This window comes from Bos indicus, chromosome X (assembly GCF_029378745.1).
Source record: "Bos indicus isolate NIAB-ARS_2022 breed Sahiwal x Tharparkar chromosome X, NIAB-ARS_B.indTharparkar_mat_pri_1.0, whole genome shotgun sequence".
NCBI lineage: Eukaryota > Metazoa > Chordata > Mammalia > Artiodactyla > Bovidae > Bos > Bos indicus.
In genome coordinates this window covers 91170771-91459128 of record NC_091789.1, presented here as the reverse complement: position 1 = coordinate 91459128, position 288358 = coordinate 91170771, and the positions used below count along the sequence as shown (strand labels likewise).

At 39.7% G+C, this 288358-nt stretch overlaps 3 protein-coding genes, 1 non-coding gene and 4 pseudogenes across 10 annotated transcripts; 1 reads left to right on the top strand and 7 right to left on the bottom strand.

Annotated features, from left to right (window-relative positions):
• Positions 1–6956: 6956 nt before the first annotated feature.
• On the bottom strand, positions 6957–7029 carry TRNAE-UUC (transfer RNA glutamic acid (anticodon UUC)). Its single transcript has one exon. It is a non-coding gene; the product is annotated as a tRNA-Glu (tRNA).
• Positions 7030–22668: 15639 nt separating this feature from the next.
• Positions 22669–39452, bottom strand: RGN (regucalcin). Of its 3 annotated transcripts, none has more exons than XM_070784963.1 (7): positions 39431–39452; positions 37349–37526; positions 34242–34424; positions 26224–26439; positions 24515–24646; positions 24003–24157; positions 22669–23088 (listed from the first exon to the last, which is right to left on the bottom strand). In XM_070784963.1, the coding sequence occupies exons 2-7, from the start codon at positions 37515–37517 to the stop codon at positions 23038–23040; spliced, it is 906 nt and encodes a 301-aa protein (XP_070641064.1). In that variant the 5' UTR covers positions 37518–37526; positions 39431–39452; the 3' UTR covers positions 22669–23037. The 3 variants fall into 3 exon arrangements, with proteins under 3 accessions (XP_070641064.1, XP_070641062.1, XP_070641063.1); XM_070784961.1 differs by lacking the exon at positions 39431–39452 and adding an exon at positions 37747–37902 and having other exon boundaries at positions 37349–37529; XM_070784962.1 differs by lacking the exon at positions 39431–39452 and adding an exon at positions 37747–37881.
• Positions 39453–45069: 5617 nt separating this feature from the next.
• On the bottom strand, positions 45070–46011 carry LOC139180879 (serine/threonine-protein phosphatase 2A catalytic subunit alpha isoform pseudogene; annotated as a pseudogene).
• Positions 46012–63447: 17436 nt separating this feature from the next.
• Positions 63448–202862, bottom strand: JADE3 (jade family PHD finger 3). Of its 5 annotated transcripts, none has more exons than XM_070784011.1 (12): positions 202774–202789; positions 149561–149663; positions 132647–132703; positions 131828–131907; positions 113227–113384; positions 95781–95971; positions 92380–92591; positions 87711–87878; positions 85139–85255; positions 72658–73128; positions 70787–70904; positions 63448–66537 (listed from the first exon to the last, which is right to left on the bottom strand). In XM_070784011.1, the coding sequence occupies exons 3-12, from the start codon at positions 132690–132692 to the stop codon at positions 65627–65629; spliced, it is 2472 nt and encodes an 823-aa protein (XP_070640112.1). In that variant the 5' UTR covers positions 132693–132703; positions 149561–149663; positions 202774–202789; the 3' UTR covers positions 63448–65626. The 5 variants fall into 5 exon arrangements, with proteins under 5 accessions (XP_070640112.1, XP_070640111.1, XP_070640110.1 ...); XM_070784010.1 differs by lacking the exon at positions 202774–202789 and adding an exon at positions 202312–202423; XM_070784009.1 differs by lacking the exon at positions 149561–149663 and having other exon boundaries at positions 202774–202862.
• On the top strand, positions 116835–127078 carry LOC139181190 (4-hydroxybenzoate polyprenyltransferase, mitochondrial pseudogene; annotated as a pseudogene).
• A 3412-nt stretch (positions 202863–206274) lies between the features above and the next one.
• LOC139181546 (large ribosomal subunit protein P1 pseudogene) lies at positions 206275–208014 on the bottom strand (annotated as a pseudogene).
• Positions 208015–228731: 20717 nt separating this feature from the next.
• On the bottom strand, positions 228732–271527 carry RP2 (RP2 activator of ARL3 GTPase). Its single transcript, XM_070784714.1, has 5 exons — positions 271221–271527; positions 252537–253202; positions 247234–247348; positions 230386–230471; positions 228732–228948 (listed from the first exon to the last, which is right to left on the bottom strand). The coding sequence occupies exons 1-5, from the start codon at positions 271320–271322 to the stop codon at positions 228865–228867; spliced, it is 1053 nt and encodes a 350-aa protein (XP_070640815.1). The 5' UTR covers positions 271323–271527; the 3' UTR covers positions 228732–228864.
• A 3293-nt stretch (positions 271528–274820) lies between these two features.
• On the bottom strand, positions 274821–275743 carry LOC139180919 (large ribosomal subunit protein uL18 pseudogene; annotated as a pseudogene).
• Positions 275744–288358: the final 12615 nt, after the last annotated feature.

Below are 288358 nucleotides of genomic sequence, written 5' to 3'. Positions count from 1 at the left end.
TCTAGTCAAGGCTATGGTTTTTCCTGTGGTCACATATGGATATGAGAGTTGGACTGTGAAGAAGGCTGAGTGCTGAAGAATTGATGCTTTTGAACTGTGGTGTTGGAGAAGACTCTTGAGAGTCCCTTGGACTGCAAGGAGATCCAACCAGTCCATTCTAAAGGAGATCAGCCCTGGGATTTCTTTGGAAGGAATGATGCTGAAGCTGAAACTCCAGTCCTTTGGCCACCTCATGCGAAGAGTTGACTCATTGGAAAAGACTCTGATGCTGGGAGGGATTGGGGGCAGGAGGAGAAGGGGACGACAGAGGATGAGATGGCTGGATGGCATCACTGACTCGATGGACATGAGTCTGAGTGAACTCCAGGAGTTGGTGATGGACAGGGAGGCCTGGCGTGCTGCGATTCATGGGGTCGCAGAGAGTCGGACACGACTGAGGGACTGAGCTGATCTGATCTGATGAAGACCTACAAGACCTTCTAAAACTAACACCCAAAACAGAAGTCTTTTTCATCATAGGGGACTGGAATGCAAAAGTAGGAAGTCAAGAGATATCTGGAGTAACAGGCAAATTTGGCCTTGGAATACAAAATGAAGCAGGGCAAAGGCTAACCGTTTTGTCAAGAGAATGCACTGGTCATAGCAAACACCCTCTTCCAACAACACAAGAGAAGACTCTACACATGGACATCAACAGATGGTCAATACTGAAATCAGATTGATTATATTCTTTGCAGCCACAGATGGAGAAGCTCTACACAGTCAGCAAAAACAAAACTGGGAGCTGACTATGGCTCAGATGATGAACTCCTTATTGCCAAATTTAGACTTAAATTGAAGAAAGTAGGGAAAACCACTAGACCATTCAGGTACGACCTAAATGAAATCCATTATGATTATACAGTGGAAATGAGAAATAGATTCAAGGGATTAGATCTGACAGATAGAGTGCCTGAAGAACTATGGATGGAGGTTCATGACATTGTAGAGGAGGCAGTGATCAAACCATCCCCAAGAAAAAGAAAGGCAAAATGGTTGTCTGAGGAGGCCTTACAAATAGCTGAGAAAAAAAGAGAAGTGAAAGGCAAAGGAGAAAAAGAAAGATATAAACATCTGAATGTAGAGTTCCAAAGAATAGGAAGGAGAGATAAGAAAGCCTTCCTAAGTGATCAATGCAAAGAAATAGAGGAAAACAACAGAATGGGAAAGACTAGAGATCTCTTCAAGAAAATTAGAATTGGGGGCAGGAGGAGAAGGGGACGGCTGAAGAGAAAATGAGAGATACCAAGGGAACATTTCATGCAAAGATCGGCACAATAAAGGACAGAAGTGGTATGGACCTAACAGAAGCAGAAGAGATTAAGAAGAGGTGGAAGGAATACACAGAAGAACTATACAAAACAGATCTTAATGACCCAGACAACAACAATGGTGTGATCACTCACCTAGAGCCAGACATCCTGTAATGTGAAGTCAAGTGGGCCTTAGGAAGCATCACTACGAACAAAGCTAGTGGAGATGATGAAATTCCAGTTGAGCTATTTCAAATCTTAAAGGATGATGTTGTTAAAGTGCTCAATATGCCAGCTAATTTGGAAAACTCAGCAGTGGCCACGGGATTAGAAAAGGTCAGTTTTCATTCCAATCCCCAAAAAGGGCAATGTCAAAGAATGTTCAAACTACCGCACAATTGTGCTCATCTCACACACTACCCAAGTAATGCTCAAAATTCTCCAGGCCAGGCTTCAACAGTATGTGAAACATAGACTTCCAGATGTTCAAGCTGGATTTAGAAAAGGCAGAGGAACCAGAGATCAAATTGCCACATCTGTTGGCTCATAGAAAAAGCAAGAGAGTTCCCAAAAAACATTTACTTCTGTTTTATTGACTACGCCAAAGCCTTTGACTGTGCGCATCATGACAAACTGTGGAAAATTCTTCAAGAGGTGGGAATACCAGACCACCTTACCTGCCTCCTGAGAAATCTGTATGCAGATCAAAAAGCAACAGTTAGAATTGGACATGGAACAATGGACTGGTTTCAAATTGGGAAAGGAGTACGTCAAGGGTGTATGTTGTCACCCTGCTTATTTAACTTATATGTAGAGTTCATCATGCGAAATGCCAGGCTGGATGAAGCTCAAGCCGAAATCAAGATTGCCAGGAGAAATATCAGTAACTTCAGATATGCAGATGACACCACCCTTATGACAGAAAGCAAGAAAGAATTAAAGAGCCTCTTGATGAAAGTGAAAGAGGAGAGTGAAAAAGTTAGCTTAAATCTCAACATTCAGAAAACTAAGATCATGGCATCTGGTCCCATCACTTCATGGCAAATAGATGGGGAAACAATGGAAACAGTGAGAGACTTTATTTTTGGGGGGCTGCAAAATCAGTGCAGATGGTGACTGTAGCCATGAGATTAAAAGACACTTGCTCCTTGGAAGAAAAGCTATGACCAACCTAGACAGCATATTAAAAAGCAGAGACATTAGTTTGCCGACAAAGGTCCATCTAGTCAAAGATATTGTTTTTCCAGTAGTCATGTATGGACGTGAGAGTTGGACTATAAAGAAAGCTGAGGACCGAAGAATTGATGCTTTTGAACTGTGGTGTTGGAGAAGACTCTTGAGAGTCCCATGGACTGCAAGGAGATCCAATCAGTCCACCCTAAAGGAAATCAGTCCTGAATATTCATTGGAAGGATTGATACTGAAGCTGAAACTCCAATATTTTGGCCACCTGATGGCAAGGACTGACTCATTGGAAAAGACCCTGATGCTGGGAAAGATTGAAGGCAGGAGAAGGGGATGACAGAAATGAGATGGTTGGATGGCATCACCAACTCGATGGACATGAGTTTGAGCAAACTCTGGGAGTTGGTGATGGACAGAGAAACCTAGCGTGCTGCAGTCCATGAAGTCGCAGAGTTGGACATGACTGAGCAACTGAACTGGACTGAACTGATCTTTGGGCAACAGGTAGGAAAGTCAGGTCATTAAATTTGCAGTCTGTCCCCTTCAGGGAGGAACTACAATCTGGGTGTTTTTGCCTTTTTTTCTGTGCTGAACCAGGGGGAGTAGCCATAAGTAGTATTTGTGCACCCATTTAAAAAGAATGCTTTGTCCTCTGTGGTCATGGGAGACTTACAAATACTGAGCCCTGTTTGCTCTCAAAACTAGATGATTTAACCCTCAGTTTTGAAGCTATTTTTTTTTGCCAGGTATAGAATTCTAGACCATCTTTTTTTTTTTCAATTCATTAAAGATGTAAGTTCAGTGGATCATTTTTAATTTTCCGTGTCTCTCATTGAGTTTTTGAGCTTGTAGAATACCATTATAGTAACTTTTAATGTCTTTCTCTGCTAATTTTAATATCTGTGTCAAATCTGGGTTGGTTTTGATTGATTATTGTTTTTATATTTTCCTGCCTTTTCTGGTAAGCTTTGATTGGATGTCAGATACTGTGAATTTCATTTTGTTGGGTGCTGGATACTTTTGTATTACTATAAATGTTCTTGAGCTTTGTTTTGGAATGTAGTTAAGTTTCTTAGAAATATTTCTATCCTTTCAAGTCTTGCCCTTAGGATTTGTTAGATGGGGTCCTGACCAATGCTCAGTCTAAGATTGATTATTCTCCTGAGACAGTTATTCTGAGGCAAGACCTTCCTGAGGACTTTACCCAATGTTTGATGAATTAGGTGTTTTTCCCAGTCTGACTGGTGGGAGCAGGACCTATTCTTGTTCCTGTGTGAGTCCCAGGCACTGTTCCCTCTAATCATTTCAGATGGTTCTTTCTGTGGCCTCAGGTGTTCTTTTCACATGCATGCACTGATTAGTACTCTTCTGAATACTCAGGGGTACTCTCTCCAGTTCTCCAGGGTTCTCTGTATTAGTCAGCATTCACGCAGAGAAACAGAACCAGCAGGAATAGTCTAAAACAATAGGAAACAATCTAGAATAATGTTTGACCACACCTCTGGATACTGTAACCTACTCAAGTGGACACATAAAAAATTAACTGTAACATTCTCTGCACATTTTTTTTTCACTCTTTGGTACTTTGTTCTATCATCTCTAGTTGATTCAATCTTCCAAGAGACTCAGCTCCAAATCCTCAACTCAGGGAGTCAGTTGGGCTCTGCCTCACTTCCTCCACCCTGTGCCATGGCCTGAACACTTTTTCAAGGCAGCCTGGGGGAATCCTAAGTACTCACCTCATTTGTTTCCCACCTCTCAGTGCTTGGTTGCCTGCTGTTCAGTGCTTAAAACCTGCTGCTTCAGGAATTCTCTGGGGGCACAGTGGATAAGAATCCACCTGCCAATTCAGGGGACATGGATTCGATCCCTGGTCCAGGAAGATTCCACATGCTGTGGAGCAGCTAAGCCCATGCACCACAACTGTTGAGCCTGTGCTCTAGGACCTGAGAGCCACAACTTATGAGCCTCTGTGCCACAATTACTGAAGTCCACACACTCTAGAGCCAACTGGTCACAACTACTGACCCTGTGTGCAGCTCCTGAAGCCTGTGTGCCTAGAGCCTGTGCTCAGCAATGAAAGGAGCCACCACAGTGGAGAAGCCCACGCACCACAACTAGAGCATATCCCCCTCTCTCTGCAACTAGAGAAAACCTGCATGCAGCAATGAAGACCCAGTTCAGTTCAGTTCAGTTGCTCAGTCCTGTCTGACTCTTTGCGACCTCATGGACTGCAGCATGCCAGGCTTCCCTGTCCATCACCAACTCCCAGAGTTTGCTCAAACTCATGTCCATCGAGTTGGCGATGCCATCCAACCATCTCATCTTCTGCCATCCCCTTCCCCTCCTGCCTTCAATCTTTCCCAGCATCAGGGTCTTTTCCAATGAGTCAGTCCTTGCCATCAGGTGGCCAAAATATTGGAGTTTCAGCTTCAGCGTCAGTCCTTCCAATGAATATTCAGGACTGATTTCCTTTAGGATGGACTGATTGGATCTCCTTGCAGTCCATGGGACTCTCAAGAGTCTTCTCCAACACCACAGTTCAAAAGCATCAATTCTTCGGTCCTCAGCTTTCTTCATAGCCCAACTCTCACATCCATACATGACTACTGGAAAAACAATATCTTTGACTAGATGGACCTTTGTCGGCAAACTAATGTCTCTGCTTTTTAATATGCTGTCTAGGTTGGTCATAGCTTTTCTTCCAAGGTGTAAATGTCTTTTAATTTCATGGCTGCAGTCACTATCTGCAGTGATTTTGGAGCCCCCCAAATAAAGTCTCTGTTTCCATTGTTTCCCCATCTATTTGCATGAAGTGATGGGACCGGATGCCATGATCTTAGTTTTTTGACTGTTGAATTTTAAGCCAACTTTTTCACTCTCCTCTTTCACTTTCATCAAGAGGCTTTTTAGTTCTTGTTCACTTTCTGTCATAAGGGTGGTGTCATCTGCATATCTGAGGTTATTGATATTTCTCCTGGCAATCTTGATTCCGGCTTGTGCTTCATCCACCCTGGCATTTCGCATGATGTACCCTGCATATAAGTTAAATAAGCAGAGTGACAACATACACGCTTGACATACTCCCTTCCCAATTTGGAACCAGTCCATTTTCCCCAGTCTTTTTCTTATTTTTAAGTTTATTTATTTATTTTTTTACTTTACAATATTGTATTGGTTTTGCCATACATCAACATGCATCTGCCACGGGTGTACACCCCAGTCTTTTTCTAACTGTTGCTTTTTGACCTGCATATAGATTTCTCAGGAGGCAGGTAAGGTGGTCTGGTATTCTCATGTCTTGAAGAATTTTCCACAGTTTGTTGTGATCCACACAGTCAGAGGCTTTGATGTAATCAATAAAACAGAAGTAGATGTTTTTCTACCATTCTTTTTGCCTTTTCTATGAGCCAACAGATGTTGGCAATTTGATCTCTGGTTCCTCTGCCTTTTCTAAATCCAGCTTGAACATCTGGAAATTCACAGTTCACATACTTTTGAAGCCTGGCCTGGAGAATTTTGAGCATTACTTGGCTAGTGTGTGAGATGAGTGAAATTGTGCAGTAGTGTGAACATTCTTTGGCATTGCCCTTTTTTGGGATTGGAATGAAAACTGACCTTTTCTAATCCCGTGGCCCAGCATAGCCAAAAATAAATAAATAAATAAGCAATGAATATAGCAGTGTGTACATGATAAAGAAGCCCCCTATTGTTTCATTCATTCTGTCAGGTTCCTTTGATTGTTTCTTGTGGGAGTACAAATCTGGTCCCTGTCTATATTTGATGGAAGCAGAACCAGAATCATACATTCTTCTCCAATATAACTGCTCAATATGACTTAGAAGAAATCTAGACAAAACCAAATAATTTACTTTCAAATAACTTGGGCCCTTCAAAAAGGTCTTAATTGGGTTTCAATAAATCTAAATGAAAGTAAGTACTTACATGAAAACAAGCTCAGGGACTTCCCTGGTGGTCCAGTGGTTAAGAATCCACCCTCTAATGCAGGGGACTCGAGTTCAGTCCCTGGTTAGAGAACTAAGATCCCACATGCTGTGGGGCAACTAAGCCCTTGTGCCACAGCCACTAAGGCTGCACTCTAGAGCCCACTTGTCACAACTAGAGAGAAGCCCGGGCGCTGCAACCAAGAGCCCCCAGCAAAGACCCTACGTGCCCCGACCAAGACCCAGCGCAGCCAAACGAATAAATAAATAAATATTTTTTAAGAAGATCAGCCTCTAAAAAAAAGAAAAGAAAAGAAAGAAAGCAAGCTCAGAATCTGCATTCTTCTTCAAAGTAATTTCTCAATACCAGTTAGAATAAAATCTAATGAAACTAGCAGTTTCTATGTAAATAGTTTAGAATCACATATTTCCTGTAAATAAACTCTTTACAGTGAGTTAAAGTAAATCTAAGTGAAACTAAGAGCTTTATTTTATTATTTACTTATGGCCATGCCACCTGGCTTGTCAGATCTAGTTCCCTGACCAGGGATTGAACCTGGGCCCTCGGTAGTGAAAGTGCAGAGTCCTAACCATTGGACCTCCAGGGAACTCCCAAGAGCTTTATTTTAAAACACATTCAGAATCAGAAATTTTTCTTAAAAGCACTACTTTTATGGATAGAGTAAATGAAAATGAAACTAAGCTGTATATGTTTGAATAAGCACAGAATCACACATAATTCTAAAAAATTATGCATGTGGTGATTTAGTGCAACTTAAATGGAATTAAGCAATATAAATGAAAACAAGCTTAGAATCACACATTCTTCTTAGAAGTAAATCCCCAGTGTAAATTAGGGCAAACTTAGATGAAAAGAAGCAGTATGTTTTAAAACAAGCTCAGAATCTCAGTTTCTTTGCCAAGGAAACAAATTCTTGAAAGTTAGAGCAAATTTAGATTAATCTAAGTAGTATAAGTAAAAATGTGCCCACAATCACACATTCTTCTCCAAAGTAGCTACTTACTGTGATTTAGAGTAAACTTTGATGAAACTTAGCAATATTTGTGAGGACAAGGTCAGTGAAAACATTAAAATAACACATTTTTCTTAAAAGTAACTTCTTATGACTAATTAGAGAAAATCTTTTTATTATTAACAGTATATGTAAAAACAAGATCAGAATAACACATTTTCTTACAAAATAAGCATAGGATCAGGTTTAGAGATAATGTTAGTATCAACGTTATGGCCAGATTTAGGATCAGGGTAAGGTACAGGATCAGGGAAACAGTTAATTTCATGATTAGCGTCAGGTTCATGGTCAGAATTAGAGTGAGTGTCAGTTTCAGAATCACTATCAGGATGAATCAAGCTCATTGTCAGGGTCAGAATTAGGGTTTAGTATTAACTTCAGGGTCAAGATTAGAGTTAGATGTAAAGTTACGTCAGGTTCTCAGTAAGGGTTAGTGTTCTGGTTAGGTTTCAGTCAGGGTCAGGTTCATGATTAGGGATAGGTTTAGGGTAAAAATCAAGTTTAGGATTAGGCTAAGGGTTAGAGTCAGGGTCATGATCAGGTAATGTTTAGGCTCTAGTTTATGGTTAGTTTTAGGGTTAGGGTTTATAGTCAAGTTTAAAACTAGGTTGTTGTTCAGTTGCTCAATTGTGTCTGACTCTTTGAGATCCCATGGACTGTAGTCCACCAGGCCTCCCTGTCCTTCACCATCTCCTGAAGCTTGCTCAAACCCATGTCCATTGAGACAGTGATGCCATCCAACCATCTCATCCTCTGTCATCCTCTTCTCCTCCCACCCTCAATCTTTCCCAGCATCAGGGCCTTTTCAAACGAGTCAGCTCTTCCCATCAGGTAACCAAAGCACTGGAGCATCAGCTTTGGCATCAGTCCTTCCAATGACAAGTTAGGATTGATTTCTTTAGGATTGACTGGTTTGATCTCCTTGCAGTCCAATGGCTGCTCAAGAGTCTTCTCCAACACCACAGTTCAAAAGCATCAATTCTTTGGCACTTAACCTTCTTAAGTTGGTGATGGACAGGGAGGCCTGGCGTGCTGCGATTCATGGGGTCACAAAGAGTCAGACACGACTGAGCGACTGATCTGATCTGATAACCTTCTTTATGGTCCAAATCTCACATCCATACATGACCACTGGAAAAACGATAGCTTTGACTTTAGGGTTATGATTAATGTGAAGGTTGAGTTCATGGTCTGAATCAGTGTTTGGGATTAAGTTTAGGATGAGGTCCATATTTAATTGTTCGATTTTGGGGTTAGGGTTAGGTATGGCTGAGAAAGAGGGCCAAGAAGCTCCTTACTTGAGGTTGGTTAGATAGCTGGCTACAACTGGGATTGGGGGAGCACGTCTTGGGGATTAAGATCACCCCAGTTCCACAGTAGGCATTTTCTAAAAGGTCTCTGAGTCCTCTGTGTTGAATTCCATGGACTTCCCACAGATATCCCCCAAAGTCTCTGGACCCCTTGCACAGGCTCTTGAGGCCTCTTGGTACTAGTCTGGCCCCTCTTAGACCTCCTCAGGTTGGGATTGGAGGTCAGAGGACAATCAGAACTATGCTAGGCAGCTAGCTATGTACAGGTCAGGGAGCATAGTGTTGGGCTTCAGATGGCCCTGTGGTCTGCTGAAATTCTACCTGATATGCTTCTTCCTGTACAAAAAAGATCTTCACGACCCAGATAATCACAATGGTGTGATCACTGACCTAGAGCCAGACATCCTGAAATGTGAAGTCAAGTGGGCCTTAGAAAGCATCACTATGAACAAAGCTGGTGGAGGTGATGGAATTCCAGTGGAGCTCTTTCAAATCCTGAAAGATGATGCTGTGAAAGTGCTGAACTCAATATGCCAGCAAATTTGGAAAACTCAGCAGTGGCCACAGGACTGGAAAAGGTAAGTTTTCATTCCAATCCCAAAGAAAGGCAATGCCAAAGAATGCTCAAACTACCACACAATTGCACTCATCTCACATGCTAGTAAAGTAATGCTCAAAATTCTCCAAGCCAGGCTTCAGCAATACGTGAACCATGAACTTCCAGCTGTTCAAGCTGGTTTTAGAAAAGGCAGAGGAACCAGAGATCAAATTGCCAACATCCACTGGATCATCAAAAAAGCAAGAGAGTTCCAGAAAAACATCTATTTCTGCTTTATTGACTATGCCAAAGCCTTTGACTGTGTGGATCACAATAAACTGTGGAAAATTCTGAAAGAGATGGGAATACCAGACCACCTGACCTGCCTCTTGAGAAATCTGTATGCAGGTCAGGAAGCAAGAGTTAGAACTGGACATGGAACAACAGACTGGTTCCAAATAGGAAAAGGAGTACGTCAAGGCTGTATATTGTCACCCTGCTTATTTAACTTATATGCAGAGTACATCATGAGAAATGCTGGGCTGGAAGAAGCACAAGCTGGAATCAAGATTGCTGGGAGAAATATCAACAACCTCAGATATGCAGATGACACCACCCTTATGGCAGAAAGTGAAAAGGAACTAAAAAGCCTCTTGATGAAAGTGAAAGTGGAGAGTGAAAAAGTTGGCCTGAAGCTCAACATTCAGAAAACGAAGATCATGGCATCTGGTCCCATCACTTCATGGGAAATAGATGGGGAAACAGGGGAAAAAGTGTCAGACTTTATTTTTCTTGGCTCCATAATCACTGCGGATGGTGACTGCAGCCATGAAATTAAAAGACGCTTACTCCTTGGAAGGAAAGTTATGACCAACCTAGATAGCATATTCAAAAGCAGAGACATTACTTTGCCAACAAAGTTCATCTAGTCAAGGCTATGGTTTTTCCTGTGGTCATGTATGGATGTGAGAGTTGGACTGTGAAGAAGGCTGAGCGCCAAAGAACTGATGTTTTTGAACTGTGGTGTTGGAGAAGACTCTTGAGAGTCCCTTGGACTGCAAGGAGATCCAACCAGTCCATTCTGAAGGAGATCAGCCCTGGGATTTCTTTGGAAGGAATGATGCTAAAGCTGAAACTCCAGTCCTTTGGCCACCTCATGCAAAGAGTTGACTCATTGGAAAAGACTCTGATGCTGGGAGGGATTGGGGGCAGGAGGAGAAGGGGACGACAGAGGATGAGATGGCTGGATGGCATCACTGACTCGATGGACGTGAGTCTGAGTGAACTCTGGGAGTTGGTGATGGATAGGGAGGCCTGGCGAGCTGCAGTTCATGGGGTCGCAAAGATTCGGACAGGACTGAGCGACTGAACTGAACTGAACTGACTGATGCTTCTTCCTTCACTGCAGGGATTCTCAAGGACTCAAGTCTTTTCAAATGCAAATGACTTCTCCTAGATGATAACCAAAACCAAGATGTCACTGGGTTGCGGTAACCTCGTTAACTTGCTGCAGTTTGAGGATGAGTTTCATCTGGAGGTAGGGACCAGCCTTGAATGTCAGAGCTTTCTACAAAAAGGCCTCTTCTTCTCCTGAAGAGGCCCCCAGGGCTCCTGGCACTGGTCCTACTGATTGCAAAGGTAGGAACCCAGGGCCCCACAAGCTTATCCTGTTTGGAAGCCATCAAAGGGCCAGGAAGCCTGTCCTACTACTCTCTGACCTCACCTCTGAGAACTGGGGCTGGGAAGCAACAGGGTTGATGTGAAAGAGTTAGCCTCCTGAGGTGTGAGGAGCTTGATCTGAGGCTTTTCCTAGAGCTAGATGTCTGGAGGGGACCTCCTAAAAGGCCTCTGCACCCTGTGTGGAGGTCCAGGGGAGCTGAGAAAGTCAGTCAACTTTCCAGACTACAGCATGAGAGAGTGACAGTGTTAGGCTGGAGAGGATGGAGCTTAGATGAGGTTTCAAATGGTCCCTGTTCCATAGGAGGTTCCCCTGAAAGATTTCTTTATACTTCACATTGGCTCATGGGATCATTGCATGAGATTCCTTTGCTCCTTCACATGATAAACTGGAGCCAGATCACTGGTAGTTATTGGAAGACTAGCTGGATACAGAGAGGGGGGTTTCTTGGGGCCCCAGATCCATCCAGTTCCTACATTGCCCCTCCTGAAAGGCCACTCACTGCACCCACCAGGGAGAACCCCAGACTTGACTTGTGCTATTTTCATGAATTCTTTTCTCCCCTACATAAGAAATGAGGCCACAAAGTGTCCAGGTGCAGGTTGTGTGTCTAGCCAACTCTGTCGGGAGAACGTGTGCTTATATTTGGGTTTACCCCTTTTTCCCAGTGGGTCCATCCTAAAAGGCCTCTGTACCCTTGATGTTGGCCCCAGATGTTGTGCCACTGCTCCCCAACTTCCTCTACCCAAGAAAGGGGGCTTCTAGGTGCCTGGGTCATTATCAACAGACCAACCAGCCACAGAAGGTAGGAGGGGCCTGCTCAGAGTCTCTAATTGTTCCTGGTTTTTCTAGGATCAGTCCTGAAGGGACTCTGTATCTTCTCTGGCAGACTCCAGGGTCTACCTTTGCTAGTCTCTCCCTGTTCCTTTCTCCTCTGCCTGAGAAATGGTACCATGAAATGTTTGGTTAAGATCAGGTGGTTAAACCCGCTTTGGTGATCACTTGTGGAAGTTGGGACTTAGCCTCTTCACTGAAAATTGGAGCCTTCATCTCATGACTAAGAACAAGGACTTAGATCCTGGAGCTGAAATTGGGACTTAGCACTTGGATGGGGAGTGGAGGTTTGGCCTCTGGTGGAGAAATTGGGGAACTTATTGATCATGGCACAGGATGGGAGGCAGAGTGCCTGACTTGATTTTTGGCAGGAGAGGTCAGAACTTGGTCTCTGTAGGGAGAGACTGGAATCTAGTCTCTGAAGCATAAAGTAGGAGATAGATTCTGGAGCTATATGTGTGGAATTAGCTTCTGGAGGTGGAATTGGGGCAGTAGTAGTTGGCAGCAGAGGTTGGGAGTTGGTATCTGGCAGGAGGGAGACAGGATCTAGTGCCTGGTATGAGGAGCTGGTGTTACTGCCTGGCCTGAGGACCCTGGACTCAGTGTCTGATGGGTGCAGGTCAATGTCCAGAACTGTAAAAGGTGGCTCAGATGGTAAAGAATCTGCCTCCAATGCGGGAGATCCAGGTTCTATCCCTGGGTCGGGAAGATCCCCTGGAGAAGGGACTGGCAACCCACTCCAGTATTCTTGCCTGGAGAACTCCATGGACAGAGGAGCCTGGCGGGCTACAGTCCATGGGGTCACAAAAGAGTTGAACATGACTGAGAGCGACTAACAGTTTCACACTGAGATTTTACCCTACTTGCAAGCTAACATGCTATCCTGTTTCAAGCAGAAGACATGAGACTCCTGGGTCAGAGATAAAGGACTTTACTATTCACAGCAAAAGCAGTAGCCAAAGAGCTAGCATAGTGTTTGAACTGGTTCTCCAAGCAGGTAACACAGGTGAGCCTAGATACATGCCTGTGCACATAGTGGAAAGGAACACTAAATGTTGGGTATTAATTGCTCATTGGAAAAGACTCTGATGCTGGGAGGGATTGGGGGCAGGAGGAGAAGGGAACGACAGAGGATGAGATGGCTGGATGGCATCACTGACTCGATGGAGGTGAGTCTGAGTGAACTCCGGGAGTTGGTGATGGACAGGGAGGCCTGGCGTGCTGCGATTCATGGGGTTGCAAGAGTCGGATATGACTGAGTGACTGAACTGAACTGAATTGCTCCAAAAAGCAGCAACAAGCCTGCTTTTTGTCTGGAAGGAAATATTACCTCATTTCTCAAGGGAGCTTGCTGCAAACACAACTCTGAAAAATAAACTGAGTTAAGAGTAACTAGGGCCTTGCATTCTTGGCATGTCCAGCAAGAAATGTACAGGTACCCTCAGGGATAATAAAAGATTTCCCTTTGATAAGTCAAAGTGACCAGATGATCTGCTTTGGGGTTTGACAAGATGTTTTGATTCAGGGGTTGATCTGAACTGTGCATTTGTGGGTTAAACAGATGTCTTGATTCACTGCCAAGTAGATGTTATTTTAGAAGTTTTGTTGACTAGATGGCCATCTGGGCAGCTAGCCAGAAAAGACTCAAGATAGTGCAAGGGGGTTGTTTGTCATGGGAAAGACTTCCACTGCCAGGGGAGGGGGCTAGAGCCTGGGTCCCACTAGGTTGAGTTTCTGGGTCTAGGGGTCTTGGAGAGAGGAGAGTCACTCTGGAAACTTGGGATCACCTGAAATTCTAGATTTGCTCCTCAAAGTCCTTAGACAAGCCACCTTAGTCCCTGGAGCTCCTCTGATATTTCACCACTCTCTGATCTACCTTGAATGACGTGCCTCCTCAGCCATTCCACTGCTGTCACTATTTGGAAGTGAATGGGTTAAGAGCTGAGCCAGCTGAATTGGGGGAAGGAAAAGGTGTCCTATTTTGTGCTTCAGATCATCCCTGGTCCTGATGGTCTACAATAAAGCTTTCCATACCCTTCATGGAGTGCTGGGAGTCTCCTCACCCCAGCCTGGTTGCTCTCTGAACTCCCTTGAGAAATGAAAGTAGGACAGGACCAAGCAGAGATCAGACAACTAGAGGACTGCAGTGAAGACTGGGGCAGAAGGCTGGGTGAGGCTTCAGATCCACCATGCTTGCGTGAGATCTCCAACGAAAAGGTCTTTGCAGATTGAGCTTGAGCCCAGGTGTTCATAAACAACTTTATGGAGTTGCTTTCCCCAGCAACTGATCTGCATGTGCATGGATTGGATCTTGATTAAAGATCCAAAGATTTTGAGAACTGAGCTAATGCTGTACCTCTCCCCTGGTTCCAGACTCACCACTGGGGAATACACACATGAGACAGATCTGAATAGCACTGAAAAGCTTGTGAAAACTGAACTGACACTGGAACCACACTCGCAGAAGATAGGATGGAACCTGTGGACTGAGCTTAACCATGAAGATTGTCTGTTAAACAAATGTATCAACATTCTTCTGGCTTCCCTGCTGGCTCAATGGTAAAAAATCTGCCCAATGCAGGAGATGTGGGTTTGATTCCTGGGTTGGGAAGATATTCTGGAGAAGGAAATGGCAACCCACTCCAGTCTTCTTGCCTGGGAAATCCCATGATAGAGGAGCCTGGTGGGCTACAGTCCATGGTGTCACAAAGAGTTGGACACAACTTAGTGACTAAAACAAAAAAAGCAATCAGCAGTCTTTATAGGATTTAAACAAGACCTAGAGTCTCATAATGTAATATTCAAAATGTCCAGGATACAATCCAAAATTACTCAGTGTATAAAGAACAATGAAATATTTGATTCAAGTGGGGAATGACAATCAACAGGTGCCAAGAATGAGATAATGCAGATGTTGGAATTATCTGCTAAGCACTTTATAAAAATGATTGAATGAGCAATCATGAAAATTCTCAAAACAAATATGAAAATGGAAAGCATTGGAATATAAAAAAGACATAAAAATTAACCATTTTCATTTGTTTCTATGCATTTTTAAATTTCTTCTGTTATTTATTGTTTATTCAGAAGCATGTTGTTTAGCCTCCATATGTTTGTACCTATGGGATTCAGTAAAAGCAGTGCTAAGGGGAAGGTTCACAGCAATACAAGCTTACCTCAAGAAACAAGAGAAAAATCAAATAAATAATCTAACTTTACACCTAAAGCAACTAGAAAAAGAAGAAATGAAGAACCTCAGGGTTAATAGAAGGAAAGAAATCACAAAAATTAGGGCAGAAATAAATGAAAAAGAAACAAAGAAAACTATAGCAAAAATCAACAAAACTAAAAGCTGGTTCTCTGAGAAGATAAATAAAATAGACAAACCATTAGCCAGACTCATCAAGAAAAAAGGGAGAAGAGTCAAATCAACAAAATTAGAAATTAAAATGGAGAAATCACAACAGACAACACAAAAATACAAAGGATCATAAGAGACTACTATCAGCAACTATATGCCAATAAAACGGAAAACTTGGAAGAAATGGACAAATTCTTAGAAAAGTATAACTTTCCAAAACTGAACCAGGAAGAAATAGAAAATCTTAACAGACCCATCACAAGCATGGAAATCAAAACTGTAATCAGAAATCTTCCAACAAACAAAAGCCCAGGACCAGGCAGTTTCACAGCTGAATTCTACCAAAAATTTAGAGAGGAGCTAACACCTATCCCACTCAAACCCTTCCAAAAAATTGCAGAGGAAGGTAAACTTCCAAACTCATTCTATGAGGCCACCATCACCCTAATACCAAAACCAGACAAAGATGCCACACAAAAAAAGAAAACTGCAGGCCAATATCACTGATGAACATAGATGCAAAAATCTTCAACAAAATTCTAGCAAACAGAATCCAACAACATAATAAAAAGATCATATATCATGACCAAGTGTGCTTTATCCCAGGGATGCAAAGATTCTTCAATATTTGCAAATCAATCAATGTGATACACCACATTAACAAATTGAAAGATAAAAATCATATGATTCTCTGAATAGATGCAGAGAAAGCCTTTAACAAAATTCAACATCCATTTATGATAAAAAAAAAACCTCCAGAAAGCAGGCATAGAAGGAACCTTCAATATAATAAAAGCCATATATGATAAACCCACAATAAACATTATATTCAATGGTGAAAAATTGAAAGCATTTCCCCTAAAGGCAGGAATAAGACAAGGGTGCCCACTCTCACCACTACTTTTCAACATAGTTTTGGAAGTTTTAGCCACAGCAATCAGAAGAAAAAGAAATAAAAGGAATCCATATTGGAAAAGAAGTAAAACTCTCACTGTTTGCAGATGACATGATCCTCTGCATGGAAAACCCTAAAGACACCATCAGAAAATTGCTAGAGCTAATCAACGACTATAGTAAAGTTGCAGGATATAAAATTAATACACAGAAATCCCTTGCATTCTTATACACTAACAATGAGAAAACAGAAAGAGAAATCAAGGAAACAAGTCCTTTCACCATTGTGATGAAAAGAATAAAATACTTAGGAATAAATCTACCTAAAGAAACAAAAAAAACTATATATAGAAAACTATAAAACACTGATGAGAGAAATCAAATGACACAAATAGATGGAGAAATAGACCATATTCATGATTCAGAAGAATCAATGTAGTGAAAATGAGTATACTACCCAAAGCAAACTATAGATTCAATGCAATCCCTATCAAGCTACCAATGGTATTTTTCAGAGAACTAGAACAAATAATTTCACAATTTGTATGGAAAAAGAACAAACCTCAAATAGCCAAAGCAATCTTGAGAAAGAAAACTGGAACTGGAGAAATCAACCTGCCTGACTTCAGACTATACTACAAAGCTACAGTCATCAAGACAGTATGGTACAGGCACAAAAACAGACATATACACCACTGGAACAAGATAGAAAACCCAGAGATAAATCCATACATCTGTGGACACCTTATATTTGACAAAGGAGGCAAGAATATACAATGGAGAAAAGACAATCTCTTTAACAAGTGGTGCTGGGAAAACTGGTCAACCACTTGTAAAAGAATGAAACTAGAACACTTTCTAACACCATACACAAAAATAAACTAAAAGTGGATTAAAGATCTAAATGTAAGACCAGAAACTATAAAACTCCTAGAGGAAAACATAGGCAAAACACTCTCTAACATAAATCACAGCAGGATCCTCTATGACCCACCTCCCAGAGTAATGGAAATAAAAACAAAAATAAACAAATGGGACCTAATTAAACTTAAAAGCTTTTTCACAACGAAGGAAACTATAAGCAAGGTGAAAAGACACCTTCAGAATGGGAGAAAATAATAGCAAACAAAGCAACTGACAAAGAATTAATCTCAAAAATATACAAGCAGCTCCTGCAGCTCAATTCCAGAAAAATAAACGACCCAATAAAAAAATGGGCCAAAGAACTAAACAGAAATTTCTCCAGAGAAGACATACAGATGGCTAACAAACACATGAAAAGATGCTCAACATCATTCATTATCAGAGAAATGCAAATTGAAACCAGAATGAGGTACCATCTCATACCTGTCAGAATCACTATCAAAAAGTCAACAAACAATAAATGCCGGAGAGGGTGTGGGGAAAAGGGAACCCTCTTACAGTGTTGGTGGGAATGCAAACTAGTACAGTCACTATGGGGAACAGTGTGGAGATTCCTTTAAGAACTGGAAATAGAACTGCTATACGACCCAGCAATCCCACTGCTTGGCATGTACTCAGAGGAAACCAGAATTGAAAGAGACACGTGTACCCCAGTGTTCGTTGCAGCACTGTTTACAATAGCTAGGACATGGAAGCAACCTAGATGTCCATCAGCCGATGAATGGATAAGAAAGCTGTGGTACATATACCCAATGGAATATTACTCAACTATTAGGACACATTTGAATCAGTTCTAATGAGGTGGATGAAACTGGAGCCTATTATACAGAGTGAAGTAAGTCAGAAAGAAAAACACCAATACAGTATATTAACACATATATATGGAATTTAGAAAGATGGTTACAATGACCCTATCTGTAAGACAGCAAAAGAGACACAGATGTATAGAACAGTCTTTTGGACTCTGTGGGAGAAGGCGAGGGTGGGATGATTTGAGAGAATAGCATTGAAACATGTATATTACCATATGTGAAACAGATGACCAGTCCAAGTTTGATGCATGAAACAGGGCACTCAAAATCCAGTGGGACAACCCTGAGGGATGGGATGGGGAGGGAGGTGGGAGTGGGGTTCAGGATGGGGGACACATGTACACCCATGGCTGATTCATGTCAATGTATGGCAAAAACCAGCACAATATTGTAAAGTAATTAGCATCCAATTAAAATAAATAAGTTAACTTTTAAAATTAACCAAATGGATATTTTAGAACTGAAAAATAAAACAGCAGCAAGAACAAAAAAAATCACTGGATGGACTCAACAGCAGAATAGAGATAACAGAGAAATAAAAAGCTAGTGAATCTGAAGCTAGATCAGTAAAAATTATCCAACCTGAACAAGAAAGAAAGAATTTTGAAAAAAATTAACTGAACTTCAGGAACTTGTGGTAAAACAATAAAAAGTCTAATATTCAGGTAATTGAAAGCCCAGAAAGAGGAATATGAGGCAGAAAAATATATTTTAAGAAACAATGGATCCCCCGAACTTCTCAAGTTAGGTAAAACACATAAACCTATAGATTTAAGATGCTGAGCAAACCATAAACAAGATCAACCCAAATAATTCATCTTCAGACACATTATAATCAAAATGCTCAAAACTAAAGACAGATTGAATAATCTTGAAATCAGTGAGAGAAAAATGACTCTTTGCCTGTAGTGGAACAATGATTTCAACAATTGAAGATTTCTCATCAGAAACCATGAAAACCAGAAGGAGATGGCACATTTTTAAACTGCTAGAAGGCTGAAAGAAAAGAACTATCAACCATGAAGTCCATATCCAGTGCAAATAGCCTTCAGGAGTGAGGGTGAAATAAAGACATTCTCCTACAAAGAAAAATTAAGAGAAATCATAGCCAGCATATCTACTCTAAAAGAATTGCTAAAGGAAGTTCTTCAGACAATAAAAATAATATAGGAAGGAAACTTGGAATATCAGAAATGAAGAACAACAAAAAATGGTAAGTATCTTGGTAAATATAGCATTCTTCTCTTGAGGTCTTTCAAACATGCTTGAGAGTTCCCTGGTAGCCCAGTGGTTAGGATTCTGGGCTTTCATCACCGTGGCCTGAGTTCAGTTCTTGATTGGGGAACTGTGATCTCACAAGCCACATGGCATGGCCAAAAAAAAAAAAAAAGAAGAAGAAGAAGAATAGAATATGCTTGATAGTTGAAAGCAAAAAATTTAACACTGATGATATAAATATGGTATGTAGATATAGTATGTATACAGATAGAGTATACAATACACTTATAACATGAAGGAAGAAGGGTAAAGGGACGTCTATGGTGGTGAAATTTATACATTCCAATTAAGTGACAAAACATTGATTCTAAATACACTATGAAGAATTAACTATGTATTTTATAATCCCCAAAGTAGTCATAAAATTAATGTAAACAGATATAGTCAAAATCATGATAGACACAAGAATAAGTTCAAATAACCCAAAAGAAGGCAGGGAGGAGTAAACAGAGGAGTGTTAAACAGGAAAAAAGAGAGAGAGAGAAAGCACATAATAAAATGACAGACTAAATTCCAACATATCAGAAACTATACCAAGTGTAAATAGTTTAAACACATCAATTAAAATATGAGATTAGATTTTAAAAATGTCTCAACTTACACCTGAAACTAACACAATATTGTAAATTAATTATTCTTCATTTTTTAAAATACTCAATTATATGCTATCTAGAAGAAACTCATTTCAAATATGATATAGGTACTTGAAAAGTAAAAGTTTGGAAAAAGATATAACATGCAAATATGAACCAAAAGAAACTGACAAAGTAGACTTTGGAACCAAGAAAATTACCAGGGATAAAGAGAGACCTTACATATTGAAGAAGAGTCAATTCACCAAGAAGACATACAATTCTAAAGGTATATGCACCTAACAACAGAGTTCCAAAATACACAAGGCCAAAACTTTCAGAACTGAATAGAGAAACAAATCCAAAATTATAGTTGGAGATTTCAACACTCCTTTCTCATTAACAGAATTAGAAGATAAAAACTCAGAAAGGATGTAAAACTGAACAACACCATCAACTGAATCTAACTGACATCTGTAGAACACTCCACTCACAACAGCAGAATATACGTTTTCCTCAATGCACATATAATACTTAGCAAGGTCCTAAGGTCCTTACCTAGGTCCCAAATCAAACTTCAGTGAATTTCAAGACCTGAAATTATAGAATGTATGCTCTCTGACCATAATGAAATTAAACCTGATGTCACTGCCAAAAAGAACAATAAAGCTCTCCAATCATTTGGAAATTAAGCAGCACTATACCTGTGGTGGATTCATTTTGATATTTGGCAAAACTAATACAATTTATAAAGTTTAAAAATAAAATAAAATAAATTTAAAAAAAGAAAGTCTCCAAGGAAATTAGAAAATATTTTGAACTTAAAAAAATGGAAATACAACATATCAATCTTTGTGGGCTTCAGAAAAAGCAGTGCCGAGGGAAAAATCATAGCATTAAATGCTTATTTTAGAAAAGAAGAAATGTCTCAAGTTCATAATCTAAGATTCTAACTTAAGAAGCTAGAAAAAGAAATAAACATATATACAAATAAACATAAACAGAAATAAAGCAGAAGGAATAAAATAATGAAGACAGGATAAACCGATTAAATAAAAAATTGGTTCTTTTAAAAGATTAATAACCGGATAAGCTTCTGGAAAGACAAAGAATAAAGAGAAGATACAAATAATCGGTACCAGAGGAAAAGGGGGATGTTATTACAAACCTCATTGACATTATTAAAAAATATGGAAACACTGTGAACAACACACAAAAATTTGACAATTTATATGAAAATGAACAGTTCCTTGAAAGCCAGAAACTAGCAAACCTCACCAAGATTAAATAGATAACCTGAGTAACCTTATAATTACTTAAGAAAGTTTGAAAAACCTTCTGAAAAAGAAATTTCCAGGTCCAAATGGCTTCACTGGTGCATTTTGCTAAGTATTTATAGAATAAATAACCATAGATAAACACCATCTTTTCCAGAGAATAGAAGAGGAAAAACTACTTTCTAACTCATTTTCTGAGGCTATTATTATCTTGATATCAACACCAGACAAAGATAGTAGAAATAAACTAGAGACAAATATTCCTGATGAACACAGATGCAAAAATCCTAAACAAAATTTTAGAAGGTTGAATCTAGTAATATACAAAAAGAATAATCCAGGGCAAGGTTTATCCCAGGAATAAAAATCTATCATAGCGATGTCTAAAAAAGAAAAGCCATATGATCATATCAACAAATGCAGAAAAAATTGATAAAATCCATCCATACTACTACTAATAATAACTCTCAGCAAACTAAACTAGAACAGAAATTCCTCAACCTGAGAAAGGCCATCTACAAATTACTACAGCTAACATCATATTTAATGAACAAAGACTGCATGCTTTTTTCCTAAGACTGGGAATAAGGCAATGATATCCACTCTTACTATTCTTATTCAAAATAATACCAGCAGTTGTAGTCAGTGCAATAAGGCAAGAAAAAGAAGTTAAAATGTACATATTATAAAGGACAAAATAAGACTGCCTACTCACAGAAGACATGATTATATATTCAAAGAACCTCAGAAAACCTATAGAGATAGTCAAGGTAGTAATAACTAATAAGTGAGTTTAGTGAAGTCATCACATGCAGGGTCAACCTACAAACACCAATCATAATTTGTGAGCAATGAACAACTAGAAACAAAAAATTTAAATAATAATGATACTTATGATAGCTCCAGAAAATGAAATACTTGGATATAAATCTAACAAAACATGTATAAGATTTGTATGCTGTAAACTACAAAATGGTGATGAAACAAGTCAGACAAGATTAAATAATTGGAAAGACATGTCATGTTCATGGATTGGAAGAATCAAAATAGTAAAAATGCCATTTCTCTTCAAATTGTTCTACAGATTTAAAGCAATTTCAATTAAAATTGCTCCAGGATTTTTCTGTAGATATAGTCAAGTTGATTCTAAAATTTATATGGAAGGCCAAAGGAACTAAAAGAGCTAAAGCAATTTTGAAAAAAAAAAAAAAAGGAAGTTGAGAAATCACAGTATTCAATTTTAAGGCTAATTTATAGTGACAGAAATCAGATCAGTGGTTTCCTGGGAATGGGGGCAGGCATACAGAAGGAAAGACACAAGGGACACAGGGAAGGTCTTGGAGTAGTGGATAGATTCATTATCTTATTTGAGGTGTTGGTTCCATGAATACACACACACACACACACACACACACACACATGTCAAACTTATCAAACTGTACACTTTAAATATGTAATATGTGTAGGTCAATTATAACTCAATAAAGCTATTTTTTCAAAAAAGTATTCTTTCCAAAGTGATACATTACTTTTACATCTACATCTAGGTGGCAGTTGGAACCATGCATTTTGACAAAATGTTTGATTCTTATCTTCTAGCAATGTTTTAGTTTGTAAAATAACATATAGGAAGAGTAATATGAAGATAGGCTGGCTTTGCAGCATTTAAAACATTTTTCTGCAGCATTTTTTATATGATTATGATGAAAATAAAAAGGAACATAATCACAATAAGTCATTGCCAGACTACTATTTATTAGTGTTTTGAAGCTTTAGGTATAGTAAGTATGGAATGCAGAGTAAATAACAGATACAGTTTCTTCTCCCTCCCCCAACTCCACCAGCAATTTACAAAGAATGAAGAAGCTTCGTTGATAGTTAAACACCCCTATATTTCTATAGTACCTTTGCAGAAGGCCTTATAGTAGGTTATCAAGACCACCTGTCACCCCTTGTTAGAAATGCTCTACCTTTTAAAAATTGTAAATAAAAATTTAATCCTGTTAATGTCATTGCTTCATGTTTTTGGTAACTAGATGGAAATTTTAGCTCCAGAATTTTCTAATTGTCTTCTACATTTCCTCCACTAGGAAGAGGATGTCACTCATCCTGTGTAAGGATAGGGAGGAATTCCTTTGACTCCTAGGCCAGTTATCTGTTAAAAAAAGAAAAGAGAGAAACTCTGATACAATGTAATTCACAAGTATTCTCCAAAAGCATTTTTATGATTCACAATAGTATATTTAGCCAACTATTATCCTTCTTTTATTTCCTATAATAAAAAAGAATTATTTGATTAGGTATTTATGGTCCAATCAATTATTCACATGATAATAATTCAACTAGCAACCATTTACAACTAGGATTGAAAACTGAATTATTACTATCTTCTTCCCATCTGTTTAGCAAGGGATTTCTACATTCCTTTTCAACTCAAGAGGTCTATAATTTTTACCAGTGTTTATTTCACTGCCAAAAAGTTAAGAACCTGAAAATATTCTTGTAACATCAAAGCAATCAACTAATCTTATCAGTGTGTTTTAAACACTGATTTTCTAAGCTTATTCTACTGATTTATAGAATTTAGACAAACACTACTGAAGCAAAAAATATTTTAAAGTACTGTCCAAAGTAAGCTAAACACATTGTCCTGGACTTCAGATAACTTAAGGTCTGTGGTGGCGGTGGTTTAGTCTCTAAGTTGTGTCCAATTCTGTTGACCCCATGGACTGTAGCCCGCCAGACTCCTCTGTCCATGGGATTTCCTAGGCAAGAATACTGGAATAGGTTGCCATTTCCTTCTCCAGGGGATCTTTCCAACTCAGGGATCTAACAGGGATCTTGAACCCATGTCTCTTGCATTTCAGGCAGATTCTTTACCACTGAGCCACCAGGAAAGCCTAACTTAAAGTCTAGAAAATCTAAATAAAATGTTTTTAAATCTAGCATGATGAGCTTAAAATGCCAAGTAGAATTGTGTTTGGAAAGTACGAAAAAGCACTAATCACTGAGTTACCTAACTGAAAATCTCCCACCTCACCCTCAAAATATAAGAGATAGCCAGATCACCTTGAAAATTCCACCAGCCTCAGGTTGCTGCAGAAGACCCTTGGAGTCCAACCCATCCCGGGCACAGGTCACGTACATTTCAGAGTAATCCTTCCCTCCGAAGCAGCATGAGGTTGTTTTATCAACAGGCAACTTCACAGTTTGGAGTCTTTTCCCTAGATCACCAAATATTTCATTCAGTCTAGCTCTAGCAAATCTCCAACTACATAACCTTTTGGGACCCCTTGTGGAGCAATAAGAAAGGTCAAAGAAGATTTGAAGGTCAATTCTCCCAGGAGTTTCACCTACCTTCCTTGACAATTTCTTTTGAGAAAAAAGATATACCTCTACAGATAAAGGAGTTCTGACCATAACATTTTGGGCTTTATCTTTGGCCTTTATTTACAAAATCATCCAACTGAGACCTTTGAATGTATTTCTCTATAACTTCATTAGTAAGGAAGCTTCTCTGGCCCCTAGTGTCCGGTGTTTTCTAGACATTGTGGGAATTTATCATTTTGCTGTGGGCCTACCTGTCTCAGGATCCAAACGGATCACTCTTCCTCCATTGTAACAGGCCACCCAGAGCTTCCCCTCAACATCAATACACATTCCATCTGGGATTTGTTCTTCCTTCTCCAGCTTGTAAACACTTCTGCGGTTGGCTATGGTAAAAAAGAAAACAAACAAAAACAACACCAAACCACACTCACACATACACACACACACCCCAAAACCACAGGTCACTCACTAGTGAGCATCAAACAATGAGCAATCAAGTTGATTATAAATACTGATTACTTCCGCTTATCCAGGGTCTGACAAGTGGGTGCCACAGGCAGGATGATTCATGAGGATTCCTAACTCTAAAAAAGTTTAGAAACATGAGTGGGCATCCCTCAACGAAGGATTTTTCACTGCAGGATTTGAGGTGGATTTGCTCCCTTCAGTCTGCATACAGACACAGCTCTCTTAAGCTTTCAGAGGAGGAGAGAAAAAGGAAAGCAGAATTCTTAATAAAATACCAAAAGACCTTTTTGAGGCTTACCTGAACTGAAGCCCTGCCTGCCCACCTCAGATACACTTCAGTCTATGGTTAAACCTTTGCCGTTTTACTTCCAAAACTGCCTGTTTTGTGGAATTCCCTGGCTGTCCAGTGGTTAGGACTCCATGCTCTCACTGCCGAGGGCCTGGGTCCGATTTGCAAATAGTTCATGCACAAAAACTGGCAAGACGTGTAGGCTCTGTTTCGCCCGATTAAATGCTCCAAAATCACCTTATTGAAACTAAATATTAGAAGGGCTTGTTTCTGAAAAAAGGGGGTATTTTGAAACCAGCTGGCTGGCCTTAAAGAAAATCATAATATACAAAATAAAACAAACATCAAAATTCATAGGAACTTTACACTATACAATCCAAGTCATTACAGTAATCAGATTGAGGTATAATGGAAGGAATGTTGAAACCATGTGTAAGTAAAATGAGTAAAAACAGTCATGAAATAGGGCACTACATATTTCAAAGCAAAACACCTATGCTGGAAATTTTCTGCTTAAATCTGCATGAGACTCTTAGGATATTTTTCAAGTCATTTTTATGATTGGTTTTGCTCTTGTGGTCTGGCACCTTTCATGAAAGTTTCAAGCATGCCCTTTTAAATTCCTCCCAATAATTCCTTCCCTCCCAGCTTCCAACTATGGCTCATTTAGAGCCCAGTGGTAGAGTTGAACAATCTGTAACTACCTTTTTAATTTTTCCATTTTGAATGGTTGTTAATTTGTCTTTGAGTATTTTCCTTTAGTTAACTAAAGTACAAATAAGAAATATCAACCCCAAACTCTAATTTCCTGTTCTTTTGTCCCATTCGGCTGTATATTATTTGACTTTAAACACTGGCCGGCAGAACAGGATCCATTTTACAGTGAGCCTCTTTCTAGTGATGGTTGCAAGAAAAAAGATTGAGGACCTAGCCATCTTATGACAATTGTGGCCATACTTAGTTGAGAGCTAAAGCCATGAGAGCCATGGCTGAGACCCAGGGATTGAACCCAGGTCTCCTGCTGACAGCCATGGCTTGACTGGCAGCATAGTCAAGCCTGTGTAATCATTACAATATTGGAATTATAACATTGGGCAGTTCTTTGAAAAATAAGGACCTTTTCAAATGGATTAAGGGAGCAACAGCTGACTAGTCATAAGCACGTGAAAAAGATACCACGAAAAATAATGAAAAGGCACATACAGATCTTTCCCGTCTGCAGGTCATAGTCAAAGGCATCCACGGAGTAGGACAGGCTATCTATGTAATAGAAGATTTTGTGGTCCATAGACCAATCCAAACCATTGGAGATGTCCACCTGGTCAAAGTACTTTTCCACATGGTGGTCAGGAAAGAGGGAGTACAGGGACCCTTGGCGGCGCTCCAAAACTGCCGGAGCTGTTTCCTCAGCCATGGTACCTACAAAATCCAAAGAGCATGGAGCTCAGCCACACAGCATCCTCCCTGTGCACAGTGTCATCTCTCACCAGGGCTCCTTCCCCATGATGAAATCAAGGAAATGATGATACAGTCCCAATCTGGGTCCTATGCTTTTTTTTTTTTTAATGGCAACTACCTTGCTTGCCATGCTAATTAAAACTACCTGGAGAGGTTTTAGTTCAAGACATCTGCATCAACACATTTTCTCCCACTGAGCAAACTCTAGTATTAGTTGCTCAGTCATGTCCGACTCTTTGCGAACCCATGGACTGTAGCCCACCAGGCTCCTCCATCCATGGGATTTTCCAGGCAAGAATACTGGAGTGGGTTGCCATTTCCTCCTCTAGGGGATCTTCCCAACCCAGGGTCGAACCTGGGTCTTCTGTGTTGCCGACAGACTCTTTACTGTCTGAACCACCTAAGCAAACTCTAAGACCTGGCCAAAATACACAGCGTAGATTTTTGAGAACTCTGTGATGTAAGTCAGCTCAGAGAAGAACAGAGAATTTGAAGTATCACCTAACCAGCAGTGAGTTTTCAAGTTCTCCATTTTATCCTCCAGTGAGGGACTAAACACAGCACAGCACATGTCCTGGCCTGAACTCAACCCAGTCTGAAACGTGGAAGTGAGCGCTGTGGTGCAGGCAGAATGAGGTCCAAGAGAAACCTCCGAATCTGGCACAAGGAGCAGAAAACACTCCTGTGGCTCAGAGAGAGAGAGAGAGAGAGTGGAAGAAAACCCCCGCTTATATTCCACTCCCTTTTTTCCATTTTCTCATGCACCAGCCCCCAGGCAATTTTGCAGCTAGAGCAGCAAAGGGAGAGAGCCGTCAGCAACAGGAAACTACAGGAATCAAAGGTGCCGTTCCTCTCCATTTAGTGAAGCTTCAGGGACAAAAGGGCAGCTCAAATGCTGTTGCTTTCATGTTCTCTCTCTCTCTCTCTCTGCCTGCCACTTGGCCCTGGAGGCAGAATAATCATAGAAGTGGGTGGTTTCTGGCTGGAGGAATGAAAAGGAGAGCTCCAGGAAGCTGGAAAGTACTAGAAGCTAGTGAAGCGGGATGATGCTCAGGAATGCAGTCTCATAAAGTTGTTTGTGATCTGCTTGTCCATGCATGGATCTGATTCTAATTAGCATACTAAAAGACTTGGAGAATGGAGCTAATGGATAGAACTCTTCTTTCTAATTCTCAGAGTGACCACTGAGTGGCACACTTAATGCCACCTAATAGAAAGCAGGTTGGAACTGGTGGGTGCATGTGTGCTCAGTCACTTCAGTTGTGTCCGACTCATTGCAACCCTATGGACTGTAGCCCGCCCGGCTCCTCTGTCCGTGGGATTCTCCAGGCAAGAATACCAGAATGGGTTGCCATGCCTTCCTCCAAGGGGTTTGATTGATTTCCTCCTCCAAGGAACTGATGCTTTTGAACTGTGGTGTTGGAGTAGACTCTTGAGAGTCCCTTGGACTGTAGGGAGATCAAACCAGTCCATCCTAAAGGATATCAGTCCTGAATATTCATTGGAAGGACTGATGCTGAAGCTGAAACTCCAATACTTTGGCCACCTGATGTGAAGAATTGATTCATTGGAAAAGACCCTGATGCTGGGAAAGATTGAGGGCAGGAGGAGAAGGAGATTACAGAGGATGAGATGGTTGGATGGCATGACTGACTCAATGGACATGAGTTTGAGCAAGTTCCGGGAGATGATGAAGGACAGGGAAGCCTGGAATGCTGCAGTCCATGGGGTTGCAAAGAGTTGGACACAACTGAGTGACTGAACTATGAACTGCCTCCAAGGGATCTTCCGGACCTAGGGATTGAACTCGAGTCTCTTAAGTCTCCTGCATTGGCAGGAGGGTTTTTTACCACTTGCGCCAACCTAGGAAGCCCTTTGAGAAGCTGAGTAAACCTCAACAGGATCAGTCCAAAGGAACCTATACTTAGACACATCGTAATCAAATTTCCAAAAACTTAGGTTAAATAGAAATCCTTAAGATTAATAAAAGAAAAATGACATACTACATATAGGAGAATGATGATTTCAATGACTGTTGATTTTTCATGAGAAACTGGAGGTCAGAAGGAAGTGATACATATTTAATTTGTCAACCTAGGTAGGATTCTATATTAAGTGAAAATACCCTTGAAGAATAGAGGAGAAATAAAGACATTCTCATGTGAAGTAAAACTAAGAGAATTCATAGCCAGCAGACTTGTTCTAAAAGAATTGCTAAAGGAAGTTCTTCAGATAGAAAGGAAATATTGAAAGAAAAAATACCAAAAGTAATATCAGGAATGAAGAAAGAGCTATAGAAATAGTAAATGTGAGACACGTGTACCCCAATGTTCATCGCAGCATTGTTTATAATAGCCAGGACATGGAAGCAACCTAGATGTCCATCAGAAGATGAATGGATAAGAAAGCTGTGGTACATATACACAATGGAGTACTACTCAGCCATTAAAAAGAATACATTTGAATCAGTTCTAATGAGGTGGATGAAACTGGAGCCTATTATACGGAGTGAAGTAAGCCAGAAAGAAAAACACCAATACAGTATACTAATGCATATATATGGAATTTAGAAAGATGGTAGTGATAACCCTGTATGCAAGACAGCTAAAGAGACACAGATGTATAGAACAGTCTTTTGGACTATGTGGGAAAGGGAGAGGGTGGGATGATTTGGGGGAATGGCATTGAAACATGTATAATATCATATAAGAAACGAATCGCCAGTCCAGGTTTGATACAGGATCCTTGGGGCTGGTGCACTGGGATGACCCAGAGGGATGGTATGGGGAGGGAGGTGGGAGGGGGGTTCAGGATGGGGAACACATGTATGCCCGTGGTGGATTCATGTTGATGTGTGGCAGAACCAATACAATATTGTAAAGTAATTAGCCTCCAATTAAAATAAGTAAATTTAAATTAAAAAAAAGAAATAGTAAATGTATGAGTAAATATAATAGAAAGCAAAAATTACATTTTTCTGATGGGATTTTTAATCTATGTATATAAAGACAACTATAACATAAGTGGGTGATTATCAACTGAAGTGGTAAAATATTGGTTCTAGATAGACTGAAAAATTAACTATATATTTGCAACCCTTTCAGGAGCCCTTAAAAAATTACACGGAAAGATATGATGAAAATCATAATAAATAAATTGAATTCTATAAAATACTCAAATAACCCAAAAGAAGGCAGGAAAAGGGAAACAGAATAACAAAAAAATACAGCAGGAAAGAAGAGAAAATAACAAAATGGTAGCTCTAAGTCAAAGTGTGTGCTTGTGTACTTAGTCGCTCAGCTGTGTCTGACTCTTTTGTGACCCCATGGACTGTAGCCTGCCAGGCTCCTCTGTCCATGGGATTCTCCAAGCACGAATACTGGAGTGGGTTGCCATTTCCAACTCCAGGTGATTTCCTCACCCAGGGATTGAACCTGCATCTCTTGCATCTCCAGCATCGGCAGGCAGGTTCTTTACCACTAGTGTCACTTGGGAAGCCCAAGATACATACTATGCAAATATTAACTTAAAAAACTGCAGAGGCTATGTTAATATCAGATAAGATATACTTAGAGCAAAGGAAGTTACCAGGGATAAATAGGAGTACTATATATTGTGAAAATGGTCACTTTACTAAGCCGACATAATAATCCTAAATGTTCATGCGCTTAACAACAGAGCTTTAAAATATACAAAGGAAAAGACAGAACTGAAGGGAGAAACAAATCCGTAAATCTGGCTGGAGATGTTGGCATCCCTTTCTCAATAATAAATCCATGTAGATAGAAAATCAGCAAAGAAATAGAAGAACTGAACACCATCATCCAACTGGACCTAAGTGACATTTATAGAGAACACTCCATTAACTCAAGTGCCCATGGACAATGCACTTAGATTTGAGTGTGATCTCTGGGGACAGAGTAGAATTTCACATAATGTAGAAACTGGAAAGCTCATTTATTGTGACATACTCCATCTGAAAGAAGAGTGACTTAGAGCAAAATGGACTGAAACTGGGAAGCCTGAATAGGAAGCTGGACAGGGTAAATCCTTCCTCCCTATTTTCTTGCTATAAGACAACTGGGCTTGTTTCGTTACTATTCAACTGCGCTCCCTCCCCAACTCATCTCTTTCTCCCACTACTTGCCTCACAGAAAGAGATGTCTGTAACATGAAAGGGGATCCCCCACTGCTTGGAAAGGGCTCTTCTTTAGTGGGAAACAACAACCTGGAGCCCTGGGTTATGCATCACTGTCTAGTAGTGAGACCCGACAGGTGAGAACATGGGTGTTGGGACACCTTCAGGGTACTACCCACCACTAAGAGACCCCATCCAGATTATCAGATGAGCTCACCCTTTTCTGGGCCAGGGACAGCTCTCAACACCTGTCGAAAGCTATGAACTCTCTGTAGAAAAAAGGTCTTCGATGCTATTGACAGATGCACACGACCAGTGTGTATACTCACACTGATGCCTACAACTTTATGTGGTCTCCAGAAGGCAAAGGTTAAGGACTGGGGACTGGGGACTCCAGGCTAAGAAATCAGGCCTCTGAGGACATTATAATTTTGTCTCACCAAATTCCACAGAGCTGTACACTTATAGCTAAGAGGGAGAGAGAAAATCAATTTCAACAGGAGGCAGGGTATCTGATCATATTTCTTCATCCCACAGTACTGGCTGAAGGGCTTCCAATGGACTATTAGCTTTAATCTTTCAACCTGTCTTGGACTAAATCTATGGTTGTATAAAGTCCAGGTAGATGGGAAACTATTCACACCACCTGCTCAGATCTTACCTCCCTTCAATGTTGAAAGTGAATGAAGCCAGACAGCATGGCTGATGATGTGAGGGGCTGAGTGGGGAGTGGAAACAGCAGGCATTTAGAATCAATTTTGGCTAATTATTGGGCTTCCCTAGTAACTTAGACATAAAGAATCTGCCTGCAATGCAGGAGACCTGGGTTCAATCCCTGGGTCGGGAAGATCTCCTGGAAGAGGAAATAGCTACCCACTCTAGTATTCTTTCCTGGAGAATCCCATGGATGGAGGAGCCTGGTGGGCTACAGTTCAGGGGTTTGCAAGGAGTCTGACACAACTGAGCATCTAACACTTGGTTAACTATAGGGTTGTTATGTTGGGATGAAAATGAGAACTAAATATGAAATGCATTATTAACTTCAACACAGACTTAAAATTCATTTTAAGCTGTGTATAAGTCATTCTGCAGCCATCTTCTTAAAGATGGCTTCAAGCACAAATCATCAAGTAATGTAAAACCTAAGGGAGAAATTTTGATGAGGACCAGGATATTTGCTTGGACTTAAAATGTCTCCTCATGTTGTAGCCAGTCTCTAGGATGGCCCTGAATGATCCCTGACTCCCATTATTCACACCCTTGTCTAGTCCCCTCCATAATTATGTGGCCAATAGCACCTGGCAGAAGTGATGCTATGTTATTTCTGAGATTGCTTATAATAGGACTGTAGCTTCCATCTTGGGTGTTTTCCCTCTTTTTCTCTCTCCCTCCCTCCCTCTCATCACCAGATCTAGGGAAGCCAGGTCCTGAGCAATCTTATGGAGAGGCCCATGTAGTAAGAAATTGAAACCTCTTGCCAACTGCCATGTGAGTGAGCTTTGAAGCAGATCCTCCAGACCCCTTTAGAGACTCTAGCCTCCTCCAAAGCTATAGACCCAAACAACAACTTGACTGCAATTTCATGACATAGCCTTGAACCATCCAGCTAAGCCAGACTCAGGTTTTTGACCTTCAGAAGATAATAGATGTTTGTTATTTTAATGACTAAATTTCAGGGTAATTTGTTACACGGTAATATATCACTAACAAACCCTACAAGCTGCTTATAAATCTCAATTAAAAATAGTAACTATGCAGTAGAGAAATCTAAGACCTCAACTGGGTGATCAAAACTAATATCACTGATGGGGGGCAGATGTTACCCAGATGGGAACCCTGAGAAGGACAGAACTATGCAGTGATTCCAGCCATGAATGTATATATAGCATCAATCTAATCACAAGGAAGCATTAGACAAATGCAACAACATGAGGAATGTTCTATAAAAAAAAGAGGAGAGTTGGGTAGGACTGTAGTCTTCAAAAATGGCAATGTCATAAAAAAAAGAAAGGCTATGTTCTGTTCTAGATGAAAAAAGATGAAAGAGAAATGACAACTAAATGCAGTACATAATCCTAGACTGGATTCTGTACTAGAAGGAAAAATACTACTCTTAAAAACATTTTTATATAAAATGTTTATATAAACTACATAAATACTATATTATATAATTATATATTTTAATATATATAAATATACCATACACTTTATACAATATATTATATATTTAATAATAAACTATATTATACATAAATAATATATATGTAAAAAGGCTGGTGAATTTGGTGAATTGATAAAACTGGAATGTAGGCAGTGCATCAGATAAAATTGTTGTATAATGTTAAACTTCTTTGAATTGATTACTGTACTGTGGTTATATAAGAATATGTCATTTTTTTCTTGGGAAATTCACAGGGAAATATTTTAGAAGTAAAGATACATGATATATACAACTTACTTTCAAATGATCCTGGAGAAAAATGTTTATATGTACTAAGAACAGACAGAACAAAATGCTGTTAATAGGTGAGTCTAGGTAAGGGCTATCAGAGAAGGCAATGGCACCCCACTCCAATACTCTTGCCTGGAAAATCCCATGGACGGAGGAGCCTGGTAGGCTGCAGTCCATGGGGTTGCTACGAGTCAGATACGACTGAGCAACTTCACTTTCACTTTTCACTTTCATGCATTGGAGAAGGTAATGGCAACCCACTCCAGTGTTCTTGCCTTGAGAATCCCAGGGACAGGGGAGCCTGGTGGGCTGCCGTCTATGGGGTCCCACAGAGTTGGACACGACTGAAGTGACTTAGCAGCAGCAGCAGCAGGTAAAGGCTATATGGGTGTTGTTTGTGTTGTTCTTACTTTTTTTCCCGTAAATTTGAAATTATTTCCAATTTAAACAGCAATCACAGTTTGCTGCTGCTGCTGCTGCTAAGTTGCTTCAGTTGTGTCCAACTCTGTGCGACCCCATAGACGGCAGCACACCAGGCTCCCGTCCCTGGGATTCTCCAGGCAAGAACACTGGAGTGGGTTGCCATTTCCTTCTCCAATGCATGAGAGTGAAAAGTGAAAGTGAAGTCGCTCAGTCGTGTCCGACTCTGTGCGACCCCATCCACAGCAGCCCACCAGGCTCCTCTGTCCATGAGATTTTCCAGGCAATAACCTTGTCTTAAAACTTACAAAATACCATACAAATTTAGGTTGCCTCAGACAGCAATTGAAAGAAATATCTATGAAGTTTTTCTCATGGGATTTTTTTTTTTTTTTTTGGATACAAGTGACTTAAGTAATAAGAAAAGAAGAACCCAAGACCCATTATGGATACTTCTTTTACCACTGCAGCTGTGAGACTTTTATAAGTCATATTCTTCTGTTTTTTTTAAAGTCACTCAGTCATGTCTGACTCTGCTACCCCATGGACTGTAACCCTCCAGTCCCTTTTGTCCATGGGATTTCCCAGGCAAGAATACTGGAGTGGGTCGCCATGCCCTCCTCCAGATCTTCTCAACCCAGGGATCGAACCCTCAATCTCTTGTATCTCCTGCTTTGGTAGGGGGATTCTTTACCACTAAGCCACCTGGGAAGCTCCAAATCTCAGTAAGTAGGTGCTAAAAATAAACCATACCAGCAAAGTATCTCCCAGCGGGATCCACCTTCCCGTCATTGAATCGATTGTTTTTCTTCTCTTTATCTACTGTGGCCAAGACAACTGCTGACTGATCTTCCCAGTTCAAAGCACAGAACTTTGTTCCAACTGTGGCAACATAGTCTCCCGACTGGCGAAGGGCCACAGAGCTGACAGGGGCATCTGCAGAGGCAAAAGCAGCAGTCAGAAGGTAGCCAGCAGTCACACTGCAGCCATCACACTACCCCGCATCTCTAGGTGTGTGCAGCTCTTTGACAATAGGAGTGCTCCCTCCTTTCTGTTGAACAGTGAAGGCTACATAACCGAGTATATTCGTTGAGCATGAACTCTGTGTGCTGTTCTGCGCAGCAGGGATGGAAAGATGGATGAAATCCAGCTTCCAGCCTAGTGGGTGAAGCAGAGAAGTCAAACCACAGCAGTCACCATACACTGGGGCAGGCACCAAAGCAAGTTCAGAGGAGAGGTTCCTAAGGATGTGTGATAAGTGTGTGTGTGTGTGTGTACCAGGACAGTTGATACAGAAGTGATACTCAATTTGCCTGATCTTCAGGAAATTCAGAGACAAAAATTGTGTTTTGTTCTAGCAACAGGGTTTTGCACCATCTCTCTCTCCAAAAAAGGGCTTGTCTTGTTTTTCTTTTTAATTAGGACTTATCTTTTTTTAAGGGACATATTTTGTATACTTTTAACTGAAATTTTCTTTTCAAATCCTTTTTGGTAGTTAAGCATAGTGAAAAAAAAAAAAGAAATGTAGATGCAGTGATTTAAAACTCACATTGTCCTTATAGTACTCTATTTTGTATATTTAAATTTTAGGTTTCCTGGGTTTAACATTTTTCCATGGAAACTTTTTTTTTTTTTTTTTAAGTGGATAGATTGATTACTGTGGTGTGCTCAAGGGAAACAAAATGACAGAATTTACGGTGAAAACATTTTGCAAGCAGCTATTCTGTACAAGACGGTGCTTGGGAGCAGCTGGGTGTTTGGGAAAGGCTCTTAGCTAAAAGCCCTGCAAAGAAGTGGATTCCAGCTGTGAATTGTCCCAGGAAATGTGTGTGTGCCTGCTCAGTCATGTCCGACTCTTTGTGACTCCATGGACTGTAGCCCGCCAGGCTCCTCTGTCCACGGGATTCTCCAGGAAAGAATACTGGACTGGTTTGCCATTTCCTCTGCCAGGGGATCTTCCCAACTCAGGGATCGAACCTGCGTCTCTTAACATCTTCTGCATTGGCAGGTGGATTCTTTACCACCAGGTGGCGCTAGCGGATGCTTTACCATCTGGTGGTGCTAGCGGATTCTTTACCACCTGGTGGCGCTAGTGGTAAAGAATCTGCCTGCTAATGCAGGAGATGCAAGAGACTCGGGTTTGATCACTATGTTGGGAAGATCCAACATAGGGATGTTGGCGGAGGTAATGGCAAGTCACTCCAGTATTCTTGCCTGGAGAATCCCATGGACAGAGGAACCTGGCAGGCTACAGTCCATGGGGTCACCAAGAGTTGGGCACGACTGAGCACTCGCACACACATTCCACCTGGGAAGACTCTCAGGGAATGTGCAGGACACTATTAGGAGCGTCACATCCTCATCAGGGATCCCAACCTGTGGCCTGTGCTGTATTCTGTGCTTAGTCGCTCAGTCTGCTCAGTCCCAACCCAGGAATCAAACCGGGGTCTCCCGCATTGAGGGTGGATTCTTTATCAGTTGAGCTACCCGGTTAGCGTTTAAGCCCTTCGGAGGGTTTGAGTTTTTGTCTTTGTTTTGCAGATTAGGGGTAGGAATATATCCCTGGGCTTCCCTGATAGCTCAGTTGGTAAAGAATCCGCCTGCAATGCAGGAGACTCTGTTCAATTCCTGGGTTGGGAAGATCCGCTGGAGAAGGGATAGCCTACCCACTTCAGGATTCTTGGGCTTCACTTGTGGCTCAGCTGGTAAAGAATCCACCTGCAATGCAGGAGACCTGGCTTCGATCCCTGGGTTGGGAAGATCCCCTGGAGAAGGGAAAGGCTACCCTCTCCAATATTCTGGCCTGGAAAATTCCATGGACTGTATAGTCCATGGGGTTGCAAAGAGTCGGACACAACTGAGTGACTTTCACAATTCACATAAATCCTTAATATGTGCACCCTAGGAAAGGGAGACTAGAGAAGGTCGTGGGTCCCTCCCCCGACTCTGATCATAGCAGGTCATAGTCATTTTTGCCTTTAGCCACAGTCATGTCCCTGAGTGTATTAAAAGCTGTTCCCTCTCATTAAAAAGGAAAAAAGTCCCCAGTTTTGAATTGAGAGAGTGTCCTAAGGTCACAGGACCCTGGTATCTCTTTCCCACCAGCACAATAAGGAAAAGAAACTTATTACTTCTGAAGCCCATACCCTTGGGCCATAGAAGGTGATAAACCCCTCCTTGGGAAATCACAGGGCCATTAACAGGCACTTGAAACTCTCTTGTGAATCCCATTTAGAACAAGGAACAGATGGGGAGGGAGGTGGGAGGGGGGTTCAGGATTGGGAACACATGTACACCTGTGGCAGATTCGTGTTGATATATGGCAAAACCAATATAATATTGTCAAGTAATTAGCCTCTAATTAAAATAAATAAATTTAAATTAAAAAAATAAAAATAAAACCTTAAAAAAAAAACAAAAACGAACAGAAAGTCCCCGTTTATGCTAAGTCCAAAAGCTCTTCTTTGCACATTCAAAGAGAGGATATATCTGTTGTTTATTTGTTTGCAAACTAAGGCTTTGGACTGACCCAAGGTAGATAACCTTTGCTGTGCCACAAACCGGGTCTCCAACTTTCAATGCTGGTGTTTGAAGGTATTAAGGAAAGAGCCTACTTTCTTGGACTGTGACTCACCATCCCAAACAAGACCGGGAATGTGGCACAGCACCCACAGGGGAAGAAGAAAGTATCGACTCTCCAGATTTTACTCTTGGGTCAAAGTGGGGGATCCAGATAATACAATAGTTTTCAAGCATAAGCTTTAACAATCAAGTCCCAGAGGAAAAACACACTAAGTGACCGCCCCTCCCCAGGGAAGATCTGCTGTCTGGGCAGATCCAGGCCCATCCTTCATCCTTACCCAAGGTCACTCGCTGCACTTGCTTGCTGAGAGAATCCCACCGGCAAACCTTTTTGGCAGGAATATCTACGAAGAGCAGAGAGTTGGACGCCTCCTCCCACACTGGAGACTCACCACAGTGGCAGTTCTCCCGCAAAACACACTCAATCTTAATGGAAGACATTGTCATGGGGGAGACCTACTGAAGGCAACAGAGATATGTTATCACATAGAGCAAATTCAGCAAAACACCTGACTTAAGACCCTGGTAAGATCCCAGTAGAGGCTGCTTTTAAAATCGGAACTGGAAAGGCTGGACACACTTTCTCCAGGTAAGAATAAAATATGCAATGTGGCAGGAGGAAATGCATAAAAAAGAAAAAAGAAGCCATAACACAAGACGTCTTCAATCAACTTACCAGTGTTTTTTTTCAAAGTTTCTGTAAAAAAGAGAACAAAAACAACACTCCAACATCCACACCTTGGCTCTAGCTGACCCCCAGAGAGAGCTGGCTAGTTGGACTAGGCAAGGCTGCTTTTATGCCAGCACCCAAGCCCCCAAGGCTGGTCAGGGGGCGGACAGTTCCCTCATTGGGCGTCTGAAGGTCACCTTCTTCTCTGCCCTTCAGATCCGCCCACGGTGTCGATTGCCTTCTCTCACTGCCCAAAGGCCAATCTTCCTTCTCTGCATTTTTAGAAATGCACTAAATACACTAAATTAGAACTAACATCCATTTTCTTTTTTTAAAATTGAAATACAGTTGACTTACAATGTTGTGTTAATTACTGCTGTACAAAAAAGTGATTGTTATACATATATATGTACATTCTTTTTTTTAATATATTATTTTCCATTATGGTTAATCTTAGGATATTGAATACAGTTCTCTGTGCTGTACAGTAGGGCCTTGTCTATCTATTCTATATATAAAAACTTACATCTGCTAACTCCAATGTCCCACTTCATCCCTCCTCCAAACCGTCCCCCTTGGTAACCACCAGTCTTTTCTCTATAACATTCATTTTCAAATTCAGACACCGGAAAAGGGGGAGAAAAGAACCTCTCTGGGATACCCTTGTAGGAAATGACAGGCCCTTAGCTAGGCCCTTAGCTATTCCTTGCTATCTAGGAAGGCACCCTGCCAGTTTGGCAAGGATTCTTGAACTCCACAGGCAGGAACATTCTATGCTGGGACTTTTAGGCCAGAGGCTGTGACTGGTGAACTGGTAGAAGAAAAAGAAAAATTATTGGAAAAGAAAAAAATCCTTACTTAAGCAACTCATGTGGGAGAGGAAAGACAACTTTCCAGAGCCTTCTCTCTTTCCCAAACTCTGTCCTAATGATAATCAAAATTGCCTGCATCTTTATCCTTTTTCCTGACAGCTATCTGATTTGAAGTCAGTGGTTCCACACACAGATGGGCAAATTAATGACAGGGAAAAAAAAAGAAAAGTAATCTTTGGTTTAATATTTCCATCTATAAACAGTTTTTTTTTTTTTTTTTTTTTTAAAGAAACATACAGCTCAAATCGTTCTCACATACGGCCTGCCAGCACCGTAGCATCTCACTGGTTGTTCAAAATTGGCAGAGGTTCCAAAGGCCTTCCTGCTATCAATTTGAGATAAGGCCCAAGATCAGACGCGGGACTTTTGCAATCGCAACTTTCAGCCCCATGCTCCGTGGCGCAAGCTGGGTGATGCCAATGACCCCTTTCCGCTCAGGCTTCGGAGAGCAGGGTGTGAGAGGAGGCCATGGCCGTGAATGGGTGGCCCGCCCAGCGGGGACACGACGTCATATGGCCGCGCTGCGCGAGGCCATCTGTGCGGGCGAGGGGGCCTCGCCCCCGCGCACCCGCTGGCGGCGCGGCTGCGGCCTCGCGTGACCGCGGGAACGCTGAAGGTTGCGCCTGCCTAGTCCCCAGCCCCCGTCGGCCCCGTGGGGTGCGCAAGGGGCGCGGGGGTCTTCTTCCCCCGCTATCGGTCTTCTTCCCCCGCGATCGGTCTTCTCCCGGCCGCGCGGGTTTGTGGGTGGGGGCGGCTGTTGCCAGATGGTACCGCTCCAGGGAGGGGACCGGGAGGCCGGCCCGACCCGGGGAACTCACCAGGCTGATGACTAGCAGGAGGCTGGAGGTCAGGTGGACAGTCGCCTGGCCGGGGCTGCGGTTGGGGGTGGGGATCGGCTCCCTCCACGCCGTCCTCTACTCTTCGGCTGCAAGAATCTGGCAGAGCCGCCGGGGGCAGGGAGGTGGGGCAAAGGCTTGGGGCCCAGTGAACCCAAGCTTTGGAGTTTGGACGGATAGCTAAAGGTTATCTCTGACTTAACTGAAAAAAAGTTATTGAAATGCCTCGATGAGAGATTGGGTCGAGGGTCTGATTAAACACAAACAGGTTCAAAAGGAAAGTTCAAAGCGGTTAAACAAATCTTCAGTTTTCCTAGTGGAGAAGAGTCGGCAGGCTGGAGGCCAACTCTTGCAAAAACGGTGTTTTTTTTTGGTTGGGGAAGAGGAGAGGCTTTAGTTGATGTGAAGTGAAATAAGCCAGACAGAGAAAGACAGATACTGTGGGATCTCATTTATAGATGGAATCTAAAAAAATACAACAAACTAGTAACAAAAATAAGCAGACTCAGATACAGAGAACAAGCTAGTGGTTATCAGTGAGCAGAGGGAAGGGGAATGGGGTAAGAGACGGGGGTAGGGGATAAAGAGGCACAAACTATTATACTATATTTATATGTATAATAGTAGCTCAGAGGTTAAAGAGACCTGGGTTCCATCCCTGGGTTGGGAAGATCCCCTGGAGAAGGAAATGGCAATCCACTCCAGTATTCTTGCCTGGAGAATACCATGGATGGAGGAGCTTGGTAGGCTACAGTCCATGGGGTCGCAAAGAGTCCAACACGACTGAGCGACTTCACTTTCACAAACTTTTCATGTATAAAATAAATAAGATACAAAAAATAATGTACAGCACAGAATATAGCCAATATTTTATAATAGCTATAAGTGGAATATAACCTTTAAAAATTGTGAATCATTGTGCTGTATACCTCTCCAGATGTTGAGGTTCTCTTGTGTCTTCTTCCTATTCAGCAGCTTCCTCTAACTCCTCACTGCTGATGACTCCCCCACATATATCTCAGCTCAGATGCCTCCCCTAAACTACAGTCCTGTATCTCAAACCCTCTACTTAACAGCATCATTGAGCTGTCCAAAATCAAGCCCTTCCTCTGCACAAACCGCCTGGGCACTCTTGGTGACTGGGACCATGGTCCAACCAATGGTCTGTCTAAGAAACTCGGACACCTCACTAGACCTTGCTTGTTCCCTGCCTCAAGTCCAGTTAGTCACCAGGTCATAAATATTGTCCCTTCAGTGTCCTTCTAATTATGTTGGCACTGCCCTAGTTCATTCAGGCCTTCCCTGCTTCTTGCCCAAATTGTTGTCATCTTCTTGGAGATCCTGTCTCACACCTTTGGATCTGCTGCCAAGATGGCCTCCTAGACTGTGAGTCTAGTAGGGTATGGGAGCATCTTATTCACTTTCACCCTACCAGGTCCCATCACAGTCCTAACACATAAAACTTTTCAACTACATGCTTTTATTTATTTATTTTTTGATAGGGAAGGGGTAATTGTATTTTGACAAAGTTGCAGCCTTACAGAATAGTTACAGAAATAATATGAGGAATTCATGACTATCCTTCACCTAGATTCCCCAAGTATTAACAGTTTACCACATTTGCTTTATGCTTCTTTCATTTACATATATATATATATATATATATATGTATATATATATTTTTTTCTGAGCAGTTTTCTAAACAGTTTGAGAGTTAGTTATGGACATGATTTTCCTTTACCTAAATGTGGTGCACCTTTCCAGAAGACAAGGACATTCTCTTATATAACCACAGTACAATTATCAAGATCAGGTGATTTTTTTTGGGGGGGAGGTGCCACATGGCTCCTGGGAATCTTGACCAGGGATTGAATCTGAGCCCTCAGCAGCAGTGAAAATGCAGAGTCCTAACCACTGGAACACCAGAGAATTCCCAAGATCAGGCAATTAACATGGACATAGTATTATCTAGCTGAGTTACATCAGTTGTCCCATTGACATCCTCTCTAGCAAAAGAAAAAAAGTATTTAATTCCCAAATCCAGTCCAGGGTAAAGCATGGTGTTTAGTCATGTTTACTTTCCTTGAACCTAGAACAGCTTCTCAGCCATTTTTGTTTGTTTGTTTCATGACATTGATATTTTTGGAGTTCAAAATGTAGAATGTTCCTTAATTTGCGATCATTTAATTTTTCCTCAAGGTTAATTCAATTTATGTCTTTTTTGCAATACAACAAAAGTGATGCTGGATTTACCTCCATCTTAATATCTGGAGGTAAATGATTTTTTAACTTTGATCACAGTATGTGGTTACTGAATCTTCATAAAATACAATCTAATCCTACCACCCTTCAGTGGACCTAAAAGCATATAAGGCCCAGAAGACTTGATGGTAGTCCCTTCTTGACCTCAGTCATGATCTAGTTATATACTCTCTCTGCTTCTTGCCTTTGAACTTATTACTCTCTCTGACTAAAACATTATTTTCCTCCCACTAAATCCAACCCCTGCCTCTGTACTGGGCTAACTTCTACCTAAAATTCACCCTAGTTTCCCCTCTCCCAGGAAGCCTTCACTGACATCCCTGGCTCTGACATGTCACTTGTACAGCATCCTGTCTTTATGTTTTATTATGATATTCATCACACTGACAGAACTGTTTCTTTGTCTCTCTTGCTACATCATGAGCTCTTAGGGGGTAAGTCCTGGATCTTTTATTATGATGTAAGTCCTTTCATTCATTAATTTGTTCATCCAGTCATGCAAATCTGAGTTCATTGATTCCTTGTCATGAGGGAGAACATACATTCCACGGGATGTCTCAATAAGAAGGTGTTAGATTCTTTTATGGGGCTTCCCTGGTGGCTCAGAGGTTAAAGCGTCTGCCTGCAATATGGGAGACCCTGGTTCGAACCCTGGGTCGGGAAGATTCTTTTATGGGATGTGGCCTCATATAAGGCGATTTGTGGGGGAGATTCCAAGGATTGGAGGTTGTAGAAAGTGAGAGTGATTTTATGATTGGGTATATTAATTATTATCTAGAAAGGTGAGGTGAAGGGAGTGATTGACAAAGAAGCAGCACCCATTTATTTATATGAGCTAGGAGAGGATAATGTTTAGTCATTTTGGGAATTTGGACAATGTTTATTAGTCTAGTTTTGGTCTTGATCCATTAGTCACAGTGGCCTTGTCTGATGTTGGGAATCTGTGAAACTGGGCATGTTCAACAGGAGAGCACCTAGGCCTTGCTGTGAGTGCCAGGCCAGCTCCTGCATGTCAGGGGCTGCATGTCTTTCTTGCTCCTCCCTTTCATCGAAGGGCAGATGAGGTCAGGCCACAGGACATGAATCTATGTATTCTAGTCATCACCATTACTGAGATTTTGCTGATCTGGAGGTAGCACTGAGAAAGCTGGTGCAGAAGGACTTGGGCAAGTCTCTCTTGCTCCTTTTATTGCAGGATGAAGTGCTGAATCTTGTGATGTGACAAGGGCTGCTCAGTGGCATTTAGGGCTCTGGACAGGCTCTGCCCCAAAGCACCACAGGCAGTTACCAGAAACAAAATGATGATCATTCATCCTTGTAATAGACCCTGGACATAGGAGCCTAGGTGACCCAACCCAGGCCATGGAAACATGTCCTATGGTTCAGCTGGTCTATTGTAGAGAGCCTGGTGCCTTTTTCTTTTAGCGTCATCAGAAATTGTTCTATTGACCTGTAGTATTTATGTAGGTACATCAAGAGGTGTTTGCTAAAGGAGAACCCTTTCCTCTGCTAGCCAAGGAAATCAAGGGCTATAAGACTGCTAGTGACAATATGGCTAATAAATTTAGACATTTTTTTGGGGGGGGGTGGGGTGGGGGAGTCTTCTTGAGTAAAAGTTGTGTCATTTATGGCATCTGTTAAGATCAGAGACAGGTTTGGGGCCACCTTTTCACCACTGTGGGAACTGCAGCTCACAGAGAATGCATGAAGAGTCAGTTACCTTTCTGGGAGCTGTCCAGATTCTGCTTTTTCCCTTTACTTTTCATGAGAATTTGATCCATTGGAAGAGAGGTAGTTTTAAATATTTGAAAATCTCTAACAATTACCTCAATATATTGGATAAGTTAGTGTGTGGCGGGTGGGCGTAAGTCTGATGTCCACATAAGAAATGGTATTCTAATGGAGCACAGACCTTATTGGAAGTATAAGTATCATTTTGCATGAGTTAATTATATGTCCCTTAAAATGGGCGGATAATGTGAGTGGAAGTAAACAGTTCCCCAAAAGAACATCTCTGAAGAGAACAGGTATTTGTACCACCAGGGACTTCCCTGGCGGTCCAATGGTTAGAACGCCATGCTTCCACTGCAGGGGGCCTGGGTTTGATACCTGGTTGGGGAACTAAGATCCTGCAAGCCTTGTGGAGAGATTAAAAAAAAAAAGGGAAGCCTGGTGTGCTGCAGTCCATGGGGTCACAAAGAGTCGGACATGACTGAGCAACTGAACAGCAAGCCTCAGTAGAAGTATTTTGTTGATGTGAGGTCAGTTTTTTTTTTTAGTGGCCTTGATTCTTATTTTTCTTTATCTAGAATTCTATAGATTCTAACATTTATCAATTGATGCATCTTTTAAATAAACAACACCAGTCTTGCCCATTGATCAATTAAAATTTGACTTTCTCAGTTCTTAGTTCACAAGTTTATTATGAAAAACACTGCAGTGTTCTTGTGCAGTAACATCATTTTATAGGAGGGAGAAAAAAAAAAAAAAAAACTCCATTCAAAACAACTCACCAGGTTCTGACAGTAACAAAGAACAATATGAGGCCAAGATTTTAGAAGCGGAGATAAATCGAGCACAGACAAATCATACAGTTAAATTAAATGGTATCCCTAAAAATAAACAAAATGATTTCAAAACTCACAAATAGAAGGGAGGCTTTGGTACTTATTTTTAAAAATGTTCATTAAGCTCCAATGATTGCTGCTATTCTTATCTACAGTCATACTGAGTAAAGCTATAGCTAAATGGAAGTTAAATTGTATTCACAAGGTGTTAATGTTTACATCTTATTATCTGCAGTTTCTCAGAGAAAGCAAAGTAACTACAAACAGCGCTAGGACAGAAACTGGTTTCTTGACCAACAGTGTCGCTTCAGCATACAATGAATTGGTTCATTCTAAAGTGATCATGGCTGTTGATGACAGGTTCAGTTCAGCCTCTCAGTCGTGTCCAACTCTTTGTGACCCCATGGGCTGCAGCACACCAGGCTTCCCTGTCCTTCATCTCCTGGAGCTTGCTCAAACTCATGTCCATTGAATCAGTGATACGATCCAACCATCTCATCCTCTGTTGCCTCCTTCTTCTCCTGCCTTCAGTCTTTCCCAGCATCATGGTCTTTTCCAATGAGTTGGCTCTTTCCATCAGGTGGCCAAAGTATTGGAGCTTCAGCTTCAGCATCAGTCCTTCAGCTGAGTCCTTCATCAGTCCTTCCAAGAGGCTTTGTATTTTTATATGGCACATCTTTTTGGTCCATGTGAAAACAAGTTTTTTTGAGTGTTAACTGTTCTCTGACACTTGTGGAGTTGCTCTTCCCATATGACATGGGAAGAGCAAAACTGTACAAGTTTAAAACTTCATTACAGGAAGCAGTCTAGGGTACCATGAGTAACATGTGGCTCACTTCTGCAAGGTGCTGGGAGTATTTTCAAACTGCAAGAAAGAGTATTTTAGAATATCCATGATTGCAGCTTGGTTACCACAAGGATAACAGCAGTCTGGAGCACTGAAAATCATTACTCCATTTAGGTCATGGCACCAGTTATATTCCTCCATCACCAGCTGATGAGGTCTAGATGCCAACGTGAGGCCATCAACATGATTAAATGTCTCAGAAATATCTTGCCCCAAGGTGTAACCAGCTCCTCGAGGAGATATAACCCAACCTCCACCTTTCATCTGGATCTGACCACAGCAAGTCACACACTGGACCGTAATGGAGAACTTTTTGTAGACGATCGAGTGCTCTGATGTGATCCAGTGTATCTATGGCTGCTGAGTGGCCACCATGTTGACAGATCTGCCCATCCAGTAATAGGAAGTGATATCCTATCCAGTGATAGGAAGATAGTCAAAAAGATCTGTAAAATATTTCTAAACAGTTGCATTTCTGTAGTTTCTTAAACACTCATCATAGAAACCATGTACTTGTGTGATCTGTCTGCTCTCATGATTTCCCTGAAGAAAGGTGATACATTCATGGTAATGAACCTTAAGAGCTACAAGCAGATTAACTGTTTTCACTGAATGATATCCTCTGTCAAAATAATTGCCCATAAACAAGTAATTCGTATCTGGTGATGTGCCACCAATTCTAAACAATTCCATGAGATCCTGAAATTTCCCATGCACATCTCTACAGACGATGACTAGACATCGAACGACTTGCACATTGGATTCTTTTGTCAGGATTTCGTTAGCCTTCTCACGGAGGCTCTTGACCTGGGGCTGGGACAGCTGCTTGCACTTGTTCAGCTGCTTGGTCCACTGGTCAGCTCCTTGGTGAACACCTTCTCATCCATGATGCCACCCGCCCGAACCGTGCTCCTTCCAGGCCGCCACCCACACATGGGCCACAAGTACACGCCGTCGCCAGTTCCCAGGGTACTTGTGCAGGTACTGGCAGTTGCTTGGCGCTAGCACTGGCCCTCTAACTCGCCCCTCTGTGTTTGGCCACCAGCTGCTGCCCTCCTCCACTTGCTCTAGCTCCAGAGCTCTGCTCTCTCTAACTGCGGCTGCCTGTGGGGTGACGCCACGCCCAGCGTCAGGAGGTGGTGGGATGTGGAGGAGTAGAAGGGCCGGAACTGGAGCTGCAGAACTGGAGGTCAGTTATTATATGACCAAAGTTTGGGATTAATGATGTAAGGGAAACTTAAGAACCAGACAAGTGTGTTAGTGGCTCAGTTGTGTCCGACTCTTTGTGACCCATGGACTGTAGCCCACCAGGATCCTCTGTCCACGGGATTCTCCAGGCAAGAATACTGGAGTGGGTAGCCATTTCCTTCTACAGGGGATCTTCCCAACCCAGGGATCAAACCCAGGTCTCCTGCATTGCAGGCAAATTCTTTACCATCTGAGCCACCAGGGAAGCCCAGAAGAACCAGAATGGGCCTTAATAGGAAATGTATCTTCTCAAGTGTTTAAAAGAAAAATGATTAAATTTTTGTCAGCAAACAGTTAAGTTCAGAGCAGTAGTTATGGTTTGAGAAAGACCTGTCAGGACGTTTTATTTTTTAAGTGGCAGAAGGTCATATAGGGTCAAAAGTCAAAGGATGAAGGTAAGGGAGAACATATTGAGAAGATTTACTGGGGAGTGTAAAGTACAATAACAGGCATGATGAGTGGTAAAGGGAAAGAAAAAGGCTGCTCACTGGAGAATGAGATTAACCTTGGGCAGAAGTTGTCCACTTCTGCAGTCAGCAGTTCCTGGAGGAATCCTAAGAATAGTGTTAAATTGTGCCAATGGAATGGCTGTCCAGTATTCAGGTTGAAGTGATATATGTCTTTTAAGTCAGAAAACATAAACTTCAGTACTTTGGAGTTTTGTTGTGTCAGTTGCTAACAGTACCTGAAAATCTCTTTTCCATTGAGGCTCAAGGGCAGTTTTTCTCTGATGCCTCTTCAGGAAGCCAAGCCTTCAGGTTTGGGATCATGCAGAGGCTGCTTAGGTGGGTGTTTCGAAAAAAACAGCTGTACTTATTGGTGATAAAACTGGAGGTATGTGTCCCCTGCTGTAATTAGTGATATCAGCATGTCATAGGGTAGAGTCTAAGATGGAGAATACTTTCCAAATCCATGGGGTAACCTGATATTTACTCAGAAGGAGGTAACTTGTGGATCCTAGAGGAGACAGCTTACTGCTATTAAGTATAATGGCAAGACTTTAGGCTATGGACATTCAAGGAGTTTCTGAGAGCTTTAAATTTTTTGGTTTTGAAATCTCATTAGTTCTCTTCACTTTTCCTGAATTTATGGAAGATAAGGACAGTGTCGTTTCAGGAGATAAGAATAAAAGATTGTGTTCAATGACCAGTGTTTTGTATCTGTTTCTTACATAGAAACTGTCCAGATAGCCAAAGATTATTTATTAATTAACTTAACCTTTTATCTTAGGCCTTAAAGGTAGTCAGGATGTGGAAATTTCAATTTTAGCTAATATGTTAAATTTTTGTGATTTGTAGCAACTTAAGAATTTCATAAAATTAAACTCTATAAAAAGACATTGGTTATTGTCATTTGTTTGTATATATATTTTCTCATAAAATTATGGAGACAATGGTAACTTACTTAACTCATGAAACCAGTATAAGAAATTTAGAAAGTTTAAATAATTTAACCCTGGTTTTGTACAAACCAAAATATTGTGGTGACATTATTTTTAAATGGTAAACTAATTTATAAAGACTCTCAATTGTATCAAAATTCTCCTTCATCTTGGAATTAAGTTCGTTTCTCATAATTAGAATAACAAAGGCTATTACGTAAGTACACTTTTCAGTGTCGACAAAAAGAAGCATCATTAATAAGTTTTTTCTTGTTTTTAGACATTTTGATGGCTTAATTTGGACTAGAAAAGTGTATATACACATAACAACTGAATGTTTTTCTGATCAGTTAATCTTTAAAAGTTTCCTAAAGAGGTAAAACGGAGAGAGAGGGACAAAAAAAATTTAGGAGGACCCAGCTTCAGACAAGATTTCCCAGGTGGTGCAGTGGTAAAGAATATGCCTGTCGATGCAGGAGAAGCAAGAGATTCAGGTTCAGTCCCTGGGTCAGGAAGATCCTCTGCAGTAGGAAATGGCAACCCACTCCAGTATTCTTACCCTGAAAATTCCATGGGCAGAGGAGCCTGGTGGGCTACAGCCCCTGGGGTTGCAAAGTGTTGGACATGACTGAGTGACAGCACGCACAGCTTCAGACAAATGTGAAATTTCACTTTTTAAAGGCTATTTATGTTGCTTTTTGAAGGAGAAGGAAGAATGTATTGATAAAGAAACCACATTTTGAAAAACACAAGAAAGATAAAGAAATAAACAGATATATAGATATTGAGATTACAGCTGGTTGGACAATAACTCAGGCCACTGACAATTTTACCAATCTAAACAAATCTAAAGCTACCATTCATTAATCCTTGAAGTATAGAAACAAAGCTAATATAGTCTCTTATGTTAAAAATATTCTCTTTTTAAACAATTTCCTCATGAGAGTTTCTTCCCTTTTTGGTCTAACGTCCTTTTTTTGGGCCATGCCATAAAGCTTGTGGGATCTTAGTTCCCTGACCAGGGACTGAACCTGGGGCCCTCTTAAGTGAACAGTCTTCACGTCAAAAATTCCCCAATGTAGCCATGGTAATTTCAAATTGACCCTAGAGGAATTATGCCAGGTAGAGGGTATTCTAGTAGGAAAATATGAAGGAGTGGGTGTGTAGCATGGAAGAGTTGCAGTTTTAGATTCAGAAGACCCCCATGAGAACTTCATGAGCTGTCAGGTTGGTGCTTGTGCAATCTTGTGTCTTTAGAGCCTGGCTGAAGCCCAACCATTACTCATCAGAAGCTAAATAAAACCTCCTGATTCCAGGCCAATGAAACAAAGTTCTTAGGGGCACAGAGACATAATTTAAGAAGTCTTTTTTTTTTTTTTAAAGAAGTCTTTCTAAGGTTTTATTTTAATAGCTTTATTGATGTATAAGAGACATATAATAAACCGACATATACAAAGAGTATAATTTGGTTAGTTTCAACATATGCCCGAAGCCATTACCACCATCAAGATAATGAATATATCCATCACTCTCCAGAGTTTCTTCTTGCCCCTTTATTATCTCTCTGTCCTGCCTCCCTGTGCGCCTAACTCCCAGGTGACCACTGATCCACTGTTACTCTAGATCGGTTTTCATTTTCTAGGTTTTTATATATATATATGGAATTATACAGTATGTTTTCTGTTTTGTATGGCTTCTTTTACTCAGTATAATTATTTTGAGAATCAAACTATCCACCCTGCTGTGTGTGTAGTTCATTTCATTTTGTTACTAAGAGATATTTCACTGTATGTAAATACTACAATTGTTTATCCATTTAAGTGTTGATGGACATTTGTGTTGTTTCTAGTTTGGGCAATCATAAACAAAGCTACTATGAACATTTGTGTACTAATTTTTGTATGAACATTTGCTTTCATTTCTCTTGAGTAAATATTTATGAGCAGAATGGCTGAATCTTATGGTAGGTGTATGCTTAACTTTGTAAGAAGCTTCCAAAGTGGCTGTGCCATTTTACATTCCCTTCTCCCATTGTATGAGAGTTTCAGTTCATGGGGTATGGTGAGTCTTTTCAATTTTAGCCATTCTATTAGAGGTGTAATGGTATCTCATTGTGGTTTTAATTTTCATTTCCCTAATGACTAATGGGGTTGAGCATCTTATTATGTGAGCATTTGCCATTTATTGTCTTCACTAAAGTGCCTGTTGAGATGGCTTGCTCATTTTCTAAAATTTATTTTTAATGGAGGGATAATTGCTTTACAATATTGTGTTAGTTTCTGCCATACATCAGCATGAATCAGCCATAGGTATACATATATCCCCTCCCTCTTGAATCTCCCTCCAACATCCCACCCTACCCCACCCCTCTAGGTTGTCACTGAGCACTGGGTTTGAGTTCCCTACATCATATAGCAAATTCCTGTTTGTTTTTTAAATTTTTTGTAAGTCTTTATTGAATTTGTTACAGTATTGTTTCTGTTGTTTTCTATGTTCTGGTTTTTTGGCCACAAGGAATGTGGGGTTAACTCTCTGACCAGTGATCAAACACACACACCCTGCACTGGAAAGGCAAAATCTTAACCACTGGACTGCCAGGGAAGTCCCCTTGCTCATTTTTTAATTAGGTTATTTTCTTTTCCTTTTTTGGCTGTTCCAGGTCTTCTTTGCTTTCTGAGGGCATTCTCTAGTCGTGGCGAGTGGGGGCTACTCTCCACTGCGGTGCACAGGATTCTCATTGTGGTGGTTTCTCTTGTTGTGGAGCAGAAGCTCTAGGAGCTTGGGCTTCAGTAGTTGCAGCATGTGGTCTCAGTAGTTGCAGTGGAGGAGCGTAGTTGTTCTGTGGCATGTGGAATCTTCTCAGACCAGGGATCAAACCTGTGTCTCCTGCATTGGCAGGAGGATTCTTACCCACTGTGCCACCAGGGAAGTCCACAGTTAGGTTATTTTCCTGTTTTTAAGTTGTAAGGATCCTTGACACATTCTGGATACCACTCCTTTATCAGATAAATGATTTGCAAACCTTTTTTCCCCCAGTCTGACTTCATTTTTCATCCTTATAACAGTGTCTTTCAAAAAGTAGTTTTAATTTTGATGAAGTGTAATATAAGTATGTTCTTTTAAGGAAAGCGTTTTTGGTGTCCTGGTATGAGTTTAAAAAATTTATTTATTTTAAATGGAGGATAATTACTTTACAATATTGTAGTGGTTTTTGCCATACATCGACATGAATCAGCCATGGGTGTACATGTGTTCCCTCATCCTGAACCCCCTCCCACCTCCCTCCTCACCCCATCCCTCTGGGTTGTCCCAGAGCACCAGCTTTGAGTGCCCTGCTTCATGCATCGAACTTACACTGGTTATCTATTTTACATATGGTAATATACATGTTTCAGTGCTGTTCTCTCAAGTCATACCACCCTCGCCTTCTCCCACGGAGTCCAAAAGTCTGTTCTTTACATCTGTGTGTCTTTTTCTGCTTTGCATATATGATTGTTGTTGTTGCTGCTAAGTCACTTCAGTCGTGTTTGACTCTGTGCAACCCCATAGACTGCAGCCCACCAGGCTCCCCCGTCCCTGGGATTCTCCAGGCAAGAACACTGGAGTGGGTTGCCATTTCCTTCTCCAATGTATGAAAGTGAAAAGTGAAAGTGAAGTCGCTCAGCCGTGTCCGACATTTAGCGACCCCATGGACTGTAGCCCACCAGGCTCCTCCATCCATGGGATTTTACAGGCAAGAGTACTGGAGTAGGGTGCCATTGCCTTCTCCATGATTGTTGTTACTGTCTTTCTAAATTCCATATATATGTGTTAATATACTATATTGGTGTTTCTCTTTTTGACTTACTTCACTCTGTATAATAGGCTCCAGTTTCATCCACCTCATTAGAACTGACTCAAATGTATTCATTTTTATAGCTGAGTAATATTCCATTGTGTATATGTACCATAACTTCCTTATCCATTCATCTGCTGATGGATATCTAGGTTGCTTCCATGTCCTAGCTAAACAGTGCTGCAATGAACATTGGGGTACATATGTCTCTTTCAATTCTGGTTTCCTTGGTGTGTATGCCCAGCAGTGGCATTGCTGGGTCGTATGGCAGTTCTATTTCCAGTTTTTAAGGAATCTTCATATTGGTCTCCATAGTGGCTGTACTAGTTTGCATTCCCGCCAACAGTGTAAGAAGGTTCCCTTTTCTCCACACCCTTTCCAGCATTTAACGTTTGTGGGCTTTTTGATGGTGGCCATTTTGACTGGTGTGAGATGATACCTCATTGTGGTTTTGATTTGCATTTCTCTAATAATGAGTGATTTTGAGCATCTTTTGCATGTGTTTATTAGCCATCTGTATGTCTTCTTTGGAGAGATGTCTGTTTAGTTTTTTGGCCAACTTCTGATTGGGCTGTTCATTTTTCTGGAATTGAGCTGCATGAGCTACTTGTATATTTTTGAGATTGTCAGTTGTTTCATTTGCTGTTATTTTCTCCCATTCTAAAGGCTGTCCTTTCACCTTGCTTATAGTTTCCTTTCGGAGAAGGCGATGGCACCCCACTCCAGTACTCTTGCCTGGAAAATCCCATGGATGGAGGAGCTTGGTGGGCTGCAGTCCATAGGGTTGCTACAAGTCGGATACAACTGAGCAACTTCCCTTTCACTTTTCACTTTCATGCATTGGAGAAGGAAATGGTAACCCACTCCAGTGTTCTTTCCTGGAGAATCCCAGGGACGGGGAAGCCTGGTGGGCTGCCGTCTATGGGGTCACACAGAGTCAGACACGACTGAAGTGACTTAGCAGCAGCAGCATAGTTTCCTTTGTAGTGCAGCAACTTTTAATGTTAATTTTAATTAGGTCCCATTTGTTTATTTTTGTTTTTATTTCCATTTCTCTGGGAGATGGGTCATGAGGATCTCGCTGTGATTTGTCAGAGAGTGTTCTGCCTATGTTTTCCTCCAAGAGTTTTATAGTTTCTGATCTTACATTTAGATCTTTAATCCATTTTGAGTTTATTTTTGTGTATGGTGTTAGAAAGTGTTCTAGTTTTGTTCTTTTACAAGTGATTGACCAGTTTTACCATCACCACTTGTTAAAGAGATTGTCTTTTCTCCATTGTATATTCTTGCCTCCTTTGTCAAAGATAAGGTGTCCATAGGTGCATAGATTTATCTCTGGGCTTTTTATTTTGTTCCATTGATCTGTATTTCTGTCTTTGTGCCAGTATCATACTGTCTTGATGACTGTAGCTTTGTAGTATAGTCTGAAGTCAGGCAGGTTGATTTCTCCAGTTCCATTCTTCTTTCTTTGCTTTGGCTATTCGAGTTTTTTTTGTTTCCATACAAATTGTGAAATTATTTGTTCTAGTTCTCTGAAAAATACCATTGGTAGCTTGATAGGGATTGCATCGAATCTATAGATTGTTTTGGGTTCAGTTCAGTTCAGTCGCTCAGTCGTGTCTGACTCTTTGCGACCCCATGATTGTAGCACACCAGGCCTCCCTGTCCATCACCAACTCCCGGAGTTCACTCAAACTCATGTCCATCGAGTCGATGATGCCATTCAGCCATCTCTTCTTCTGTCGTCCCCTTCTCCTCCTGCCCCCAGTCCATCCCAGCATCAGAGTCTTTTCCAATGAGTCAACTCTTCGCATGAGGTGGCCAAAGGACTGGAGTTTCAGCTTCAGCATCAGTCCTTCCAATGAACACCCAGGACTGGTCTCCTTTAGAATGGACTGGTTGGATCTCCTCTCAGTCCAAAGGACTCTCAAGAGTCTTCTCCAACATCACAGTTGAAAAGCATCAATTCCTTGGTGCTCAGCTTTCTTCACAGTCCAACTCTCACATCCATACATGACCACTGGAAAAACCATAGCCTTGACTAGATGACCTTTGTTGGCAAAGTAATGTCTCTGCTTTTCAATATGCTATCTAGGTTGGTCATAACTTTCCTTCCAAGGAGTAAGCATCTTTTAATTTCATGGCTGCAATCACCATCTGCAGTGATTTTGGAGGCCGAAAAAATAAATTCAGCCACTGTTTCCACTGTTTCCCCATCTATTTCCCATGAAGTGATGGGACCAGATGCCATGATCTTCGTTTTCTGAATGTTGAGCTTTAAGCCAACTTTTTAATTCTCCTCTTTCACTTTCATCAAGAGGCCTTTTAGTGCTTCATTTTCTGCCATAAGGGTGGTGTCATCTGCATATCTGAGGTTATTGATATTTCTCCCAGCAATCTTGATTCCAGCTTGTGCTTCTTCCAGCCCAGCATTTCTCATGATGTACTCTGCATATAAGTTAAGCAGGGTGACAATATACAGCCTTGACATACTTCTTTTCCTATTTGGAACCAGTCTGTTCCATGTCCAGTTCTAACTGTTGCTTCCTGACCTGCATACAGATTTCTCAAGAGGCAGGTCAGGTGGTCTGGTATTCCCATCTCTTTCAGAATTTTCCACAGTTTATTGTGATCCACATAGTCAAAGGCTTTGGCATAGTCAATAAAGCAGAAATAGATGTTTTTCTGGAACTCTCTTGCGTTTTCCATGATCCGGCGGATGTTGGCAATTTGATCTCTGGTTCCTCTGTCTTTTCTAAAACCAGCTTGAACATCTGGAAGTTCACGGTTCACGTATTGCTTAAGCCTTGCTTGGAGAATTTTGAGCATTACTTTACTAGTGTGTCAGATGAGTGCAATTGTGTGGTAGTTTGAGCATTCTTTGGCATTGCCTTTCTTTGAGATTGGACTGAAAACTGACCTTTTCCAGTCCTGTGGCCAATGCTGAGTTTTCCAAATTTGCTGGCATATTGAGTTCAGCACTTTCACAGCATCATCTTTCAGGATTTGAAATAGCTCAACTGGAATTCCATCACCTCCACTAGATTTGTTCATAGTGATGCTTTCTAAGGCCCACTTGACTTCACATTCCAGGATGTCTGGCTCTAGGTCAGTGATCACACCATCGTGATTATCTGGGTCATGAAGCTCTTTTTTGTACAGTTCTTCTATTTATTCCTGCCACCTCTTCTTAATGTCTTCCGCTTCTGTTAGGTCCATACCATTTCTGTCCTTTATCGAGCCCATCTTTGCATGAAATGTTCCCTTGGTATCTCTCATTTTCTTGAAGAGATCTCTAGTCTTTGCCATTCTGTTGTTTTCCTCTATTTCTTTGCATTGATCGCTGAGGAAGGCTTTCTTATCTCTTCTTGCTATTCTTTGGAACTCTGCATTCAGATGCTTATATCTTTCCTTTTCTCCTTTGCTTTTCACTTCTCTTCTTTTCACAGCTATTTGTAAGGCCTCCCCAGACAGCCATTTTGCTTTTTTGCATTTCTTTTTCATGGGGATGGTCTTGATCCCTGTCTCCTGTACAATGTCATGAACCTCATTCCATAGTTCATCAGGCACTCTCTATCAGATCTAGGCCCTTAAATCTATTTCTCACTTCCACTGTATAATCATAAGGGATTTGATTTCGGTCATACCTGAATGGTCTAGTGGTTTTCCCTTCTTTCTTCAATTTAAGTCTGAATTTGGTAATAATGAGTTCATGATCGGAGCCACAGTCAGCTCCCCATCTTGTTTTTGTTGACTGTATAGAGCTTCTCCATCTTTGGCTGCAAAGAATATGTTCAATCTGATTTCAGTATTGACCATCTGGTGATGTCCATGTGTAGAGTCTTCTCTTGTGTTGTTGGAAGAGGGTGTTTGCTATGACCAGTGCATTTTCTTGGCAAAATTCTATTAGTCTTTGCCCTGCTTCATTCCATATTCCAAGGCCAAATTTGCCTGTTACTCCAGGTGTTTCTTGACTTCCTACTTTTGCATTCCAGTCCCCTGTAATGAAAATGACATCTTTTTTGGGTGTTAGTTGTAAAAGGTCTTGTAGGTCTTCATAGAACCATTCAACTTCAACTTCTTCAGTGTTACTGGTTGGGGCATAGACTTGGGTTACCAGACAAGAATCTGATGGCAGCTTGATCATAAACTTTCCAGCTTCCAGACTGTGAGAAATAAATTCCTGTTTAAGCCACCCAGTCTATAGTCTACAGTTTTTTTTGTTATAGTAGCCCAAGTGGACCAAGATAGTCATGATATAATATCCTTTTGACATATTGTTGGAATTCAATTTGCTAATGTTTTAAGAACTTTAAATAAAGGATGTTGACCTGCATTATTTTGTTTGTTTTGTGTTGTTTTGGCCATGCCACACTATTTGTGGGATCTTAGCTCCTTGGCCAGTGATTGAACTTGGGTCTATGGCAGTTAAGAGTGCTGAGTCCTAACTACTGGACTGCCAGGGAACTCCTCATCTGTAGTTTTCTTATGTCTTTGTTTTCTGTATTAGGTTAATGCTGGCTCATAGAATGAGTTGAGAACTATTCTCTTGTATTAAAATTTTTTGGAAGAGTTGTGTAGAATTGATATTATTTGTTCCTTAAATGTTTGTTAGAATTTACCAGCAAAGTCTTTTGGGCCTGGAGTTTTCCTCATAAGCAAGTTTTTAACTGCAAATTCAATTTACTTAATAATAAAGGGCTTTTTAGGTTATCTATTTCTTCTTGAATATGCTTTAGTAGTTTGTGTCTTTTGTCTTCGTTGCTGAGTTTACTGGCATCAGATTGTTCATAATACTCCTTTATTAGTCTTTTAATATCTGGAGAATCTGTAGCAATGTCATTTCTCTCAATTCTAATATTGATAATTTGCCTTTTATTTTATTCTCATCAGTTTCATTAGAGGTTTATCACTTTATCTTGTCAAAGATTGAACTTTTGATTTCAATAATTTTCTCTATTCGTTTTCTTTCCTATTTCACTGATTTCAGCTCTGATCTTTTATTTCTTCTACTTTGGATTTAATTTCCTCTTTTTAGAATTTCTTAAGGTGGAAGGTGAGGTCACTGATTTGAGACCCTCCTTTTCTAATATAGGCATTTGGCACTATGTATAGAACTTCTCCAAGGCACTGCTTTAGCACCATCCCACAAATTGTATGTTTTTTTTTCATTAGTTCAAAATACTTTTTGATTTCGTTTTTCAGTTCTCCTTTGACTCATGTGTTATTTAGAGGTGTGTTTAGTTTCCAATACTTAGATTTTCCAGAGATGTTTCCATTATTGATTTTTAACTTTATTCTATTGTGGTCAGAGAAAACATACTTTGTTTTTGAATCATTTTAAATTTATTAAGACTTGTTTAAGGGCCCAGAATATGGTCCATCTTGGTGAATGTTCCACTTGCATTTGAAAAAAAAATTTATATTTTCCTACTGTGGGGTGGAGTGGTATCAAAACTAGGTAGTTGATAGTTTTGTTCAAATCTTCTATATCCTATTTTTGTGTACTTGTTCTATTAATTAGACATAAACTGTAATTGCAGGCTTGTTCACTTCTCCCTGAAGTTCAAATCGCTTTCCCTTAATGTATTCTGAATTTATGTTATTAGATGCATAAACATTTAAGGTTTTTATGGCCTCTTGATGAATTTGCCCTCATGTGATACTAATATAGCCACTCCAGCTTTCTTTTGGTTAGTGTGAACATGGTATCCTTTTCCATCTTCTTACTTTTAACTTATTCATGTCTTTATACTTAAAAGTGTTTCTTGTGGGCAGTATAGAGTTGCATTCTTTAATCCTCAAACTCTGCTCAGATCCCTGGGACCTTCAAGAACTCTCTTAATTCTCCAGGCTACCCATCTCCTTATAGGAGGCTGTGATAATTAGAGCATCATTCCTCATAATGAGAGCCCCACCTGCCTTCTATCACTTCCCTGCCCTGCGTCCCCCAGGAATAGCAGTGAATTGTTTCCACTTCCCCAGGACAGTTTTTCAGAAAACATGGACATCCAAACCTATGGCAAATCCTTAGGCAGTGCCAGATCCAGCCACACTGGATCAAGCAGGCCCATGGAAGATTACCCAAGGCTACTTAAGAAGTACCAAAGGCTACCTTGGAAAAAGTAAGTGTGGGGGAGAAGGAAATAGAAAACTAATTTCTAAGAGGAAGGATTTTATTGACTGAAAAAAAAAAAAAAACTCACATGTATTTTTTACATTTCCAGAAAGTGTTTCAACTAAGATTGAAAAAACAAGACCAATCTAGAGTGGTCAGCTGCAGGCCAGGTGGGCCCTTTGGTGAGGAGGAATGTGCTCCTGAAGGATAAGAAGCACTTGCTCTCTGTCTAATGTATTAGTTTCCTATTTCTGTTGTTAATAAATTACCACAAATTTAGCAGTTTAAAACAGCACAAATTTATTCTCTTATAGTTCTGGAAGTCAGAAGTCTAAAATCATGGTGTAGACAGGGCTGGGTGCCTTATGGAGACCTCAGGGGAGAATTCATTTCCTTTCCTTCTTCAGTTTGTAGAGGTCACCTGCATTCCTTGGCTCATGGCCCTTCTTAGCATCACTCCAACCTCTTGCTTCCATTATTCACACTCCTCCTTCTACTAATGCTAATCCCCTTTGCCTCCCTCTTAAAAGTACCTTTACGATTATACTGGTTGGGTTCACCTGGACAACCAAGGATAATTTCCACATTTCAGGTCCCTAACCTTAATCACACCAGCAAAATCCTTTCCAGCTTCCCAGGGTAGCACTAGTGGTAAATAACCTGCCTGCCAATGCAGGAGACTTGTAAGAGATGTGGGTTCAATCCCTGGGTCAGGAAGATCGCCTAGAGGAGGGCATGGCAACCCACTCCAGTATTCTTGCCTGAAGAATCCCACGGACAGAGGAGCCTGGTGAGCTATAATCCATAGAGTTGCAAAGAGTCAGACACGACTGAAACGACTTAGCATGCATGCAGAGTACTTTTTATCATGCAGGGTAACACATTCAGATTCCAGGGATTAGAAGGTGGACATCTTTAGGGGGCCATTATTTAGCCAATTACAGGTTAGACTAGCTATGGAGAAGTCAAGTTCACTAGGTCCTAGCTCTGGCATGAGGCCTGTCAAGTCCAGATTTGTGTGAATTATCTTGTTCTTTGAATGTGAGCCTCTGAACTGTTTGCCTTTGTGTTATATGACTAGTCCAATCATCTGTCCATATGGCAAGAATCAAATGGTACAGAATTCATGAGTAACCCCCTCTCAGGTTGCTTTCTTCAGGGAGAAGCTGAGTAGAAACTTGCTATAGCAAGTGTTGGGAAGCACAGTGCAAAATAGCCTTGAAGGAGAAGGTCCTTGGGAAAATGGCAGAGGGGCCAGAAGTACCCAGGCTTTGTGTACTGATAACTGAAAAACATCTCCTGCCTCGAGCTGAAAAACATGCTCGGCCCCAAGATTTAATAATTAAATATTAAGGATGTTGCTTGAGAAAATGGGTCATGGGATAAACACATGGGTCATTTAGAACGCGCTGTCCTTGAAATAACTTTTACTGATTATGTCTTAACCCTCTACGTGCTCTGCTGGTCGTATACTCTAAGCTCTTTGTTCCTGCTACTATAAAAAGGCTGGACTGCAGAAATAAACTTGTCAGTCCTTGCAAGAGACTGTCCGAGTATTGTTCTTTCAGGTTTGTCGTTTTCAAGTCCTGGGGAGAAAACCCCTGACAGCAAGTACAGATTAATCAGCCCAATTCCATCTTTTTAGTTTGTTTATAACCTGACAATCGGTTAAAATAAAATGAAACTGAGAAGGTAGAGTGGGACGAATAGTCAGGGGAAGAGAAATTAATGCTTGGGAGTGTCCAGGATTTGAGGTTGGAATGCTCACACCCAAACTCACTTGAACAAGATGAAAAATGATGGATGTTTTGTTTATTAAGATAATGTATTCAGGGAGTGTCAAGGCAAAGAACTCATCAGTGACTGGACAAGGCAGAAGGTACCGGTCTGGGGTGTGACAACCCCCTTCATATTGGCTCACTTCAAGGATAACTATCCTCATGGTAGGTCATGCAATTCGTTCCAATCCATGAAGTAAAATGAACTGAATTCACAGAAGCCTCCCTCAACAGTGGTGAACTGAGTATTACAGAGCTCCATGTGTAGGAGCCTGGCTTGGAGAATTTTGAGCATTACTTTACTAGTGTGTGAGATGAGTGCAATTGTGCGGTAGTTTGAGCATTCTTTGGCATTGTCTTTCTTTGGGATTGGGATGAAAACTGACCTTTTCCAGTCCTGTGGCCAATGCTGAGTTTTCCAAATTTGCTGGCATATTGAGTTCAGCACTTTCACAGCATCATCTTTCAGGATTTGAAATAGCTCTACTGGAATTCCATCACCTCCACTAGCTTTGTTCGTAGTGATGCTTTCTAAGGCCCACTTGACTTCACATTCCAGGATGTCTGGCTCTAGGTCAGTGATCACACCATCGTGATTATCTGGGTCGTGAAGCTCTTTTTTGTACAGTTCTTCTGTGTATTCTTGCCACCTCTTCTTAATATCTTCTGCTTCTGTTAGGTCCATACCATTTCTGTCCTTTATCGAGCCCATCTTTGCATGAAATGTTCCCTTGGTATCTCTCATTTTCTTGAAGAGATCTCTAGTCTTTGCCATTCTGTTGTTTTCCTCTATTTCTTTGCATTGATCGCTGAGGAAGGCTTTCTTATCTCTTCTTGCTATTCTTTGGAACTCTGCATTCAGATGCTTTTATCTTTCCTTTTCTCCTTTGCTTTTCGCTTCTCTTTTTTTTCACAGCTATTTGTAAGGCCTCCTCAGACAGCCATTTTGCTTTTTTGCTTTTCCATGGGGATGGTCTTGATCCCTGTCTCCTGTACAATGTCACGAACCTCCGTCCATAGTTCATCAGGCACTCTATCAGATCTAGTCCCTTAAATCTATTTCTCACTTCCACTGTATAATCATAAGGAATTTGATTTAGGTCATACCTGAATGGTCTAGTGGTTTTCCCTACTTCAGCAATACATGAGCTGTGAACTTCCAGATGTTCAAGTTGGTTTTATTTATTTTTTTAATTTTATTTTATTTTTAAACTTTACATAATTGTATTAGTTTTGCCAAATATCAAAATGAATCCACCACAGGTATATATGTGTTCCCCATCCTGAACCCTCCTCCCTCCTCCCTCCCCATACCATCCCTCTGGGTCATCCCAGTGCACTAGCCCCAAGCATCCAGTATCGTGCATCGAACCTGGACTGGCATCTCGTTTCATACATGATATTTTACATGTTTCAGTGCCATTCTCCCAAATCTTCCCACCCTCTCCCTCTCCCACAGAGTCCATAAGACTGTTCTATACATCAGTGTCTCTTTTGCTGTCTCGTACACAGGGTTATTGTTACCATCTTTCTAAATTCCATATATATGCGTTAGTATACTGTATTGGTGTTTTTCCTTCTGGCTTACTTCACTCTGTATAATAGGCTCCAGTTTCATCCACCTCATTAGAACTGATTCAAATGTATTCTTTTTAATGGCTGAGTAATACTCCATTGTGTATATGTACCACAGCTTTCTTATCCATTCATCTGCTGATGTACATCAAGTTGGTTTTAAAAAAGGCAGAGGAACCAGAGATCAAATTGCCAATATCCGCTGGATCATGGAAAAAGCAAGAGAGTTCCAGAAAAACATTTATTTCTGCTTTATTGACTACGCCAAAGCCTTTGACTGTGTGGATCACAATAAACTGTGGAAAATTCTGAAAGAGATGGGAATACCAGACAACCTGACCTGCCTCTTGAGAAATCTGTATGCAGGTCAGGAAGCAACAGTTAGAACTGGACATGGAACAACAGACTGGTTCCAAATAGGAAAAGGAGTACGTCAAGGCTGTATATTGTCACCCTGCTTATTTAACTGATATGCAGAGTACATCATGAGAAACGCTGAGCTGGAAGAAGCACAAGCTGGAATCAAGATTGCTGGGAGAAATATCAATAACCTCAGATATGCAGATGACAACACCCTTATGGCAGAAAGGGAAGAGGAACTAAAAAGCCTCTTGATGAAAGTGAAAGTGGAGAGTGAAAAAGTTGGCTTAAAGCTCAACATTCAGAAAATGAAGATCATGGCATCTGGTCCCATCACTTCACGAGAAATAGATGGGGAAACGGAAACAGTGTCAGACTTTGTTTTTTGGGGCTCCAAAATAACTGTAGATGGTGACTGCAGCCATGAAATTAAAAGACGCTTACTCCTTGGAAGAAAAGTTATGACCAACCTAGATAGCATATTGAAAAGCAGAGACATTACTTTGCCAACAAAGGTCCATCTAGTTAAGGCTATGGTTTTCCCTGTGGTCATGTATGGATGTGCGAGTTGGACTATGAAGAAAGCTGAGCGCCGAAGAATTGATGCTTTTGAACTGTGGTGTTGGAGAAGACTCTTGAGAGTCCCTTGGACTGCAAGGAGATCCAACCAGTCCATTCTGAAGGAGATCAGTCCTGGGATTTCTTTGGAGGGAATGATGCTGAAGCTGAAACTCCAGTCCTTTGGCCACCTCATGCAAAGAGTTGACTCATTGGAAAAGACTCTGATGCTGGGAGGGATTGGGGGCAGGAGGAGAAGGGGACGACAGAGATGAGATGGCTGGATGGCATCACTGACTCGATGGACGTGAGTCTGAGTGAACTCTGGGAGTTGGTGATGGACAGGGAGGCCTGGTGTGCTGCGATTCATGGGGTCACAAAGAGTTGGACATGACTGAGTGACTGAACTGAACTGAACTGATGTGTAGGAGAGACAGTCTCAGGGCAGGCCTTTATTAAAAGTTATAAAAAAGTCAATATGTAATTGATGGTTTTCATAAAACTTGAAAAATGTGAATTAAGGTCGTGAAAATCTAATGAATATTTGTTATAAATAAGATACATTTTTGAAAATATTACATGATAATTATTCAGTGGTGAATCAGGTTTTAATCCTATCATGTATTTTTCTTCCATTCTTAAGGGTCAGCATGCATACTGAGGACTGTAAAGTCCTTTTTTTTTTAGCCCCAGGACTGTATATCCTCTGGTTTATTCTGTGAATTTGAAAGTTTCTTCAACGTAAAAACAAAAGTTCGTCTCTTATTAGAAATACAGTCATCAGCATAAACCCAAAGCTTTTGTTGGCTAAAAGAGCAGTATTTGTAGTTTTGGTACCACAACATTTTACCTAGAAATTTACTGAATCAAAAGAGTTATCTATGAATGTGGTATTGGGGAAAATGCAGGGGGAGAGGGGGAGGAGGAGAGGAAATGAGAAGAAGGGGGAGAGAAACTATAAAAGATAATTATCTTTTAACTATCTTCACTAATGATTTATCCAGTGACCTTTACCAAATACATTTTGTGAACATAATGAAAATGTTTATAATGCCCTCAAAATCCCCATGACACTATATAACCTTTATTACATTAATATACTCACATGACTCCAAATAGAATGAATATTGTAAAGAATGTGTATCTAAAAGTGAGGCTTGATCTAAGCCCTCTGAGCTTTGTGACTTTAGATAGGATCCATTTTCCTAGTGATTTCTGTTGACCCTATGGTTCCATCTTATCAGCCCAATGAAATTGTGATTTCCAGGTAGAGTCCAATTCCCTAGAGTTCTCTTTGGTCCCTGCTATTGACACGAATCATGAATTTGTGCTTCTAAACATTCAATCACTCCTTCTTCTTCCTTTCCCCTTACCATCTGTTTTAATGAATAAGATTTTTTTTAAATAAAAGGCACATATGTAAGTTTTTTGAAAACCCAGATGCCCAAAAAATTACCACACTGACAGCAGTTAGCAGTTTTCATAATTTAATGAAAAAGTATTGGTAAAAAGGTGACATTTGAAAAAAGACAGTTTGTCTTTGAAAACTGGACTATATAAGACAAAATGAAAAAGATTTAACAAGAAGGTTAAGAGGTAATACTTCAAACAACAGCAAAATGTAGCAAATACATTTTGGGGCAGTTGAAATGTATACAGCTGAAGGCTCCTTCATTTATTTAGGAAAATTCTGTAAAAATATTACAACTATATTTCCCTGACTGAAATTATTTTTGTCAATACTATCCCAATGGCATTACATATATGGAATTTGGCTGAAGCACTTTTTTCAATGTTTGCTTTTCTTCCCACTCACTCAGAATTGAAAGGCATGAAAGGACACAGGTTACTGTACTGGCCTTTAACAGAGGAGTTTATAACATAGCTCCACTAGAATGGCATTATCATGAAGGTGTCAAATTATTATCTAACCCAGGAAATGCAAAGAAAAAGTACAGAAACCTAGTGCATAAATTGGAGAAATTCTCTTCCTCATTTGGATAATCCATAGCCTTTTCCTTTGTATTCAAATGAAATACAGGACACTGATCACACATGCTATGGTATGTTCACACATGTACACAGGCACAAAAGAAACATTTTGAAGGTGTAGCCAAAGGAGAGGCAAAATACAGAAATTTTCAGAAAAGGAGGAAGAAATAAAACCAAAGACAGCTACAGAAACAAAAGTGGGAAAAGAGGTTTTGAAAACTACTGAGTTTCCCATATTTATGGAGAGAAGGGCCCCTGCCTTTACTGCAGCTGGGATATTTCACCAGGAAGCAACTTTAAAAATCTAAAATGGCCTCATTGTCTGAAAAGTCTCACTACATGTTCCCAAAATAGAAGAAAGAGAACATTAATTTAAGGCTAAGAAAAGTGAGCAGAGAATTATATATAGTTGGCTTCACATTTTAAAAACTGTAACATTTTCCTCTTCTTTAAATGGGAAGCAGGTATGTTTTATCCTCCACAAACCTAACTATTCTCTTCTTCCCCAGGATTAATCAAGGCTGATAGTTTGGGAACAGAGTATGAGCAACTTCTGAAAAACAGCTCCAGCCTTTTTGTTTTGGAAATTGCCTTGAACTCATAGTTGGTACAAAGCTAAATTATATCCATGTGTTTTTAAACACATGCTTTCAAATTCTGTTTGACAATAAAAATCTGTTTCAAAATTAAAGCAGATAAGAATATTTAACTTCTCTGCACTTTATTATCTTTTAATTATACCTCAATAAAAACTTTTATAAACATTAAAGCAGGCATACAAAAACTGTCAGCCAAACTTATTTAAGCCAAACTTATTTGAAAACAGTTAACACAAAAACCCTGACCTGATACAAATCCCTCAGAAATGTTCTCACTTTGGGAAAGGCTCTGGGATCCTTCACAAGCGCCTAAACTGAGAGAATCAGAGCATTTTCCTTGGAAGTAGTACTTTTGTAAACACTATCCACAAGTTAGCTTTTTATGCTTGTTAGCTGGGTGAAATAGTTACGAGTGTGTCCCCAACAAGCAAGTCTAGGAACAGGCACTGAACACTTATAAGCATTAGGTGTATTGACTTGGTAAGTTAAGATACTGTGAAAGGAACTCAACCTTGTGCAGAGCAAAGGAAGAGGGTAGTGAATTTGACAGTATCTGAAATATTGGTCCCTGGTCTCTCCCTAAAGAGTGTTTCCAGGTACCAGTGGAGTTAGAAACTTCCTACAGACACCAGGTCCGGGAGTCACATGCTGTAGCTTCGAAAGATAAGTAGTTTTAGTGTCTGATAATCATGGTCTCTTGCAAATCCATTAACAATGCATGGACTCTTAATATGTATGTATATCAATGTGTTAATATAATTGGAATGCTGCCCCAAAGTATTTACGGAGCAAATTACTCTGGTCCCAGCTGTTCTCACTAGCTTCTGGCAAAAAAAACACAACCACCCAAACTTTTGGACAGTATGTAATCCCTATAATGTGCTTGTAAAAACTAGACTTGATACCAGTTCAAAAACTGCAAGCCAATTTAGTGTGGAAAAATTTATATTCCCTTTTATTACAATTTCTCCCAACATATACTAGAGTCATTTTGGTGTATGAGTTTTCCCCAATATATGAGGCAAAGGCAAAGATGGAGGTTTTCTTGGAATTTCTAATCACCTCTGCATTGAACTGTGGGAAACAGGATATGTCTTGCTTTTACCATGGCAATCCCGTTTGGAATCATGGGGAGGATTTTCCCTATCAGAACTCTCTCTCTTTACCCTGACTTTTTCATCATTACCATCACTTTCTGCTTCTGAATCACTCAGCTCCACATCTGGGCAATACCCATCATTCTCCTGATATGGAGCTCTCCCTGCAGACCGCCTAACAAGCTGCTTGCCCCAGAGCTGCTCTTTGGGGTTAATATTCTTGGCTGCCTTCACATAGCGCTGGAGGTTCTCTGTGATCTTCACCCACTTATTGGTGGTCTCCTTAAAGGACCTGCTGGAGTGCTCCACAGTAGATTTTCTAAGGCTGCCCTGACTACCCAAGTGGGAGCTGAGCATGGGCTCCTGGTCAGAGAACATCTCACCTGAGCTATCTTTTTGGGTGACATCCCCAGACCAGGTACCCTCTAGGCCATTGGATTTGGCAAACTTGGGATTAGGTTGATTTTTCCCATTCCCAATGGAAGACTGTCCATGCAGGGCAGCCTGAAGGACCAGAGGCTTTCCCAGAGACTGCCCATGATAGAACTTAGGAGATGGAGGTTTGCAAGCAGGACTGGGATCCTCTGCTTCACTTCTATCATCACTGGGATTGGTCAGCAAACAGTCAGTCTGGCTCTCTTGTGGATGCTTTGGGTATGACTTCATTCTCATTTCCAGTGAATCTTGAGCCACCTGCATGCTCCTCATATTACAAGCAGGGGAGCTGTCATCAGGATAGAGAGGTCCATGATCAGGCTCTGTGGAGCTGTTACTGCCATCTTCTGTGGCTGATTTGGGCATTTTTAACTTTAAGGTAATTCTTGGTGGTGGGTAAAACAATGAATTTTCTAGTGCATTTGTCACAGGAAGTCCTGAGATTAAAAAAAGAAAGGTTCATTTTAACAACCAATCTAAATAACAGCATCTGTTTTCATGCAAATGGAAATAACAAGAAAGTGGGGGCAGCAATACTCTTAATTAGACAAAGTATACTTTAAAACAAAGTCTATAACAAAGACAAAGAAGGGCATTAAATAATGATAAAGGGAGGAATACAAAAGGAAGGTATTACACTTGTTACCACATATACCCAAATAGAGGAACAACAAATATAAACAGCCAATACTAACAGAAATGAAAGAGAAGCTGACAATAATACAGTAATAGTAGGAGACTTTAATGCCCCACTTACATTAATGGACAGATCACCCAGAAAGAGCATTAACAAGTAATGGTGATCTTAAATGACACAATAGACAAGTTGGACTTAACCAGTATCTATAGGATATTACATCCCAAAACAGCAAAATACACATTCTTTTCAAGAGCACATGGGATGTTTTCCAGGATATATCATATGTGAAACCACAAATCATTTCTTGGATTATAAGAATTAATGTTGTTAAAATGGCCATACTACATTTTTTACAGAATTACAATAAATAACCCTAAAATTCATATGGAACCACAAAAGACCCTGAACTGCCAAAGCAACCTTGAAATAAAAGAACAAAGCTGGAAGTATCATGTGCCCAGACTTCAGACTATACTATAAAGCTACAGTAATCAAAACAGCATGGTACTGGTGCAAAAACAGACACATAGATTAACGGAACAGACTAAAGAGCTCAGAAATAAACCCACACACCTGTGGTCAGTTACACTTGCCTACAACAAAGGAGGCAAGAATATACAATGGAGAAAAGACAGTCTCTTTAACAAGTGGTGCTGGGAAAACTGGACAGCTTCATGTAAAACAGTGAGATTAGAACACTTCCTCACACCATTTATGAAAATAAACTCAAAATGGATTGAAGACCTAAAATGTTATATCTGAAACCATAAAATTCCTAGAAGAAAACAGAACACTTTTGACATAAATCACAGCAATAGTTTTTTTGGGGGATCTGTCTCATAAGACCAAAGAAATAAAAGCAAAAATAAACAAATGGGACCCAATTAAACCTAAAGGCTTTTGCATGCAAAGGAAACCACTGACAAAATGAAAAGACAACCTACAGAATGGGAGAAAATTTTTGTAAATGGTACAACCAATGATGAGTTAATATCCAAAATACATAAAACAGTTCATACAACTTGATATTATAAAAACAAGCAACCCAATTAAAAAATGGGGAGAAGACCTGAACATTTTTTGGAAGACATATAGATGGCCAACAGGTACATGAAAAGATGCTCAACATTGATAACTATTAGAGAAATGCAAATCACAGCCTGAATGAGATTTCACCTCACACCTGTCAAAATGCCTATCATCAAAAAGTTTGCAAATAATAAATGTTGGAGAGGATGTGGAAAAAAAGGAACACTTGTACACTGTTGGTGGGTGTGTAAATTGCTGCAGCCACTATGGAAAACAGTAGGGAGGTTCCTCAAAAAGCTAAAATTATAACTACTATAGGACCCAGCAATTCCACTCCTGGGTATATACCTGGAAAAAAACAAAAACACTATTTTGAAAAGGTATGTGCATCCTAATTTTCACAGCAGCACTATTTACAATAGCCAACATATGGAAGCAACTGAAAAGCCCATGAACAGAAGAATGGATGAAGAAGAGGTTATATATATATATACACACACACATATACATACACATATATATATACACACAATGGAATATTACTCAACCATAAAAAGAATGAAATTCTACCATGTGCAGCAACATGGATTAACCCAGAGAATATGCTAAGTGAAATACGTTAGCAGCAAAAGACAAATACTTTATGACATCACTTATATGTGGAATCTAAAAAATAATACAAATGATTATATATGCAAAACAAACAGACTCACAGATATAGAAAATAAACCAGTGGTTAGCAAAGGAGAGAGGGAAAGGGGGAGGGAAAAATTAGGGTATGGGATTGAGAGATACAAACTAGTACGTATAAAATAAACAACAAGGATATATTGTATAGCACAGGGAATTATAGCCATTATCTTTTAGTAACTTTTAATGGAGTACAATCTGTAAAAATACTGAATTACTATGCTGTACACCTGAAACTAATATAATTTTGTAAAGCAACTATATTTCAATAAAAAAATAAACAAATAAAGGCATACATTCTTACAGCAGAGTTCACGTGACCACTCTTCCAAATACTGAACAAATACCTGTGTTTGATATGTGCATATAGCAGCTGAAGTTAGCTGAACTAGAGGTTAGGGTGGGGATTGCTACAGGTGGAAAACTTAGCACTGCCACTTTTTGCTGTGTGACTCCCAACCTCTTCACCTCTGTTCTCCTAGTCTGTAAAAATAATCACAAAGACTAGTGTGATGCCTCATACATCCTTTCTGCTCCTTCTATTTCTGAAAAGAATGTCACTAGCAGTGGTTTAGAATAGGGTCTTCCTATTTGTGTGTCTGTACATGTGCATGAGTGGGTACCGCATAGCATTCAGAACTTGCCTGAATGTTCGGGCTTCCCTGGCGGCGCAGGTGATAAAGAATCTGCCTGCAATGTGGTAGACCCAGGTTCGATCCCTGGGTCAGGAAGATCCCCTTGAGAAGGGAATGGCACTCTGGTATTATTGCCTGGGAAATCCCATGGACAGAGGAGCCTGGCAGGCTCCATACAGTCCATTGGGTTGCAAAGAGTCAGACATGACTGAGCCACCAACACTTTCCCTTTCTTTTACTCTGAACATAGACATTTCAGATCACACCCTCCAGTCTTCCTAAAGCAAGTCAAATACAAACTCATAAGAATGTAGTACAGGTTTTGGTGGTTCCCATATATTTTATGTCCTTAACTTAAAATAATTTCTTCACTATGAATGACCATCATGGAGGTGTGGGGCAGGTTTTGTAGTGGCAAGCCCCCCAGAAAAGAATCATGATGTTTCTGCCAATCATGATATTTCTGCTGCTATGGGCTTGGCCTTGGGAGTACTGGCAATCAATTACCTGGTTATATCAACCCTATAATCATATTTATGACAAGTATTCCTCTCTATTATTCTGAGTGTTCTGAAATCAAAAGGGCACTAGTATCAAACAATTTATTTTTGTATAAGGACTTGACCTTTGCCCATTACCATCTCACTGTAGCCTCACAAAGATGACATACAGAAAAGACAACTATTAGGTGCCTCAATGGACATCTGTTCCCTAAAGGTCTAAACTGAACACTCAGCCCCCACTTCTACCAGAGCCTGCCATCTGTTGCTGCCACAAGCAGTTATGGGGCTGGGTCCCACTAATTAGAAGTCACATGGTCTAGGGGCCAATTTCCTTGGCACCATGGAAGCTCTTCCTGCTGTCCTCTGGTTCTCCTTGTCTTGTCTATCATGGTACTCTTATGGCTGAGCAGCCCTGCTGTTTCCTCCTACACCATTCTGCCGTGGCCTGTGATCCTCACAACTTTCCATAAGACTTTGACACCTACCTCACACCTTATTTCTGGGTGTCTCTCTTGCTCTATAGCTGGCCCTTGGCAGAAGCTGGATTCTGCACACATTGCCCAGTGACCCCTAGTTGCCCAGGCTCTGCCACTGACCTCTGTATTAAATGAGGCAAAGGGAGGTTACAAATATCTCTGAATATGACTGTCATCATTCCAGCCAAGCTCCTATGCTTAGAGTACTGTAATTATGTTCACTTGTTTCTCTCACCAAGTGGGCAGAGTTCTCTGAAGGAAGGAATTCTGTCTTGTTCACTGCTCTGTCTTCTAGCTCAGCTCTTAGTTCATAGGAGGTGCTCAACAAACGTCAGTGAATAAGTGAAAAGATAAGAACCCAGATCTCCTACTAAATTCTGGCTAAGGATTTGTTATTAATATAACAGACTGTTAGGATGAGTAACCCTGGAATTAAATGTTTTCCGGAAACTAGGATCAGATCGTATCCTACTGATTTCTAAATGAATCCAATGATTTTAGAATCATTTCATGGCTCCAACTAACAGCCTCTAATATCTGTCTGGGACATAAGTTATCTGTCCTAGACCTGCAACTCCACCAACCCTACCCTGGGATTTCTTGCCTCATGAGTCAACAGTGAAATGGGCCATGTTACATCATGGTTGGACTAGAACAAATGAATTTAAAAGATTTTTAAGTGAAACAATTGATATAAGATTTATACAGCTTACCTGCAGCAACTTCCTCATTAGCAAGCTTGACTTGCAAACCAAAGATCTGTTCTTGTAATTTGTTGTATGATAGTTTCATTTTTTCTCGTCTGCTTATCATGTAGCACAGGTTTCGGACCTGTAAGCCCAACCCCCAACAAATAAGAGAGTTTTGTCATGTTACACAAACCTGACAACTGAACATTGTTTGGCTAAAATTAAGACAACTTAATTTTACGTCACATGGCATGGGGGGCTGAGGAGAGAAGACAGAATCTAAAAGCTGCATAAAGAGAGCCGCTACATAGGTATTCACATGGCACGGTCAATGGTGGGATCATGGTTCCCATATCAATCAGCAGCACAAGCAAAAGCTCCAAAGCTACCTTCTCAAGTCTACTCTTCCTTTGGCATCATGGGCTTGATATTTATCTGTGCAGTCAGGCTAGAAAACTGAATGATGACTTAACAGTTTAGCTTTCCCTTTAGATCCCTGAGTAAATGGTGGCAATGCTGGATCCAGTATTCTAATGAGTGCTGGACCAGTAGGATAAAAGTCTGCTGGGAAGACTGGAAGTAGCTTTTTTTGCTCACACTTCCAGCTCAGTCAAGTTTCCATAGCCACAAGGGTGAAATCCTCACTCTCTCATGCTCTCCCATCTGGACAAGTTACTCAAACTTTCTGTGTCCCAGTTTATTCATCTGAAAATAGGGATAACTGTACCTTCTTCTTATGCATGTCAGGATTATGAGTTAATATTTACAAAATGCTTAGAAGAGTGGTACCACATAGTAAGTGCTATATATATGTGTGAGTTAAATTTTAAAAAGTGAGTAAAATCAACCCTGCATATTCACTGGAAGGACTGAAGCTGAACCTGCAATACTCTGGCCACCTGATGTGAAGAACCGACTCCTGGAAAAGACCCTGATGCTGGGAAAGACTGAAGGCAGGAGGAGAAGGGGATAGCAGAGGACAAGATGTTTGGATGGTATCACTGACTGAAAGGACATGAGTTTGAGCAAACTCTGGGAGATGGTGAAGGACTGGGAAGCCTGGCATGCTGCAGTCGCAAAGAGTCGGACATGACTGAGTGACTGAACAACAAAAAATCTATTAGTTCCTCTCCAAATTCTGGTAGCACAGAAAAAAACAAGCTACCATTACACTTGATTATAAGATTCTCTAGGGTAAACACAGGACCTAACTTATCTTTAAATCCCTGCAGTACCTAATTTAGTGTGAGTGAGTGTGTGTGTGTGTGTGTGTGTGTGTGTGTATCTCATGAGTTACACTGAATTATCTGGCACAGAGGCTCTCAACCAGGAGTAATTTTTCACCCCTAGAGGGCATCTGGTAATTTGGGAACATTTTTGGTTATCACAACTGGGCATGTTGGGGGTTTGCTACTAGCATCTAGTGGGTAGAGGCTGGGGATGCTGCTAAACATTTTATAGTGTCCCCCACAATAAAGAACCATCCAGTCCCAAATGTCAATAGTACCAAGTTTAAGAAACTCTAATCTGGCACTTTCCTAAGCAAAATTCATTCTTTCTTCAGCCTGCAGTCTCATAAGTGTGTCAGTAAAATATAGCTGAGCCAATTTAGGTTTAACAGTGGAAAAAAAGTAAACCAAATGAAATATTTATTTCATATTTAAGGTTCATAAAGCATCTAAGTGAGGACAGACTCTTCTATTCTCTGATGTGTCTAGCAGAATTTCAACTAAGCCCAACATTTGGGGCCACAATGAAATCAGAAGATAAACAAGGGCATAGAAGCCTATACTACAAATATAAATGGGTTATTATTTTTTTTTTAATCTGGAAGTGTGGCCTCCATTCCTATGCAGACCAAGATGTATACACTAGGTCATAGTTGGTCACCTTACCCTCTCTAGGTCTTGCCGTAGGTGCATAAACATTCTCATGCGAGTGTGAATACTCTCTTCTCTTGGCTGTACCAGGACATTTTCTTCTTCCTCTTTTGGAGGAAATAATGGCTTATTGAAGTTACTCTTGCGCTTCAGCTTCCAGTAGTTATAGATGAAGTCCACAATTAGCATGGGCAGCCCCAGCTCTGTGGCCACATCTTCCACATTGACCATGGAATAGAACTCCTCCTCCAGCTCCCGAAGCTTCTGTGCCCGTAGACTGGTCTTCTCACTCTTGGCCTGGCTCTGCTCTGAAGCCCTGTGTAGGGGGTACTCGGACTCCCTGAGCTTTTGCCTGCTTTGGCTGTGTTTGAGGCAGTATGACTTGAACTTTACTTCATCCCCCTTATCTAGGATGGTCTTCATTTCTAGGCTGTGCTCAAAGGCACAGGTGACATGGAAGGCAGTGATGCAACTTTTTATTGAGCACTGTGGGGAGAAAAGATGTGTTAAGGCAGCAGGGCTGTGTGGGGAAGAGGAAGCTCTATATACCTGGGCCTAAACTGAGAGCTCATAGGAAGCAAAGGAAAGACAGGGAGAAAGTTGGTCTTAAACTGACTATGACAGACACCTTACAAGTAAGCCCGGAAATCTGCTCTTTTACAAAACAGTAAAAACAGAGGCAAAAAAATATTTTTTTTTCAAACTCTTCTTTAAATTTTAGCACAAGCGTTAAGTTTTTCTGAGAATTGTTCTTTGGCCCCTATAAAGAGTCATGCTGTATCTTTTCTGTGACCCCAATATCACCTCATCATATGCTTCTATAATGGTCCTTTTAAACTATACTTAGAGCATAACAAATGTAAAATTCCTGGCCATGGTTCTTAAAGACAGAAGCTGTGTCATTCATCTTTGCATTGTCATCAACTATTGAACTAGCAAGTGCTCAAGAAATGCTTCTGAACAAATGAAAGAAAACCAGAATCAATATTACTGCCAGAACAGCTACTGGTTCTAAAAACGTCACAGGAACTCCAATATTTAAGTAACCTAACTTCTTGAAATTGGTCTTATAGAACTGTGCTGTCCAACATGGTAGCTAAGGTAGCCAACTGGCTATCTTAAATTACATATAAAATAAAATTAAAATTACATACAATTAAAAATTCAATTCCTTAGTCACACTAGCCACATTTCAACCATACTGGACAGCACAAATTTCCATCACATCATAGAAAGTTCTACTGGACAGTATGGTTACAGACAATCTGGAATTAAGTTTACAATATTCTTCCATTCATAGATGTAACACATTTCTTAGGTATCACTATGGGATATGCACTGAGGATTCACAGGGAGGCAAAGAGAACCTAGCCCATGACTGCTAGACTCTTGTGCTTCAGTTAGTTTCAATTACCATTTGTTATGGCTATGTTACGATTTTCCTTCCAAGGATTTAACATGCACATGTATTTATATTTTTTTTGCAAATAAAAGAAGGAAAGCAATGGAGGATTTGTTTCAAAAGATATAGTGGGAATTCCCATGATTAAAGCCAAGTCTCACATCTTTTGGAAACACGCATCTGGAGGGCAGACTGCTCAATTATCTATATGTTGGGTTTTTGATAACAAAACATAGAGAAGGACCTTGGATACAAATAAAGACTAAAAAAATGCAAAACCTGGCAGGCCTCCTTAAAGACTGAGAAATTCAACACTTGAGAGAATACTGGCAACACAAGAAAAGATATTCAACATTGCTCATTATTAGAGAAATGCAAACCAAAATAATAGTGAGTTATCACCTCATGCTGGTTAGAATGGCCATCATCAAAAAAATTTACAAACTATAAATGCTGGAGAGGATGCAGAGAAAAGGGAACTCTCTTGCACTGCTGATGAGAATGTAAATTGATAAAACCAGTAAGGAGAACAGTGTGGAGATTTCTTTAAAAACTAGGAATAAAGCTACCATATAATTCAGTAACATATAGCTCAGTAATCCCATTACTGGGCATGTACTCTGAAAAACTGTAATTCAAGACACATGTACCCCCAATATTCATTGAAGCACTATTTATAATAGCTAGGACATGGAAGCAACCTAGATGACCATCAACAGATGAATGGATAAAGAAGTTGTGGTACATATATACAGTGGAATATCTGCCATAAAAAATGAACAAATTTGAGTCAGTTGAAATGAGGTGGATATACCTATAGCCTGTTATACAGAGTGAAGTCAGTCAGAAAGAGAAAAACAACTATCGTGTGTTAATGCATATATATGGAATATAGAAAAATGGTACTGATGAATCTATCTGCAGGGAAGGACACAGACGTAGAGGACTGTCTTGTGGGCACAGCAAGGGAAGGAGAAGGTGCGAGGAATCGAGACAGTAGCACTGACATATATACACTACCATGTGTAAAACAGATAGCTAACGAAAAGCTGCTATATAACACAGGGAGCCCAGCCCAGCACTCTGTGATGACCTAGAAGGGTAGGATGGGGGGCTGCGAGGAAGGCTCAAGAGTGAGGGGATATATATATGTGTGTGCACACACACACACACTTATGGTTGATGTGTTGTTGTATAGTAGAAACCACAACATAGTAAAGCAATTATCCTCCAATTAAAAAAAAGAATACTGGCAACCACAAAAGCTTTAATGGGAGCAGATTCCACTTAATCTAATTTCACAGGATAAAGAATTCCAAGGATGAACAACAATTCAAAGATTATCTTATCCAACCTCACACGTGTTATTACTTGTGAAAGTAGTTAAAGTGTTAGTTGCTTAGTTGTGTCTGAATCTTTGCGACCCCATGGACTGTAGCCCACCAGGGTCCTCTGTCCATGGAATTCTCCAGGCAAGAATATTGGAGTGTGTTGCCATTTCCTTCTCCAGGGGATCTTCCCGACTCAGGGATTGAACCCGTGTCTCCTGAATTGCAGGTGGATTCTTTATTGTCTGAGCAACCAGGGAAGCCCATTATTACTTGTACTTCCTGTAAAGTACCTGATTTTATACCTAAACTGGCCCCTACCCTCAACTCCTACTTTTCAGTTAAGTGGTACTCTAGCCACCTACTGCATTCCTAAGACAGCCCACCCCAACTTAGCTTAACTGGAAGAGTTTGTTCCATTACATTGAAATTTGTATCCTTAAAAATTCTATGATTTGAAAAGCCTCAAGAAAACAAGGATGATGAAAAGCCCAAACTATACTTTTATCTGGATACCTTCTGTTATCCCTTGACTAAGAAACTAACTGGTCGTTTAAAAAACAAGTAGCAAAAGGCATTCCATAGGAAAAGGTTAAAAATGTTGGGCATAGTGCTCTTCTGCTGTTTAATAGACAAAAATATGGGAAGAGAAAGCAAAAGGAATGTTTTCTTTTCAAGGAGATGAGTGTGTGACATAAAACTGATGGGAAGCTAAAAACAGATCATCTCTCTTAGATCAAATTTATAAAATATAGAGACATAAATATAAATTACTCAAAATAAAAGACAATAATATGAACAAGAATTAGGTACTTAGATGAAAAATGAAATGTCCCTAGGAAACTGCCATAAAACCCATCTAGTTTCAAAAAAGGTCATTCTAAGGTCATACTCAAAGCTGGAAGTCCACATACATATCTTGGTGATAAAGGAGAAATGCTAACCAATCAAATAACTTTTTACTTTTTTCCAAAAATATATATTTGGCACATTCTATTAAACAAAATGCTTTTGTAAATATCTCATTTCTACTGTAATCACTTAAGGTGACAGGAGTGGTGGTGTTTTAATGCTCATTTAAAAAGAACAGCTTTACTGAGATATAATTTACACACCACAAAACTCATCAATTTTAAGTATACATTTCAATGTTTTTAGTGTATTTACAGAGTTGTACAACCATCACCACTATGTAATTCCAGTACATTTTCATGACCCCCAAAAGAAATCTCATTTCTATTTGCCACTCCCTGTTCCCAATCCCAGCCCTGAGCAACCACTAATCTACTTTGTGTCTCTATAGAAATGCCTAGTCTGGGCATTTCATGTAAGTGGAATCATAGGTGGCAGTTTATATCTGGTTTCTTTCTTAGCATGTTTTCAAGGTTCGTCCATGTTGCAGTATGTATTAGAATTTCATCCTTTTAAAAATATGGCCAAATAATATTCCATTATATTGGATATACCGCATTTGTTTATCCATTCTTCAGTTGATGGACATTTAGACTATTTTTACTTTTTAGCTATTATGAAATAATGCTGCTATGAAGATTTGTGTACCAGTTTTTGTGTGGACATATGTTTTCATTTCTCTTTGGTAACATGCAATAAAGGATTAACTTTGCCAAAGAAAACTTTGGCCCTTTGCCTCTAGCTCCTGAGAGGTAACCTCTTAACCTTCAGAATGTCCTGTCTGATAAGAGTGTCTTTATTTACCTGAAGGCCTTGGGCCATGTCAGCTAGTCTCTGCTAACAATGTGATTTATGGTGGAAGCTCTGAGTCATGTGGTATCAGCCTGACCTTTGGAGGGACTGGAGAGCCTAGAGACTAAGTCCAGCTATGCAGGTGGTCAGTCATGTCTACGTGACCAACTCCTAATAAAATCTCTGAACCCCAAGGCTTGAGTGGTTTTGCTGGTTGGCAATACTCTGTGTGTATTATCATACATCAATGCTGAGAAAAATAAGCACTATCCACAAGATTCCACTTAAAGAGGAAACTGGAAGCTCTGTGCCTGGTCTCTTCTGGACCCTGCCCTATGCACCTCTTCCTTTTGCTGATTTTAATCTGTATTCTTTCACTGTAATAAACTATGACTGTGAGTGTAATTGTCTTTTGAGTTCTGTGAGTCCTTCTAATGAATTATTGAATTTGAGGGTGGTCTTGGGGACCTCTAACTTGTAGATATATACTTAGAAGTGGAATTACCAAGACATATAGTAACTCTAGCTTCCCTGGTGCCTCAGACGGTAAAGCGTCTGCCTGCAACGTGGGAGACCCGGGTTTGATTCCTGGGTTGGGAAGATCCCCTGAAGAAAGAAATGGCAATCCACTCCAGCACTCTTGCCTGGAAAATCCCATGGATGGAGGAGCCTGATAGGCTACAGTTCATGGGGTCGCAAAGAGTCGGACACGACTGAGCGATTTCACTTTCACTTTCATAGTAACTCTATGTCTAACTTTTTGAAGAATTGCCAAACTGTTTTCCACAGTAGTTATGCATTTTACATTCCCACCAGCAACACATAAGTGTTCTAATTTCTCCACCTTCTTGCCAATAATTGTTATTGTCTGCTTTTTTGATTATTACCACCCTAATGAGTATGAAGTAATATCTCACTGTGGTTTACTTTTAAAGGGGTTGAGAAGAAATAATTTTCTACTTATTTTTCAGAAATTATAGAAGAGAAATGAGTTTTTGAAATACTTCCATTAGAGGGAAAATGCTATCCTTACATGTTCACATTTGTAAGGGGAGTTGGAGTTTCTTGTGGGATGAGAATTGAATCAGATAGGGTGGTTAGAATAAAAATCTTTGAAAAAGAACACCAGAGACTGATTTAGGAATTAAATTGTTTCTTGCCTCTTTAAAGAAATATTTTATTACCCGCCCTAAAAGAAAACAGTGTGTACTCCTCAAAAGCAGATAACATCTGTGCTGAACACCATGGGCCTGGTGCATTTGTCCTCAGCAGTTTTTATCCTGCTGCAGGGCAGTGTCCATTTGGTTGCCCTTAATACCTAGTAATCTGTGAACAGACAAATGGGTGATATCAGAGCAATTTTCTCAAAGTCTGGTCACTGACACCATGTTATAAATGGTTCAAAGTCAGCCTACAAAACTTATTTAGCTGTTATGTACTTAAATTCTAGCACCAACAGTGGCCACCAGTCTTTCTGATCTCTCATCCCTAAGGGTCTGCAAGGTCTGATGGGTGATGTCACTTGAGTGTTATTTAACTTTTCTCATGTTTGTATCTGGTCTCCCTTAATAGACTATACATGCCGGAAGGCAAGAACCAGAAATATCTTAGAACAGGAACAATCTGTATTCACAAATAAAATTTGGAATATATGAAAAAAATATTAAGGTGCTTTCTCTCTTTTTTTTTTTTGGTGCCCTTTAATCTTAGTATTTAATTTCCTTTTCTACTAGTACCATCTTTAACAGTCACTGAGTAGACATACTTGCATTTCCCCACTTGTCAAAGATTTTCACTTGTTTTAAAAAAGTTCACTTCCCTCATAGTCAAAAGCTATTTACTGTTAGCCTAACAGTAAACTCCTGGCTGCCCATCAATTTATTCTGACTTCAATATACATGTATGTAACTCCAGACATGCCCACATTCCTCTACTGTCAAAAGGGGCACCTATACCAGCACCAAGTGTCTAATGATTCTAGACACTTGGTGCTGGCGGATGAATGCCAGGACATCAACAAAGTCAGACTGATGCCAGGAAATAATATTAATATGAACAGTAACAAGTACAACTACTAGTATCACAAATATTTACTGAGTGTTCAGTATCTGTTAGGCACTGTGTTAAGTTCTTCACCACCTCCTTAAGTAGGTACTATTTTATCATCTCCATTTATAGATGTGGAAACTGAGGAACAGATCTGGTAGGTAACTTCCTCAAGACTACATAACAAACAAGAGATGGAACCAGGATTTGGACCCCAGAAATCTGGCTTCAAATGTCATATTTTTAACAACTGTTCTTTCTTTTTTTTTTTTCCTCAAGGAAGGCCTAAAACATCTAGATTTAGGCTTAATGGGGCTTGAAGATAAGATACATAAGGACCCTAAAGGAATTCTGGAAAGGTGGCAGATAGACTGTATGTCCATGGTCTAGGCAAAATTCGGAGCTGTCTGGGGCATCTGTTTCTAACCCAGTCTTTAGAATCAGTTCCAGGATTACCAGAAACTTTCATCCTCAGAAGAAAGGTTCTAGCTCCCAGATATGGAGGCTGTAGATAGTGGCTAGTCTAGACCCCAAAACCACCAGTGTAAGATTCTATTCTTGCCAAATGAATGTTTCCAAATCCAAAGAAGGGGAGAGATGTGGGTATTCCCCACTGCTGGAAGGTAGGAAGAATTAAGAAATCTCCATGAAGATTTTATAAAGCAAAGTACTCGAAATGTGTGACTAATCACAAATACCCTTAAATAAACCTCTGAAAAACAATGATGTTAATAAAACTTGACCCCCACCCATATTCGGCTTATACTAGTGTAGAGTGTGCTTTGTTTTCCTAGCTGACATCTAGTTTTACTGTGGCAAAAGAGACCAAAACCCCTTTTCCCTTTTAAGCCACCATTAAGTTAATTCCAAACTGGTAAGTAATTTAGAATCTTGTTTCCTGTATGGGAATCAATAGTAAACAAATACAGTATATTGGTATAAGCAGAACATAGGTGGAGAAAAACACAACCACACTTTACAAGGTCACCTGCAGTTCACTCTCCCTCACCTGGGGGGAAGATTTTTAATGCAGCCTGGCAGTTAAACTGCACTTTCCCAAACCAAAACACTATTTCACACCTCTTCTCTCTCTAGACTGGAGACTTCACCCACAACCTTACTCTCAGCTGATGATTCTGTTTCCTGCCTCACTGAGGAAATTACAACAATCAAAAGAGCACTATGCAGATTCCCAGCAGCACACCTACTTAATACTGTGCCTACATACTCTGCCTTTGAGTCTGTTACCCAGGAAGAACAATCTGTGTTCTTACCTGAAGCCGCCCCTCTCTCACCTACTGAAAAACCTCTATCCAACAGTTTTTCCTCTCCACTGGGTCACTCTCTTTGCATGCACACTGTTATGTTCTATATGTTAACAAGCAAACATACAGTGTTAAGTGTTAGTCGCTCAGTTGTGTCCGACTCTTTGTGACCCCATGGACTGCAGCCCACCAGGCTCCTCTGTCCATGAGATTTTCCAGGTAAGGATACTGGAGTGGGTTGCCATTTCCTTCTCCAGGGGATCTTCCCGACCCAGGGATCGAACCTGGGTCTCCTGCACTGCAGGCAGATTCTTTATCGACTGAGCTACAGTAATACACAGGGAACTGGTTCTAGACTTCCTGTGGGTACCAAAATCCATGGATGCTTAATCCCTTATATACTGATAAAATGGCGAAGTATTTACATGTAACCTATTCATATCCTCCCATACTTTAAATCATTATAAAAGCTAATACAATGCAAATGCTATGTAATAGTTGTCTGCGCAAGGCAAATTCAAATTTCCTTTTTGGAACTCCCTGGAATTTTTTCTGAATATTTTCAATTTGCCATTGGTTGAACCTGTGGATGTGGAACCTGTGGAAACAGAGGGCTGACTGTACATACTTGTTATTTCTTCCATCTTAAAGAGTGAACTTCTTTTCCCTACTTTTCCAAACTTCCTACTCTATTTCTTTGCCCTGACCTTTGGCAGTGTAGCTTTTGCCATCACCACTCCACCTAAATTGCTCATCCAGATAACTAATAATCACATTGCTAAATTCAGGGATCAATTTGTAGTCCTCATCTTACTTCAGCAGTATTTTTACATCACTGATCATTCCCTTCTCCTTGAAATGCTTTCTTTCCTTGGTTTCTAGGCTATTACACTCTCTTGGTTTCCTCCTGTCTCCCTGATGACTTCTCAGTCTTCTCTGCTTTCTCTCCCTATTCCCCCAACTACTTAACGCTGGAATGCTTCAAGATCTAGTGCTTGGTACTATTCTCCTCTCTGTCTACACACACTCACTCAGTGATCTTACCCAGTTCAGGGTAAAGATATCTACACGACAATGACTCCCATATTTATGTCTTCAGAGTAAAACTTCCTCACAAACTCCCACAGACAACCGTCAGTTTATTTCCACTATGATAACTGATAGACATCTCAAACTTGAATATCTAAAACTGAACTCATGTTGATCTTTCCCTCCACATCTCTTCTAACTGGAGATTATTCCATTCAGTTTATGGAAACTTTACCCTTCTCCCTGTGTGGGCCAAAATCTGGAAACATCCCCAACTCCTATCTTTCTCTCTCACCTTGCATCCTATTCGTAGCTAATCCTGTTGGCTCTATTTTCAACATTCATCCAGAACCCAATCACTTTTCACCACCTCCACAGGGCTACCACTCCAGACAAAGCCACCCCAGCCATCTCTCAAGGATTACTGTAAAAGCTTCCCAATTGCTTTTCTTGTTCCTAACCTTCCCTCCTCACAGTCTACTTCAAATAAGCAGCAAGAGTGCCTATTTTTGTTTGTAACATTTTACTATGGAAAAATCTACATAACAGCATAGAGAACACTCATTATATACTCATTATCCAGCTTCGATAATTAATGTATGACCTATCTTGTTTCATTTTTAATCTCTGTAGTACCCTGCTCTCCAGAATGTTTTGAAGCAAATCTTAGACATCATTCCATAGTGATCTGTTAAAAATATAAATCAAATTATGTCTCTCATCTGCTCAAAACCTGCCAAGGCTCCCCCTTTAAATGCTGAGCAAAAACGAAAGATTTTTTTTTTAATCTCTTGGCAGCACTGTGTGGCATGTGGCATGTTAGTTCCCCCGAAAAGGGACCAAACCCATGCCCTTTGCCTTGGAAACTTGGAGTCTTAACCACTGGACAGCCAGAAAAGTCCTCAAATAAAAGACCTTATAAGGGCCCTCGGAGTAGGCGATGGCACCCCACTCCAGTACTCTTGCACCACAGCAGCATACATCTCTACTTCACTGATCCATGTATCAACACAATGATAATTGAAGCATGGCAGGAATTCACAGAAGAAATTCTCCACCTGATACTGACCACAGCGAGGCAAGAAGAAAGTCAACATTGTTTACACCAAAGAGTTGCTGAAATCTCTTACCCAAGCCACTGCTGCCAGTTGTTGGCATAGCTAAGAATGCATGGTAACTGTAATGGAGAGGCTGGCAGATAGTTACCTAATAATCAAAGGACATTACTGAAAGTATACATTCAGTGGCTCCTAAACCAAGGAAGAAGAAAAGTTGAGCTATGCATCCTACATAGCTGGTATTTCTCCAGTGGCTTTGGATGCTGATCAGCATTTGGGAGACAGTTGAGGTGGTATAGCAAAGGTCCAAATAAGAGAGATTAGCCAGAAAGAAATACACGGGGTGTGGAGTCTGGGATTAAGGCATGACAAGATAATGATGGCTGAATTCCCAAGGAGGGTCATTATGTAGAAAATGGAGACAGTCCCCCCAAAAAACCCCAAAACATTTCTAGTTTGGGCCATTCAGAGAAGTCCACCAGAACAAAGCAACTGGAGTGACAAGTGTTATCGAGTCTTCTCATTGCTTAACCCTACTTGCTGGGAACACCAGAGTCAGAATTTTGAAGCCAGATTATCCTTTGCTTAGAACTTAATGCTGGTTCATGAAACTACATGCAACAGAGGAACTGGATGGGGAATGTTGAAACAAGTAAAATGATGAATGTATTTTCTTTTATTACCTCAACAAGAAAGCTGAGAATTAGCTATTATATATCTGTATTTTAACAACCATATTTTAAGCCACTACTTTCATTTAGTAAACTCATAGTATACTAAGCAGAGATACTACAAAAGTAAAGGTAGTACAGATGCATTACAAATTATCTGTTATAAAAAGGTGTTGGATCTGTTAAGATTAAGAAAAACTAAGACTTCATTGGAACTTCATTAAATCTCTAATTTACTCAGTAAAAAAAAAATTAAGTCTTAATTTGGAAAGACCTTTACAAAACGCAGAATCTAAACTCTAAGTAATAAAAACAAAATCCACTTCAGTGCAAATGAAAAACCCACTCCAGAATGTTTTTTCCATCCATCTATTCATCTATCTTCTACCTATTGATCTCATATTTATTGTCAATCTGCCATGTCAGGGGTTTGGAGGATCTAAGGATGAAACAGTCCAAGCTTGTAGCCTCCTAGGGAAGCTAAGACTTGTAGGTAAGTAACTACAATAGAGGGAAGAATGTGATAATATGGTGTGTTTTTTTCTCTCATCACAGTCATGCTGCCAAATTACTAACTGCTGTAAAAAAAAATCATCCTTTAAAGCAGCAAATATGGGGGAAAATGCAGGGAGAACAGTAAGGACAGTAAGTAAATTAATGGATATAAATTCAATGTGCTATTATAAAATGACTATATGGTAATTATGAAAACATGGAGAATATTTTTTTTTACTGGGAAGAATGCATATTACATTTAATCTATGATACAATTAAATACAGTTATAGTTATTCAATGGGCTGACACTGGGCAGGCATTCTCCTTTGTGCTAGGGAAACAATGATGCATAACCTTGGCCCTCAAGAAGCTCATATCTGGGGAGCAATCAGGAGGGAACTTAGAAAAGCATAAAAAGGCAATGTGTTAATGCAGTAGACCCCATGGGAATAGTTTTCCTTAAACGATTTCCTCCTTATATTTGCTAAAGTGCTATAGTTAAATAAAATCAGCTGGAAAAATTTTTTTTAAAAAGCAAGACAAAAAAAAAAAAAAAAAAGCAAGACAAAGTATGCAGTCCTGTCAAATGTAAAAATGAGTTTAAAAATCTACAAGATGAATCAGATAGCAAGAAACCTCATGAAACACCTAGAGACACTGTCCCTAAGCTATGACATCATATGGCCCCCTTTCTGTGAAGAAAGTAAACATGCAAACCTAACTGCAACCAGCCTGTAGCTCCTATCAAGAGGTCTGGGGAGTGGAAGGTCAGCCCTTCCTCTCTTCTTGCCAGGAAAGCCACCTTATTACATTTGGAATAAAAGGTGAGATGACATTCTGGAAAACTAGATTATGAAGGATCAATATTTCTGCCTTTTCTGGGTGTGACTGGCCATTCTCCACCCCACCCCCCCAAATGATGCTTTTGGGTGCGCCAGCTACACTTCTACTTCAAGTAGCTAAATTTCTATGCCTCAAATGTCTCAGAAAACTCTATTTGCACTACCATATGCAACAACTGTGCCTTTGAGAATGACTTTCAAGTCTATCAAACCAGAATTTATCCATTTAGATGCATCTTTCCTATCAAGTGAGATGCACTTCGTCCAACAAAAGAATCATCTGTCAAACTGCCCTGGAACCCAAGTCGTCCATCCTCCATGGGTGAGCCACATAAGAACACGGGCCTGGTTGTTTAGAAGTTATGGCTTGTTTCCACCCAGGATCATCTAGCTTCAGAACTCACCTAATTCATCAGATCTGACAGCAAAGGATGGAAATCAACCACCACTATGGCTACCGAGAAGAATAAGCTGAAGGGTCCAGAGGCAACATCCAAAAAACGGTTCCAGAAATGGTCTGCACAGTAGCAGAGCTCCAGAAGTGAGTGGGAGGTGGCTTCCTGAGTAACCTTTCAGTTAGCAGGATGCTCTAACTGGGAGGATGAGTTTGGCTAATTTGGTGTTAACCCACTCAACCACTTCTCATTGGACTTACCTGTATACAAGCACCTGTCTTCAACTTGCACAGGCTGCAGACTAAGGCCCACCGACTGGGCGGAATATGGGAGATCTTTGTGATTGGTTCCATTCTCTCAGGACAAGCAATGCTGACCTACAAATAAAACACCACCATAAGGCAGAAGGCACCAAGGCATTGCAGAAGTACCTTTCACAAACCATGAGTGGTATTATTTGCAGCTCAGAACATCAAAACAATGAGGTGAGCCATATCTCTTAAGGTTATTATGGAACTAAGAATAAATGAAACCTGTCTCTAGCCACTGCTCAGGCCTTCAATCATTTCCAGTAATATAAACAATTCATATATAGGAGGAGAGGGCAGAAGTAGAGACTAAGCATGGTTACCTTAATGAATCAAAGATATCTACATTTTACTTAGGAACCAAAGAAAGCTACTGAGGAAAGGAATTAAGATTCACAAAATCTAGCACCTCTTACATGTTTGAGATGGTGCCATATGCCTTGTTTTTTTTCATTTAACTAATGAACGATGAAAAACAGAGGCAGTGACATAATATTATTGGAAAGTAGTAGCAATCTGCAGCACATAAGTAGAAAAGATGAGGATGTTAACATTTTAAAACCAGTTTTTAAAATCATGTAACTATTACCAGCTTAGTCTATTCTCCCAGCCAAAGTAGCTTGCTTGCTTTATTTATTTTTCATTTTTTTTGGCCATGCCACGTGTACAGGATCTTAGTTTCCTGATCAGGGATTGAACCGTGCCTCCTGCAGTAGAAGCAGAGTCCTAACGACGTACTCAAAGTAGCTTAAAAGTGAAACAAGTCTTTGAGGGGGTGCTGAAAGAAATGCTTTTTTAAAAAAGATGGAAATTTGTGTGTGTGTGTGTGTGAGTGAAAATAAGGGGTCAAGCAACTTCTGGTAAGAAGTGTTTTCTTTTCCTTCTCTTTAAAAATATATAATGTGTTCTTAAGAAACAACTTTAAAAAAGTGAAGGACCATTGAATAAGGACAGTCAAATGAGTACAAGTTCCACCCACATCAAGAAAGCAACAGTAGAAAGATCAGGGACATCTTGAACAGGCCCAAAGGTACTAGAAATCAGGTACTAGAAACCATAAGAGAAGGTCAATGGTGAGAAAGCTTCTTTTGAAAAAAACTCTTTCTGAGTCATATTCCAGACTTTTAACATTTTTTTCAGACTTAATATTTTGAAAGAATCTGCTTTATTAGCTAGGGAATTTGCTACTGGAAATTAATGATTCTCTGGCCAGAAACCTCAGAGTTCATTTCACATGTCTATTAGCTGGATGTTCTTAGTAAGAAAAACAAAACCACTACTCAAATTAAAAAAAAATACTGACTTCTGTATCCATAAGAGGGCTTCCCAGGTGGTGCAGTGGTAAAGAATCCACCTGCCAATGCAGGTTTGGTCTCTAGGTCAGGAAGATCCCCTGGAGTAGGAAATGGGGTATTCTCCAGTATTCTTGCCTGGGAAATCCCATGGACAGAGGAGCTGGTGGGCTACAGTCCATGGGGTCGAAAAAAGTCAGACTCAGCACACATATCCACAAGAATACCGTAGTATGTACCTAGGATTTTCAGTTCAGAAGTTGCAGCTTGTAGGCTCTAGAGGATGCGGGTTCAGTAGTTGTGGTGCACGGGCCTAGTTGCCCGTGCATGTGGATTTTTCCTGGACCAGGGATTGAACTCATGTCCTCTGATTGAACCCAAGGCAGGCAGACTTTTAATCACTGGATCACCAGGGAAATCCAAGATATGGTACTTTTAAGGTAAGTGAAAAGTGAAAGTGAAGTCGCTTAGTTCTGTCCAACTCTTTGCAACCCCATGGACTATAGCCCACCGGGCTCCTCAGTCCATGGAATTTTCCAGACAAAAGTTCTGAAGTGGGTTGCCATTTCCTTCTCCAGGGGATCTTCCCAACCCAGGGATCGAACCCAGGTCTCCTGCACTATAGGCAGACACTTTACCATCTGAGCCACCAGGGATTACTTTTAAGGTAGGTTTTACCTTAAAAATATCTGCTGCTTATCCCCTTTTCTCTCATCCAAATTTATCCAATACCACTGGCAAAAGTGAAACATGAAAGTGTCAGTCGCTCAGTTGTGTCTGACTCTTGGTGACCCCATGGACTACAGCCTGCCAGGCTCCTATGTTCATGAAATTCTCCAAGCAAGAATACTGGAGTGGGTAGCCATTCTCTTTCTCCACTGGATCTTTCTGACCCAGGGAATCAAACCCTGGTCTTCTGCATTGCAGGCATATTCTTTAACATCTGAGCCACCAGGGAATAACCCTGGTGGTATTTAAGGTAGGTTTTACATTTTAAAAAATCTGCTGCTCATACCCTCTTCTCTCATCCAAATTTATCCAATACCACTGGTAGTACCACCTATAAATTAATTAGCATGGGCTCACATGCATCCAAGAAGGATGTGACGGAGGTCAAGGCAAACCATTATCAACTCAGAATCATGGGCAGGCATGAAGCATCTCTACAAAGCCTGAGTCAGTTTGAATGTTGTGGGAGAACAAATGGCTCACAGACTTGGATGAATTCATACCTCTGGAATCCATAGGGCACAGCTGACATGAGCCCATTTAGTCCCTGTTTTGGTGCTCTTCATGGCTCCACCTTTCTTTGGACATAACAGACATTGTGGATAAATGCCCAGGACACAGGAGCGACACAGCCAGCTGCCTTCTGGGACCTTGAGGATGCCGTAGCAGGCCTGGAGGCACGGGAAGGAGAGCAGAGAATGGTTAGCATCTACTTACTGGGTCAATGTCTGCTCTGGTACACAGTCACAGAGTACCCTCCACTTTTAGGAGAAAAGGTCAAACAAGCTCATATCCAGGATTTAGTAATTTTAAAACACTCAAAATAAAAAGCAACTTCTAGCATCTGTTAAGATCAGCATGTCTCTATATGAGAATTGATTTAAGGGCAACAGAATAAGACTAGAAGGATATACACACAAAGGTTAGCCCAACTGTTATGAGTTTTGTGATTACATTTTTTTTTCTTTTTACCTCCATTTTCTAAAGCTTTCTCAATGCTTATGTATTATAATTAGTCAGTCATATACTTACTGAACAATGTCTGTATGTCATGCACTGTTGTGATCAAGGAAAAAGTGTTAGGAAATAAGCAGAATGACACTTCTGAAAAGCAAATGAGCTAATGTTAAAGAGCCTGATGGTGCCTGGTGCATAAAAAAAGCACTCTCAACAAATTGGAGCAATTACTTGCTTCGGTTGAAGAAAAAGGGACTTAATGGATCCTAAACTGAACACAATATTAAACTAATCACAATACTCCATAATGAGTTCTTGAAGCCACTTCAAATTCCTTACAGAACAAAGATGGATAAATAAATAAACTACTATGGGTGGGGGGAGGGAGATTAGATTGTGTAATATTTTAGATTTCCTTTTCACTACCTCTAATCTCACCCATCCTTCCCCCTTACTGCTCAATCCTGACCATTAGAGACTATAGCTGAGGGCCACTTGGCTCCCCAGGTGGCCTAGCATACCTTTACCAATGACTGATTCACCATTGCAGATTCAAAGTCTGTGCCTGCCCCAGAGAGTTCACCCACAGCTCAGATTCAAGTTCCAACAGTCATTATCAATGTTAGCCCCAACTAGTCTAAGCCCCTTTCCAAACTCTATCCATATCACCACCATACTTTGCAGCTTCCAGATCCAAATTCCTTGATCCCTATTATCCACTTTCCTTCATCTATTGTCCCTGGGCTTGCTAATATTCCCTTCAGAGTCGTCACTAGACTCTGACCATCTTCTCCATCTCCACCACAACTACTCCACCCAAGTCCTTATTCATATCATGCCTGGACTGATTTATTTCTAAATTCTCTTCTTTTTCCTTCATACCTTCAATCCTTCTATTTGGCTGCTATAGTCTTCATACCAATGCACAGCAATAAAGCCTCTAAAATCTCCTTCTGCTCCCACCCCCAACCCCATCTAAAACCAGGGGTTGGCAAACTACTTAAGGCCCATTTCATAAGGGGTACTTGGTCAATATCATGTATTCTTCTCTAACTGTTATGTTTTATCTCCTCAGTGATACTGTAAGGTCATTGGGGTAGGTTCTTTATCATCAATTTATCTGGATGGCTCTCTATGCTGAGCTTGAGTAGGTGGTTTGGTAGAACAAATACATTTCACTCAAGAACTGAAGCTGGATTCTAACTAGGCTGCTCTCACAAAAGCAGGACATCATTTTATAAGGTCCCTAACCTTCAAAGCTTTTTCCTTTTCTGAAATTCAGAAAGTCTGCAAAGAAATGAAAGCAAGCTTCCTCCCTAAAATAGAGCCTCTTTCAGATGAGCAGAAGAAAAACCAGTAGCTGGTTCTAGGAATACCCTTTATTATATGGCCATTTTATTGGGTAGCAAATCGTTTACTGAGCTCTTATGTAGACTTATTCCTAGTCATAAGATCACAGAAGCTTGTAATTCACTGTAGTGGCTCTCAACTTTTCCTAGACTATAAAATTATGAAGGCTGGACTCTTATTTTTAAAAAAACTGCCCACATGCACGAACATATGTTTCACATATAACTTCAGGGGGTTAATAAATTTAGTGCCAAACATTATATATATGATAGGTATAAAAACTATGAGCATGTACCTTCAGGTAAATTAATTTAGGCCTCAGTTTGAGTGTTCAATATTTGGGCTAAGAAGCAGAAAATGGAACACATTAAGGGACTTGGAATGGTCCCAATTTTCACACTTTTTAACGAAAAAAATTTAAGTTCTTTTTAAAATCCAAAATCTACTGATGTAAAATAAAACTCTCTTCTATAGCACTGACCATAAGTGTATTGTAGTCACAAAGAAACAAATATTTGATACAATATGGTGGCAGTAAAGAAGAAAAATTATGTTTAATAAAAACAATTGTCAACATGTCCCCAATTCTGTTAAGTAAACCAAATCTTCCAAATCATTTAAAGTCACTTTTCAGTCAACAGAGGGAGCTCTAACCTAAGTATCTCTTTAGAATTCAAGTGAACATACTCACTTAGGAAGAATTCTCTTACATGAAACTGTGTGTGGCACCAACATTCAGCTTTAATACATACCAGCTTATATTCTGCAAGGCCTGGTCATGTGTTATTGTCATTTCTTTCTACGTGAGGAAAGGGACCATTTATAGTCATTACTGGGTATGTTTTCAAAGTAAAATACCTTTAAGGAGAATTATTATGCTACATTTTGTTACCCAAAGAACCTGGAAATAATTCATTAATATTTTGTCCTAACTGTGAAGGAAAAATACAGAAAACATATACACATGATCTTGGTACTGTTACCTTCAAATCTACTAAAGATTCACAATCATTTATCTGAAAACTCTAGGGTAAGAAACATCAGGAAATTTAGAACTGTGCATATCTCAGGAAAGTAATACAGTATATACATGGCATATTATATTGGCATATTATATAACCCAATAATGGGATCAGGGCAGTACCATATAATCAAATACAATACATTAATAGTTCTCTAACAAAATATGAGTATTTTCACAAAAGGGACTAAAGACTACAAAAAGCCTCACACTGGGTAAGTCCTGCATCTTCCCTCAAATCATTTAGTATCAAACTTATATAAAAAACAAACAAACAAAACTTATAGTTTTCACAGCTTTAAAATTCTGGAAATGCAGAGAAGGGGCTGTGGACCTGTGCTGTCAGGTATTTATATATTTAAGTTCATACTTAAGTGATAAAGATTTTCTCTGTCACTAAAGGTGGGACATAAATGCTAATACCTGATAGAGTGAAGATAAATTTTCAAAATTCACTCCAAAAGGATGCAAGTAAAAGGAAGAAAGAGACCCAACTGATTACAGAATAATTCTGAATACCTTTTAATACAAAGGGTTAGGTTAGGTGGCCCAGAGAATTAAAGTCTTAAATCCTGGTTTCTCTCTCCTGTATTATTTAAATCATTTTAATAATTTTGTAGCCAGAATGACATTTCTGAATTACAAATCATATCCTTCAGGGTTGACAGGACAAAACCGAAGTTCCTTAGTTTATCAGGGAAGGCCTTTCACATGTTCCATGTATTCCTCTCTAGTCTCACTCTCCATGCCTTCCCTACTTGACCCCATCACTCTCCACAGTTCTGAACTGCTCAGAGTTGCCTCTAACATACTTTGCCTACTCTTACTACCCCACCTGAACATGTTCTCCTCTCTGTCTGAACACATGCTGCTGTTTTTTTCTGGCATTTCCCTTTAGCTGTTAAGATTCAGCTTGGGTGCCACCTCCTGGAAGTTATCCCCAACCTCTATCCCTCCCATGCACTTCTACAGCAGCATGGACTTCTATCTACAAACATGCTTGGTATACTATGCTCAGTGGGCAGTTTCCTTGTAGAGCCTACACCAGACTGATTTCCCTGGGGGCAAAGACCTTGTCTGCCTCTTCATCATTGTGTCTTCAGCATGCAGCAGAGTTCTGGTACGTGGATGGTGTTGCATACCTATTTGCTAGATAAATTAACGAAATGAATGAAACACACATGTTCAAAAGGGTGAAAAATTACTTAGGGTAAGGGACTTCAAGAAAGGACTTGAACTAGATCTTGAAAGATATGTGAAGTTTTGTTAACCAGAAATGGGAGAAGGCTGTAAGAGGTTGGGTAAAGTCACTTCATTTCTCTTGGTATTATTTGTAAAATTAGGGAGTGGGTCAGTTTTTTACAATCCTAAAATTCTACTGTTTAAAAGTAGAGTGGACCAAGTTTTCTGAGAGTGGTATATTTGGGAGATGGAGGAGAGCTTTGGGTGCCAGGATGAGAAGTCCGCACTTCCAGATACAGGAAGTGTAAACTCACCAAGGTTACTGACCATGGGTGTAACCTGATGATATAAAAGGGACTCCAAGGCAGAGGAGACACTCCCAGGCAGGTAGCAAGGAGATACCCCAGGGTACTGTAAAAGTATTGAACAAGGCGATCTCAATGGCCTGGGCATGATGATACACAATAAAGACCTGGGTTTAGCCCCCTGGATTAAAGTTAATAAGAAGTATTATTTCTAAAGGAATTACTGGAGAACAGCCAGGCCAAGTTGGTATTTTCACCCTTAAATGCAAGTTGCTACCCAGATATGGGTGCTGGAGATCATCACTGAGCTTCAGAAAGGGTGACCGTGGGGAGGTGGCGGTCTCCACTCTCACTAACCTGATGCACACAGATGTTACACTTATCACAGAACACCATATCATTCCCTTCTTCACTGTCTGGAGACCGGCACACATCACAGATCACATCTTCATCATACTCTATGCCTAGCCCTTCCTCTGTCTCAATAGCATGGTTCATATTTTCATGGCAATGGCGTTCCAGGACTTCTACTGTCTTTTCCATTAGATTCTCATCAACTGGCCCATAACCTGCACAGAAATACAAACAATCAATCAACCCATCAGTCAGCTGTCATTCCCAAATCACCTACTGTGAGCCCGGTGCAAGCAAGGGTGTGGGGATTCTAAAGGATAAAATCATCTCTGATTTTAAAACCAGATTTTAAAGAATCTTTTACTAGAGCTGTTCTAAAATTAGTGTTTGAGACATGAAAGGAGAAATACATTTCACCATATTCCTTGTAAGTTACATACACTGACCCTTTCAATTTTCTGTCCAAATCCTAGCCAGTCTCCTCCTAAATTTGTTTTCTTTCTTTTTTATTTTTGGCTGCACCACTTGACTTGCAGGATCTCAGTTCCCCAACCAGGGACTGAACCTGGGCAATGGCAGTAAAAGCCTGGAATCCTAACCACTAGACCACCAGGGAACTCCCCTGAATCTGTTTTCTCTTAGTCCCACTGAGGGAGGACTTTCACTGAACTTTGTAATTTTGAACACTTTAATTTATAGTATAATAATTAGAATCATGTAACTATTTGGATATAAATAACAATTCATTCTCAGCAAACTAGTTCCAATGAGCACATTTAATGGAAATTTTCATACAAAAATGTATTAAGTCATAAAAGAAAATTCTAGGTACTGTATATGTGACTACACATATGAAATACTTGTTTTTCAAATCTGATTTTTAGAAAATTCAATAATATTTTCTAATGACAAACTATAATATAAAATAAACTTATTAGCATTCACAAATCTAATTGGAAATTCTGAAATTACCTTTTTTTGCCTCTTGATTCCTTTTCCTTCTATACTTTTAATTTTTCTCAGTCTTCTATACATAATAACCCAACTCAAAGATTCATATGGTGGCTATTGATAACAACTAACATTTTTCTTTTTAGGGGGACTGATGATTTTGTGAGAGCTCACATGAATTTACCCTAACAGCTTATAAACTCAGGAGTAATTCTCAAAATGATCCAAAACAAATTTACCCAAATATTTCACTTAATTTGTAATATAAGACCCTAAGGAACTTTAGAATTTCACATAAACTACCTTTTCAATGCTGTAGCTACTTATGAAACCAAAAACTACTCATGAAGTATGTTTAATTTTTCCAGCCAAGACAAATTACACACTTTTCCCCATGAAGTGAAGGACTATAGTATCTGGTTAAAAAAACACTTGGATTCAAATTCCCACTTGACCTCATATTGGTTACATAAGCTTTGCAGTCCATGGGGTTGCAAAGAGTCAGACACGACTGAGAGACTGAACTGAACTGAAGCTTTGACAAGTTATTTGCCCTCTTTAGGACTTAGCTTCCTTATCTATAAAAATAAGGATAATAATACCAAACTCTTGATTTCTTATGAGGTAGAGATGAGATCATGTTCCTACATTGCTTAGTATAGTGCAATGTATAGTATAGTATGTATAGTATAGTATGCAGTAAGCTCTCAATTTTTAGAATTCCTTAATCTGAATAAAAAACATGCTGAAGTTAATATTATTTTTAAAACTATTTTAAGTTCTTAAAACCTTACTACAATATCACTCTAAAGGAAGGCTTGAGATAAAGTTATCCTCTTTTAAAAAATCATTCAAGCCTAAATGCAATGTGGTATCATGGATGGGATCCTGGAACAGAAAAAGGTCATTCGTGGAAAAACTGGTGAAAACCCAATGAAGCCTAGAATTTAGGTAATATAGCACTGTACCTGCACTGGTTTCTTAGCTCTGACAAATGTATCATAGTAAAGTGAGATGCTAACATGAGGGGAAACAAACTGCATGAGGGGTATGTATACTGTATTAAATCTGCAGCTTTTCTTCAGACTTAAAACTGTTTCAAAAATCTTTTAAAAAAAACTCATCCTAAGAGAATTAATGTGAGATACCAAAGGGACTTTGTTATAAGGCAGTGTCATGTTGAAGGCAGCACTGTAATGTCTTCAGTGTATATGAATGCTATATGGTTCATAAATACATTTGCGCATTGAGCCATCGATCCATTTGATTATACCCTCATACTCTCATTTTCCCTTTCTGTCAGTTTTTTATTCCCTTTTCTTTGGGGTTCCCACCCTAAAATTTTGACTCCTCTCTTTCCTCTTAGAAGGTAGAACAAGAGAAGACACTAAACAAAAAGTTTTAAAAAGCAAGAAGTAAGTATCGGTTACTGGCAGAATAACTATCACTATCATGCCAAATTGAATTTAATATAATTTTAATTTTTTATTCACATGCATTCAGATACCAACCTCAAAAGAGAGAAAAAAGAGGGAAGAAAAGGAAAACCACTGATCCCTGTACTAACAATGAACAAATGTGATTCAAACAAAAGCAAATGTATCCTTTACTGTATCTCATACAGAGAGTTAAGAACCACCCAGTTTCACAGGACCGCTTGGACCTAAACACTGTTTAGATGGAAGACAGGTCAAAAAGAACTATGTGTAAGTATAAGGTGAACTTCCTTTCAGCCCAGAATCTCCAAACATTGCTGGTATGGTACTGTATGGCATATGTTTACTTTAAAATTACTACTATGTTTACTTCCAATTTTTTTGTTTGCTTGTTTTTGCTTCATTTTATTCTATATTTTGAGAGTTGCACGACAACTTTAGAACTCACTTGAGGTAGCTAAGAACTGCTTTGGGGATGTTTTGCCTTAGGCCTGCCATTCTTCTTCCAGGCAGCAAAATTCTAAGTCCTTCATTAAGGCATCCTTGGTCATATCAACCTGTCAGTTGCAGTGGTGCTGCCTAATGCTAAAGTTGGAGCTTCTTGACATTAGGTGGCAATGTTAGAGGTGCCACTACCCTTGGCCCTGCTCACTGATCATAGTACTTTCCAGGGCTGAGTGAAGAACCAGTCTCAGAATCCTTCTCAACCCGAAGTCCAGCCAGTACAAGTCTCATACTCAGAAATGGGAAATGGCCTCATGAAACCTACATGCCATCTCTGATCTGTGATATTTACCATAAACAATGAAAGAAAAGGTCAGATTTAAATACCACTGCTCTACCTCAATATATTTATGCACTTCAGGAAATGCCTCATTAAGATTCAAGAGGAAAATAAATGAAGAGCCCAGAAAAGAAAGGAAGCCACAGAATGAAAGCAAGTTAAATGGTCCTGACAACTTAAAAAAAATAACAAATTCAGACAAGGAACAAGTTACATGTGAGGAAACAACTTACCCATTGCTGTGAGGTCTTCATTGAGTTCCTGGAGCCAGAAGATGTCCATGTCGTCTAGGTCATAGCGGCACACAGATGCCGCCAGCTCCACGATGTTGATGTAGCCAGGCTCTGTGGTCTCTGGGTTGGAGCACTGGATATATTTCCGGGGCCGGACAAACAGGACCTCTTTTTTCTTGTCGGCCATAACCCTAGCAAAGCAAAAAAAGACACTGATAACAATCAATGAATGAGAGATGCCATGCACTGACTGGATGGCTAGACAGCACTCAGGCCATGCAGTGGAGCTAAATTGTTATCCTTCCCCACCCTGGGGAAATCCCCTGCTCTGCCAACTGAAAGGCATGATAAGACCCCTTTTTAGAAGGCAAATGGTTCTGCAAATCCAGTTTTGTCATTTGCTGTGAATATTCTGACTTTTAATGAAATGCTTCATTTACCCCACGGCTCCTAAGTCCCTACTACCACTCATTCTAATAAAATGTTGCATTGTGCGTTCTTGGTGCAATGGCCACCACATTTATTTAGAAGGGGAAATAGCAGAAGGAGTGATACTTGTACAAAGGCACAGCCAGATTCCACACCAAAGGTAAGTTTTAGCTAAACTCATGTTTTCTATCATAGAGGCCATACTGGATGGTAGTAAAGAGTAGAGGCTATAGACTCACACCATCTGTTTTTCACTTCCACTCATTCACGTGGTGATCTTGGGCAATTACTTAATTTCTATAAAGTCTAATTTTCTTAGCTAAAATATAAGGATGATAATCATAAATTATAATAATATCAAACTTATAGGGTTATTATGATGATTATATGAAATAAAATACATAAAGTGCTTAGGACAGTGTACAGTAAAAGCTGGATGATTAATAATGCCATTGTTATTTTTATATCTCTTATTTTCACTATTTATACAGATGAGTTAAAGCCAAGAAGCTATAGATTTATACAAACTTAAGGCATTTATCAACCATAAATGTAAGTCTGGGCCAGGATAAGGCAATGGGATGAAAGATTCCCATTCTTCCAACATATTATCTAGCAGGCCTGGGTCAACCCATATTTCCCCTAACCTCTCCTGATACTTAAGATCCTAAGGCAAGGAAACCAAATAAGGGAAGAAACAGAAATTCTCACACCAATGACTGGCTCCATAATCAATGTTTTAGATGCTACATGAAGTATTAGAACACATAACCAAGAGGGGATCTGAATAATTATTCCCTGGAAATTTTAAAGAACAGGGTAAGCCATCTAAAAAATAAAGACATAGATATACAAAGAACAGGGTAAGCCATCTAAAAAAGAGAGAAAGAAATATATATACATATATAAAATAGTGAAAACTGTTTCTCTGGAAGGCTTCTGGAGCCAGTTTCCCTACTTTAGAGTTACTATGTATGTAGAATGATTCATAAACATTAATGTATTCATATGAATACACATAACTATATTAGGTTGGTGCAAAGGTAACTGTGCTTTTGCACTGTTGAATTTTGCTGTTTGATATTAGAATACATCCTTAAATAAACATGGCTATGTTACACATCATTTTAATGTACATTTCTTGCTTTATGTTTTTTGCTAATGCCCTATTACTTGCTGTTTATTTTATATTTATTTTGAACTATAGAAATTGTGTTATATTTTTGAGATGAGTTGTTTGTCAGTTGCTTCATTTGCTACAGCTCAACTCCAGAAAAATAAATGACCCAATCAAAAAATGGGCCAAAGAACTAAATAGACATTTCTCCAAAGAAGACATACAGATGGCTAACAAACATATGAAAAGATGCTCAACATCACTCATTATCAGAGAAATGCAAATCAAAACCACTATGAGATACCATTTCACACCAGTCAGAATGGCTGCGATCCAAAAGTCTACAAATAATAAGTGCTGGAGAGGGTGTGGAGAAAAGGGAACCCTCTTACACTGTTGGTGGGAATGCAAACTAGTACAGCCACTATGGAGAACAGTGTGGAGATTCCTTAAAAAACTGGAAATAGAACTGCCTTATGATCCAGCAATCCCACTGCTGGGCATACACACTGAGGAAACCAGAAGGGAAAGAGACACGTGTACCCCAATGTTCATCGCAGCACTGTTTATAATAGCCAGGACATGGAAGCAACCTAGATGTCCATCAGCAGATGAATGGATAAGCAAGCTGTGGTACATATACACAATGGAGTATTACTCAGCCATTAAAAAGAATACATTTGAATCAGTTCTAATGAGGTGGATGAAACTGGAGCCTATTATACAGAGTGAAGTAAGCCAGAAGGAAAAACATAAATACAGTATACTAACGCATATATATGGAATTTAGAAAGATGGTAACAATAACCCAGTGTACGAGACAGCAAAAGAGACACTGATGTATAGAACAGTCTTATGGACTCTGTGGGAGAGGGAGAGGGTGGGAAGAGTTGGGAGAGTGACATTGAAACATGTAGAATATCATGCAAGAAACGAGTTGCCAGTCCAGGTTCGATGCGCGATACTGGATGCTTGGGGCTGGAGCACTGGGACGACCCAGAGGGATGGTGTGGGGAGGGAGGAGGGAGGAGGGTTCAGGATGGGGAACACATGTATGCCTGTGGCGGATTCATTTTGATATTTGGCAAAACTAATACAATTATGTAAAGTTTAAAAATAAAATAAAATAAAAAAAAAAAAATAAAAAAAAAAATAAAGCAATTATACGCCAATTTTAAAACTAAATAAAATTTTAAAGAAAAAAAAAAAAAAAAAAGAAATTGTGTTAGACAAAAAGTAAATTCAAACAATTTTTTTATTCAAGTTCAAAATGAGTTGTAAAGCAGGGGAGACAACTCACAACATCAACAATGCATTTGGCTCAGGAACTGCTAACAAACATACAGTGCAGTGGTGGTTCAAGAAGTTCTGCAAAGGAGACAAGACCCTTGAAGATGAGGAGCATAGTGGCTGGCCATCAGAAGTAACAACAACCAATTCAGAGCATCATTGAAATTGGTCCTCTTACAACTATATGAGAAGTTGCTGCAGAACTCAGTATTGACCATTCTACGGTTGTTCGACACTTGAAGCAAATTGGAAAGGTGAAAAAACTCATTAAGTGGGTGCCTCATGAGCTGAGTGAAAATAAAAAAAGATTGTCATTTTGAAGTGTCTTCTTCTCTTATTCTACACAACAACAAACCATTTCTCGATCAGATTGTGATGTGTGATGAAAAGTGGGTTTTATATGACAACCAGCGATGACCAGCTCAGTGGTTGGACTGAGAAGAAGTGCCAAAGCACTTCCCAAAGCCAAACTTGCACCAAGAAAAGGTCATGGTCACTGTTTGGTGGTCTGCTGCTGGTCTGATTGACGACAGCTTTCTGAATTCCAGCAAAACTATTACATCTGAAAAATATGCTTAGCAAGTTGATGAGATCACCAAAAATTGCAACACCTGAAGCTGGTACTGATCAACAGAAAGGGCCCAATTCTTCTCCACGACAATGCCTGCCCAACTGCACATCACATCACCAATGCTTCAGAAGTTGAACAAATTGGGCTATCAAGTTTTGCCTCATCTTCCATATTCTCCTGACCTCTAGCCAACTGACTACCACTTCTTCAAGCATCTTGACAACTTTTCTCAGGGAAAACACTTCCACAACCAGCAGAAGGCAGAAAATACTTTCTGAGTTCACTGAATCCTGAAGCATGGAGTTTTGCACTACAGGAATAAACAAACCTATTTCTCGTTAGCAAAAATGTGTTGATTGTAATGGTTCCTATTTTGATTAATAAAGATGTGTTTGAGCCTAGTTATAATGATTTAAAATTCATGGTCTGAAAATGCAATTACTTTTGTACCAACCTAATATACAGAGGCACAGTCCACTCTGTAAATATAGAGTGAACATTTCCTAAGCATTCTTCTAGAAACTTATGATTCCAAATAATGTGTGTTGAATAAAATAACTATATGCAATCACATATTTTAATTTTTAAAAAACCATATGGAGCTTTTAAAGCCAAAGGCAATAAAATATTTGAGGAAAAAGTAGAACTCTAAAATAATTAATGGAAGCTAAAAATTTGGGAAATGCTAAATGAGGCCTGCTTCCCACTGAAATGAACCCAACTGAAAAGGCCAAGACATGCGTATGAATTCTCCACAGTCCATGAGATTAAATATGCTGTGCTTTTTGGTGCATGCTTTATGAGGTAATTATAGAATATTTTTTTCAAGATTCATCTTTTTCTAATAGGAATAATATTTTGCTTATCTATTCATCTTAACTGCCTCAAATTCCCTGTGGAAAAAGGTAGACCTATAGATGTTCTTGACTTAAACTAATACATTTATTATGCTTCTGGAAGAAAATAAAAAGGAATATCTTTATGACCTTGGGATAGACAAAGATATTTTAAGTAAGACACAAAGTCATTAACCATAAAGGAAGAGATTGGAAATACTGTTTGTCAACAGTGTATAATAAACTTTTACAAATCAAATAGAAAATGACAGATAAATCAATTAAAAACTGGGCAAAAAATTTGAATAGACACTTCAAAAATAAGGCTATCCAGATGGCAAAAATCTCAAAAGGTTCTCAACTTCATCAGTTAATACAGAAATGCAGATTGAAATCATAATCATCATTACCTGCCAGAATGGCTAAACTTGAAAAGATTGACTAAAAATTGAAGATACTAAGTGCTTGCAAGGAAATGGAGCAAACAGACCACTGCTGCTGGGAGTGTGAACTGGTACAATCATTTTGGCAAACTATCTGGCAGCAGATATTATGGCTGAACATATGCATACCCTATGACCTAGCAAACCCACTCCTAGGAATATACTTTAAAAAGTACACATACATATATATACTAAAAGATGAACAAAAATGTCCATATTAGCATTTTTCATAATAGCTGGAAACTGAGAGCAACCCAAATATCTATCAAAAGCAGAATGGATAAATAAAGTGTGGTATATTCACACAATGGAATATTACACAGAAGTGAAACTTAATGAAATGCTACATGCAACAGCATGGATGAATCTCACAACCATAATGATGAACAAAACAATCCAGTCTCAGTATGAAGGTTAAAAACTGGCAAAACTGTCACCTATGGTGAATGAAGTCAGTGGGAAGGAGAAGGAGGGCTTCTTGGGTGCTGATAATGCTTTATTTCTTGATCTGGGTGGAGGTTAAACAAGTGTATCATGAAAACAGAGTTATATAGTTATGCATTAGTTATCTTTCTGTGTGTATATTTCAATGCAAAATTTATAACATGATGATGATATTATCTCATTCATCTTTTCATATGTCTAAATCTAACGACTAAGACTACGACAATAAAAAAAAATTATAGGCTGAAACAGTAATGCCAAAGGATACCCACAAGCAGAAATTCTTATGATAGAGGGAAGGTCTATAACAATAAGTGAAAAAATACTGCTTTGGGTTTTGTAAAATGCAGCTCTAAGATCTTCAAATACACATTATATTGCTATAGCTGGTGGAAATCCCAGGATCATTCCTTGGTGATTTTCTTCTCTGGCCACTATACACTAGGTAGAGGGACATTCTCTCAATGGTCATCAGATCACTGAACAAAATAGCAAAAGCACACAAGTCTAGAGGTATGAACAATTTTGTTAGGGTGATGTAGTAAGTGCAGTTTTAAATTTGGATGCCTGAATGTAAATGAATGTGTAATAACTTCCTGGATGACCAATTTTGGTCAAAGGACCCACAACCACACCTGCTTAGCCTCACAGAAAGAAGGCCTCTCCATCTGCTCCTCAGGGTAGGTCAGCTAACCTCTGGCCCATGTGAACACTGCTGTGACACTAAAGAGGCATTAAAAGGAAGCTGGAACCACTCTAAGCTGACCTATAGCCTCTTCCAGTGTTTTATGCGCACTGAGTCCTCTAGTTGATCTAAATATTTAACAGGGAGAGACTATTATCAAAGAGACTTCATTTCCTGATGAGTGGATCAGAATCATTTGTGAATAGCACAAAAACTGCACAAATACCATAACATCATGGACTTCTAAAAGGCTTGAGTAAATGTCTTAAAAGCTAACTAAATAGAAGCCCCTTTTAATAATATCCCTAGGAATAGTTTCCCAAGATGTCCCTTGTTAATCTTGCCACTCTTGCTTCTCTGCAAGACTCCATGTCTCATCTATGAAACAAAGGACAATTATAACATCTATGACAGAAGGTATTTAAAAAATTCCACATGCTCTTCTACAATGTGACTCTGCCCCTCCCCCAAGTGGTGAAGTCTATTTCCCCTCATCTTGAATCAGGGAGGGTAATATGACTGTTTCCACGGATGGAATACAGCAGAAGTGATGCTATGAGAATTGCAAGGCTGGGTCATAAAAGGGAAAACAGCTTTCACCCTGTTTGCTGGAACACATGCATATGGACCCCTGTACCTAAGGCCTGTGAAGAGTCTTCCTACACTGAGGTTGTCATGCTATGAGGAAACCAAATCAAACAGAGAGGCCATGTGCAATATTTATATCATCCCAGCCCAGGAAGCAGACATGTTAGTGAAAAAACCTTTACATGATTCCAGCCCCCAACTACTGAGTCACCCCAAACTTCAAGTCTTCCTCACTGAGGCCCTAGACATCATAGAGTAAAGACTAACCATCCCAACTGTGCCCTGTCTGAATTTCTGACCCACAGAACCTATAAATATAAAAACATGGTTGCCTGACAATAAGTTGGGGAGCAACAGTAACTGAAAAAGCAATTTATACAGTAACTGGAAAAACCACCAAAAGACTGCTTTAAACTTTAAATAAGATAGATGTGTATATAAAAGTACTCTTTATTGATTCTCGTAACTGAAAGCAAAATGGTAGACTGCTGCTGCCTAAAACAGAAAGGAAAAAGAGCTGAAGAGTGGGGCAAGGACAGTACAGGGAGGCGACAGAAGTATGATGGTGAAATACAGCAGTGGAGTGAGAGGCAGGCTTGTGGTCCCATATATCACTAGGGGCCATTCTTCCTTTGACTTATATATATGAAATCTGATATATCTTGAAAGTAGAACCAAGGGGATCTCCTTTGATATTGAATATGGGGTATGAGGCAAGATGATTCTATGAATTTTGGTCTGAAAGACTGAACAGGAAGAATGAATCTGCTATCAGTTAAATGTATAAAATTACAGGTGGAACTAGTCTGGGAAGAATATCAGTAATTCAGTTTGGGACATTTTAAGTCTGAGATGTCTATTGGACATCCAAGTGGAAATGCTGCATTGGTGTTTACCTATTTGAGTCTAGAGTTTAGTGAAGAAAGTACTGCTGTCTGTAACCTAATCAAACATTTACATTCCAAGGAGAAATAGGGGCCTCTCTGGATATCTAATCATCCTCTCTTTCAATATCACTAGTGACTCAGAAGTATGTTTGTTAAGTGAAAGAAGCAAGCTACAGAATATTCCCATTTATTTGTACATACATATGTACATGTTGTCAGAGAAGGCAATGGCAACCCACTCCAGTACTCTTGCCTGGAAAATCCCATGGACGGAGGAGCCTAGTAGGCTGCAGTCCATGGGGTTGTGAAGAGTGGGACACAACTAAGCGACTTCACTTTCACTTTCATGCATTGGAGAAGGAAATGGCAACCCACTCCAGTGTTCTTGCCTGGAGAATCCCAGGGATGGCGGAGCCTGGTGGGCTGCCATCTCTGGGGTCGCACAGAGTTGGACACGACTGAAGCGACTTAGCAGCAGCATGTACATATTGTATAAGCACACACATACAGTCAATATTTGTGTTCTGATGTTTTTGTTTCTACAGTAAGTCAATTAATAATTAATCTAAGGCTTCCCAGGTGGTGCTAGTGGTGAAGAATCTGCCTGCCAATGAAGGAGCCACAAGAGATGAGGGTTCCACCCCTGGGTCGGGAAGATCCCCTGGAGGAGGAAATGGCATCCTACTCCAGTATTCTTGCCTGGAAAATTCCAAGGGCAGAGGAGCCTGGCTGCTACAGTCCATGGGGCCACAAATAGTCAGACATGACCGAGCGAGTGAGCATGGGCACACAAGCACACACATACATTAACCATTTATGTGTAATATAACTTATAATGCATGCTTCCTTTCAAACAAACATAAAGCATTGTTTTCCTTCCATTGGACCCTTACTGTGAAAGAAACTATTTTAAATAAACAAATGAAAACAAAACAAAAACTATCTGAAGCTTATCACTGATGAGCATCAAAATCATCCAGTCTACCTAAAAAACATGTAATGGTGTTACAATCATTTTTATTTGTTGAACTTAACTTCAAAAAATTCCTGTGGTAATGAACAGGCTTATCTAAATAGCTGAAACTTGCAGTGCAAGATGGCTCTGTTTCATAATTCTCTGTACCCCTCACCTCAATCACCACATATACATACTACACTATCCTAAAGGACAAGAGAATTGCAGAAATGACAATAGAACAGAGAGGAAAACCTTACCTGAAAGCCAGAACACTTCTAAACGGATTTGCTCCACCTAATCTGCTGTATCTTTTTCCATCCCTTTTCAGTTACTACAGCAATGAATAAGAGTAATTCTAGGACCCAAGAAACATGTCAATTCATATACATCCAAAATTTCTTCTATAAGTCTATTAGAAAACACAATTCTGAAGTATCTTGACAATCTTGTGACTTAGATAATAAATAAAAAGCATGTTTAGTTTTATTAGTATTTAAGTTTCTCTAGCTGATTGACTTAATCTGGCTGTAGGCAATAAGACAAGTAACTCAAATACAAACATTACAAACATTACTATTGTGATGGATTGAAGATAGTCACAAATCCTTTAACAGTCCTGTCAAGAGGTAGGGTCAATTTCCCTCCTCTTCAGTCTGAGACTGCTCTAATAAAATATAGTAGAAGTAGTACTGTGCCATTTTCTGAGTCCAGGCCTTGAGAATGGCACCTTCTACTTCTTATCTCTAAGAATACTCACTCTTAGAGCCCAGAGCTGCCATGTAAGAAGTCAGGCTATCCTGATCATGTGGACAGGTCCTAATACTAAATGGGAATCTGGGCAATACACATCATAGCATCAACTACAGGGTTACAGTGGTGAATAAAATCAGTAAGGCTCCTGTGCTCATGTAGCTTTGAGTTTGTAATGCCACTACCAAAGTGTAAGAGAGAAATGCTAATATGTTCACCAAACCCTAGATGTTTTCCATCTAGGCACATAGCAAGGCTGCATTCCCCAGTACCCTTTGCAGTTAGGTGGGCCATGTGAATGAGTTCTGGCTAATGGCATATGTGCACATCACCTACTTCAAAGTCTAGACCCCCTCCAAATCTACCTGCATCACCCTCCATGCTGTCTTGTCTTTTCCTGCAAACTGGATTTAAAAGTTTGGGGGTGGAAGAGTGGGAAAAGACCTAGCAGATAGAGGAGCCACTCCAAAAAAGAGCCTGAGTCTCTGAATGACTATGAGTGGCAGAGATGATTCACATCCCAAACCCACACTGGATGGAGACATGTGCAAAAAATAAAACCTTCATTGTGTTAAGATACTGAGATTCTTGGGGAGATGTTTGTTATAGCATTTGGCCTATCATGACTAATACATACATAATGGTAAAAAGTTATTTCCCAGTATTTTCATGTTTGTTTCCACTTAACTATTGCATTACATTAGATTCATTCTTAAATTTCTCTAACAGATTTATATTTTGGGATATTCTCTCTAGAGATAACCAACCAACAAGGTTTAAATTTTACTAAAACTAATATGGAGGAGTCAACTCAAAATAATATATTAAAAGATTTTTATTTTTACATTCTGATACTTTTTCTATGGTATGGTGAACTGCTGAAACATTCTTTATTGAAAACATTTAGCACAAAATCAAGGAATGTCCTCATGCTTTTACACACACATTAATTTTTTAAGTTTGGGAGGCAGGAAGAATTTTTACCATTAAATAAGTATTAGTGAACATTTCTGTTTTTTAAAAATGTAACAATATTAATTTAATGTAATAATGTTTGGTCAAAACTAAAATCACTATTTCAAAGATGAATCTAGCACTGATTCTCGAGGTGCAGGTTTTGAGTTTTATGTGCATAAACCACCCTGTGAATATTTCTTTGTATATGAAAGTAATATATAATCATTGAAAATATTAGTTTTAAATTTAAAAGCAATCATAGAAAGGGTTTGTTATGAAACATTTACATTTGTTTAGATTTGGCTAAAGTTGTGTCAGAAGAAAATACTTCTATTTATTTTGAGACTAAAGCTACATCTTTTAATTTCAAAAACTAAGTATTCTCTCAATAGTGTAAATAACCACACTGTTACCAGGCACCTCCTTAACTGCTAGGAAATTTGTAATCTATGAAAAAAACAACAAAAACATACAAAAAGAAACACTAACATAAAAAGTTATAAAATTAACCAATAAAAAGGAACATATCTGATATTGTCCTATATAGTGGGGAAAAGTAGCATCTTTGGACAGAGTGAAAGGTATAGTAGAGAAATTAGCATCTCAGTTCAAAATAGGAATAGCTAAAAAAAATCAGTTTGGTAGATTTGTGAAAGGGGATTTAAAAAAATGGAACTGGGATTTCTTGGTTATTCAAGAACCATGCTTTCTTTCTTAGCAGCCTGGTGGAACCAAGGTGGTTGAGGTTGGGATGTGGTGTCCATTTTCAAAAAGGAAGCTGCTCAACAAGTGGTATTGGGACACTTGGATATCCACATGCCAAAGGATGAAGTCAGACCTTTAACACCTCATACCATACACAAAAATCAACTGAAATGGATCAAAGACCCAAATATAAGAGTTAAAACTACAGAATTCTGAGAAGAATTCTAGGTATAAAACTTCATCTTGGTTTAGGTAATGATTTCTTAGATATGACACCAAAAGGACAAGCAACCAAAAGAAAAAAATAGATACACTGAACTTCATCAAAATTAAAAACTTCTGTGCCTCAAAGGACACCACCAATGAAGTGAAAAGACAACCCAGAGAATGGGAGAAATTATTCGCAAATCATGTATCTGGTAAAAAAAAAAAAAAAACAAACCTGTATCTAGACTATGTAAAGAACTTTTACAATGTAACAATAAAAAGACAAATAACACATTTTTCTAATGGGCAAAATATGTGAATAATTTCCCCAAAGAAGAGATATACATAGGAGGTATGCATGGATGCATCAAGTAAAAATGGAACATTCTACAACTGCTGGTCAGGGGGACATCATCACCCTTTTCACTAAAAGGCTAGATTTTCAGCAGCCAAAGGCAGCCATTTCAAAGTGAATATGACAGAACATAAAGAGATGAACTGACATGTTTCACTTTACAGTTTGAACAGTAATGTTTCACAGGAAAGGAAAAAAAAAAAAAACCAAAACATTGTATTTGCTAACCACATAAAAGCTTTTTCTCTTTGTAATAAAATACAAAAGCTCTCTTCCAAGAACATACAACTGGCTGGTAAGCACATAAAGAAAAGATGTTAGGACTTCTCTAGTGGTCCAGTGGTTAGGAATCTACCTTCTAATGCATGGGATGTGGGTTCAATCCCTGGTCTGGGAACTAAGATCCCACATGCCCAGGGGTAACTACTGAGCCTGTACCACAGAACTAGAGACCAGGTGCCACAACTAAGACCCAACATAGCCAAAAGTACACAAATAAATAAATAATAATAAAGAATAAATGCTCAACATCATTAGCCAACAAGCAAATGCAAAATCACAATGAGATGTACTTCATACCCACTAGGATAGCTATAATTAAAAAAATAGAAGTGTTGGTTAGTATGTGGAGAAAATGGAATCCTCATAAAATGCTGGTAGGAATGTATGGTTGACCCTTGAACAAGACAGGAGTAAGGGGTACTGACACCTCATACAGTCAAAAATTCACATATAATTTGCAGTTGGCCCTCCATATCTGTGTGGATCTGGATCTGTGGATTCAAACAACTGCAGGCTGCGTATTACTATAGTATTTACTATTGAAAAAATCCACATATAAGTGGACCTGCACAGTTCAAGCTCACGTTGTTCAAGGGTCAACTATAACATCTTTTGGTTGGTTACTAATTTTCTTTCCTAAAACCCACCCACTTTCCTCTTTGCTTCCTTCATCCTATTCTCTTTACAATGATAAATATACACTGAAAACCTACTATTAGGCAGTAAGGGTTCTGCTCTTAAGTAGCTTATAGTCAAATTTGTTGTCTTTCTTCCTTTTCTCTTCTAATCACATGTTGCTGTGCTGTCATGTGCCCACTACCACATTTTCTTACCATCTACACACTCTTGTATTTGTGATGATTGCATATATTTATAGTTATATATATGGATGATATTTTTATTAACATTATTGAGGTATAAATGACATATCAAGCTACATATATTTAAAATGTACAAATTAACAAGTTCTGACAGATATATAAATTTGTGCAACAAGAACTACAACCAAGATAATAAATATAACCATCACCTCTAAAAGTTCTCTTATATCCTCTTGCTCCACTGGCCACTTTCAAAAAACCCAATGATCTGCTGTCACCAAAGCAGGTAGTACTCACTTTGCACAGTGGTACTGTACTGTAAAAATGACTGTGCAAACTGAAACCGTGAAAAGCAATCTTAATAATCACTGGGGAAATTATGATTTTTCAGTGACCTTTAACATTTTTGTCAAAACATTTTACTCTCTTATTGTTGGCTATACTATATAGGGAAATAAAAAATATTAAAACCGATATGTATTTGATACCCTATCATTTGAAACACTAAGAATTTAAACTCTTTTATCTCTTTGTAAAACTTATCAAGAGTACAGTGCTTAATTCTTAATTTACAAAACTTATGAAACAGAATAAGCAACTCTTCTATGTCCTGGAAAGTTGTCATACTACTCTATGAACTTGGATTAGTTTCCAACATTTTGTCCTTTGTGCTTTCACTGCTATAAAATTTTTTGAGAGGTCCTTTAATGTGAAGTTTTATTCTGGCATCATTTTATCTGGAACATCTTCATTCTTTTCATCACAATCACTTTCTTCATGTCTGTATGTCTGCCTTCATTAAGTTCCTCTAGTTGCATATCTAGCAGCAGCAGCTGCATATCTAGAGCCTCTCAAACTGCAACAGTGCATCCACATTCCCATGTTCAACTATTTATTCAATAACTACATTGAATTTGATTCAAATTTCTCTTTCAGTATTATCAGTTTTTATTTCTTTAAATGTTTGGTAGAATTTCCCAGTGAAACCATCTGGGCCTGGAGGTATTTTTATGGAGAGTTTTTAACTACAAATTCAATTTCATTAATAGTTATGAGGCTATTCAACTGATTATTTCACATTGAGTAAGTTGTGGTAATTTGTTTGGATAACCCCCAGGAAGGCAGGAAAAACAAAAGAGAAAAACAAAAAACAGAGAACACTCATATACACACACAATAAAATAAAATGGCAGACTTAAGCCCTAACATATCATTAATTACATTAAATGTAAATGGTCTAAACACATTAAGTCAGAGGTTGGCAGAATGGATTAAAAAACATGATTCAAATATATGCTATCAAAAACACTTAAGATAGAAGCATATAAATAAGTCAAAAGTAAAATAAAGGAGAAGATATAAATACAAACATTACTCAAAAGAAAGCAAGAGTGACAACATTAGTATCAGATTAAGTAGCTTTCATAGCAGAGAAAATTACCAGAGATGGGGAGGAATATTACATAATAAAGAAAGGATAAATTCACCAATAAAATATAGCAATCATAAATATATGTGCACCAAACAACAGTGATACAAAATATTTGAAACAAAAACTGATTGGGATGAAAGGAGAAAAAATAACTTCCCAATTATGGCTGGAGACTTCAACCTCTGTGATAGAACAGACAGAAAATCATCCAGGAGATAGAAGAACTCAACACTATCAATTAAGACGATTGAACTGACATTTATAGAATACTCCACCCAACAGTAGCAGCACAGGCATTATTTTCAAACACCCATGGAACATATACCATGATAGACCATATCCTGGGCTATAAAATAAAACTCAACAAATTTAAACAAATTGGTATTATACAGAGTGTTCTCTAATACAATGGAATCAAAACTAGAAATCAGTAATAGAAAGATAAGAAAATATTCAAATAAAGTAAAAACCACACTTTTAAATAAAAGAAGTCTCAAGGGGAAAAAAGTGAAGAAAAGAAGTCTCAAAGGAAAAAATACACTAAAATGAATGAAAATGAAAATATAACACATCAAATTTTTTGTGACATAGCTAAAGCAGTGATAAGAGGGAAATTTATAACATTAAATGCTCATATTGGAAAGAGGAAATGTCTCAAATCAATAAGCTATGCTCCCAATCCAAGAAACTAGAAGAGCTAAATAAATCCACAGCAAGTAAAATAATTGAAGTAGTAGAGATAAGAGCAGAAATAAATTAAAAACAGAAAAGATAATGAAACCAAACTCCAAATTCAGATTTACATCCTACAATTTATCATGTCAAGGGTCTGCTGTAACACCTGACTGCAGTGAAGCGTTTACCACTGGTTTATTGTGATTATTTTGGCCACTCCTGAAGGAAGAATGTTATTTATGTATGGCTGCAGCACCAAACAGACAGTGTGGCATATGAATGACAATGCAGCTTCCTGTGATGCTGTGGAACATGTGGGATACAGAACACTGCCTAAGATTCTGAGCCATACTGCCCCTCATTTTGCATGAGCAGCTATATAGCTTTGCAGTAGAAAAATCTAAAGAATCTATAGCACGTGTTGTAGTTTGGAGAAAGACAGAAGCACAAAGAAGCTATACCATGGAGAGTACTTTGTGTGGCTGTGATCAGGGAACATATAAGGGTTTACAGATTGGTACTCGAGAATTGGAAGAGATGGGAGCAAAATTTTATGTTGGCCTATCATGTTTGAAAAGACTGATATCCCCATTCGAATATAATCTGCCTTCCCGTCTGCTTGATTTTGAAAATGACTTGATTGAATGGAGCTGCAAAGTAACTAGCCCCCCGCCACTTATGTTATGGATGAAGATGAACCTCGATTCCTTGACCTCGATTCCTTGAAGAAATAGATTACAGTACAGATAGTACTGATGAGTTAGATATTGAATTGACTGAAAACGCAAGAGACTATGAACCTTCTGCCCAAGAAGAAGTACTTTCTGATTCTGAATCAAGAACCCTTTGATTTAGAGGGCTGAGCCCTTTGCCATCTCTTGTTAATTGCAAAGAAGAAATGAAATATCTTGGTTTTTATTACACAGCAAGTTTGAGAGAAATGAGTTTATAGAGAGCTGACTCAGATAAACAGAAAGCAACCTGGGCCTGTTTGGTTTCATGAGACAATGAATATGTTTATTAATTCATGATAAAAAGATGGCTTTGTGAAATGGTCAATAAAAATGACCAACCTATAGCAAGTAAAAAAGGAGATAAAAATGGCCAATATCAGGTATGAAAGAGGGGGGATATACACCTGTTTCTTTTGCTTTAAGTGTGTTCATAATTGCTCACTGAAGCATTTTTATGATGGCTCCTTTTAAATCTTTGTTAGACAATTCTACTATCTCTGTCACATTGGTACTGGCAGCTACTGATTATCTTTGATCAAGTTGAGATCTTTTTAGTTCTTGATATGAGTGATTTTTTTCCACTGGAACCTGGGTATTATGCTACAAGACTCTGGATCTTCTTTAAACCTTTTATTTTTACTGGCTTCCTCTGACACTGCCCTGGCTGGAGATCTGGTTGGGGAGGATATCGCCTCATCACTGTTATGTGATTGTAGAAGTCCTGGTTCACCATCTGGCCTATGTTGACATTCAGGGGCAGGAATTCTTTGTTACTACTGGGGGAGACTGAGAGTTCTGGCTTCTCACCAGGCCTCCACTGATACCTCCCTTGCTGGGATTGGTAAGATAACTTTACTACTGCTCCCTATATGGTCTTCACTGATACCATGTGGCAGGGGGAGGTGTCCTCATCACCTCTAAGGAGTGGTTAAAGTCTCCTACAGATGGGAAAGAGAGGGATACATGATTATTACTGGTTTAAGGTGGTAGTCTAGGCTCCTTGCTATTACTGCAACAGTATATAAAAATACTGACAGTAAAGACATGAAAATGTCTGACTTATGTTCATTCATGATACTCTTGTGATTTCTAGAGGATGGTGGCAATGATGATGAGCTAGTGAGGGTACGTATGTGTGTTGGGCAAGACTGAAGTTTTTCTTAACAGAGAATAGACAGTCTCTCTGTGGGTGGGACAGCCTGGGCTTGCATTTTTAGAAGTGATTTGACAAGCATTTCTGGAACATGACTAAGACCTAAGAACCTGCTGCTGCTGCTAAGTCGCTTCAGTCATGTCTGACCCTGTGTGACCCCATAGTCGGCAGCCCACCAGGCTCCTCTACCCCCCGGGATTCTCCAGGAAAGAATACTGGAGTGGATTGCCATTTCCTTCTCCAAGAACCTGATGCTAGTGGCCAAAAATTCAAGAATGTGGTCTCTGATCTTTAAGAACCTAATATGTACTAGAAATAGATAGCTGTACAAAGAGATGTACAATTTCTCATAGTAACCAGGAGGTCCCACCAGCCCCTTTATCTGATGTTATTCCTTCCTTTTCCTTCCTTCCCTCACTCATTCATTTAAATTTATACCAAACATTTTATTTCATGCTGGCCTTCATGCAAAACACTGGCAAAGACCAGGAGGAAAAAATGGCTTCCAAAACTAGTCATTACTCTTGAAGAGCTAAACTTACTATGTCCTCTTGGCAAAAAATACTCTCCTACTTAAACTTCTTCTCAAGTCTTTGCAAAGGAAGGCTGTGTGCTTATGGTCAACCCAATTATTCCAGTTATCCCCTTTCATTTGGGTTTATGCATTTTAAAAACTCTGTATGTTTTGGCCCTCTGTTTACAGATGCTATCACTATGAGGCCCCTATTAAAATGAAGCAACTTCTCATGGAGTTATATATTAATAGGGGTATTATGGGGTTATGTAATTAGTGCTCTGTTTCTCTTCAAAGGCTAATAAATGCTACTGATTGTTGAGTCAGATTGGGAAATCTTGGTCTCCAAAACCTTATCATAATTTCAGATTGGACTTCAAACAGTTTTATCCTGTGAATAGGTACATGTTATATCCCTAAATAAAGAGTCTGACTGACTACTGACCTATCTTAGTCTGGTATAATCTGCCATTGGTCTGAATGAATCGCTGAACATGTATGTGACTTAGCATTATAAATGTATAGTTAGCCACTCAAAGTCTCCCCTCAAGCAGCTCACAGGCAACCGTAAGAGCATTCATCCCCTAAATCAAAGGTACAACCATGAAAATACCTGACGGAAGGCTGTGGAAGAGTGTCTGGATTGGCTGGTACTTGGACTCCCTTTTCCCATTCTTCCTTCCATGTATCCGTGAAGAGGTAATAGTTGTCAGGGTTAATATGGTGAGAGTCTGGAATCTTCATGGCACTGATAAGGTCCTTCCGGAACACCTGGTAAGACATTGCACACACCTTGAGAAGACCATCACTATGGAATTAACACCATTTAATGTTCTTTTAAAAAGACCATCCCCACCCACTCTGCACTCCAACAAAAGAGACATCTCTAACTTCCTAAATGGTCACATCAACTTCTATTTGGAAAGGGTGTGAAGAATTGACAGGAAAGTCAGCTTGTTCTGGATTTAATAAAGAGTAAAGGGGTTCTTCCTAAATTTTCTTGGGCTCCTTGAATTTAAATCAACAGTACAGGTTACTCTTAAAAAGTCTATGTAAAACAAAAATCCTTAACTCTCTCAAATTAATCAACAAGTATCCTATGATAACTTATGATCATTTAGCTATCACCTTATTTTAAAATTATTTACATAATTTTAGTATTACAGAGAAGTTACTAAAATAATACAGAGATCCCATATATCCTTCTTATATTTCCCTCTAATGTTAACATCTTGTATAACCAGATTACAATTACCTAAACCAGGAAATTAACATTCACCTACAACTAATTTTCCCCCAATGTCTTTTTGTTCCAGAATTCAATCCAGAATCACACTTTGCAGTAGTTGTCATGTATCCTTTGTATCCTTCAATTTGTGATAGTTTCTCCTTTTCTTTCCAGACCTTGACACTTCTGAACAGTACCGCTCACATACTTTATATAATGTCCATACCATCTGGGTTTGTCTGGTATTTTCTCATGATTAGATTGAGGTTATTCATTTTTGAGCAAAAACGCCACAGAAAGGATGCTATGACTCTCTTATCCCATTATATAAGGAATGTATGATGCCAGTGTCATCTTAGTGGTAATGTTAAACTCGATCAGTTGGTTAAGATAGTGTGTCTTGCTGATTTTCTCAGCTGTCAGGTTACTATATTTTCCTTTCTACTTAATAAATATCTTAGAGGAGGTACTCTGAGATTATAAAAAACACCCTGTTTCTCCTCAAACTGCCATGAACTAATTTTAGCATTGACAGATATATTTCTTCCCCGCAAAAGTTATTACTTTTGTTATGGTATTCTAATGGTGATTTGTTATCTTCCTTAGTTCTACCAGCCCTACATTTATGAATTGGAATTCCTCTGTAAAAAAAAAAAAGGCCTGCCCCTTCTCCCTAATTTATTTTTTTGTTCATTCATTCAATTATTTATTTATATCATTAGCACCTTATATGGTGGTTTGTTGTTTTAGTTGCTAAGTTGTGTCCGACTCTTGTGACCCCATGGACTGTAGCCTGCCAGGCTTATCTGTCCGTGGGAGTCTCCAGGCAAGATGGAGTGGGTTGCCATGCCCCGTTCCAGGGGATCTTCCCAATCCAGGGATAGAACCCAGGTCTCCTGCATTGCAGGCAGATTCTTTTACCGACTGAGCTATGAGGGAAGCCTCTAGAACCTCATGGATCTATTTTATTCTTTGGGTTATAATTCAGTATTACTGTTAATTAACAACTTTATGCTCAAGTTGTTCTACCTTTGGTCACTGGGAGCTCTTTCAGGTTGGCTTGCACCTATGCACTTTTGACACATCCCACTCTTTTTTTGAGTACTTTTTAAACTTCCTACATTACAACGTGCCCTAGGCATCTTCCACTTGATTATAAAAGCTATTGATTTTATATGTTAATGTCATATCCTGCCACCTTGCTGAATTCTTTTTTTTCTGGTGATTTTTTAAATTTGATTTATCCAATAAATGGAGAACATACTGTGAATTTAACACTATTGGGTTGCTTTCTCTGACCTCTCAAGTTCAAGACATTTTAAAAAATTAATTTATTTATTTTAATTGGAGGCTAATTACTTTACAATATTGTAGTGGTTTTTGCCATACATTGACATGAATCAGCCACGGGTGTACATGTGTCCCCCAGGCTGAACCCCCTTCCCACCTCCCTCCCCATCCCATCCCTCAGTGTTGTCCCAGTGCACCGGCTTTGAGTGCCCTGTTTCATGCATCGAACTTGGACTGGTCATCTATTTCACATGTGGTAATATACGTGTTTCAATGTTATTCTCTCAAATCATCCCACCCTTGCCTTCTCCCACAGAGTCCAAAAGTCTGTTCTTTATATCTGTGTCTCTTTTGCTGTTTCACACATAGGGTCATCATTACCATGAAAGTTGAAGTATAGAGTATGATACAATAAAGCAATTAATTCTCAGTTGGTGTAGTCTGTTTAAACTGACATTTCACAAAGTACAGGACTGAACAATCATATAATCAGTTCAGTTCAGTTGCTCAGTCGTGTCCGACTCTTTGTGACCCCATGGACCGCAGCATGCCAGGCCTCCCTACCCATCACCAACTCCCAGAGTTCATCCAAACCCATGTCCATCGAGTTGATGATGCCATCCAACCATCTCATCCTCTGTCATCCCCTTCTCCTCCTGCCCTCAATCTTTCCCAGCATCAGGGTCTTTTCAAATGAGTCAGCTCTTTGAATCAGGTGGCCAAAGTATTGGAGTTTCAGCTTCAACATCAGTCCTTCCAATGATGTCATTTAAATGAATAAGGACTCATTCCATTTGCTACTTTGCAGGGACAACTCTGCAAATGCCTATTGGTTTCATTTAGGGAAGATTTAGAATTAATAACATGACCTGAACAGGAAACCAACATTGAACATGCTGGTGATGAGGTGGTAACAAAATGACCTTCCTATGAAGAATCCTAGCCAATTAATTGGCTACTGTGTGGGGAGAAAGCTAAGTCTATAGGAAACAAAAATGGGAGGTTTATTACATAATGCTTTGTATAAGGAAGCAAGAGAGGATCACAGACATATCTATTAACATATTTTGCACAGGGCTCAGTGTTCTGGGTGGCCAGTGGGAGAAACTGAATCACCATTTTGCTGAAGACTCTGAACCATCTCTATAAATTACCAGAATGCCTTTAATGAGACAGTGGTTAAGAAGAGGTAGCAATTTACAATTGTGCTCAACTACTGCCTCTGTGAAACAGGGTTCTGTGGGAAATCCTACCTTAGCTCTGGAAAGACTATTACAACCAAGTATTTTTCAACCTCCTAAAATATTTCATTATTTTTCATATATTTCTCAAAATATATCAACTGACTGCAAAGTCATGCTTTGGGTTTAGTAACAATCACACAGCATATACCATGTCTTCATACCTGATAAAATTGCTTACAAAAATCTGTTCTGTAGCATTTTCTAAGTTAGCCTAGAGACACAGAAGTGGGCTGAATGGTGCCCCCCCCAACTCCAAAAACATGTCCACATCCTAATTTATGGAACCTGTCAATGTTGCATTACTTTAGAAATGAGTTCTTGGCAGATAAAAATAATTTAAGGATTCTGAGATGAAAGGATAATCCTGGAAAATCCAGGTGGGCCTTAAATCCAGTAACAAGTGTCTTTATAAGAGAAAGCCAGAGGCAAATTTGAGACAGAAGAGAAGGGAGTACAACCATGGAGGTAGAGACTGGAATGATTCATTAATCCACAAGTCAGTAAGTGCGGACAGATATCAGAACCTGGAAGAGCAAAGAACAGAATTTCCCTAAAGTTTCTGGAGGGAGTAATCTGGTTGATTTTGGACTTGTGAGAAAATAAATTCCTGTTGTTTTAAGCCACTCAGTTTGTGGTAATTTGTTACAGCAGCCCTAGGAAACTAATACACACATTTACCAAACATAAGAGAAACTTGAAGACTCTAGACAAAGAGAAAAAGCAGAGGCCAGTGAAACTTGGCTCTTGTCCATTGCTTCAGAAACAGCAAACTTCCAGGGAACAGGAACACTGTGAAGTCTGGGGAACCTGGGACTGTAGAAATACCAATCAATTCATACCTATTTTTCTTAAGCAAATGAAAGCTAAATCCAATGACTACTGTAATTCTCTCTTCCACCTTTAGAAAAAAAGACTTATATGGTAAGCTTGATTTCAATTTAACAGGCTAGCCAGATTAAATAGCATCAGATCCAAGGTTTCCAGAGAAGCATTTTTACTCAAGGCAGAGTGCAAGAGTCTGCCTTATCTTGCTGTAGAAGTCAAACATTTCAAGTATGAGGCAGAACATAAAATGCTGAAGAGGGGATAGGAATGTGAGTTCAGTACTCAGGAAGATATCTGCAAAGTGATACAAAATATATTTACCAGACTGGTCTCATGAATCTGCTTCTGGTAAGAAAAGGTATTTTTTAAGGTTTTTAAAATAAACATGGGCAAACAAAATAGTTATAGTGTATCCTGATAGAGGTATCAGTTTTATACATATATAGTAGTACACACATACATTCATATTTGTATTTATTTTCATAAAGAAACAATAAAAAGATAAGCCAAGAACTTACAAAGAAAACCATTTAACGCTGAGAAAAGGGGAGAAAACAGGGACAAGAGAGACAAAAGCTGGATCTCTCTGAATGTATTTTGTTTCACAGTTTGATATTTGAACCAAACAAATGTTTCAAATGGTTAAAAATAAATTAAAAATCTTTATAAAGAAAGGAATATGTGTCTAGGGACAGACTGCTGGGATTGGTCTACTAATTTTACCACTTACTAGTTTGGGGAAGTTGTCTAAATTGTCTATGTCTCAGTTTACTTATCTGTAAAACAAGAATAAGAACCCTTAACCTCACTGGGGTAGTTGTAGGGATTAAATAGGTGAATTTATGTAAAGATCTTTAGTATGGTATTGGGCTCATGGTAATTGGTAAATAAACTCCAGCTGCAGTTATTTTACTATCATCAACATAGTCTCAGCTTTAGTTCTAAAAGCAGAAAGTTCTCTTTTCCAGTCCATAAATTAATTGTTGATAGGTAAAAGGAGACGTGAATTCATGGCTCAACTAAAACGTGGATGGTCTGACTTCCAAAGACAGTGTTCCCAAGCAATAGCCCCATCGAGAACTTTAACCAACATTCTATAGGTCACGAGGTAATGCAGAAACTTCACAGAATGAAACATGGGTATTTGCTGCTAAATTAAAGATTGTGAATGACGGATCTGGATATTGACACTGACCTAGGTAATGAAGTTTACAAGTTTTACAAGTTCTTAATTGTGTGCCTATTTTATATGCACTGGTAGTTTCCCCAAAAGTTCCTGAAACAAAAAGACTTTGTACTTACCAGATATCTGCTCATTTATGGTCAAAGAGGGAATTCACAGCCTAACATACAGCCCAGCAGCTATGCCAAGTCCAACAGTGCATGCCCATCCTGGCCCCTCAGATGCTTGCGGAAACAAAGGAGGCCTCACTACGAATTCAATTAGAATATCAATGCTTAACCTGCCAGAGCCACAAAATGAAAATGCCCTTCATGGACAGCTCTGGCTTTTACTGTTCTCATTAACATCTCTCAGTGGGCAGTTTCTTAAAGCACAGCTAGTCTGAACATTTCTGTGACATTTTTTAGAGGAAAAGCCAAAACATTTACTTCCTATATGACACAAAGGGGAACACTGTCTGGTCCATGTATAATGAAGCAGAGAAGATTGATCAGTTTTGATTCATAGTCACTAAATCTAAAACTATACATAACTGATGACAAACAGATGTCACCCCAAAAGTATTAAAAAAGAAAAAACAGCTGCAAACACAGTAACTATATCTAATCAAAAGGAATAAACTGTAAGTGATTTTCTTAGAATTATAAATCTTAAGGCAAAAAGAGACTTTTCAGGTTATCTAGAAAGAATAAACCATTCAAAGCAGAGAAAGCCTAGCAAAGAATTTCTATAAACAAAAATAGCCAATGTTGTCAAGATATTATGTCCCACAGTGGTTTTTCCAGTGAAGCGAAACTTATTTCTCAGTTTAAAGCTTTAAAAATCATGGACATATCTTTCAGATAGTTTAAAATAATTCTTAGGTTTCTTATAAAGAATAAATAGGACATTTCTGATGGCTATGGGCTGACATCAACTGAAACACTGATTCCCAAAAAGCAATGTACTTTTAGGCTGCTTAGATAGGTTTGATAATTCTCCTACCCTGTATCACAGAGGTATTTACCATGATACTGATATATTCTGGTAATGGAGGAGTGGGAGCAACTGAGTCTGACTTGAAGATCTGAGCAATTTTCGCATAAGAGATGACAACTGAAGTTTGCTTTCAAAGTTTTTCTCCCATTCCTCAACGTCCCTTTTTGTGCAATAAGTGTGCATTTGCAAGCTTAGTACTTTTTATCTGCTGTGGGTCAGAAAACCAAATAATCAAGTTTGTTAGAGATACAGGTAAAATGATATGAATAGGCTCTATTTGAGAGTATGCAGTGTATTCTGCTGACTTGAAATATATGAGCTTTCACCCTGCTGCTATGAAAGTCTCAGATGTAACGAATGAGACTCTAGGCCTAGAGGAGACACACAGTCAATCTTTTAAGGTAGGTTGATATGTTTCATAGACCAGTTAGACTAATATTAGGTGAAAATATCCAGGCTTTGAGAAAGAATGAAAGATTTTTTAATATATTCAAATTGGTCACCTAGTACTATGAACTTTTTCTACAGCAATTAGCTTTTTAAAAACTTCTTCAAGAATAGGGGCCCACTTGAGAATCAGAAGAAGGCTACTAGCTCAGAAAAAAATATACATAAAAACATATCCTTAAAAGTCTGCATACAATTTTCACAAGGTATCAAAGCCCCTAAACGTATGTGGAATTCACACAGCCCTAGGAAATGCTTCTCTAGAGGATAAATCAGGGGGAGGCACACACAGGAATCTCAGCAAAGCACTAAACATCAAAGAAAATATTTGTCTATCTGTGTAGCCAATTAAGCCTCAGAGAAAAAGATCATTTATACTGCATTTCAATGATTAACTCCTAGTTAAAAAAAAAAAAAACACATGAGGTTTCATCTTGGACCTGTAGAGAGTCAGAAAAAAGAAATTCTCATCCTTACAAGAAGAAAAAGGCAGGAGAGGCAGCAAATTAACGATTTTTTGTGAAACCATTAGAGAAATGAGTCACAGGACAAATGGTCAGACTCAAAGAGAGACAACCATGCCTGCAGGGAGACATAGGACAGAAGCATTTACTTTCTTGGGGCAGAGGTCACAGTAGGAACATTAAATTAGAAATTCTGATGAATCTCTGGGGGCCAAGTGGGGACTACTATGAGAATATGAAGTTTCTGGGGCCTGTACTCATAGGGAGTTCCCACCTTCTTGTAAGCTTTTTCTCTAGAAACCTAGGAGCGATCTCACAGGGAAGTTAGGGAGAGAACCTGGAGAAAAAGCTCCCCCAGTGGTACTGTCTGGGTTGCTGGTGTTCAGTGTCCTGGCTCCCTTACTGAACAAAAGGCTTCATCTACAGAGGAAGGATTTCAAGTGAGGGCACTGAAATAATTTGACTAGTGCTATGGGAAGGGAGAAGCACCCAGCCTCAGCTTCCCTGTGTTACTCAAGGGAGAAAAAAGCCCTAATCTCAAGAGAGAGAATCTCAAGGACACAGACTGAGAATACTAGAGGATACCTGCTATAGGCAGACAGGATAATAGTGGGCAGGGGCAAAATGCTCTATCCCTGAAGGCCACTCTCCAACCCTGCTCCCAAACACAGGATTACTACATGCTCCTGAGATTGAGATGTAATCAGAAGAATAGAGAACACTATCCCTCCTAAATATCCTAAATATTTAATACCATTACCACCACACTAAAGCCTGATTGATAACAGTAGCTATACTAGAAGAGCTGCAGATGACAAAATCTCTGAGGACAAGCATAAAGGAAAAGGTCAAAAAAGGAGACAAAAACAGGGTCACCAGAGGAATGCCAAGTCTCTGGTACCCATAGTAAGAACTAATTTCAAACACCCTTGTACACTGCTGGTGGGAATATAAACTGATTAAGCCCCTTTGGAAGACAGTCTGGCATTCTCTCAAGTGGTTAAACAGTTACCATAGGACTCAGCAATCCTACACCTAGGTGTTTTTGAAAACATATGTCCACCTAAAAACATGTATATGAAAGCTCACAGCATCATTACTCATAATATTCCAAAAATGCAGACAACCCAAATTTCTATCAACTAAAGAACTGATTTTTCAAATGTGATATATGCATATAATGGAATATCATTTGGTCATAAAATGGAAATGAAGTATTGATACACGCTACAACATGGATGAATCTTGAAAATGTTGTTAAGTGAAAGAAGCCAGTCACAAAAGGCCATATATTGTATGATTCCATTTATATGGAATGTCCAGAATAGGCAAAACCATAGAAGCAGAAATTAGATTAGTGGTTGCCAGTGGCTGGGAGTGGGGTCCGGGGAGTTAACTGCTAATGGATAGGGTGTTTCTTTCTAGGGTAATGAAAATGTTCTAAATTTAGATTGTGGTAATGCTTACCCACACAACTCTGTGAATATACTAAAACCCCCTGAATTATACACTTTAAGTAGATGAATTATATGCTGTAAGAATATTTTAAAAAAGATGATAAAAATGTTTTTTTTTTTTTTAAAAAAAGAACAATCCCTATGGTACTAATAACATCATCTGAAAGGCGTTGACATCCACTCTCACTTAGCAATAACAAGGCATTCCTCCTCCTCAATGTGATATCAGTAGAGACTGGGTAGGGAGCCTAGACTGTCGCCACTGTCCATCAGTAATGCAGTACCTGTTACCACACCACTCCCTGCTATAAGTGGAGGCAACAAAATGCGGATTTCCACCCCTGCCAAGAAGTAATGAGATACCCTTCCCCATTCCCAGAGAGAGAACAGAACTACCTTCCTAGAGAGATAACAGAACTAGGATAAAGAATGTAGGGAAATCTGCAACTGGTGGTAAAAAGTCAGCACGCCTCTTCCCCACCGGTCTGGTTATTATGGAGGCCTGCCAAAAAAAGATTTAAATAAGACTTAGTGTCTGAGCTTTCTTGGTGGTTCAGTGGTAAAGAAACAATTTGCCAATGCCAGAGACACGGGTTTGATCCTTGATCTGGGAGGATCCCACATGCTTCAAAGCAACTAAGCCAGAGCACCACAACTATCGAGCCTGTGCTCTAGAGCCCAGGAGCCACAACTACTGAGCCCATGTGGTGGTACTACTGAAGCCCACTTGCCCTAGAGCCCATGCTCCGCAGTAAGAGAAGTCACTGAAATGAGAAACCCACGCACTGCAACTAAAGAGTAGCCCCTGTTTTCCACAACTAGAAAAAAGCCTGTGCAACAGTGAAGACCAGCATAGCCAAAATGAAATAAACAAAAAAAAAAATGTTTTTAAAGACCTGGTGTCTGTTAACATAATACCCCTCCCTGCCCTGCCCCACAAAAACCTAGCCCAGGATGCAACAGAAAATTTCTCAGAATACTAAGAACCAATAAATAGACACCAACACCAAGATGACACAAATGTTTTAATTATCTGACAAGGATTTTAAAGCAGCCATCACAAAAATGCTTCAACGAGAAATTACAAACATGTTTAAAAAAAATGAAAGTTTCAGCAAAAAAATAAGAGGATATAAAGAATAACCAAATGGAAAATTTGAAATGAAATAATACAATAATCATGAACTCCTTATTTCCAAATTCAGACTTAAATTGAAGAAAGTAGGGAAAACCACTAGACCATTCAGGTATAACCTAAATCAAATCCCGTACAGTGGAAGTGACAAACAGATTCAAGGGATTAGATCTGATAGAGAGAGGGCTTGAAGAACTTTGGACAGAGGTTTGTGACATTGTATAGGAGGCAGTGATCAAGACCAACCCTAAGAAAAAGAAATGCAAAAAGGAAAAATGGTTGTCTGAGGAGGCCTTACAAAAAGCTGAGAAAAGAAGAGAAGCAAAAGGCAAAGGAGAAAAGGAAAGATATACCCATTTGAATGCAGAGTTCCAAAAAATAGCACGGACAGACAAGACAGCCTTCCTCAGTGATTAATGCAAAGAAATAGAGGAAAAAAATAGAATGGGAAAGACCAGAGATCTCTTCAAGAAAATTAGATAACAAGGGAATGTTTCATGCAAAGATGGGCACAAGAAAGGACAGAAATGGTATGGAACTAACAGAAGCAGAAGAGATTAAGAGGTGGCAAGAATACACAGAAGAACTACACAAAACAGATCTTAATGATCCAGATAATCATGATGGTGTGATCACTCAACTACAGCCAGACATCCTGGAATGCGAAGTCAAGTTGGCCTGAGGAAGCATCACTAAGAACAAAGCTAGTGGACTTGATGGAATTAAAGTTGAGCTATTTCAAATCCTAAAAGATGATGCTGTGAAAGTGCTGCACTCAATATGCCAGCAAATCTGGAAAACTCAGCAGTGGTCACAGGACTGGAAAAGGTCAGTTTTCATTTCAATCCCCAAAAAAGGCAATGCCAAAGAATGTTCACACTGTCGCACGATTACACTCATCACACAAAGTAGCCAGCAAAGTAATGCACAAAGTTCTCCAAGCCAGGCTTCAAAAGTACATGAACCGTGAACTTTCAGATGTTCAAGATGGATTTAGAAAAGGCAGAGAAACCAGAGATCAAATTGCCAACATCCACTGGATCACTGAAAAAGCAAGAGGGGTCCAGAAAGACATCTATTTCTGCTTTATTGACTATGCCAAAGCCTATGATGCAGAGTACATCATGAGAAATGCTGGGCTGGAAGAAGCACAAGCTGGAATCAAGATTGCCCGGGGAAATATCAATAACCTCAGATATGCAGATGACACCACCTTTATGGCAGAAAGTGAAGAGGAACTCAAAAGCCTCTTGATGAAAGTGAAAGTGGAGAGTGAAAAAGTTGGCTTAAAGCTCAACATTCAGAAAACAAACAGCATGGCATCTGGTCCAATCACTTCATGGGAAATAGATGGGGAGACAGTGGAAACAGTGGCAGACTTTATTTTTGGGGGCTCCAAAATCACTCCAGATGGTGACTGCAGCCATGAAATTAAAAGACGCTTACTCCTTGGAAGGAAAGTTATGATCAACCTAGATAGCATATTCAAAAGCAGAGACATTACTTTGCCAACAAAGGTCTGTCTAGTCAAGGCTATGGTTTTTCCAGTAGTCATGTATGGATGTGAGAGTTGGACTGTGAAGAAAGCTGAGCGCTGAAGAATTGATTCTTTTTCAGCTGTGGTGTTGGAGAAGACTCTTGAGAGTCCCTTGGACTGCAAGGAGATCCAACCAGTCCATCCTAAAGGAGATCAGTCCTGGGTGTTCTTTGGAAGGAATGATGCTGAAGCTGAAACTCCAATACTTTGGCCACCTGATGTGAAGAGTTGAGTCACTGGAAAAGACCCTGATGCTGGGAGGGATTGGGGGCAGAAGGAGAAGGGGACAACAGAGGATGAGATGGCTGGATGGCATCACTGACTCGATGGACGTGAGTCTGAATGAACTCCGGGAGTTGGTGATGGACAGGGAGGCCTGAAGTGCTATGATTCATGGGGTTGCAAAGAGTCGGACACAACAGAGCGACTGAACTGAACTGAAAGCCTATGACTGTGTGGATCACAACAAACTGGAAAATTCTTAAAGAAAAGGGAATACCAGACCACCTGACCTGCCTCCTGAGAAATATTTATGCAGGTCAAGAAGCAACAGTTAGAATTGGACATGGAAAAACAGACTGGTTCCAAATAGGAAAAGGAGTACGTCAAGGCTGTATATTGTCACCCTGCTTATTTAACTTATATGCAGAGTACATCATGAGAAATGCCAGGCTGGACGAAGCACAAGCTGGAATCAAGATTTCCAGGAAAAATATCAATAACCTCAGATACACAGATGACACCACCCTTATGGCAGAAAGCAAAGAAGAACTAAAGAGCCTCTTGATGAAAGTGAAAGAGGAGAGTGAAAAAATTGGCTTAAAAGTCAACATTCAGAAAACTAAGATCACAGCATCTGCTCCTGTCACTTCAAGGCAAATAGATGGGGAAACCATGGAAACAGTGAGAGACTTTATTTTTTTGGGCTCCAAAATCACTGCAGATGGTGACTGCAGCCATGAAATTAAAAGACGCTTGCTTCTTGGAAGAAAAGCTATGACCAACCTAGACAGCATATTAAAAAGCAGAGACATGACTTTGCCAACAAAGGTCCATCTAGTCAAAGCTATAGTTTTTCCAGTAGTCATGTATGGATGTGAGAGTTGAACTGTAAAGAAAGCTGAGCAGAGAATAATTGATGCTTTTGAACTGTGGTGTTGGAGAAGCCTCTTGAGAGTCCCTTGGACTGCAAGGAGATCCAACCAGTCCATCCTAAAGGAAATCAGTCCTGAATATTCATTGGAAGGACTGATGCTGAAGCTGAAACTTCAATATTTTGGCCACCTGATGCAAAGAACCAACTCACTGGAAAAGACCCTGACACTGGGAAAGATTGAAGGCAGGAGAAGGGGACAGCACAGGATGAGATGGCTAGACGGCATCACCGATGCAATGGACATGAGTTTAAGTAGGCTCCGGGAGTTGGTGATGGACAGGGAAGCCTGGCATGCTGCAGTCCATGGGGACACAGAGAGTCAGACACAACTGAGCGACTGAATTGAACATAACAATTGACATAAATACATACTATAAGCTCAATAGAATAATGGAATTAACAGAATAAAGAATCAGGGGACAGGAGCTGGGAGTGGGCGGCATGGGGCCTGAGGGCTGGGGTGCAGGAGTGGCTGTGGGGCTCAGGCAGCCGCTTCCTGGCCCTTGTATGCATGGCCCATGGGCTCCATGCTGCAAACTGGCAGCCCTCGGCCGGGCAGGGGCCAAGCGGGCATCCACTGAGCCTGTTGGCAGCCATGATCATGAACTCGGTCCCCGCCCTCTGCTGCCCTACCTGTGCCTCATGCGGTTAGACAAGCCCCTAGGAACCTGGCTGCTCTGTTTACCATGTACTTGGAGCACTGGTCTGGCAGCGGACCCAGGTTGTCTCCCAGACTGGTACATGTTATCCCTCCTTGGCACTGGAGCTGTTCTGATGTGTGAAGCAGGCTGTACTATTAATGACATGTGGAACCAGGACTATGATAAAAAGGTTACAAGAACAGCAAGTCGCCCAATAGCTGCTGGAGACATTTCAACTTTTTGATCCTTTGTTTTTCTTGGGGAACAGCTGACCTTGGCCCTGGGCATTCTTCTGTGTCTGAATTACGACAGCTCTTGAAGCAGCATCCCTACTTCTTGTCATCACCTACCCACTAAAGAAAGGAATTACATACTGGCCTCAGTTGGCCTTGGAATTGACATTTAATTGAGGAGCATTACTTGGGTGGTCTGCTATCAAGGGTTCCTGTGATCCATCTGTTTGCCTTCCTCTTTATTTTTCTGGAATTATGTGGACTCTAATATACGATACTATCTATGCCCATCAGAATAAGAGAGATGATGCTTTGATCGGGCTTAAGTCCACGGCACTGCAGTTCTGGGAAGACACCAAGAAGTGGCTCAGCGGTTTCAGTGTGGCCTGCTGGGGGCGCTGAGCCTGGTGGGAGTGAAGAGCGGCCAGACTGCACCCTACTACACTCCCCTGGCTGCTATAGGAGCCCATGTGGCTCACCAGATTTATACTCTGGACATCCACAGACCTGAAGACTGTTGGGAAAAGTTCACCTCCAACCAAACAACAGAATTAATAATTTTTTTAGGGACTGTCCTTAGGAATTTGTGGAAAGCAAAGGAGACCAATGAAACAAAGAAAAATATAGAAAACAGAATAGAAAATTAGCAAATTAAGTTTATCTAAGGATTTCTAAAACAAACTTTTACAAAACACTCTCAGGTCTTGTTACCACATAATTAGATTTAAGTAAGTCTTACAGTCTGTTAATGAATTACAGACCAGTAAATGAAGTCTTAGAGCATTGTGGCCTAGATTTTAGTTCAAGTATGTACATGTCAGATTCTTCTCCTGTCACAGACACCAGGGACTTTGCAGGGTTTGCAGTGACCTGGAGTATTTAAGTTAATGTTTTCTTCCTGTTGTAATTCTTACCTAGAGTTACAGGAATTATATGATTTTTAGCAATTTAGCAAAAAACCCTCATATATGTCTCATCTGAATGAATGTCTCTTTAGGAAAATGGACTCTCTTTTTCAGAGAAAAATAAAAAGCTGCTACAGAAAGTTGGGGCTTACTGTTCTTTGCATTGACCTTTATTTACTGCCAAAAGCTGAAATTCAGGAAACCATTCAGGTTTTTATATTTTAGGAGAAATGTAAGTAAGTAAATAAAATTTTTTTACCTATCAAAAAAAAAAAAAAAGAATCAGTGAACAAGAGAAATTAATCTAACCAAAGAAAGAATATACACTGGAAAAAATGAGTCTCAAGGATCTGTGGGAAAATAATAAAGGATCTAACATTCAAGCAACTCAAGTCTCAGAAGAAGAAGAGAAAAAAAGATGAAGCTGAAAGATAGCTGAAGAAATAATGATTGAAAATTTCACAAAATTGGCAGAAGATATAAACTTAGATTATACAATCTAACTTAGAATCAAATCTCAAACAGGATAAATCCAAAGAAATCCATGCCCAGGTATGCAGTTGTAAAGTTTTCTTTGGAAAACTAAAGGTGAAGAAAAATCTTGAAGGCAACTGGAAAAGAAATGACTGATTACCTATAGGAGAGCAACCATTTGAATGAGAACAGATTTCTCATTAGAAACCATGGAGGCAAGAAGGAACTAGCACATTTTTCAAGTGCTGAAAAAAAAAAAGTTTTGTCAAACCAGAATTCTATATTAAGTGAAAATACCCTTCAGGTGAAACCAAGACATTCTCAACTGAATGAAAACTAAGAGAATTTATCACTAGCAGACTTCCCCTAAAAGAATAGCTAAATGGAGTTCTTCATAGAGAAAGGAAACAAAAGGAATAAGTTGGAATATCAGGAATAAAGAAAGAACAAGAGAATAAAAATATGGGTAAATAAAATAGACTACTCCTTTCCTCTTGAATTTTATAATAATATTTTATGGTTGAAGCAAATATTCTAACATTGTCTAATGTAGTTGTCAATGTATGTAGAGAAAATATTTAAATAATTATATGATAAAAGTCGGGGGTGGATAAACAAACCTAAATGGTGGTAGCCTTCCTTTACTTCACTCAAAATAGTATATATAAAATGTAGAGAACAGTAGACTGATAAGTCATTTTGGAAGATGGGCCTCTCTTTAAAAGGTTACTTCTCAAAAGCAACCACTAAAAATCTACACAAAGATATATATGTCTTTAAATCTTAAAAGCCACCATAGAAAAATCAATATGGGGGAAATTCCCTGGTGGTTCAGTGGTTGGGACTCTTTGCTTTCACTGCTGAGGTCTCAGGTTCAATCCGTGGTTGGGGAACTAAGATCCTGTAAGCTGCATGCCACAGCCAAAAAAAAAAAAAATCAACATGGAATTTTAAAGAATATTCAAGTAATCCACAAGACAGAAAATAAAAGAGGAAAAAAAAAAAAAAAAACCAGAGAAAATAAATAGATGAACAGTAAAATGGCAGACTTAAACCAAATCATAATAAAAATTACATTAAATATAAATGTTTTAAATATGCCAATAAAGCGACAAGAGATTTATAGAGTAAAAAATGACCCAACTATATAAGAAACTCATTTCAAATAAAAATCGTATGTGTAAATTAAAAGTAAAAAGATGGAAAAATATACCATATACCATATAAACATGGATCAAAAGAAAGCCAGAAACAGTATTAGTATTAGATAGTATAGACTTCAGGAAAAATAAAATTACCAAAGACAAAGAGGGACATTACATGATGATAAATTCACCAAAAAGGTACAGTAATCCTAAATATGTTTGTAGTTAACAACAGAACTTAAAAATACACAAAGCAAATCTGATAGAAATAAAAGGAGAAAGAAGCAAATCCACGATTACAGTTGGAGACTGCTATAGCCATCTCTAAACAACGGATAATACTACTAGGCAGAAAATCAGCCAGGATACAGAAGAGTACCATCAACTAATAGGACCCAACAGCAGCATAATACACATTGTTTTCAAGTGCCCATGAAATATTCACCAAGATAAACCATATCTTGTGCCAGAAAACAAACCTTGACACCTGCAAAAGAACTAAAACCATACAGATTATGTTCTGTGACAAAAGTGAACTCAAACTAGAAACTGGTAACAGAAAGATAGCAAGAAAAGTCTCCAAATGCTGAAAAACTAAACAACACTTTTCTAAATAATACACGTATCAAAGAGGAAGTCTCAAGGAAAATAAAAATACTGAAATGGATGAAAATGAAAATAAACATACCAAAATTAATGGGGTGAAGCTAAGCAGTATTTAAAGGGAAATTTACAGCACTAAAATTCTTATATTAGAAAAAAGGAAAACTTTCAAAGCCTAAGCATCAACCTCAAGAGTCTAGAAAAAAGTACAAAATAAAACTAAAGCAAAAAGGAGGAAAATAATAAATATAAGAGCAGAAATCAAGAGAAATTGAAAAGAGAAAAATAAGAGATAATTTCACTGATTACAGACTAACTTTAGCAACACAATATATTATGTAGTATTGGATTATAATCCAAAGTATAAAATAAATATACATGAGTTCATACAGATATAAATAAGTTATTAAATAAGATTTTCAAATGATGGAAGCATCTAAGAATATTTTTATAATTGCTTACTTTTGGGAAACAATCAGACAATCTAATCTAAAGCTCTAGCACATAAAATTTCAATAAATGGAACCTATGAGAGGTAGATGTGATAATGTCCATGTTATAACAACAAAACAAATTACCTCAGAGAGATGAAATAAACCAGCAAAACATGGAATCAATCTCTTCTAATGCCAAGGCTGGTTTTGCTATACAATATCAGCTTCTTTCTTTTGTAACAGAATGGGGCATATAAATGAAAAAAATTTGCTTCCAGTAGCCCAGGTCTTCAATCTTTTGCAAAAGAATGATATTCTGACTTGGAGGCAGCAGGCCTTGCGACCCAAAGCTCTTGAGTCACTTTACGTTCTAGGACTGGTTGTCCTAAATGGGAAAGTAGCAAGGTTTCTTTCTCATCAAATCTGCAGTCAAAGCCACCTCTGGATAGATGGGAAATTTGTTTTGCTCCTGTTTTGTGTATTTTATTTCCTAAGTTTTTCTGTATGACACAGACACATATAAATACACACTGATAGTCTACTGTGCCCAGAAAGATCCCTGGCAAAAATAGAAAAGTGATCTCTGAGAAAGGGAGAAATGTTCTCTCTGACACCCGAAAGCAATGCCTCCCCCCACCACACCTGCATGAGGTCAAACTGAACCTGGCCTTCTTTCTAATCAATAGAAAATGGCAAACATGATGGGACATCATTCTCATGATTATGTTACATAAGCCTCAGTCAGACTGGAGTAAAAGACTCTCCCCTCACTGGATTTAAAAGTAGGCTACTGTGTTTTGAGAGGACCCATGGAGAAGGCCACATGGCAAAGAACTATAAGCAACCTTAGGAGTGGAGGGTGTCCTCTACCAAAAGCCAACAATGACAACAAACAGGGACCTCTCAGTACTCCAGCCAGAAGATGAATTCTGCCAGCAACTTGAATGAACTTGCAAACAAATTCTTCCCTAGTCAAACTTCCAGATGAGAACACAGCCCAGCCAGCACACTGACTGCAGCCTTGAAAGACCTTGAACAGAGAGAATCTAGTCACGCTGTAGCCAGACTCCTGACCCACAGAAACTGATAATAAATGTGTGCTGCTTTAAGCCACTAACTTTGTGATAACATATAATGCTGCAATAGTTTACTAATACATTCTTTTTTCCTTTGCAGCCAAGCAAGACTACTTATAGTAGAAGCAAAGATAGGCAAGATCAGTTTCTCATCATTTAATTATCACAGAGGAAAGTCTGTAAGATCCACTAAACTATTCCCAAATCCAAGTGCAACTCTGGCACTTTGCTGCCCTTGAGGCAGAAGATGACCAGCCTCACAAGGACTGGGCCATTTTTCCTGGCTTCATGGTAGTGCCCTGAAGGCTGTGAATATTTACCATAGCCCCAAAGATCCCCAACCCAGTCTTTTTCTTCTCTATCAATGACTTCTTCATCTACCCTTTCTGCATTGCCTCCCACTTACCAACTTAGCTCTTTCCTATCATAGACCAGATCATTGGCTCTTTTGGTCCATCCCAATTCTCTGGCTTACTCTGACTTCTTGGCTAGAGGAGGATTTATATTCTAAAGCCAGGCACTTAGGTGCCATTACCAAAATGAAAGCAGAGTGTAGACCACTGTTTTCCCAAAGGAAAAATAAAATGGAATCTTTCTTGAAAAAAAAAAAGTAGATAGACTTGTTTTCATCAGAAATACAAGCCTATCCACTGGAACACTGTTTACCACTCACATCTCTAAGATCTGGGTATTGTAGGTATGTAGGCAGAAGGTAGCTGTCTAATTTTTTAAGTCTAAAAATTTAATATCTGATCTCACCTCGGCAGGCTTCTTGCGTTCATTTGGCATTTTTGACTTGCTCCTATACATTGAGCCAAAAGTAGAGGAAGTGCAAGGATCTGTAAAAGATAATTAGAAAAAATACTGAGACTTATTACCTGTTATTATAACTAAATGTCATCCAAGAGTGTGTGAAATATATGATGGAGAAGAGCACAGTGACCTCATATCACTGAAGAAAATAGTTAAATTGCAACCACAAAAGCCTCATAAAGGAGTTTAATGACATTTATAGGTGACATCCCAGGGTGCAAAAGCTTCAACAATGCTAATACTGAGGAGATTCAATTTGGTATAATCATACTTCATTATAATTTAGAACAAGACAATTTATGTTCCATCTAGAGAAAAAGTATCCGCAAAAGCAACTGAAAAAACTAAAAATGTGGAGCAAGTAATCTGCCTATCCTTCAGCATTTTCCCAAATGCTACTGTTAATAAAGTTGTTGTCTTTTACAAATGATGACACATCCAAACACTTAGCACCTCAGCTAAAATAAAACTACAGGGTCTACAATTTATGCTAAAGCACTGTTCCATTGGTAGATGTGGCTTTTGTTGCCTGGGTAAATAAAAAGTGCAAAACAAAATGCTATATGCCACACAAAACCAATTATCTCATCTAACTTACCTGTCTAAAGGAATTTAAACAAGTAAGAAAAATGGTACCCCAAGTTTTCCTTCTTAGAAACATTTTTTAACCCATTGAAAGAAGCATGAAACAGCTTGTTCTCAAGTCAAAGAAACTCTAAAAGATTATAGATACAGAGTTACCAGCTGTTGGCTGGTTCTACTCACTGTCCTCTGAACTGTCACTGCTGCTGATATTTCTATGGCGCTTCATCGTGACGCATCCTGGGAAAGAGAAGGCAACACTGAATAAATACTCAACACACAGATCCATCCCATAGGGCAGTCAACACTGCTCAAGAAGCAGCAGCAGGTGAATTACACAAATCATATTATTTTTGTTAAGAATATTCTCAAATGACCTAGAGTGGTGGGAGAAGAATTCTACCAAATTCTCCCCATTACAGAGTGTGAAAGACTGGGTGAGGCCACATACTAGCTTTAGGAGGAAATCTAAGCTGCAGAGGATGAATGACATAGGACTGGCAAGTCCTATGTCAAATGTGGCCACATGACCACTATTCAACCAAACAAAGAGGGGCAGCCACAGGGTCATTATCAGTCAGGGATCCCCAATAAGAGATGAGCAAGAAAGGAAAAGCAGTTAGAAAGGTAGAGCTGTCAAAGGCCAAGGTTGAAAGGCATAAGACAAGGCTGGCTGAAGAAAGAAGTGAGGCACGTCCCATCTTTGAATGCACAGTTCATTTCAGTCACTCAGTCATGCCCGACTCTCTACAACCCCATGGACTGCAGCACGCCAGGCCTCCCTGTCCATCACCAACTCCCGGAGTTCACTCAAACTCACGTCCATTGAGTCAGTGATGCCACCCAACCATCTCATCCTCTGTTGTCCCCTTCTCCTCCCACCTTCAATCTTTCCCAGCATTTGGGCCTTTTCAAATGAGTTAGTTCTTTGTATCAGGTAGCCACAGTATTGGAGCTTCAGCTTCAGCATCAGTCCTTCCAATGAATATTTAGGACTGATTTCCTTTAGGATGGACTGGTTGGATCTCCTTGCAGTCCAAGGGACTCTCAAGAGGCTTCTCCAACACCACAGTTCTAAAGCTTCAATTATTCTCTGCTCAGCTTTCTTTATAGTCCAACTCTCACATCCATACATGACTACTGGAAAAAACTATAGCTTTGACTAGACGGACCTTTGTTGGCAAAGTAAAGTCTCTGCTTTTTAATATGTTGTGTAGGTTGGTCATGACAGAATGTGGTCCAATGGAGAAGGAAACGGCAAACCACTTCAGTATTCTTGCCTTGAGAAACCCATCAACAGTATGAAAAGGCAAAATGATAGGATAGTGAAAGAGGAACTCCCCAGGTCAGTAGGTGCCCAATATGCTACTGGCGATCAGTGGAGAAATAACTCCAGAAAGAATGAAGGGATGATGCCAAAGCAAAAACAATATCCAGTTGCGGATGTGACTGGTGATAGAAGCAAGGTCCAATGCTGTAACGAGCAATATTGCATAGGAACCTGGAATGTTAGGTCCATGAATCAAGGCAAATTGGAAGTGGTCAAACAGGAGATGGTAAGAGTGAACATCGACATTCTAGGAATCAGCGAACTCAAATGGACTGGAATGGGTGAATTTAACTCAGATGACCATTATATCTACTACTGTGGGCAAGGCTCCCTTAGAAGAAATGGAGTAGTTATCATAGTCAACAAGAGAGTCCGAAATGCAGTACTTGGGTGCAATCTCAAAAACAACAGAATGATCTCTGTTTGTTTCCAAGGCAAACCATTCAATATCACAATAAGCCAAGTCTATGCCCCGACCAGTAGTGCTAAAGAAGTTGAGGTTGAATGGTTCTATGAAGACCTACAAGGCCTTCTAGAACTAACACCCAGAAAAGATGTCCTTTTCATTATAGAGGACTGGAATGCAAAAGTAGGAAGTCAAGAAATACCTGGAGTAACAGGCAAGTTTGGTGTTGGGAGTACAGAATGAAGCAGGGCAAAGGCTAACAGAATTTTGCCAAGAGAACACACTGGTCATAGCAAACACCCTCTTCCAACAACACAAGAGACAACTCTACATATGGACATCACCAGATGGTCAATACTGAAATCAGATTGATTATATTCTTTGCAGCCAAAGATGGAGAAGCTCTATACAGTCAGCAAAAACAAGACTGGGAGCTGACTGTGGTTCAGATCATGAATTCCTTATTGCCAAATTCAGACTTCAGTTGAAGAAATAGGGAAAACCACTAGACCATTCAGGTATGACCCAAATAAAATCCCTTATGATTATACAGTGGAAGTGAGAAATAGATTCAAGGGATTAGACCTGATAAGAGTGCCTGAAGAACTATGGACAGAGGTTCGTGACATACAGGAGGCAGTGATCAGGACCATTCCCAAGAAAAAGAAATGCAAAAAGGAAAAATGGTTGAAAGCACAACCCATTGCTTTTCTGCCTGCCCTTTTTCCCCCTTTTGCGCTTTCTCCCTTGTTCCCAACTGACAAACAACTAGCTTAACTTAAAGTTACATCTATCGCAAGGAATGCTAAAAAAAAAAAAAGTGTTAATTGCTCAGTTTTGTTCAACTCTTTGTAATCCCATGGACTATAGCCCGCCAGGCTCCTCTGTCCATGGGATTCTCCAGGCAAGAATACTGGAGGGTTGCCATTTCCTTCTCCAGAGTATCTTCCCAACCTAGGGATCAAACCCAGGTCTCCTGCATTGCAGGTGGATTCTTTACTTTCTGAGCCACCAGGGAAGCCCAGACAAATGAAACCCAGTATTTCAGTGCCGAGGAATGTTACAGAAAGCTCCTATATTGGGAAAACTAATGTCTCTAAATAAAATTTCCAGTGGTTTAAGCATCTGTGTGTGTGTGTGTGTGTGTGTGTGAGAGAGAGAGAGAGACAGAGAGAGACTACACACACTTTCAGGCAAATGGGGAGAGTAAACAGACTTCAGTAAAATAATGCAGCTAGTCACTAAAAGAGTGAATAAGCAAATAATAAAGAGCCCTGGGGTCGGGCGGCAGGGTGACGGTACTGAATTGTTATATTATCTAAAACGCCCAGTTTACAGCAAAAAATTATGAGACATGCATGGGGACTGAATTCACACCCTAGTAGTGAAAGTGCCAAGTCCTAACCCCTGGACTACCAGGGAATTCCCAAATATGGTACTTTCTAAATTAATACAGTAACAATCCTTTTTTGTTACAGATGGAAACCAAAAAATCTTGTATTATCAATAAAGAGCCTAGGAAACAGATTAACACCAATAATACCAGTCCCGGAAACTGGGTTGCTTATAACTTAAAGAAAACAAAGCAAGCAAATTTGGGGGTCTGGGCTGTTAAAGTCCACTGATCTATTTCAGTGATCACTGCTGTTTTAATTACTATAGAAAAATGACAAAGAACAATAAATATCAGCAGAATAATTCCATGATGGTAAACCTTTAGATCTGTCTTTATTACCTTTAATCAAGTTTATAGAACAGCAGCAGTTCTATAAATATCATTGCCACCATTTTACAGATGAGGAAACTGGGGCTCAAAGTCAAAGTGTTAGTCACTCAGTCATGTCTGACTCTTTGCAATCCCATGGACTGAGGCCCACCAGGTTCCTCTGTCCATGGAATTTCCCAGGCGAGAATACTGGAGGGGGTTGTCACGTCCTTCTCCAGGGGATCTTCCTGATCCAGGGATTGAACCTGGTCTCCCGCATTGAAGGCAGATTCTTCACTGCCTGAGCCACCAGAAATGTTTAAATAACATGCTTGGAGCTACATGGCCACCAGAGGGCAGAGCATAGCTGGCAAGTATATGGAGAATGGACACTCCAAGTTGACCCTGAGACCTGAGGCAGGCTAGGGAGTTAACAGCAGGAATGCTGCCCCTTCTAAGCCCAAGCTTCCTGAGCATGGCCTTCTAGGTCCAGAGCATTCCAGCTTCAATTTGTCAGATCTCATCAGCTGCTGCTCCCCTACTTCCTGCACTTGCTATGCGCCATGTGATTCCATGAATGTATCATCTTGTTTCATACTTGCCAGCCTTTGGACCGGGCTCTTCCCTCTGCCTACAGTATCCTGCCTATTTACCTGGACCATCCCATTTTCTCTCAACCTGGTCTGACTCATTTGTTGGATCTCCTCAGTAAGGTTCTCTCTATACTTCAGTCCATGTAAAGTGCTCTTCATTTGCACTGTAAATATTCTTTACATGGTCAGCCCTGCCACAAGACCACAACCATCTTCAAAGCAGTAACTATGTCAAATTCATCTTTTACCCCCAGGTCTCAGCACAGAGTCCTGCACAATGTAAACATGAGAAAGAGTAAAAGATGCCTCACCCAGATCTCCTTTACTAGCTAGCATACCCATCTCCCAGCTACTGCCTGTTGGCTGCTAATGGCTCACAGCTGTCCCCTTCCCCAAGGGCTGGAGTCCTGCCAGGGAGATTATACTCTCTTTCCCTCCCAGGGGCAGCCAGCAGCCAATAATTGCTCTACACCTGCCCCTAACCATAACTGGCTAAGGCTACACTTTCCTAAGACCATATCTTCACTTTAGCTCCTTCCTCTTTCCTACCTTCTTGTCCTTGCTCCCTTATAAGTTTCTCCTGAAAGCACTCCCTCAACAAATCATGTACATTCAAATACAGTCCCAGATTCTGCTTACGGCCATCCCTAAAACAACATGTGAAACTTCACTTGGAGGCACACTTTAAAAAGTACTTTAGAATAAAATTTCTTGCTAAGCAAAACCATAAATAAGTACAGTGCAAAGCACCTCATTGTCTTACATCTGGATTTGTTATTCAGCTGTTTATATTCTAGTCTTCTATTTAGGGTGCAGACTTTAGAAAGGCATTATTTTCTTCCTTACCTCCCACAATGAGTATTCCTTTGTTTTGGCAGAAATGAAATATGTACCAGCCCTCACCTTGCACCCTTGAGAACAGTAATTTGAAGGCAGTTTTAAGATCTTGAAGTGAAGTGAAGGGAAGTCACTCAGTCGTGTCCGACTCTTTGTGACCCCATGCACTGTAGCCCACCGGGCTCTTCCATCCATGGGATTTTCCAGGCAAGAATACTGGAGTGGGCTGCCATTTCCTCCTCCAGGGGATCTTCCCAACCCAGGGATCGAACCCAGGTCTCCTGCACTGCAGACAGATGCTTTACCGTCTGAGCCACCAGGGAAGCCTTTTCAGATCTTATTCCTACTATAATCTCACTCAAAATGATTAACAGGATTCTGATTTATCTTAAGTGCTGTAAGCCAGGCAAAATACAATAGTATAAAGTAAATGCCTTTCTTGGGTGAAACTCCTTCTTAAAGGAGCATTGTCGGAAGTCAACCCAACTAGGATTATTTGGGGCTGAGAATCTAAGTCTGTGGTTTGGTGGCTACTTGATTCCCCATTAGGACTTCCCTGGTGGCTCTGATGGTAAAGCATCTGTCTACAATGCAGGAGACCTGGGTTCAATCCCTGGGTCGGGAAGATTCCCTGAAGAAGGAGATGGCAACTCACTCCAGTACTCTTGCCTAGAAAATCCAATGGATGGAGGAGCCTGGTGCAGGCTACTGTCCATGGGGTTGCAAAGAGTTGGATATGACTGAGCAACTTCACTTTCTTGATTCCCCATTAATGTTCCAGAAGAGCAGGGGGCAGGAAAAGTGATTAACTCAAACATAGCCCTTTTCTTTCCTTCTATATGCCCACCAGACATACTTATGAAATGCATGGTCAGTGCAAAGAGCCACAACTGAGTGCCATCTATGGGGTTATGCAGCAGCTTAAAAATAACTTGAGGCTCCACTTTAAACATATCCACACCCTTTGATCCAGGAAATCTACTTCCAACATCCATGTCTGAAAAATAATCCAAAACACAGAAAATGATTTATGAACAAAATGTTCATTAAAGCTCCCTAATAAAAATAAATGAAATCTAGCTATCAAACAAAAGAGGAGTAAAGTATATTAATATTATGGTATTTCATTCAATTATTTAAACATGATACACAGAAAATGTGTATGTTAAAACATTGTGGAAAAAACAGTATAAAATTAGTTTTATAGCAAGACTGTATCTATGAAATAAAATATATAGAAAATAATAAAGGCCATAAACCAATTTACTGACATTAGTTGCATCAATAACACTGAAGTTTTCTGAGTGACAAACATTCTTTCCATTTTTTTCCATTCTCCACATTTTTTACAGTACACACAGGACGTTTATAATTAGAAAAAACTTCTAAGATTTCAAGGTATTTGTTCCCCATGTCACTCACAAACGATGCACCTGACTTGAAAAACTGAAACTATGAAAGTGATTCTCACTGTTGTTCAAGATGGACATCAAGCAGGGCTGGAAAAAATCCAGAAAAGCACAATATAATTAATTGGATATATAAACCTCCATATTTATAAAGTTAGTCCCCAAAGCACCAAACCTTACAGTTTAGAAAAGACAAAGACAAATATCTAAAGCAGTGGTTTCCAACTGAAGGCAATTTTGTTCCCTGGGGACAATGTGGCAATATCTAGAGACATCTTTGGTTGTTGCAACTGGCAAGGGGCATTGTTACTGACATCTAGGGGATAGACACCAAGGGGGCTGCTACATATCCTGCAATGCACATATTTATCTGGCCCGAAATGTCAATACTGCCAAGGCTGAGAAATCTTGCTCTACAAGAATGAAACAGATTGATAAGAATCAAGAAGAGTGTGGAAATTGTTGACTTTATTCACCCAATCACAAAGTTAAAGTAACAAAGGGGCACTCCCTGTAACCTAAAGGAAATTTTATCAAAAAGAAAGCAGGACTTTGAGCAATGCTTAGGGAACTTAGAGAACTCATCAGCTCAAGAAGTGGAACAGAATGAAAATGTAAACAGGTTCAAGAAGGACTGAGATAAAAATCAGGGAAGATAAATCCATGATGGTATTTGGAAGTAATCCTTAAGTAAAAGAACATCTGAAAGTCCAGCTCCCTTAGACTTTCAGGAATACCCTTCGGAGCCATTAATGGAGAGAGATGTTTGAGTTAGGCCACTAGTCAGACCAGAGTAGAACACTTCTTTCATCCTTAAGGATCAATTCCTGCCCATGTGGGCAAAGAACCTCCCAAACTTTTCCTTAAACAGAAGTCATAAATATTATAAATGTATTTCTTGAGTAGTCCAGTAACTAAAACCATAAATACGGAACAGAGTAAACAAATCAGAAGAAAAAGAACATATCCTACATATTTTACTGCTTCTCCTTTGTCTTTAAAAAAGATACCAGAAGTTGAAGTAGATGAACTTTTCTGTACTTTCTAAAAATAAACCTGCCTTCATCTCAGTCATTTTAAAGCTTGTTTTTAAAAATTAAAAGACACATTGTGTGACTCATGAGTCTCCTATGACCAGATGAATAGTCTGGAGGTCAACTCTTTTCCAAAGCTCTCAAAAACCATTAAAGAAAAAAGAAAAAAATACAAATTTACCTAGATAGGTGCCTGCCACTCAGTAAAGTATTTCTATGTCAACCACAGTTATCCCTGTTGCCAGGAAACAGGCTTACCCTCTTTAATGTTAATAGACATGTTAACAAATTTCAAACCTCCTGGGTAGAAATCATCTTGCATGGGAAGGCCACATTGGGAAGGGAGTTTAAATTAGGGTTCAGCAAACTTTTTTTGTAAAGAACCAGATAGCAAATATGTTTGGCTTTGTAGGCCATATGGTCTCTATGGCAATTACTCAAATCTGCTATTGTAGTACAAAAGCAGCCACAGACAATACATAAACAAATAAATGATCGTGGCTCTGTTCTAATAAAACTTTATCATACTAAAATTCAAATTTCATATAATTTTCACTTATACTATTCATTTTTCAAATTCACTGAACACTTCACTAAACCTATAACTAAAAATGTTAAAAGCCATTCTTAGCTCCCAGGCCATACAGAAACAGGTGGCAGGCTAGATTTGGCTCACAGGTCACACCTTGTCAACCTCTGATCTAAACTATAAGAAACCTTTCTTTTAATGATAGACTATTAAAAATTGGAAGCATACAATTGAATTATCACTATCCTAACAACACTCCCTCCTTCCCAATCTCTCAGCCCCACTGGATAATATAGACCTCACTGGAAGGTTTTTAGCTTGGGTGGCCTATTCTAATGGTCCTAGAACCTTTCTAAATTAAAATCTGTTTTGTGTCTTTTAAGCAAAAAGGCCTCAGTTCTAATAACTTTTTAAAACTTAGTAGTACATTTTCTTTCTTTTTTTTTTCTTTTGAGTGCACCTCATGGCTTGCAGGATCTTAGTTCCCCCACCAGGGACTGAACCTGGGTCATGGCAGTGACAGTGCAGAGTCCTAACCACTGGACCACCAGGGAATTCCCCACATTTTCTTTTTAATTTATAACATATATTCAACAATTTCAACTACCCATATAAATATAGGTTTGGCATCTTAAGAATAAAGAGATATATGTACAAAGCATAAATCCTTTTAAGATAAAATGCCATTTGCAAATAAGACCTCTTAAAAATTAAGTGAATCAACAAAAGCTTTTACTATGAAATACATAATTCTTTCTCTAGATAGAAACTCAAAACAACTTTAAAAAATAATGATTTTCATTATGTCTTATCTCCTGCTGTGGGTTGCTTCCACATTTAAATTTAGTCACATGTACCCCTAATACATTTACAATAACATCTACCTGATTTAAAATGATCATCAGAATTTATTAGGAGGAAAAATACCTTTACCTCAGATTTTAGAAAGAATAACAGGTCTCACATGTAAGGTCAAACAAATAAACAACCCCAAACTTACTGAGCAAGAGCAAATCCACTGCACATCAACTGTTAGTACTGTATTAATAGAGGGCAGGCACTGCACTGGCCACCAGAATGGAAAAACCAAGACTTCTGGCTCCCTCAGAGACAGGTCACAAGACCAGGTGCGCTAGACACACTGTTACTATGGCTTGGGTGATCACAGCCTAAAGCTAGTGACCAGTGATGTATGACAAACCAATCAGAGGGGGGTTTTGGGGTTAATCCCAAATCAATCAAGGTGGTGTGGGTGTGAAGTGGAGGGGGGTTACAGTGAAATGTTCACCTCTGTTCAGAGATATACTAAAGGCCAAAGAGTAGTCAGACAGGGAAGTTAACATATAAGGGAAAGGATCAGCACTGACTTTGAGGACAACAAAAAGTGAGAGAAAATGAAACGGCTACAAATTTTTCTCAGGAGAAATGAAAAGTGGCTGGGCAATAGATGCCAACACAGTTTAAACCCTGAGAAAATTATCTGGCCTCCCCAGCAGAGATTCTCAATCCCTATTAAACATTTTCTGGGATTAAAAATCATCTGGGGAGATTGTAAAAATTCCACCACCCAAACTGCACCCATTACCAATTAAGTCAGAATTTCTCTTTCCAAAGAGCCAACTTTTGGATTCATTGTTGTTCTCTATTGTTTTTGTTTTCAATTATATTAACTATTCTTTATTATTTCCTTCCTCCAGCGTACTCTCGGTTTATTTTGCTCTTCTTTTTTCTATTTTCTCAAGGTGGAAGCTTATTCATTTGTAACTTTTCATCTACTCCTCATATAAGCACTTAGTGCTATAAATTTCCCACTCAGCATTGATTTTGTTACAAGCTACAAGTTTTGATATGCAGCATTTTCATTTTCACTCAGGTCAATGTATTTTATTTCCCTTGGAGACTTCCTCCTCGACCCATGGATTAATAAGTGTGTTGTTTAGTTTCCAAGTGTTTGAAGACTTTCCTGTAGTCTTTCATTTCTAGTCTGATTCCATTATGGTCAGATAATATACTCTGTATGATTTTAATTTTTTCATATTTGTTGGTTTTTTTTTTTTCATGACCTGGGATATAGTCTATCTTGGTAAATATTACATGTGCACTTGAAAAGTAAGTATATAATGTTACTGAAGTTCCCAACTATAACTATGGATTTATATCTATTAATATTTCTCAGTTATCTAGAGTTTTGCTTCATGTACTTTGAAGTTCTGTTGTTTGGTGCATACACATTTAAGACTGTCCTGTCTTCTGGGTGGAATGACCCTCTGAATCATTATGCAGTGCTCCTTTTGTCTTTTGTAATTTTTTTTTTGCTCTGATGTCTAATTTATCTGATATTAGTATAGCCACCCCAGCTTTCTTTTGATTGGCATGTGCATGGTATGTCTTTTTCCACCCATTTACTTTTAAACTACCTGTATTGTTGTATTTAGTTCGAACACTGTGAAATGTGTTTACTCCATTTTGTTTGGAACAGGAAATTTGCTCTCTATATTATTTTTGCAATTCCTCTCTAAATTTAGACATATTATCTCAAAATCTCTTATTTCAAGATAAAAAATGTGACTGTTAAAAACTTAAGTATACGATTAAAGGGGCATTTTATTCATGTCCCTAACATGATGGGAAGAGTATTAAGAAAGGAAAATCAACCTGAGAGATTTTCACTTACTACATTCTCTCAGAACAAGGAAACAAAGAAACAAGTAAAATTTACAGGCCTAGAAGTAACTGGGAGGCTGATTCCCTATCTGAGGGCCATAAGAAGGAAAGTCAGTTCGTAACAAAGATGCATCTATTTTTCCTTAAAAGATAAATATCCACCACACCTGGTGCTTATTCTTGGGTCAGGGGAGTTGTTTTTTCCCCAATACTTGCATTTTCCAGTTTCTCTGTATGGATTTGTTGTTTTACTACATATTAACATTTTCAAAAGGTTAACAGAATTTAAAATGTACAACTTGAGAAGGAATAAAAGTCTAAGTAATTAGTTATACCACTTGTTAGTTCTGTAAAAGAAGTGAGTGAGAAAGCTGGAAAGTACTGACTAAAATGTGGCTTTCTGAGAATTAGTTGAGTTCAGTAATTTATGCCGTTCATGCTTCAGTACCCCAGGAAGCCAGATTTGGATACAGATAAGTAGTCATTTGAGACTAACAGCAAAATTTACCCCTGAACTGTTTTAAACACGACCCAAAAGAACCACTAAAAAGATCTAAGATGAGGACTAGAGAGCATAGATGGAAACTATCTGCTCTTGGCCCTTAAAAAACAACAAACTTCCATGTAAACTAAAAGCATCCATATAGGAATATGAATCACAGAAAGAGGAAAGGAAACAGGTTTTTCTTCTCTATCCATCTCAGTGCAATTTTAATTATTACAAGGAACAGTGTTTTACAAAAATGATGGACAGATAAAAAATAAAACTCTCAAAAATCTGAAATAAAGGCTTTGCTGTTGTGTGTGGAAAATGACTACTTTGTCAAAAATACCTGTGAACTCAGACCATGATTGACTGTCATAGTGATGAAACTTTCCTGGACACTGAGCCTCAATATTTTCTTATCTGAGAATCTGCAGTTTAATTTCATCCTTCAAGATCAAAGGTATGTAAGTTAACTTGGTCCATTGATTTGATCAATTTATGGAGAACTGCCAGGCAACACAAGTCCACAGAATAACTCATCAGTTTATAATGCTTAAAACAACTTTGGGCAAAGTGTCGAGAATTGAACAGAGACTAAAACACCCAAAGACACTCACCAACCAATGTATCTTTTTACATATCTAAATCTAACCTCTATTTGACCACACCAGTGACAGGGAGCAACTATCTAATAAGGCAATCCATTTTCATTTTTAGGCAGCTCTAAACAAAGAATAACTTTCTATGATGAAAAAAGTCTGCCTTTATACTAAGACTTGTTTCTGTTAACAGATTCCAATCTCTCCCTACCTTTATTCCCAAATTATCTCTTGCCTTACATCATTTTTCTCTGTGTGCTGTGTTTAGTTGCTCAGTTGTGTCCAACTGTTTGCGACCCCATGGACTGTAGCCCGCCAGGCCCCTCTGTCTATGGGTATTCTCCAGGCAAAAATACTGCAGTGGGTCGCCACGCCCTCCTTCTGGGGATCTTACCAACCCAAGGATCAAACCCAAGTCTCCCACAATGCAGGAGGATTCTTTACCATCTGAGCCACCAAGAAAGCCCAAGAATACTGGAGTGGGTAGCCTATCCCTTCTCCAAGGGAACTTCCCAACCCAGGAAGGAATTGAACCGGGGTCTCCTGCATTGCAGGTGGATTCTTTACTAGCATTCTTTACCCAGGAAGCCCTCATTTTTCTCTAATACCTAATCTCTTTCCCTTCTTTTGGAAACTTCTCAAAATGTAGTCTATGGTCTGTCTTCCTTTCCTGGCTCTCAGTCACTCCTCAATTGGCTTCTATAGAGTTCTTGGCAAAGTCACCAGTTTGTGCAGTCTCAACCCCCATCTCTTAAGTATCTGTACGTTGCATCTGACATATGATCGTTCAGTCCCTCCCTCCCACTTTCCCTCTTGAAACAGATTCCTTGGTTTCCAAAGGCTTTTTTCCGGATTCCCTGTATTGCTTCCTCATACCCTTTTCTTCCTCTAACCATCTTGTAAGTGGTGGTGTCTCCCCAAAGTGCCCTACTACACTAAACCCACGTTATGGCTTCCAGAATAGAAAGAGGCATAGGAGGACAGAGGAAGGAAAGGAAAAGATAAAAAAAGAAAAAAAAATCGACCACCACCATCCTCCTACACATCCCCAACCCCCACCAACCAGATACATCAACCTGAAAGGTGATCAACACCAACACCATTATCTTTTCTCTACTGGTTTTCTCCTTTCTAGTGGTTTCAATTGGCACTCTCCACTTAACTGCAAAATCTAGAAAACATTAACTCTTCCTTTCTCTCATCCTAGAACATCCTCATCAAACCCTGCCAAGTTAACCTCTGAAATAATCTTCTAAATTAATATTCCTATCCCATTTTAGCCTTCATTTTTCTAGCTTGGGACTTAACCATCTCCTGAAACTGCAACAGCAGCTTCCTAACTTGTCTTGCGGCTCCTGATCTTGTCCTCAATTCACCCTCTACCCAAATGCCAGAGACTTACCTGAAACACAAATTGGACCATGCCCCATCATTGTTGAAACTTTAATGGCTTCCCTTCGCTCCTAGATCTTTATTAGTGTCCTCATCAAGGCCAACAAGATCCTCCAAAGTTGAGCTACACCTACTTCTGCAGCTTTATCCCTCAATACACTATGCTCCAGTTTTATGCTCAAACAATGCTGAACCTCTGTAGTTTCCACACTCACATTGCATCTCACCCCTTTGCTTTATATAATTATACTATCCCTTCTGCCTAGAAGGCTCTCTTCTAACCTCCTCACTTTGCAAACACATAAACTCATTCTCATAAGGCTTAGCAAACATGTCACCTCTTCTAAAAAGCCTCCCTTGTCTGACTCACCCCCTTGACAATTGCCGCCAAAGCAGTATACTCTCAGAGTGGGCTGTGTACAGCACCATCGCTTACATAAGCTATTTTGTAGTCACCGATACATGTTTAAAAAAAAGTTATAAATTTCTTACGGGGAAAATATAATGTTCCAGAAAGTTAAATATTATTAAAGAGGTATAATATTATGGTGTTCATTAAAAAAAAAAAAAATCTCCAACTAGAATATGAAAGTGAAGTGAAAGTGAAGTCGCTCAGTCGTGTCCGACTCTTTGCGACCCGTGGACTGTAGCCCACCAAGCTCCTCCGTCCATGGGATTCTCCAGGCAAGAATACTGGAGTGGGTTGCCATTTCCTTCTCCTAACCCTAACTAGAATATGAGTTCCTACCAAATATGGCTAGGGTTTTTAAGAAATTCATAGTGGAAGTTACTGTTTCTTTAGCTCTTTTAAAATAAACTTTAAAATCACTCTAAAATGATTCTCATTTGGAGTAAATGTATTTGCTGGTGGCTAATTTGGACAACTGTTCTCACTTTGAGGTTTTAGTCTGTAAGCTAACTTTGGAGAAAGTTCATTTCCCTCCTTCTTCATTGACACTTTCCATTGAGAGTGGCTTCCTCCCAGCATTCTCAGTCCCATCCCACCAATAGGGATAAAAGTACAGCTGCAGACAGTAAACTTTACATACACACACACACAAAGCAAACAGTTTCTCTGCTTGTCTGTCTGCCACTACAAACAGAAGTAACATCTTTTTCAGTCTCTATTCATGAGCAACCTTTGACTTTGCATAGCCAGGGATCATTTCCTCCAATCACAGAGTGTTTTGATTTTCCATTATCTACAGAAAAACAATTCCCAGCCATCTCTACCTTCTTCTGGATCTAGAGTCCAGTAGGTCAGTAACTAGAAGCTCATGACTAATAATCTTCACTTACTATTTGATATGTTTCTGGTCCAGAGATTTATCTTTTCTTCATCACAGATTGTCTAATTTTTTATTTTATCTATTATAACTTTATTTAGACAGGAGAAATGAGTTTGAAGCATGAAAGCAGAGCCATCTTGACAGAAGCCCTTAGGTTTAAATGTTACAAGTACAACATAATCTTTTGAAGCAGAGGTCAGTAGACTCTGGCCTATAGGCCATATCTAGCTCACTGCTAATTTTTGGTATAGCCCATGAGGTAAGAATGGCCCTTACATTTTTTAATTGTTGGGAAAAAAAAGAATATTTTATGACATGAAAAATTCTTATTTCAGTGTTCATGAAACAAGTTTTACTGGAATACAGCCATGGCCATTCACTTCTGCTGTTCCAGTTATCTACTGCTATGTAACCACTATAAAACACAGTGGCATAAAGAATCATCATTTTATCATCTTACAAATTCTGTGAATCAGGAATTCAGGTGACACACAGCAGGGATGCTGTTTTTCTACTCTATGATGTCTGGGACCACAGGTGGAAAGACTCAAAGCGGCTGGAATGATCTAGAGGATTCTTCACTCAGCTAGCCCCTTTGACAGAGATGACTGGGCTTAGCAGAGACTACCTCTGAAGTGTCTACACAAGGCCTCTGCAGCATAGTAGCCTCAGGGTAAACAGACTTCTTACATGGCAGCTCAGGAGTCCCGGCATAAATGTTCTAATGAACAAAGCAGAAGCTACATGCTTTTTATAACTTAGCCTCAGAATCACATACTCTATCACACTGGTTGAAACATTCACAAGCCCACCCAGATTTAACTGGAAGGAGATATAGGCTCTACCTCCTGATGAGGGTAATGTCAAAGAATCTGTGGCTACATTTTAAAATTTCCATTTATGCTTGTCACATCACTTAGTAGCAAGGATCCAAAGTTAAAGGAATTCCCTGGTGGCTCAGACAGTAAAGAGTCTACCTGCAATGCGGGAGACCCGGATTCAATCCCTGGGCTGGGAAGATCCCATGGAGAAGGAAATGGCAACCCACTCCAGTATTCTTGCCTGGAAAATCCCATGGATGGAGGAGCTTTGATTTAAAATGTGAGGCACATTCAGAACATCCAAGTACCCCCCAAAAGCCAACTTCACAAAAGGGCTATAATCACGGCTCTGACTTGTGAAAAACTTAGTATTTTCTTATTTGTTTCTGATCAGTCTTTAACCCTGTGAATACAAATGATGTGAATATACAGAACACATGAGTGTTTAAATGTTACAGAAGTAACTGAAGCCTTTAAGAAGAGAAATCTGCATTTGTCTGATAGCACAAATGCTCTCAATTCTCCACCTTCTCTTATCTATGCTCTTTCAAGGTGATTTTGAAGCTCCCTCCCATTCCTTGAATCTGGACTGGCTTTGTGACTCGCCTAGGCCAGGAAAATGTAGCAGAGGTGATGCTATGCGAATTCTAAGCCTCAAGAGGCCTGCCCAGCTATTATGAAAACAAGCCTGGGTAGACTGCTGTAGGTTAAGAGATGGATAGCCCAATACTCTTACCCTCTACCATTGTCCCAGTTGACAGTCATAGCCAACCTGAGAAGTAGAGCTCCCTGTTGATCTATAGTTGACCACAGGCATAAAGGAGACCAGCTAAGAACAGAACTGGTCAGCAGAACCCAGCCCAAATGGCCAACTCACAGAATAAATAATTATTACTACATTGAGCCACTAACTTCTGAAGTGGCAAGGTATACAGCAAGAGTTAACTGATAGAATTTAGAAGTCAGTTTTTAATGATTAAATATAGAATGGAAATTTCATTACATACCACAACCCTACTATACTGACACTTTAGACAGTAAATACTTCTCCAAAGCAGGCACTACTGCTGGGCTCCACTAGAGAAGAGTACTCTAGAGTACTCTAGAAGGGTACTCTAGCTAATGCCAAGATCACAGAGGGAGTCAACCATCTGATCCCAAAGAAGAAATTTGTAATAACGGCCACACAAATAGCAAATGTCACTCTATGTGTAAGTCTCTTATCCTGATGCCAAGGCAGGTACTTTTTCAGACCAGAGGCAGTGGTACCTACAATAAGCACTTAACTAGTTAACATGGCCCACACCCCTAATACCTCACCTGAAGAGAACTCAGCATTGCTACTGGAACCCCTATTCTTTTTATTTATAATCCCCATCCTCTATCTGCACACTGTTACCCTTCAGTGTACTCCAGTCAAGACAGGGCAGATACCAACTCAAAAGGTTAATTACACAGATGTATGTAACTATGAAGTAATTAAAAACCCAAATATACCAGAATTCACACATTCAATTATAGGCTGACTTCCAAGAGACTCTCTGAAGCAAACGCAATTCTTCAAAACACTTAGGACATTTTTTATTTGAATTTGCTTTCTGTCCCTTTGGTGTATCATATTTCTTTGAATAAAGTCAATGGAAGCAATTTTTCTTCCTTTGAGAATGAATTTCACTTTTGGAAACAATCAAATGTTATTCAAAATCTATTCAAATGGGCATGCGATGGAGGTATGTAAAACCAGTTTTAGTCAGTAACAAGCTGGGAAAATAAATTGCAAGACTGATTTACAATTCCAATTCTACTGTCATTAGCGGCAGTTAAAAACTCTAAAAGCATAAAACCTTCAATGGCTCCCTACTGTTCACAGCACAAATTTCAGACTCCCAAGCTTAGTATCCAAGGCATTCCACAATGTGGCTGTGGGTCACCTTTCCAGTGTTATTTTCCTTGCACAGTCTCTTCTCTAGGGAAGATGCGCCACTCATTGCTCCCCACTCACATGTCCTGGTGCTTTCCTGCACACATGGATCTGTTCACACTCCTTCCCTGGACCACCTTCTATGTCCATGTCATCTGCTTCTGTATCTGATATAGTGGCCAACCTTGTAAATGGGAGCAGAGAGGAGAGGGTGAGATGTATGGAAAGAATAACATGGAAACTTACATTACCATATGTAAAATAGATAGCCAATGGGAATTTGCTGTATGGCTCAGGAAACTCAAACAGGGGTTCTGTATCAACCTAGAGGGGTGGGATGGGGAGGGAGATGGGAGGGAGGTTCAAAAGGGAGGGGATATATGTATACCTATGGCTGATTCATGTTGAGGTTTGACAGAAAACAAAATTCTATAAAGCAATTATCCTTCAATAAAAAGAATAAATAAATTTGAAAAAACTGAAACACTTATTGAATGAATGAAGTGAATAATCAATTCTGCATGTGGTTTATTAAATGGCTCCAAAGGTAATTCCAAAAAGGAGAGCCCCAAAAACATTATGAACAAGGGAGTGTCTCCAACATGCATTTTGAGAACGAAGTTATGAAATGTCAGAATAACAACTGATTTATAGTCAGGCCTAATGACTGCCTAAGAAAGCCTAGTGAATGAGGTACTGAGCCAGAAATGAACTAAAAATTCCAGGTTACCCCAGTCTACCTATTGGAGAAGGAAATGGCAACCCACTCCAGTGTTCTTGCCTGGAGAATCCCAGGGAGGGGGGAGCCTGGTGGGCTGCTGTCTACGGGGTCGCACAGAGTCGGACGCGACTGAAGCGACTTAGCAGCAGCAGCAGCCAGTCTATCTAGACCACTGATCACAATGCCATTGTATTTAAGGCAGCAGGCCTTGGGGCTCTGGATTTCTGTGGGATTCTCTCTCAAGAATATCCAAGTTAAAAACAAACATTGTTTTTGTAAGTGAGATTGCTGGATCACATGGTAGCTGTTATTCTTAATTTTTGAAGAATCTGCATACTGTTTTTCATAGTGGCTGCACAATTTTACATTCCCACCAATAGTGTGGGGGTAAAGAGTTCTAATTTCTCTACATCTTCACCAACACTTAGCTTTTTTATATATAATAGCTATCCTAATAGGTGTGAGGTGATATTGTGGTTTTGATTTGCATTTCTCTGATGATTAGTGATGTTGAGCACCTTTATATATATATAGACACACACACACACCTGTTAGCCACATATATCCAAAATAACTGAAGTCAGAATCTCAAAGAGATATTGGCTCTCCCATATTCACTGCAGCATTATTCACAGTAGTGAAGATATATAAAAAATCCAAATGTCCATTTGACAGATGAATGGATGAAGAAAATGTGGTATATACACACAATGGAATATTACTTGGCCTTAAAAAAAGAAGGGAATCCTTTCATTTATGACAACATGAATGAACCTGGAGGACATTATGCTAAGTGAAATAAGCCAGGAAAAATACTGCATGATTTCATTTATATGAGGTATCTAAAATAGTCAAACTCACAGAATCAGGCAGTAGAATGGTGGTTGCCAAGGACTGTGAGAAAGGGAAAATGCGACATTATTGTTCAATCAGTGTAAAATTTCAAAACTGCAAGATGAATTAAGTTCCAGAGATCTACTGGGTAAATCTCATGTTAAGTGTTCTTATCACAAAAAAGAGGCATAAGGAAACTTCTGAAGGTGATGGATATGTCTATTACTTTGATTGTAGTGATGGTTTCACAGGTATATGCAGAGTCCAAACTCATCAAATTGTATACAATGGAATGTGTGGTTTTAATGTATCAGTTATACTTCAATAGAATTGCTTAGAACATATTTGATAAGTGATGATTATGTCATAAATTTTTATAAATGACTTTGTAAGAATTTATGATCTCCTTCCTCCTCTGATGAAGTTATGCCCAATAAAATAAGCTGAGAATATTTTCAAAGCATTTGTGTGGTGAAATTAGTTTAGACATATCAAGTTAAATCATATGAAATTGCCATTGTTGAAGGTAAAAATGTTTGAGTATCAGCAATTTCATATCGTTCCATCTAATACTGCAGGATCTTGCTCACGAACAACAACAAAAAAAAAGAAAAGGCCCTATCCTTTGCTTCTCTTCCTTTGTCTCCAAAGCTCTCACACACTCTGAAAAACCTTAATTTCTATGAACTTTTGAGGACTTATAATAAACAAAGGAAAAATGCAAGAAGCCTCACCTATACATATATTATTTCTTAGTTCAAAACACCTAGTTTCCTTTAGGAGTTGTATTCCAGTTACCAGACTCAAGGTAATTGGCCTGTGAGTCCCCAGTGGGGTGTTAGGTCTCTCCACCTACATCTCGAATTTCTAGGTCAGATCTGAGCATCCTCTTCCCATGTTCTATTTACACACTGCAAATAGGCCATCACACCCAGGATTCTTAAATGTTGTTTAATGTAAGATGAGGTTGTCAACAAAAAGGTGTCTAATCGTTATTATCAGTGTGGGCTTGGGGGTTGGGGGGAGATGATTTTATTCTCATTTTTGCTGCTCTTCCTGCCCCAGCATTGCAGCCAGCTGGCTAGACTATTGTTTCTGGATCTCCTGTTAGAGCAGGAGAAGAAGCCTCAGAGACAGGATTTCTAGCCTTGCATCTGTGGCTGGAATGCTGAGGCAGTTTTCCTCCATCTTCCTGGACAGCAGCAACAAGACCCTGTGAGGAGGCGCAGGTGCTGCGACTAACTGGCACATTCCCAAGCCACAGTCAACACCACGTGCTCAGAACAGAGGCTCAATTTTAATCCTTCTGAGACACTATTTCAGGAATCAGCCAATACATGGGACATGTAATCAATGTGATGCTTTTGTGTACTATTGCGGGTCTTGAACTTATGAATTTCCTGCATAGAAATTTTCCCAAGACAAATATAAATGCAATCTCTTTTTAATGGTAAATGTTATTTCATGAGAAACAGTGAATACATAATTTCAGCTTCAATGGTCAGAAGATCCTGTGCTTTCAAGTTTACTGACAGAAATGCAAAACAGGGACAGCAGAACTCCATCATCCCACCTCTGTTCCCTCAGTACAGGATGTTTTATTCTTTCAAAGGTTTTTGAAGAAAATAAGATCTTTCATCTAGTGTTTTAAATAACCAACTTTCTCTATTTCCCCAAGAAGATTATCACATGGTCTAATTAGGTTTCCCCTTAGGAAACATCAGCCCTGACATGAAAAGAAAGATAAAACAATGGTGGCAGATTGTGAAAATAGGAATATTTTTTACCAATTGAAAAACTATAAAACTCAAAAGTGCCAAAATTACTCCTAAGCTGTTAGCATGTGAAATATCAGCAATTCATAGGAGGGAGTAAAAGTTGATTATTTAGTTACTGTTTTCCCCATGTTCTGAATTCAGAACCCCACATTCCTACTTTGACAGCTGACAGCATCCCAACCACCTAAAAAGAAGTTCAGAGGGTTCCACTGCAGACAGTATAAATAATGTTTGCTTTTGCATAATCTGTCTTAGAAGTAAACCAGAAAAGGAACTGAGTTTCACATGTTCACTCTTACAGAGTTTATCAAAGAACTCAATAAAAATTTGATGAAGGTACGTGGGCTGGAATTCAGGAAATCTGGCTGTTACATCAAATTTTTAGTCCATTATAACACTACTTTTATGACACTGGCTTTGTAATAAGTTTTATTCTGGTAAAGCAAACTCTACTTACAAATTCTCCTGACAATTCTTGGGCATTTATTCTTCCCCAAATGTAAATCTGATCGTGACTCCTTAGTGTAAAATCTTTCCACTGATCCCCAGTCACAGGTTCCCTTGCAGGCCTCCACAGGCCTAAAGTTCAGTAGAGTGGAAAGTACAAGTTTAGAACCAACAAAAGGAGAGTAGAGTCAGTGCCACCACCAGAGAGCCTCTTTCTCTGCCCTAGCTCCTCACCAGACTCATTCACTCCTTCGAAAATAAGTGTTGAAAAATGCTTAACAATGGTTTTTCAGGGGTGCTGTGTCAGGACTTCCCAAGACCACCCCAAGTTCTGTGATGCACTAGGAAGATTCACAGAGCTCAGCATATAACCACTCATCGCCTATGATTTATTACAGTGAAGAGATACAAAGCAAAATCAGTGGACTGAAATACAGGGAGACCAGGCACAAACTTTCAAGAGTCCTCTCCCAGTGGAGTCACATGGGATACCTTAATTTCCCTAGCAACAAGCTGTGACAACACACATGAAATGTTGTCCACTAAGGAAGCTCGTCCACTAAGGAAGCTCATTAGGGATTCAGTGCCCATAATTTTGATTGGACGTTGACCACATAGGCACCCTCTGATTGGCAAATATAAAAATTCTAGACCTCAAGAAGGAAAGCAGGTGTTCACCAGAAACCACATTGTTTGTATAAACAGTTCAGGCACACTGGGCCACCCTTCTCAGTTCTGGGAATGGTACTGGTGCGAATCCCCCTGAAAACCAAGATCCAGATGCCAGCAAAGGGACCCTTCCAAGTCAGGCCTGCTTTGACAACACTTTTTTACACAAGTGCCAATCATTAGCCTGGGTTGGCATCAACATGTCCTGCCCAGGTGTAGATGGGGTATAAAACCATGAGAGTCTTCTGAGCAGCATGAATGGAGGAACACCTACCCTTTCCCACTGGCAGGAAGGACTGCTTCCTGGGAGACGCAATGCCTGAGCCAGGTCTAGACACGTGACAGATACTGTGATGTGCCTAGATTTAAGTCCCAACCATGTGGGTAATCCTGGCTAGTTAATTATCTAGACTCAGCTGAAGGAAGTGAGTTACCCACACGGACTAGAGCTATTTATATGGTTTCCAAACCTCTTGCCAAGCCCTGAGGCCTTGCAAGAAGTGGCACCAACCTACTTCTCCAGCCCCACATGTACCTCTCTGCCCCTCAGTCTCTATGATCCAAACATCCTGCCCTTCTTTCAGTGCCTGGAATGTGCTCCTTTCCACCTCCAAGGCCCTTTACATTCCACCTTCCTCCACCAATTGCTGGCCATCAATCTTCCTATCTACTTCCCACAGCTAACTCCTACTCATGTCAGATTTCAATCCATGAAGCACTTCCTCAGGGTAGCCTTCCCTTACCTGCCCCACAGTAGGTCAGAACCCCTGTCATTTGCCTTCCGGCACCAGTAACTCCTCCTTTATTACTGTGAGCAGATTAAAGTCCATTTAATAAAACACTTATACACTTCAAGAAGGCAGAGATGGAGCTTCCCTGGTGGCCCAGTGGCTTGATCCCTGGTCAGGGAATTAGATCCTACATGCCACAAAAGTTCACCTACCACAACTAAAGATCCTGCCTGCCACAACTAAGACCCAGCACAACCAAATAATCAGAAAATCTTTTGAAAAAATGAAGGCAGAGACTTTGACTATGTTGTTCACTATAATAACCCCTGAGCCTAATATGACATCTATCACACAGTGGGCACTAAGCAAATGTATGAAAATGAAAGAGGAATGAATGAGGGCTAACTCTCAGTTCATGCAGTCTGGGTAAGGGCAATCTCTGCCTCGCTTCCCAACACATACATATCTCTTGAGCCTAAGGCACATGAACCAGGCTAGATCAACAAGTCATTCAAGGGTTTTGACAAAAGTACTGGAAAACAAGTAATGCATCTGCTGCAGAGAGCCTGCCTGTGAGTGAAACTAAGAGGAAGGCAAATGTGAGAGGAGGATCAGGGATGTGATGAGTGAGAGAATGCAGCCATTTCTAAAGGCAGCCAGCCATCCATGGAGTTATTCATAAACCAGTAAACTTTCTTTTCCTTTGTTAGGCTAATCTGAGTTGGGATGCTGACACATGTAACTAAGAAACCTAATACAAAAACAGGAACAAGAATTAGACATGCAGTTGGTCCCAAAGAACAAGAGAAAGACCATCAACAAGCCTAATGTCAGCTACTGGCCGAGGGAATCCTTTTAGTTCCTAAACCATGAAACGGTCTGGTTCTGGTGCTGGAAGAAAAGACATTGGCTGGGGAAGAGAGCACAGGCATTCGGCTGCTCATAATCCTAAAAACCTCCCTGTTCCTCTCCCCAGGGATAAAAAACTATTTGCAGCTATGACAGCAGAATCACTTCCTTTCATCTATGAAAACTCACAAAAACCAGACCTCTGAACAGACTGGAGAGAGGCAAAAATCTCTCTTATTTTCAAAGGGTATAATTATTACTGATAAAAAACTTGAATCTCACTCCAAATTAAATTCTATACCAGATTAATAAAGCACTAGTTGGATAAGTACTTGAAAAAGAAAAAATAATCACTAACACTCACCACAGACTCTCTAAAATCATGACATACCCAACTTACCCCAGACTTCTTTCTGTTTCAGTCACTCAATTCATTTATTGGGATAATTCTTTTTAGTTAGAGTATATGTGGCGTAGCTGACAAAGGCCATCAGGATTTTCCAGTTGATAAGATGGAGAATCCTGCAGACAGGCAAACCTGAAACGTGTCGCATGGTAGGACACAGAGCTATGTCCTTGGCCCTGGTTGGTCCAAACTTTGATCAGTAATGTAGATGAACCTAGGATTACTGACGTAGGAGGGGTAACATCAGAGGAAAGGGCAAAAGTCAAAAGCTAATATAAGCAAAAACAGTATGAAATTGAATGAGAACATATGTAAAGCCACTGGAAGTTTTTAAACTCTTAAATACAGGATATATTCTAAATACAGGATGATAGATGTTCAGTTTTCTATGTCAGCAAATATCCCAGGGTGATACAGCTACTCAACTTGGGCTGGATTCAAAAATATATCATCTACCTCAGTTGGACAACAACAGGACAAGCAAGTTCCAGTCTCAGTATCACAAAGAAACAATAACCAACAAAAGTGAATCCAGAGAGGGGAACCAAGATTAGAAAAAAGGTTTGGGAATCATGTCACACAAATGACAGTTGAAAAGGTGAGAATGTAAATTGATATAGCCACTTTAGATAGCAAAGACAGAATCCTGTAAAACTGAAAATATCCATACCCTGTGATCCAGCTAATCCTATTTCTAGATGATATATTCTGGAGAAACTCACAAATTTACACAATTACCAATACAAAACTGTTTATAATAGCAAAATTCAGTAAATCTTTAGGCTTCTTCTGTCAATCGGAGAATGGCTAGATAGAATAGGGTCTATTCAAACTGTGAAGTATCCTTTGCAGCTGCTAAAATCAGTGATGTAGGTGTAATTATAAATCAGGATGGGATAAGTTTGCCAAATTAATGAAAGAAACCTAAAATCTCACTGGCTTAATGCTGCTGCTAAGTCGCTTCAGTCGTGTCCGACTCTGTGTGACCCCATAGACGGCAGCCCACCAGGCTCCCCCATCCCTGGGATTCTCCAGGCAAGAACACTGGAGTGGGCTGCCATATCCTTCTCCAGTGCAAGAAAGTGAAAAGTGAAAGTGAAGTCGCTCAGTCGTGTCCGACTCTTAGCGACCCCATGAACTGCAGCCCACCAGGCTCCTCCGTCCATGGGATTTTCCAGGCAAGAGTACTGGAGTGGGGTGCCATTGCCTTCTCCAGTGGCTTAATACAGCAAGTCTATTTATTCCTTACACTACATGTTTAAAAAGTGAATTGGCAGGAAAGTCCAAGACTTTCTCAGGCCCAGGCAGACAGGGAGAGCCCATCTCTATTTGTCAGGGGAATGAAATATGGTAATCTCATACTGGCTCTTAAAACTTCCATTTGAAAATGCACCTGTTACTTTTACTGACATTTTATTGACGAAAGAAAGTCACATAGCCACATCATCTAATTTCAAGAGAGGCAGAACTACCGACCAAATGCCCAGATGACAGACAGCCAAATATTTTATGTTTTATATATATAATGACTAATACAATACACAGTATGGGAAAATTAATACAAAACATATGAAAAGATTTAAGACATTTGCTGTATGGACAAAATATATAGACACATCCATAATAACACCATTTGTGTAAATTAAAACAAGTCTATATGTTGTTTATATATATATTTTTATATATATATATATATGTATGCATGCATGACACTGAGAGGGAGGATGAAGACACTAGAAGGGGTGATCAAAGGAGAAATAACCATTTCTGTAATGCTTTAATTCTTTTACTTAAGAAAAATATGATAAAATCGTGAAGTGAAGTGCAAGTTGCTCAGTCGTGTCCGACTCTTTGCAACCCCATGGAATTTTCCAGGCCAGAATACTGGAGTGGGTAACCGTTCCCTTCTCCAGGGGATCTTCCCAACCCAGGGATTGAATCCAGGTCTCCCGCATGGCAGGCGGATTCTTTACCAGCTGAATCACCAGGGAAACCCAAGAATACTGGAGTGGGTAGCCTATCCCTTCTCCAGCGGATCTTCCTGACCCAGGAATCAAACCAGGGTCTCCTGCATTGCAGGCAGATTCTTTGTCAACTGAGCTATCAGGGAAGCCCGATAAAATCTTTATTGTTGATAATTTTGGTTGGTTCATTATATTATTCTTTAAATTTTCCACTGCGTTAAAAATCCTTGACATAAGCTGTTGAAAGAACCACTAACTTTTTTAGCCTGGGGTCACAGGTGGGAGAAAGGGAAAGTAGGAAAATAGATGGCTTTAACTATGTTGGGTGAAGGAGATTTGCTTTGTGCAGTAATGGAGAAGCTAGGAATAATGGTGAGAGACCCTAGAAGGCACATCTTGGCTTGGGAATAAGAAAATGACCTATCATGGAAAGATAAGTGAATAGCATCAAAAATGTATGGAGGAAAAATATATATATTCTTTGGGGAGAAAAGTGGTAAAGAGTCAAACAACTGTCTGACAGAATATTGTGGAGAGGATTCTTGCACTGGGAAGGTACCTGGATTTGATGATCCCCAAAGCCCTTCTAGCTCTCAGGTTCCATCAAGGTTAGGTAAGAACCTCACAGTTTAGAGCTCACAGACTCTGGAAAATTCAACAGTTATCCCAAGACAAACTTTAAAAAATAATGCAACAATCCAAAATCAATATAGCCTTTAATGGTTTTACCTGGGAATATTTCACAATCAATGAGGAAAAATTCACTTAATTGGGCCTGAAAATTATTACAGGTTTAGGGGGCGGGCAGGGGATGTTCAGGAACTATACTGGCCTTAAATAAAGCTCACTTTAATTCTCATGCCTTGGTTGACTTTATGTACATAATTAACTATTGCCTATTTAATCACTGTTTCTGTGACTTACTGTTTTTCTAGTACCAAAGTCAAATTGCTCTGATAGTGAAAGAGATCTCCACAGAAACATGCCACTGAAATGAGCATTACTGTGTAAAATGAAAGAGTTAAAAAGAAAACACACTCATTATTCTAACTAGTTGCTTTGGCTACTACCAAAAGAAAAAAAATAAAAATCTTAGCAGTGAAAAACAGTTATCATTGACCTGAAAAAATAAAAATTTAATCAGGGGAAAAGAGTATCATTGACCTGTCCTTGTGTAAGGAGGGCCAGTCTGGCAATAAAAACAGTGGGTCAGAACTCAGGCAGCTCCCTGCTGCTGCCCTGTTCTCAGACAAGAAGATAATGAATTTCAGTGGGAGTAAATGAGACAACATGCTGTACCTGATGATTTTCTTTCCAAAAAGTACCGTATCTTTTGTGTACCTACAAGTTTTATCTACACATAGTTAATATACATAGTTAATACAGGCCCAGAAGATTATGAGTTGAGCAGTCTTTGCATGCCTGGAACCTGACGGATCTGAAGAGACATCTGGGAAGCCCACTGTGGTTTTTAAGGAATGTTATGCTTCCACCATAAAAATATTGAAAGTGTGCTGCAACCTAAAAACTTGTGCTTTGTCCACGTGTTTTTGCCCTTTTAGGATTTCCTTCCTGCAGTAATTCTGTACTACCGTAACAAACAATAGGAAATGCTTGCATAAAAGTAACTTATTTAATAGTTTCTTCCTATTAAATCTCACAATTAACAGCAAAACAAAATAGCTCAGAAGGCTCTGATTTATTCCCAAGTTAATGAGGTTAGTGTGGCTTGAGCACTACCTTCTTTTTGGACCAATATTTCTGGCTATGCTGGAGCTCCACCAGACCTGGACCCACTCTCACCAGAAATACTGTATGAGAGGAAAAGCCTTAATATGCTGAAACAGCAGCTGGCTAGACCACCACAATGCCTTGCAGGGACTCAGGTCTGGCCCTAATCTATAAGCAAAAGCTGCTTACTCATCCTCCATCTCCCCAGCCTAGCTTCTCCATCCTTCAAGTTCAAGCACTTACATCCCAAGAGCAGTGTATTTATCCATGGAAGACAGGGTCTGGTGATAAAATGGAAGAATGTAATGTTCGCAATAAGAGAGTGTAGGGAAACTAGAGACTAATGGGGGAGGGAGTAGGAGGAGAAAGGAGTTGATGAATGAAGTCCTGAGGGGCAAAGGTTACTGAAAAACAGCAGGTCAAAAGTAAGAGAATGTGACAAAGAGGCAAGGCCAAGGAAAACAAGGAGGTCAATGATATGCTGCATGAGGACAAAGAACTGTGCTTCCGGATGAAGTTATCATATATGCCTTGCAGAAAAGTGGCTTTTTCAGGAGATGATGATTCTGCCAATAGTGCAGCTTCTCTGCTTACACTTAGAAACTTTTGTCCACTTAACTACACCAAACACTGCATGTTTGAAACTATTATTTCAGAGACATAAATACTTTGGGGAGTTGAGGAAGCCAATTGAAAACATCATTTAAAATATCAGTTAAGACTTCTGGTTGCAAGTAAGATGGAGTCACCATATTTACCTTTCTGTCCACTGAAAGCAGCAGCTATAAAATCTGCATAGAATGCTTGGGCAGCTGTTACAGAATTCCTGAAAGTATATTATCAGCAGGTGAATCAGGAAAGAGTATCAGAGTGCCCAGTACAACTGAACTTCACTCCTTTTTTTCCTCCAGTATTCCCTGGCCTGAAAACATACCAAAACCTGAAAGTGAGCACTATGTTTAGAACACATATTCTGGCTCAAGGAGCTGTTTTTGGAAAAGGGAACTTTTAAAACTCAGAAAGACTGGGGGGAAATTCCCTGGGGTTTTCTCTCCTTTTCCTCCTTTCTCTCGTATCCAGAAAATCTCATGGTGGAGGTTGTGCCAACAGCAACAAAATTGACTGGCATAGTGAGACTGTAGGAGTTAAAACTCTTGAGGGAAAGAACGTTCCATTCCATTTGGTGGAGCTTATAGCTTAGCTCCAAAAGGGCAAAACCAAGTCCCACTGTTTTTTCTTGCTTTCTTTCTGTCTGCCTGTCCTTTATGCCCTGGAGGCAGTACATCATGAAAGCAGGTGGTTCCTGACTATAGAGGACTGGAAAGGAAACCTCTAAAAAACCAGAAAGTACCATGGTAAGGTAATAATGAATAGGGAAGACCTCAGGAAAGCTAACCCATAAAGCTGCTTATGAACAACTGTGATCACCACCCCATCGTGTATGTGTGGATTTGATCCTAATTAGCATGTCAAAGACTTTGAGAACTGAGCTAAGAGACACTCAGGTCTCAGACTGACCAGTGAGCATCACACATGGGACAGATCTAAATAGCACTGCAAAGGCACTGAATACTGAACTCATACTGGAACTACAGCCCATTACAGAAAGTGAGCTGAAACTTGCAGTCAAAACCTAACCAGGTCAACTGACGGCTGAACAAATAATCAACATTCTCCATTAGACTGAAACAAGATCCAGAGTCTAATTATATTCAGAATGTCCAGGATAAAACCTAAAAAAAAAAATGCCAACTAACATGGGAAAAGACAATCAACAGATGCCAACAGTGAGATGACCCAAATGTTGAAATTATCTAACAAGTAGGTAAAAGCAGCTATTATAAAAATGCTCAAATGAGCAATCACCAGACTTGAACACTCTTGAAATAAAGGTAAACAGAAAGTTATTGGCAAAGTACAGAGAAGATATAAAGGATAACCAAATTAAAACTTTAGAATTGGAAAATAAAATAACTGAAATAAAAAACTGACTGGAAGAATTCAATAGCAGAATGCAAGAGGCAGTGAAACTGAAAACAGACTAAGTAGTAAATTTAAATAACAGAAAGAAAAAAGACTGTGTGGGGGGAATCAAAGTGTCAGAGACCTGTAGTATAGGAATAAACGATCTAACATTTGTGTAACTGGAATCCAATACAGAGAAGAAAAAGAGTGTGTTGTCGAAAAATATCTGAAGAAAAAAATGGCTGAAAACTGCCAACAAGCTGAGAGAATATCAAACATAATAAATACAAAGAAATCTACACTCAGACACATCATAATCAAACTGCTGAAAACTAAAGACAAAGAACTGAAGAAACAGAGAATTCACACTAACAGAGTTCAACATCCCACTTTTGCTAACAGAACTAGATAAGGCAACAGAACTCGAAAGAAAATCAAGCAAGAATATAGAAAACTTACACAACACTACCACAAAATTGACCTAGCTGGCATTTACAAAACACACCTCTCATTTACAAAATACACATGCTTTTCAAGTGAATATGGAACATTCTCCAGGGGTTGGTGGGTCTATAACTTGGTTCAGCCACCTTGGAAAACAGTTTGGCAGTTTCTTTAAGAAGTTAAGCATAAATTTACCACACAACTCAGCAATTCTACTCCTAGGAATCTGCTCAAGAGAAATGAAAACATATGCCCACATGAGGACATGTACATAAATGTTCACAGGAGCATTACTCATGAGAATCCCAAACTGGAAACACCAAAAATGTCCATCCACAGAGAATAATCATAATGTCTTATATTCATATAATGTAATACCATCCAACAATAAAAAGGAATGAATTACTGATACATGGCATATTCATGGATGAATCTCAAAAGCAATGTGACACATGAAAGAAGCCAGACACAAAAGAGCATATAGTGTATGAACCTATTTATACAAAATGCCCACAAAAGGCAAACCTGTAGAGACAGAAAGTAGATTAGTGGTTGCCTAGGGCTTTCCCTGGTGGCCCAGGGGTAAAGAACCTGTGGCGGATTCATGTTGATATATGGCAAAACCAATACAATATTGAGAATACAAATTAAAAAAAAATTAATAACACAAGTGTTATCGAAGATGTGAACAAACGGTACCTTTTGTATGCTGCTGGCAAGAATGGAAATTAGTAAAAATGCTTTGAAAAGCTGTCTGACAACTTCTACTAAAGCTTATCATAAGCATACCCTATGACTCAACTCTTAGTTATATATCTGACAGAAATGCACACATTTGTTCCTCAAAAGATGTGTGAGAATGTTCAGATGAGACATGTTCATCACAGTACAGATTTTTAAAAACCGTATGATGTATTATATACATGTATTTTCCATCTACACAAAGTGAAAAGATGGCATTAATCTATATTGATGGAATTCAAGATAGCGCTAACTTGGTAACCTTCAGGGTAGAGGGAAGGGGAAAGTCATTGTCAAGAAGGGGCCCTCTGAGGTGCTGATGATGTTCTTTTTCTTGACCTGGGCACTGGTTAAATGGATGCGCTCACTTTGAGATTATGAATACAGTTGTGCACTTACGACCTATTCACTTTCTCTTCAGGTACATTCTACTTTCACTTATATTTTAGACTGTTGCTTATGCTATATGTACATATAATTAAGGCTTTCTCTCTTTGCTCACTGCCACCACCACTACTCCGTTTGCCCCCTTTATCCTTCTTTAGCATGTAAACTTCCCTTCCTTTGAATTCTTGTCTGCCTATCAATAACACTTGGTACTTAACCTGAATCTTCATTGGCAGTGACTAGGAACAGAACACGTAAAGTCAAAATTGCAGTGAGTAAAGCAAGCCCAGTCCCCTATAATGAAAAGGACATCTTTTTTGGGTGTTAGTTCTAAAAGGTCTTGTAGGTCTTCATAGAACCGTTCAACTTCAGCTTCTTCAGCCTTACTGGTTGGGCCATAGACTTGGATTACTGTGATGTTGAATGGTTTGCCTTGGAAACGAACAGAGATCATTCTGTCGTTTTTGAGATTGCATCCAAGTACTGCATTTCGGACTCTTTTGTTGACCATGATAAATACTCCATTTCTTCTGAGGGATTCCTGCCCACAGTAGTAGATATAATGGTCATCTGAGTTAAATTCACCCATTCCAGTCCATTTGAGTTCGCTGATTCCTAGAATGTCGACATTCACTCTTGCCATCTCTTGTTTGACCACTTCCAATTTGCCTTGATTCACGGACCTGACATTCCAGGTTCCTATGCAATATTGCTCTTTACAGCATCGGACCTTGCTTCTATCACCAGTCACATCCACAGCTGGGTATTCTTTTTGCTTTGGCTCCATCCCTTCATTCTTTCTGGAGTTATTTCTCCACTGATCTCCAGTAGCATATTGGGCACCTACTGACCTGGGGAGTTCCTCTTTCAGTATCCTATCATTTTGCCTTTTCATACTGCTCATGGGGTTCTCAAGGCAAGAATACTGAACTGGTTTGCCATTCCCTTCTCCAGTGGACCACATTCTCCCAAAAAAGATGTCCTTTTCATTATAGGGGACTGGAATGCAAAAGTAGGAAGTCAAGAAAAACCTGGAGTAACAGGCAAATTTGGCCTTGGAATATGGAATGAAGCAGGGCAAAGACTAATAGAGTTTTGCCAAGAAAATGCACTGGTCATAACAAACACCCTCTTCCAACAACATAAGAGAAGACTCTATACATGGACATCACCAGATGGTCAACACTGAAATCAGACTGATTATATTCTTTGCAGCTAAAGATGGAGAAGCTCTATACAGTCAGCAAAAACAAGACCAGGAGCTGATTGTGGCTCAGACCATGAACACCTTATTGCCAAATTCAGACTTAATTTGAGGAAACTAGGGAAAACCATGAGACCATTCAGGTATGACCTAAATCAAATCCCTTATGATTATACAGTGGAAGTGAGAAATAGATTTAAGGGCCTAGATCTGATAGATAGAGTGCCTGATGAACTATGGAATGAGGTTCGTGACATTGTACAGGAGACAGGGATCAAGACCATCCCCATGGAAAAGAAATGCAAAAAAGCAAAATGGCTATGGGGAGGCCTTACAAATAGCTGTGAAAAGAAGAGAAGTGAAAAGCAAAGGAGAAAAGGAAAGATATAAGCATCTGAATGCAGAGTTCCAAAGAATAGCAAGAAGAAATAAGAAAGCCTTCTTCAGTGATCAATGCAAAGAAATAGAGGAAAACAACAGAATGGGAAAGACTAGAGATCTCTTCAAGAAAATCAGAGATACCAAAGGAACATTTCATGCAAAGATGGGCTCGATAAAGGACAGAAATGGTATGGACCTAACAGAAGCAGAAGATATTAAGAAGAGATGGCAAGAATACACAGAAGAACTGTACAAAAAAGAGCTTCACGACCCAGATAATCACGATGGTGTGATCACTGACCTAGAGCCAAACATCCTGGAATATGAAGTCAAGTGGGCCTTAGAAAGCATCACTATGAACAAAGCTAGTGGAGGTGATGGAGTTCCAGTTGAGCTATTCCAAATCCTGAAAGATGATGCTGTGAAAGTGCTGAACTCAATATGCCAGCAAATTTGGAAAACTCAGCAGTGGCCACAGGACTAGAAAAGGTCAGTTTTCATTCCAATCCCAAAGAAAGGCAATGCCAAAGAATGCTCTAACTACCGCAGAATTGCACTCATCTCACATGCTAGTAAAGTAATGCTCAAAATTCTCCAAGCCAGGCTTCAGCAATATGTGAACCGTCAACTTCCTGATGTGCAAGCTGGTTTTAGAAAAGGCAGAGGAACCAGAGATCAAATTGCCAACATCCGCTGGATCATGGAAAAAGCAAGAGAGTTCCAGAAAAACATCTATTTCTGCTTTATTGACTATGCCAAAGCCTTTGACTGTGTGGATCACAATAAACTGTGGGAAATTCTGAAAGAGATGAGAATACCAGACCACCTGATCTACCTCTTGAGAAATCTGTATGCAGGTCAGGAAGCAACAGTTAGAACTGGACATGGAACAACAGACTGGTTCCAAATAGGAAAAGGAGTACGTCAAGGCTGTATATTGTCACCCTGTTTATTTAACTTATATGCAGAGTACATCATGAGAAACGCTGGACTGGAAGAAACACAAGCTGGAATCAAGATTGCCGGGAGAAATATCAATAACCTCAGATATGCAGATGACACCACTCTTATGGCAGAAAGTGAAGAGGAACTAAGGGGCCTCTTGATGAAAGTGAAAGTGGAGAGTGAAAAAGTTGGCTTAAAGCTCAACATTCAGAAAACGAAGATCATGGCATCTGGTCCCATCACTTCATGGCAAATAGATGGGGAAACAGTGGAAACAGTGTTAGACTTTATTTTTCTGGGCTCCAAAATCACTGCAGATGGTGACTGCAGCCATGAAATTAAAAGATGCTTACTCCTTGGAAGGAAGGTTATGACCAACCTAGATAGCATATTGAAAAGCAGAGACATTACTTTGCCAACAAAGGTTCGTCTAGTCAAGGCTATGGTTTTTCCTGTGGTCATGTATGGATGTGAGAGTTGGACTGTGAAGAAGGCTGAGCGCTGAAGAATTGATGCTTTTGAACTGTGGTGTTGGAGAAGACTCTTGAGAGTCCCTTGGACTGCAAGGAGATCCAACCAGTCCATTCTGAAGGAGATCAGCCCTGGGATTTCTTTGGAAGGAATGATGCTAAAGCTGAAACTCCAGTACTTTGGCCACCTCATGCGAAGAGTTGAGTCATTGGAAAAGACCCTGATGCTGGGAGGGATTGGGGGCAAGAGGAGAAGGGGACAACAGAGGATGAGATGGCTGGATGGCATCACCAACTCGATGGACCTGAGTCTGAGTGAACTCCAGGAGTTGGTGATGGACAGGGAGGCCTGGCATGCTGCAATTCATGGGGTCGCAAAGAGTCGGACATGACTGAGCGACTGATCTGAAAGCAAGCCCACAATATAACTGCAGGGAGAACACAGACATCCTTTAAACAGGCAGAATTTCATGAATCAGCATCAAAGAAGTCAGCCCTTGTCTATCCACAGAGAAGAAACCATCCTGTAAATAGTAGGATTAGTTTATTTGTCCACATAATTCTAGGACAAAGCTGGAGACCCAAGAGTGACATTCTTTTACATGTTCCTTCCTGTATAGGGAATTTTCCCAAAGGCAATTTCACATACTTTAGCAATTATCAGAGTTGAAAAATATTATAAAGGAGGCAAAAAGGCTGTCTGGAATTGATTCTTAACCCACAATGTAAAATTTGGACTTAAGGAAACTTAATTTTAAAAACTCCCACAGGCCCAGAGGGATGGTATGGGGAGGGAGGAGGGAGGAGGGTTCAGGATGGGGAACACATGTATACCTGTGGCAGATTCATTTTGATATTTGGCAAAACTAATACAATTTTGTAAAGTTTAAAAATAAAATTAAATTTAAAATTAAAAAAAAAAAAACACAAAAAACTCCCACAGGCTAACTTAACTTCCACATTCCCTAATTTCAAAGAATGTTTTTTGTTAATTTACCCACAACCTAAATTTACATACAAGATCCCACAGGCCTGATACCTTGCTCAATACTAAAGATACAGGGACAGATAAAACTGCAAGGCCTGTAATTTCAAGGAGCTCATGGCTCTGGTGGAGTGATAAGGAGAGGAAAACAAATTACCAGAGTGACAGGGTTTCTAACAGAAAAAGAAGGGAAGGCTCCAAATTTCCTAGGAGCATGCAAGGATAGTGACTAAATCTATCCAGAGACAGTATGGAGATTCCATGTTGGACGTGACCCACTATCAGGATGTGGACCAACCAAACAGCATGGGATCTCTCAGTATGAGACATCTCAAGAACCTAGAATTGCAAAATGCAGGTGTTTACTCTGAGAAATGACTAGTAAAACCCACATTTGGATGTGACTGAACACCTATGGGGGCAAACCCTCATACTGCCTATACAGGTGACCAAAATGCTCAACACCTAAAATTCCCAACAAATTAATTTGGGAGCGGCCTGGATGCAAAACAAACAAACAAACAGTTTGACTTCATTTCAGGGAAGCAGGATTGAGATATGACTGACTACAGCTAGGAGCAAAAATAAAATTACATTTTATGTTCTACTTAGGATGGAAAAAGACAGAATAAAAAGTAGATCAGGACTGCAAACAGGAGTCACACAGTAAGAAGTTCCCATCTAAGCATGGCTCAGAGAAGACAGGGCTCATGTCCAAGTACCCACCCCTCTGGGCTGAAGAACTGGAACACCACAGTTTCAGAAAAGTAGCTCTCATGCTAACATCAAATATGAGAATCATTCAAGTCCCTGGTCCAAGTCCACACTTATATGTAAAAATCTTGTGAAGATGGTTTGGCTTCCCACACAACCTGCCCAAAGAGACAGATAGTATCAGTGGTATGCTGATAAATGTTTAACAGGCTCTCCAGGAGGGTGGGGGAAAGCTCTGATTTGTAGTTTACTGATTTCTAAAATGTAGATACTCTCACCATGGTCAATTTCAAGCTATTAAGATGATGTCACTCATCATGGAGTTTGAAAGTGATGTGTACAAATGGCTCTTGCAATCTGGTGTGAAGTGACTACCATACCAACATGCAATCAGTTAAATTTCCACTATATATCAATAAATTGTCATCTTGGCTTATAAAGATCAGATCTCAAGAGCTAAGTGACCTTAAGTCAATTCCTAAGTAGGGGTCCATCCTTATTGGAGTTTGGAGTCCACCAAGTAGAAGCAGCCCTGGACCAAGGTGAATTCTCCAAGGTGAAGAGCGTAACACACATGATGGCATGGAAAGGCACATCATGCGAAAAACAAAATAAAATTGACAAGCTAACAGACAAAGAAATAAGTAATTCTGCATAGACCAGAATATTCACTCTGTAGATTATAGGGTGGTATAAGAGATGGATGAGCAGTGAATTTGGGGAGCCAAGCTAGGGACAGAATATAAAGAGGGGGATTGGGGTATCATAGGGGTACCCTTTGCTGTGGTAAATACTTCATATACTTTAATTCATTTAATCATACCTGTCATGTGATATTATCCATTTATACAAAAGAGCCTCAGTGAAGGATTATGGACCTGAGGTTTTTACCCATAAACTGATTCCCAAAACCATATTTCCCCATTAGTTCATGTTACTTCTATGGGAAGGCTGGGTGATGATGTAAGAATGCCCCTTCCTAATCCTGCCCCACTGCCTCTTAAGTTCTCTACATTTACCTGAACTCCTAAAAGGGAGACTGAAATTTTCCTCTCAGGCCCAGCTAGGAAATTCTACTATATACTTTTGGAATCCATCTCAACAGTTGTTAGAAATACTTCCTTCTTTTCCTAAACCCATCATAGCAATAAAGTTCTTATATTATTTTTAGTACTCATGTTATAATTGGCCACTACCAAATTTTGTTTAAAATGTCCCCAAGTACTGAAGGAGTACCCTCAACCTTCTCTTTTGCAGAGTCAATAATCATAATGCTTTACCAGCTACTCTAAAGTCTTGCTTTCCAACTCTTTATTATTCTCCATGTTTTCCCAAGCCAGATACTCTTCTAAAAGGCATGACTGCTGGTGAACACCATAAGGAGATTACCCTGTAGTTCCTGTATTTTGTATTACCATATATTTATCAATTATTAGAAAAACCATGGGAACTCTCAAAAAGGGAGTTAAGAATAATTAAGCTAGTTAAAGAATTTAAAATTTTTTTATTTAATCCTTACTAATAAATACAAGCATTATTTAGGAAGAGGGAAACAAATATTATAAAACTTACTTTTATACAAAGACACCACTAGGGTGAATATAGGAATTAGAAACGTGAAAAATTTCAAACATAAATTAGTAGTCCTTTAAAGACTATGATTCGTCCCTTTCCCTACCATCTATCCTAAGCATCTACTGTATAAATATTTTACATAGAATAATGACTTTAATTGATATTGACTTATAAGACATATAAGATACCCCATGAACACTTTGCTGGATCCTGAAAGACCAGCAGGAGCCAGTAGAACCAAGAACCACACAATTTGGGTACAAACAGAGCCACAGGATGCCAAGGCCTGAGGATATCAAGATTACACAATATTAAATGTGTTTTCAGGGGTTGAGGAGCTGAATTTTTTTTTTGATTGGACTGCCAATCTCCTTGAACACAAGAAAACAAAAACTCAGAAATATTCTAAATTTTCTTCCTGTGCTCCATTTTACCTTGTCAGTCTCTGCTGCTGCTGCTGCTAAGTCGCTTCAGTCGTGTCCGACTCTGTGCAACCCCATAGACGGCAGCCCACCAGGCTTCCCTGTCCCTGGGTCTCCAGGCAAGAACACTGGAGTGGGTTGCCATTTCCTTCTCCAATGCATGGAAGTGAAAAGTGCAAGTGAAGTCGCTCAGTCGTGTCCAACTCTAGCGACCCCATGGACTGCAGCCTACCAGGCTCCTCCATCCATGGGATTTTCCAGGCAAAAGTACTGGAGTGAGGTGCCATTGCCTTCTCCGTGTCAGTCTCTACCAGTCATTTAAAATTCATCACAGTCATCATCTCTGTTGGAAGCCTTACCTAATCTCCCCTCCCACTACCAAGCTTTAAAATGCCCATACTAAACTTTACCATAATATTCATCCCCTGTGATCATTTGATCATTTGTACATGTCTCCCAGTGGACTCTAAATTCCAGGAAGGTGGAGTATGTCATGTCTTATGTTTCTAGTACATAACCCAGTATTTAGCGTCCAACAGAAATTCAGTGAGCATTTTTAGATGGATCTGCTTATTATCATTTGTCCAATGTCACAGAATTGCTGTATGGCAAAGGAAGGCCTATGTCCCAAGACATTTGGCTCCTCATCTAGTGAGCTTTTCATTATAATATATATTTAAGAGTCACTCATGAAGAAGTTAGACACAAATCTAGAAAATACATTCTATAGATAAGACATTTTATTGGTATCTGAATGACCAGCAAATATAAATGGTCCAAATAAGCCAATTAGAAGACAGAGAGAGACTGAAAGAGTGGGTTAAAAAACATGATATATCTATATGTTGTCTTCCACAACTCACTTCAAATATAAGGATATAAGTAGGTTGAAAGTGAAAAAAATGGAGGATATAAATATTACACAAAAGAAAGCAGATGTGGCTATATTAATATCAATAAAAAGAAAATCACCAAAGATGGAGAAGAACATTAAATAATGATAGAAGGGTCAATCTACTAAGACATAGCAACCCTAAATGTGTATGCTCTAAAAAAACAACTGCAAAATGTTAAACAAAAACTGACTGACTTGAAAGGAGAAACAGATAAATCCAGTCATAGTTGGAGATTTCAAAATTTTTCTCTCAACAATTGACAGAACTAGTAGACAGAAAATCAGCAAGGATATACTGATAGAAGAACTCAACAAACACAGTCAACCAACAGGATATAATTCACATCTGTAGAACATTGCATCCAAAACAACAGATTACATTCTTTTCAAGCACCCACAGTTAATATACCAAGATAGATCATATCTTGGGCCATGAAACAAGCTTCAACAAATTTAATAGGATTGGTATCATGTGGAGTGCATTTTTGACTACAATGGACTCAAATCAGAAATCAATAGCAGAAAGACAACAGGAAAATCTCAGTAAATAACATACTTCTAAATAAGCCATGGGTCAAGGAGGAAATATCAAGGGAAAATTTTAAAATACACTAAACTGAATAAAAATGAAAATAGAACATATCAAAATTTGTTGGTCACAGCTAAAGTGGTGTTAGGAGGGAAGTTTATAGTACTAAATACATTAGGAAAGAAGAGTCTCAAGTCAATAATCAAAGTACTTGCCTCGAGAAACTAGAACAAAAGAGGATAACAGTTCTTGGAATAGGATACAAAAGTAGATGAAGATTTGGGAAGAATGATAGTCAACTTCTATGAAACAGCAACACTGGATAGGTAGGTCAACTACTCAGGCCTGAAATGGGCACTAGGTGGTACATGGCAGAATGTTTGGGCAGGGAGAAGGCCAAATGAATGCTAACATCTCAGATGAATGCAAGAGATGGCCTAGTTTAGGTAAAAGTAGAAAATAAGCTCTGGGCTTCCTATAGTTGCTGTCCAGTTTTAAAATCTCTTCAAGGATATGTACCACAGGGCATATATTATCAGTACCTACACACAGACTTACAGAGGGGCCTAACTTGAGTAGAAGGTGATTAACACACTAGTGGATTCTCACCTGTCAGGTGTGCAGTCTATCTTACTAAGAATCTAGTTTCTTGAGGGATCAAGAATTCCCCAGTAAAGAAGGGGTTCCCAAGGAAGACGGTAGCTCATCAACTGGATCTAGAGGCAATACCCCAAGGTATGAGAAAGGAATGACTCAGAAAACGGGAGGGAAGGGTGTTATTCAGGTTTATGTAAAAGCTTAGCTTTCAAGGACTTGGTTCAGAATCCAGTAAGATCCAGTTGCAGCAGGAGGATGAGAGAGAGTCAAGGGTCATAGCACACACACCAGTACCTTTAACTGGGTACTGTATGACTGGGTCATCCATGTGGACAGAATCAGGCATGTCAGTGGTGTCTGCAGCACTGAAGGCTGTACAAACACAGGAGAACCTATAGCGGCTAAAAACACTAGAAGCCCATCAAGGACCCTGCCCCAGAGGTCACCAAAGGTGCTAAGAGGAAAGAGGAGAGGAGCGAGATGACACTTGGAGATCTAGAATACCTATTCAGGAAAATACCAGATACCTCCAGAGTAAACTGGGTATGTTTGAAGACTTCCCTGGAAGCTGTAGAACTATAACAGAAATAGCAAAAGTCTAAGGGACTGTTATTCAAACCCTGCTTTCACCTCCAGAATGGTGTGGCCAAGGACATTCAGAACAGCTATATTTCATTATAGTAATATATCCAAGAGTGGCTATAAAGTTATAGAACACATATACATAGAAAATACATATGCATGCATAGTACAGAGAAATTTGTTTTCCTGTCACCTAAAAGGTAAGCTTCCAAATCAAGATAATATTCTTACCCTAAAAATTAATGTATATTGTGCATTTAAAATTGATTGTTGCTAGGAACTCTATGATAGGCAACCCACCTGGGATGTTTAAATTTTAATGGGCAACAGAAGTTCACTCAGACTTAAAAAAGTCCTTAAATGCGTGCATAATTCAGATGTGGTTCATTTGGTCCTTGAGATGGAGGGAAGAGGTTATAGCAGAAACAGGCCATGGACATCTCAATGGACTTCTGATGGCAGCTGGCAAGGCAGGTCAGTAAGCCCAGAGGAAAGGCCCACCTATAGGGGTTGGGTTGAGTGGCAATGATTCCTGCTCTGAGATGGGCTTCCCTCTTCATTTAAAAGTGATCAGCCATTTCCTCTCATTAGTCGTAAAGAAAAAGACTCACAAAAGCCCAGAGAAGCAGGAAAACAAAATTTAAATAATGACCTTTATCTCGTCCAGCCAAGAAAACCTCCCAAAGTCCCCCCAACCTTGGGCCTCATATACCTCCAACTGACAATCATCTTCAACCAGGTAGAAACAGTTCTGCCTTTTCTTCTAATCAATTCCTCCTGATCTGAAATGCTAATTTTACTTTTTGCCTTTATTTAATTTCTCCCTCAGTTTTACTGAGGTATAATTGACAAATAAAATTATAATATATTTAAAGTGCATGATGTGATGATTTGATTTGATATACCTATACACTGTGAAAGGATTCCCACCATCAAGTTAACACTTCACAGTTACCTTTTTATCTTTTTGTGGTGAGAACATTTAAGATCTACTCTCTTGTTTAATCACTAAGTGGCCTTCGACTCTTTCGCAACTCCATGGATTATAGCCCGCCAGGCTCCTCTGTCAATGGGATTTCCCAGGCAAGAATACTTGAGTGGGTTGCCATTTCCTCCTCCAGGGGATCGTCCCGACCCAGGGATTGAACCAGTGTCTTTTACATCTCCTGCACTGCAGGCTAATTCTTTACCACTGAGACCATGGTAGCTAGCATTCTCTTAACAACTTTCGAGTATAAAATAGAGTATTGATAACTATAGTGACCATGCTGTACATTACACCCCCAGAACTTATTCATCTTATAACTGAAAGTTTGTACCCTTTTACCAACCTCTCCCCATCTCCTCCAACTCTTAGCCCCTGGCAACCATCATTCTAATCTGTTTCTATGAATTTGACACCCCCCCCCCCCGTCTTTTTAATTCCACATGTAAGTGATACCGTGCAGTATTTGTCTTTCTCTGTCTGGCTTATTTCGCTGAGCATAATGCCTTCCAGGTTTGTTCATGGTGCTGCAAATGCAGGATTTCCTAAAGGGCTACTTTGAAAAGAACAGAATATTACAGAACTGAAAACATTTAATACATGTCAATAGACTAGTACTACAATCAGTTAATGATTCTTATCTTCTACTATTCTTATACCTGACACTTATTCAAAGAGCAAAGTTTGAATTTCAGTTACCCTTTTCACACAGTTCAGATTAATGACATTCTAACTCAATTCACTGGACATTGTTCTAAATAAGGAGTTAGCAAACTTTTTCTGTGAAGGACCTGACAGTATATATTTTTGGCTTTGCAGGCCACTCAGCCTCTGTCTTAACTATTCAACTCTGCCATTACAGTATAAGAGAAACCACAGACATTTATGTAAATAAATGAACATGGCTTTGTTCCAATAAAACTTCACTCATAGACATTGAAATCTGAATTTCATATAATTGTCACATGTCATCAAATATTCTTTTGATTTTTTTCAACCACTTAAAAACAGAAAAACCCATTCTTAGCTTATGGGCTGTATAAAAACAGGTAGTTGGCCAGATTTAGCTGGCACACTAGAGTGTACCAGTCTTTGCTCAAACCAAGACTCGATGCCTCCCTGAAGGAATTTAAAATTTCAGACCTTCCCTGATTTTTTTAAAAAGCAGACATTTCAAACCAGCATCTCATCATAAACTTATGTTAAAATTTCAGCTTTGGAGGAGGGATAAATTCTGTAAGTGCATAAGAACATATTATAGTAATGTAAGCAGAACTTGAACACTAAATTAGAGACCTGCAAATTTACTAGGTGTGTAAAAGTACAAAACTCATTCTCTCTGAAGCTCAGTTCTCTCCATTCTAGTCCATTTGCAATAATCTTCCACATCACTGAAAGGGAGCAGGAGTTACAACTATAATTCACTAATGTTAAATTCTATCTGGAATATACAGAAAAATTTCTTTTCTACTGTGTGAAGGTCCCTATGAAGCAAATATACTTTCATAAGAAGTATTCTGTCATTATTATTCCAATCTATTCTGGAGCCACAGCCTGCTCATAGGACGACTTTGAATAGCCTGAGCAGTGAAAAATCCCAAACAGAATAAAGCCAAAAAACCTGTTTTCAGACATATCCAAATCACATTTCTGAACATAAATACAAAGAAAAAAATCTTGAAAGCAGCCAGAGGAAAAACACATTATCTTATCAGGGTATAAAAATTTGAATTACAGTGGATTTCTTTTACCAGAAACCATGGAAGTCAGAAGGAAATGACACAACATGTTTGAAGTGTGGGGAAAAAAGAACTGTCAACATACAATTCTATATCTAGCAAAAATATCCTTCAGGAATGAGAATTTATAGCAGCAATCTACTCTAAAAGAATTGTTAGAGGAAGCTCTTCAGTCAGTTGGGAAATCACAACAGAAAGAAATTTAGCACATTAGGAATGAATAAATGGCAATATAAATAGTAAAATTTGGGTAGATATAACAGACTGTTCTTCTCTTGAACTATTTAAAATGTTTTTGGCAGCTGATAGCAAAAATAATGAATGTGTGAAGGGATTTTCAAATGTGTAGATGCAATAGGTAAGACACATATAATATAAAGGGCAGAGGATAAAGGAACCTACAGGGTATAACGTTTCTGCATTCCTCTTGAAGTGGTAAAGTATAGATTCTAAGTAGACTGTGCAAAGCTGTATATTATGATCCCTAGAGCAAACACAAAAGATATGCCAAGCAATAAACTCAAAAATCACAGTAGATGAATTAAAATAGAGCACTAAAAATGTTCAAATATCCCCAAAGGCAGGAGAGTAGAAAAGAGAGGAAATAATAACAGAGGTAACATAAAAAATGATAAAATGGTAGGTTTAAACCAAGCATATCAATACATTAAGTGTAATGGTCTAAACATACAATTAGAAGACAGAGACTGTCAGAACAAATTAAAAAAAAACACAACCTCACTACACAGACTATAAGAAAATAATTTAAAATATAATGATATGGGTAGATGAGAGGTAAAAGATGAAAAAAGATATGATGCAAATGCTAATCAAAACAAAGAATTTAGAGCAAAGAAAATTATAGGAATAAAGGTACAATACTCTCCAGTTCTACCATTACCATTAATGTAAGTAATGTTTGTAAAATTCTTACCTAATAAATGTCTGCTTAAAAGTGCTTTTTTAATTTGTCTGTTAAAACTAGTTTTCTGCAGATTGTTTCACTGAATGCAGTGTCAAATTATGAAAATTAAAGTGCAGTAATGTTTGAAGACTTTAAGTGATGCTGTATCTTGTTTCTAATATGGGAAATGTCTTTGTCTTTGCTTTATGAGAGAGTTGATATGTCTGTGTTTAAAATGCTGTTTGGTACAATCGGTGTAAAATAAGTTCTGTAAAAGAAAAGTGCAGAAACTAGCCATGCAGATTTATTGGTGCATGTGATGAAATCTACAGCTTTTTGGGGGTGATACAATGCTCTGCTGGTTTACTCTAAAGTGGCTATTTTATGGAGTTTGACAAGGACAAACTTTTTAAATTGGATTTTCCTTTGCAATATGAAGGATGTCTTAATCCTTTATCATGATCATATACAGAAAAACAATGAAAGTTGATAGGGCCCACATTTTTAGACAATCTAATATTCAATTTATGTAACTGCTGCTTCTGAAAGGTGAAAAGTAAAGGAATGCCACCATTTTAAAGAGAACTGAATAAACCTGTTGCAAGAGGGTTTTACAAATGAAACATCCTGGCTAACCTAAATTAAAATGCTTTGGCCTCCATGGTACCACTAAAATTCACATAAAAGGTGGCAGTTCCTGGTTCAATCACAAAACTGGGATCTGCAGAATATTGAACTTCATGCAAAATAACCACGCTATTTACACTGGTTACTGAAACAGATGGAAACTGCACATTAGGTAAATGAGAAGGGAGTTAATTAGCCCTAAGATTTGTAAACTAGTGATGCTGCTGCTGCTGCTAAGTCGCTTCAGTCGTGTCTGACTCTGTGCGACCCCATAGATGGCAGCCCACCAGGCTCCTCTGTCCCTGGGATTCTCCAGGCAAGAATACTGGAGTGAGTTGCCACTGCCTTCTCCCTAGTGATGCTAGGATTGGGAAATTGGTGTTCATCAAATACCTTTCAAATGCAGGAGGACAGAAAAAGCTTGGACCAAAACTTTAAATGTTTTATCTGCAGTATTACTTGGTGACCATTATGAAATCTCTAAGCCACCTTAGGGGGGAAATAGGGTTGGTTTTATTTAAAAATAACATTGCAAAGTCTAATCAGTGTTATTATGGGTCAAGTCACTTTATCCATTCCCATAAGGCTACTGAGAAAAGTCATGTAGTTGGTGTCAACACAATTTCAGTTGGTTTCCAATTTTATGTGTTGCCTACAGCTATTTTTCTCATCCCTGCTCAAACTATCCTCAAGAGCCTCATCATTCCACAAACTTGCCAGGCCATCAGTTGTGGTTGGGCATGCCACCACATTCTGCTTGCATCATGTCTTCCCATTAGACTAGGCTTCTGTTTCCCAGGGTGGATTTGGGTATATAGGAAATGTGGAAGAGGAATTGCCCCAGTTCTTTCCAGTTCTTGGTTTACTATCTTAACAGGTAGTTTAATTTTGAAATCTAATTGCTGGTTTTCTTGAACCAACTTTTATCATATTTTCTTCAAGGGGCTTTTAAAAAACCCACTTAAATGACTGCCAGAAAACATGTAGCAGGCTCACAAAAACTTCTGAGACCCAAATTCCTTCCCACTCAAAAAAAAAAAAAAACTTAAACCATAAAATTTTGTGTATAGCGCCTGTTCAACTATATATAATAATAGAATAAATGTATATTCACCTAAAGGATAAAGTGGGATATAAAGGGAGTATCATAATGCTAAAAGGGTTATTTAATTCGCCTCAAAGGCTTAACAATCCTAATGTGTAAACACCTAACAACAGTGCTTCAAAATAGGTGAAGCAAAACTCTTAGATCTACAATCAGAAGCAGAAAAATCCACAATTATAGTTGGAGGTTTCAATATTGCTCTCTAATTAATATACAGAACTAGTAGACAGAAAATCAGCAAGAATATGTAAGAACTGAACACCATTATCAACCAAGTGGAATTAGCCAATATGTACAGAACACTCTATCCAACAATAGCAGAATATAGCAGAATATATATTCTTTCAACAAGAGAGACCACATCCTGGGCCACAAAACAAACCTCAAACATAAAAAGAATTGAAATCATAAAGAATATGATCCCTGACTATAAAGGAAATAAAACAGAAATTAACAATAGAGAGAGAAGAGGAAAAGCTCCAAACACTTGGCTATTGGATAGCATGCACCTAAATAATTCATTAATCAAAGATAAACTTTTAAGGGAAATTAGAAAATATTTTTAATTAAAGAAAAATGAAAATACAACATAACTCAACTTGTTGACTTGGAAACTCATAGCAATAAATAATAATCTAGATAAAAAAAAGTTTTCATATAAATACAGTTGACCCTTGAACAATGCAGGGGCCAGGGGTGGCAAACCTCTGCACAGTTGAAAATCCTTATCTAATTTATTGTCAGCCCTCCCTATCCATGGTTCCTCCATAACATCTGTTCCTCTGTATTGGCAGTTCCATATCTGTGGATTCAACCAATCATGCAGTACTGTAGTATTTACTACTGAAAAAAAATCCACATATATGTGGGCCTATGCAGTTCAAATCCCTATTGTTCAAGGGTCAACTATAATCTACACTTCCACCTTAGGAAACTATTTAAAAAAGTAAAATAAACTCAAAGCAAGCAGAAAAAGGAAATAATCAAGATAAAGCAGAAATCAATGAAGGTGAAAACAGAAAAACAGAGAAAGATAAATGAAAACAAAAGCTGGTACTTTCAAAAGAGCAATAAAATTGATAAACCTCTACTTTATCTGAGAAATAAAAAAAAGAACAAATTACCCAATATGCAGAACAAAAGAGATTATCACTATAGACCCCACAGACATAAAAAGATAATAAGGGGGATACAATGATGAATACCTCTATGCATGTAAGTTAGATAACTTAAATGAAATACATTCCTCAAAACTCCACAAACTACTAAAACTCATTGAAGATGAACTAGGTAACCTGTATAATGCTCCATCTATTAAGGAAATTCAATTCATAGCTAAAAATCTTTTTGGAAAGAAATGCCCAGGCCCAGATAGTTTTGCTGGCAAATTTGAACTAACATTTAAAGAAAAGATAACACTAATTTTGTAAGATCTCTTCTAGAAAACAGTAGAGGATAGAATTTCTCCCAACTCAGTTTATAAAGCCCTGATACTAAACCCAAACATAATACGAAAAAGAAAACTATAGACCAATATCCCTCAGGAATATAACAGAAAATACCCTCAACAACAACAAAAAAACACAAAAAACAAAAAACTAACACCTTGCTTCCCAGGTGGCACTAGTGTTATAGACTCTGCCTGTGAATGCAGGAGATGCAAAGAGATGAAGGTCGATCCCTGGGTTGGGAAGATCCCCTGGAAGAAGAAATGGAAACCCACTACAGTATTCTTGCCTGAAAAATTCCATGGACAGAGGAGTCTGGTGGGCTATACTCCATGGGGTCACAAAGAGTTGGACACAGCTGAGCGACTGAACACACATATACAACCAAATGGGGTTTCTCCCAGGAATGCAAGGCAGGTCCAATATTTGAAAGTCACTCAGTATAATCAACATATTGAGTCTAAGAAAGAAAAACCAAATGATCGTATCAGTTGATGAGGACAAAAGCATCTGACAATATTCAGAATGCATTTGTAATAGAAACTCTTAGCATACTAGGAAAAGGGAACTTCCTCAACTTGATAAAGAACTTAAAGGTGAAACAAAAAAAAAAAGATGTGCTCTTTCATCACTCTTATTAAAGCTCATAATAGAAATCTTGGCCTGTGCAATAAGAGACAAAAAATATATAAAAGGTATACAGATTGAAAGAAAATGAAAGTATCCCTACTCCTAAACAACATGATTGTTTGCTTAGAATATATCAGAGAATTTATTTTTTTAAGTCCTATAACTAACAGCTTAGCAAGGAAGCAGGATATAAGGTCAATACAGAAATCAATCATATTTCTATATGGTGGCAATAAACTAGAAACTGAATCTTTAAAACATGTATCATTTACAACAGCTTCAAAGAAATGAAACACTCAGGTGTAAATCTAACAAAACATGAACATGACTTCCCTGGCATCCAATGGTTAAGACTCTACGCTTCCAGTGCAGGGGATGTGGGTTTGACCCCTGGTCAGGGAACTAAGATCCCACATGCTGCACAGTGCAGCCAAACAAAACAAAACAGAACAAAAAACCCCTGAAACTCTCAAAACACAACAGTAAGAAAACTACTAAATTTAAAAATGAGCAGAAATATTTGAACAAATATTCTTCTCAACAAATACTTGAGTAAAATACTACTCTCTGATGGACTCAATAAAGGTCATGAATTTTAATTTAGTTTGGCTAAATTATAAGGGTAAGAGCAACACTACTTCCAGCTCCCTACATCCCAAGGCAAAGCTGGCCCAAAATGATTATTTTTCAAAAGCATTTTATTGTGAACTATTACAGAATTTCGTTTTAATAATCACCAGAGAAAAGGTAGGTTGAAAAACTTTCTCCTATTCCTGTTCCATAGCCTCAACCCACTTCACCCCCTCCTCTCTGGTGTTTTAGAATTTTGATTCAGACTTCCTTTGCAGAGGATTCCCTACACTGCATGGAAACGTGGCACTTTGGTCTTTGTAAGAAAGGGCACATTTGGATTATTTCTGAGTTTGAATATTTATTGGAAGATATTTGTTTCATACCTCTTTCAATAAAGTTGTCAAGGTGATTTCAGAATATTTATAAATACCAGTTTGTTTGTGAACCATGTTTTAACCCACCCTTCCTGTTTCTCAGTATGTTTCAAATCTGTATGCATTAAATATTCAGTGGTGTTGTAGATCATTAAATTGTTTTAAAGTGAAACAGATCCATTCTTTTGCTTGACTCTATTTTAAATCTTTTGGGTGACAACAGGGCAGACTGCAACCCTATATTTGGGTTCTAGTCTCCATTTTCATCCTGGACAACTGAAAATCAATGATTGATATTGAGTACTAGCTGAGCCTGCTTAGGGAAGGCGGTGAGGGCAGTCAGGGCTGAGTAGTGCCTAGTACCTGGTTGAGTAGTGCCTAGTACCTGGAACTCACTGAGCATTTGCTGAATTTGTTAATTTGATTATGCTATTCAGTGGTGTGAAAAAGAAAGTGTTAAAATAAAACCTGTTAGGGAAAAGGAAGCTCTATCACAACAAGCTGCAGTATATTTTGCCAAAGCTATTAGATTTTTGAGGCAGCTCCTAGTTTATCAATTTTTAGTGCCCCAATATAGTTATTTTATGGCCATTACTAGCAAAAGCAGATTATAGGATTAGTGTTTAACAGGAAAGAAGGGCCCAGTGTGAGTCTCTTTGCTCTGGATCTCTAAAACCACGGTTCTTAATGCCATCCTCTTGGTTTATAGATAGAGAACAGTAACATGATAGGAAAGAACATCAGTTTCGAATTTTGTGGGAGTAGTTCCAGAAAGTCTTTCTGCAGTTTTCTTGAGCACTTGCAGAGGCACTTAGTTTTTTTCCTGAGAAGATCTCTTTAGGTACCAGCATGATCAAAAATGTATCTCAAGGTGCTCATACAGCATTAAAACCAGCAATCAGTAGTAGATTTCAGTGACTTTGTATAGGATGGGGCATGGTCCACAGACAACATCATATGATGTCTGGAGTGTCAAAATATAATTTTCAAAATTAAAAACATGACTCATATACAAATACAGAATGAACATGTCAAAGACTATTAGTGAGGGCCCAGAATTATGCAAGGCTGATTCAAAGAATGTTTGAGAGACTCAGTATATATAGATACTGAAAGTAAAAAGGCTAAAATAAGATAGCTAAATTAGATAGAAATGTGGTTAATGCACTATAGGACAGTTAATCCATAGTCTTTGGGATTATTTCTTCTACCGAACATAAATTTTTTTTTCATCTCTATCAGACAAAAATCTGTAAGTTAACATGTCTCTTCAAAAGGTCTAGCTCCTAATCATTAGTGAATAATAAGCCAAGCAAAGATGTAATTCCCTAGAGAACTAAATAATCCCTGGGTGGGCCTCTCCACCCAGGGACAATGCTCCAGGATGACAATGAAAGGACATTTGATCATTCTTTTGTATTACTTTTAAGTTTTAAAATAATCTCTATTAACAGAGGGTTAATAGTTTTATAAGTGAGTCTAAATCTTTGGAAATAAAATTAAGGTTCTAGGGGGCTCACCTTTAGAATAGTGTGGTAGCACTTCTGTATTTTACTTTACACATACATTCCAAAATAATAATTTATTTACCTTTCAAACCAATCACTGTATCTTAGAAGTCATCTGAGATCCAGGCATCTCCTAGGACAGGAATGCTTTCTTTCATAGTTTTGACAGGTAATCATGAAGCATTTGTGTACAGGAAGGAAACTAACGTTACTGAGTGCCTATTATGTACAAATTTATTTTCTCACAGTAATACATTACCTATATATTTAGCCACTTTTATCAAATAAATAGATCTCTTCAGCATAATTGCTTTGAATTATACCTTAATTGAAAAATTTACACACAGTATAATTTACCCTTTTTAATATACAGTTCGAGTTTTGACAAATACCTATGGTTGCAATTAACATCAGAAACCAAATACAAAACAGTTCCAAGCATAATTTCCTCTTAAATGTCAATTAATCAACAAGTATTTATTGACTACTGATGTGTCCAATAGTTACTGGTTAGTCTTTGGGGATAGCAGGAGAGTGTAAAAAAGCAGAAGTTAAAGATATTATGTCTGTCTCCAAAGAACTTCCACAGTCTAAATCACAGGGCACAGTTGCACACACAGGAACCAAGCATAAATAAGCAATCTACTAGGTGATAATCTACATGACATGTGGGTTCTGGTATTGAGACTGCCACCATATTACCCTGAATAAGCCATTTATTATTTTTTTTAATCTGAGACCTTCTTTCCTCATTCATAACTAGAAGGGGTTGTCCTAGACAATCTCTTGGGTCTCTCCTAACTATAAGCACATGTGAATCAGGTAGTGAGGGTTCAGAGTGATGATGGAAGGCTGGGAAATTGAGAACAGCTTTATGGCACTGAGGCAGTCCATGGGTTGGCCCCTCAGAGTTAGTGAATGAGGTAAGTAATGAGGGATGCAGAGTAGAGCTGAGAGATACAACCTGTCACAGGGGTGTGAAGGGAGCAAGTGAATGGATATTGGTCCAGTGGAGCAAAAGAGAACTACAAGGTGTCATTCTGGAAGACAGTGTTGAGCTCAAGCTTTGAATTGTTTGAGAGCCAGGGAGAGACATAAGGACTGGGAAGTTTGGTTGCTTACTAAGTAAAGAGAGGAATGACATGATAATGACAGTTATCCACAATCTCTTACTGAAAACCTATCATGGACATGCTCTCTAGAAGCCAGGAATACAGCAGAACAAAATCTGCCCTTTCAGTTATTTATTGCTGCATGAAACAATTCACCCCGAAACCTAGTGGCTTAAAATAACAACCATTTTATTTGCTCATAATTCTCTGCATCAGCAATTTGGGCGAGAATCAGCTGAGTGGTTCTGCTAGTCCTTCCTAGAGTCCCTCATGAGGTTAGTCATCTGGCAATATGATTAGGGCTGAATAAAGATGGCCTCACTCACATGTCTAATGGTTGGCTGTTGACTGGCCTGTCCACACCACCTCTCTTCCTCCAGCAGACTAGTTTGGGCTTCTTCACATGGTTGCTTCAGAGTTCCCAGGAAAAAGAGGAAAGATACAAGACTTCTTGAGATCTAGGCTCAGAAGTCACCCAGAGTTACTCATGCTGCATACATTGGCCAAAGCAAGTTACAAAAACAGCCCAGATTCATGGAGTAGAGAAATATATTCCACCTCCTGATGGGAGGAGCTGCAAAGTCACACTGTAAAGTGGTATATATACAGAGATGTAAGATTGGGTGGGCACTAAGCACTCTATCACACTATCCCATTTGGGAATATAAGTGTTGAGCACATAGTTCTTGAGCCTTGAGAGACGGTAGGAACCACTGAGGTGAAAAAAAATATGAGCTTCTGAGTGGATCCTGAGAAACATGCAGCTAGAACAAACACAGAGGAATGTGCAGAACTTCAGGCAGAGTCAGTACAGACGGACTGGCAGGATGACTCATGGTATGTTTAGACTCTAGTGAATGCACACTTGGGTACAATGGGTAGAGGAGAGGATTTCAGACATAAGTATTAAGAATGATGGGAAAGGTTATACTTGGCTGTGGGGGACTTTACCTGCTAGGCTCTCAGGAGTACAGATATACCTACTATGCAGTGAGCAGTGAGGGGTGCATGGTGGCCTAGTGGCAGAAGTGGGTATACGGAAGAGGCCTTTACAACCTGCATCTTTATGAACAGCCATTTGGAAGGAAGTTGAGCTGGACCTGGAGTGGTACAGAGATCATGGCAAGAAATCAGCCTAGAGACAGTTTCCCTAAAGACAAGTGCTTACATGGATTCTGCTCAAGGAGTTAATGGGCATAATTGGAGTTTTTTACAAGTAAGCTTATTTAGAAGTATAAAAACATGTTTATTCTGGATTTAATTGGTTATCCTCAGTTAGTTCAGTCACTCAGTCGTGTCCGACTCTTTATGACCCCATGGCCTGCAGCACGCCAGGCCTCCCTGTCCGTCACCAACTCCCGGAGTTTACTCAAACTCATGTCCATCGAGTCAGTGATGCCACCGAACCATCTCATCCTCTGTCATCCCCTTCTCCTTCCACCTTCAATCTTTCCCAGCATCAGGGTCTTTTCCAATGAGTCAGCTCTTCGCATCAGGTGGCTAAAGTATTGGAGTTTCAGCTTCAACATCAGTCCTTCCACTGAACACCCAGGACTGATTTCCTTTAGGATGGACTGATTGGATCTCCTTGCAGTCCAAGGGACTCTCAAGAGTCTTCTCCAACACCACAGTTCAAAAGCATCAATTCTTCGGCGCTCAGCTTTCTTTGTAGTCCAACTCTGACATCCATAACTAGACGGACCTTTGTTGGCAAAGTAATGTCTTTGCTTTTTAATATGCTATCTAGGTTGGTCATAACTTTCCTTCCAAGGAGTAAACATCTTTTAATTTCATGGCTGCACTCACTATCTGCTGTGATTTTGGAGCCCCCCAAAATAAAGTCTGCCACTGTTTCCACTGTTTCCCCATCTATTTGCCATGAAGTGATGGGACTGAATGCCATGATTTTGTTTTTTGAATGTTGATTTTTAAGCCAACTTTTTCACTCTCCTCTTTCACTTTCATCAAGAGGCTCTTTAGTTCTTCTTCGCTTTCTGCCATAAGGGTGGCATCATCTGAATATCTGAGGTTATTGATATTTCTCCCAGCAACCCTGATTCCAGCTTGTGCTTCATCCAGCCCAGTGTTTCTCATGATGTACTCTGCATATAAGGTTATCCTGCTGCTGCTGCTAAGTTGCTTCAGTCATGTCTGACTCTGTGCGACCCCAAAGATGGCAGCCAACAAGGCTCCCCCATCCCTGGAATTCTCCAGGCAAGAACACTGGAGTGGGTTGCCATTTCCTTCTCCAATGCATGAAAGTGAAAAGTGAAAGTGAAGTCGTTCAGTCATGTCTGACTCTTAGCGACCCCATGGACTGCAGCCCACCAGGCTCCTCCATCCATGGGATTTTCCAGGCAAGAGTACTGGAGTGGGGTGCCATTGCCTTCCTAGAGAGAGCTAAACTTAGACTCATCACACACACACACACACACACCCACACCCACCCACCCACCCACCCCTCTCTCCTGTGTAAGATGCAAGTTTCATGTGTGACAAGTAGGATACAACTGTTTACAGTCAAAGTTTTGTCTATATTTCAAAAGAAAAAATCCTAGTGCTCCTTAATATTATAAGTAGGCAAGGAGTTGTGGAAAAGGCTGGAAACCATGATGGAGCCAGGTGAAAGCTGCCTGCAGTTTTGACTGTAATCTATACTGTGAAGCCATGCTCTGCCCAGGCAGACTGTATAGCTACACTTTTCACATTGGCAACATAGGAAAATATCAGTTTTCTTTTGACAGTCTGCAAAATGTGTATTTCTTTCCCCCAAATTACTGCTTTCCACAGGACTTACGTGGCCATCAGAATATGCTATGTGTGATTTTTAAACACAAAATGAGAAGTGATATTTGGTTTGTTAATTGAACAGCAGGCAGAAAACAGATAACCAACAAGGACCTACTGTATAGCACAAAGAACTATACTAAATATTTTGTAATAATTTATAAGGGAAAATAATCTGAAAAAGAATGTGTGTGTGTGTGTGTGTCACTCAGTCGTGTCTGACTCTTTGTGACCCCGTGGACTATAGCCCATCAGGCTCCTCTGTCCGTGGAATTCTCCAGGCAAGAATACTGCAGTGGATTGTCATTCCCTTCTCCAGGGGATCTTCCCAAGACAGGGATTCAACCCGGGTCTCCCACATTGCAGGCAGATTCTTTACTGTCTGAGCCACCAGGGACTGAACCCACATCTCTTATGTCTCCTGCACTGGCAGGCGGGTTCTTTACCATTAGTGCCACTTATATACATACATATATATGTATCTGAATAACTCTGCTGTACACCTAAAACTAATACAACATTGTAAATCAACTATACTTCAATAGAAAATAAAAACATCAGCAGGCAACAATTCTGTTTCAGGTATTTCTGAGAGATAAAATGTAGAGAATTTGAAGGCTTCCTAGCACCATGGGAGTGGAAGTCTAGTTGTAACCTTCAGGTCATGTGTATATGAAATAAGTCACAGAGTAAGGAAGTATGGCATTAGGTGCCAAAGTGAATACAGAAGACAAGACTTAAAATGAGAGAATATAGTGTAGAGGATTACATCCAAATGAGTGGCCTTTGGGGAAGTGGGGAATCTCCTGCTAAGCTAGAATTTCCAAGAATTTGGAATTGGCCCAGGCAGGACTGACTGGCAGGGTGAAGAGGACAGGATGATCTAGTTGTGAGGAAAGGCTCCAGGTAAACTGGAGTGCTGGTGGTATTGGTAGAGGGGAGGCAGTGAGAAAACAACTCAGAAATGACTTCCTAGACTGTTCCACCTAGTTGCTCTGAAATTCCAGGTGAAGAACTGTCCTCAGTTGATGGATTGTATCATGTGAAAACATTACAAACAACTCAACTAACAGACAGGAAAAGAAAGGATATTTAGGTTCCTTTTTGCATATACAGGGCTTCATCTACTATCTGGTAGGTGAATGGGTGGCCCTTTGTGAGTACATCACAGGATAGGAAAAAGTTCTTCAAGGGGAAAACACATCTCCTCTGCCCTTGGTGCTTGCTCAGACTGAGCCAGACCACAGTATATAGCAGTTATGCAAGAAAGGGACTCCACTGCATTTCCTAATGACATAGTGTTCTAGGTAGAGATCTGAGTGGGCATGCTGAGTTTTTGCCAATTCTCTCAATGTGCTCTTCAAAACTGGGGAGACTTCCTTTAAAAATATGTGTTTTATTTTAGGATCTAAGAAATCATAAATGGTTCATATCATGGAGGTTCCCAGAAATCATGCCTCATTAGTGTCCTTAACAGTTAGTTTTTTTAAAAAGTATAAAAATAACATTTAGTGATTATCCAAATTATTTCATGGGGAAGATACTCAGGTTTATATACATACTTGAGGAGTGTCTAGACATGGGCTTGGTATACAGCAAGCACTCAAAGAGTGTTAGTTGATTCTGAACTACCTGATTCTGAGCTTTTTGCAGCTTCTTTATAAAATATAGCAATACACTAAATTTTTGGTGAACTGATTCTTTAACATTGGGAGGACAAGGAAAACCATTAACAGTAGGCATCTGGGTTGTCCAAAAGTGGGTCCAAACTTCAGATATTATATAGGACTCCCATACATCTATATGATCCTAAACTTTTTCACCACTAAGGACAACTTTTAAGATTTCACTCATTGACAACATGCTTTGAAGACCTGCCTACCAAACACGCCACCCCTATGGATTATTTAATTTCTCCATTTTAGCTGACTAAAGGTAAATGTTTCTGACAAGTAAAGGTTCTATTAAACATGAGATGATAAGAATAATGTATTTGTTTGCCAGACATTGATCAGCATTTTATTCTTAATTTGCCATTAATTCCACACAATAATCCCGTACATGCTAAATCACTTCAGTTGTGTCCGACTCTGTGACCCCATGGACTGTAGCCTGTCAGGCTCCTCTGTCCATGGGATTCTCTCAGCAAGAATACTGGAGTGGGTTGCCATGTCCTCCTCCAGGGGATCTTCCCCATCCAGGGATTGAGCCAGTGTCTCTTGTGCCTCCTGCATTGGCAAGTGTGTTCTTTACTACTAGTGCCACCTGGGAAGCCCATATGAACTTCATTTTACAAACAAGGAAACTGGGGAGTTTCCCATCAGCCCAGTTGTTAAGACTCCACCTTCCAATGCAGAGGGTGTGCGTTCAATCCCTGGTCAAGGAACTAAGATTCCACAAGCCATGTGGAGAGGCGAGGAAAAAAAAACAACTCAATTAAAACTATACAAATAAAGAAACTGTGGCACAAAGAGGTTAAACTCACTCGAGGTTGCATAGCTAGAAAAAGGCAAAAGCAAGATTTAAACAACTTGGCTCTTCGCTATTCTATCCATTCTAGCATTCAAACTTTAGCTAACTAGTTTTACCATGAATGGCAGTGTAATTCTAGCAATCTCACGCTCAGGTATTTACCCTAGAAAAAATGCAAATTTATGGGCACACAAACACTTGCATGTGAACTTTTATAGCAGCTCTACTTATAATCACCCAAAACTGGAAACAACCAAAATGTGGTACATTCATATAATAGAAGATTACTCAATAATAAAAAAGAACAAGCCATTTGAAACACACAACTTGGATGAATCTCAAAAGCATTATGCTGAGTGAAAAAAAATTAGATTCAAAAGATTACATATAGTCTGACTCCATTTATGTTACATCAGAGTGACAAAACTAGAGTATGATAGAGCACAGATCAGTAGCTGCCAGGAGTTGGGGTGGGAACAGAATGTGACTGAAAGAGGTAGCACAAAGGAATTTCCTGAAGTGATGGAATTGTTTTGTACTTTGATTTTGACAGTGGTTACACTGATCTATATACATGTGTCAAAATCCACACAACTATACACATCCCCCCAAAAGTCATATATACCGTAAGATAAAGAAAAAGGCAACAGGTCATCATCTTTTTGGTCAGTACTAATTTCTGTATTTCTCATTTACTCACAATAACCTTCTACAGTTCAATGTATCACCAACACTAGTTTTCAGGTTTAAAAATTAGAAGAGTTAAATTATAATGTGAAGCAAAGAACCATGATTAGGCCACACATCCAATCGGAATGATGACAGTTACCTCTAATAAACATTCCTTAAAAGTTAAATGAATTTGGATGCTTATTTCATTAAAAATAAAAGTATTTCACAGGACTTCCCTGAAGGAAGTCCAAGTTAAGACTCTGTGCTTCCACTGCAGGGGGCATGGGTTCGATCCCTGGTTGGGGAACTAAGAGCCCAAATGCTATGTGATGCGGCCAAAAAATATTAAAAGTATTTCAGTAAACTTATTGGAGAAGGCAATGGCAACCCACTCCAGTACTCTTGCCTGGAGAATCCCATGGATGGAGGAGCCTGGTAGGCTGCAGTCCGTGGGGTCGCTAAGAGTTGGACATGACTAAGCAACTTCACTTTCACTTTTCACTTTCATGCACTGGAGAAGGAAATGGCAACCCACTCTAGTATTCTTGCCTGGAGAATCCCAGGGACAGAGGAGCCTGTTGGGTACCATCTATGGGGTCACACAGAGTCAGACACGACTGATGTGACTTAGCAGCAGCAGCAGCAAAAAACTTATTAGATGATATATTTAATATAGCAATTTGCAGACGAAAACAAAAGTATGTAACCAAAATTAACTCTGGGAAGGAGAACGTGATGGAATGAGTGTCATAAGGATGTCATGGACAACCATGGCTCTTTCTACAACTTTTCAGTTTTTACTAGAATGCATTCATGCATCACTAGTATAATTAAAAACAAAAATTTAAAAAGAATTTTAAAAATCCTTCTCAATTAAAATGGAGATGATTCCCAAGTTACAATATATTTCCATCCATGGGGCTTCCATTGCCTTCAGGCACCCCTTGGTTACTCTATTTACCAGGTTAGGCTTGTATTCTACTTAACACTTAGTGCCTCACTCATAACACAGTGGGCACTCAAATATTAGCTGAACTGAACTGCACCTGGAAATGTGGAGAATAAAAATGACAAACACATGGTCACCAACAAACCCTATAATCTAGAAAGGCTAAACCATGCTCTAATTTTGAATGAAGCAAATTATTATTGACTGCTAACAACATACTCAATAATTACAAAGGCACACACAGAATTTTGAAAGAGAGCAAGACAAACATTTAACATACCACCAGTGGTACAGAGGTTTTTAAAGTCTAAAATAGGCAGAAGCCAAACCAGAATCAATTATTCCTGGCTCCCTAACCATACAACTATAAAATTCAAGGGTATGAGAAAAATAAAAATAGGGGGAAAAAACTAACCTGCACTAAGTTTCTGTGGGCTGCATACTAGACATTTATGTAAATTAAAACTTTCTTTGAGGACTTAAGTGTCAGTTCGGTCATGTAAAGTATTGGGAGGCCATCATTTCCACCTTTACAACAAGAAAGAAGCTAGATCCACTGAAAATCAATGACTCCTCTTGATATGTCCAATGGCCCTATCAGAGAAATGAAGTCACAGGGCAAACCACCATCCCACTATCTGAAGCGATTGGTGCCTGCAGGTAGACACAGGATCTGAATGTGTAAGCTGGGAGGAAGATTAAACTAGAGATTCTGACAAATTACTGGAGACCAGAGTATGGAAACATCATGAGAGTATGAAGTTCCTGGGCTCCACATTGTGGGGGTGGGGTTTCCCATCCTCAAGTTTTACCAAAAGGAATCCCACAAGGTTCCTACAGGGATTAGGAAAAATGTCAAAGCTTCCACCAAGGTGCTGGTTGGCTGAGGAAAACAGCACTCACTGTGAAATCCACTCAGACCCCTTTCCTTTATCTATCACACAGAACAAAAGGCTTAATTTGCAGGGGTTTGAGGGGTGGACTTAAAATCTCTGGCTTGAGGATACTGGTGGATACTCATTGCAGCTGGGAGAAGGAACAGAGGTAAAAGAAAAAGAAGCTCCACCCCTGGAAGCGGGGCAGGAAATTTTATGAAGGACACACTCAAGACACACTAAAGGCAGTTCCAGCACCTGCCTGAGAGTTATTCAAATCATCAGAGAACTCCTCCCCCACCAACCACCACCTGGCAAACCAGCTACTGGGTTAGCAATGGTGGAATACAACTGGGAGGGCTATAAGAGCCCTCTTTCCTCTTGGGAAACAGCACAAGGAAAAACCCAAAGCTAAGCAGGAGTCAAAAAGAAGGTATCAATCACTAGAAGAATCAGAAATCTCTGGTGCCCATAGCAAAAACAAAGATGGAACACAGGCCAACTCCTGACTAATTTAAATCCCCACACTAAAGGCCTAGCAGAAGAAAACTTGTGTTCTCCTACCCATGTTCAGCTTTCAGCTTATTTACGAGGTATAATAAAAGGCAGGAAGATATTCCAAATGCCAAAACAACCATCAGGTCCAGACTCAGTATGACACAGAAATTGGGGCTATCAGAAATGAAATCTATAAGAATTATGTTTACTATGCTAAAAACTCTTAAAGGAAAAGGTAGACAATCTGCAAGAGCAGATGGATAATTTCACCAAAGAGGTGTTAACTGTGATAATCAAATGGAAATGCTCAATATGAAAACAGTAAAAAACACACCATGCTCAACAGCAGAACTGACACAGACAAAGAAAGAATAAGTGAACATACAGATCAAGTTTACTGATCAGGTCAATAAAAATGAAAAGAGACAAAAGAGAAAAAAATAGAACACAGCATTCAAGAACTGTGGGGCAATATCAAACAGAATAACATACTTGTAATTGGAACCCCAGAAGGAAGAAAAAATAGAGAACTGGGCACAATAATTATTTGAAGAAATAATGGCTGAGAACTTTCAAAATTAGTGACAGACAGCAAACCACAGATACAAGAAGCTCAGAGAATACCAAGCAGCATAAATATGAAAAAAAGAAAGCCACACCTAAGCAAATACAAAGTGATTAAAGGGAACCAGAGGCAAAAAGACAAATTAACTATGGAAGAACAAGAAAGAATTACAGCAGACTTATCAGAAACCACGCAAGCAAGGCAACAATGGAGAGAGGAAAAAAGTGTCAACATTCCATGAAAATTCCACATCCCATGAAAATGTCCTTCAAAAGTGAGGGAAAAAAAGACTTTCTCAAACAGAAACAAAATATTTACTGACAGTATATCTAGCATAAAAGTTGATGTTAAAGGAACATTCTTCAGGCAGAAAGATTATGAATAAGGTAGGAACTTGGATTAGCATAAAGAAATGAAAAGCACTGGGAAAGGAATAAATGAATGTAGAATATAATATTTTCTTTTCAAAATGTTTCAAAAATGAGGGACTTCCCTGGTGGTCCAGTGGCTCAGACTCCACCCTGCCAATGCAGGGGGCCTGGGTTTGATCCCTGGTCAGGGAACTAGATCCCACATGCTGCAACTAAAGAATTCACACACTGCAACAAAGATCAAAGACTGTGCATGCCACAACCAAGACCTGGTACAACCAAATAAAATTTTTAAAAATGTTAATTAGAAAAATGTTTGAAAAGCCAATTTCCCAGATACCAGTCAAGGGTCAATCTTTCAAGCAGGCCTTCTAAAGATAGCACCCTTAGGCCTATATTAAATCTTTTCAGTGTGTGTGCATGCTAAGTCTCTTCAGTCATGTCCAACTCTTTGTGACCCCAAGGATTGTAGCCCGCCAGGCTCCTCTGTCCATGTGATTTTCCAGACAAGAACACTGGAGTGGGTTGCCATGTCCTCCTCCTGGGGATCTTCCCGACCTAGAGACTGAACTCACATCTCTTCCATCTCTGCAATGGCAGGTGGGTTCTTTGCCACTAGTACCACCTGGGAAGCCCTTTTCAGCACAAGAGAGTTAAAAAAAAAAAAAAACCCTGCAGCTAACATCATACTTAACAGTGAGAGATGGAATACTTTCGAAGATTGGATCAAATTAAGGATGTCCTCTCTCACCACTACAACTCTGATAAAGAAGAAAAAATAACAGTATTCATATTACCTGATTTCAAGAATCCTATGAATCTATTGCAGTCAAGACAGTGTGGTAATGGCAAAGTGATAGACACACAGATCAATTCATCAGAATAGAGACCTCAGAAATAGACCCACACAAGCATTGTCATATGTCACAAGCATTGACAGAAGTACAAAAGCAATTCAATGGAGAAACACAGTCTTTTCAACAAATGGTTCTGGAACTACTGGACATCCATACACAGGAAGATGAACTTTGACATACACTCATTTTCATGGCTGGTGGGAATGCAAAATGACAGAGAACCATTTTGGAAGATAGTTTGGCAGTTTCTTATAAAAACTCTGCAATCCCACTCCTAGGTATTTACCCAAGTGAACTGAAAACTTATATCCACACAAAATGTTTATTCAGATTTATTCATAATTGCCTGGAAGCAACCAAGTTGTGTCCTCAAACAGGTGAATGAACAAACTGTGGTACATCCATACAATGGAATGCAATTCAATGATAAAAAGGAAAGAAGTATTATTAGATGAATCAAGTAAAATCAGACCAAAAAAGGCTACATATTGCATCTATTCCATTCATATGACATTCTGGAAAAGGTAGGGCTATAGTTAAACATTCAGAAGTATGCTATTCTGAGGCATTTCTAGGAAACAAAACTGGCTGGATATATTTTTTACCAAGGATAGTTCTGACCAGGTCAATGGAAGTTCATATCACCATAAACATACACCATTTCTTTTTAGATAAATGTCCTTCATTTTTAAAATAGGGTAATATATTCACATGGCTTAAAATTCCAAAAGTATACATAAAAGTTGGAGAAGGCAATGGCACCCCACTCCAGTACTCTTGCCTGGAGAATCCCATGGGCGGAGGAGCCTGGTAGGCTGCAGTCCATGGGATCGCTGAGTCGGACACGACCGACTGACTTCACTTTCACTTTTCACTTTTATGCATTGGAGAAGGAAATGGCAACCCACTCCAGTGTTCTTGCCTGCAGAATCCCAGGGACGGGGAAGCCTGGCGGGCTGCCCTCTATGAGGTCGCACAGAGTCGGACACGACTGAAGCGACTTAGCAGCAGCAGCAGCAGCAGCAGCATACATAAAAGTTTATGCAATGAAGTCTCCTTCCCTCCCTCTATCCCAGCCATGTGTGCCCCAAAGCTCAGTGTCTTGAATATCCTTTCAGAAATATTTTATGCTTATATAAGCAAAAATGCATGTATTACTGCCCCACTATTATACACAAATGGTAGTATACAATATACAGTGCTCTATTTCTTGCTTTTTCATTTTGTACATCTTGAAGATCACGTGATATCAATGTAATATTCTACTGCGGAAATCAAGCCTTGATTGATCCTTAGGCTATAACCACTCTTTTGCTATTATAAGCAATACTCCAAGTAATATGCAAGTATTTGTTGAATTCATTTCTGCAAGTGTTTGCTGGGTCAAATGATATGTGCATTTATAATTTTGATGGCTATTTCCAAGTCACTGACTTTTAAAATATCAGGGATGTTTAGTTTTTCTCCTAAGAGGAAAAAAAAGAAACTGAGATTCTATCACCAGGCAATTTTCTGGAGCTCTAAGATGTACAAAATAAAGCCTTCTACTCAGTTTTCCCCACGTGCTTACTAGGATCCAGTTGAATTTTCATGTAATATATTTCAGGCCACAAGCTGGTTGCAAAACCTATTTCAGGTATGTAAAAGGTATTACTTCTAAAATCGTCACAAGCAAAGGCCGGCTGACGCCCCAAATTACTAATCACTGGCCACTAACTCTGTAGCACAACAGTGGATTCTTCACTGCAACCACACAGAGATTTTAAAATTCTGACCAAATAAAACATACCTAACAGAAGGCAATGGTACCACACTTCAGTACTCTTGCCTGGAAAACCCCATGGACGGAGGAGCCTGGTAGGCTGCAGTCCGTGGGGTCGCTAAGTCGGACAAGACTGAGCGACTTCACTTTCACACATTGGAGAAGGAAATGGCAACCCACTCCAGTGTTCTTGCCTGGAGAATCCCAGGGACGGTGGAGCCTGATGGGCTGCCGTCTATGGGGTTGCACAGAGTCGGACATGACTGAAGCAACTTAGCAGCAGCAGCAGCAGCAGCAACAGAATTCTTTGTCCTTATTATAATGCCCAAATAAGGATTTCTTCTCTTAGGTAAAACTGTAACTCACATAAAGGTTATGAAGAAAGGCTGCAAATGTTTCTCTCATCTTTCAGGTAGTGATGGATTCCCAATTAACTGTCTTTTTGCTTGACCTCAAAACCTATTGCAGTCTAGCACATTACAGTTTTTGTGCTAAAGCTTGAACCAGAGGTTGAGGAAACCCAGGGGCTCCTTTGATAATAGCCATATAAGATCAGTGAGCAACAAGCCACTCATGAGACTATATCTTGAGCCACAATGTCACCCTCTGGCTTCCTTCCAGAAAAACCATCACTCAGCTTCAAACTTGATAAAAGAGAGATGGCACAATCATATTATTTAGTTTCAAGACTATACTACATTGGGACTTCCCTCGTGGTTCAGTGGTTAAGACTCTGTGCTTTTAACGCCAGGGGCACAGGTTTGATCCCTGTTTGGGGAACTAAGATCTCACAATGCTGTGTGGTGTGGCAAAAAAAAAAAAAGAATACACTACATTTATAAGTAAGTGTTTAAAATGATTTATCAAAGGAAAACAGATTATATTCATTAATAATTAATATGCATTACTGCAGTAATGGTCCCCAATTTTCTCACATCTCCTTGTGTCCATGCCTTGGAGGGTCCTCTCCCACAATGACTCTGGGCTTGGCCAAGGAACTTCTGTGATTTGGCTGATGGGGCAGTATCAAATGTGACAGACAAGATACTTGAGAAGTGCTTTTGCCTTGGTGCTTGCTCTCATCTGCTACTCTTTGTGCCCTTGAGACTATGATGTTAACAAGTCCAAACTAGCCAGCTGGATGAGGGACCACTTGGAGTGAGGATGAGCCATCCCAGCTTAGGGCCTCCTAGACCAACCAGCCTGGCAACTACCAGATGTATGAGCAAGGCCATCCTAGATCATGCATTTGCCAGCTAACCACCCTCCCTCTCCTCCTCCAAAAAAAAGTTAACTGACATAGGCTACTCCAAAGTAAATATGTCTGTGGTCCAATACATATGGAAAGGGGAAGAGAACACTGATCTTACCCTATGAAGTTTACTCTGCACATAATAGTTCCAAACAGAAAAACCTGCAGTACCTGGATGAGAATAAATATATAAGTATCAAAAAAATTCCTGAGTCCTCCTGGATTCTCACAAATGCACTGTCTGCCATCACAGATGGCACACACTAAAACACACACACACACAACACAAAAAATTTCCATTTAGTCAATGAAGCATCTTTATCATGATATATTTAAACCAAAGTCTTATAGTCAACAGTTCCATTTCTAACATGAACTCAGGTTTCTAGGAATTACTTTTTCTTTCAATTCTACTTGCTTCCCCATTTGACAGGGCTTGGTGAAAGCTCAAAGAGCTCCCTCAATGCAGCCTAAAAAGCATCAGGTAATAGAGCCCAATTAAACCTCCTAGAAGCATTCCACAGGACCAGCTTCTTCCAGCATCACAGCAACTCTTTTTAGCCATGTTAATGGCGGGCAGTAAAAACTGTTTAAGATCTACACATTTGGGCCAGAAACATTGCCTCTATTGGATCACTAAGTGAGACACTAAAAGGGAAATGACTCTCTTAAGCCACTTTTGTTTAGGCCTCAGGAGATGCCTTTCTGGATTCACACACACACACACAGAAACACCTTCTAGCAGCCTCCTACAGCCCTTGGAGTAAAACACAAGCTCCTTAACGAGGTCCCCTAAGACCCTGTCAATCTTACCCTGCCTGTCTCATCTCTTTCTCCAGGTCCTAGTCAAACCTCTTTGAATCCTTACCACCTCTCTCCCACCTCAGTGCCCTTACAACACCTGCTGTTCCCTCTGCCTGGCAATCCCTTCTCTCTTTTTCCCTGCTTTTTCCTGCTAAGTCTTCAGGATTCAAGGCACCATGCTGGTCTCCATCTCCCTCTCTGAAGGATTCTACCTCTTACTTGCTGTTTGACTTTAGGCAAGTTACCATTGCTTCACCTCTTTGAGCTTCATATCTCAGAAAGAAACCCTGTGATAAGCACTTAGCACAATGCTTAGCACACAAAAAATGCTTAACAAATCATCACTGCTGTTATAGCTATTATAGTAATCTTCATTGCAATTTAGTATGATTAGTAATTAGATATTTATTTGTAGAAAAATAGAAACACCTCCTTGGATTTCACCTTAATACCTAATCCTGTTCATGCTATTTCCCCCATAATGCAATTCTGGAAGGGAAGATGAATGTTTATAGAGCAATTATTACCTCAAAAGTGTGTTTTGGCAGATGAAGAAACCGAGGCACAGTGAAATTAAGTGGTCAAAATCAAGTGATGGATTAAAATCCAAGTTGGCATGACCCTACAGCCTGTGCTGTATATGACACCAAAGGTTTCATGACACTCATGAACCTTGTCAACTAAGAGCAGCAAGCATCAGAAAAAATGAATCTTCACATTTACATACTTCTCAAACGACTCCCAGGTATTTAACTCTTCAAATCCTTAACCAGCCTGATGTTCCAATCAGCCATGTAAATTCCTTCAGCAGAATACTCTTCCCCTTGATTGAGATGGTAGATTTCCTTACCTTTCCACCGGATGTTGAGCTTTCAAGGGGATGAATATCTTTCACGTCTTATACCCCTAGCAAACAAATTTGCTAAATAAATTAAAATGTTGGAGAATATATAATAAGTACAAAGTTGGGGAGTGGTGGAATGACTTTTCATAAAAATATTAAAGTTTGGCATAGCTAAAAACAAACTTGACAAAAATGACAACAAAAAGGGAGTTTATCTTAACCACTTTTACAATTGATAATGATTTCTATATCTAGTATTAGAGATTCCATGTTATTTACAAATGTGTATTTTACAACTTTAGGTAGACCACTCACCAATATTCTGCTATACCCAGCAGCTGCATTCGAGCCACCCTCATGAGCGGATGCCTTTGACAAATATCTCAATGGTTACTTTCAAATGGGTCATAAAAGAAAACAGAGCAAATGATAAAGCAAATGGGAGCAAACTGTTAGTAAATGGTAAGTTTGAGCAAAAGGAATACAGGAGTTCTTTGTACTATTTTTGCAACTTTTCTGTAATTATATCAAAATGAAATGTTCTGAAAATTTGAAATTAAAAAAAAAAAAGATTTTCCCAGGAGATTGAACACACAAGGTACTGGCCATGCTGGTTTCGTATTATCTTGTCACTTGTTCCAAAAAACACACTCCAGTCATGGTTCCTTGCCTGTCAGCCAATATCAAAGGACAAAAATCCCATGGGCAACAGGGCTCAGCCACCACTTCTGGGTTGGGACAGAGATTAAATTATTTATTGCTTGAAGAGTACTAATGAACACATAGGTATCCTATTGGACAAAGCTCCAGCACTATTCCCCACACCAGGCACCCTACTTTCTTCAGTCAGCTACCCTTTGAGTCCTTACTTTCCCTTCCCCAAGCTCAGTTATGGGGCCAGGCAAATTCTCCTCACACTTTCTTGCTCACTGTTCCACCCACACAAGAGAAGCACAGAGACAGATCAGATGGTAAGAGCTTTGCTGCTATTGTCTATGGAGAGACTTACAGGGAGTAAGAAAAAATAACCCTAGGGGAATCACAAAGATTCCAGAAAACAGAAAACTCAAAGCGGTAGTTACTTGGTCTGTAACAACCACTTGCTAGCACCCTTTTATTCATTCATCACTTCTACCTACTCGTCCTAGACCTTCCCCACTCCCCAAACCAGAATGCTTCAGCTTTCCTAGCCACTGTAAGTAGGACAACAGGTAGAAACTTGTAAATCATTCAAGTGTCCCCATATTAGCCATTTCAGAAGAGTGCCACATGGGTGTCACCCAACACTCAACCCTCACCTATAAGGTGAGACAAATAAAGATCATAGTAAGTTATCCTCGGATGAGATTTTCTTAATGTAAACCAGCATATGATCTCTACCTTCCTCAGCTCCTGTTTTGTGTAAGCTCTATGAGGAGGTAGATGCATTATGTCCTACACAATGTTCAACCTCTGTATCCCTGATCAAGGATTATTAAAGCCCTCTGTAATGCCCTATCTGTAATGCCCTATCTTCAAAAACACCCAATGCTTTCTGCCTCTTGCCTCCCCCCAAATACTTGCTTAGTTCCAGCCATACCTCAAAGTAGTATGCAGAAAGAAGAAATGGCTTTGTGTAGCTTAGGGGAGAAATGGGTTGATAGAGTTGGTGGAAGACAAAGGAGAAAAAAAGACAAGCATTACCAAAGAAATTCATATTCAACCTACAGCCTTCAACATCCTTTGTTCTTAAATATTTTAACTTTCGCTAACCCATACAACTCAACTATGAGAGCCATGAACCATCATCTGTCCTGCTCCTGGGAACCTTCTCTACAGGCCAGAAGGTGGGTCACAGGTGCCCCTCAGGCTGCTTCCAAGTCACTCCTGGCGGCCAACTAATCACAAACACTTCAGGAAGGACTGGGAGGCCCTTCTTCACTTTCCCCTACCTGTGACCATGATTCACCAACTCACAGAAACACGACTCAGAAAAGTAGGAGAACGAAAGTGTAGGTTCTAGAACCAGACAAGGACCCCTGAATATTTCAGAAATGACTGGACAAAGAATGCAAGAAACTCGGTCAAGGCACCAAGACTAGGTTACAAGCACTTCTCTAGCAAACAAAACTGTAGAGAAGAGCATAGTTGAAGAAAAGGTGTCAGTGATGGTAAATAACCCTGAGAAGATCTCATGTAATTCTTTCACCCTTGTAGTTTTTACCCTCTTATAGTTCAAGTATTTAAATTCAGAGCTCACTTTAGATGAAAAAGAAAATGACACGTTATAAAGGTAAATAGAATGCTTGCCTGCTAAGTCAAGTCGGACTCTTTGCGACCCTATGGACCATAGCCCGCCAGGCTCCTCTTGTCCATGGGATTCTCCAGGCAAGAATACCGGAGTGGGTTGCCCTGCCCTCCTCCAGGGGATCTTCCCGACCCAGGGATCAAACCCAAGTCTCCTGAGTTAGCAGGTGGGATCCTTACTCCTAGGCTAAACAGAAGAGGGGGAAAAAAAACCTACATATATTTCACTTATCCACATGATGCTATGAAAGCATGAGAACTACACTATTCAAAGGGTACAGAGGCCTAGGATCCACATTCCCATTGTTTACAGATATTATGAAAGTATTAAATAAAAATACAATGCTTTGTTCAGGCCGACTCCTTTCTCCCCCGGCCCCAGTATCACCCCCCAGGCTGACAAGAAATAGCTGCAGGGAAGGTATTTAAGAGAACTACTCTGGGAAAGTGGATTCTGGGTTGCTTAAACTAAGCCAAGATGTTGTGCAACCAGTCTTTACCTAAATTATTTTCCATTACTTTGCCAGTTTAGAGAGAAGCAGACAGTTATCTTTATCAGAGAATGAGGTCGCCTTTCCCTCCAGGCCACTGGAATCACCATCAACACGGTTTTGATTTCTTACACAATCAGGCGCGCGCGCGGGGGCGGGGGGGGGGGGCGAGGAGGCCCGCTGGGGGGGCGGACACGGGGATCTCATCCTCAGCTTTACAGATAAACGGATCTCACATCAAAAACAACCCCATGAATATGAGAGCATGGATTTCCTTGCATCTCAGAAAGTCAGAGAAGCGGCCAAACAAGTTTCTCGCCAAATGCTTAGGAGCTGCATATGTCCCAGGGCTACACAATGATACCAACTTTTAAACATGCCTTCACATACCACCATTATGGTCCCACACTCGAGGTCCCTCGCCCGCTTTCCCCCCTCACAAATAATAAACGCAGGTTGGTTACCGCGTGCAATTTAAAGCCGGACTTTACCGAAGCAGTAGCTCGAGAAAAGCGAGAGGAAAAGATTGGAGGCAGACTTTTTTTTTTTTTTAATCGATATCCCCATGGCGTGGGGAATAAAACCAACTCAATCGCTGAGAAAAGTTAAGTTTGCCGTGCCCAGCTGTGGGAAAAATTTTCCCGTAAGATTCGGAAAGCCCTCCCGTTTTTCCCACCCCCGCCCCCCCGGACCGCCCGGCACTCGCCGGTCGCGGCGGCCCGGGACCGGCAGCTCTGGAACAATAACGCGAGGGGGAGGGAAAGTTCGTCAGCCCGCGGGACGCCGGGGCTCACCAACGGCGGGACCACGCCGCCGCCCGCACCGCCCGGCCCCCAGTCTCTGGGACTCGGTTCTTCCCGCCCCTCAACAGCGAAACAGTCGGGGTGCGCCCCCGCTCCCTGGAGCATCCGGCCCCAGGGGGCCCGCAGAGCGGGTCCTCACGCCGCGAGTCGGACCCCGGGAGCCCCGAGAGCAGGCAGTAAACCGGGAGGGAGGGGGCGCCAGGAGGGGGCACCGGAGGAAACGGCCGCAACAGTTATGGCGCTCAATTTCTGCCCGAGTGTAGCCGCAGCCGAACACGGCCGGCCGCCCCCACCACCCACGCCCCCGGGCCGGCCACCCAGCGCTGCCCGGAGCCGGCCGAGGAGCCACCGGGCACTTTACCTCAGCCCACACACGCTCTCGGCTCCAAGGCTCTGGGGACGCCGGAGGCCACCGCCGTGTGGAGCCGGACCGACCCGGAGCGCGGCGAGGTTGGTCTGGGACGTTGCGCTCCGTGGCGCCTGTTTCCACCCCCAGAGGCCGCCACTCCCGCTACCCACCCGACGCGACGCCCCCCAAACCCGCTCGCCCCGCGTCCAGTCAGAGGCGCCTACCTTAGCGCGGCGCGACCGCTGCTCCTTCCCGGCTCCACACTAGGGCCCGGCAACGTGCCGGGCGAGTCCGGTAGAGGTGGTAACCGCCCCCTGAACCGCTCGCTTTCTTCTCTCCCCTCCCTCGCACCTGCCCCCTAATCTCCTCCCTTACCCCCCGCCCTCCGCCCCGCCGCCGGATCCGCCGGGGCCGGCCCCCGCGCCTCAGCTCCCGCCCTCGGCCCTCGCCCGCCCGCCCGGCCCGTCAGGCCTCAGCGCTGGGCAGGCGGTTGGGCGGCGGCGGCAGCGAAGGAGGCGGCGGCGGCAGCGGCTGAAGCGGCGCGGAACACTATTGTATTCCTGACACTGTGCGCTCCCACGCTCCGCCTCTTCCCCTTCCTTCCTTCTCCACCGTCTCCCCAACCTCCGCGTTCCACTCCAACCGCCCCCCCACCCGCAGCCAACCGCCGGCCGCGCTCGCCCTACCCGTCTCTGGCTCCCTGCTGTCCGACCGCTCTGACCGCCGCGCGCTCTTCTGGCGGGCCGGGCGCAGTTTGCCACCGCCGCGCGCCTTGAGGCCCCGCCCACTTGCTGCTCCCGCACGCGCCGCGCGGGGCTCCAGGTGGGTTCCTCTCAGCTCCTGCTGGGTGCGCTGCAGCCTGGAGGCGCCTCACCACCTCTGAGGGCTGGAGACGCCGACGACGGGGAGGTGCCTGGGTTGTGTTGAAATACTACCTAAGCTTTTCAGGGCCCCTTTCAACTCTGAAGTTCTATAAGTGGACCCTCCTGTATGCAACTTGTTGTCGGTCACTATTGATTTAAGCCGTTTGCGCTTAAATTACACCTATAATAATATTCAAGCCGAAGTGGCTATTCACAGAATAAATTTATTCAGTTGCAGGCACAAGTGGTTTATGAGGTATGGCTTTTTGATGAGTCAACTTGGTTAGGGTACAGCCCCCAGTTATTCAGTCAAACACTAACCAAGGTGTTGCTTTGAAGGTATTTTCGAGTAATTAAAGCTCCTGATCAGTTGACATAAAGTGAGGGAGATTATCCTGGATAATCTGGATGGGTCTGGTCGTTCCTTTCTGATTGCGTGCCCTATAGATTTTGGATTTGCCTTGCCTGCCCCACATTTGTAAGCCAATGTCTTCTAATCAATGAATGAATAAAAATGTGACTGTGTGTGCGTCTTTGTGTGTCTGTCTCTGGTGGAAAACTGACTCATACAGATGTTTAAGCAGCAAACTCTTTACCATGAACTCATAATTGTCGTTTTCATTCACATTTCTAGGCTAAACAAAAATGTGGGCTCTTTTTGTATTTTGTCTATTTTCAGTATTAAAGATGTAGTTCTATTTCATAGCGTGCAAATATGTGAATTCTAAAATATTCGTGGTCCTTCAGACTTACCTCATTTATTTATTATCCTCCTTTTATTTACCTCAGTATTGCTGGACTGTGCTGTCCTTAGTCGCTCAGTCGTGTCCGACTTTTTGCGACCCCGTGGACTGTAGCCCACCAAGCTCCTCTGTCCGTGGGGATTCTCCAGGCAAGAATACTGGAGTGGTTTGCCATGCCCTCCTCCCGGGATCTTCCCAACTCACGGATGGAACCCAGGTCTCCTGCATTGTTGGCAGATTCTTTACCAGCTGAGCTACCAGGGAAGCCCTACCTCAATATTATACTTACTTTGAAATAATTATAGATTCACAGGATCTGTAAAAAAAAAAAAAAAAAAAAAGTATTACAAAACAGTCTCAAGTACTCTTCACCCAATTTTCCCCAATGGTAATATCTTACATAACCAAGATATTGACGTTAGTACAAGCCACAGTCCTTACTCAGATTTCACCAGTTTTAAATGCACTCATTTCTGTGTCTGTATGTATAGAACTGTGCAATTTTATCACATGTGAATGGGATCATACCTTTTGAAACTGGCTTTTCTTCATTCAGCATCATTTCTTTGTGATTCATCTACTGGCTTTTCTTCATTCAGCATCATTTCTTTGTGATTCATCCAAGTAGTTGCACATATCAATAGATCATTCCTTTTTATTGCTGAGTGGTAATATTGCTATGAATGTACTACAGTTTAACTATTCACCTGGATGGATATTAGGGTTGTTTTCGATTTTTGTGTATAAGAATAAAATTTCGATGAATATTCATGCAGAGTTTCTTGTGTAAACATTAACTTCTCCATGACAAATACCCAGGAGTGCAATTGCTGGGTTGGATGGTATGTGTATGTTTAGTGTTATGAGAAACTGCCAAAAATTTCCAGACTGTCTATACCATTTCACATTCCCACCAGCAATGTAGAGATCCAGTTTCTCTACATCTTTGCCTGCATTTGGTATAGTGACTATGTGTTGTTGTTGTTGTTGTTGTTTTTTGACTATGTTTTTATTTTCATCATTCTAATAGATGTGTTGTGATACCTCTTTGTTTTAAATTGCATTTCGCCAATAGCTGATGTTGTTAAACATCTTTTTATATGCTTATTTGCCATTTGTATATCCTCTTTAGTGAAATGTCTGCTCATGTATTTTGCCCACAACATTAATTTTTTTTTTTTTTTTTGGCTCTGCTGGGTCTTTGTTGCTATGCAGTCTTTTCTCTAGTTGTGGCAAGCGGGGGCTTCTCATTGTGGTGACTTCCCTTACTGTGGAGCACGGGCTCCAGGGCATGCAGACTTCAGAAGTTGTGGCACGTGAGCTCAGTAGTTGTGGCTTCTAGGCTCTAGAGCACAAGCTCAATAGTTGTGGCACAGGGGCTTAGTTGCTCCCTGGCATGTGGGATCTTCCTGAACTAGGGATTGAACCTGTGTTTCCTGCATTGGCAACCGAATTCCTCACTACTGAGCCATCAGGGAAGCCCTGCCCATTACATTTTGAGAATTCCTTATATATTCTAGATACAAGTTCTCTGTCAGATAAGTGATCTGCAAATATTTTTCCCAGTCTGTAACTGGTTTTTTCATCCTCTTAAGAGATTTTGAAGGTCAAAACTTTTAATTTTGATGAAGTCCAAATTATCAACGTTTGCATTTATGTATGATGAATTGGTGTCACGTCTGAGAAAAATTTCACCTAGCCCTAGGTCCCACAAAATTTTCTCTTGTATTTCCTCATAAAAGTATTAGAGTTTTATATTTTATATATAAGGCCATGATTCATTTGAATTAATTTTTGTAAAAAATGTGAACTTGAGGTCGAGGTTCATATTTTTGCCTATGAATGTCTGATGGCTGAAACACAATTTGTTAAAATAACTATTTTTTCCTCCATTGAATTGCTTTTGCACCTGTGTCAAAATCAGTTGGGCATGTTGTATTTGGCTGTTTGGGGGCTATTTCTAGGTTCACTATTCTGTTTTACTGTTATACCTGTCTATCCCTCTGTGAATACCAAGCAGTCTTTCTTAAAATTCATTTTTAATTGGAAGATAATCACTTTACAATGTTGAATTGGTTTCTGCTGTACAACACCAAACAATCTTGATTACTGTAGGTATGTATTTCTTTATTCTTCTTCAAAACTGTTTTAACCATTCAAGGTTTTTGCCTTTCTATATAAATTTTGGAATAAGCCTGTCTCTATCTACAAGAACCTTGCTGGGATTTTGATAGGAATTGTGTTGAAACTATAGATCAATTTGGGGCAAATTGAAATCTATACTATACTGAGTCTTCTAACCCATAAACACAATATATATCTCTCCATTTATTTAGATATTCTTTGATTTCTTTCATTGCATTTCGGAATTTTCAGCATGCAGATCGTGTACATGTTTTGTTAAGTGTATACCATATTTCATTTTCTTTGGAGTGACTGTAAATAATATTGTGTTTAGAATTTCACCTTCTTTATTCCTTATTAATATATAGAAATGCAGTTAATTTGGGTGTTGATCTTGTATTCTTTGACTTTTTTTTTTTTTCAGCAAAGAGCTCAGCTTTTTATTGAATGTGTTACTAAAAAGGTTTAGTCAAAAAGACAAAAGCCCATGTCATCATTAGACTCTTCAGATTCTTCTTTCCTTGCTTTTACTTTCTTCTTAGCTGAGGCAGCAATGGTGGAGGGGACAGGACCTCCTGAGGGGACAGGACCTCCTGCGGGATCAGCACCAGCTGCTGGGGCAAGTCCTCCAGCTCCCACGTTGCAGATGAGGCTCCCGATGTTGACATTGGCCAAAGCCTTTCCAAACAAGCCTGGTCAGAAAGGTTCAACATTTACACCGGCTGCTTTAATGAGGGCATTGATCTTACACTCTGTGTCCTGCAGGATGAGGGCCGAGTAGATGCAGGCGAGCTCCAAGGAGGCTATGGTGCATGCGAGTATGGTGCAGGCAAGTGCCTGGTGGGGGCTGCCGGGAACCCTGCTAGTCGCCCAGATGAAGTGAGGGTCTCACCCTAGCGGGGCCTTAGCTTCCTTGGAAGGACCGTGTACCTTAGCGGCAGCTGAGGAAAGCCTTTGACTTTGTTGAATCCACTTATTATTTAGTCTTAGCAGTTTTTTGGGTAGATTCTTTGGGATTTTCTCCACAGACAATCATGTTGTCCATGAATATGGACAGTTTTATTTCTTCCTTTCCAATCAGTATGCCTTTTATTTCCTTTTCTTGCCTTATTGTGCAGATGAGAACTTTCAGAGTGGCCTGAGCAGACATCCTTCCCGTGTTCCCTATATTAGGGGGAAACATTCCATCTTTCACCATTAAGAAAACTGTTAGTTGCTGTGTATTTGTTTTTGTAGATGCTTTTTTTGTCAAGTTGAGCAGATACCCTTCTATTCCTAATTTTCTGAGAGTTTTTATCATGAATGAATGGTGAATTTTGTCAGGTGCTTTTTCTACATTACTTGATATGAACATATGATTTTTCTTCTATAGCCTGTGGATATCATAGTTTACATTGATTGAATATTGATTTTTTAACTAATCTTGCATAACTGGAATAAACCCTACTTGGTGATGGTATAATTGTTTTTATACCTTTCTGGATTCTATATCACTAATAATTTGTTGCAGATTTCTGTGTCAAAGTCCCTAAAAGAAGTTTGGAGAGTTTTTTCATAGTGTGTTTGTCTGGTTTTTGTATTAGGTGAATACTGGCCTCATAATATGAGTAGAGAAGTTGTACAGAAAAGAGTTAACATAGCAGGCCCTTGGTGGGCCTCTGGGAACTGGGATTTCAGGAGGATTTCCACCATCCCCAGAACTGATAAGAGTGACTCACTATGCCTAAACTGTTTGTACAAATGTGATTTATGCTGGGACTAAAATTCAAGTCTCCTGATTTCCAAGCTGTGCGGAAGAGTTAACATAGCAGGCTGACTGTTATCCTTTGAAAGGCCTGTTTGCAAAGTTGGTTCTTTGATGGCATCTGGAAACTTGGATTTGGGGTGAGTTCCTCCCATTCCAAGGACTGATAAGAATAGCCCACTCTGCCTAAACTGTACAAACAGTATGGTTTATGTTGATCATCTGCTTTCCTTCTGGGAGTCTGGAATTTTGGTAAGTGCTAAGCAGTGAGTGCCTATATGATCAACTCTCAATAAATGCCCTAGGAACTAAGTTTCTAATGAGCTTCCCTGATAGACAGCATTTCGCATGTGTTGTCACAACTCTGCTGGAGGACATAAGTATATCCTGTGTGACTCCACTGGGAGAGGACTCTTAGAACCTTGTACCTGGTTTTCTCTGGATTTTGCCCATGTGCCTTTTTCCTTTGAAGGTTTTGCTCCGTTCTCTTTCACTGTAATAAATAATAGCCTTGAGTCTGATTGTATGCTGAGGTCCCAGTGAATCATTGTGCATGAGCACAGGGATGGTCTTGGAAACCCCTTACACAGAAATGCTCCCTTCTCTTTGATATTCTGGAAAAGACTGTGGAAAATTGGTGTTAATTCTTTAAATGTTTGGTAGAATTTTCCAGTGAAACCATGTGGACCTGGAACTTTTCTTCCCAAGACCTTTTAAATTACAAATCTAATTTCTTTAATAGTTATTGGACCATTCAGATTATAAATTTCATATTTTCTGAGTTGTGATAATTTGTGTTTTTCAAGGAATCAGTCCATTTTATCTAAGTTGTCGAATTTATACACATAGGGTTTTTCATAGTATTCCTTTTTTAAAAAAATATATTTATTTATTTTTACACCACATGGCATTCAGGATCTTGGTTTCCTGACCAGGGATTGAACCTATGTCCCCTGCAGTCGAAGTTCAGAGTCCTAGTTACTGGACTACCAGGGAATTCCCCATAGTATTCCTTAAAAAAAAAAAAAAAAAACCCACATCCATCATCTCACATATTTACTCTCTTTTTCTTTCGTGAGAACATTTAAGTTCTACTTTCTTAGCAATTTCAATTATACAATATAGTATTATCAACTATACTCACAATGTTATACATTAGAGTCTCAGACCTTCTTCATTTTATAGCTGAAAGTTTGTTTGTTTTTTTTTTTGCCCACGTGGCATGTGGGATCTTAGTTCCCAGACCAAGGACCAAACCTGTGTCCCCTATTGTGGAGGCACGGAGTCCTAACCACTGAACCACCCGGGAATCCCCTGGAAGTTTGTACCATTAAACCAACATCTCTCAGTTCTCCCTACTCCATCAGTCCCTGGCAACCACTATTCTATTCTCTGTTTCTATCAGTTTAACTTAAAAATTTCACATGTAAGTGATACCATGCAGTATTTGTCTTTCTCTGACTTATTTCACGTAACATAATGCCCTCCAGATTCATCAATGTTGTCACAAATAATAGGATTTCCTTCTCTTTTTTTAAGGCTGAGTGATATTCTTGAATATATGGTATATAAATAAATATATATATACACATATATCATATTTACTTGATCCATTACTTGATCTGTTGACACACTTAGGTTGCCTCCATACCTTGGCTCTTGTGAATATTGCTACCTTGAACATAGGAGTGCAGATATTTCACGAGATCCTGATTTCCATTCCTTTGGATATATTCCCAGAAGTGGAATTCCTGGATCATATGGTAGCTTTTTTTTGGGGGGGGGGTGTTCCTAATGTCAAAGAAATACAATAATTTGCAAGTTTCTTTTCCAAATAGTGACATTTTGGGGGTGTTCTCTGGTGGCTTAGTGGTTAGGATTCTGGGCGTTCATTGCTGTGGCCTGGGTTCAATCCCTGGTTAGGGAACTGAGATCTCACAAACCACACAATGTGGCCAAAAAAAAAAAAAAAAAGAGAGGGGGAGAGAAAAGCAAATAGTGACATTTTTAAATGAATATTTTGGTCACGGATTGACTATATGTTTGCTATAGGCAAACATTTCCATAGCATCTTTCTTCCAAAGACTTTGGGTACTGGGTTGAGAACTTTATTTCCCTTTCAATTGGCTGCAGGATCTGTGAAAAGATTTCTCTGGCTCATTTGTGATATTAGTGATTTTTAATCTTAGTCAATTAGTTCTATAGGTTTATAAATTTTATTGACCTTTTCAGAGAAACAGCTTTTTGTTTAATTGATTTTCTCTATTGTTTTCCTGTTTTTAAATTTCATTGATTTCTGTTCTTATCTTTGTTATTTCCTTCCTTCTGCTTGCTCACTTTGGGTTCATTTTCTTTTGTCCTTCTTTTTCTAGTCTCCTGTAATGGGAGCTTATATGATTGATTTGAGACCTTTCCTCTTTTCTAATGTAAGCATTTAGTTCTAAATTCCCATGCCAGCACTATTTTAGCTACATTCCACAAATTTTGATGTGTTGTATTTTCAGTTTTATTCAGTTCAGTATATTTTTTAAAATTTCCCTTGAGATTTCCTTTCGACCTATGGATTAATGAAAAATGTGTTATTTAGTTTCCTAGTATTGGGGGATTTTCCTGTTGACTTTGTTATTGATTTCTAATTTGATTCCATTATGGTCTGAGAACATACTCTGTATGATATCAGTTCTTTGACATTTTGTTGAAGTTTGTTTTATGACTCAGAATATGAGCTATCTTGGTGAATGGTATTTGAAAAGAATGTGAATTATGTTTTTGGGTGGAGTGTCCTATAAATTAGGTCCTCTTGTTTTATGATGTTGTTGAGCTGTATAATCTTGCTGATTTTATGTTTAGTAGTTCTATTGCTGAGAATGAGTATTGAAGTTTCCAACTATAGTTATAGATATGTCTGTTTCTCCTTCCAGTTCTATTAGAGTTTACTTCATGTGTTTTGAAGCCCTGTGTTTGGTGCATACACATTTAGGATTGCTATGTCTTCCTGGTGAATTGACTCTTTTATCACTATGTAATATTCCTCTTCATCCCTATAATTTTGTTTGCTCCGAAGTCTACTTTATCTTATATTAATATAGCCACTCCTAGTTTTATAAATTAATGTTTAAATAGTATATCCTTTTCTATCATTTTACTTTCTACCTATCCATGTTATACATGAAGTGAGTTTCTTGTAGACAACATATAGTAGGGTATTTTTAAAAGCCATTCTGTTAAATGCCATTAAAATACAGAGCTATTTTTAACTCATGTATTTATACTATTTACCTTTAGCATAGTCATTGATACCTTAGGGCTAAAGTCTAATGTTTTCTTATTTGCTTTTTGTTTTCCCCTCAATTTCTCATTCCTCTGTTTTCCTTTTCTTGCCTAACTGTAGGTTGCTTGAATATTTTTTTAGAATTCCATTTTGATTTGCATTGTTTTTTTGAGTATATCCTTTTATATAGTTTTTGTGTTTTTTTTTTGCCCTGCCTTATGGCATGAAGGATCTTAGTTCCTGGACTAGGAATTGAACCCAGGCCCCCAGCTGTGGAAGCACAGAGGCCTAACCACTGGACCACTGGGGAATTCCTTGTATAGTTTTCTTAATGTTTGCTCTAGATATTAAAATACACATATGTAATATCACAGTGTACTATGGCCATAATTTTACCAATTCTAGTAAAGTGTAGAAATCTTATTTTCATTTATATCCCTTTACCCTCCCACTTTTAAAATACAGTTTTCTTATCTATTTCTCTGTATACATGAAACCCAACATCAGATGGTGTTATAATTTTGTTTCAACAATCCATCATGATTGAAAAAATTCATGAGAAGGATAATCTACTATATTTATCCTTATTTTGACACATTTGTTTCCCTTCATTTTTTTTAAATTAATTTATTTTAATTGGAGGATAATTACTTTACAATATTGTGATGGTTTCTTGTTTCCCTTTCTTTCTAAAGTTCCGAGCTTCCTTCTGTTATCATTTCCATTGTGTTTGGAGAGTTTCCCTTTACCATTCACTAATAGTAAGTCTGTTAATAAAAAATGTTATAAGTTTTCTCTTATCCAGGAATGTCTTTATTTCCCCTTTATTCCTGAAGGATATTTTGCTGATCATGGAATTCAGGTTTGATTTTTTTTTTTTTTGCTGTACTGTACGGCTTGCAGATCTTAATTCCCCAACAAGGAATTGAACCCATTCCCTCAACAGTTAAAGCATGGAGTCTTAACCACTGGACCACCAGTGAATTCCCAGATATGACTATTCTTTTCTCCCATCATTTGAAAAATGTGTTACTTCCTTCTAGCCTTTGTAATTTTTGACGAGAAATTCACCATCATCTAAATCAGTGTTATTCTGCAGATAATGCATTTTTTTCCCTCTAGCTTCTTTCAAGATTTGTTTTCTTTATCTTTAGTTTTCAGAAATTATTTATGATATGTCTTAGTGTGGATATTTTTTAGTTTTCCTATCTGGGTTTCACTGAGCTTCTTGAATTTGTAAATTCATGTCTTTCACCAAATTTGGGACATTTGCAGCCATTATTTCTTTGAATTCGTTTTCACTTCTCTTTCAGTGACTTCAATTTTATGAATATTAGCACTTTTTTTGTTACTGTCCAACAACAGGGGAAGTTTTACCCCTCTTTTCTCTCTTTTGTTCAGATTGGAGAAATATTATTGTTCTGTCCTCAATCATAGTCTAGTGAGAGCAGGGAGTACTAACCACTGGACTGCCAGGGAATTCTCTCTCCATTTGTTTCAAGAGAATTTGTAATTGTTCACTGAAACATTTTTTATGACAGCTACGCTATAGTTCGTTCAAGATAACTATAACCTCTGATTGATCTCAGTGGTATATCCGTTAATTCTCTTTTCCCAGTCAAGGTGTGATTTTACTAGATCCTGGTATGATGAGTGTTTTTCTATTGTCTCTTGGACATTTTGCACATTAGGAGACTCTGGATACTACTTAAATCTTCTATTTCAGCAGGCAGTAATCCTATTTAGGTTTAGTGTACAGGTGCTAGCCTTCTTTTGTGGGCTGTGGTTCCAATGACAATTTTGTTTTTAGAACCTTTGCAGTACTATCCCTGTCTGCTTTGTTTGTGTACTATTTGAAACGACCTTGACAAGTGAAGAGGTATTCCACACTGTAGTTCAGTTCTCAGACCTTCAAACATGTTGATTTAGTCGGTTTTTCCTTGTGGTCAGTCAGGTATCTTTCCAGGACTTCTATACAGATTTAAAGAATCACGCCCCAGCTCCCTCCTCTTTGAGATCCTCTCTTCACTTTCTTATTGAGAGAATGAGGGCAATAGTTGCCACTGGCAGACAAGGGTAAAAGTCTAGACCTCTCACTTGGTCTCCACTGACACAGCAGGCAGGGGGAGGGGCTCTCTGGATCCTCTCTTTGTGCTTTGTGGGAGAGGAGTGACAGAGATCCAAACTCCCCCGTGTGCTCTCAGCCAACACCCGTGGTGGGAGAGGAAAGTGACTCCCCACCACCTGCCACTTGATGGGGGTCAGGAGATCCTGTGCCTCCCTGGTCTTGGCATGTCACCAGGTTGAGGGGAGGGGGTTGGGAGATGCCAGGCCTGCTGGGGCTGAAAGTGCTAGCCCTGGCTACCTGGTGTTGCCGGGTGGGCCACAGTGGTGTGGATTTCTTGCCGGCAGAGCACAGAACCATCCCCACCCCCACCTTCCCCTCCCCCCTACTCCCACCCATGCCAGTGTGGCTGCCACTGTGGCTCCAGCTTGCTCTCCATGAGGGGTGGAGTGGGGGTAGGGAGGGCTTCCCAGGCCGTCTGGTGCTACGGCACTCCCACTCACACGGTTTGTGCTCTTTGAGGAAGAAGAAAGCATAGGAAAGCATTTTCCCTAGCTGACTACAGCTACAGAATGGAGGACCAAAGTCTAGTGCCGGTCCTCACTTGCTGTCAAAAAGGTTTCTCTCCTCTGGACTCGGTTTCTCTCCTTTCCAGGTACTTTGGCCAGAAAGAACAGGTTTTTCTTCGACTTTGTTTTTGTTTGCTTCGGTCTGCTATAATTGGAGATTCTAGGTTTCAGGCTTCTCCAGCACCCAATCTGGAATATTGAGAAACCAGGGACCTCACCTCTATGTTTCCTCAAGTCCTGTGGTATCTGGCCAGCCCACATTCCTCTTTCCAGCACCAGATTCTCTTTATGATGGACTTTTCTTCTTGTCTGGAACATGAAGTTACCTCATCATTTAAAAGAAATTAATGAAATGATTAACAAAGAGATTTTTGTTTCACTTGGAAAACAGAAAGAATTTGCCATCATGATGACTTCAGCTTGCACTTTAAAGCCAAAACTATTTTTCTTTTTCTTTCTTTTTTTAATTTGTAAATTAGAAGTACTAATGCTTGGACTTCAGTGGAGAGAGACTTTCAGAAGGCCTAGGGGACTGTGTATCTGTCTTTGTTGAGCCAGTCCTTGATGAAACTGGATGCAAGATCTTTATACTGCCTATGCTATCGTGCAGACATTATGATGTGTAGCTTGCCCGAAATGGGCTCAGGGGGACTGAAAGTGAAAAGGCCAAAGAAATACAGTGAACTAAATTATCACTCTTGGCAAGACCTTCCATCCTTCTCTTTTCTTTCCATTCTCTCTTACCCATCACACCAATTTTATATGATAAAAATCAATAATAGGCCCCATTTTCCTTAGACAAGCAAAAGAGCTACTTTCCATATAATTTCATCTGTCTGTGTACTGTAATATATGTGTAAATCCATAGACAAATGGTCTGGAAGAATACAGACCAAATTGATGATGGTAGTTATCAATGGGGAGTAGGAATCAAAGAGGATTTTAGATTTATTTCCATTTTTCTCAGGGAAAATAAAATGGTATTATTTGTGTGAAAGTGAAAGTTTCTCAGTCATGTCTGACCCTTTGCAACCCCATGGACTATATGCTGCTGCTAAGTCGCTTCAGTCGTGTCGGACTCTGTGCGACCCCATAGACGGCAGCACACCAGGCGCCCCCGTCCCTGGGATTCTCCAGGCAAGAACACTGGAGTGGGTTGCCATTTCCTTCTCCAATGCATGAAAGTGAAAAGTGAAAGGGAAGTCGCTCAGTCGTGTCCGACTCTTCACGACCCCATGGACTGCAGCCTACCAGGCTCCTCCGTCCATGGGATTTTCCAGGCAAGGGTACTGGAGTGGGGTGCCATCATTCTCCAAGTCAGAATACTAGAGTGGGTAGCCTTTCCCTTCTCCAGGGGATCTTCCCAACCCAGGGGTCGAACCCAGGTCTCCTGCATTGCAGGTGGATTCTTTACCAGTTGAGCCACAATTAACAATTAATAATAAAACAAAATAACCCGTGCATCTGCCAGGCCACATGAGAAAGACTGATAAGGAAAAGAATTTAAGATATGCTCCCTTTTCCTCAGCCAAATATTCCTCAGCCAAATAATTCAGACTTGTGAAATCTGATGACACCTAACCTTTGTTCAGAACTTTGCGTCTATGACTCAGGAACATTTTCAGATAAAATTTGAAAAATTGTTGATTTTTCAAACAAAAAAGCAATTGTAAACACATGGAGAATTTTATCTGCACTCGTGGTTGAAACGATAACATGTAAACATGCACGTAAGTAAATACAAAAGAAACTACAGTGAAAGAGTATAGCCAGTGTGATAAATTCACAAGCACTGGTAACCTCGGTTGATTCTTTGCTATATATTGATATCCAAAATAATTCTATCAAATAGAAACAATCTGCAAAGAACATTGGAGAGAACTTTTAATTCACAGGATTTCACTTGTGAAGGCTACCATGGAAGGAGACAGAAAATCAATGTACGGAGAATCTAGTGTGTTTCAAGTGTTTCAACTTACATTTTGTCATCTAATCCTTCCCCAAACCCTCCAGATAGTAATCATTATTCCCACTTCACAGGTACACAGACTGAGATTGAGAGAGAAAATAACTTTCCCCACACCATTAACAGAGAGTAGATATGCTTCAAACAAAATGCTTTTTACTCTTGTGTAGGTTTCATTATTTAAAACATCCACCATTTTTATATCAAGTGAAGGTAAAAATTGTCAATTAATCTAGCCCAATATTCATTAAACATTTGTTGCATGATGGGAATTCCCTGGCGGTGCAGTGGTTATGACTCAGCACTTTCACTGCTGGGACCTGGGTTCAATCCCTGATCAGAAAACTAAGATCCTAAAAGCTGTGCAACACAGCCAAATAAATAGATAATACATGATTTACAGATGAAGAAATACACACCTATTCCTTGAAATACTTTGTTCCTTTTTAGGAAGAAACTGCAACTTAGTTGGAGAACTAGTTTTCTTACCAATAGAAAGTGAAAGTCCCTCAGTTGTGTCCGACTCTTTGAGACTCCATGGATAGTCCATGGAATTCTCCATGCCAGAATAGTGGAGTGGGTAGCCTTCCCTTCTCCGGGGGATCTTCCTAACCCAGGGATCAAACCCAGGTCTTCTGCATTGCAGGCAGATTCTTTATCAACTACGCTATCAGGGAAGCCCAATAAGCTGAAAACAATTTAGTGGAATCAAGCAATAGCATACACCCAATGGGTGAGTTATAATCAATGAAGTTTCCTGTTACCAGCTGGCTAATGACCTTTATAGACCAAATATGTATTAATGCTGATGCGACAGACTGATAATATTGGCTCTCTCTCTTCTTGGAAGCTCATCCAGGTTTGTGATTTATTATTACAAAGAACAAAGTGTTCTGATGGAATTTGAACACAAAATAAATACCAAGCAACACCATTAGTGTTACAGGGCTAGGCTATAGTTCCTAACTATTCATTTAACAGTAATCAAGATAGGGGTGTGAAGGCAATTTGTAGATATGATTCAAGTCTATAAACAGTTGACTTAAAGTGAGGAAGATTATCCTAGATAATCTGGGTGGACCTAATTCAATCAGTTTAAGGCCTTAGGAGCTAGGGCTTCCCTGAAGAAGAAATCCTACCCATAAACAGCAGCATCAGCTTGTGCCTCAGAGCTTCAGCCTGCCCATCCTGATACCCCCATCTACAGGCTTCAGATTTTGGACTTACCTAGCCAGCCCCCAATCACCTAAGCCAATTCCTTGATTCTGTTTCTCTGGTGGAATCCTGAATGATACAACCACTGTCTTTACTTTTATGTATAAATCCAGAATCTAGAACTTTGTCTTCTCTCCTTAGATAGGATTTTTCTAGATTGGAAATTTCAAAAGGGATGAACTGTCTGATTCCAGAGGATGCTCAACTTTACAGACTAACCATCATTTTCCATATTAGAAGTAAACTGCACCATGTGTGGCTTAGGAGAGAGTGGATCCTTTTGGAAACCATCATCTAAGTGACTTCTCAGAAGTCTCTGTATCTGACTTTCTGAAGATATAAGCACCAGGATCTTATGGCATAGACAGAAGGCCATGAAAACTGTTCCAGGCCTTCTCTACTCTAGTCAAAGCCATCCATAAATTATGCATCTCTAATGACCAGTTTTCATTCCAATCCCAAAGAAAGGCAATGCCAAAGAATGCTCAACCTACCGCAGAATTGCACTCATCTCACATGCTAGTAAAGTAATGCTCAAAATTCTCCAAGCCAGGCTTCAGCAATACATGAACCATGAACTTCCAGATGTTCAAGCTGGTTTTAGAAAAGGCAGAGGAACCAGAGATCAAATTGCCAACATCTGCTGGATCATGGAAAAAGCCAGAGAGTTCCAGAAAAACATCTATTTCTGCTTTATTGACTATGCCAAAGCCTTTGACTGTGTGGATCACAATAAACTGTGGAAAATTCTGAAAGAGATGGGAATACCAGACCACCTGACCTGCCTCTTGAGAAACCTATATGCAGGTCAGGAAGCAAAAGTTAGAACTGGACATGGAACAACAGACTGGTTCCAAATAGGAAAAGGAGTATGTCAAGGCTGTATATTGTCACCCTGCTTATTGAACTTCTATGCAGAGTACATCATGAGAAACACTGGGCTGGAAGAAGGACAAGCTGGAATCAAGATTGCCGGGAGAAATATCAATAACCTCAGATATGCAGATGACACCACCCTTATGGCAGAAAATGAAGAGGAACTAAAAAGCCTCTTGATGAAAGTGAAAGATGAGAGTGAAAAAGTTGGCTTAAAGCTCGACATTCAGAAAACGAAGATCATGGCATGTGGTCCCATCACTCGATGGGAAATAGATGGGGAAACAGTGGAAATAGTGTCAGACTTTATTTTTTTGGGCTCCAAAATCACTGCAGATGGTGACTGCAGCCATGAAATTAAAAGACGCTTACTCCTTGGAAAGAAAATTATGACCAACCTAGATAGCATATTAAAAAGCAGAGACATTACTTTGCCAACAAAGGTCTGTCTAGTCAAGGCTATGATTTTTCCAGTAGTCATGTATGGATGTGAGAGTTGGACTGTGAAGAAAGCTGAGCACTGAAGAATTGATGCTTCTGAACTGTGGTGTTGGAGAAGACTCTTGAGAGTCCCATGGACTGCAAGGAGATCCAATCAGTCCATTCTGAAGGAGATCAGTCCTGGGTGTTCTTTGGAAGGAATGATGCTAAAGCTGAAACTCCAGTACTTTGGCTACCTGATGCGAAGAGTTGACTCATTGGAAAAGACTCTGATGCTCGGAGGGATTGGGGGCAGGAGGAGAAGGGGACGACAGAGGATGAGATGGCTGGATGGCATCACCAACTCGATGGACGTGAGTTTGAGTGAACTCCCTGAGATGGACAGGGAGGCTTGGCATGCTGCCATTCATGGGGTCACAAAGAGTCAGACACGACTGAGCGACTGAACTGAACTGAACTGAATGGTATACATGTTTTTTTTTGTTGTTGTTTTGTTTCTTTGAATCACAACAGCAATAATTTGGTTCCTGAAGTTCTTCAGAAATTTCTTGGGAATTTTTTTACTCCTCTGAGATATTTTACCCAAATGATCTCATTCCATTCTTTATTCCTCTGAAAAAACTTTTGGGCTATTTGGGGAAATGTTCTTAAACTTTCCCCCTCCCATTTGTTTATGGTATATTCTAAACTATACAGATTGTAAGTTTCATGTTGCAAATACTGATAGTTGCTTACCAAATAGTCATTTTGATCTTTTGATCTTACTGTCAGAACCTCAATTTTCCAGGGAGACAATATGCGCAGTAAGAATAGGGAATACTTTCTAGAAGGTAGGATGGCCATTTGATTGAGCTCTGACAGATGAGATATAAGTAGAAGTCCACTGAGTGAGACTTCTGGGAAAGTTAGTATTTTCCCAATGGAAAAGTACAGACTTAGCTGGCCTTTTGGCATTCCCCTTCTGTGTTATTTCTACCTAGAAAGCAGTCACATACTTAGAGGTATGAAAGACATGTTACTGGCATAACAAAAAAGTTAACATGATGGCAGAGCAGGAAGATACAACTTAGGATCTTAAACACATTTTGGAGTTGTTGGGCTGCCTAGCTGCCTAGCTTAAGACTTTGTTACATATGACTCATCATCTCAGCTCATAAAAGTTCAATGTTCTTAGGTATTTGCATTAGAGTACTAGAGGGCTTCCCTTGTAACTCAGTCGGTAAAGGATCTGCCTGTAGTGCAGGAGACCCGGGTTCGATCCCTGGGTTGGGAAGATCCCCTGGAGAAGGAAATGGCAAGCCACTCCAGTATCCTTGCCTGGAAAATCTCATGGACAGAGGAGCCTGGTGGACTGCAGTCCATGGGGTCGCAAAGAGTCCGGCACGACTGAGTGACTAACACTAACTAGAGTACTAGAGCCCCCTATACGTGTTTATATTTGTATTCATCCAACCAGTATTCTCTCTTCTTGGAAGCTTATTCAGGCTTGTGATTTATTTTCACAAAGATCAAAGTGTTCTGATGGAATTTAAAAACAAAATGAAACACCAACCAACACCATTAGTGTTACAGGGCTAGGTTATAGTTCCCAGCTATTCATTCAAACACTAATCTAGATGGAGATGTGAAGGTGTTTTGTAGATATGGTTCAAGTCTACAATCATTGGTATTCAAATCTACAATCAGGCAGTATTTGGCTGCCTGAGGCTAACAGATGGCAGGTACAGAAGTCTTGGTGTCTGTCCGCAGTGAATTTTGTGCCATTTTAGAAAAATAAGACACAAGAAAAGTAACACTTCAGAGTTCTGCATGATTAAGAAGAGTTAACACTAGTCTAGAAATTTTACTTTATTTCACTGAGTACTCAAAATAACTGAAAAACAGGCATTATTTTCATTTTACAGAGGATAAAACTATAGACATATATGGCTTTTGGAGATCTACAAAGGTAGTATACATAGCAGAATTTAAGTCAAATCCAGATCTGATGGTTCTCAAATCCATAATTGTTCTTTGCAACTCTGATCTGACTTGTTCAAATGATCAGAGGCCAGTGGCTTACTGGAGGAGATAGAAATCAGGCCGGTCCTGAAAGAAGGGCAGAATTTGAAGCTTTGGGGTAAGGGGGTGGGCAGTAAGAATGATCAAAGTTTCCAGGCATGGAGAGGAACATAAGCAAAGATCAGTTTTCATTGATCATGACTATTCTACAGTCAGGAGATCAAACGGCTAAAGTGGAGGACTGAGCTCTTTAGACAAGTAACTGTTGACTTTTGTCAGCATCCTGTGATAGCTGCTGTGGGCTATACCAAAGTTAATTTTGTGGAAGTACCTGGCATGTAGTCGTTGCTCAGTTTTTAAAAAATGTATTTTATTGAATTATAGTTGATTTATGTTAATTTCTCTTGTATAGCAAAGTGATTCAGTTATACACATATGTATATATTCTTTTTCATATTCTTTTCCATTATGATTTATTACAGGTTATTGAACATAGTTCCCTGTGCTATACAGTAGGACCTTTATCCATAGTAGTTGTTTATCTATTCTACATATAATAGTTTGCATCTGCTAATCCCAGACTCCCAATTCATCCCTCCACTACTCCCCTCCACTTGGTTTTTTATGTTATTTTTGTTCTTTAAGAAAGTGGTCCTAGACTTGAAAATGAAAGTGTTCATCATTTGGATTACTCCAAAAGTTGACGATCTGGCTTGGGAGAGAAATTTAAGAGTTCCACAATAGGAAGTGTCACAAGATGCTGTGAGATTAATGGTAACAAAACCACCCCCAAAGGGAGATTGAGGTTGATATATACATACTAATGAGAAACTACTGTATAGCACAGGAAACTCTACTCATTGCTCTATGGTGGCGAAAATGGGAAGGAAATCTAAAAAGAGTGGGTATATGTATATGTATGGTTGATTCACTTTGCTGCACAGCAAAAACTATTGTAGAGCAACAATACTCCAATAAAAATTAATTTAGAAAACTACCCCCAAAGGCTATGCTCTTTACTATGTAGGGCAAAACCCTGCAGTGTATGGAATGCATTGGAGGAAGCAAGCAAAGATCTTAAATAGGGTTTCTAGTGAGAAGACTCATATAAAAACCATGCAGCTACATTAAGTTGATGAGTATGGGCATGAAAAGGGGAGGATGGAGAATGGAAACATTTCAACATCAGAGCTAGTTAAGAGCTACCTAGCAAAAAAAACCAAAAAACAAAAAAAAATGTCTAGCAAGGGGTGGGTTGGGTGGGGGAAGAACATTCTACTATGACTCCAAAATGGCAATGGTATAACTGAGATAATTCTGTGTCATCAATGAAAACAAAGATGCCAGGACAGGGAGACCATCTAGGAAGGAGAAATGTGATGAGTTCAGTGTAGTATGTGGTGAGACCAGGAGAACAATTAAAATTTAACTACTGGAGTGGACATATTTGGTAGAGTTGAAGATTGAGCAATAGCAGTCAGATAAACAGCTGTCCTCAGTGGTTCTGGTTGAAGCTGTGAGAAAGGTTCATGGAGCCAAAGGAGAGGACATGGTGATCAAAGCAGAGGATTCACAACTGACCCTTGTACTGTGATGACAGCTGAGATGGAAGAGGGAAAATGAAGGTAAGAGAATAAAAAAGAAATGAGCTATCCAAAGAAACTAAGTCTCAAAGAAGTAGGAAAAATTGAATCTAGCACAGTGCCTGGCCCAAGAAGCAGCGTTCAGTGAATTCATGGATGGTGGATAACTGCATCATTATCACAGGAACCAAGGTGGGAGAAAGTTTAAAGAACAAGGCAATGATTATCAGAGAAAAATGCTACAGGGAACAAAGTGTGATCTTAAAAAATAAAAGACAACAACTATCTATGGATCTTCATGAGAAGATTTAGAGGCACTCTTCTGAAATATAAGTGGCATTGACACTCACAGCAAAAAGTGGGAGGGGCTCCCCTGGTGGTCCAGTGGTTAAGACTCCATGCTTCCACTGCAGGGAGAACACATGCCAAGGAGGGCAGAGTAATGCACAGGAATAGCAACAGAAGATGTGCCACTGACATGATAGTTATTTGGTTCCTATTCCTTCATCAAGTTGGATTCTTCCTCAACTCTCTCAGTCACTCAGGAAACACCTTTTCTATCTGGACCTCAGATTCAGTCTAAGGTATCAAGCCAAAGGTCATCTCTTACCAGCCATCTCTGTGTACTAACTTTTTACTTTCCCTAAATTCCCTCCAATTACTTTACCAACAAAGGTCCATCTAGTCAAAGCTATGGTTTTTTCCAGTGGTCATGTATGGATTTGAGAGTTGGACTGTAAAGAAAGCTGAGCACTGAAGAATCGATGCTTTTGAACTGTGGTGTTGGAGAAGACTCTTGAGAGTCCCTTGGACTGCAAGGAGATCCAACCAGTAAATCCTAAAGGAAATCAGTCCTGGATAGTCATTGGAAGGACTGATGCTGAAGCTGAAAATCCAATACTTTGGCCACTTGATGCGAAGAACCGACTCATTGAAAAAGACCCTCATGCTGGGAAAGATTGAAGGCGGGAGAAGGGGATGACAGAGGATGAGATGGTTGGATGGCATCACTGACATGATGGACATGAGTTTGAGTAGGCTCCGGGAGTTGGTGATGGACAGGGAAGCGTGGCGTGCTGCAGTCCATGGGGTCCCAAAGTCCATGGGGACACGACTGAGCGACTGAATTCCCTCCCAAGTTAAAAAAATAGTCTTTGGCAAAAGCATTCTCGTGAATTTTTCTATCTGTTTTTATTCTTTTCCTCTTTTACTCTCTAACCACCTTCTTTCTGCTTTTTACCCCCAACTCAGATCTAAAAACAGGTAATGTATTTACAAAGTTCAAAAGTCAAAGCTGTAAGGAGTCTCATTCCCACTTCTAACCTCATCCCCCTTGGTTCCTCTTGCCTCCTGTGGGCAATTTTTGATTTGCCCTTTCAGTAGTCCTTTTTGCAAAATTAAGAATATATGTGTGTGTGTGTGTGTACTTATTATCTCCCCTGTTCTTATACATAACGTAGCATAGTGGTTACACTGTTGTAGACCTTAGTTTTGTAACCTACAAGTAACATTACTCCTTATCAGTACTGCCCACTGAAGAAAAGCACACAACATAAAAGTTGTGAGTTATGTTTTATTTGAGAACCTTACTGAGAGAGGACTATAGCCGAGGAGCCAGCCACTCAGATAGCTCTAAGGAACTGTTCTGAAGAGGTGAGGGAGGGGCCAGGATATATAGGAGCTTTTGCAAAAAAAGTAGTTGAACATCGAAAGATTACTGCTAATCACAAAAAATCCAGTTATCTCCAGTTACTGATTTTAGTGCTTTTCTGTGTACGGGAAGATGAACTGGTCATTGAAATTGTTCCTTTGATAGGCATCTTAACTATCTAGACCATTATCCTGTTTTTCTCCATCTGAATTTCTCTGAGGGTCACCTTGGGGTGGGGGTTGGGGGCTGCAGTGCCTGACGGCTTAATGGTGGGCAACATTGTTGTTTACTGAGATGGCAATCCACATTTTTTGTCCACAGTACGTCAAGATGGATCTTTGGTTTTTGCTATGTGAATGTTGTTTCTCTGCCCATCTTTGATCTTCTTCCCCCACCTTTAATGCTTTACACAATCACCTTGTTTAGATTTTCTAACTGCCTGAAGGGCCATATATATTTTGAAAAATACCCACAAGTAATTTTGATAGGCCCCTCTCTTTGTAATAATGGTTAAGACACAGCCATTTAAACCCCAGCTCTACCACTTACTTGCTATGATAATGCTGGTCTTCAGGGAAAGGAAGCTCAGAGTTACTCTTCTCCTCCCCTACTTCCCTGGATAATCCTGCACGTGTTCTGTTGATGATGATGCCACTCTCATCCCTAAGCACTCTTGAGGTGGGAAGATGTCAAGAGATAAAGAGGGAGGATAACATCTGAGAGGGACTAAGTGACTTTCCCCACAAGCCCAAAGCAACTAGCTGACTGCTGTTTAACTCAGCCCCAGCATCAACAGTGCACCACTCAGGTTTATGCAACACGTTTCCTCATTAAGTGGGCTTTCCTGGTGGCTCAGCTGGTAAAGAATCTGCCTGCAATGCAGGAGACCTGGGTTCGATCCCTGGGTTGGGAAGATCCCCTGGAGAAGGAAAAGGCTATCCACTCCGGTATTTTGGTCTGGAGAATTCCATGGACTGTATAGTCCATGGGGTGGCAAAGAGTCGGACACGACTGAGTGACTTTCACTTTCATTTGTGGCATGTACCCCTACAAAATAAGCTAACAACAGCATATGTATTGCCTACCAGTGCCAACCATTTGAGTACCTACTCTGTGCCCACTTGTGAGCCTACAGTGTACTTGTTATGTATTTGTGTGCATTGATTGTATTTATTGTGTATAGCCCCCTCCTTATATTACTGACCGGAGGCTAGATAACCAAATGGAGGTCCATAAAAAGCACTGGAGAAGTGGATATATAACTGGATGGGCAAATAATTACCAGATAATGATTGAATACACTGGTTCAGTGATAGATATATTACATTTCTGAATAATAGAAATACCATGAAGCTTTTCTTATTGTTACTGGGATATGGCCTGGATGTTCTCAGAAATCTGGCTTTATTAGTTTCCAACTGCTTCTGCAATAAATTATCACACTCAGCTGGTAAATAATCCGCCTGCAATGAGGGAGACCTGGGTTTGATCCTTGCATTGGGAAGATCTGCTGGAGAAGAGATAGGCTACCCAATCCAGTATTCTTGGGCTTCCCTGTGGCTCAGCTGGTAAAGAATCCGCCTGCAAGGCAGGAGACCTGGGTTCAATCCCTGGGTTGGGAAGATCCCCTGGAGAAGGAAAAGGCAAAGGCTACCCACTCCAGTATTCTGGTCTGGAGAATTCCATGGACTGTATAGTCCATGGGGCTGCACAGAGTCAGACACGACTGAATGACTTTGACTTGACTTTGCTCATTAAATAAAACCTGAATATGAACATCAGATGAAAAGTTAAGTCAGAAACTGCTGTGCTCTTATCTGTTTACAATGCATACCACTGATGTTCTTAAAGCTCCCTAGGAGCCTCAGTGGGCAGAGACCCTGGTTACTATTTCAACACAAAACACGGGGGCAGGGAGCAGGGAGTAAACACTGTATAATGTTTTTATTCCAAAGCCAATCAAGGAGAGTATGTGAAGAGAGGAATTACAGGAAAGACTAAGATCTGATAAAGAATTAATAGAATGAAGCACGGGATTATTTCATTCAATCAGAAACATTTATTAAATGTAATAATGATCATATTACTGGACCCTAAGCGCTTCTCTTGGGGCTCAGCTGGTAAAGAATCTGCCTGCAATGTGGGAGACCTGGGTTTGATACCTGGGTTGGGAAGATCCCCTGGAGAAGGGAAAGGCTACCCACTCCAGTATTCTGGCCTGGAGAATTCCATGGACTGTAAATCCATGGGGTCACAAAGAGTAGGACACAACTGAGCAACTTTCACTGGACCCTAAGCTACTCTCTATGAATACAAAGGTTTCTAAGCCTTGATTTTAGCGCTTGAGGAGCCAATAGTCTAGGACAAAGCTTCTCCAACTTTAAGGTGTGGATGAAGTATGTTAGTCATTTAGTTGTGTTCGACTATTTGTGACTCCCTGGATTGTATCCCACCAGGCTCCTCTGTCCATGGAATTCTGCAGGCAAGAATACTAAGGTGGGTAGCCATTCCCTTCACCAGGGGGGTCATCTCCCCTCCTCAAACACTCTACCAAAAAAGAAACCCAAAACGATTTTCACAAAAAAGTTTTCATTACTAAAATTAAAATGAAATTTGACTTTTTAAGATTATACTTTTAAAGGATGAAATATTTTCTAGAATGGATTTTGAAGGAGAATCATACCCTAATTACAATATCTTCTCTTCCTATGGAAAATAGAGTTAAAAATGAGAAAAAAAATTTTAACTCAGCACAGCAAGAATTATCCAATAAGCAGGAAGTAATTTTTGCTGCTGTCTTGTACAGTTCTGTTTTTTACCCCCAAATGCTCTAAATGTACATGTAGAAGCTTTATACATAGAAATAATAATAATAAATGTTATTTAAAAAACTCACCAATCTGAAGTTTATCTGATTTATGGGCTGGGAGAGGGAGAAGCTAGATAGAAAGGCTGGTAAATTTGGTAGTAATTTAAAAATAAGGTCTACTTGAATAAATCTGAAAGTATGTCACAATTTGCTATTTTCTCAAGTATGGAAGAAAAACATGCCTAATCTTAGTAAGTATTCAATCATAACAAAATGTATCTTTTAACAAAGGGAACATGATACTGGAAATTCCTCAGATTAAAATAAGTTTTCTACTTCCTCTGCATTTCTCCAGAGAGCTTTGTACACACAACATGGCATACAGTTCATTTCTCACTAATATAAGACAGATTAGACCACTGTATTTTACTTTTATCATTAAAAAAGTTGTGTCATGATCAAATTTTGGTACACATATGAATAAATTTATACTATAGAAGTGCTCTTCAAAAATTGGTGTTAAATTATTTTCATTTTGACAATATTTATTACAAATCACATTTTATAAACACTAGATAAATTACATACAAAAGCTAGACACAAATATATAGAAGTAAAAAGCAATACTATTGACACAAGAGAAATAAGCTAATATAATGTCAAATATCTATAACTTAATAAAATTACTAAGTTTTCATTGCTAATACATTTGCATGAATTCAAAAGCCATTCAGAAGTAAAATGTATAATACTAATTATAATCAAGGTTTAAGGTGATAGAAACAACAACCATAGTACTACTTATTTTTTAAAATCTTTTCAAACATTCAGAAACAAGAACTGTCCTAAAAGACAAGTTAAATCTGGGTAAAAGCTCTTACCTAACTGAAGAGTATAAAATTTTAGGCTTTGGTTAATAGACACTAAAATTTAGTGGAAATTTTTAAATTAACATCTGCCTTATATGTAATATTCCTGAGTTTTTGCTAAAATACCATAGATAAAGAACTCAGTCTACAGCATTGCATAACATTGTACTATATTTTTGGAAGACAAAAAGTATTATGATTTTTAAAACTGTGAATAATGAGATTTAATAATATAATTATGATCAGAAAGAATATGCTTAATTTAGCTTACCTATGAGAAAAATTAATGCCCTCTGACCACTATTTGGCAAAGCTAATTTGTAAATTATGATCAAAATTATATTAAATCCATCACTGATTTTTATTTGCATCTTATAAAATCATTTTGATTTTAATGAGAGGTTATGTAATATAGAATGCTCTTATAAAAGACTGAAATGATATGATGCTAATACAGGTGAGGCACAGGGTAGGTGGTCAACATTACTTATTAGTTTAAAGTGAAAAGTCTTTTAATGTATTATTTCTGAACATTGGACATACAATACAGTAGTTGTAAATGAATCTGAAAATATCCACAAAGAGTTTAAACATGAAAATAAATTGTTAGTAACAATTGTAAGAGGAATTTTTGCAAGTGATTTTTTTCAGTCTTAGTTTTATCAAAATAGAATTAAATTTAAAAATAGACCTACGAAAGCTAACTTCCAATTAGCTACTCTGTATGGAGAAGGAAATGGCAACCTACTCCAGCATTCTTGCTTGGGAAATGCCATGGACGGAGGAACCTGGCAGGCTATAGTCTATGGGGTTGCAAGAGTCAGACACGACTGAGTAACTAGGCACACAGCACGTGATGCAGATGGCAGGTTCAGTCCCTTCTCACAAGATCAACCTATCAAAATCTTCTGATTACTTTCTGTTACAACAACCCTCTTAAATCAGTTTTCCCTGGGCACTGAATCAATGCACCTAAGGACTGGTCCAAGAATGTGGATTTTTAAACAAGTAGCTCCCTCCTGCCCCCTGGTAAATTATTACGTTCAGGTTGATTTGGAAAATAATGCTTTAAAGCAACCAAAATAATTTTTACCAGACTTGAACATTGATTGATAGGAATTTATCTAGCTTCTTAACAATCTGCATAACTCATCAAGATGCTTAAGTATTCTTACCTAAAAATGCTGCAAGGTTTTGTTTTAATTCTAATAGCTCATAAGAGTTGATAAAACGGTAATCACCTTTGTGAACTGCTGGTGATTGGGCTTCTATAGTTTCATTATTCCATATACCTTTTCCTACCAGGAAGCAGAAGAGTCATTTAACAGTTTTATTCAAAAAGTAAACAATGTGGAATATATTCAAATAAGCATACTACTCACAACTGTTTAAAGTAGTCTTTAAACAGTTATACCAACATGAGCTACTTGCAAAACTGGTTATCAAATACCTATTAATTAAAAAATTGAATTTACAAAGTATTAGGTCAACTCTGTACACAAAATCTCATTTTCCATATTATGGAACTAGGAAGCAAATATTTAACTGGATATGTATACAAGAAAAATGTACACAGGTTCATTTTAACTGATCAGCTAGTAAGGAATCCTTCTAAATTAAAAAAGAAAATGGAAGATATTCTCAAACAAGTATTATAGAGTACTGAGTAAAGTGTAAATTAGAGATTTGAAAGAATGTTTAATTAGGATTAAAATAATGAACTGCTAGTCACTTCTGTTTTCTAATAACAGTATCATATGCAGAGAAAACCTACAAGCTCACTGAACTGGGTTAAATGGTTTTTAAGCTGATTAAAACTACTTAATTTAAAATGAACTCTTTCCGAATCTCACATAAATGATGCAGTATTCAACAATTTATTTAAAAAATGACTTTAACAATTTTAGCATCAGTTTAAAAAAAAACCCATTGCTAACACACAAATTGAAAAGGGCTTAATACGAAGCCCTTGGTTCCTCATTGCACTTCATATTCCCATCTGTATATCAGCAAAATTGTAGAAGCTGTCTACATCTCCAGGTGCCGTCTCCTTGCTTTCTGATACAAATATCTATGTTAAATGTAAGAGAAAAAAATAACATATTAGTAATCCCCAAATTCCAAAGCCCACATCCTCCACAAAACAGTCAAAAGCTTGCTATTTAAAAGAAATTCTGGATTTTCTGTAGAATTCATGCAGTATAGTTTCAATTAGCTATGATGTAAATACAGCTCTTTTAAAAGCATTTATGATATAATTAAAGTCTTTGCTTTATAATGCTTTGGTTTTATTTTACTACTCTTGGAATTTCAGTTTTTAAAACATGTAAACCAATATTATGAAAGCTACTGAATAAAGAGATTTATGTAAAGAACTCTTAATTTCTTCTATTTTCTAATAAGAATCTCAATAGACCAAGAAGCAAAATTTGAGATTATTTTTTTCAAAGCTGCTAAAGATATTTTACTAATTTTAAATTAACTATTTTCCAAACATCAACAAAGCAGTACTCAATAGAACCCTTCAAAAACAGTTTTTTATAAATGTCTGCCAGAAATCAGAGGAGACCTGAGTTCTATTTATCTTTATCATAACTAGCTGAATGATGCTGACAATTTAATCAACCTCTCTGGGCTCCATTTCCACATCTGTAAAATGAGAAAGTTGGATTAGATAATCTATAACTTATTCAGATCTAAAAGCTCCAAATCATATAAATATTTTCTCTCTGTTTCCTTTTCCATTCAATCTGATTATATTTGCCCTCTCCCTAAGTACTTGTGCAATGATCAAATGAGACAAAAGACAAAGTACTTCAAATTATGCAAATTCAAAGGCCCATAAGCTAAATCAGACTACAAAACCAAACGTTTCCTCTCAGATATTTATAAAAAAAGTTACATATACTCATTTAATCCTCTTATATGTTTGTTTCTAAGCTATATTAAGTAAAAATTTGAAATTCTTAGACTCATCAACATCTACATGTAATGATTTCTAGATATAGCTCAAGTTTTGATGAAGTATTACTGAAGCAAATAAAAGTGAACACTGAGCAATAGGCTTGTCCATTTAAAGTATACAATCTTAGAAATGTAACATTTTCAGCATATCACTATTTTTATTTATTTGCCACACTGTGCGGCTTGTGAGGCCTTAGTTCCCTGACCAGGGATGAAACCTATGCTGCCTACACTGGGAGCACAGATTCTTAACCATTGGACTGCCAGGGAAGTCCCAACATATCACTATTTTTTAAAAAGGAAGAGACATTTGGTGAGACATTTGACTTTAGAAACACGTATGATTGAGATTTTTAACACGTAGACACTTTGTGAATTTTTAAGCTATTAAAATTTCAGTTTGGCAAGGAAAAACCAAAGCTTAGTTCTCGATTGTTTACCAAAAGTTTTAAAAATCATGATGTGCTAAAAGTACTATTTAATTGTAATGAAAAGAGAAGGAAATGAAAAGTTCGACTGAAATATAGTCAATAGTATCTTGTACCTTGGTCCCTTTGAATGTCTCGTTGACAATAAGTTGACATCCTTCCACAGCGCCATCTCCATTGAACTCCAAGGCAATAACAGGACCTATAAGCAAACCCAGGAAGTGTTGTCTTATCATGAACACAAATCTATTCTCAAATTAATCTTCTTATTCTTCCTTGAAAAATCTACAGCCTTTTCTTTGGGGGTAAGAGAAAAGAAAGAAGAGAGTAGATAGATAGGACACATCACTTCAGCTACTTTTACTCTAATCATAAAACAAATTAACATAGAGTTTCATCACATGACAAGTAGCTTCAGTGCCATTACAGGTCTAGTGTCACATTTTTAAGTGTTGTAAATAGTCTGGCTTTTCTGGTTTTCATTCTTCTATGAAAACCATAAAAAGTCCACCCATTTAGCAGTACAAAAAAATAGCTGATAAAATGACAAATAAGATCAAAAGCTATTCAAGTCATTTTGCCAGGCAGCCAGGCTTTCTTCCAACTCTCCTACTTACAGCCAAGTTTTGGGCCACCAATAATGAAGCTAAGCCAAGTAGGAATTGAGGCCAGGTACCAAAAGTCATGATCATCTGGAAGTGTTTTCTTGAATGTACCATAAAACTATATTCTAGAACCAAAGAACAAATTTTATTTTTTAATTCTCTGGATAGAACATTTGTGCCTCCTTTTCCATACTTAATTTGATTACTTTTAAACCACCTGTACTTGAAATCCTGGTGTAAAGATTAGTGATTCAGTTTGGGCGGGGATCTAAATGTAGCACTGGCACTACTGGTGTCAAGTTATTGGCAAACATGGCCATAAGTCAGCCAAACAAAACAAGCCTTTCAAGTCAATTCAATTTTTTCAGTTATATTCCTAATAGATTTGCTCTTTATCTCCCAGTAATGTAGAAGTTCTGACCTCCAGGAAATTACAAATTTCTTGAAAAAAAGACATAAATCTATTAAACCATATGGAACAAGGGAGAATAATGAAGTATTAAGGAATGAAATACTAAAATGAATGTAGACATGTGCCTCAGAACAAGGCACAAGAAGGAGAGAAAAGGGCTTGTGATTTAATACAGACAACAAATACAGAAAAGACAGGCTATGTCACAGTCAACTCTACAATTAGATACAGTGAACAAGTTTGACTTTTGGCAGCATCACAGTATGTAGATTAAGATAGGTGCTGAGTAAAGAAGATAACTGAGGAATATTTTCTCAGAAAAAAAAAAGGATGAGTCTATGTCTGAGGCAAGAAATGAGTAAGATCAACCTGGAATATCTTGTTGAGCCAAAAAACAATCAGGCTATCAAAGACCAATAGGGTTTTATCAAAAGGATATAGGAGCCAGCTTGAATAGGCTACTAATGGCCAAAGATGATACATAGTGAGATCAGAAGGAATAATGATGGCAATTTATTAAAACATACTGAATACATAAAGTCATGAGCTCATAATAACATTCAAAAAAGACACAAACAAACAAAATTCATTGGGCACCACTGAAGGTTGCTAGGGCACCAACTTTTTACTCTGAAAATTGATGTTTAATGATTTTTCCTTTATTTACTTTGCATTTCTGATATGAAGCATATTTCAAGTTAGTCAAATATCTCAGTGTATAAGAAGTTCTGTTAATATCCATTAATAAATGCAGAGGTAGTGACACAATTAGAAAATGATCATTTTGAAACTGTTAATAAAATAACTGGATCAGGCAACAATCATCAATGGCTTTAGTATCCCACAGGGAAGACTGACTGGAAACTACAATAAAAAGATTGTCACCACCTGAGCCTAAGAATCTTAGCATCACTAGAAGTACAACAATCAAACATTATGTGCCTTCTCATTACAGAAAAGAGTACAACCTGTGAAATATTCTTACCCTCCACCCCCCAAAAAACTCCTTAAACCTGAGTGTAAACAAGGCTTTGATTTAACTTTTAATCCACAAGAACTACAGAAGGACAAATTAAACAAACCCATGCATACTATGGGACAATTGACCAGGTTTCTTTTACAAGACAAAGGCATGAAACAAACAGGGGACGGGGAACACCTGTTTCTGGTTAAGAGTGATATAAGATACAAAACAACCATATCCAGTGAGTAAGGAGGCCAATTTTAGATCTGGATCAAATTAATCATAAAAATATATAAAGAACGTTTTTAGACAATTAGGGAAATTTGAATATGGACTAGTCAGTAGATATTAAGAAATTGTTAATCGTGTTGGATGTGATAATACATACCACTTAGGAGAACATTTGTGTAGTATATAAATTATATCTTTATTTAAAAAGAAAACAGTCATTTTTAACTTCATTTTGTTTAGGACACACATACTGAAATATTTAGGGATGAAATGACAGGACATATCAAAACTTGATTAAAATACTTCAGCAGAAAAGAATATAGATTATTTTTAAAAGTATGGCAAAAAGTTGATAAAACTGGGGTATGGGTACACATGGAATCATTGGAAGCTACTTTAGAGTAGAGATAGCACATATAGAAGTTTGCAAAAAAAAGTTTAAAAATACATTTTAAACTGAATAAATATTGAACTAAAAAGAAAAAAGTTGATAATGTAGGGTTTCCAGTTTTGCAGAGAATGGAAAGTTTTAATTAGGATAGAATGGAATATGCTTTTATTCAGGATCACTAAAAGATACATATATATATAGATACATATATACACACATATTATATATATATAAATATTATATGTATAATATATATACACACTATATATATATAAAGTCAGACATTTATTACTGAAAGTTCCTGTATTCTACAAAGACAATAAAATCTAGAATTTGGAAATACAGTTTTGGTAGAATTACCCAAGTATGTAACTTGGTTGCTATCCTTTGAATAGAACATTAAGAACTTCTGATAAGTGACTTAATTTGCCAACAAAGAAACATTAACCAAAAAGGCGGATAAGTGTATCAATTTTGATTAACATGTGTGCATTACCCTAGATTTAAAAAAACTACACCACCAACAATGCCGTTTTTAAGCAGTTCTAGTCATCTCTGGAGAAGGCAATGGCACCCCACTCCTGTACTCTTGCCTGGAAAATCCCATGGACAGAGGAGCCTGGTAGGCTGCAGCCCATGGGGTCGCTAAGAGTCGGACACGACTAAGCAACTTCACTTTCACTTTTCACTTTCATGCATTGGAGAAGGAAATGGCAACCTACTCCAGTGTTCTTGCCTGGAGAATCCCAGGGACGGGGGAGCCTGGTGGGCTACCGTCTATGGGGTTGCACAGAGTCCGACACGACTGAAGCGACTTAGCAGCAGCAGCAGTCATCTCTAGTCATCTAATGACGAGGACTACAATGACTTCAAAGTGATTACTTCAAGTGATTATTTCAAACTGAATTATGAGGTCAAGAAGATCACTGGTCATGTTTTTAGTGTTTTAATGTGACTGTCTTATCAAATAGCTTGCAGTAGCTTTAAATCTAAATATTTGAACTGTCATGAAAAAAATGTGAGACTCTGAAGTAAACAAAAATGATTTCTGGATATCCTATCTAATGAACTCTATGTTATTTAACATGACCTTGGAACAAGCCATTATCACGTTTCAGTTAGATTACAGCAACAGCCTCCCAGCTGGTCTCTCCGTTTTTCTCTTAGAGTAACCAGAATGATAAAAGCTACATTTTAAAGGGACCATGGCATTCCTATGCTCTAAAACCTCCAGTAAAATATGTCTATACTTTTCTTATTTTTAATTGTTCTAAAAATAATGGACAGTTTAGGGAGCAGTTGTCTCAGGATTACCTGAGATGCTGTCTCCCAGGCTTGAACTCCTAAAATTTTCCACCCAAATAAAACACAACTCTTAACATTTAGGTTGTGGACATATTTTTCTAGTTGGCACTTAAGGCTCCAAAATCACTGCAGATGGTGACTGTAGCTATGAAATTAAAAGACGCTTGCTCCTTGGAAGAAAAGCTATGACCAACCTAGATAGCATATTAAAAAGCAGAGACATTACTTTGCCAACAAAGGTCCATCTAGTCAAAGCTACGATTTTTCCACTAGTTATGTATGGATGTGAGAATTAGGCTATAAAGAAAACTGAGCCCTGAAAAATTGATGCTTTTGAACCATGGTGTTGGAGAAGACTATTGAGAGTGCCTTGGACTTCAGGGAGATCCAACCAGTCCATCCTAAAGGCAATCAGTCCTGAATATTCATTGGAAGGATTGATGTTGAGCTGAAACTCCAATACTTTGGCCACCTGATGCGAAGAACTGATTCATTTGAAAAGGCCCTGATGCTGGGAAAGATTGAAGGCAGGAAGAGAAGGGGACGACAGAGGATGAGATGGTTGGATGGCGTCACTGGCTCAATGGACATGAGTTCGAGTAGGCTCCAGGAGTTAGTGATGGACAGAAAGGCCTGGTGTGCTGCAGTCCATGGGGTCTGAAAGAGTTGGATATGACTGAGCAACTAAAATGAACTGAACTGAACGGAACTAAATTTCTTTGCATTGTTCATTTAAGAAGGGCTTGTTATCTCTCCTTGGTGTTCTCTGAAAGTCTGCCTTCAGTTGGGTATATCTTTCCCTTTCTCCTTTGTCTATAGCTTCTCTTCTTTCCTCAGCTATTTGTATAGTCTCCTCAGACAACTCTTTAAAAAACGTCGTCACCAAAGACAAAGACTGAAACGCTGTTCAGATTGAGGGAGAGCCATGACCACTAAATGCTACACATAATCCTGGAACAAATGAAAAAATAAAATTTCCCTCTGCAAATAATAATAAAAAATAAATAAATAAAATAAAATATTAAAAAAAAATTTATTTATTTACTTGGCTGCTCTGGGTCTTAGTTGCAGCATGTGAACTCTAAATTGTGGCACATAGATCTCATTCCCTGCCCAGGAATCAAACCCAGGCCCCCTACATTGGGAGTGTGGAATCTTGGCCACTGGGCCACCAGGGAAGTCCCTTGTTGACACTTAAGGTTCCAATTCTCACCAATATGGATCAATTTGTACCACAGAAGGACAATGAATGTGAAAAAGAAGAACTGCAGAAGAAACTTGGTTTTATCCTACACATAGGGTAGGGTAATAGCTTAATACTCAACAACAGAATTAAGACAGAACTCTAAACAGAAATTTAGAGCTATTTCTTTGTAAAGCTGCTCCTCACTGTTATTTCCTATAAAACCCATCTGCCTACACCCAGAGAAACTGATCTTATTCCTTTCAATTGAAGGATACCATCAGGTTTTCCTGGTATCACTTTTCTTGAAACTTAAGTCTGCAACTGTCTCAAGGCAGAATGCCAAGATCATCAGGGGACTCAATTTGTCTCTCTCTACTTAGGAAAACACATTCTAAAAAGGATTCTGAAAATGACATTTTACATTTATTTCAATAATTTGAAAATTATTTCAGAAAAGATGTACAGAGAGCTTACTATAAATTGTTAATTTCATTTTTTATAAAGAAAGATTATAGTTAGGAGTGCATGGTAACTGTTAAAGAATTTTTTTCCAAAGTTAAAAAAGAATATTTGACTAATAGTCTTTGAGAAGAATAGTTCATATATCACACTGATTCCCTCTTTTATTGAGAAGCTCTCTTGAAGTCATGTAAGAATCTGTGAAAGAGAAATAAGGCATAATTCAGGGAGAAGGGAGGGAAGAGAAGGGCAGTAAAAAAGAAAGAAGAGGAACAAAACAGAGAAAACCAGTAGGAAATGCTGGCAACTGTGGAGAAGGAGGAATAGTGAGGGGGAAAAGGAGAAAAGAAGAGAAGAGGAGTAAGAAGAAGAAGAAATGGAGGAAACAATGCTACTTCATTTCTAAGATTGTGAATAAGGCTTGTCCAGAACTTTCATTACACTTGTGTTGAAGCTTGTATTATCAAAAAAGGAGAAAATCATTTATTCTCATGCATAAATGACATGAGAAACAAACAAATGGTAAATGAAAATATTTAGAAATAACCATGGTAAAAAGTTTAAAACAGTAGGATGACTATAAAAAAGAAAAATAAAAACTTTTTCTTCCATAGCTTTCTTTAAAACTGAAATAAAGGGCCTCCCTGGTGGTCCAGTCGTTAAGAATCTGTCTTGCAACCATGCAGAGGACACCAGTTTGATTCCTGGACCAGGAAGATCCCACATGCCGCAAGGCAACTGAGCTCGTGTGCCTAGTGTATGTGCTCTGCAACAAGAGAAACCCCTGCAATGAGAAGTCCTGACGCTGCAACTAGAGAGTAGCCCCCGCTCACCAGAACTGGAGAAAGCCCTTGTGTAGCAACAAAGATGTAGTGCAGCCAAAAATAAATAAATATTTTTTAAAACTTAAAAAAATGAAATAAAGAGTATAGTTATTCAACACTGAGATCACACTCTTAAGTACCTCCATTTTTTCCCACTGAAGGATATTTTACATATTCCTTTTATTTTACGTTTCTCTAATAATGAAGGATGTTGAGTTCCTCACTTACTTGTACTGTGAATGCTTCATATCCACTGCTTCTTTTTATTGGACTTTTGGATTCTCTTTGCTGATTAGCAGTGTATATAAGTCATAGAAATAAGGCCTTTATATGTGATATTATGTACAAACGATCAAAACATATCTAGAATTTGTTCCCTTCTCTCCACCTCTTCCCATGATAATGGACTTACTGGACAATATTTCTCTCCTGAGTGACTACAATAATCTTGCAACCTTATTTCTTGTTTCTGCTGAAAAGATATTAGATGCCCAGAAGTGTTTCTGTGGTTAGGGGATTAACAGCAGACAACTCTTGTAGAGGGACAACTTCTGATAAATTGAATGTGTTCTTGAATGTCTATTAAAATCCTTGAGAAAAAGAAAAAAATAACTGACAGTTTAATAATGTAAACAATGCATTAGGTGTTTGTAGCATATATAATGGAGAAGGCAATGGCAACCCACTCCAGTACTCTTGCCTGGAAAATCCCATGGGCGGAGGAGCCTGGTAGGCTACAGTCCATGGGATTGCAAAGAGTCGGACACTACTGAAGCGACTTAGCAGCAACAGCAGCAGCAGCGGCATATATAATAGTAAAACATATAGCAATGACACAAGGATAGGAAGGAAGATTTGAGAATATGATGTTATTAGGTCCTTATAAACTACAAGCCATGTGGTACAGTACTATTATAAAGTGAAAGTGAAAGTCACTCAGTCGTGTCTGACTCTTTGTGATCCCATGGACTATACAGTCCATGGAATTCTCCAGGCCAGAATACTGGGGTGAGTAGCCTTTCCCTTCTCCAGGGGATCTTCCCAACCCAGGGATCAAACCCAGGTCTCCCGTATTGCAGGTGGATTCTTTCAGCTGAGTCACAAGGGAAGCCCAAGAATACTGGATAAATTATTTAAATATGTATACTGTAAAACCAAAGGTGACCATTAAAGAAGACTTAGGAAAAGAAGTATAAATCAATCAATCAATAGGTTTTATTAAAAAATACCCAATTTAACAGAAAAAGAGTTAACAAAAAAACAAAGAACAAGTGGAACAGAAAGCAGCTAGCAAGATGTAGATGTTAATCCAACTATAACAATCTCTTTCAATATGAATGGTGTAAACACAGCAGTTAAAAGACAGAGACTGTCAGATTGGATTGAAAAGCAAGAACAAACTATACGCTGTCTACAAAAAATTCATTTTAGATACACAGATTTTGATAGTTAAAAGAAAATGGATAAAAATATATGATGAGCAAACAAAAGCTGCAGTAGATGTATTTCAGACGAAGCAGATTTCAGAACAAGGAAGATTATCAGAGACAAAGAGGGACATTACATAATGATAAAGGATTCTTTAAGAAGACGTAATTCTAGATGTGTATGCACCTAAAAACAGAGTTTCAAAATTCATAAGGCAAAATCTGATAGGATTTGAAAAAAGAAATAGACAAATGCACAATTATAGTTGAAGACTTTGACACTCTTCTCTCTTTAATTTATAGAACAAATAAGCAGAAAATCAGTAAGGATACAGATGACCTGAATAGCACCATTAACCAAACCAATCTAGTGGACATTTACATAACATTTCATGAAACGAAAGCAGATTATACATTCTTCTCACATGCACACAGACTAGGAAGAACCTTAACTTTTTAAAGAAAATAGAAATCATACAACGTGCATTTTCAGACCATAAGATCATTAATCTAGAAATCAGTAATAGCAACATATCTGGACAATCTCTCAAATATTTGGAAAATAAACATTATACTTCTAAATAATCCATGGATCAAATGGAAAGTCTCAAGGGAAACTACTACATCAGGGGTCAGCACACATTTTCTGTAAAGTGCCAGATGGGAAACATTTTAGGCTTAGTGTCTAAATACAATGTTTGCCACAACTAATCATCTCTGCAGCAGAAATGTAGCAGCAAAACCTAATAAATAAACAAGTGTGGTTGTGCTCTGATAAAACTTCATTTACAAAATATACAGTAGGCCATACTTTGCCAAACCCTGAGTTAAATGAAAACAAATCATATCAAAATTGGCAGGATGCAACTACAGCAGCACTTAAAGGAAAATTTCTAACACAAAATACATATACAGTCAATATTCATTATTTGCAGGTTCCTTATTTGCTAATTGCTTACTTGGTAAAATTTATTTTACCAAACAGGCAAAATATTTTACCTAATATCAATACTTGCACTTTTTTCATGGTCATTCATGGACATATACAAAGTGGCAAAAAATATGAGCTGCCTCACATCCATGCTCCAAGGTAAATTTGAACAAAGTGATGCTCTGCCTTCTTGTTTAAGCATTCATTCTGTAAACAAGTGGCTTTTTCACAGTCCATTTAGTACCACATTTTTATACATTTTGTTGGTAATATTGGTATTTAAAATGGCCTTCAAATGTAGTGCTCAAGTACGGTCTAATGTTCTTAAGCTTAGGAAATCTGTGAAGTGCCTTACAGAGAAAATATCTGTTATTAACAGATAAGCTTCATTCAGGTACAAGTTATAGTGCTGTTGGCTGTGAGTTCAATGTTAATGAATCAAAAAAATATACTAAATGAGGGTTTTAAACAGAAACACACATACAACAAGGTTATACTGATTGGTTGAAAGAAATGCTGTGACCAGAGACTTACAGGAACCTAGCCCTACATTTCTCCTAGGAGTAGCAGTACAGTACTCACTGATTCAATATTCACAGCAACTTTATAGAACATATTTACTGTGAATAACGAGAATTACTCTATTAGAAAAGATGAAACCAGTAATGCAAACTAAAACCTTAAGAAACTAGAGAAAGAAGAGCAAATCAAACCTAAAGCAAATAAAAAGTAAATAAGCATTGAGCAGAAACCAATGAAACTTAAAAGAGAAATAGAGAAAATCAATAAAACAAGGAGTTCTTTCTTTGAAATTATCAACGAAAGTGATAAACTCTATCAAGGCCAATGGAGAGGGAGAAGCCTCAAATCACCAATAGGAGTATAAGGACATCGCTACTGATTCTGCATACATTAATAAGAATAAGGAAATACTATAAATTCTACACCTATATATTTGATAACTCAGATGAAATGAAATAATTCCCCCAAAGACAAAAACTATCAAAACTCACCCAAGATGAAAAATATATCTTGAAGAGCTCTATATGTAATATATAAATAAATTAATTAAATGTATAGCTACAAATCTTCCCCTCAAGTCTTCAGGCCCAGATGGTTTTGCTGGCAAATTAGACCAGACATTTAAGGAAAAAAATGATACTAATTCTCTATAATCTCTCCAAGATGACAGAAGATGAAGGATACTTCTCAAATCATTTTATGAGGCCAGCATTACCCTAATATCAAAGCAAGACAAAGATACTACAAGAAAAGAAAATGACAGACACAATATGCTTCATGAACAAAAATGTAAAAATTCTCAATTAGCAAATTGGATCCAGCAATATATGAAAGGGATAAAACATCATGATCAAGGGCATACATCTCAGGAATATACGGCTGGTAAGACATTCAAAATTAACAAAAGTCACTGACCAGATTAAATGACTCAATAATTTAAAAAAAATATGGTCATTTCAATAAATGCAGAAAAAGAATTTAGCAAAATTCAATATCCATGCGTGATAAAAACTTAACAAACCAGGAATAGAATGAAACTCCCTCAGTCTAATAAAAGGTATATATGAAAAAAATCTGTAACTAACATCATTCCTAATGGTGAGACTGAACACATTTTATCCTGAGATCAGAAACATGGCAGAGATGTCCTCTTTTCACTAGTTTACACAACAAGACCTAGCCAACACAATAATGCCAAAAAAGGAAATAAAAGGCATGTCAAAGAGACAGAGGAATTAACCTAAAAGAGCTCCCAAAGAGTAAAATTGGAACAATTTGACAGTATTGGACTATAACCCAAAGAATAAAATACATATCTGTGAGTCCCTACTGACAGACATAAATGACTGAATAAATAAATGGGAGAGAAGGGACAAATCTTTCATATAGAATTCCAAATAATGTATGTAGATACTCCTCTCTCTAGGAGGTGATGCTTAATTCCTTCTTCTTGAGTGTAGACTGTTCTTAGAGATTCAAATTCCAAAAAAAAATAGAACTTCCAAAGAGTATAGAAAGGGGGAAAAAGGAACTTTACAGTGTTTAAGAAACCTGGCAGATACCACCTGAACCAAGTCACTAAGGGCAACATCACCAGTGTTAAGTTATGTTGCTATCACGTGCCCTACGGTGTGGTGTGATGGGATGTGATGTGATGAGAAAGGCACTTCACCTCTCCTCCAAAACTCAAAACCCCAGTATAACCAGAGAAAACACTAAGACACACACAAATCGAGGGACATTCTACAATAATTTACCAGTACTGTTCAAATATTTCAAGGTTATGAAAAACAAGGAAAGACTCAGGAACTGTTATAGATTAGAAGAGATTAAGGAGATATGGTGACTAAGTGCAATGGGGGATCTTGGATTAAATTCTGGAACAGAAAAAGGACATAAGTGAAAAAAAACCCAGTGAAATCTGAATAAGGTTTATAGTTTGAAAAAAGAGTATTTTACCAATGTAAAGTTTTGACAAATGTACCATGCTTATGTCAACATAAGAGGAACATAAGTAGTAAAACTCTCTGTACTACCTTTGTAACTTTTCTGAAAGTCTAAAATTATTCCAATATAAGTTTATTTAAAAAAATAGAAATGTCTAGTAGATTTTCATCTCAAACTAGAAGCCAAAGTCTCTACAGTGGCTCACATGGCCCTATATTATCTGATTCTTCCTTTACTACTTCTCATATCTCATCTATGTTTGCTGAATAAATGAATGAATGATCCTTTAAAACAAAGGAACCCAAATCTGACTAATCATCAGAACCATATGGGGAACTTTGTAAAATGCAGATGCCAAGGGAATATCTCAGAGATATTTGAATCAGTCCTGAAGTGGGAGTTGGAAATTTAAATCTTTAATAGTACCCCAGGCAGTTCTGAGAATCAGTCATTCGAAAGATTCTCAGGATGAAAAAACACAATGAATTCCCTCATTAAGCTGTCAAATAGCTTCATTAATAGAAAGGAAATAACTGTGACTACTTTAAATGATGATGAAAATTTAGAGACTCTAAAATAAAAACTATTTGAAATAAAAGCAAATTTTCCAAAGGGTAAGTCCACTCCCCTCCCCTCTCAGAACAGTGGTTTGCAACTGGGGGCAATTTAGCCCCCGAAGGGGCATTTGGCAATGTCTGGAAACGTTTTTGGTTGCCATAATTGGGGCAGTGTGCTACTGGCATCTAGTCAGTAGAGGCCAAGGATGTTGCTAAACATCCTATAATGTACACAACAACCCATCACAGCAAAGAATTATCTAAAAATATCAAATACTGGTGAGGTTGAAAAACTCTCCTTAGAATGTCTGATGGCCACTTTTACATAAAGACCCAATGCCTCCAATACCTACAGGAATATCTCCACGGACAGCCTGTTCATTATTCCATGTCAATCAATGCACTACTGGCAGCTTAAAACTTTTGCCCAACTTTTATTTTGAAAAATTCCAGATATTATAGAAAAGTTGGAAGAATGACAAACATCCATTTGCTCTTCGCTTGCATTCATGTTAAGTCGCTTCAGTCGTGTCCAACTCTTTGCAACCCTATGGACCATAGCCTACCAGGCTCCTCTGTCCGTGGGATTCTCAAGGAAAGAATACTGGAGTGGGTTGCCATGCCCTCCTCCAGGGGATCTTCCTGACCCAGGGTAGAACTCACGTCTCTTACCTCTCCTGAATTGGCAGGCAAGTTCTTTATCACTATCACCACCTGGGAAGCCCTTGCTCTTCACCTATACCCATCAAATGCTAACATTTGGCCACATTTGCTTTGCCACACACTATACACATACACACACATGCACACAGACATGCACAAACACACACTTTGCATTGCTGAGCCATTTGAAAATAGTAGATATCATAACACTTTAGCATGCATCTCCTATATAAATGACCACAATACTATTATCATACTTAAGGCTACAACAATAATTCCATAATATCATCTTCAAAATTCCCCAGTTGTCCCCAAAATGACTTTTAAAACTTTAGAGTTCACCCCACCCTAATCCAAAATCCAATTAAGGTTCATTCCTTTCATTTAGTTGTTCCGTTCAGTTCAGTTGCTCAGTCGTGTCCGATTCTTTGCGACCCCATGAATCACAGCACGCCAGCTCTCCCTGTCCATCACCAACTCCTGGAGTTCACTCAAACTCATGTCCATCGAGTTGGTGATGCCATCCAGCCATCTCATCCTCTGTCGTCCCCTTCTCCTCCTGCCCCCAATCCTTCCCAGCATCAGAGTCTTTTCCAATGAGTCAACTCTTTGCATCAGGTGGCCAAAGTATTGGAGTTTCAGCTTTAGCATCAGTCCTTCCAATGAACACCCAGGACTGATCTCCTTTAGGATGGACTGGTTGGATCTCCTTGCAGTCCAGGGGACTCTCAAAGAGTCTTCTCCAACACCACAGTTCAAAAACATCAATTCTTCAGCGCTCAGCTTTCTTCACAGTCCAACTCTCACAACCATACGTGACTACTGGAAAAACCATAGCCTTGACTAGATTGACCTTTGTTGGCAAAGTAATATCTCTGCTTTTCAATATGCTATCTAGGTTGGTCATAACTTTCCTTCCAAGGAGTAAGCGTCTTTTAAATACATGGCTGCAATCACCATCTGCAGTGATTTTGGAGCCCCAAAAAATAAAATCTGACACTGTTTCCACTGTTTCCCCATCTATCTGCCATGAAGTGATGGGACCAGCTGCCATGATCTTCGTTTTCTGAATGTTGAGCTTTAAGTCAACTTTTTCACTCTGCTCTTTCACTTTCATCAAGAAGCCCTTCAGTTCCTCTTCCCTTTCTGCCATAAGGGTGGTGTCATCTGCATATCTGAGGTTATTGATATTTCTCCCGGCAATCTTGATTCCAGCTTGTGCTTCATCCAGCCCAGCGTTTCTCATGATGTACTCTGCATATAAGTTAAATAAGCAAGGTGACAATATACAGCCTTGATGTACTCCTTTTCCTATTTGGAACCCGTCTGTTGTTCCATGTCCAGTTCTAATTGTTGCTTCCTTACCTGCATATAGGTTTCGTTTAATCCAGAACAGTCCCCCATTGTTTTTATCCAAGGGTGTTGTCTGCAGAGTCCTTGCCAATTGCCTTGTAAAATGTCTTCCATTTTTGATTTGTCTCATTGTTCCCTCATGGTGTCATTTAACATGTCTCCAGATTTCCTTTATTCTCTATAAACTAGAAGCTAAATCTTGGCTCAATTAGATTCAGGCAAAATATTTTTGGCAAGAATACTTCACACATGATGTTGTATATTATTACCATCACATCAGGAGAAATACAATGCCAGGTTGCTCTGCCATCACTGATGCTAAGTACCCTGATGTAAAGGCACACTTTCCATTTGAATTAGAATGTGTGTATCCTACTTCTCATCAACTTTTACCCCAATAGTTTTAGCATTCATTGATAACCTTTGAGTTAATTATTACATCAGGGTTTGGAAAATAGTGATTTCTGAAGTCTATCATTCCTTCTATGTTTATTAGCCCACAGTATTCTGTAAAGAACAGAAGAGCTTTCCTTATTCCCTCTCTCCCTGCCCACCCTTTTGTTTGATGCTTGTGTGTGTGTGTGTGTTATTCGCTCAGTTGTGTCTGACTTTTTGTGACCCCATGGGCTGTAGCCCGCCAGGCTCCTCTGTCCATGGAATTCTCCAGGCAAGAATACTGGAGTTGCCATTCCCTTCTCCAGGTGCTTAATGCACATTTATTAACTGAATATATTGAATACTATTGATTTTACAAATTAGATAAAAAGCATGGGCTGATGAATTTTATAGAGATATTCCTCAGATTATAAAAACAAATTTTAAACAGATGATTTGTTTGTGATTACCTAGATGAGAAACTGATTATTACTGTGAGACCATTTGGGGTCCTGGAGAACTGGTCATTTCAAGCTAATGGAAGAGTGCTTTCCTGGTGGCTCACATGGTAAAGAATCTGCCTGCAATGCAGGAGACCCAGGTTCAATCCCTGACTTGGAAAGATCCCCTGGAGAAGGGAATGGCAACCCACTCCAGTGTTCTTGCCTGGAGAATTCCATGGAGAGAGGAGCCTGGTGGGTTACAGTCCATGGGGTCACAAAGAGTTGGACACGACTGAGTGACTAACACATACATAGGAAGCTTCTGGATCATGGGAATATCTAGCAGTCATTCATGATATCTGTGAGGACCATACAGTTAGATAGATTCCAAGATGACTGGGTATGCTGGTCTATGGTTCCAGTGCCAATTTCCTCTCTCCTCTTTTTTATTACCACTATGGATGCATGGATTTCTGATGTTGTTAAATCAATTCCCTTCATTATTGTGGTTTTTTTTTGGGGGGGGGGCCACACCACGTGGCATGTGGGATCTTAGTTTCCTAAACAGGGATTGAACCTATACTCCCTACTTCATCATGCTTTTGATGCTCAAATTGTCCCAAATTTGACCAGTGGAAATTCCTTGAGATTCCTTTAAACTGACTCCTGTGACCTTTTGACATGGCCTCATTAGTCTCTGACTACTTCCTATGGACATCTCTGATTTTAAAAGCTGTTTATATATTGCTTTGCTGAAATTCTTAAAACATCTGTCCATTAGTTTGAGTTCTACTTTTTGCAGGAACAGAACACTTCTTCCATGTGGAATGTTATGTGACTTAAAAACACATACTATGGTTGTGTTAGAGCAATTCTATGAAACCACTTCACTAACATTACACAAGCATATAAATCATTAATTTAGGTCTATTCATATGCCCACTTCATCCCTAATCCTCACACTTTTATATGTCTATTACACTTATTATTTGATTGAATTTTCTTAAAGCTGCTAAGGGTTTAAAGATTTATTTTCCAGGTTCCATCAGAATGTTCCTGTATCAATAAGGCTGCATCAAAGGAGCCAGGTCATAATTTCCTATATATAATCTAGGATAGATTCATACACTGGTTAGAGACAGTCTATGGTACTACCAGAGGAATCACAAAAGTATATAAAATATATTGTATTAATACTTAAGGACTGAATCACACCCAGCATTAGTTATTAAGATTATCCTAACAATCCTCCAATATTTTCCTATAGCTTTTTGCAGTTTATTTTAACTTATTTATACATAAAGAGCATATGAATGCAGATGTGCCCCCTTTCCAGGATATATCCAATTATCATTATGTATTATTATATATTTTGCTCAGGCCAGTCAAGAAAAGCCTGATGAGCCTTCAGCAAACAACATCCCTGCTCTGACGGATGAACTCTGTCTTCTAGAATCAGGACACCTTCAAATACATGGAGACAAACAGCAACACTTCAGAAGTACACATGAACTCTAGTTCCTCTGTTTGTAGACATATTTCCAGCGTCTGAAATTTACTGGTGGCATTTGCCCACTGGGGAAAACAATTCTAATTATGCATAGAAACTTAATCAATCATGTTAAGTACACAGAATGGTATGCCCTTTGATTTATATTTCTTATTTCTTTTCCAGTACTGTCAAAGCACACTCACTGAAGGCAGAAAGAATCCTTATCAAGTCCTTTATAACTGGCAGGGAGAAGGAAATGATCACTCACTATAGTATAATAATACAACAATAATAAAATAATAATTAAAGATGATAAAATACATAATAATAAAATGTGACTTTCAAGAAATAAGATGATAGAACAGGGGAAGGAAAAAACCTAATGCGTAGTGTCTAGTTGCAGGGTGGGGGTTGCAGATCAGTGGTAAAGCATGTGCTTTACATGTATGAGGTCCCTTCCATTTGTCTTTGGGGCTTCCCTGGTGGCTTAGATGGTAAAGAATCTGTCTGTAATGTGGAAGACCCAGGTTCGATCCTTGGGTAGGGAAGACCCCTGGAGAAGGGAATGGCAACCCATTCCACTATTCTTGCCTGGAGAATTCCATGGACAGAGGAGCCTGGCAGGCCATAGTCCATGGGGTCAAAGAGACATGACTTAGCGACTAACACTTTCACCTTTCACTTCACTAATGTCTAGTTAATTATATATGGCATTTTGAATGATGTGAAATTTTGACATTTCTGAATGGTAACAGGAAAAACATAAAACAAATGACAAAGAGAAGACAATTTAAGAGAAATACTAAAGGCAAGAGTAAGTCAAATCAGCAGTTTAAAAGAATAACCACAAAAAATATACCAATTATCCAGAAGGTACCTTTGTTCAAAAGAGGAAGGAAGTCAGGTGCTTTTTCATGAAAAACCCTTTGAGCATCTTCGGCTTTCATTGACACCTCCTTTGTCTGAACTAGGAAAAAGCCTTTAGCAACCATCTGTGGGAAATAAAATTTCATTCAGATTTTAAAATGACCTGAGCCTAAAACAATGTTTTCCTATTCTACAATTTTTCTATATAAAATGCAACACAGCACTCTGATTTTCATTTTAGTTAGAACTGTAATTCAGGGTGTTTACTGTAACAAGTTTTCACATACACAAGATTCTTCCTTCCAGATGCATGGTTCTGGTTAAGAATGAGTACTGCTATGCTTACTGTTACAATTAAGAGCCAAAGAAACATAAATTAGCCCTCAAAATTTTAAGCATTATTTAAAATTTTTTTTGACTGAAACTAACAAATATAAGCTTTAGTTTGGTGATAGCGCAAATGTCCAATGAGAGGAGAATGGTTAAGTAAATTATGGTATGTTCACATGATAAAATACCACAGTTCATTAAATATAACAAATAATAATGGGGGAAGCTTATATAATAATGTTAATTTTAAAAACCATGATTCAAATTTACATAGTCTAGCACAACAATGATAGATTATGTTTATGGAGCACTTACTATGTGCCAGGCAGTTTTATGTATTCTATATGTATAACATGTTTAACCCTCTTACAAGACAGATACTATTATTACTCTCATTTTACAGATGAGAAATTAAAGCACAGAGTGGGTAAGACATCTGCCCGTGATCACACAACTATTAAGTGACAGAGCTGTGATTTGAATCCAAGTAATCTGACTGCTGTTGTTCAGTTGCTAAGTCATAACCATGTTTGCAAGCCCATGGACTGCAGCACGCCAGGCTTCCTTGTCCTTAACTATCTCCCTGGGTTTGCTCAAATGTGATTACAGACTAAATAAATTAAAAACTATTCCTACAAAGATAATTCAAGGTTCAGCATAAAAAGCTTATTTCTACTCTATTTCTATAGTTCTTTACAGTAAGTACATATTTTTTTAAACATGCAAACACAATTTATTGTGTGATAATAATTTTCATCCATCTTGGGCAAATATTTAGGAATAGGACTGTTCAGTCATATATAAAATGAGTACACATTAATTTTTAAGATAATTATGAAAATAGTTTTTTAAAATGCAAAATTATGGAGAGAGTAACATGGAAACTTACATTACCATATGTAAAATAGATAGTCAATGGGAATTTGCTGTATGTCTCAGGAAACTCAAATGGGGTTCTGTATCAACTTACTGGGGTGGGATGGGGAGGGAGATGGGAGGAAGGTTCAAAAGGGAGGGGATATATGTATACCTATGGCTGATTCTCATTGAGGTTTGACAGAAAACAACAAAATTCTGTAAAGCAATTATCCTTCAATTAAAAATAAATAGATTTTTAAAAAATGCAAAGTGACTCAGCCAATTAAAGCCTATTGAAATTTTTAATCATAAAAGTAACAAATAAGCTCAATATAGAATATTAAGAAAAAAACAGAAACAAAGAAATATTGACCAAACTGCCACTACTCAAGGATGTCACTGCTATAATAGGTACACCTTCTTTTCTGGGCCATGCCACATGGCCTGTGGGATCTTAAAAGTTCCCTAACCAGGGATCAAACCCATGCCCCCTGAAGTGGAAACTCAGAGTCTTAACCACTGGACCACTTCATCAGGGAAGTCCTGGTATACTTCCTTTTACCCTTCCAGTTTTTGTTCCATTACAGAAATAATACAGGTTTTATGTAAAATCCATAGAACTAAAAACAAAAAAAGAAAACCCTGATCTTAATCCACTTCCTAAGAAGAACCACAACTATTAACATTTTAGCATATATAACTTTCCAGACTTATCTACTTAAAAAAATCAGATACATAATATTCTACAAATTTTCACTTAGTTGTAAACATTTTCCAACTATTCTACTATAAAATCAGTTTTAATGTTTGATAGTATTTCATTCTATGGCTACATTATCCCATACTATTTCATCAAATTGGATTCAAACTCAAATCCTTTTTCAGAGCCCTCAATGCTGCCTCAGAAATAAAAAGAAACACCCATTAAAAAAGTAGAAGAAAATTACATAAACATCACTGCCAGACGATGACTGCAAAGTTACTTAAAATATCAGAAACAATCCGACATCTGTTTCTAATTCCCTAGACTGCTCATTACCTCTCATTTTATAGTCAGACACATAAACTGACAAAAACTAAGATGATTAATTCAAAATACCATTACCTAAAAACAAATAATGAACTATGAAACTAGTATATCTAGTTTGATGTTTCACTGCAGACATGTGAAGAAACTGTTTCATGAAAATTCTACTTTTAAAGACTTGAAAGTAGCAGTAACTACCCAACTTAAATTATCCAATACTTTACTTCCCAGATGGTGCAGTCGTAAAGAACTCGCCTGCCAATGCAGAAGTAGGAGACGTGGGTTCGATCCCTGGGTTGGAAGATCCCCTAAAGGAATAAATGGCAACCCACTCCAGTGTTCTTGTCTGGACAATTTCATGGACAGAGGAGTCTGGTGGGTTACAGTCTATGGGTCACAAAGAGTCGGACATGACTGAGCACGTATGCACGTGGTTACTTCCAAACAACTCAAACTACTTTTACTTTAATTTATCCTATGCATATCTGTGATGCAGTTAAGAGCCAGCAGGAAATCTGATTTTTAGATGAGAAAATTGAGGCTCCAGTGACGCCATCCAACCATCTTGGATGACAGAGGATGAGATGGTTGGATGGCATCACTGACTCAATGGACATGAATTTGAGCAAACTCTGGGAGATGGTGAAGGACAGGGAAGCCTGGTGTGCTGCAGTCCATGGGGTCCCAAAGAGTTGGACATGACTGAGCGACTGAACAATGAGAATTTCTCTTGACTCCTATGGAATGTGTTTTCTGGTTTACCCAGTTTTTCTAGACTTCCTACTCTCTCCAAGTTTTATACTTTCTATCTCAAAAAACTATTACAATAGCTTTAATTTATAAAAACAGTATGAAAAAAATTCTGTGTTACTCCTACGGTTTAACAAAACCAGAGACAGCAATCACAGTTTTAGTCTAAGCTGTTTTAAGACATTTGTGTTATGATATGGAAAGACTCATTTTATTTTTTCCGTCTCAGCACTAACTAGCTTCTACACATATTTTCCAGGGAACTCTAGCTTTATTTTTTTTTCTAAAAAAACTATGTAACCTCTCTCTTAATATGTAAGTCATTGGTCTTTCAGCATGTTGTGATACCCTGTTCACATGTACTTGGTATTTTCTTCTTTTTGTTCTCTTTATTCTGTGATTTCAGAATTAGTTAGGATAACTCTAGCCAAAAAGTTCCATGGTTCTTCCTTCTAGGCTAGAGGGTAGTATCTGCTTTGCTTTCACACACTTTTGGTCACATTTCTACTCCACCAGGCATTTATCAACTTTCCTTTACCTCTGAGGCAGCATAACAGTATCATGCTTAAGGGTTAAGACTATGGTCTACAAAGCCAAACTCCCTGGATTTAAATCATGGCTCTGCTACTTACCAGCGAGTGACCTCTTGCTGGTTACTTACTTTCTCTGTGACTCAATTTCTTATCTGTATAAAGAGGAACAATGGCACCTATTTCATAGGTTATTCTGAATTAAGTGAGTTAATTCACTTAAGTATTATACAATAAACACTATATAAATGTTAGCTATTATTATTATTGTCATCATTTTAATTTTTGTTATTGTTGCATTTTTATTTCAGTTATTCTGTAATCCAGAAGGCTATATAAAGAACACAAATCTTCCTGGTCAGGTTACTTTCAAGTGCACACAACCTGTCATTTCACATATCAGATACCAAGTTAAAAGGTTAAGAATGTCTGATGACTCATGAAGAATGACAGTGTTTGCTTCGATGGCTTTTTTTCTTTAAACATATTATACATTCTTTATGTTCTCTTTGAACTATCAACCAAAAAGGAGTTTAACCTGAATAATTACTTCTTTTGAAAAATGTATGTAGATTTTTAAAAAAAAATCACCATACAGTATAATAAAAATGTTTACCTCAGATATTGGATTAACATGTGATTAGACAGCTCAAAGGCCAGAGCACTTTTTCTACATCTCACCAGATCCACAGCACATGTTTATCAGATTGGCATAATCAAAAAGAAAATATCAAATTCTTAAGATTATACTTGGCTTCAGTTGTTTGGAAAACTGGACCTCAGATATACTTTGAAGATTTCAGACATGGGCTTTCTACATTGTGGAATGTATAAACTACAGAGAAGCAGTCACTTGTAGTTTTTTTTTCCCCTAAAACCATTCTTTTTGACAGAAGTGTTACAACTTTAAAAAAATCCATTCAAAAAGAGTTTTCCGTTCACCTCTCCATTTCTGGAAGTTTGATTTTCAAATTCAAAGAGACTTTCTGAAGAAAGCTTGATTAATGGATAATCAATACTTCCTATTGCTGCCTCCCCATTGGAGCATCCACCAACCAAGAACTACTACTTCTGGAATCCCTAACCTCCAGATCCCCACTTATTTCTCAAGTGAAAGTTGCTACCCAAAGAACCCTTCTCTATTCCTGAATGCACTAAAAGCCCCTGATCATGAGCCTACAACCTCTGGCGTCCCAGCTGCCACCTCATTCTATCACACTAACTTCTTCTTCATGGCAATAGGGCAAAGGGAAGTAAGGAAAGTAATGTGGAGGTTGCTCTCACAGTCAAAACAAGCTCCAAAAGTTGAATTCCTAAATGTCTTTCTCACACCCTAAACAATTAAAAACTCCAGATAAATTTCCCCAGTAAGTAATTATAAAAGGTCATGCTTCACTTTGTAGTACTACTGTGATAAAGAATGGAAATTATTTGAGGGCAGATAATTTTGTTTGTGTATCTCTCCTCACAGCATATATTACATTTCATCAGCTCTAAACTTCCATCAATTGTAAGACGCATTTCTGAGAAGCAAAACTGGAAAATAAAGACATATCCTATAATCAATGAAATATGGTAACAGTAACTTCCACATAATGAGTGCTTAATGGATGCTTCCAGAATTGAATTATGTTTTTAAAGTTTCTTTGGGAAAGTATTTGAGGCCTAACTTCAGATAAATCCATAGTGGGCAGAGGACTATAATTTAAGGATTGCCTGTATTTCTAATAGCCAATTTGAAAAGAATGGATATTCTCCAGGAAGTGGTTTGTTCCTATATAGATGTATGTCTGTTTTGGTTCTCTCTCTTCTCCTTACCTCATCAATTAGTTTTCTGGCATTTGCTATAGTATAATCACCAGCAAATAATACCACTAAGCATGACTCATCACTGCTCTTCTGTCTCTGACCCCGGGACACTGGAACGATACTTCTACTCGCTTCTGTGGAAACGCGGACAGCTTTGAGCTCTTCGGTAGTAGGTAGAGGAACATGGTCCTGAACGACAGCATCTTCTGGAAGAAGGCTCCAGTTGTGTTCTCCTGACACAGGTGTAAAGTCATGAATGCTACTCCAGGTATTATTGAAGATACTGAGCCCAGCATCTTTGAACTGGAAAGCTAATTCAGGGTAATACCATTGAAAACAGCTAAACTTGATATTCGTGGAAGACTCAATAATGGGCTGAGTGGCGCAGCACAAGAAGACTTCCAGCTTTCTACAGTCCCGCACACGAAACTGTTGGCAGGCTAATGCGCACTTACAATCTCTGCAATTCCGGAAAAACACGCTGCCTTTCACGGGTCCCAGAAAAATGACACAATTAGTACAGTCATCAATAGTAACGGTAGCAGAATGATCAAAAATATAGATGTTACAGTTCTCACAGTCTTGAATGAGAAATTGTTGTCCTGCCACTTTCCCAGGTAAGCGACCTACTGTTACATCCTTCAGTCCACTGAACATGTAGTCTTTCAGATCAACCTGTAGGAACAAAACACAGACCTTCAGTATTATTAACATTATTCAGCAAACATTGTCTATTAGGTGTCAGGAACAATTTTTTTTTAAATGCCAGAACAGAGACTCAAGCCAGCTAATGATCACTGTCTAGTGTCAGAGCCCAGAGGCTCCAAGGTTTGCCAGCCTTGGAATACACAAGTGGAAAGCCTGGGATCGTGGACACGGAGAGGCCTGCTCTCTTTGCCAGCAGGGATACAAGCAAGTACAGAGCTAAGGACACACAGAAAACTGGAATCAGTCACCTTTACTCTCCCCAGCTGGGGTCTACACACTCCTGGCTCCTTCAGGAGCCTCATAAATACAGGGAAAGAAAAAAGATCACAAATAACCACACAGACAGATTGTAGAGCCCTGACATACTCTGCCTCCAGGACACCTGCTTCCTGGGAGACATGTCTGGTTGATGTGCGTGGGGGTGATGGCACGAACTTTTCTTATAACCAGACCTGGCAGTTTCCTACACAAGGTTCCAGTAAGCTTACATAAGCTAAGTACCCAGTCCCCAAAGTAGAAAGCTACTTTTGGGTTCTAGTCATTGAAACCATGGAAGGAGGCCAATCAGTCCAATCTCTTGGTGGGGCAGTCAGGCACATCTACCTGTATCTCAAACTGGTAGGTTCTGGCTAACCTAGTGGATACAGTGGGGAGACTAAGAGCCGCAGAGCCTTTTATGATGCCCTAAACTGGGTAGGACTTATGAAGAAAGTGGCCTTCCTAGTTCTCGGGATCTCAGCTAGGATTCCCAGAAGACCTACTTCATTTGACATTCACTTGAAAGATTTTCAGAGCCCTAGATGGTGCCTAAAAGGGAAGGAACAATTTTTAATGATAAAATAATATATTCCAACTCTTAATGACTTTGCAACATAGTGAGAAAATAAACATGACAACATTTTTTTAATAAATAAATAAAAGGCATGGGAGGGAAAAGGGAGAGGAAACTGTTATAGATAAAGAAAGGCTCAAGGACATACCAACCAAACAATGTGTGGACACTGCTGGATCCTGTTTCAATATATCAACTGTAAAAGTAATTTTTAGAAACAACTGGGGAAATTCTCATACATACACACAGCATATTGGATGATATTAAGTAATATTTCAGCTTTGACCCTTTTCTTTTTCTGATGCTTCACTTAAAAAAAAAAAAACTGTTTCTTTAAAACTTCTGAATTTGGAAATACGCCCAGATTGGAATATGCTTCTCTTTTCTTCTATAAACTGATGCCTGGGGTCTTACTTTCTAAACCCCAACTGATTTCTGCAACGTGCTACAGAAAATGGAAGAACGTGAAGGCATAAGAGTCACTGTATGTTAGAATTTGTATCTACAAATTTGATTCAAACATTTATTAAGCTACTCCTACAATGTAAGTTTTTTCCCCCAAATTTCACCATTTCTAGCTTTAGGTATTTTAAACTAAAACCCACAGAATCTTTTAAACAGTATACCTGGAATCTGTCACATTATCTTTTAAATTTTAGCTGACCTCTCAAAATATAGTCATTAAAGGACCATTTTGATTTCTCCAAATTACTTTGAAATCTACTTGCACTGTCTTACCTCTTTGTGAATATTAAATTTCAAGCAAAACTATTCATGTACCAGAAACAGGCTCCCATAGGTATAGTACATCAAAAACTTCATTATTTACAAAGGAATAATTTAATCATCTTAATCATACGCAAACTAGCTTAAAGTGACTTATTCAGTATTACACAATAAATGTTGTACTCATCTGGTTTTACACAATGTACTAGAAGAAATATTGGTCTGTAGCATGAGGCAACAAAAGAGGCCTCTTTTCTAGCCTCAATTTGGTCACCTATAAGCAACATGAATGAAAAAAGCACTTTAACTTTCAAGATCTTCAGTCACTCACCTTTTCAGTCATCTGAACACCCAATAAGAGCCAGACATTGTTTTAAGCACTAAAATGAATATGGCCAGTTTTTTCCATGAAAGAACTGAACACCAACTAAACAAATAATTTTAAAACAACCTGGCTGATGTTAGGGGCGTCTGGGGGTGAAAGGATACATATATATGTATGGCTGAGTCCCTTTGCTGTTCACCTGAAACTATCACAGCACCATTAATTGGTTATACTCCAATACAAAATAAAAAGTTAAAAATAAATAAATAAATTGGACATCTGAATTTGGGGGGAAAAACCAATAAAATAATGTGGCTGGGTAATGAGAGATGCCCACAATATTCTGGAAGTACAGAGAAGCAACACCAGGGGTAGGGAAGGTAGGGGTATAAGACTTCCTATTCAAAGTGAGAATGAATAAGCTGAAGTTCACCAGGTAAAAGGGATGGTAGTAAAGGATCTCCCTTCCCTTATCAGGCAAAAACGAAAGAAATGAAACAAAATAAAACTCTTCAGGGAGCGTGAGGAAAATGGAAAGTGGTTTGGTGTTACCAGTGATACTGCAATGGGAGCAAATAAAGCTAGAGAGACAGGCAGGGGCCATATTATGAAACTTGGAAGTGATCTATGGGCAGTAGGGTACCACAGAAGGAAATAAGCAAAATTTACATTTTAGGATGATTATTTGGTAAGAATAAAGACAAATGGCATGGGGATTTGAGTTCAGTTCAGTTTCAGTTCAGTCACTCAGTCGTGTCCGACTCTGAGAACCCATGAACTGCAGCACACCAGGCCTCCCTGTCCATCACCAACTCCTGGAGTTTACCCAAACTCATGTCCATTGAGTCAGTAATGCCATCCAACCACTTCATCCTCTGTTGTCCCCTTCTCGTCCTGCCCTCAATCTTTCCCAGCATCAGGGTCTTTTCAAATGAGTCAACTCTTCACATCAGGTGGCCAAAGTACTGGAGTTTCAGCTTCAACATCAGTCCTTCCAATGAACACCCAGGACGGATCTCCTTTAGGATGGACCTGTTGGATCTCCTTGCAGTCTGAGGGACTCTCAAGAATGGCATTGAAACATGTAAAATATCATGTATGAAACGAGATGCCAGTCCAGGTTCAATGCATGATGCTGGATGCTTGGGGCTAGTGCACTGGGACGACCCGGGGGGATGGTGTGGGGAGGGAGGAGGGAGGAGGGTTCAGGTTGGGGAGCACATGTATACCTGTGATGGACTCATTTTGATGTTTGGCAAAACTAATACAATTATGTAAAGTTTAAAAATAAAATAAAATTTAAAAAAAATTAAAATTAAAAATTAAAAAAAAAAAAAAGAGTCTTCTCCAGCACCACAGTTCAAAAGCATCAATTCTTCGGCACTCAGCTTTCTTTATAGTCCAACTCTCACATCCATACATGACTACTGGAAAAACCATAGCCTTGACTAAACGGACCTTTGTTCATAAACTAATGTCTCTGCTTTTTAATATGCCATCTAGGTTGGTCATAACTTTCCTTCCAAGGAGTAAGTGTCTTTTAATTTCATGGCTACAATCATCATCTGCAGTCATTTTGGAGCCCAAAAAATAAAGTCAGCTACTGTTTCCACTGTTTCCCCATCTATTTGCCATGAAGTGATGGGAACAAATGCCATGATCTTAGTTTTCTGAATGTTGATTTTTAAGCCAACTTTTTCACTCTCCACTTTCACTTTCATCAAAAGGCTCTTTAGTTCTTCTTCACTTTCTGCTATAAGGGTGGTGTCATCTGCATATCTGAGGTTATTGATATTTCTCCCAACAATCTTGATTCCAGCTTGTGCTTCCTCCAGCCCAGCATTTCTCATGATGTACTCTGCATATAAGTTAATAAGCAGGGTGACAATATGCAGCTTTGACGTACTCATTTTCCTATTTGGAACCAGTCTGTTGTTCCATGTCCAGTTCTAACTCTTGCTTCCTGACCTGCATACAGATTTCTCAAGAGGCAGGTCAGGTGGTCTGGTATTCCTATCTATTTCAGAATTTTCCATAGTTTATTGTGATCCACACAGTCAAAGGCTTTGGTATAGTCAATAAAGCAGAAATAGATGTTTTTCTGGAACTCTCTAGCTTTTTCCATGATCCAGCAGATGTTGGCAATTTGATCTCTGGTTCCTCTGCCTTTTCTAAAACCAGCTTGAACATCTGGAAGTTCACAGTTCACATATTGCTGAAGCCTGGCTTGGAGAATTTTGAGCATTACTTTGCTAGCGTGTGAGATGAGTGCAATTGTGCAGTAGGTTGAGCATTCTTTGGCATTGCCTTTCTTAGGGATTGAATGAAAACTGACCTTTTTCAGTCCTGTGGCTACTGCTGAGTGTTCCAAATTTGCTGACATATTGAGTGCAGCACTTTCACAGCATCATCTTTCAGGATTTGAAATAGCTCAACTGGAATTCCATCACCTCCACTAGCTTTGTTCATAGTGATGCTTTCTAAGGCCCACTTGACTTCACATTCCAGGATGTCTGGCTCTAGGTCAGTGATCACACCATTGTGATTATCTGGGTCATGAAGATCTTTTTTGTACAGTTCTTCTGTGTATTCTTGCCACCTCTTCTTAATATCTTCTGCTTCTGTTAGGTCCATACCATTTCTATACTTTATTGAGCCCATCTTTGCATGAAATGTTCCCTTGGTATCTCTAATTTTCTTGAAGAGATCTCTAGTCTTTCCCATTCTATTTTTTTCCTCTATTTCTTTGCATTGATCGATGAGGAAGTCTTTCTTATCTCTCCTTGCTATTCTTTGGAACTCTGCATTCAAATGGGTATATATCTTCCTTTTCTCCTTTGCTTTTTGCTTCTGTTCTTTTCACAGCTATTTGTAAGGCCTCCTGAGACAGCCATTTTGCTTTTTTGCATTTCTTTTTCTTGGGGATGGTCTTGATCCCCGTCTCCTGTACAATGTCACGAACCTCCGTCCATAGTTCATCTGGCACTCTGCCTATCAGACCTAGTCCCTTAAATATATTTCTCACTTCCACTGTATAAGGGATTGGAGAGACGGTTTCAGTCATCCAGAAAGGGCTGGAACTAGATCAGTGGTTAGCAGGGAAGAGGAAGATAGGATGAATTTGAGAAATTGAGGAAGTAGAATCAGCAGATTTAGTAATTCAGTGGCTGTAGGAGGTAAGGCAGAAGGATGAGTCAAACATGATACCTAGCTCTCTAGTCTGCTTTTTCAATCTTTTTGACTACAATCCACATTAGAACATTATCCAGCACAGCCCAGTACACATATATATGAATATTTGTATACACATACCAATGAAATTAAAGTTTCACAAAATAACACTTACACTTATTTTGTGTTAAATCCCTAATATTTTCTATTAACCCACCCAAGGTTTGAAAAAACACTGCTCTGGTTTATGTGATTGGATATTGGTGGTACAGGTAGCGCTAGTCATAAAGAAAATGCCTGCAATGCAGGAGACATAAGAGACACGGGTTTGATCCCTGGGCGGGGAAGATCCCTGGAGAAGGCAATGGCAAACCACTCCAGTATTCTTGCCTGGAGAATCCCATGGACAAAGGATGCTGGTAGGCTACAGCCTGCGGAATCACAAAGAGTTGGACATGACTGAAGTGATTTTGCATAGCACAGCACGCTGTCACACACCAAAAAGAAAAAAAAAAAAAAAAAAAGAAGAAAATACAAGAGGCAAAACACGTTTAAAGTGGGAAGGGATGTTCAAACAATTCCATTTCTAGGATTTTACATGTGACGCATATATATAAAGGTACAGTGCTCCAGTTTGGTCTCTACCAAGATACTGAACTAGCATAGTTGTTGGCTCCCAACTGCCCAAGATCAATCTCAAATGGATCAAGTAAGAAAAACACTAAGAAAAGGGGAAATGATGCAAAACCCTTGTGGTGGGTGTGAAAGATAAAACAGAAAAGGAAACTCAGATTTCTGCTCTCGCTTCTCCCCCTCCCAAATCTTGAGACAACAATGCTTCCCCTACACCTGCTGGGACTCAGACTGCTGGTCTAGATTTCCTTGGGAGCAAATTCAGGTAAAAACCCTGTGCTGGTGAAGGGCTAAGAAAAATGGGTGGTGATTAACTTTGATAGTGATTTAGATCAGATCAGTCGCTCAGTTGTGTCCGACTCTTTGCGACCCCATGAATGGCAGCACGCCAGGCCTCCCTGTCCATCACCAACTCCCGGAGTTCACTCAGACTCACGTCCATCAAGTCAGTGATGCCATCCAGCCATCTCATCCTCTGTTGTCCCCTTTTCCTCCTGCCCCCAATCCCTCCCAGCATCAGAGTCTTTTCCAATGAGTCAACTCTTCGCATGAGGTGGCCAAAGTACTAGAGTTTCAGCTTTAGCATCAGTCCTTCCAAAGAACACCCAGGACTGATTTCCTTTAGAATGGACTGGTTGGACCTCCTTGCAGTCCAAGGGACTCTCAAGACTCTTCTCCAACACCACAGTTAAAAAGCATCAATTCTTCAGCACTTAGCTTTCTTCACAGTCCAACTCTCACATCCATACATGACCACAGGAAAAACCATAGCCTTGACTAGATGGAACTTTGTTGGCAAAGTAATGTCTCTGCTTTTCAATATGCTATCTAGGTTGGTCATAACTTTTCTTCCAAGGAGTAAGCGTCTTTTAATTTCATGGCTGCAGTCACCATCTGCAGTGATTTTGGAGCCCCAAAAAATAAAGTCTGACACTGTTTCCACTGTTTCCCCGTCTATTTCCCATGAAATGATGGGACCAGATGCCATGATCTTCGTTTTCATGTACTAGTACTAGATCGTAAAGAAAGTCTCTATTTTTAATAATCGATAACCTAAAATATTTAGGATTAAATGTTAAAAAACCATCTATGGAATACACCAAAAATGGAGTTTAAATAGCCACAATAAAAACTCTCAAATTAATGCATTAAATGTCCATCCTAAGAAATTAGACAATAAAAAGTACAATAAACTGACTTTCTGTAGAAGGAAAATAGATAAAAATAATATGAGACTACTGATTTAGAAATCAAATATACAGTAGAAAATATCAGCAAAGCCCCAAATAGGTTTTTTTTTTTTTTTTCTGTGGGGGGCGGGGATCTAAAAATTAGGTAACTTTCTGTCAAGAATGATGAAGACAAAAGAACAAAAACACAAACAGTGGAAAGGGGTGGGAATGTGGTCATGGAGCAGGATAATAGGATATTGATCTAGTCGGCAACATGCAAGAGTGGTTGAAGTTGTTCTGCTTTAGACCTTAAGCAGGATAAAAAGCACTCTCTAGTCTTCAGCTTGTCTCTTGGCACCAGTCCACCTCCCACAGTGGGAATGAGAAGATCTAGAGTGCCACCAACAGGTGTTTTTGCTTTTTAAAAAAAGAGCCCAGGAGTTGGCCTGTCTCTACCAAGGCCTCAAACTCAATGAGCAAGGGGAAATCTTCAAGCTTCAGTATGGTTACTCTCACTGTACCGGAAACTCCTTAAAATTTTTAGGTAAAAGTTTGTGTGTATTTTCCTGGGGAATTGATTTGGGCTTCAAGATTCTGGACAAATTATCTTTGTGTAAGACACAGATAGCAAGTTCAAAAGTCTGCAAGCATATTTATCTCAGAATTAAGTAGGAAACAAACCACTGTTTGGATAAAGATAAAAAATAAAACAGTTAATACTTCTTAAAGGAATTCAGCTATTTTTTTGGCATGGGAAATGATTTATGATATATTATAAACATACAGTATTTAACATACAGAAATTTCAACTATATTAATTATAATATAACTAGTACTATATCACTAGTGTAGTTAAGACTTGTTGCAAATGCAGAAAGAAAATCTATTCTTAACTTCAAAAATACTGAGCTGCTGTTTTAGGCTTGGGCTGTATTATGGACTGAATGTGTTGTCTCAAAATTCATGCCTTGAAGCTCTAATGGTATTTGGAGGTGGGGACTTTGGAGGTAATTAGGTTTGTTTGATGGTTTAGTCACTAAGTCCTGTCCAACTCTTGTGACCCCATGGACTGTAGCCTGCCAGGCTCCTCTGTCCATGGGACTTTCCAGGCAAGAATACTAGAGTGGATTGCCATGTCCTTCTCCAGGGGATATTCCCGGCCCAGGAATCGAACCCAGGTCTCCTGCATTGCAGGCGGATTCTTTACGGACTGAGCTATGAGGGAAGCCCAATTAGGTTTAGAGGAGGTCATGAAGGAGGAGCCCTCAGGATGGGATTAATGCCCTTATAAGAAGAGATGCAGGCAGGCACTGAGGAAAAGAAGGGCATGTGAGTATACAGGAAGATGGCAGCTAACTACAAGCAGGAAGAGGGCTTTCACCAGTGAGAAATACAGAACTCTTGGCACGCTGCAAGCCCATTCAAATCCTTGCACTAAGAAACTTGACCAAACTCTAGCAAGGCTTCTAGTAGCACAAGGCTATGTCCTATTAAAATGCCTGCCCAAGAAAAGCTCAACCCTGCATGAACATTTACTATTTGTTCTAGCCAATATCTGATGACAGGCCCCTGACCTCCCTTTCTTAGAACATTTACTGAAACAGGCTTACAACTGTGACTGTATTCCTTACTAGAAGTGTCTTTCTCAAGGACCTGAGAGCCATTGCTATGAAATGTAATTATTAGGAAGGACAGGGCCTCTGTTTACCAGTCTCTGTGGGAAGATAAGATCTTAACTTCTAAACTGCCAGCTAACAAACATGGCTGGCCTATTCTCATTTACAAGGACCAACTTTGTAATTTTTCACTTTTCTGACTCTACTGAGGCCCTGCTCTTCCCCCATCCCTCATTCTCTCTTAAATGGCCTAAATCACCTCTGCACAAATTGGAATGGAACTCAGCTGTTTCCCCTGTCAGGAGTCACTGAACAAGATCTGTTTTCATTGCTTTAACTAATGTCCAGCAGTATTTATCTCTGACACCAGACACTGCATCTGCTGGCACTTTGATCTTGTACCTCCCAGCCTCCAAAACTGTGCAAAATAAATCTCTGTTGTTTAAGCCACCCAGTCTATGGTATCTTGTTATAATGGCCTGAGTAGACTAAGGCTGACTGCCATAAGAAAATAATACAGTCTGGTTAAGTTAAACAGAAATTTATTTTTCACAATTTGGGAGGCTGGGAAGTACAAAATCAAGGTGCCATTGGGGTTGGTTTCTGGAGAGACCTCTCTTTTTGTCTTTTGGATGGTTGCCTTTTTGAATTATCCTTACATGGTCTTTCCTGGGTGAGTGCAGGGTAAGCTTTCTGATGTCTCTTCTTATAAGAGTACTAATCCTGTCAGACCAGGGTCCCACCTTTATGACCTCATTTAACTTTAATTATTTCCTTAGAGGCCCCATCTTCAAAGAAAATCAACCATACTGGGAGTTATAGGGGACTGGAATGCAAAAGTAGGAAGTCAAGAAACACCTGGAGTAACAGGCAAATTTGGCCTTGGAATACGGAATGAAGCAGGGCAAAGACTAATAGAATTTTGCCAAGAAAATGCACTGGTCATAGCAAAACCCTCTTCCAACAACACAAGAGAAGACTCTACACATGGACATCACCAGATGGTCAACACTGAAATCAGATTGATTATATTCTTTGCAGCCAAAGATGGAGAAGCTCTATACAGTCAGCAAAAACAAGACCAGGAGCTGATTGTGGCTCAGATGATGAACTCCTTATTACCAAATTCAGACTTAAATCGAAGAAAGTAGGGAAAAACACTAGACCATTCAGGTATGACCTAAATCAAATCCCTTTTGATTATACAGTGGAGGTGAGAAATAGATTTAAGGGCCTAGATCTGATAGATAGAGTGCCTGATGAACTATGGAATGAGGTTCGTGACATTGTACAGGAGACAGGGATCAAGACCATCCCCATGGAAAAGAAAAGCAAAAAAGCAAAATGGCTGTCTGGGGAGACCTTACAAATAGCTGTGAAAAGAATAGAAGCAAAAAGCAAAGGAGAAAAGGAAAGATATAAGCATCTGAATGCAGAGTTCCAAAGAATAGCAAGAAGAGATAAGAAAGCCTTCCTCAGCGATCAATGCAAAGAAATAGAGGAAAACAACAGAATGGGAAAGACTAGAGATTTCTTCAAGAAAATTAGAGATACCAAGGGAACATTTCATGCAAAGATGGGCTCGATAAAAGACAGAAATGGTATGGACCTAACAGAAGCAGAAGATATTAAGAAGAGGTGGCAAGAATACACAGAAGAACTGTACAAAAAAGATCTTCACAACCCAGATAATCACGATGGTGTGATCACTGACCTAGAGCCAGACATCCTGGAATGTGAAGTCAAGTGGGCCTTAGGAAGCATCACTACAAACAAAGCTAGTGGAGGTGATGGAATTCCAGTTGTGCTATTTCAAATCCTGAAAGAAGATGCTGTGAAAGTGCTGCACTCAATATGCCAGCAAATTTGGAAAACTCAGCAGTGGCCACAGGACTGGAAAAGGTCAGTTTTCATTCCAATCCCAAAGAAAGGCAATGCCAAAGAATGCTCAAACTATCACACAATTGCACTCATCTCACATGCTAGTAAAGTAATGCTCAAAATTCTCCAAGCCAGGCTTCAACAATACGTGAACCGTGAACTTCCTGATGTTCAAGCTGGTTTTAGAAAAGGCAGAGGAACCAGAGATCAAATTGCCAACATCTGCTGGATCATGGAAAAAGCCAGAGAGTTCCAGAAAAACATCTATTTCTTCTTTATTGACTATGCCAAAGCCTTTGACTGTGTGGATCACAATAAACTGTGGGAAATTCTGAAAGAGATGGGAATACCAGACCACCTGATCTGCCTCTTGAGAAATCTGTATGCAGGTCAGGAAGCAAGAGTTAGAACTGGACATGGAACAACAGACTGGTTCCAAATAGGAAAAGGAGTACGTCAAGGCTGTAAATTGTCACCCTGCTTATTTAACTTATATGCAGAATACATCATGAGAAACGCTGGACTGGAAGAAACACAAGCTGGAATCAAGATTGCCGGGAGAAATACCAATAACCTCAGATATGGAGATGACACCACCCTTATGGTAGAAAACGAAGAGGAACTAAAAAGCCTCTTGATGAAAGTGAAAGTGGAGAGTGAAAAAGTTGGCTTAAAGCTCAACATTCAGAAAACAAAGATCATGGCATCTGTTCCCATCACTTCATGGGAAATAAATGGGGAAACAGTGTCAGATTTTATTTTTTGTGCTCCAAAATTACTGCAGATGGTGAGTGCAGCCATGAAATTAAAAGATGCTTACTCCTTGGAAGAAAAGTTATGACCAACCTAGATAGCATATTGAAAAGCAGAGACATTACTTTGCCAACAAAGGTCCATCTAGTCAAGGCTATGGTTTTTCCCATGGTCATGTATGGATGTGAGAGTTGGACTGTGAAGAAGGCTAAGTGCCGAAGAATTGGTGCTTTTGAACTGTGGTATTGGAGAAGACTCTTGAGAGTCCCTTGGACTGCAAGGAGATCCAACCAGTCCATTCTAAAGGAGATCAGTCCTGGGTGTTCTTTGGAAGGACTGATGCTAAAGCTGAAACTCCAGTACTTTGGCCACCTCACGCAAAGAGTTGACTCATTGGAAAAGACTCTGATGCTGGGAGGGATTGAGGGCAGGAGGAGAAGGGGACGACAGAGGATGAGATGGCTGGATGGCATCACTGACTCGATGGACATGAGTCTGGGTGAACTTCGGGAGTTGGTGATGGACAGGGAGGCCTGGCGTGCTGCAATTCATGGGGTGGCAAAGAGTCGGACACGACTGAGTGACTGAACTAAACTGAACTCAACTTAATGAAAGAAATCAAAGATAGCATAAACAGATGGAGAGATATTCCACGTTCCTGGGTAGGAAGAATCAATGTTATGCAAATAATTATACTACCAAACACAATCTATAGATTCAATGTGATACATATTAAATTAACAAGGGCATTTTTCACAGAACTAGAACAAAAAAATTTCACAATTCATATGGAAACACAAAAGACCCCGAACAGCCAAAGCAGTCTTCAGAAAGAAGAATGGAGCTGGAGGAATCAATCTTCTTGACTTCAGGTAATACTACAAAGCTACAGTCATCAATACAGTATGGTACTGGCACACACAAAAAATCAATGGTACAAGATAGAAAGCCCAGAGATAAACCCATGCATCTATGGATACCTTATTTTTGACAAAGGAGGCAAGAATATACAATGGGGCAAAGACAGCATCTTCAGTAAATGGGGCTGGGAAATCTGGACAGCTATATGTAAAAGAATGAAATTGGAACACTTCCTAACACCATACAAAAAGATAATCTCAAAATGGATTAAAGACCTAAATGTAAGACCAGAAACTATAAAACTCTAAGAGGAAAACATAGGCAGAACACTCGATGACATAAATCAAAGCAAGATCCTCTGTGACCCACCTCCTAGAGTAATGGAAATAAAAACAAAAGTAAACAAGTGGGACCTGATTAAACTTAAAAGCTTTTGCACAGCAAAGGAAACTATAACAAGGTGAAAGAAAACCCTCAGAATAGAAGAAAATAATAGCAAATGAAGCCACTGACAAAGGATTAATTTCCAAAATATCCAAGCAGCTCATACAACTCAATACCAGGAAAACAAACAACCCAATCAAAAAGTGGGGAAAAGACCTAAACAGACATTTCTCCAATGAAGACATACAGATGGCTAACAAACACATGAAAAGATGCTCAACATCACTCATTATTAGAGAAATGCAAATCAAAACTATGAGATACCACCTCACACCATTCAGAATGCTGCTACTGCTAAGTTGCTTCAGTTGTGTCTGACTCTGTGCAACCCCATAGACAGCAGCTCACCAGGCTCCCCCATCCCTGGGATTCTCCAGGCAAGAATCCTGGAGTGGGTTGCCAGTTCCTTCTCCAATGCATGAAAGTGAAAAGTGAAAGTGAAGCCGCTTAGCCGTGTCTGACTCTTAGCGACCCCATGGACTGCAGCCCAACAGGCTCCTCCGTCCATGGAATTTTCCAGGCAAGAGTACTGGAGTAGGGTGCCATTGCCTTCTCCGACCATTCAGAATGGCCCTCATCAAAATTTCAACAAACAATAAATGCTGGAGAGAGTGTGGAGAAAAGGGAATGCTCTTGTACTGTTGGTGGGAATGTAAATTGATACAGCCACTATGGAAGATGGTATGGAGATTCCTTAAAGCATTAGGAATAAAACCACCATATGACCCAGCAATCACACTCCTAGGCATATACCCTGAGGAAAGCAAAATTGAAAAAGACACATGTATCCCATTGTTCATTGCAGCACTATTTACAACAGCTAGAGCATGGAAGGAACCTAGATGCCCATCAACAGATGAATGGATAAAGAAGTTTTGGCACATATACACAATGGAATATTACTCAGCCATAAAAATAAACACATTTGAGTCAGTTCTGATGAGGTGGATGAACCTAGAACCTATTATACAGAGTGAAGTGAGTCAGAAAGTAAAAGATAAATATCGTATTCTAACACACATATACGGAATCTAGAAAAATGGTACTGAAGAATTTACTTGCAGGGGAGCAATGAAGAAACAGACATAGAGAATAGACTTATGGACATTGGGAGAGGGGAGGAGAGGGTGAGATGTATGGAAAGAGTAACATGGAAACTTACATTACCATATGTAAAATAGATAGCCAACTGGAATTTACTATATGGCTCAGGAAACTCAAACAGGGGTTCTGTATCAATCTAGAGGGGTGGGATGGGGCTGGAGATGGGAGGGAGGCTCAAAAGGGAGGGTATATATGCATACCTATGGTTGATTCATGTTGAGGTTTGACAGAAAACAACAAAATTCTCTAAAGCAATTATTCTTCAATTAAAAAAAAAACTGATCAGAGGCTAGAGGCAGAGTTGACTACAAAAGAGCATGAGGAAATTTGGGGAAATGATTGTACTGTTCTAGATATTTGGCTTATTCCCACTTTTTGGCCATTACAAATAATGCTGTTACGAATATTTGTGTACAAGCTTCTGTGTGGAAGTATGTTTTAATTTCTCTGGGATATACTTAGGAGTGGAATGTAACGGCCAAAAAGTGGAAACAAGCCAAATGTCTAACAAAATGGATAGTAAAATAAATAAAATTTATTTATAAATAAGATTAAATAAAATATCTACTCTATTTTAAGGTTATTCAGCAATAAAAAGGAATAAATTATTGATATATGCTATAATATGGATGAATCTCAAAGACATGCTAAGTGAAAGTATACAAAAGAACATATACTGCATGATTTCACTGATAAATGTCCCAAATAGACAAAATCTCTAGAGATTGAAAGTAAAATTGTAGTTTCCTGGGGCTGGGGGGAGTAGGGATGGATCTGGGTTTCTTTTGTGAGGGATGAAATGTTAAAAAATTACATCACAGTGATGGAAACAGAACTCTGTGAACTTGTTGTATGCCTATTAATTATATCTCAATAAAACTATTTTTAAATGTATAAAGAAAGAACTAGTTATTTCCATTAAGTAACAACTTTATGTAAAGGATTTAAAACAAGTCGACAAGTTTGACATTTCTCCCATCAAGAGAACCCCTCCCTTTGGATGTAGGTGACACCTGTGATTGCCTTAGTAAACAATATGGCAGAGACTTCCCGGGCTGTCCAATGGTTAGGACTCTGGGCAGGGGGCACAGGTTCCATCCCTGGTCTGGTTGGGGAACTAAGATCCCAAATTCCACATGCTTCGATATGGCCAAAAAAAAAAAAAAAAAGGCAGAAGTAATGTCACATTACTTAAGAGAGCAGTTAGAAAAAGCCATGCAGCTTCTGTCAGTCTCAGGACACTCGCCTTTGGAACCCAGCCATCACGCTGTGGGGAAGCCCGGGCTACATGACGAGGCCCCTGGCCCTTAGCCCCAGCTAAGCTTCCAGCCAAAACCAGCATCAACTTGCCAGCCACCTCTGTGATTAAGTCATATTGAAAGCAGATCCTCCATCCCCCAGTCAAGTTGCCGCGATTGATGACACACAGAGCAGACAGCCAACCAGGCTAAGCCCCACACAAATTGCAGAATTGTAAGCAAAATAAGTACTTGCCATTATTCTGTGACATTAAGTTTTGGGGTAGTTTGCTAGGCAACCATGGATAACAGAATACCTTAGGTACTTAAGAGGTTAAAAATACCATCTACTCAAAAACAGCCCCCTACTCAATGCAGATACTTCTTTCCAATAAATCACCATCCAACCTCTATGTGAATATTCTGACCAACATGAAGATTGTTTCTTCACAAAGCCACCCCTTCTGGTGATGAACAACTCTTGAGTTATGATCTGCCTTGTATTAAGATTGGTTCTGCCTGTCCAAGTTCTGTCCTCAGAAGTAGCCAGTACTGTCTAACCTCTCTTCCTCAGGACAGGCGTTTACCTTACTAAATAGTAGAGAAATCTTTACCAGGTTTCATTTTGTAGCTCAGAAAACTGAGTGGATATAATATGTATTGTCTGTGCTCAAAATCACAACTTTCATACCTATGCCACCATTTCTATCATCTAGGAAGAGAATGGTATAAGTAACTAGAAAATGAAAGCTATTTTCCTGTACTACTCATCCTTCCTTTGTACTTAAATATTTCTTGTTTTAATTTAAAAATGCCAGTTAGCTCTTCAAGGGCATGGAAAATAATTCTTGTCATTGTGAGTCTTCCTTGGTGTTTGAGGACATATATATTGAATAATTTGCCTAGCTATGGGAAGCAGCATACAGATAACAAGGATACAAGCATTTCTTTCCAAATGATTTAAACACAGATCTTACAATCCAAAAATACTATGCATCTTATCAATGTAGTAACTGTACGATAAGTTTTTTTCTTTTTCAAAGTCAGCAACAGAAAATGAGCTTCTTACACTGTTGATTACAGTAAATCAGTTGTCATGACAACACTTAAGTCCCCAAACATTCTTTCTAATTGAGACAATTTCTTCTAGCTTCAGTCCCTTAAGACTGACTCAATTACACAACTCAAAATCCAAATCCCTGAGGGTGCCTCTGAATAAGGATACTGATTAAGCAACCTAAGGAAAAGTCTAAACACCACTTTTCCAAGTTGCAAGGAAACTTTTCAGGCAATGCACTTTGTTTTTACAGCTAAGTCTTACAAGTTTAATGGTAATTGTATGATGTAACTTTAAAATTGTTTATATTTCATGATCATATTACAGAGATCTAAACTTTTAATACAAACCATTCTGTTTATATACCTTTAATATATCTCATTCATGTTCTCTGGGCTATATTTACATCCTGTTTCTTTTAAGGTACAATTAAAATCTTCTACAAGCAAGCAAGACCATGCTAAACTCAATAAAAGTATCACTGGATTAATATAGAACATATGCACACTACCCATATCGAGCTCATGAGTTAAGGAGCAGAAAAAAAAACTTTAAAATCATATACAACCTTAGCAGGTCATCATAAATTAGAGGGGCCCAAGAATGAATTCTTAGTAATTCCAAAAGAACAAAATATTCCAAAAAGAAAAAGCAATGTTGGGAAATGTGGTATCTCTGTTGTCTCAAAATGTAAGCTGGCAATTCTCTAACAGTATAAAAGATTTTTAAAAGGGCTTGCTTTCAGACAGAAAGTACAGTACTTTCCACTCCTACGTTATAAAATGCTGCTATCCCAATGGAAATTTGCTGTATGATTCAGGGAACTCAAACCCAGGCTCTGTAAGGCCCTAGAGGGGTGGGAAAGGGTGGGAGGTGGGAGGGAGGTTCAAGAGCGAGGGGACATATGTACACCTATGGCTAGTTCATGTTGATTATCACAGAAAGCAAACCGATATTGTAAAGCAATTATCAATCAATTAAAATAAATAAATATAATTTAAAAAATGCAGCTATCAAGTATGGATAAAATAGAATAAACCGACTATGCAACCCTGTGAAGCAGGGGCAGAAAGATGGGGCTGAGAAGTCTGTAAAAAAGTGTCCAATTTTTAAAATCTGACACTTGGAGAACCGAGTTCATGTGAATAAATTCTGCGGGGGACTGGAAATCATGTAGGATGGTCTATGAAAACAAATCATTAATAAAACATTTACTATAAAGCATTCATTGATAAAGATATGTTTCATTAAGCAAGGAGTTGTATTAACTGTTCATAACACCCATTTAAAACTTCTTATCATTTTGTTTGGAAGAGAAAAAAATTAATGGATCTATCAAAGTATTTTTCTAAACATAAATGGAGAACTATGTAGAAAGAGGAAGCATTATGAAATTTATGACTAAGTGTGTTTTGTGTAAGACTAAAACTGTTCAAAGGTAGTGGACGTGTTCAAAGGTTTTTCGTTTCTGGCTATAGGGAAAAGTAAAAATAAGGACATTTTCACTCATTCAACAGTAAAATACTGCCTAGCTTATGTAGGTTATTTTCACCTTACAGTCTTAACACACATTCCAAAGACTGATTTGATTTTCATCATTCCTTTCGGGAAGAGGAGGGAAAGCAGGGCTGTATATGTCAAATGGTCCACTTCATCATTGAGAAAATTCTGCAGTGGAATATATCAGGAGGCACCAGAGATTTACTGACTAGGGCAGACAAAAGAGAAAACAGCCACAGAAAGAACATAAGCCGCAAAAGAGATGAGATCAGTCCCAAGTGTAACTCGAGGACTGGACAAAACCCTGCTCGGCGCTGCAAGTGAAATGAGCAGACGTGATTTGGGGCATTCCAGGTTCTCCTTCCTTCTCTGGAGTCCATTCTTGGACCGGAGAGCAGGATGCAGAGAGGAGGGAAAGCCCGCAGTGTTCAACTGCCTGGACAATGAGCTCTAGGGCCCCATCCAGAGCTGCACCGCCCTCCTTGAAGCCTTCTCTAGCGTTCAATTTCACGGCTCCCCCAAAAGTCATTCACTTCGACTTCAACAGCTTGCGGGAGAGAGCACGCGCGCAAGAGCAGCAGCTGCTGGGCCCGCCCCCTTAGCGATGCTGGCCGCGGGGGACCCTCGCCGAGCTGCTCAGCAGGACTGAGACCAGCCGCTAAGGGACTCTACCTTCTCGCGCTGGTCCCAGCTGTACTGCTTCGGCTGCACTTCCTCGTCCTCCGGCTGCGACTCCTTCTCAGCCTTCCGCCTCTTGGAGAAGAAGCAGCCCATGGTCTTGGCCCGCCGGGTCTCACTGGCCGCTACTCCTCGCCGGCCTGCTGGCTCAGGCACCTCCTGGAGTTGCAATGTGAACCCCGGGCGCCTGGGCCCCGCAGCGGTCTGAACACTGCCCCGCGGAACCACCCAGTAGCCCGCAGCCCAGGTTTGCCCGCCAGGCCCAACACCCCTGTTCTTTTTCCTCTCAGTTGTCCTGACGACCCACCGCAGCCAATGACTGCTCAGCGCTCGGGGAACCAATCAAAGTCCCGCGAGTAGCCCTGCGCGGCCTATGAAGAGAGGTCGACGCACGAACACAACCAATCTTGGCCGGGCTCCTGCGCCGGCCTCCAGGGGCTGGTCCGGCCGGCTTCGGCTCCCGCACAGCCGACCCAGCTCCGAACCTGCCCCGCCCCTCTTTGAACTCAACCGGACTGTCCGGCTGCCGGTAGTACATCTGCGACAGCCAGGTCTTTTTGCCCTAGGTTCTCAGTTTCCAAGTTCTAGACCCGGAAGGGCAGCCTAGTTGACATTAGACTTCAGTTTTGTGATGCTATTGGTGAGGGAACAGGAATTCCTGCTGGTGCAGGAAGGGTCCTGAAATTCACTGGCCTCAATCCTTGACCCCACGTCGTCTGGCTAGTGTCACCCCCCACCCCAGGAAATTCCCCCCACGACCTTTCTGACCCTCCTTGCCCTCTCTAACGTGCTTTCTTAGAGCTTCTGCGAATGACTCTAAAATTGAACAAGAACTTAGAAAAATAAGTATTTTTGTACTGTCTCCTTATTGGAACTGTGAATTTCTCGAGACCAAAAGCCCTGTCTTTTTTTAAATCCCCCAAGCCTTGCTTAACTCCACACTAATTGCTCAATAAGACGTTTGTCAAATGAATGCTTGCATACTAGTGAAGGAAACATTTACAACCTTTCCCTATTCTTTCCCAAAGTGGCTCAAGAGGAGGGGTCGGGGGAGAGTAATGGTAAAAGGGTTCTCATGGAGTTTATAGCCTCATGGAGGACGTAAGCATTGCCATATAAACTATCAGATATATTCTCAATAAATGCTGTAGGGTTTGTCTGAAGACTTTTTTTATTTTTTATTTTTTTTGAAGACTTTTTTAAAATATTAAATATTAACATATGCTATGCTTGGGTTGACTTTTACTACAATACACAAAGTAAGTTGTTGGTTTAATTCTCTGAGCACAGTATTTTGGCGTTTGGTAGGACATCAAATGCAGATTGTGTAGGCTTAAATTTGGTTAACTTTCTACTTTCCCACACTTATTCACATCTAATGTATATCCTTAATGAGCCTCTGACTTAACTTGAGCATTAAGAATGTTCCCTTTTTCACTTCCTGCCATTTATTGCACAATCAGGAAGAGAAGTACATGTGCTCAAGTATTAGACATTACTGTTAATTTAAGTTCCAGATCTTAGGCAATAGAGTCTTTAACCAGTACACACTTTTCCTTCTTCAGAGTGAGATGAAAAGTCTATGTGACAATGTTTTGAGTAAGACCCTTAGATGTTTTATATTCATAAAAGGTTAAAATTGTGACTTCCATGTAGTACAGTGGAGGAAACAGAGGTCCACAGAGGTGAAGAGACTAATCTGTAGTCACAATGAGAGTGGTTAGACAGGGTCTAGAAAGATCCAGAGCCTGCACTGTTCAAGGCTCCCTCCTCCTAAATTTGTTCTCTGATTCATCTGAGAGAAGTAAAGAAGTATCTGCTTAGGCCTTCTGATGCCTTGGGAGCTCTGTCCCACAGTGATGTTGTTCCTTTTAATGAACAAACAAAACTAATTTTAGAGAAACAATCTCTAAAGCTCATGGTTTTGAAGTATTCATTAATGAGAAACTTAAACCTAAAACAAAATCTATATCAAAGAGTGGTGTTTTCAGGGATCCTTTAAAAAAAGTGAAGACAAAATTCCCTTTCTGTTAAATCCCATCCCACCATCACCCCTAACCAAAAATGAAATAGTTTAATAATTATTACTGTTTAATAATTAAATTATTTAAACTAGGGCATATTCAAAGCCAATAAAAGAACTACTGCTAGAGTTCACTCATGCTCTTTCTTTTTCTTTCTTTTCTCCCCCCTTCCTTCCCCTGCCAATGAATTTTATAACTGCTTTTTTCCCCCTGCAAACCAGCACTCTTTACTTACTCATTGGCATACATATGGCTGAGAAGAGTCATCTCACCGATTCCTCATTCCTTTCTGTCCAAGTGTATGCTAGAGTCTCTTTATATCTTAGCTCAGATTCTCAAGGAAGATCACCAGATAAAGTGTTGGGCAGTCAATAACAGATTGGACTTCCCCAGTGGCTCAGTGGTAAAGAATCCGCCTGCAGTGCAGGAGCCACAGGAGACTCAGGTTGGATCCCTGGGTTGCTTTGGGAAGATCCCCTGGAGGAAGGCATGGCAACCCACTCCATTATTCTTGCCTGGAGAATCCCATGGACAGAGGATCCTAGCAGGCTACAGTCTGTAGGGTCACAAAGAGTCAGACTGATTTAGCATGCTCACACCCATGCACAATAATGGAATGGTTACTCATCAGTCATGTGCACACCCCTGGTCTAATTGCTTCAGTCATAGGATGAGTTCTATTTTGCAAACACGAGTGGGGAGCAGGTCCTAAAGGGGCACATGTGCTGGCAGTCCTAAGTCTATAGAGTCCAGAAAGAAATTGGTCATTCCTTCTGCCTGTAATCCTCCTGCTACTTATACTCTTGTTATAGCTTTTCTATAGAAACTTATCCTTCATGTTCAGTGAAATAGATGGATGTGCATATGCATTAAGAAGTTGAGTTGTGGGTTTGCACCTGGATACAAGCTGCAGATATGATCTGGGTCCCCTGAGTGTCTTGACCACAGAAATGATAGAGTTATTTACCTCTCAGAAGACAGCACTGAAGACGTATATCTTCACAGCATGGATAAACCAGTTACTCCAGCAACGGTGGCTGGAAAAGTCCCTTTTCTCGAGTTGACCTGACCCATGCTTGCTCACTCTGTACTCACCTAAGGAAACACTTTACAAGTGAAGGAGAAAAGAGAGGAGTGTTTCTATGATCCACTGCTGTGTAACAAACTTAATGGCTTAAAACAACAATTATTTATTTTCCTCTTGAATCTGTAATTTAAGCAGGGCCCAGGGTGGACAGCTCAATTCCAGTTTCATGCTGCATCCAGAGCTTCAGCTGAGATAACTCAAATGGCTGAATCATTCTACATAAAATCTCAGAGCCTCTCTGTGTATGATCAACAAGGTAGCTTTAAGGTATTCAGATTTTTAAATATAAATTTATTTCTTTTAATTGGAGGCTAATTACTTTACTATATTGTGTTGGTTTTGTCATATATTGACATGACTCCGATTTTAATATATGATGCTGAAGGCTCCAAGGATAAGTTTTCCATGAGACCAAGGCAGAAGCTGCAAGGCCTCTTATTTATTTATTTTTTTGCTTGTTCAATAAATTTATTATTGTCTTATCTGAAAAATCTTGATAGAAAATTGTGGTTTGGTTTAACTCTCAGCAGCTTGTTCTTGAGCTCTAAGGAAGCTTGCCTTCTTCTGAGCTACCCGATCTTTCTTCTGGGCAAGTGACATTTTGGGACGGTTCCACCTCTTCTTTTTAACTTCAGCATATACATCTTTCTTATACATCTCCTCCATCATGTCTGGAGTTATGTTGTTCTTTATGTACTGAGAGAATTGTTTCCTGTAAGCATCTTCATCTTCTTCAATCAGGTAATGCATGTAATCTGCAATGTTTTGCCCCATGATATGCTTTCGGTGTACCTCAGCACTGAACTCTTTGCTTTCTGAATCATAACCAGGGAACCGTTTGGTACTGTGAGGGATAAACAAGCCTCCATTGACAGCTCCTTTTAGGGCCCCCAAAACTTTATTCCCAGTAGTAGTTCTGGCAAGTCCTGCATCCAAGTAACAGGTGAAGGCACCAGGTTGACCATCAACGCTTTCCACATTGTATTCATCTCCAGTCACCTTGACTTGGCCTTCATAAACTTTGTCCATACCAAACCTATTAAGAAGTCTGTGGGCCAGCAGCGCGGGCCAGCAGCAGGCCAGTACAGTATGCTGTAGCATAATTTGTCAGGCCAACCTTCACACCGTATTTTGGGAGTTCGTGAGCATAAGCTGCATAAGCTATCATATCTCCTTCTATACGGGCATAAGCCATCTGACAAATGATTTCTCTGTTCATTACACGAACAATCATTCTGTATTTAGGTGTGTTGGACTTATTTTTATCTTGGATTACCAATCGTTTCCGAGCATAGTAGTCAGTTTTGCCCTCTCACCTTCTTCTGAATTTCACTTGGTATCTCTTGAAGTAGGCCTTGTTCTTGACAACTTTAACAAACCTCATCCTGCGGAACAGAACCAAGACTCCGCGGAACGGAACAAGACTCCGAGGCTTGCCACAGAGCTGCAGAACCAGCACGGCTCGGTGGGGGGCGGTGTGGGGCGAGGCAGGGGGTGGGGGTGGGGGAGCCGGAGGGGGAAGTGCAAGGCCTCTTAAAATGTAACTTCAGAAATGACACATCAGGACATGGAAGCAACCTAGATGCCCATCAGCAGATGAATGGATAAGAAAGCTGTGGTACATATACACAATGGAGTATTACTCAGCCATTAAAAAGAATACATTTGAATCAGTTCTAATGAGGTGGATGAAACTGGAACCTGTTATACAGAGTGAAGTAAGCCAGAAAGAAAAACACCAATACAGTATACTAAGGCATATATATGGAATTTAGAAAGATGGTAACAATAACCCTGTGTACGAGACAGCAAAAGAGACACTGATGTATAGATCAGTCTTGTGGACTCTGTGGGAGAGGGAGAGGGTGGGGAGATTTGGGAGAATGGCATTGAAACATGTGTAATATCATGTATGAGACGAGTTGCAGGTCCAGGTTCGATGCACGATGCTGGATGCTTGGGGCTGGTGCACTGGGACGGCCCAGAGGGATGGTATGGGGAGGGAGGAGGGAGGAGGGTTCAGGATGGGGAGCACAGGTATACCTGTGGCGGATTCATTTCGATGTTGGGCAAAACTAATACAATATTGTAAAGTTTAAAAATAAAATAAAAAAGAAATGACACATCACTTTCACTAGATTCTATTGATCACATTGTTCTTGGCATTTCACAAACAATGGAAATTGACCAGAGGCCAGACAAGAAATCTAGACAAGGCTTTACTGGGGCCTCTGCTGCCCCAGGCAGGAGACAGAACAAACAATAGGTTCCCTTTCTTGATCACTCTCTGAGTTGGGGGCAAGCTTGCTCCTTCCATGGGGTGAGTGTAGGAGTGTGTCCAGGAGTCAGGCTGGAGGGGTAGCTTAGGTGTTTTGCCCACCCATTAGGTGGCATTGTGTGCAGGGGGGCATGTGCAGTACCTTGCTTTTGCTCTCGACACCTTGCTTTTGCTCTTGACACTCTGTTTTTGCTCTCTACACCCTGCTTGTGCTCTCGATAACCTGTTTTTGCACTAGGTTCTTCAAAAGTGGCAGTTGGAATTTTTGGTCTCTTTGTATCTTTTGGGTCCAGTATTTGCCCCAACTGTACATGTACACAGTTATTTTTAGTTCCATATAGTTTTTTTTGTATTTTGTTGCTGGAGGAGAGGTGTGTCCAGGTGCAAACATTGCAGCACTCCGGCAAATGGTCCCAGGCCTGTCTCATCCCCCCTGAGAGACTCCACACTCATTCTTGAGGTGTAATCAGGGGTAAAAAGTCCAAGTGCCAAACAGGGCACGTGGGTTCGATCCCTGAGTCAGGAAGATCCCCTGAAGAAGGAAATGGCAACCTACTCCAGTATCCTTGCCTAGAAAATCCCATGGACAGAGGAGCTTGGCAGGTTTCTGTTCATGGAGTTGCAAACAGCCAGACACGACTGAGTGACTTAACAAACAAGGGGCTGAAGATCTCTTCTTTTGAAACTTCTTCCTGCTGGACAGGGACCACAGACCCTAGCTTACCCTAGAGGTGTAAAAGCCCCTCACTGACTGTTCTGAGGAACTGTAGGAACCTGGCCCACTTACTGCTAGAATGGACTGAATTCCTTGAGCCATGATTATGAGCCTTATTTCAAACTGTTGGAGCCTAAAAGATGCAAACTAACCAAGAGGTTAAACAAACAAGGGCTAAAAGGAGAGAAGAACGATAGCCATGAAAGGGCCTAGTAAGGGAAGGAACCAGGGTTAACTTTGGGCTTCCTTAACTGTTGACCAGACAACGAAGGCAATATTGCCTCTGCCAAAATCATGAAGCCCCTCTGCCTTGTTCTGCCAGAAGGCAATCAAGTGTCAGAGAATTGTCAAGAATCACATTAGCCAAGGAAACAAGAGAGGTCCCAAGTCACATTAAGGTTTCAAATAGGAGCCAACATACTACATCATTTTGCTTATCTGTTGATGGTGTCTGTTTTTTGAATAGGTACATCAGATCTTCCACTGGCTTATGGGTGTATTGTTCTGCTGTGACCTGCAGGGTTTCTGAAGGTAAACGCTTTGGTTTGGGTAAATGTACCCAACTGGATATCCCCTGCAGTTTGACAACAGTGGAAGTGGTTAAAATTATATTATAGAAGCCCTTGCATTTTGGCAATAGTTGGTATTGGGAGGAACCCCTCTTTCCAGATTTTAAGAAAAACTTGGTCCCTGGGGTTTATTTGTGTAAGAACTGCTCCTTCCTCTGTATTTTTAGTGGGAGTGGGCAGTGCCTTGGAGGCACAGTACTGGATTGCCTTCTGACCTTGTCCCAGATTAATAATATATCTCAGGGCTTGGCTCATGTCTTCATCCAGTAGAAAGTCAGTAGTAAGAAAAGGCCTCCATTGGTCATTTCAAATGGGCTGAGCCTCAGACCACTCCTGGGGGCTACATGGACCCTGAGGTGTACAATAGGAAACAAGTTGGTCCAGGGTTATGAGCTTCTTGGCAGAGCTTCACTATGGTTTTCTTTAAAGTATGGTTCATTTTCTTTACCTTCCCTGAAGACTGGGCATACCAAGAGGTGTGTACTTGTTCCTAGGGCCATTGTGAGCCCCTGTGTGATTTTGGCTATAAAAGAAGGCCCGTTATTGCTCTGGAGGGATTTTGAAAGTCCAAACAGAGGAATTATTTATTTTAAAGAGGACTTACAGATGTCCTTAACCTCTTCAGATTGGATGTGGAAGTATCAACAGATGCCAGAAGTTGTTTATATCCTGACAGTGGGCACATTTGGATGAAATCTAACTGCCAGTGTTCCTCCAGGTAAGTATCTTGGTGTTGGATTGACCTGAATAATGAAGGAGGGGGGGGGGGTTGGATGGGTCTGTGGGTTATTGTGGGCACACAAATCACAAGCATGTATTACTTATTTTACTGTTCTTTTAAGCCCCTTCACCGAAAAGACCTTCTGCATCAAGTCCCGTAGTACATCCCTCGTAGAGCGGGTGGCATCATGTAAGCTCTTAGTGAGTTTACATTGTTGGGCCTCAGGGATTAGAATCTTATCTTCCTTTTTAGTATCACCCTGTGATTCCCTTCTCATAGCCCATTTCTCAGCATGTTCTTGTTCCTGTGTGGAATACTGGTGAAGGCTAGGGAGTTCTGGGGGACCAATCACTAGAGCCATAACTTGTTCAGATTCCTATGATCAAGCTGCCTGTTTTACAGTTTGATCAGCTTTGCTATTCCCCTGACTCACAAAGGATCCACCCCTCTGATGGGCCCTATTTACTGCTACCTGGGTCAGAAGCTGCACTGCTTCAAAAAGAGCCGGAATCAAATCTTTATGTTTTATGGGGGAATTTTTAGCAGTTAACATTCTTCTTTCTTTCCAAATGGCAGCATGAGCATGTAGCCCATGGAACCCATATTTAGAGTTAGTAAAAATCTTCAATTTCTTATCCTTCCCTAATTTCAATGCTCTCACTAATGCAATTAGTTCAGCCTTCTGGGCAAGTGTTTGAGGTGGCAAGGTCTTGGCTTCTATAACTTCATCTAGACTGACTATGGAATACCCTGCCTTTGGGGGTTCCCATTTCTACAAAACTGCTCTCATCAGTAAAGCATTTGACCTCAGGGCCCATCTAGAAGATCAGACCTCCTGAAATAAGTTTATTCTGTGGCCTCTGTACACTGATGCACTAAGTCTTCACTCTCAACAGCTAGAAGCAGAGCTGTTGGATTTGTTGTTTGGTTCACCCTTAAGATAATGTCAGGGGTGTCCATTAGGAAGGGCTGATATCTTGATAACCTTCCTCCTGTCAACCAGTGATGTCCTTTGACTTTCAGCACAGATTGTACCTGATGAGGGGTTAACATATCTAAGTGTTGTCCCAGGGTGATCTTGAAAGCATCATAACCAACAGGGCTGTGGCTGCTACTGCCCACAGACAGCTTGGCCATCCCAGGGTCACTGATTCCAGTTGTTTTGAAAAATAAGCCAGTGATCTCTGATCCACTCTCAGTTTTGAGTCAAGACTTCTAGTGCAATCCCTGACCTCTCATGAACATATAGGGTAAGTTCAGTTCAATTGAGTTCAGTCACTCAGTCGTGTCCGACTCTTTGCAACCCCATGGACTGCAGCACGCCAGGCCTCCCTGTCCATCACCAACTCCCAGAGTTTACTTGAACTCATGTCCATTGTGTTGGTGATGCCATCCAACCATCTCATCCTTTGTTGTCCCCTTCTCCTCCCACCTTCAATCTTTCCCAGCATAAGGGTCTTTTCAAATGAGTCAGTTCTTCCCATCAGGTGGCCAAAGTATTGGAGTTTCAGTTTCAGCATCAGTCATTCCAATGAATATTCAGGACTGATTTCCTTTAGGATGGACTGTTTGGAACTTGCAGCCCAAGGGATTCTCACAAGGGCTTGTCTGAATTTGGAAGCTTCAGTGCTGGTGCTCCACTCAACTCAGTCTTTAGCGTCTCAAAGGCTCGCTAGTGGTCCTTATTTCATTGAAGGAGTTCCCATTCTTCTCCCTTTAGAGCCTCATATAGGGATTTTCCTGCTTCTGCTGCTGCTGCTGCTGCTAAGTCGCTTCAGTCGTGTCCGACTCTGTGCGACCCCATAGACGGCAGCACACCAGGCTCCCCCGTCCCTGGGATTTTCCAGGCAAGAATACTGGAGTGGGTTGCCATTTCCTTCTCCAATGCAGGAAAGTGAAAAGTGAAAGTGAAATCGCTCAGTCGTGTCCGACTCTTAGCGACCCCATGGACTGCAGCCTACCAGGCTCCTCCGTCCATGGGATTTTCCAGGCAAGAATACCGGAGTGGGGTGCCATTATAAGGCCATAATTTGGAATCCAGATATGACAGAACCCAGACATCCCAAGAAAGCCTCGAAGCCGCCCCCTTGTGGTTTCAGATGGTAATGCACTAATTGCTTTTTTTCCATCTGTGACCAGGGCTCTTGCCCCTGGGGTCAAAACAAATCCTAAATATGGAACCTGTTGCCGTGAGATCTGAGCATTGGTTGGAGAGACTTTATATCCTCATTTTTGCCAGAAAATTTAGGACCCTAACAGTGTTTTTATCTGAATCTTGTTTAGTCTCATTACCGATCATCAACATACTGTAGCAGAGTTCCCTTCTCAGGGCTCAGTTCTCTCGGTTCCCTTGCTAATGCATTTCCAAAAAGATGGGAGCTGTTCTGAAAACCCTGGGGAAGCACTGTCCAGGTATATTGGTTAGCCCCCAGGTGTCAGGGTCCCTCCATTCAAAGGCAAAAAGGTATTGAGATTCTGGATGTAGAGAATAGAAAAAAATGCATCTTTGAGGTCCAAAACAGAGAAATACTTACTGGATGTTCCCTGGCACTTGGATGAGGAGGGGGTATGGGTGTCACCAGTGGATGAATAGGGATGACTGCCTCACTCACTGCTTGTCAGTGTTGCACAAACTGATACTCTCTGCTAGGCTTCTGAATGGGGAGGATGGGGGTGTTGCAAGGGAATTGGCAGGGTGTAATGGGTCTGTGTTTTAGGGATTTGCTGAGCAACAGTTTGAGTCCCCTCAGGGCCTCAGGCTTTAAGGGAAATTGTCTCTTCCAGGGGTATTTCTCCTCAGGCCTTAATCCTATTTTTATTGAGGGAACACATTTAGCCCTTCCTGGCACCGAGGTATCCCAAACTGCAGAATCTACCTGTTCTCTGATTTCTTGGGGGATGTTGTGGGGGATATTTTGATGCCCAATGGGTGGGTCATCTGGGGCTACTAACAGATGCATTCTCCGTTCAGATTCTTTACCTCCTTGGACTTCACCCTGTCTAGATCCTTATTCACCAGATCTCTCCCGAAGAGGGGCACAGGGCATTCTGGCATATATAAAAAGGAGTGAGTAATAATAATGGACCCGATTCTGCAGACAAGGGGAGGCATAAATCCCCTTATCTTTGGCTGTCCCTCAACTCCTGTCAGTACAGTTATGGTTGGAGAGGGAGCTGGCCAGCAAAGTCAAAACAGGGGAGGCAGCTCCAGTGTCTACAAGGAATTTAATTCTCCTACCTGCCACATCAAGGGTGATCCAAGGCTCCACTGGGGTAATGAGGATGGATTGTGTGGGATCTGGAGCTGGGAAGCCACGTAGGCCCATCAATTGGTGTATGGGGATCTCTCATCTGAGAGATTCACAAGGAACTGGGGCTAGTTGGAGTTGCCCCTCAGGTGTCCCACAGGAGGGCACTCAGGACATTCCTCCCTCCAATGCCTCCCTTTACAACCAAAGGTACATTGGTTTGGGCCTAGGGAGGTTCTGGGTGATCTGTCCAGCCTTCTTGGCCATCCAGGGTCCCGTCAAGGTGGTGGGTGAATCAGAGCAATAAAAGCTGTGTTTTCTTTATTAACCTCTTATCCTCATTGGCCTCTTCCATTAAGTCTCAGTTGTTAGAGACCTTGATGGGCTTTTCTACCAAGGTTGATAATGGGTTTTGGGGCCCAGCCTCAAGCTTTTATAATTTTCCCCAGACTTTTGGAGTAGCCTGAGTGATAAAATGCATGGCCAATAGTGTCCTCCCTTCTGTGGACTCAGTCTATATTGGTGTGCTTCCTGAATGCCTCTGTCACCTGACTCAGGAAGACTGCCAGGTTTTCATCTATTTCCTGTGTAACCTCTTGGACCTTATCATAATTTACAGGCTTCATCATATACCTTCTTCATTTCTTCTGATAGATAAGTAATACAACATCTCATCCTAGCCTGGCCTACACAATCTTCATAGTCCCCAGGTGGGTCATGTTCTGGGATTGCATCCCCACCTACCTGATAAATTTGGTAGTGTGGATTGATGGCCAGTAGGCCATTTGCGCGGAGAAGGCAATGGCACCCCACTCCAGTACTCTTGCCTGGAAAATCCCATGGACAGAGGAGCCTGGTGGGCTGCAGTCCATGGGGTCGCTAAGAGTTGGACACGACTGAGCGACTTCACTTTCACTTTTCACTTTCCTGCATTGGAGAAGGAAATGGCAACCCACTCTAGTGTTCTTGCCTGAAGAATCCCAGGAACAGGGGAGCCTGGTGGGCTGCTGTCTATAGGGTCGCACAGAGTCGGACACAACTGAAGCGACTTAGCAGCAGCAGCAGCAGGCCATTTGCGAGTTCCCTGGCATTTCTTGGTATACACTCCTTTTCATCCGGGGTGCAAGAATGAGGCAGAATAACCATGATGTCCTTCCAGGTGAGACAGAATATCAACGCCAGCCTGACAAATTTATCCCTAAACTTGCCAGGGTTCTCTGAGAACGTGGCAAACCTCTCTTTATAGATTAACCCAATTAGTTTAGGATCTCTCTTTGGGATGTTCCAGGGGCCCCTTGAAGCACCCCAAAGTTAACTGGAAGTCAAGAGAATTTCCATAGAAATTGATGTTTGAGAAGTCTGTCAAAAGTCTCAAATAGTTTTAAAATGCTTGATCAGATAGAATCATGGGTCACTGTGAAATCATTATTTCTTAACCTAAAGTGGAAAAAATATTTTAGATCACTTAAAGGGAAAGAAACTCACACAATCTGATATCAAAAGGAGCATTCCAGGAAAACTTCATTCTCTTATGAGAGAGAAAAACCAAATCCTGTCCTGTAACAGCCTACTCTTAATAAAAATCCATTTACCTAATTAAATTAATCCAACTTAGAAGACGCTCGCCACATATAAAATTCTTTTCTCAATGTTCCCTTTCTGAAAACCTTCTGTAACTTTCTGAAGCCATACTTTGTTCCTTACTCTTTCCATTCAGAAATAACCAGCTGGAGGATGAAAAACCTTTTCCCTTTCAACAAAATATATTTCCATTCCTCACATCTTCCTTTCTGAAAACACACGTCCTACTTTCCTTAAGCAACGGTGAACTGTCTTCTACATTAGCATTCTATAGATTGGTTTAAAAAAAAAAAAAAAAAACAACATCTCAAGGTGGCATCAGATATCTTTAGTTTCTCTCACACAAGAAGATGAAAGTAGGTAAATTTAGACCTGTTTAGCAATTAATGTTCTCAATTATTTTATTTGAAATGACCTGGATATTAAATGAATTCCTATTATTCAACTTAGTTTAGCTTCAACTTACCAACATTTGAAGAGATTATTTTAGATGGATGTTTCCAAAACATACTTTTTTATAGCATTTACCATAAAGTTCTTATTCCAGTTACATTTGCTTAAAAATTTTATTAATGCCAGGTTGTCTTTCCCATCAACAGATTTCATAACAATGACAATAGGCACTGATTGACTTCCAGTAAACCTAGGTACAGTAAAAGTAGTATACTTAATGTTGATAACTCAAAAGAGGGGTCTGTATTAATTAAACCCACAAGCTTAAGCTAGCTTTAATACCAGATAGTAATTAAATATTGAATATTTCCCAGATCATAGGAACCCAAAATGTATTCTGGTGAAAGTGAAAGTCACTCAGTCATGTCCAACTCTTTGTGACCTCATTGACTATACAGTCCATGTAATTCCCTAGGCTAGAATACTGGAGTGGGTAGCCTTTCCCTTCTCCAGGGGATCTTCCCAACACAGGGATCGAACCCAGGTCTCCTGCATTGCAGGTGGATTCTTTCCCAGCTGAGTCACAAGCAAAGCCCATATTATGGTGAGCCTCTTCTATATTTTTGAGAATATATATGAGGCTGTATTTCCTTTTTTTTTTTTTGGCCCGTCCTATAGTGTGTAGGATCTTAGTTCCCCAAGCAGGGATAGAAGCTTGGCCCTCTTGCATTGAAAGCATGGAGTCTTTTTTTTAAATTTAGTTTTAGAAATTCATTATTTATTTATTTATTTTTGGCTGCACTGGGTCTTGGTTGCTGCTTGCCAGCTTTCTCTAGTTGCAGTGAGTGGGGGCTACTCTCTAGTTGCAGTGCATGGGCTTTTCATTGCGGTGGCTTCTCTTGTTGTGGAGCACAGTCTCTAGGGCATGCAGACTTCCGTAGTTGTGGTGCATGGGCCCAGTAGTTGTGGCACAGGGGCTTAGTTGCCTCATGGTGTGTAGAATCTTCCCAGACCAGGGATTGAACCCATGTCCCCTGTACTAGCAGGTGAATTCCTAAGCACTGGACTAAGAGGGAAGTCCAAGCATGGAGTCTTAACCACGGGACTCTCAGGGAAGGAAGTTCCTCAATTTCCTTTAAACCAATTGAGTACAGCTCATTTACAAGTTAATTTTTACAGAAAGACAGAACCAGAGATCTCATGGTTTTCCCATTTGAATTTAAAAGGGCCCCTTTCTTCTCCCAACAATCTGGAGGACTACAGATGAATCATATAGTTCTTGAGATCCCAGGCAGAATAGTTACATTGCAAAGGCAGAGGAGGGGAAAATGCAAGCTCCTGTCTTTTCTTTTTGTCTTTTAAAATCCCACTAAGTAACCCAATAAAACAGAAATAGATGTTTTTCTGGAGCTCTCTAGCTTTTTCGATGATCCAGTGGATGTTGGCAATTTGGTCTCTGGTTCCTCTGCCTTTTCTAAAACCAGCTTGAACATCTGGAATTTCATGGTTCACGTATTGCTGAAGCCTGGCTTGGAGAATTTTGAGCATTACTTTACTAGCGGGTGAGATGAGTGCAATTGTGCAGTAGTTTGAGCATTCTTTGGCATTGCCTTTCTTTGGGATTGGAATGAAAACTGACCTTTTCCAGTCCTGTGGCCACTGCTGAGTTTTCCAAATTTGCTGTAATACTGAGTGCAGCAGGAAGCAACAGTTAGAACTGGACATGGAGCAACAGACTGGTTCCAAATAGGAAAAGGAGTATGTCAAGGCTGTATATTGTCACCCTGCTTATTGAACTTCTATGCAGAGTACATCATGAGAAACGCTGGGCTGGAAGAAGCACAAGCTGGAATTAAGATTGCCGGGAGAAATACCAATCACCTCAGATATGCAGATGACACCACCCTTATGGCAGAAAGTGAAGAGGAACTAAAAAGCCTCTTGATGAAAGTGAAAGTGGAGAGTGAAAAAGTTGGCTTAAAACTCAACATTCAGAAAATGAAGATCATGGCATCTGGTCCCATCACTTCATGGGAAATAGTTGGGGAAACAGTGGAAACAGTGTCAGACTTTATTTTTCTGGGCTCCAAAATCACTGCAGTTGGTGATTGCAGCCATGAAATTAAAAGATGCTTACTCCTTGGAAGGAAAGTTATGACCAACCTAGATAGCATATTGAAAAGCAGAGACATTACTTTGCCAACAAAGGTTCGTCTAGTCAAGGCTATGGTTTTTCCAGTGGTCATGTATGGATGTGAGAGTTGGGCCGTGAAGAAAGCTGAACGCCAAAGAATTGATGCTTTTGAACTGTGGTGTTGGAGAAGACTCTTGAGAGTCCCTTGGACTGCAAGGAGATCCAAGCAGTCCATTCTGAAGGAGATCAGTCCTGGGATTTCTTTGGAAGGACTGATGCTAAAGCTGAAACTCCAGTACTTTGGCCACCTCATGGGAAGAGTTGACTCATTGGAAAAGACTCTGATGCTGGGAGGGATTGGGGGCAGGAGAAGGGGACGACAGAGGATGAGATGGCTGGATGGCGTCACTGACTTGATGGACATGAGTCTGGATGAACTCCAGGAGTTGGTGATGGACAGGGAGGCCTGGTGTGCTGTGATTCATGGGGTCACAAAGAGTCGGACAGGACTGAGTGACTGAACTGAACTGAACTGACGTAACCCAAGGCTGGAGTCTTGGGCAATGTGGGTTGTTTGTATTTCAAGGCTAAGTGCTCCACTGTGCCCACAATGTTGGCAGAGACTTACAGGAGCAGTTGGACAGACAAAACTATATCACAAACAAAGATACAAGTCACAAAAGAAAGACACAAACAAGAAATTTTTTGATAAAAGGGACGGGAGGGCAGGGGTGAGGATCAAAGGAGAGGTAAAGAGAGGAGGGACAGAAAAGATGAAAAGAGACAGAAAGAGAGAGAGAGATTGCAGTTTCAATGCGTTCCCTGTAGACGTCTATTCAGGCACCAACCCACGTGCTTCCAGAAAGGGCCAGTGAAGGAGGGAGCATCCTGTCCACAGCCCACTGGGGTGATCAACCTGGAAACCAGACTGTTGTATGTTATCTGAGGCACTGCAGTCTACAGGTGAAACTCTTATCCAGCATACACCAAAATACAGAAATCTGCCACTTCAGCCTGTTCCTAATGGGACTTCTCATGGTGGCAGGAAATTAAAGGTGAGAATATTGGGACAGTCGTACTTTCAGCCACTATAGAATGTGAGGTTTGAACCTCTATCACTCTCATAAATCTCTTATGAGGAAGAGCCCACTGGACCAAGGTTTGTACTGTGTGCTGTGTTTAGTTGCATCTGACTCTTTGAGACTCCATGGATTGTAACCTTCTAGGCTTCTCTGTCTATGGGGATTCTCCAGGCAAGAATAGTGGAGTGGGTTGTCATGCCCTTCTCTAGGGGAATCTTCCCAACCAAGGAATTGAACCCAGGTCTCCTGCATCACAGGTGGATTCTTTACCAGCTGAGCCACCAGGGAAGCCTAAGAATACTAGAGTGGGTAGCCTATCCCTTCTCCAGGGAACTTCCCAACCCAGGAATTGAACCAGGGTCTCCTCCATCGCAGGCGGATTCTTTACCAGCTGAGCTATCAAGGAAGCATAAAGGTTTGCACAGTGTGAGGCGAGCCTCTCCCACCTCTGCTTGTCACCCGTCAAGGTGAGCCACTGCAGGCCAGAGGGAGCAGGTCTCGCAAGCTGAGAGGAGTGATGCTGTAGCTGTCTGATGTCCACTGTCTCAGAAGGAGAGGACAGAAGTAAGAGAGGACAGAGAGAGAAGTAGAGAGAGATTTCAAGAGAGGGAAAAAGACAAAGGTGAAAGGGAAAATGGTGAGGGAAAAAGTACAAAGGGGAGAGAGGAAAGTGATGGCTGAATGAGGGTCCTGAGGCCCCCATGGGCTAGGAAGGCAGACTTACCAAATGTGGTGATGCTGAAACAAGAGGTTCAGGTGGCCACATGTCACCGACAGAGCTGTGTTAGGTGGTCCTAGAGGTGCTTGTATCCGCTCCCCAGAAGGGGACAACTGCCCTACAGATGAGATCAGATCAGTCGCTCAGTTGTGTCCGACTCTTTGCGACCCCATGAATCACAGCACGCCAGGCCTCCCTGTCCATCACCAACTCCTGGAGTTCACTGAGACTCACGTCCATCGATTCAGTGATGACATCCAGCCATCTCATCCTCTGTCATCCCCTTCTCCTCTTGCCCCCAGTCCCTCCCAGCATCAGAGTCTTTTCCAATGAGTCAACTCTTCGCATGAGGTGGCCAAAGTACTGAGTTTCAGCTTTAGCATCAGTCCTTCCAAAGAAATCCCAGGACTGATCTCTTTCAGAATGGACTGGTTGGATCTCCTTGCAGTCCAAGGGACTCTCAAGAGTCTTCTCCAACACCACAGTTCAAAAGCATCAATTCTTTGGCACTCAGCTTTCTTCACAGTCCAACTCTCACATCCATACATGACCACTGGAAAAACCATAGCCTTGACTAGACGA

Bases quoted from the DNA above. Each gene is read 5' to 3' on its own strand.
- RGN (XM_070784963.1), bottom strand. From the start codon at position 37,517: ATGACAATGTCTTCCATTAAGATTGAGTGTGTTTTGCGGGAGAACTGC. The intron at 34,425-37,348 runs GTAAGGATGAAG...TTGCCTCTGCAG, and splicing joins AGTGCAGCGAGTGACCTTGG to ATGCCCCTGTCAGCTCTGTG. The intron at 24,647-26,223 runs GTATGTGCCTTT...TTTTTACCATAG, and splicing joins CCTGCAGACGGGAAAGATCT to CCAACCGCAGAAGTGTTTAC.
- JADE3 (XM_070784009.1), bottom strand. From the start codon at position 132,692: ATGAAGCGCCATAGAAATATCAGCAGCAGTGACAGTTCAGAGGACA. The intron at 87,879-92,379 runs GTTAGTGAGAGT...CCGTGCCTCCAG, and splicing joins GTAACATCTGTGTGCATCAG to GCCTGCTACGGCATCCTCAA. The intron at 70,905-72,657 runs GTAAGGTGACCA...TTGGGCTTACAG, and splicing joins TACGGCAAGACCTAGAGAGG to GTCCGAAACCTGTGCTACAT.
- RP2 (XM_070784714.1), bottom strand. From the start codon at position 271,322: ATGGGCTGCTTCTTCTCCAAGAGGCGGAAGGCTGAGAAGGAGTCGCAG. The intron at 247,349-252,536 runs GTAAGGAGAAGA...TATTTCCCACAG, and splicing joins CCAGAAAACTAATTGATGAG to ATGGTTGCTAAAGGCTTTTT. The intron at 230,472-247,233 runs GTACCTTCTGGA...GTTTGCTTATAG, and splicing joins CCTTCCTCTTTTGAACAAAG to GTCCTGTTATTGCCTTGGAG.